Source organism: Hippopotamus amphibius, chromosome 14 (genome assembly GCF_030028045.1).
Source record: "Hippopotamus amphibius kiboko isolate mHipAmp2 chromosome 14, mHipAmp2.hap2, whole genome shotgun sequence".
NCBI classification, from domain to species: Eukaryota; Metazoa; Chordata; class Mammalia; order Artiodactyla; family Hippopotamidae; genus Hippopotamus; species Hippopotamus amphibius.
Window position 1 is genome coordinate 12,955,741 of NC_080199.1, and position 288,358 is coordinate 13,244,098.

At 41.6% G+C, this 288,358-nt stretch overlaps 1 protein-coding gene across 9 annotated transcripts; it reads right to left on the minus strand.

Annotated features, from left to right (window-relative positions):
- Nucleotides 1-44,684: 44,684 nt before the first annotated feature.
- Nucleotides 44,685-202,340, minus strand: MBNL2 (muscleblind like splicing regulator 2). Of its 9 annotated transcripts, XM_057707618.1 has the most exons (11): nucleotides 202,125-202,340; nucleotides 187,746-187,920; nucleotides 153,216-153,995; nucleotides 97,405-97,569; nucleotides 88,927-89,127; nucleotides 85,550-85,813; nucleotides 78,873-78,926; nucleotides 78,092-78,245; nucleotides 70,792-70,827; nucleotides 69,416-69,510; nucleotides 44,685-47,481 (listed from the first exon to the last, which is right to left on the minus strand). In XM_057707618.1, exons 3-11 carry the CDS (start codon nucleotides 153,387-153,389, stop codon nucleotides 47,467-47,469), a joined length of 1,158 nt encoding a protein of 385 aa, XP_057563601.1. In that variant the 5' UTR covers nucleotides 153,390-153,995; nucleotides 187,746-187,920; nucleotides 202,125-202,340; the 3' UTR covers nucleotides 44,685-47,466. The 9 variants fall into 9 exon arrangements, with proteins under 9 accessions (XP_057563601.1, XP_057563600.1, XP_057563602.1 ...); XM_057707617.1 differs by lacking the exon at nucleotides 187,746-187,920; XM_057707619.1 differs by lacking the exons at nucleotides 187,746-187,920; nucleotides 202,125-202,340 and adding an exon at nucleotides 169,916-169,999.
- Between the last annotated feature and the right edge of the window lie 86,018 nt (nucleotides 202,341-288,358).

Sequence of the window (288,358 nt, forward strand, 5' to 3'; positions counted from 1 at the left end):
TGCTGGCAATTATGAAGAGAGCAGAAGACATTTTCTTGGCCTCTCAGACTCCTAATACAGTTGAGAAACAGAAGTGCATATGAAGGGTGGAAAGGAAGGGGCAAAATAAATGTGTGTCTCTTTTGAAAATGTGATATGTCTCAGTGCTTTAGAAAAGAAAAAGAATTAGAATGCAGAAACTGAGTATGTAAACAAATCAATGAAAGAAACCTTTTCATTGAGAAAAGAAATTTTTCGGTAGGCAATTTTAAGCAGAAAAAAAAAATCCATGAAGGAAAGGCTTAATTATTAAAATATAGGGGGAAAAAAAGAAAAAAGGAAAGAAAGGAAAACCCTGAAGAATCTTAAGGGCTTGAAGGTCCTAAGGAAAATAGCTCCAGTGTCACTTATTGAACTTAGAAGACCAGGCACAATGTTGCCTGCATACCCTGCAGCTTCCCTTTACTTTTGTGGAAAAAAAAAAAGGGCGGGGGGGTGGGGTGTGGTTGAAGAATTGGGATAGATCATTGATGGTAGCAATCATTGATGGTTGCGCTTTCCCCTCTGTATGTAGTTAGTTCAGAAGTAAGCACATGACTCAGTTCTTGCCATTGATCTGGGAAGAAGGCTGCTGCGCTGGGGGATTTTTGGGAATCTGACAAGAGTGAGTTGATATCCCCATTTTTGACCTGCTTTGCACATTGAAATATGAGTATGTGGCCACCGTCTTTGGGCTGTGATGCCTTGTGGCTGAGGTTGAAGGCCAACAAGCCTTGGATGGTTAAGGAGAAGGATGGGAAGAACCTAGTCCTGGATGACAACATTGGAATGTCAAACCTGTATTGGAAATGCCCAGCTTTGGACCATGGCTAAGTAAACAGCTAATGTCCTTGGTTTATGTTTGTTAGTTTAAGTCCACTAGGTTTTCTGCATCTTGCAGTCAAATCCATCTCAACTGTTAAACAGAGAGTGTTAGGGATTTGAGAGAAAAATGGTGTTTAAAAACATGAGCAAGCATTTATGAGCGCTTTCATTCTACCATGCCGTGGGTGGTATTTCAAAGATATTATAATATTTATTGAGCACTTTCTATGTATATTATTCTAGGCCCTGAGGATACAATAGACAATTAGCCAAAAGAGCTTGCATTCTAGGAGGAGGTATAGACCTTATAAACAAAAGAGGCAGGCATTAAGCAACTGGTTACACATTTACATTATGTAATAACAGCTACAATTAATGCTAATAAGGAGGAAAAAATCTGGAATTACAAGGGTGTATAGAATAGACTGTAAAAGATGAAAGGAGCTGAAAGAGCCAAAGAAGAAAGCAGGAATGAGGTAGAGTGAAACAAGGGAAAACTGAATCACTTGATTTCCTTAATTCCCTATAGTAACGCCATTCTAGGGACAACTACCAGGGAAAAAAAATCAGAAGCCAGAAGTCTCAAAGCAAGATTATAACAGGTATGAGAATAATATAGGAAAAAATAATACAGAAGAAATAGTAGAAGAGCACAAAAGTGCATTTGAAATTAAGGCAGTATTCAAAATAATGAATGATTTATAATGTGGGTGTCATGAAAAAATTGTCATAAGGGGTAATTATGGACTTGAGGACATCATGAAGGAGGTTTTCACACTTTTCACAAATAGAAGCAGGAAGAAAAATAAGTAGCAAAAAATGAAGATAGGCAGGAAAACAATTTTTACTTATAGTTATTTTTTCATGGTAGCTGTTCTTGACATGCATTATGTAAAAATGAAAGGCATTTTATTGAAAAGAAAAATTTCAACAGACCAGTAATATATAAAGATAGTCTTTTTGGTAAATAATGTAATTTAAAATGCTTTCTGTAGAATGCCTTTTTGTACCTTGCCATAGAAAAAAATCTTTTCAATAAAGAAGCTACAAGGAATAATAAATTATACCTTAGTGATGCATTTTGGAAATAAACGCATAGATGTACCAAATGTAATAGTATAGCAACAGCAATAAATACCTGTGGTAAAAATCAGATGTTTGTCAGACATTATGTGGTTTTTTTGTCAAGTATAGTTGTAGTAATTTTTCTAATGCTATTTTCTATACAAATATAATTTTTTTTAATTAAGCTGCCTTGGGCATATGAATATCTTGATATTATTCATAATATTGTAACTAATTTTTATTGTGTGTTGCCATTTCCAAGTCACTGTCCCACATGTCCAAGAAGATTTTTGTTTTTAATAAAAAAATTTAGGGACTTCCCCAGTGGCGCAGTGGATAAGACTCTGCGCTCCCAATGTGGGGGGCCTGGGTTCAATCCCTGGTCAGGGAACTAGATTCCACATGCGTGCTGCAGCTAAGAGTTTGCATGCCACAACAAAGGAGCCCACCTGCCACAACTGGGGAGTTCACATTCTGCAACTAAGGAGCCCTGGAGCCACAACTAAGGAGCCTGCCTGCCACAACTAAGACCCTGTGCAACCAAATTAATAAATAATTTTTTTAATTTAAAAGTAATTAGGAGCAACTGTACTAATATGTGATATGAAGATGCTGAACTAGCATTACTGCTCCTTCCTCCTAAATCACTGGAGTAATATGGAGGGTGAAACACCCTTCAATGAAGAAGACTATGGGAAAACCCAGTAATAAGGATTTTTTTGTCCTTTTTAAATTGTCTGGGACTACAAGAGGGTAGTGGGGGTGTAGGCCTGGGGCAATAAGCAGCCAGCCACGCTCTGGGAGAATGAAATAGGAAAAGAACTGTTACAAATCTGCTCATGCTTCTCCCACACCATTGCCCTGGGAAAATCAGTGCCTGCCCCCTGCATGCATGTGGCTCTGAGCTCTGGTCCACGTAGGCTCGAGAAGAAAATCAGGGCTACACAGAAGTCCTGTGCTTGTGAGAAACCAAGAAACTCCTTAGGTCCTAACCAACTGAGGGCAGTTGCCTACTAACATGTCCTTCTCTAACTTCCCTGGGCTGGTGAATTACAACCTAATTACTGTCCTCCCAAAGTTGCTTCTCTCCGGGGAAGCAGAAGGTGAATCCTTGACCTGACAAGTGATTGGCTATGATTTTCTTGGGTTTGGGGTTCTTCACTGTAGAGCTCATTTACTCTTACACCCTGAGCAACTTGACATGACTCAGACTGGGGTCTAGTGAAGTGATGAACCATCCTTGTTTACCTGGGACTGTCCGGTTGTAGTCCAGCATCCTGGAAAACCCCTCAGTGCCAGTGGGTCGTCCTAGGCCTATCCTCATACACATTTCCAGAGGTAAATGAATGCATGTGCAAATAAGGTATTTTGAGAAGTACAGTTATTTTAAAAGACAAAGAAAGTAGTAGATTATAGTTTCCATCAGAAGCATAAACATTAGAATGGACTAAAATTTGTTAAGTAGCCTAATAAACATACTAAATAAAAGATAAGGGATAATGTTAGCTGTATGAAAACAAAGAAACAAACGAAAAGGAACCGAATGGACATATTACAAATGAGACATGTAGTAATGTAGCTAAAGAACAGGATCAATAGGATAAGTTAGCAGAAGAGATACAGTTAAGGAGCATGTGAGTGCATTGGAAGACCAGATTGATGTCACCTTCCAAAAGGAAGAAGGGAAGTGGAAAGAAATAGAAAAGGGAAAAGCCAAGAGATAATGGAGAGCAGACATAGAAGTGGCAGCATACAGATAATCCCCAAAAGAAGGAGAAGGAAAAATAAATGGATGGCTTCTTAGAGAAAGTAAAGTGTTAAATTTCCAGTAAATGAATGGATGGATGAATGAACAAATAAAAGACTTCAGATGGGAGGGCCCATGGAGTACCAAAGGAGAATGATATAGAAAACCCATACCTACATGGGTTATATGGAAATTTGGGATATCCAAGACAGTGAGAAAATTCTAAAAGTTTACAGTATGAAAAATTAATATCAATTAACTTCAAATGTTTCAATAACAGCATAAGAAGCAAGAAGAACAATAGAATAAGATTTTCAAAATATTGAAGGGAAAGGACTTAGAAACAGAGGATTGTTTTTGAACATTTTTTTAAAGTAATTTTTGACAGTGTTGGGTCTTCATTGCTGCGCGTGGGCTTTCTCTAGTTACGGTGAGCGTGGGCTACTCTAGAAACTAAAGTTTTATATTCAGCCAGAGTGCCATTCAGGTATGAGAATAGGTTATGAATAATCTCAGGTGTAGAAGACCTCAGAACAGTTGCAGCACCGAGATCCACAAAGAAAACAGTGCATGAGTACTTGAGGAAAAAGTGGAAAAAATCTAGATGATATTGCACAAGATGTTGCAGAAAAGATGATCAAATATTTTAGTAAAAATCGATTGTCTTTAAAAATATCTAAGATGAAAGAAATATCTAAGAGAATACATCCATAAATTTTTTGAATTAAAAGCTAGATAGTATATCAACATGATGGGGGTACACCAAGAAGTTTGCAGAAGTGCCAAAGGTGTTCTTGTGTTATTAAGGGGGGTGTTTTATATATATATATGAATGCAATTATACATACATAATATGTAATATGCATGTGTGTATTCACAAGACGAAAAAAGGAAGAATATTATTAAAAATAATAGAATTTTAAAATATTGAAAAAAATAAGATATTCAAAGTAGATCCTAAGGTATCAATAATTATTAAAAAACTAAACTCACCAATTAAAAGGAAAGAAAAAAGTCCATTTATATGCAGTTTACAAAAGGTGCACCTAAAGGATAAGGACATATAAAAATTGAAGGAAAAGTATGTTAGAAGTCCTATCAGGTAAATTATTAAAGCAGGCAAAGGAAAGCCAGTATAGTGATATTAGTATCAGATTTAAACTCATTTTAAGTCAAAAGTATTCTTAGGCATCGGAAGATATAATAACAGATTCACTACGCCAAGAATTTTTACCATCATTTTACTAATAAAATAGCATCAAATTATATAAAGCAATAACTAATATAATCATAGGGAAAAATGGAAAAATCCACTCTTATGTTCCCTATAACCTAGCAATTCTAACCTGAGTTATATATCCAAATTAACTCTTGCATGCATTTAACCATAGCCATGTACAAGAATTTTTAGCAGCTTTGTTCATAATAAAAAAAACAAAAAAACAAAATAAAATCCTGGAAACAACCCGGATGCCAATGAATTGGAGAGTGAGTTGATAAATCGTCGTATGTTCACAGTAGAGAATTTTACATGATGGTCAAAACAAATGAATGATAGTAATGTGCAACGATATAGATGACATTGTACTATTTACTAAAAATAAAGTAAGCCCCAAAGGTTGCACATAGTATGATGCCCTTTAATTTTTTCATTTTAATCTTAATTTTTTTATTATCTTTAAAAAATTTATTTATCAGCTGTGTTGGGTGTTCGTTGCTGCGCGTGGGCTTTCTCTAGCTGTGGCGAGTGGTGGCTACTCTTTGTTATGGTGCGTGGGCTTCTCATTGCCGTGGCTTCTATTGTCATGGAGCACCAGCTGTAGGCGCACGGGCTTCAGTAGTTGCGGCACATGGGCTCAATAGTTGTGGCTCACAGGCTCTAGAGAGCAGGCTCAGTAGTTGTAGCGCACGGGCTTAGTTGCTCTGTGGCATGTGGGATCTTCCTGGAACGGGGCTTAAACCTGTGTCCCCTGCATTGGCGGGTGGATTCTTAACCACTGAGCCACCAGGGAAGTCCCAGCATGATGCCCTTTTAACAACATTAAACAACTAAAGTTTTTAAAAGTATGCTTTTTAGAAACACAAAATGGAAAAAAGAAAATGGGAAATGATGAACACATACAAAATGATGAATGTATTGAGTGGAGAGAGGCAGGGGGGTTAAGATAATGGGGAAAATGTGGTAGCTTTTAGAACATTTAGAGCTTTTATTTTTGGGGGGAGGTAAGTTCCCAGGTACTTAATTCATTATTTAAAATGACTAAATAAATAATAAAAGTGGGTCATGCATGAGTCAGCCATAAGAATGTGTCATGAATCGAAGATTATGAATCCATTCTGCATGCCAGACTTACAGACAAGCTGTATATAGTGACTCAGGTTCTAGAGATTCTAATACTTGGAGCATTGGGAGGAGAACCATGAAAGACTTGGAGGAATATCCTTGCCTTTAAAGAACTTACATGCAAATTGTGGAAATCAAACATGTAGTCCTGAAAATGACTTATAGCATGAAATATAAAGGAGGATCGTGCCCTGCACTCACCCACACCATGGTTAAGGAGAAAGAGAGGTTCGTGAGGTACACTTTTTTCTCTCTCGCTGTGGTTATTAAACCCGTCACTTGCCAAACTTGGCGTTCTCAAAGCACCTGTTCCAATGTGAATGAAGGTGGAGGGAGTGGGTAAAGGAAGAGGGGCGGGGAGGAGGAGGTGATATATAATTTATCCAAATATCTCTATTAATCTTTCTAAAAACAAAGTATTATATGTCCCGTTCTCTCCTGTGAATTCCTTTCTTATCTTCTCGGAGTTTCTGACTCTGACTCTTGACCTATCTCATGCCATCTTGCCTTCTAGCACATACACATTCATTTCATTTCATACTCTTATACTTTGGAATGCAACTTAGAGGAATGCAAAAGCAAACCAAAAAAACAAAAACCAAAAAACGAAAAGCCTGGCCTCTGACGTCATACAGACCTTGTTTCACATACTAAGCTCTTCTACTTGCAGGGTGAGTTGCTACTCAACATATGTGAGACTCAGCTTATCTGTAAACTATAAGAATTGTGTTTATTAGTTTGTGTGGCATGTGAGGCAGTAATCCCTAGGCATAGCAAAAGTGAAGTTTTTGTCAAATCTCTACATGCCTAAATGAGGAACCATATGATTTCCATTCTAAAGTGTCATAATTAGTGGTTTCTAAGGAATAGTGTCAGGAGGCTTTCCATAACATCACATGTAAAGAGGAAAAATAAACAAGGCCCCCAAAACGAGCTTTACAACTGACATCTTCAGCCCCACACTCAAGTGCCAGGGTGAAGCCATTCCATAAGGCTGTATTCATTCAACAGATCTCTATCAAGTGCAAACTATAAGATAGGCACTGTTTTAAATGCTGGAGACACAGCAGTGAATAAATTTGATTCAGTGTCTTTCTCCCATGGAGTGCAACAGTCTGATGGGGGAAGACAGTAAAGAAGTAGATAGGCAGAATAACCAGGTAAACAAACAAACAGTCAAAACCAATATAACTAAGTAAAATTAATATCTACAGTGTATTTTACTTAACCTAACCTATTAAAGTATTATAATTTAAATATATAATAAAAATAAAAATTATTAGTAAGGTATTTTACTTTTTCTTTATACAAAGCCTTTGAAATCTGGTGTGTATTTTATACTTACAGCATTCGGGCTAGACACAGTTCACATGATCAATAGCTGTAGGTGGCCAGTGGACAGAACAGTTCCAGGTGGTAGGCGATGGTGGATGGTTCCGGGGAGTCACGGAGAGATTTAAGACGTTGTTTTGGGGTGATACTGACAAGCCTAAATGATGGTGCAGATGATGGGGTGAAAGTAAGAAAAGAAGAATCAAAGAAAACTTGCAGATTCTTGGCCTGAACGTACTGGTCTGTGTGTGCTCTCTGTGGCTGTGTTAGATTTTCAGAACGACTGTGCTTTGGATTCTTCAGATTTTTACTTGACTGCTTCCTTCTCATTTCCCAGGTTTCTTTTCATATGTCACTTCTTTTTTCTTTTTTTTTTTAAGCTCTTTATTGGAATATAATTGCTATACACTGTTGTGCCAGTTTCTGCTGTACAGAAAGTGAATCAGCTGTATTTATACATATATCCCCATATCCCCTCCTTCCCGCCACTCCCTCCCACCCTCCCTATCCCACCCCTCTAAGTCATCACCCATCATCAAGTTGATCTCCCTGTGCTCTGCAGCAGCTTCCCACTAGCTATCTGTTTTACATTTGGTAGTGTATGTGTCAATGCTACTCTCTCATTTCATCCCAGCTTCCCCTTCACCCCTCCCCACCCCGCATACGTCACTTCTTTATTTTTGTTTATTTATTTCTGAATCAGATTATTATTTTTTAAATTTCTATTGGAGTATAGTTGCTTTTTTACTGGAGTATAGTTTTATTGGAGTACTGTGTTAGTTTGTGCTGTACAGGAGTCAGCTCTATGGATACATGTATCCCCTCTTGTTCAGATTTCCTTTCCATTTAGGTCACCACAGAGCATTGAGTAGAGTTCCCTGTGCTACACAGTAGGTTCTCATTAGTTATCTATTTTATACATAGTATCAGTAGTGTATATGTGTCAATCCCAATCTCCCAGTTCATCCCAGCCACCCACCCCTTTCCCCCTTGGTATCCATAAATTTGTTCTCTAGGTCTGTGTCTCTATTTCTGCTTTGTAAATAAGATCATCTATATCAGTTTTTTCAGATTCCACATATATGTGTTAATATATGATGTTTGTCTTTCTCTTTCTGACTTACCTCACTCTGTATGACAGTCATATGTCACTTCTTTAGAAAGACCTTCCTTAGCCACACAGTCTAGTTATTTCCACCCCTACAACACGCTTTTAGATTGCTGTTTTTATTTTTTATACACCCATCATCACTACCTGAAATTGTTATTTTGATTATTTGTTTATTGTCTTTTTACTCCACTAGACTGTAAGCTCTTGTTCGCTCTTGTTCATTGTAATCCTTGGTACCTAGATCAGTGCGTAGTACATGTCTCTTGAATGACTAAAAGGAATTTAGGCAAACAAATTATAACTTTTACCACAAACTTATAAAGATCAAAATAGGATTTAAAAAATTCCAAAAGTCGAAAGAGAGCAAAGAAGATATCTGAGTTACAGAAGAAGCAAATTCTTATGACCTGCATTATGCTATTTGGTATCTAAGGTTAGCATTCAAGACCACCTACTGTGTGCAAGTGCTAAGCTGAGAATTAAAGGTGACTTCTTCCTCATCATATGTGTATATAAACTAGCCATAATGTTAAAGTTAGGCTTTGCTTTGAAAAAGTGACCTACAAAAGTGTAGGTATAGGATCACTTAGGATACATTTCCATGTATGGTCTGTTCTCTGACTTTTTTTTTTTTTTCTGGTTTATGTTTAGTTTGTGAATTTCACAATTCTTTTTACACTTGTGACAAATGTGTAGTTAACCTGATGACTTTTGAGCTAGAACATAGTTTTCCAAAATAACTTTTTCCATTTGAAGTAAGAGCAGCTGCTAGTTTCTTGCTGGGGGTTACAATAGTCTATCTTGTTACACAGTAGGTGACATATTCTTTTGTCAGAGATTAGTCAGTTCATATAGACATGGATACTGAAGATAGAATTTACCACTCACCGCTAGTGACCCCCAGTGTAACCCTGAGCAGACTTCTGTCTTAACATCAGTAGCACATCATTGCAGTGTCTTCTCTGCTGACTGAGACAGGGACAATGTTTTTTTTTTTTTATTTTTCAAAGACGCTTTTAAAATTTATTAGTTTTTGGCTGCTTTGGGTCTTTGCTGATGTGCGCGGCCTTTCTCTAGTTGCGGTGAGCGGGGGCTATTCTTTACTGTGGTGCTCAGGCTTTTCATTGCGGTGGCTTCTCTTGTTGCAAAGCACAGGCTCTAGGCATGTGGGCTTCCGTAGTTGTAGCACTCGGACTCAGTAGTTGTGGCTCTCGGGCTCTAGAGCACAGGCTCAGTACTTGTAGCGCACAGGCTTAGGTGCTCCGCAGCACGTGGGATCTTTCCCTACCAGGGCTCGAACTTGTGTTCCCTGCATTGGCAGGTGGATTCTTAACCGCTGCACCACCAGTGAAGTCCTAGGGACAGTGTTTTGTTCATTTGAATGTTAGCAGCATTCAGCACATTGCATAAAACATCTTGGGAACTCATAAAACATTTGCAAATACCCGTAAATGAACAATTGGACTCTAACTTTGCTTCTGAAAATCCTGTATTTAGCATACAGAGAAGATGAAACTGGGGAGAAGAATGGAGATTTTCTCAATATCAAGGAGAGGGAGATATAAATATTTCTCTAAAGCTGGCTTTGTTCTCCAAAGAAACTTCCAGCTCAAAAAGAGAAAGTCTACAACAGTCAAGGTAGGTGTCGATCTATGGGTTTGAATGTAGAAGTGCCAGGAAGGATTTGAACAATCACCTTTTACGTCAGCTGACTGCTGCCTGAAATTCTACACTTACGGCTTTGGTCTTTTGATGTAAAGGCTTTTCCCCCCCAATTATAAGTGGCAGATATGCAGTTAAATTGCACCATTGTCCTATAAACTTTGGGACATTCAGCTCTGCTTACCTGGCAGGAAAAGAAAACAAGGAGAATACAATAGAGGAAAATAAGTTAAGTCAGCACGTAAGTCATGGCATGAGTGTGTGCCCAGAGTGAGCATGAGCAGGCCACGGGAATCCATTGTATTTTGCATCCTACGCTATTTTTTTTTAATGAGAAGATTAATCTCTTCACATGGTGTGACATGAACAATGCCAGCCTTAACAATTACTAGATTCTTAAATTTGATTCAAATAATGTCTTTTTTTTTCAAATGGATGTGAGAATTCTCCAAACTTTGGAGCTGTACCTTTCATCTGATTCCATCAATTCCTCTTCTGTGTCTCACTCTATTGTGCTCAACAGTGGTTTGGGGCACCTTGGGAAAAACAGATCGGAGTCACAGTGGAAGGTCCATCCAGTTGTTCTCAGCAGCCAGACGGTTATCTCGGGTATCTCATCGAGGAGAGCCATTCATCCTACTTTCCAGGGTTATCGCCTCAAACTCAGCTTCCTGTTTTTGCAGAACAGTATATCCTCTTCTTCTTATTATCCTAATTAATGCTTCTCACACAGCTTCACAAAATATTAGCACTCAGTGAATAATTAACCACATTCAAATGGCTGCGCTAGTTGAAAAAGAAATCTCGCTACCTCTGTGCAGTGGCGCTGATGGCAAAATTGACTGCAGTCTGCTTCTGAGTGGGAGAAGCTCAGGAAGACAATTCAGGGGTAGTAAGCCTTTTCATTTTCCTTGGCATAATGGGTAGTTGAATGAAGTTAAACTATCCTATAATGCAAATTGCCTTGATTGCATTCTGCTGGGGACCGGTGTCTACCGTTTATAGGTTTTGTTGTTGTTGTTTTTAAATGAAGATTTCAGCTGTTTCTCATACAAACTAATGTTGTTTCCAATGAAAAGATTTATATTTGTAAATTATCTAAGAAATATAAATCTGTTGACATACTTAGTTTATACAAACAACAATTAGCTGCAGGAGTGAAATTGAACAAGCCAGTTCTGCACAGTGACAAAGTGAAAGGAGCTAAAATGGGCAATTCTGGTGTCGTCGGGTTATGATTATGGTGCTCAAAAGAAAGAAATCCACGTAAAGTAACTGAGAAAGGAGACCCATCAATAGCATATGTTACTAAGATTTTTATACTAAAATTGCAAAGTTTCAAAGGGCTCAATGCTATCTGGTTATTAGGACTGTAGACTGTTTTAAGCCTGGGGATCTCCTCTCTGGATCTGTGACTGATGGGGTAGGGGTGGGGCTGAAGCTCAGTAGGACATTTAGCCATGGCTTGGTGAATCACGTGTGTATGGGAGCTGGGCTTTATATAGTAGTACTCCTCGAACCCTGGCTCTCCAAAAGTAGATGTCAACTTAAAAAAGATGCACAATGTGAGAGTTGTGAGTTAAGTTTTATTTGGGGCAAAACGAGGACTGCAACCCGGGAGGTAGCATCCCAGATATCTCTGAGAAACTGTTCCAAAGAGGTAGAGGGGAAGTCAGTATATATGTAATCTTGGTGAAGGAGGAGTACATGCAATCAAACACATGTGTTTTAGAGGGTTTCTTCTAGTCACAAGGAGCAGACATCACCAAGAAGGGATTTAGTGCTTTTCTAGATATGAGGAGATGCAAGGATTGGCTCACAAAATCAGCTCCTGAAAATATCTAACTATCTGAAGACCTGTTGCTCCCATTTTTCCAAAGCGCAGAGTGCCTCTTTCCTGATCATCACCCTAAATTCCCTTCGGCAGATGTTGGAGGTCAGCAGCTGCAGCAGCATGTGTAATTTAATCCTTGTAGAGGTAGATGGCAAGTGCCCATGGCAAGTGCCAGTTTATACTTGACATGGAAATAGAGAACACTAAGTCACTTAGTGTTTTGTGTTTCCACTTCACTCAGTTTCAGAAAGGACTGAAGTACATTTCATAAATACATGTAAGATAACCTTACATTAAAAATTAACTATAGTGATAAATCTAATTCCAAGAGTCAAATGGAGATCTTTCCAAGAAACCTTAACATTATGTCTGAAAAGTATTTATAGAAACTGTATTTCATGTTGGAATATGTCTCTGTAAACCTTTCACCGTGGTGTTCACACTTTGTCTTGCTTCGAGTGTGTGTGTGTGTGTATGTGTGTAAGTGTGAACATGTGGTGTGGGGAGGTAGGCCCAGTTCCCATCCACATCTCACCAATTAAGAATCTGGAGGAGGGACTTCTCTGGTGGCTCAGTGGTTAAGAATCCACCTGCCAATGCAGGGAACATGGGTTTGAGCCCTGGTCCAGGAAGATCCCACATGCCTCTGAGTAACTAGGCCCATGTGCCACAACTACTGAGCCTAGAGTCTGCAGGCCATGACTACTGAGCCCGCATGCTGCAACTTCTGAAGCCCGCACGCCTAGAGCCCATGCTCTGCAACAAGAGAAGCCACCTCAATGAGAAGTCCGCATACCACAACAAAGAGTAGCCCCCGCTCTCTGCAACTAGAGAAAGCCCACTCATGGCAATGAAGACCCAAAGCAGACAATAAATAAATTAATTAATTAATTAATTAAAAAAAAAGAATCCGGGGACAGAGGCGTGGGCATGTGTTTATTGGGAATACTATATATGTTGAACAAAATTCTCTAGATGATTCTGTCATGCCCTCATGGTGAAAATCAGTGTAACAATATTAATTCTGCATTTTCTAAAGTAACAATCATACTTTAAGAGGTGATCCTGAAGATTGCTACTGAGGATATTGAATAAATAGATTATCTAACCCAAATCCAGAACCTAGTTCAAACTCTTACCTCCTCATGCGTCCCTCAAGCTAGACTTAATCTCTCTTTCTATATTCCCCAAACACTCCATACTTTTCTTTTGATATGTACTGTGATTTCTCTTGTATTGTATTTATTTTATCTCCATTTGTCCTCTCAGCTACTGTGCAGACTCATGCATATTTGGGGCAGGGACAGAAAGGCACAGAAGCTATAATTTTTTTCCCCATCTTTCTAATCCTTATATTGCTTTGGCTGGTCAATAGTATATATTCAATAAATGTTGATTAGATTGGATTAAATAAGAAATATTAAATGGTATTAAAATTATGATCAAGTTCCAAATTATTGAATTATTATATTACTCTCTCTATTAAAAGATGTCATAGCACTTAAAATCAATGGTGTTTTAAAAATTTTGAACTTAAACTCTAAACCAACTAAAATCATAACGGTAGGAATTTTTAAACAATATAATTCTTCAAAAAGAAGTAACATAGGTTCAATTCACAAGACTCACAACTGAGTCACATCCTTTAGGTAATCATTTGCTAATTTTCTAACCAAATCCTAGTACTAAAACACAAACTCTGTATCTGACAAAATAGTGGAAAATACAAAAAAGCTCCCATTTTGTATCTCATTGCATGTAAATTCATTCTTAAAAGGAATGACATCAAATTCTGTTTCAATAAAAAATAACCAGTAAGACAATTCTAATTTGGTAAAAAAGTAAACAAGCATTTATAAAACAAATCACCAAGGCAAATGTGTTTTAAAAGGTGTGTCATCAAGGTTAAAAAAAATATTAGGACAATTTATAAAAACTTAGTTTCTTCTGTTTCACTTAAAATTTCAAGATCTTTTGTTGCTTAGAAATCGAGGACGTCTGGGGACTTCCCTGGTGGCGCAGTGGTTAAGAATCCTCCTGCCAATGCAGTAGTCACGGGTTTGATCCCTGCTCCAGGAAGATCCTACATGCCCCGGAGCAACTAAGCACGTGTGCCACAACTACTAATACTGCGCTCTAGAGCCCGTGAGCTGCAACTATTGAGCCCATGTGCCACAACTACTGAAGCCCTTGAGCCTAGAGCCCATGCTCTGCAACAAGAGAAAGCCACTGCATTGAGAAGCCTGTACACCACAACGAAGAGTAGTCCCCACTTGCCGCAACTAGAGAAAGCCCACATGCATCAATGAAGACCCAACTCAGCTAATAAATAAATAAATAAATTTATAACAATAAATAAAATAAATTTGTTGAAAAAAGATATCAAGGACATCTGAATAGTAGGACTTGGCCAAGGTGCCTAAGAAAATATTTATTATGATTTTAATCCCTATATTAATGACTCCCTCTTTTTTTCCAGCCTGAGGTCTGGCATAGAAAGGATAGGAAAGCTTAGAGGTGGTGGTGGGTACAGAAATTCCATAGGAGCTCAGACTAGAATAGCCAGATGGGGAATTCCCTGGTGGTCCAGTGGTTAGGACTCTACGCTTTCACTGCTGAGGGCGAGGGTTCAATCCCTGGTCAGGAAACTAAGATCCCCCCAAAATAGAATAGCCAGATGACAGCAGACAGGGTAGAGAATAACGAATGCCAGTCTCCTCATTGTGAGTCCATAGTGGGTGCCTGGGTGGGGGTCCTTGGCATAACTCTCATGAATTACACAATCTGATTTTCTGTACAGGAGTTTTCAGAGGCACAGTTGAGTCTGCTAAAATGGCATTACTACCTACTCAGAACATGATGTTTCTGTGTGCCCAGGACTAGAGAGACACAGTAAAAATGCAAATGACCATTTTGTATCCATTTATATACTCCTTTGGGAATATTCACTCAAGTCAGGCTCCTGAGGACCCATGTTTACAGCAAATGAGTTCTCTGCTCATAGCCCGTTGGCACACCACGTCTAGCTCAGAGGCAGTCAGATTTGTTTCCTGCTGGGACTTTAGAATTGGAATCCACAGCTGAGCCTTTGAACTAAGAAGTGACAGAAAGCTACACTGAGGAGGGCTTTTTTGGGCTCTATATAAAAATACATCAGCAGACAGTGCCAATCTACAGAGAAACACCAAAGAATGAAGCAGATTCGTAGAAAGAGAGAGAGAAAAAGCAGTGATGGCCCACTTAGTTCTGGAGGTGACAGCTCACCCGGTTTCTGAGAGCTTTCCTGCTTATGAGGAGATCTAGTCGCATTTCCTGCCATTGCCATGTGAGATGCCTCTCCCATTCCAAGCTTATACTGAATTTTCCTTTTCGTTAATATCAGTGGGCTTCTATCACTATAACTCGAAGACTCCTGACAAAGACAAGATTATTCCACTAGGATGTGTTCCCTTAAGCCTCAATTAGGTTTACATTGGAAATGAACAGCATTCTGCTGTCAGTTTGTCAGCATTAATTACCTGTTATGGCCCAAGCACTGTTCAGAGCCTAATTGCATATAGCTTGTGACAACTCTTGGAGCTGCTTGGAGTTGGTTAGTTAGAAGGTCCAGCTATATTCCCTGGAGAATATAGCATGTCCTTTCTGTAATGGAAATATTGTCTCTCATGCATGTTATTTTTTGCATTAATAACAGGATGCAACACAAAAGCTCCAGGCAATAGCCAGGTCATGCAACTTGAGGCCTGGGATGCAGCTTCTCTCACAGACCCAGGCCTAGAGCCCGGTGTCAGCACTCCACACCTGAATAGGCCAGGCAAAAGTGAGTATTTCCTGCAGCTGCTCGTATAGAGGAGGTGTTGTACTTCAACAGATCACTTGTTTATGTAGGTAATGTACTTGTCTTCTGGAGAAACTAAAAAGTAATATGAAATTATCTAGTTCCACTGTAAGACAGCGCCTGGCTCACCCAAAAAACAGTTGTACTTTCTTTTGTGAATACTGTACAGGGAATTCCTTACTGTCCAACCTGCAGTGAAGGGCATGTAGGGCTTCTGGATTATAACCTAGGTCACATCTGTAAACTTGCCATCCTCTCTAAAATAGCTTCCTCTTTAACTTTGAAATCAATTTGGAAGTGAAACTCTTAGACCATACCATTTGTCATCTAAATCTGAGCATTTTTGAGAGTAAGATGGGGTGCTGTTAATAATACAGTTAGGACACCAAGCATAAACTGGGGCTGCCACAGGCAAACTGTATGGTATAGTTGCCCTACACTTGGCCTTTGTATTCACAGTTTCTGAGTGACTTAATTTAACATAGTCTTGTTTGTGTCAATGATAAAAATCATCTAGCTAACATTATTGCATGTTAGACATAGTGCTACTTGTTTTATTTATTTTATTTATTTTTCTTTCACAATTGGTATGCTTGGTTTTGTTCTGTTTTTGGCATGGTTTTCGAACACATCAAATTTTAGCTGCCATTTTGGAGACCTGCCAGCACTCCCACCACTAGTCACTATCTGTACCAATGGAGGCATCTCTGGGGCATCAGTTGCCCCACTTTCCAGATTAAGTGGATTATATTCCATAAATCTAAACTAAAGTTCCTTTCGGCTCTTAACAGTCGATAATACACTTTTTTTTTTTTTAAATTTCTGGCCACACCACGTGGCTTGTGGAATCTTAGTTCCCCGACAAGGGATCGAACCTGGGCCCTCGGCAGTGAAAGCGTGGAGTCCTAACCGCTGGACTGCCAGGGAATTCCCTCTTAACAGTCTATAATCAGTGACATATACATCTAAGAATTTTACTTTTTTTGGAGACGTTTTGATTATTTTGATTCAGGTCAGTCCTTATTACAAAATTGAAACTCTGTATGTCCATGAATATACTATAAATATAAACATACAGTTAGTATGAAAGAAATGTTGATGATGCATTTATGAAGTTGCACTGATAGCATGGTGTGTAGCATCAAGCCCCTGGACTAGGATCTAGCCACTTATTTCCTCTGTGAATTTGCAAAAGTTACTTAGCCATCCTGATCCTGAATACCTTCAACTATAAAATGGGAATAAGAATAGCTACTTTTTAGTGATATTGTGAGGATTAAATGATGTGTAGTAAGTTAAAGTATCCTCCATATAACAGATAAATAGATGTATACAATCCGTAAATGCAGTCCTTGTTCCTATCAGACTGTTAGTGTCGTTATTGAATATCTGTATCACTAATGTGGATGGCTAATGGACCTTTCTATTCTCCACATTGACTTTTACTGTTAGATGCAGTATTTACGTTAGATAAAAGCACATCCATAATTAGATGCATTTTCAGAGTCAAACATTCCTGGGCCAAAATACCTTTTCTCACCTTCTCAATATGTGACCTTCGAAAGTTTACTTAGGCTCACAGGGTCTCTATATTCTATCTGCAAACAATGAATGAGTAATGTATATAAATCACATGGCATGAGGCCTGGTTTGTAGGCAATAATATGAACTATCATTACTATTATTATACTTAAGATAATTTTGGAGACTAGAAGTTAAGGTCTCCATTTAAACTGGGGAACAGAGATGCTTCCATAAGAGAAACTTTACATAGTGCGTGTAGACTAGGAGGTATTTACAAGCGAAGAATGGCAGTTGAGACAATAAACCCACAGACACTTTGTCAGCACTGTTGTTCCCACTCAGCAGATCTCAGTCATGGTCATCATTGAGCCATCGATCATGGACTGGCCACAAGGCTATGATTTACAGATTTACAGTAGGGTTGCAGATATATTTTCCCATACAGAGGCTTGTGCCAGTGAAATCAAAGGCTTGGATTGATGAACTCTGCAAACAGTGTTGTTAAGTTGCTCTTCTTTTCTTTTTCTTGGCTGTGTTGGGTCGTTGTTGCTGCACACAGGCTTTCTTTAGTTGTGGTGAGCCAGGACTGCTCTTCGATGCAGCACGCTGGCATCTCATTGCGGTGGCTTCCCTTGTTGCCGAGCACAGGCTTTAGGCGGGCGGGCTTCAGTAGTTGTGGCCTGTGGGCTCAGTAGTTGTGGCTTGTGGGCTCTAGAGCGCAGGCTTAGTAGTTGTGGTGCACGGACTTAGTTGCTCCGCGGCACATGAGATCTTCCCGGACCAGGGATCGAACCTGTGTCCCCTGCATTGGCAGGTGGATTCTTAACCACTGCACCACCAGGGAAGTCCCTGTTAAGTTGCTCTTAATCATTTTATTGATGGGGCAGAACAGTTTGATAAGTAATAAGCCAGTTTTGCCCAAGCCCTACCGCTCCTCTTATAAACATGATTTTGGAGGAACCCACTCCTGTAATTTGATGATGAGAAATCTAGTATGAAGTGCTGATGATCGCATTCTGAGAATTATAACTGTGATATTAATATGGACAGGCAACATGGATGATGAGGCTGATTCACCTAACGTGCATCAGAAACAGACTTAACAATTTGATTTGACCTGCATTGTCTCAATTAATTCTAATTAAATAAATGCATGACTTAGACAAGGGTCAAAAGTACCACTGCTTAGTAAATATTCCACATTTTCTGGTGCCAAGAAACATTTTCCTCAGGTCTTTTTCAACTGAGTCTAAAGTTTGCTATGTAATTATTTTTGAGGAGAAAGATCTAGATTTGATTTTGACCAACTTCTAGTCCTCGATTTATGGATTTGGCAGTTCCTTAAGGTCCTTGGCTCTATCCCAGCTCTCTTCCTGCTCGTGGTGGAAACTGTGGGAACCACGTGGATGTTAAAACCCCAAGCTGCCTCCGATGCCCAGGATCTGGGACCTCCATCAGGATCTGATGGCCCTGTGGACAGTCTAAAACTCAATTCCTACTCTCCACTCTGCAGTTCAGTTTCTTCTCTGTTTCTCTATCCAGTGATTTCCAATTCCATTTCCCAATTCTGGCTTTAGTGTAATTATATTTGATATATTTTATCCAACATTTGTAAGTGTTTGGAATAAGACCAAGGACCATCAGCTTAGTTTCCAGACTTCGGTAGAAAGAGAATTTGACTTCTCCTGATTTTCAGATCTCCCAGAATGCCATGTCTAATGTTTGTCATGAACAGAACTGGCATGAGGAAACTAGAGCCAGGATCTAAAATCTCAGAGTCCATCACAATATGGCAGGTTACTTGGAAAAACAAAAGAAAACGAAACAGTCACCTATCCTAAAATATCTAATATCTGGAATAAAAGGCACAAACCTTAAACTCTGATGGCAATGAGACTGAAAATTTTAAACTATAGGGAATACCTGAGATTATTTGTTTTACCAGGAATAAGCGCAATAGGTCAGGTAGTGCTCGTGGAAATTTCAAGGTAGTACTTGTGATGTGTTGACTTTTGAGTAGGACTGTGATGGTCACCCCAAGAAGTCACACCAATGTCAGAGCAACCCTCCCAGTCCTGGAGCGTGGGCGGGATGGAGAGGTCGCTCCCCTTCGCCGTGTCAGGGTTTCTACCAGAAAGTCACACTATTCTCAATTTCTTAGGTTCTACAGGCTTTAAGTAAGCTTTTTATTTGGTTACCTTCATTATAGTACTTGGTACCTTAACTGTGTCTTCCAACAAAGGGTGAATTGGTGTAAAAACATTTTGTTTCCTTAAACACAAATGCTCACACTCAGGCAGGGTTTTCCCATTCCCTCATTCAGTTTTCCTGCAGGTTCAATTGGCTGGTTCTCTGAGGCTCGGAGACAGTGCCGGGCAGTCTGAGTGGGCCTGTGCTCTGACAGGGACTGATGAGGCCTGCAGTGGCAGGATGTACACAGACTAACAATATTCTTTTCTTTTCTTTTCTTTTTGGCGTTCAAAAAGCGTCAGATTCCATTGTGAATAAATACATTTTGAAAGGCTATTAACATAGGTGAGCAGCCCCATAAGTTCACAGGTTTCCTAGAGGAAAGCTGGCTGAAGCCTGTTTTGGGATGCTGGCACTTGTGTCTTAAGAGTCAGGGCTTTCTCTGTCCTGCTACCTCTAATAGAACTGAGAGAAGGGACTAGGGTAAACCAAGGTGAGATTTTCCCACACTTCCACCATCCCCTTCCCCTGCAGTGCTCGGCACTACCTTGTCACAGAGGCAAGTTAGGAGACAGCTCGAGTGCTCATTGACAGATGAGCGGATAAACAGAATATGGTAAATCCATACAATGGAATATTACTCGGCCATGAAAAAGAATATAATTGTGACACATGCTAAAAAGTGGATGAACCTTAAAACATGCTAAGTGAAATAAGCCAGACACAAAAGGACAAATATTGTATGGTTCCACTTACACGAAATACCTAGAATAGGCAAATGCATAGACATGGAAAGTAGACTAGAGGTTACTAGGGTTTAGGCAAAGGAGAGAATAAGGAGTTGTTCAGTGGGTACAGAGATTCTGTTTGGAGTATGAAAAAGTTTTGGAGGTGAATGGTGGTGATGGTTGCACAATATTGTGAAAATAATTAGTGCCCCTGATCTGTACACATAAAAATGGTTAACACAGCAAATGTCATGTTATATATATTTGAACACATATACACACAAAGGCAAGTAAAGGGGACCATCGCTTCTGGAAAGATGTAATACGCATGTTTTTCTCTATTTCTCAAAGTACAACTGTATGTAGTTATACAAGCTATCAGGATGTGATATATACAGCATAAGCCTCTGAAAGGTAGAGAGAAAAAGGCAACCCACAAGGGGACTTGAGATCCAAGGATGACACAGTCGTGAGTTCCCTGGGTTTTCTTTTTGCCTCAAGTATCTCAGACTGGGTGCAGGAGAAGCTGGCAGCCTGGGAACACCAACAGTTGCCAGCAAAAAGGAAAGAAAGAAAGAAAGAAAGAAAGAAAGAAAGAAAGAAAGAAAGAAAGAAAGAAAGAAAGAAAGAAAGAAAGGAAGGAAGGAAGGAAGGAAGGAAGGAAGGAAGGAAGGAAGGAAGGAAGGAAGGAAGGAAGGAAGGAAGGAAAAGAAAGGAAAGAAAGAAAGAAAGAAGGAAAGAGAAAGGAAGGAAGGAAGGAAGGAAGAGAGAGAGAGAGAAAGAGAGAGAGGGAGGGAGGGAGGAAGGAAGAAAGAAAGAAAGAAAGAAAGAAAGAAAGAAAGAAAGAAAGAAAGAAAGAAAGAAAGAAAGAAAGAAAGAAAGAAAGAAAGAAAGAAAAAATCCCTAAGAAAAGTCAGCTTGCCGTTGAAGATGCTAGTGCCAGATTTCATGTGGAGGAGGTGGGGCCAGAGCTGACAATAGGGTAACTCTGTCCCTGATCCTAGAGAATAGCCTCTGGAATTGTTATAGCTACAGAACCTGATGGAAGTTTGTCAAAGACACCATCAACTCCCCTAAACTCCTCCCTCACTGAGACAATACAAAGCCTCTGCTTTAATCTGAATGTATGCAAAATGTTACCTCTTCACCCATTTCTAATTTTCCCAGAAATGTTCAAAGATTGGTTTGTTACCATATACAGTGAGGGACTCCTTGGTTATCGTAGTTCAATAGAATGCCTGTAGAGACCTAGCAGCCCATGTAATTAAATCCAAGGTAAAAATAGTTACTGGAGAGAATTTATACCCAGAACGATCAGTATGCCAGTATTTTTAAACAAAATGTCAGGAATTACTAAAATTCAAACCATCGTCCTTGATGAAGTCTTGCCAACTTTGGATCCTGTGAGAACAAAGTTCAACACAAAAGAGACTCCAGATGCTGCCTCTCTGCTTCCCTATAAACAATAGGCTACAGAGTGAGCTCAGGTTAACCCTCACTTGTGTCCCTGTCTGTCTTTGCTGCACTGGACAGGTTGCTGGACTCCGTGCTTTTGTTTTCTCACCTGTAAAATGGGAATGATAATAATAATAAAGATTCTTCTAAAGAGTAAAAGTCAAGGTAGTTGCTTATACATCCCGTTATTAAAAAACAAAAAACAAAAAACCTTGTAAACTCTTGGACAGCAGGAACTGTCTTCATCTTTAGAATATTCCAGAAAAACCTGTTCTGCTGCCTTGAGTACTTCATTGATCACAGCAGTGTTCAGTATGAGCACTTAGCACCAGCACTAAGTACTCTCTGAGCTACTGGGTACCTGGAATTACTCACCTTCTCATCCCTGGGGGCTGGACACTGCCTAGTCACAGATCCTACTGTTGACAGTTCAGCAATCTAGCCACTCTCTCATCCCAGCTGGCATAGCCCAGTGGCAGGGCCAATGGGCACAGTTCTTCATTAAAGGCTTTGAGAAGCAATCACATCATCCCTTATTTATATGTCTCCCTGGGAGGATGTGAGGATTATCTTGGCTTCCTCAAATCTAATTAAACCATGAAACCACCTTATAGAATGGACTGTTTATCCTTATCTTGCAAGTTATGAAACCTTAGGGGTTAAGTGATTATGTTAAGCTTACTAATTTAAGCATGGGGAAGTATAAACAGAGTTCAACACTTACTCCACATTTTATCCACTGGGTTCTACTCTCCTGGTGCCAAAGAAGAAGGATTTAGCCCTCATACCCTTTATGCTTGTTTTTTTTTTTTCCCTCCCGCTAGCTACCTGAGGGACTTTAATTCCCTAAATCACAAGGTGGTAGGTAGAATTTAGAGTAGTGCAAGAAACCTGTAAGCTAAGAGATCACTTTTGAGGGGGTCTAGATATTTAATTAAGAAAGCCTCTACATAAGATCAGATAACAGAATTTCCTTAATCTATACACCAGTTTCAATTAGGCAGTGGTTAGTTAAAATGCATTTATAGGCCAACCTAAGTCAAGAGTTAATGAAATTTGTCATTTATAGCGCCTGCTGTAAAAGGAGAACCATACAACTTCATTGTTGGGTATCTTCTTTTGGCTATTTACATGAATTATTTATCTTATGTCTGGAAATTTAATACACGTCCTAGAGCTGCAACTTACACAATCCATCTTAGGTTTTGTAGTTTGCTGTCTAAATGGGTAATCAATCTCAGCTATTAGTTTTATTTATTAAACCCAGCTCAGGAAGTGGAAGTTTGACCCCATTTTACAAGGTGCTGAAAACATAGATACGGTTAGTCCAAGACGCTGGATGCGGTGAAGGTAAAAATAAAACCAGCTGAAGTGCAAGGTGAACTAATAAATGCTGTGCCAATCCTGCATGTCAGGGTTGTGGGAGGAGATTAATGTATTGCCCCTGCCCATGCAGAAATCAGAACACGCTGGCCAGTAGGTGAAAACATTGAATTAAAATATAGCTTCAACAGTCATTCTGAATCAGTGATACAAACTTTGGAAATTTTAAGAAACAAACTCTCAGATGTACAAAACTGACTAGCTTCCTCTTATCTGATAAGAAAAAAAATAATAATGTTGGTTTCTATCCCAGGATCCTTAAACAAAGTGCGTCGGAATGTTGTATTAGCTTAGTTAGTAAGTCCAGTGACAGACTGTCCAGAAATACTGATAACAAAATCCTTTCTGAGTTGGTTTTTGTATGACTGCCTTTCATTTGAAGGGAAAAATGCAGAATAAAGGAAGAGAAGATTTAGCTCCTAGGACTATGCATCTGAGCTCAGGGAGGAGGAGGGAGGAGGATGGGTCACAAAGAAGGAAACCATTCAAAAATTTCAGGACATACTCAGGTATTCACATCCCCACCCCCTCCCTCCCGCCAAGCCTCATATGATGACATGCTTTTCACTCAACTTTTGAGAACAGTTTTCAATTTTAAGCTTTCCAAACTGCTAAATAATTAACTTTTATTAAATAGAACATTATGTAGAATCCCATGAACTTGACCACTAGGTAGGATTGCAGACAGAGAGAGGATGGTGTGCTGTAGTCATCACGTTAGTGCGAAGGCTGTTTTTATCTCAGTGTTCATAAATGCCTTTTCTGAGGCAGCAAGGCCTTTGTGTGCACTGCTTCACTCTGCCTAGAACATTCTTTCCTCCCTCACCCTCCCTGCACTCTTCCTATTTAACCCCGACTCAACCTTCAGATCTCAGTGTGCAGTCCTTTCCTAGGGAGATGCTGTCATTCTCCAGACTATCTCAGATTCCTTTGTCTCATACACTTTTCACAAGACCTTCTTGCACAGCAGTAAAATTTATATTTATCGTGAAATTATTTTATCAGTATCTGTCTCCTCCGAGGGAAGGTAAAGCTCCATGAGGTCAGGGGCCATGCTTGCTAGTTCTCATCACCTTGCCTCTAGTTTTTAGCACCGTGCTTAGAGCATAACACGAACTTGATTAATGTTTTGAATAAATGACCAAAAAGCAAGAGCAATTTTTTTGCCCTTGGATTAGGTGAAAAAAGGAACGCAAAACATGACTTCTGTGCCTTTCAAAACCGTGATGGGTTTTACAGTTCTTGTGACCAATATGAAGGGGCAAGTTCTCCATAGCACTCTAGCTCAGGGATGACCATGAACTTCACAATAGAACTGTCTGGATAATTTGGATATAACTATGAAAGATGTTTGAATGGTGGATTCATTATTGTGTGACAAATGCATAACTGGCTTTAAAATTAACTGATTTTTTTATCATTTGGTTGGAAGAAGGAAAGAAGAGAAAATTGAGATGGACCTACTGAGCATCTTGGCTGCTTATAATCACATCATTCCTGCTTTTTCCACCATTGTGACATCTGCTGACCTTCTGTGACATATTTTATTGCTCTAGTGCAACAGGAGAAATCAGCAAGTCCACCATCTTATGGAGATTAGAAAATAGGACTTCCTTTTGTTCCATGACTGCAACCCACCTTGTGGCCTTTAGTTCCTCTTTCCTTTGTCAGGGAAGAGATTACCTTCTGGTTTCCTCTTCAAAACTGCAAAGGAAATTCAAGATTTAGTTCCTTTTCAGCTTGCTGCTTGGCTTAGTGACAAAACTCAGCTATTGTTTTAAAGATCAATATAAAACTGGGTAGTAAAAATTGAGATCTTTCATCTCATCTTCAGTTAACTGAATACATGTCTGTTGCAAAGCTATGATACAGAAGGCACTATGATATGTGTTAGCTGATTAAAAAGAAGGTTCACGGTCTAATGGGAGAAGCAAAGTTGTAGTTAGCAATATAAGGCAGACAGCGAGGAGTACTAAAACAAGAATACAAAGAAAGTTCCATGGGAACATAGGGGAGGGCAGATTAATTTCAATTTAGGGGTTTTTGCAAGATTTTGTGAAGAATTTGGACCTTAAAGATGGATCTTTAATAATGGGGAAGAGTTCAGTGAGCTTAAAGAGAAAAAAGAGGGTCCTTTAGGCAGAAGGAACAAGGGGAACCTGGACATGAAGGTAGAAGAGCACAGGGAATGCTTTAGAAATATATGATAATACAGTGGAGCTGGAGTTCCCAGTGTTTGGAGATACAGTGAGAAGCAAGATTATAAGTGTAGATTGAATCTATTGAGTAGGCTCTGAATGTTATGCAAGACAGTTGGAATTTATTCTATAGATAGCATCTGTTCTGGAAAGGTTGCCTTTATCAGAGTTTTAGTAAGTTTTAGTTTAGAATGGTTTAAGGGAGCTGGAATTCTATTCTGATGAGGTAGTGAGAAATAAGCAGGGGGGTCAGCCCCATTTCTTCTGTCCTGTGTTAGTCTCTAGGGGTTTTTGGCTTTAATTTATTTGAGATGGGTACATGGGCTTTGTTGATTGGAAGGGGGCGTGGTTAAATGATACTCAAGTTGCATCAAAATGTATTATATGCAAAAGAGGCCAGCTGCCCCCTGTCCTGGTTGGTAATGACTCTGGTTCCTCCAGCCCCAAGGAGGGCAATGGAGGAGGAACAATGCCTCTTTCTGCTGCCTTGCAGGCCTGCATGACCTCTTTTTCCAGACACAAAGCATGACTCAGCATCGCCCATGGATTTTGAAGTTCATTTCAGCTTTGTAGATTTTGTTATTGGCATTTCCTCCCATAGTCTGGCAATAGGATGTATGACAGTCTTTGTTTTCATTTCTCCCTCCCCCACCCCCAGTGTTCTATGTATATTATCGTAAAGTTGAGAAAAGCTGACTCAGGCTGGTATCCAGAAGTCATCTCAGCCCGGAAATGAGTACATGATACTTTGAAGTTCCTTTTGGTGATTTCATGGTTCAACAGTAAGAGAAATAATAAGGAAATCTTGATGTATTTCTTGTCTGTGATTATTTTAAAAAATCCGACAAGACTAAAGTGGAGTTGGAAGATCATCTGGGCCGCTATTATAGCCCCCAGAGGGGAGGGATCAGGGAGTGAACACAGGTCATCGTAGTAGAAATGGAGAAGAGAGAGTGGACGTGATATTTGTCAAAGGATAGAATATGTAGAGATTATTGTTGATTGGATGTAAGAGCTAAGGAAAAGGACAAATTTGCAATATTACCCAGGTTTCTGGCTTCACGGACTGAGCAGCTACATGAAAGTGCCACTCAGAAGAATGGGGAATGTGAGAGCAAATAAAGACTTTTGAGACCAATCATGAGCTTGTTTTGGATATGCTGAGGCTGAAGTGCCTGTAAAGTTTTTTGCTGCGTATACAAGCAATGGGAGGAAAACACACGGGATTAGCGCTCAGAAGATGTATGTGGCTTGGATTTGATGGTCATTAGTCTATTACAGTTTATACCTGTATTGAATTGAATGAATTTCCCCAGGGTCAGCACATAGAATATGAAAATAAGAAATCCAAGGGCAGAAGCTTTAAGACCACAGAAGGAAAGACCAGGACAGTTCCCATTTAGGAAGGCTTAAAATGTTCAAAGGGATGAAAGAAGGAACAGGGTTCCTACCTCAGGAACTGGACATTCCTGGGAGAAAGAGTATCCATATTTGAAAAAAAAAGAAGCATACAGACATTTTAAGGAATGAAAAACATTGTCATTAAAATAAAAATCAACAGATTAAACAATAAAGTAGATGCAGATGAAGAGAAAATTAGTGAATTGTCAAATGTACCTGATGAAACCACACAGAATGCAGAACAGAGAAATAAAGAGATGGGAAATATGGAAAAAGAAATGAAGAGACATGGAGGATGAAAATTATAAGAAAGAGGCTTAACTCTACTAGAAGCTTCAATTTAGAACTAATAGAAGTTCCAGAAGGAGGAATTTAAGAGCATGGTAGAGAAGTCAATAGTAAAAAGAATTATTAAAGATATTTTAGAGTCAAACAAAAAAGAACTTTGAAAAGGCACACAAAATCTCAATTAAATTAAATGCAACAAATCTGCATCTAGAAACATTATATTAAAATTACAGGATATCGAAGGTAAAGAGGAAAAAATATAAAGCTGCAAGAGGCAAGACAGATTATGTGTAAAGGAACAAATCAAACTGACAGTTGTAGGGTCTCTATGATCACAGATAACAGAATACAATGAGATATGTTCAAAATCCTTTGGACAATTACATTGTGTATCCACTTAAATGTCATTCAAGAAAAGGCAAATATTTTTGTTCATTTCTAAGAAAGATTACCACCTACCAACTCTGCTGGCAGGAACTTCTAAGGGATTCACTTTAACTGAAAAGAACTGAACCCAGAAGGAAGGAGTAGGAAACTCACACACATGTAGAAAATTGACCTATGTCTGTGTTGGCACTGCAGACCAATGGGTAAAAGATATTTGACTCAATAAATGGGGCTGGGCATTCCATTCTCCTCAAGGGAAAAACAAAATGAAATTGGGTCCCTGCTTCACTCTGTATACAGAAATCAATTCTCAGTGGAGTAATCTGACAGGCAAAATTGTTATAGAAGGAAATATAGAAAAATATCTTTATGGCCTCAGAGTAAGGAAAAATTACACAAAGAAAAGGCCTTAATAAATTTGACTATGCTAAAAATTTAAAAAACCCACCCCCTCCCAATAAGATTGGTATGTAAAACAATTTTCAGAAAATTCAAGTGGCTAGAAAATTATAAGAAAGAGGCTTAACTGTACTAGTAATTGGAAAAATGCAAATTAAATCACAGTGGGATAGCAGACTGGCAAGAAAATGTAAATTGACAATATCAAAAGTTGTAGATGATTTGTCATGCAGAAATAGAGAAAACTAATGCCCATTTGTGGTGGTAAATGAACAGTGACAGTATTCACTAAATCAGGACATAAATTGTGGTGTATTTATACAGTGGAACATCATATAGCAGTGAAAATGAACAAACATAAACTATGCATGTGCATAGATAATTCTCACACAATGCTGAAGGAATAAAGCAAGTTGCAGAAGAATACATACTCTGACACCATTTACACAAAGTTAAAAAACTCAAAACAATACTGCATGTGGTTTAAGGATACATACATGATAAAATTATGGAGATGCATGGAAATGGTATAGTTCAAATTCAGGAAGGAGAGTTTTATGATCTAGAAGGGTTCACAAGGGTTTTACCTGTGCTGTAAATACATTGTTTATCAGGTTGTCAGGTAGGTACATGGTCGTTTGTTGTTTTGTTCTGTATGCCTTTTTATGCCTTAAATGTTGTGTAATGCTTTTCTAAAATGAAAAGAGTAAATCAGAGGTGAGGAAATGAAGATGGCAAGTGAAGACCATTCTTTCCACTTTTTTTACTGGGGAGGAAAGAAGAAAAGAGATTGTGTTCTGTTTCTTGACACCAGGTGACTTGGGGGAATTTACAAGTTTATGCAATTTTGTAGATAAACTGACATGTGAAACTGCAGCATTCTGAGCTCAAACTCAATATATTCAACATTGTGAGGTAATTTTTATTATTTGGACCGCACCAGGTACATCGTCTAAATCATGCAGAACTTGGAATTATGGTGAATTAAATCATTAGGAAGCAAAAAGTTCAAAATGATTTTTTTCTTTGTATTCTTTCTTATTCTCTAATATAACTTTTTGAGAAGAACGGATAGTATACATGTAGAAAAATGATCAAAATTGAAAATATTGAATCATCAAAAACGTATAAATATCATTCTTCCAAGGAAGCTGAAATTTGATGATATGAAGTTCTCTTAAAAACCCTGTGCTCCAAGTGTAGATTTTTGTGGTCAAATTTCTTTGTTTATTGTTTCAATTCCAGACACTAAACTAGGTATCTTTACATATATTGTTTCATTTATTCATCACAAAACTTTCAAAAATGTACTGACTCACCAACAACATCCATATCTCTTTAGTGATATGGGATAGATATTTTTAAATGTGTGTTAAAAATTACATGCTTTAATTGTCTCCCCTTTAGAACTAAATCAGACTTTTCTGAGTAGGGTACAGCATGTTCTGTACTAAAGGAAAACTCCTGCTTGGAACAAAGGTGTTAGTGAATAGCTCTGCCAGAGACTTTTATTTCAAAGGCAGAATTTTATTTCACAGGAAATGTGAATGTGAAAGTATTTTACTAGTAATTAGCTTTTAAAATAGCAGCCACTTCATTTTCTTCATTTATGCTTGGAAGCTAGACATAGAATTTGTGGGGGTTTTGTGGCTTGCATGAAACTGTTAGAAACATGCCATATTCTAGCTAAGAAACATGAGGGTATACCAAACTCGGTCTTCACTTGAGACAGCACCTACAGAAGTCTTGAGGAGACAGTAAATCTGGAAGATGGGTAACTGCTGTTCTCAGCAGGTGCGGTCTCAGTCTGGGTCCCCGGTCCCACCCCCTTACACATTCATCCTCGTCTCCAGTGGAAAATTTAAAAGAATAAGTAATCATAATAGGATTCACTAACTGTTCAATCTTACTGTCCCCATTTAGAGATGGTAAAACTGAGGCTCAGAGAAGTTAAGGGTCTTCACAAAGGCCACAGTATAAGTGACCAGAGTCAAGCTTTAAACCCAGGCAATCTGATTTCAAAGCTACTCACTTAACAGCCATGCTACATCTCTTACCATATTTGAAGACATTCAGCTTGGGCATTACTGTGAGTTCCTTTATCACACTAGGCAGGTTCTATCATATTTTCTATCACCCCTGGTAGCTGTTGTCACTGGTAAGTTGGGGCTTAGATTTTTACCCTCAGGCCTTTACGGGTGCACATAGTCTACTAGGTAATACCAAATAGTTTCCTAAAATGATGAAACCAATTTAAATTCTCAGCACCATATGAGAGTACATCCGTTCTACATTTAAATCTTTTTGCTGATCTGATAGGTGTGAAATGGTATCTTGTGTTCTTAAATTGCATTTCCCCAAATTATTGATGTAGCGGAGAATTTTTCACAAGTCTTTGGGCCATTTGTATTTGCTTTTCTTTAAAATGTCTGTTCATGTCTTTTGCTCATTTTTATATTGTCTTTTTTTTCATATTGATTTATAGGAGTCCTTTACATATTCCAGTTATAATCTTTTATCTCATATATATATATATCAGATATCTTAGTTTGTGTCTTCTCACTGATCCCCTTGATATATAGAAGTTCTTAATTTTAAAGGAGTTAAATTTATTGATCTTTTTTTTCTTTATGATTTTTGAGCTTTTAAAAAACATTTAATATATCTCATCCCACCCCAAGATGGTATAGGTATTCTTATGCATTTTTTTTCCTAAAAATTTATTGATTTGCCCTTTTCATGTAAGTCTTTAAGTGGAATTGATAACTTTCATGATGGTGGGAAGTAGGGATTCAATTAAAAAAATGCCTTGTCTATTGGATAACCAAATGTCCAAGTACCACTTATTGCACAGTTTCGCTACTCACACTGATTTTCCAAGTCCCTTTGTCACTCTGTCATGAGCCAAGCTTTCTTATAAGTGTGGGCTGTTTCTGGTCTTTCTATCTTGTTCCATTGGTCTACCTTGCTTGACACGTTATTGGCTCCACATCGTCTAAGTTACTACAGTTTTATAACTAGTTCTGGTGTGAATTGGGAAAGTCCTTTACCTTATTCTCCTTTGGGAGTGTTTTGGTATTTTTAGTCCTTTGCTTTTCCATATACATTTTAGAATCAGTTTGTCAGTTACCATAAACAATTTGTTAGTATTTTGATTGGATTGCATTAAAGCTATAGATTAATATGGGAAGAAGTGACCTCTTAATGATATTGTTTCCCATTTGTGTACATGGGGCATCCCTGTTTATTAAAGGCTTTGAAAAAAGTTGAAATATTTTCTCAAAAAGTCTTTGTACATCTTTTGTTAGATTAATTCCTAGGTATTTTATATTTTTGTTGCTACTGTCACAGGTATCTTGCTTAAAAACTTATTTCTAAACTGATGTTGGGTACAGTTATGCAATTTTTATTATGTGGCAGAGACAGCTTTGCTTATCATTGAAGGTGTTCCTCTTTCTTGCTGGACACACATCTTTCTTCCTGGCTTTTTTTCTAATTAGGTGCGGCCGTGTGATTGACTTCTGACAAATGAACAGGGGCAGGTGTGGTGTACCCCACATTGAGGTCTGACCCATAAAAACTTCCTCTATGGTCCTTCCATCCCTTTCCTCTAAGCTGCTGGATGTTGGTGCCAGAAAGACTCAAGAAGCCACATGCTGAATAGGATGGCATCTCTAACAGCTGGCTCCCCAAGTGACTTGGTAGCGTGGAGACCCATCTCTCATCTGCTCCAATTAAGTTAGCTTTACATGATGAGAAACACCTTTTATTTTGTTAAGCCACTGAGATGTATCTATTACAACAAATACGATTATCTTAATTAATGCATATTAATTCTAATCCCAGCAAGTTGATAAGCACATTTATTATTCTAAATATTTATCTGTTGATTCTTTAGTGTTTTCCACATAAAAATTACATCATTTGTAAATAATTAGCCTTGCTTGTTTTCTTTCCTATTTTTGACAGATTTTATTCTATTTCTTGTATTGCAGGACTAGCTAGGACCTCCTGTACAGTGCTGAATCAAAGCAACAATGGTTTGAAAGTTACCTTACTCCTGATGTTCATGGAAGTTCTTTTAACATTTTGTCATTAATTGTATGCCTGGTATAATTTTGTATATATCCTTGATCAGGATATGGAAATTCCCTTATTACAAAAGTGATTTTTTTAAAAATCATAAATGGATGTTATTTTATTTCATGATATATTTGAATCTTTGGGAAGATCATATTATTTTTTTCATTAAACTGATAATGTGCTGATACATCTGTTTTCATGAGTGACAGTCACCATAATTTTAGCTAAGTCTCAAAATTAATAAGTCAACATCCACTTTAAGAAGTCGATTCTCTACATTATCTATTTGGTTTCTATTTTAGGAAAAATTTCTCTTACATGTATTATTCTCTTCTTTATACTTTCTTGGGAGTTATGCTGCCTTTTTTTTTTTTTTACTAACTTCTTAATGTGGATGTTGATTTATTAATTTTGAGCCTTTCTTTACTAATATAAACACTTAAGGCTATCCATTTTCCTTTATCATTTTATTTGTATCTTTAAAGTTTATATATATTTCATTATTGTTCAGTTCAATATTTTCTAATTTCCATTTTTCTTTCATTCAGAGGACTGTTTTAAAATTACTAAACAAGTGGAGTTTCTAGTTACTTTATCATTAATTTCTAACAATTGCGTTTTTTAATCAGAAAAGTGGGATTGGATATGCATTATTTGCAATTTATTGTTGAGACTTCCATTAATGGCCTGGCACAGAGCAAGTTTTTAAAGATTTTTTTTCTTATGTGCAAAAAATAATGCATATTACTTAATTTTTTGAGCTCTATGTTTATTAGGTCAAGCATGTTGATATGATCTTTACGTGTTTCACATATTTCCCCATGTACTTGATCTTGCTTGGTCAGTCAGTTACTAAGCAGATGTATACGTTTTCTATGATGAAGATCTCTCACAGTTCTATCAATTTTTGCTTGTATGTTTTGCATTTATGTTATTACCTGCAGACCAGTATAGAGTTGATTTTCCTGATGAACTGATCATTTGACCAGGCCTTTTAAAATCTCTAGTATTGCTCTTGGCTTTAAAATTTATTTTGTCTGGTATTAATGTGGTTATACCAGCTTTCTTTTGGCTAGTTTTTCCCAGTTTCTCCTCTTCCATCCTCTGACTTTTCAACTTTCTGTGTATTTATATTTTAGAAATGCTTATTGTAAACATCATATCCCTAGGTTTTTAAAAAAAATCCAGCCTGGCAATAATATAGCAGGGAGTTCAGTCTGTTTATATTTATTGTCATTAATGACATTTGCATTTCTTTCTACTTTCTCATTTTGTGATTGCTGTATATTTTCGTTTCTGTGTATTTTCTTTCTATTTCCCTTTTCCCACCTTCTTGTGGATTGGTTGATTTTTTTTGTTAATTTCTTTGTCATTTGGTAGTTGTACTTGCCGTGGTTAACCCTCAGTAGTTAGCCTAGAACAGTGTCTTTAAAACGGTGAGTTGTGAAAATAATTCTGTGGTTATTGGGCAGGACTTTAAAAAAAGCATATAAATATAAAAGAGAGTGGTAAATGAAATAGTAAATGTCTAATTAGGGAAAATGTTTTCATGACAACGTTGTTTCAGATATATGTGTGTTTCAGATGTCAGGTATACACAGCTTAGAACAGGGCTTGTTATTACTGCCTCCATTAGCCCCACTGGTCCACTGGTTTTCTTTTCAATCCCTCTAACATAGCTGGGTAGCAGCGCCCTGTAGAGCCATATTGGAATCTGAGGCGAAAGGAAAAATGTGTGCACTTTTCAGAATTTGTTCTCATACTCAAAATATATACACTTTTCAAAATATCCTCTCCTATTGTGGACCAAATGGAAAAAGTTAGTGAAAGGTCAGCAATGTAAAAACAAGACTGTATAGAAAGCCCCACTCAGACCAATCTGATGTCAGGCCAGTGTCTTCCTTTTAAGCCCACCCCGCGGGGACGTGCAGGCCGATGGGAAAGGCCAGTTCCTGCTGCACAGTGATGCCAGGTGGTACATCAAACGAACAGTGACAGGCAGCCTTGTTCGCAGTTTTGATATTTTGTTCATTGTGGACTTTTCCCCATTAGTTTTGATTTATAACACATTACACTAACAATATTCTTTCTTTGGATTCCTGGGTCTTTTACTGGCTGCCTGAGGCGGGCGAGTAAACACCAATCCAGCTGTGCTGACCGTGTAGGCCTTGGGGCTCAGGCTGCAGGCCCACTCTTCCTGGGGCAGGTCCAGTCTAGCTTTGGTCTCCTGTGCCACGTGGAGACTCCAATTTTCTGGAGTTGGGCACATGCTACCAGGCAAAGGGTAGATCTGGTGCTAGCTCACATTAAAATATTCCCATTAAAAAAAAAAATCTCTGAGCATTTCTTACTTTCTTGGTAGTTCCACAGTGTTTTTAATATTTTATCCAGCTGTCTTTGTTATTTTCCTCCAGAAGCTCATTCATTGTATACATTCTATTGTACCCCTCCAGAAACGGAAGTCTGGAAGATTCATCACTGAAGATATAAAATGATGAGTTGTCTGCTGAGCTCAACAGTGTCTGATGACTAGCTGCTGGTTTACCTAACTCCACTGTGAGGCACCCAGACTATCCCAGTTAACCCTGCCAGGAGCAGGGCTGAGCGGCTGTTCTCCTGGAAAAATGGTACGAATCGAGGAATGCCTTTTAAACAGCCAGCTTTTCAAAGTTTGATTTGTTTTTTGAAGACAGTTAATGCTTTGTTCCAGGCACAGTTCTAAGAGTTCAGTGTATGTTAACTCAGTTCTCATAACTACCTTATGTGGTAGATACTATTATTAATCAGCTCCTTTTTACGGAGACAGAAAACAGGACTAGAGGTTCACCCACTTGTCTGTGGTCACATAGGCAGTCAGTGGAGTCAGGGTTTGAACACAGCCAGCTTGGTTCCCAGTGCCACGCTCTTAACCGCTATGCTGAAGGGCCTTCACATGTCACAGGACGTGTGCCGTTAGCCCAGACCGCTCATCAGCAAAGGGCTCCCTGACTGACCCAGCTTCCTGTCTCCTGCTGTGGCTCCTGTGGGTAGAATATATGAAAGTGAGAGTCCCTGTGTCCTCAGCTAGTCATCAACTCATGCACTGAGTATGTTAATTGATTTCTATCAAGATATTTACCAGAGCAAACCGACCTCATATGTGGCTTTTATTCAAAACATATTGATGACTCTTGGAGGAGTTGAGATAATCTCAGCATCGATGATATGTACGTGTTTCTTTTTTTTTAAATATTTATTTATTGGTTGTGTTGGGTCTTCATTGCTGCACATGGGCTTTCTCTAGTTGAGGTGCACAGGCGCCTCATTGTGGTAGCCTCTCTTATTGTGGAGCAGGGGCTCAGGTGCATAGGCTTCAGTAGTTGCAGCACATAGGCTCAATAGTTGTGGCGCACAGGCTCCTCGCGGCATGTGGGATCTTCCTGGGGCAGGGATCGAACTGTGTCCCCTGCATTGGCAGGCAGATTCTTAACCACTGCGCCACCAGGGAAGTCCCATGTATGTGTTTCTTAGCTACTCCTTGATGTCTTAAAGGGTGCTTTGGCCAATAGTGCATACCAACTGCCTTAATTCCCAAGTGTGACCAGCTTCAACTTGTAAATGCCGTGGTGATAGAGAGGAATCACTTCAATTATTCTGAGATGGCTCTGATGGTGGAGCAGGCTACTTTCTGGAATTGTATACTCCTGCTCTTTATTTATAGCCAAATCTGGCTCTGGGACTGTGTTTATCAAATGCACACTGAATACTCTTTGTTTTAACCTTGTATTAAAATACTTGGCTCCCATATGAACAAATTTGATCATTTTTCTGATTTCTTTTTAAAGAAATGCTGACGAAGAGCTCAGGAATGTAGAAGACTAAGAGTGAAAATTTGGACCAAGTGAAACACGGCTTTCACTAGTGCTTTTAAAAAATAAAAGCTATATTTCCTCCAAAGTATGTGAAAATTTGCCATTTTTGGAATCCACAATAAAAAATACTTCAGTTTTTATTTCTTTCTTCCTTTTCTTTTTCTTCTGTGATTAATTGAGTACTCTGTCAGGTGAGACACTTTTACAGGCAAGTAATTTTCTTTATCAAAAAGAATCAAATTATGACGAATATATTTCTTGCATCAGCTTAAAAGGAACTCAAACGCCTGAATGATGGAATTAATAAAAGGCAGAGTTGTCTTTCTGTCGCAGTTTGGATTTTCTGCGAAGCAGAGTCTGAAGCGGAGATTCTAACCCATGTGGAACGGAAGGAGGCACGATTGGGCTGACGGAGAGATTGGGCTGTGCGAAGTCTCAACAAAAGCCTCAACCCACACCCTGGAGCTGGAGGCCCTAGTGTGGTATTTGTCCTGAGTTGAGCCAAGCTGGGGGCCTCTATACTCCTGTGCCCATCAATGGGTCAAGGGTCGTGCTGGGGGAGGAAGCGAGACTTTGGACAAGGCAGTTCTCTTTAGTCAGTGCAATTCCAGAAGAAGGCTGACAGCGACTGCTGTCACTCGGGACGCTGGGGAGGGAGTGCCTCACCCTGAACGAGGAGCGGACGGCAGGCTGCCGCAGCCACTGGTTATCATTTTCTGAGTTGTGGCTGTCCTGTAAAAAGCCAATGACCCCTTCTATTTTGTGTGCCTCTCTCTCCTCCCAGTGCAGAATCCCTTCAGGTGTAGAAGCTGCATTCATTCTAATCACAGGCCACTGTATTTCCATTCCTGTTGCTTCTCATGCTTCTTGCTTTGCCAAGTAGTGTATTTACAACACCTCAGCTTCCATCTCCAGAAACTCCTCCTTTGGGGAGCCTTCTGTGACATCTTCAGCTCTCACCGATCTCCCATGGCAGTCCCTGGCTATTTAATCATTTGGAATTTATCATGAAATACCTCAATATGTGTATTTTGCTTTCAACTATACGCATCTCTAGCTAGCTAGATGGTAACTAGATTATGATTTCAGATTATTTATAATCTAATCAGAATATATGCTCTGTTTTTTGTGTTTTCTACATTTTGTAATACAAAAATATTTGTTAAATGAGTGGAGCTCCAGTTTGTTTAGCTCAAGCATGTGGACCGGGTATAGGCCAAGTTTATGAGAAGCTATTTGAATTTCATAATTTTATACTTTCACTTACGTCTGTCTCTTCTGACACCATGGTGTTTCTAGTCATTCATTCAACAAATACTTATTGAGCTATGTTCTTGGACACCATTCTAAGCAGAGGGGATGTGTTCATGAGTAACACAGGGGCCAGACATCACAGAGCTTAAATTCCAATGAGAGAACCAGTAATGCAGCTGAGACAGGAGCAAAATCATCCCGCAGTGTGACGGGGTTAGGACGACAGAAAGCATAGCCGTGACGTGGAATCGGCCACTTGAGATCTGGGCTGAGCTGACGTTGTTCATGAGAAGATGATTCTGCCATGGCCAGAGAGAGAAGACAAGCAGCTAAGGCACAAGGAACAAGAGCTCAGGAGGCAGAAAGGACTCCGTGTATTTAAGAAACAAAAAAGAGTTCTGAGGAATTGGACAGTAGTTAGCACAGCAGCGTATGGTATCGGATGAAGTTGGAGATGTTGTTGGCCAGGGTGAAGGGTTTGGATTTTGTCATGAGAGCAGCGGAAAGCTAGTGAATACTGGCGTTTGTTTTGGGGGGGGGGTGTGTGTGTGTGTGTGTGTGTTTTAATAGGAGATAGAGGCAGGTTTACCATGAAACATTTGCAGCTCAAGCTGAAGGGCCTCTCACTTGCACAAGTCCTTTTGAGGACCTGGGAGGAGCCCTCACAGTGTGTTTACATGGTCATGGTTCTACAAAATTGGCAATGTTTTTTTTTAAAGTGTACAATTTGGTGTTTTTTTCTTATTTGTCATCTGTGTTATACATGTTAATCTCTATATGGCAATCCCAATCTCCCAACTCATCCCCCCACCTCCCCCCTCTTTTCCCCTTGGTGTCCATATTTTTGTTCTCTACATCTGTGTCTCTATTTCTGAAAATTGGCAATTGTTGAAGACCACTGTCTCTCTTCACTCTGACTTCCCTTCCATCACATTCTCTTTTGTGATGTGGCTCTGGAGTAGCTGTGGTCGTTTTGGGATCTGACTCAGGAATTTCGGCAGGGATACTTTCAGCTTCGGTTTTGTGAAATATAATTAAATAGCTCATCACCATTTGTATGTGTGTTGCCGCTAGCCATCTCGGTAGAGGTGCCAGCTCACCTGGTGTCAGGGCGTGAAAGTGCAGGGCCAGAGGTTTGCTTTGCAATGTGAGAGTATCCTAAACCCCAGCCCTGGAAGTGAGGAGGTAGTAGAAGAGAAAAAAGGATTTAAAGTGTATGTGGTAGAAGCTAGTCAGTGAAAAATTCTTTGAGACATCAGATGCATGAAATTCTAAGCAGAAGATTTGGTCTTTTATTTACTTATTTATTTTAGTTAAAAATTTTTTTTTCAGTCTTTCAGTCCAAGTTTTTTATTTATTTATTTATTTATTAGCTGCATTGGGTCTTTGTTGCTGCGAGTGGGCTTTTCTCTAGTTGTGGCGAGCTGGGGCTACTCTTCATTGCGGTGCACAGGCTTCTCATTGCAGTGGCTTCTCTTGTTGCGAACCACGGGCTCTAGGTGAGCGGGCTTCATTTGTTGCAGCATGTGCGCTCAGTAGTTGTGGCAAACCGGCTTAGTTGCTCCTCAGCATGTAGGATCTTCCTGGACCAAGGATCAAACCCATGTCCCCTGCATTGGCAGGTGGATTCTTAACCACTGTGCTACCAGGGAAGTCCCAAGACTTGGTCTTTATTGATACTTATTTGTCAGAATAATGAAGCATGAGCAATTATAATTGCCTAATAAGTTTTCTTCTTTTTAGATGAGAATTATAAAAAATAGAACTTACTAAAATTCTTGTGTTTGTAGGGCACAAATCTGTAAGAGTACAATAAGCACTATATGTATGTATGTGTGTGTGTGTGCGCGTGTGTGAAGTCCCATGTGAATTATCAATACAAAAACAGATACTAAAAAAAATTTTGGCCAACCATGTTAGAGGTGAGATTGAATTACTTTTTTGTTCTCTATATAGAAAATGACATCACAAAACTGTTATTATATGATGTTGTGATCAAAAGGGATACAGTCAAAAATGTAAGCAAAACATAAGATGTGTCAAATGGTTAATTCATAAAAATGGCGTGTTGTTTATATTGTTTTTCTGTGTATTTATTCTCATATTTAATTTTATATTCAGTTTTTGGATTCTTTTTCTTTAAGACCCCCTCTCCTAAATTTTATAACCTTCAGATCCCACAAAACCTGGAGTGGATCTACCTTCGATTGGGACGATGCTGTGATACGATTTTTATTTTATGGAGGTACTGGCTGCCAGATGGAGAATGGATCAAGAAAGGACGAGAACAAAATCAGAGAGACTCCAATTTGTATCCAGTCAATCACAATTCTTTCGAGTTTGGATACTGAAGAGGACCATCAAGATGCTCAAGTGTTGGCATTGGTTTTCCTTCATTGTTTTCTAGAGTCAGCAGAGCATTTAAGGGGGTGGCCCTGGTTAGCATAGTGCCACTTCGCACACTCTAATGTGTGTATGAATCACCTGAGCATCCGGTTAGAATGCAGAGCCTGCTTCAGTTGGTCTGGGGTGGGGCCTGGGATTCTGCATTTCCAGCAAGTCCCCAGGTGCTCCTACAGCAGGTTCAAGGACCACATTTAGGGTTGTGAGATAGTAAAGCACTGTGGATCCAGAGGCAGGCTGCCTGGGTTTCAATGCTCATTTTTTTCTACAAACTTTGTGACTTTGGTTAAGTGAGCTAATCTTTTCAATCCTCAGTTTTCTCATCTACTAATGGGTTTGCTAATAATAGAATCAACCAGAGAGGGCTATTGTAAAGATTAAATGAGATGATTCAGACCAAGAGGCTATCACAGTATAAGGGCACAAAAATATTTGTATGATTATTCTTGTTGCAGTTAGAACACTTGGTCTTCTTAGCCAACCTTGGCTAAGACTTCCTATGAGTGATTACCAAACTTTCTCACGCATATAGAAAGAAAGAAAAAGCCTTTCTCTGCAGCATGGACTAAGTAAAATTAATCCAATCAATGAAAACTTATAAACAGTGAAACATATTTGCAAATCAAAATTACCAAGTAAAATAAATATTGAGACCAGTGAAGAACGTGCTAGGTTGCTGACTAAATCACAGAATGTTGCATCTAAAATAGAATTTAGAGATCTTGTAGTCCAACTGCTTCCTTCTACAAAAACCAAAACAAAACAAATGGAAGAGGCTTGAGGGGTCATGACTCTGGTCATCATATATTGTGTAGATGGGATCTTCTTACTGAAATGACTACAGAAACCCTTTCATTAATAGTTTGATATCCATAGAAACCAATCTTTATTTAGGCTGACATTGTTGTGACAGGTTGAACTGTGTCCCTCAAAAGGACATGTTGACATCCCAAGCCCTGCTCCCTGTGAATGTGACCTTATTTGGAAATAGGGTCTTTTCAGATGTCATCAAGTTACGATGAGGTCATCAGGGTGGTCCTAATCCAAGATGACTGGTGGCCTTATAAGAAGATAATGTGAAGACAGACACACAGGGAGAGGCTCTGTGATGATGGAGGCAAAGATTGGAGGGATACAGCTGTGAGCTAAGGAGTGATGGCCACCACCGGAAGCTAGGAAGAGGCAGGGAAGGATTCTGTCCAGAGCCGCAAAGGGATCTTGGCTCTGCCAAGTCTGTGATTTCAGACTTTAGTCTACAGAACTGGAGTGAATTCATTTCTGTTGCTGTGAGCCGCCCTCTGTGTGGGGCTTGGTTCCAGCAGCCTTAGAAAACTATAGTACTCTATCCTTTCTCCATTTGTTTACACATTTATTTTTCTTCTTCTGCTCCACAGAAAGCTTCTTGAAGGTAGGAGTTGAACTTTGCCCACGTTCACGTTCCTTGAACAGCTTAGCAGTGCTTAGTCAGGGCTCAGTGAGCGTTTGCTGAATTGAAGTAATTGTAGGCTTCCCCAGAGATAATGCAGCTCATTATTTGTTATTATAAACCCCCTATAATTTGCCTGTCAGCTTTTGACTTTAATTGTCATCGAGGACATAGAAGAGGTGCCTCTTAGTTGCCAAGAGATATTCGGATAGAATGAGGAAATAAATATTGATAGAGAAACCCAGGAGCTTACTTGAATATTATTTTAAGAACAGTTACTAATATTCACTGAGAGTTTGCTGTGTGTCAGACTCTGTTCTCCATGGTCAGTGCACATTCTTTCATTGAATCGTCATGTCTAGGTGAGGGAGATCCTATTAGACCCAGCTCACTGATGAAAAACACTGAAGCTTGGAAACTGTAGAAAGCAGAGCTGAAAGTCAAACTTGGGCAGTAAGACTGTAAAATTTGCTCTTAACCACTAGACTATTGGGAAATGCAGACACTGATCATTCCTTTCTGCAGAGCTGGAAAATCCTCGACTTTGTGTTTATGGGCAATACTGTGTTCAGATTGTTTTCCATATGAACGTGTGTGTGAGAGTGTTGCATATATATTTATTCTGTTGTTTGTTTGTTACCTCCATATATATAGCCCATCGATTTGCTCAGATGTATTTAGAGCGTATGAGCCAGGTTTCCTAATCTGCATGCTACTTTTTTTTTTAAAGATTTTTTTGATATGGACCATTTTTAGAGTCTTTATTGAATTTGTTATAATATTGCTTCTGTTTTATGTTTTGGTTTTTTGGCTGAGAGGCATGTGGGACTTAGCATGGCACCCTGCACCCCCTGCATTGGAAAGCGGGGTGTTAATCACTGGACCACCAGGGAAGTCCCTGCCATGCTACTTTGCATGTACTTTTCTCCCTCTGTGAAGCCACAGATTGTATATTTAAGTGAGTGGGTTTCCACCTTTGTCTGGTCTGCAGCGCTTGTTGCAGAGATGGAAACCACAGCAAGCAGGGCACTTTGCCACTGTTTTGCTTTTGTGCTTCTGTAGGGTGACCCTTCCGTTTGAAAGTTTCTCTAGTGAAAGAAAAGCTAGATTCCCCTAATTTAGATCGTTTTAGTTTACACAGGAGGATTAATAAATAAACTTCTCCCTTTGTTTATATAAGCCGAAGTCCTGAAAAGACCCAGAGCAAAGTTATCAGAGGAAGGAACAATCTCCGGACACAGTTGGATTTTAGGGGTATGTGATCCATGTGTGACCTTTATCCAGAAAATCATTCTCTCTGGCTCTATGTGACATGTTCCATCTTTTTAGGGGCTGCTTCATCATGACTTAATGACATACACTTATTGGGAAAAAGTCAATGGCTTTCAATATTTTTTATTTCAAGAGAATCATACTGAAGCTTGATTTTGAAAACTGGATAACACTGGAGAGATGATGCAATGTCACGTTCCTTCCGGTTGCCTCTGGTCCTAGCAGAGAGCTAGGCTCTGTCCTAAACCTAGACTAGTACTTTGTAGCCCAGAGCTACAAAATATTCCATAAATCGTATTTTTGTGATAGGGAAGAAAACCTGCTCATATATCCTATTAAAGGAGTCTTATTATGGCTTCCTCTTAAACCTGGATGAATGCTTTACTCTGAATTCTTCTCTGAAATCTGGGCCTGAAGTTTGCCACAAATAAAGCTCACGTCAACATGACTGCAGTGTTAGGACAAGCCAGGGCTTGAGAGTTCTGCTGCTCTACGTGATCTTGAACAAGTTACTGAATTTTTACATGTCTTGATTTCTCATATACATTACAGGTATAATAGCTCCTTCATAATGCTAAGGATTATGTCACGTTTATTTGAACAAAACAAAGTTACTTTCTGATTATACCCTATTTCATGAAAATAGCTATATGGTTTTCACCAAATTTGGACCGGATGTCTGAAGTGGTTTTATTAAAACATAGGCCAGGTAGCACATATGACATTTATACTGGGGGCCTAAAAGGACACCTCAAATGGGTGGGCCATCATTTTCCAAAGTCGCTGAAACAGAGGGAGAAAGCGAGGTCAAATGACCGTTGGTCATGCAATTGAGATCACCCGGACAGGGCTTTTCAACTAAGCTGTGGATCTAGTCACCCCGAGGGCAGACACGGAAAGGCAGGGTTGATCTAGAATCAAGCTACTTGTCACAGCAGAACCTCTAGGTGTCTTGATTAAGAATCTCTGCAGCTATTAGAACTTATTAGTTATTAGTAATTTTCCTCAACGACCGAGGTGGGTTTCTATATTAAAACCTACATGGACTATTTTGCATAGCGCTCGGCACACAAGCAGGTCCCTGGGGAATATTCTCAATTCCCCCCTTCCCCCGTTCCCCATCCCTGCCATTCCCCCCGCCACCAAAAGCCTGGAGGGAAGTCACTACTGTGCTCATTGTGTATGACTCATTCTGATTCATAGTGACTCAGTCATTTCTATGGAGACAGCCCAGTCCAACAGCAATGGTAGCCTAACATTTCAGAGACCCTAGGCTATTTGGGGGGGAAGAAGAACTCATTCCTTAGCAAGCCAGTATTTCCTTCTCACAGATATCAGAAAGTGGAACTATATTTTGGTTTGTCTGGTTGCCCCTAAAAGCTTTAAAGTATTGCCAAAGAACTGTGGTGAATAATAAACAGTATATTTCTGAGCACGAAACATTATTTGTAGTTTGGGCCACCCCAAATTAAAATCACATCTTCCCATTGGCAGATAATTATAGAATAATTGGTATTTTATATGTACATATTTTCTGTGCTGAGGAGATAAATTCGTTTTATCCTCTCAGGTTTAAATTTCTCTTTCGATTTTGATGGAGTAAGTAGCGTAAAAAGTCAGTCTCCTGATGACAATTACACTTCGTAAACCAGGTGTGAACAATTTTGAGTACAGTTTGTCTCGGATTTTTCACTTAAAATAACAACTTGTTCTTGAAACTTGGCACCTTGAACTTACTAGTAACAGACAGTGTTTTCTTGTCAGGAGGGACTGATGGGGTAGCAGCTTTTCTTCCGCTTTACAGCAAAAGAAATTGCTCCCCCAAACATACAGCCAGTTTTTCAAACATCCACAAAGGTGTGAGCGTATTTTTCCCCTTGGAATTCCCGATGGCACGGTTTAAAAACACACGTGCCTATATTTGCATGTGCCTGGTCTGTGGAATGTTTGTGTGGTCTGCCCTCATAAGGGGTCTCGTAACCACTCAGAAGGCCTGAAGCTTTTTACACCTGCCATGGAGAAAATCTTCTTCTCTCCCCATTCCTGCCTTGGCCTACAGAGGAGGTGACTGCCCCCAACCTCTGCACGACGAGGACTGTTCCCACCTGCCTTGAGAAATATCATGGGCCCCAAAGGACAGAGAAAGAAGACTGAGAAGGTGGCCAGCGCCTCTCAGGAGGCTTCGCTTCGTGAGTACCTGCCCTCAGGTGCGATACTCAGCTCTCGCGCCCTCCTCGGTCCGCCCAGCTAGGAGGTCCGCACAGGACAGGATTCATCATTCTGCCTCTTTCTGCAGTCTAAGGGCTAAGGCACGTGGTTCAGGGAGGCTCTTACCTGAAGCCTGTCTTACGGATGAATGGGCGCCGCCTTGTCTGTTACTTAACTGATGACGTTTTGTTCCCCATTTGGTTACGGATGTTCACATCTCTTCATATGCAGGCAGAATCCGGGGGCTGAGTGGTAGGACTTATTTTTATTTCCAATTTCAAAAAATAATAGAAATACTTCCAAGATGATCCTTGTAAATTGTTTTTCTTCCCGTTAAAAAGCCAAAAAATCCAAAGCCTGCTCTTCCTTTGAAGTTACCAAATGTTATCTGTGTAAAAACCATTTGGTTTGGCCAATTATCAATGTCTCAATAACAAAAAAGGGAGGAAGACTAGAAATCCTTTTAAATGCTTCTTTTATTTCATTGGTTGTACATTGGGTGAGTGAACTGAATATTACAACCAAAACATAGAATTGATACAAATTAGACTCCTGTTTACACTGTAAGGTAATGAATGAGGGAATTCTTTAAGTGTTACAGAAAGATTTAGTAGAAATGTTACCAGCGATATGGCTCAAAGAATATTTAGGTGAAGTGCTGTTATATCCTGAAAACCAAGAGTGAAATGTGGTTCCCATACAAGCGGCGAGTTCATCTCTGTTGAATTGCTACCATCATGTCTTGGATATTGGTGATTTGTTTTGTAATCAAACAAAGCATTTAAGATTTACTCATCACAGTTAGACTTCTGAATATAAACAAACTTTTGGCAAATAATATTTATACAGAAAAATAGTTTTAGATCCTCTCAAATCCCAGAATTATTCTATAAAATTACATTATAAATAAATAAAAAGCAAAATCTGTTGTACATATATTTGTACATCTATGCATTTGCCTTGCCTCCTCCTTATTGTAAATGACATATTTATGACTCTTTGCATATTATAATCACAATTCTGGAAAATGGATTTCATAGTAAAAATACAGTCTTCTATGTCTGCTTGGGGATTATAGGTGATGTTTTTCATGCTCCATTGTTAAAGGGCTGAAAATAGGTGTGTGCTAATAATTTTAAAAATCAAAATCATGAAACAAAAGAAAAAAAAGACAATGTTACAATAATTAGTCTACAAAAATATTTCAGTGATTCCCATAATTTACCTTTTAGTAATGTATACTATGTTTTCAATGAGTTTAAGTGAATTAACAAAGAAAAGAAGAAAAAAGAAGATAAGTTTGAATGTTTTAGGCAAGTTGTAGCATAACTACATTGTTATAGTTGAGAAAATTACGTGTCAATAATACATAAAGATGAAACTACCAAAGAAATACACGTTAGATACACTATTTTCCACAAATTAAAACAAATGCAACAATACAAGCACTATGTAAGATTACACTTAGAATGTGTTTTTTTTTTGATAGGGTTATCAAATCTACGATATAAGATAAATAGTCATTAGACTTTGATCAACATTAATTAAAATGGCAGATTTCTTTTTTCTCAAACAAAAATGATATGGTTGGTGCATCTAGTGTTCAGAACAGGCGGTGATGCCAAAATTTAAAATATTTTACATTCAATCTCAAAAGTCAAAATACTTCAATCACTAATATGCTCACAAAGAAAATGGATGTTTTAAACAATGACACATAATAGTAATTTATAACAACTGTTTCGTTTTTTAAACAATAATTTAAAAACTATGTAGGTACTGTATAGGCTATGTGCAACATATAAAATGTGAAATATGAAATATTTGGTACGATAGTGCTTAAAATAAACTTTAAAACAAACTTTCTGAACAAAATTTAATTGTATCGCTATTACCTTGAAGATCAACCAAGTATTTAAAAAAGTAAACAACATTAAAATATGTTTCATCCATATATAGTATATATATGTATGTGTATATATAATATGTATGTACTTGTATTAAAGTTTTTTATACTTTTGAGACATAAAATATGCTTTATGGTGAAAGAATTAAAAGAACTAATTTTTTCCATGCTGTAGTCAGTTACAACCCTTTAATCCAACTTTTGAAATGCAAAACAGTAATGGATTTTTTAAAAAGTGAAACTATCTACTTTTTGTTTACATAGTAATTTAGATTAAAGTCACAGTCAAATTTTCAGTGACTAAACTCAAACTTACTTAAATTAGAATATTATACAGATCTCCTCACCTACAGCTTCCTTGTTTGTCTAGGTTTTAGTTTAGAAGAGTTATTCTGTAACAGGCAACTGGATGGTGAGTTCGAAAGACTAATCCTTTCGATTAGACTGTTGGCATGGGCCTCTCATTCTTGTCAAGCTGGATGAAGTCTGGCAAAATCTAGGCACTTCTACAAAGTCTCTCTTATAAAACAACTTTAAAAATATACTTGTAAAATAATACCTTCAAGACTTTGTTTGGTGGGGTATGAAGCTCATACCGTGCAAAGTTTCTTTTTCAATCTAGTTAATGTTATTCTAGAATCACGTGATTCAATGCGGCATCTCCAGGCAAACCAAATATCACACTTTGATGTGTCCCCAGTACTTGTGCTTGAATTTCCACTCAAATTTTAGACCTGCAGGACAGGTAACAGTTTTACTTCACTTCTCATCTTTGCTGCAGCATTCGTGTTGTCAAGAAGTGAAACATAGCTTTGATCCAGTGGGTAAATGAAATGATAGTAATTGAAGTTAGAATCGAACCTGCCCTTGGAATAGGGTGTTTGTTTGTTTTTTTGTTTTTTTGTTTTTTGTTTTTTAACTAATGCTAATTGTTTATTGCTAACTTTGAAATATTCTGAGTCGAAATGAGTACATTGGTTGGACTTTCTGCATCAGCTATAGTTATGGAGATAAGACAATATTCCTAAGGACAGAAACTATGTTTAGAAATCCTTTAAAAGTCAACTTTATCCTTTATGTCTTTAAACATCACAGCTGGTCTCAGGTAGTTAACTATCTTAGGTTGGAATATACTAAGCATACCATATTTAATACTCATATATGATATAGCAGCACTAGCTTCTTAGAGTTGTGGTCTGTCCAGAAGAACTAAATCTTTATTTAGCATGCAGTTTGTGGCAATTCTATTGAGGAGGAAACAGGATAGTATGTACAGTAACAATGTTTAGTTATTCTCAATGCAGATTCTTGGCATTCCATTCCGTTTCTGCTGATTATTTCAGAATTATCTGTTAAAGAAAAAGACAAGCATGATTTAGACATCCTTCTTAAGGGAAAATAGCTAGTTTAAGTTTTACTCTTTGCAAACAGATATTTAAAAATAGGAATTTTCTGCAATTTCTCATAATTTTGATGCAATTATAATTTTGCACAATCCCCACCCTTCATGCTGAAAATTTTTACACGTGAGCACTTTTGCTGTGGGGCCACTGTAAAGAATGCTGAGTCAAATGCACAGTGTTTTCTGTGAAAACTGGGACTGCATGTGTGTGGGCATGCAGTGTGTTTGGACCTTAATCTCCCTTTTTTAGTTTTGGCTTCATGTCTCTTTATTATATGTTCAGTTTTCATTCAATTAATATTTGCTGATGTGATCAGGAAGTCCAATCAAAGAATTTGTATGTGAAAGGTTATTTGTAAAGATTAGATATAAATATTTTAAAATGTGTAATAAATTAAGTAATATTTATCTATCAACTTGCATTCATAATCCAAAGATATGTTCCCATCAAAAGCAATTTTGTTCCCAAAATACAATAACGACCAGTTTCAAATTCAGGAACCGTTTAAATGTCCCATGTTAAAGAAAAAAGAAAACATTCTAATAAAGCAGTTAAAACAGTTTTAATAATTCCAAAAGCACAGATACAACTAAACTATCAAATGCAAACCGTGGTCCCTGGAGTATGATCTAGTCCATTTCCAACTCCCTAACTTTGCAGAGGAAAGGGAGTTTGCCCTGTGTGACCCAGTCAACTAAATGTCAAGCTTAAAAGCCAAGCTTTTGATACATTCTAACAAAAATCTTTATTCTTTGTATAATGCTTTGACCAAACTTTGTGCAAGTAATAAACAAAATGTTTATTTATTAATAGCCAAGAGTGTTTGTTTATGAAATAACCAGTAAAAATTCTTTATGGTCAAGGTCACCCAATATTCCTACCTACACACTTGGGATCCAATTCCCAATAAAAGCCTCATTTCTACAAGTATAATTTCTTATCTCATTAGGTTAGAATTTATACACGTGGAAATATTTTTCACCTTAGGTGGGTATTTCTGCAGTTAATATAAAATAGTTTTAGGACATACACTTAAATAATTTCTCCTGTGAAGTAACTACGAGTATTCTTTATTTTATTGGAACATACAGATATGTATGGAATTGATAAAAATAGAGGAAGAATTCATGTATGTTAAATATTTATATTAAATGGAAACTCAAAACTTTGGATAAGATCATTTTTTGTTTTCAAAAAGTTCTAGGAATTTAAAATTAATTGGGAAAAAATATCTCACGTACTGATATACAAATAAAAATAATGAGATATAATCATTTATATGTAAATATTATCATAGTATGTTTGAATAGTCATTGCAAATAGCAACATTCAAATTCTTCAGATGGTTTTAACTTCATTTTTAGATTTAGATATTTAATTATTAAATAGGACTTATTCTATGTCATCCCTTAGCTTTAATTCTGTTTGTAAGGTTTCCAAACAAGAATGTGCCCCAGGACATCAGAGCATGTCCTGTTTTTCTTTTTTTTCTTTCTTTTTACTTTAGCAAAAGTGTCTCTAAAATATTTATGGAAAACAAACTTGCCATTTCTTAAGTTGATATATACTAATGTATGTTTTAGAAAATAATCACATTCTTGCTTATTAACTGAAATAAAAATGCCGTATAGAATGAAAAGTCCTAACCACCTGGAAAGAAAAAGTATCCTACAGAGAGCCCAGCAATGGCCAATCTGTATTATAGAAATTAGTTACAACGCTTTGGACTTGAATCTGACAAACAGACGTGTCTGACCACCCAGGTTTAACTGAACTGTAAATCAGCCTTGCAGTTAACTAAAAGCATTAACTGGGCTCACCTGGACTGCTTTTCGCCTCTGCCTCAGCCTGCACACAATCCATTCTATGGATAAAGACATAAATAAAAATGACTTCTGGTACTACTGAACTCTCAGCCTTAACTGCTTCCAGGCATCTAGGCCAGAAAACTCTGGCCACACCCTGGTCTGTGTCTTGGGCTATCTTGAGGACTGTATGTGTGATATTAAAAAAGGAATTACGCCCCCAGTAGCTGTGAGCTTCAAGAGGTTTAAGAGAGTTGATCTTAGAAGGTAGGAAAGCTTTGGGTGTTTCATTTTTTTGGTGGTAGCATTTTTTCTCAAAAATACTATTTGATTATTATTTTTTTCTGGGAAACGTAGCTTGTTGGTACAGCCTGAATTACATGTACTCTTCAGTGAAATACATTTTGGAAATATAGACAGATCAGGAATCCAGATGAGGACCAGTTACCCAGTGAGAGCCTCGTATTGAACTCCTGCCGGTTTGATCACTGTTTCTGATGTTAAAAGCCTCATGACATTATAGGTCTCAGGGCCCATGGGGACAGAAGGACAGTTTCCAGTAGGAAGGAACCTCTAGTGGGAAGAGGAGGGCCGTGTGTGTGCCGAAACTTAAGGGTGTGGAGAAGCTGTTTGGAGGGAAAGAGGGCTCTTCTGTCTAGTTTTCAGTATAGCTTTTCTTTAGTCAGACTATATTTTTAATTCACACCAAAAAAACCATAATTTAAAATAAGATGAATAGATAACTTTGTGTGTTTCTCTGTTGCCTCTCCTTGGAGATTCTCTTCCACACCAATTCTATATGAACATGTAAAATATGTTCTATTCATGAAAACTTCTTCAGCCTCCATTGTAATTTCAATGGCCAGGAGGACCAAAAGCTTCAAGAGGTGCCTTAATACTTCAGTATAGGTACAAAACATATATTCCTAAAAGAAGAGGCTTATACGTGGTCCTGGAACATGGGCTCTGAATCTGATATTGACAAGTCCTAATCCTGAGCTGGTCCATTAAAAAAAAAAAAAAGGATATTTAAACCAGAGTTCACCAAAATGATCTCTATAGACCGGCTGTCAGTGGCGTCCTTCCTGCCTTGCACTCGTCAAAACTGAGGCTGACATCCAAGATTCCTTCCTCAACCTCCAGGCACTGCAGCCCACATTTTTTTGGAAAGGGCAATTGAAAACTCCCCTGGGGTCTGCCAGCATCTGTATAAGTCAGAGGAATAGCTACCACACCAGATCCCATAAAAGTCCCCTCCCTGAAGCATCATTATTGTCTTTGTTTTAATTTTAATAGATACTCCCCTGATTTTCCAGGGGGCGCTGAGAAATTTTTATCAGAGCCTTAAGAGCTAGGTCAGGATTGCCAGTCATATTTCACAGACATGGAAAGGCAGCATGAACAGTGTTAGCTGGCTTGCATGGTGTACCAAGTACTTGTGCAAACCAGCATGAGCTTAGAGGTGTTAGCTCACTCTGTTCGCTGGCATGGGAGCCCCTCCAGGGTATAGGCACAGTCTGCAATGGGACCAGGAGAAAATGATTCCAAAGAGTGGGTCTGTACCTCTTACAGTGCCAGTGGAGGTCAGTGCTCAGAATCCCCCGGCAGCCTGGGAATCTGGGAAAGGTGAGGCCACGGGGTGGGGCCTAGAGCCGACAGAGCCTAGAGCACTGAACCAGGGGCAGCAGTGACTTGTGGGCTGCTAGTCCCTGCCCCTCCCCCCGCCCCCGCCAAGGTCATCCTTGCCTGGGTGGTCAACCACATCCTACCCTAGGCCTCCTCCAGACAGATGCTGCAGCCATATCTGCTTACAGCAACAAAGCCCCTACCCAATCAGAATTCCACCGCTGAGCTTCTAAGGAGCCCTGGCGAGCTATAGCACAGGAAAGAAATTGAATACATTGAACAAATTGTATTTCTGTTCCTCTCTCTGATGGACTAGTCCCTCAAATAAGTATTATTTTATATAACAGAATGATGATGAAGGGGGTTAAATTATTAAAATAGGATTCTAGCTAATCTGTTATGGTAAATCAAAATCTTGAACTGAAAGCATTATTTCCAATTTCTTTTTCCACTCACAGGAGAACACACAAAAATGAGAATAGCTGATGCCCACAAAAATCAGTGATTCTATTTTTAAAACAAAGACACACTTGATCTCCAGTCACGACTGCATTCATAAATCTTCAGTAGACCCTCTAGTTGTAACAAGAGTGCCTGCAAGGCTAAAATATCGGTTGGCTGCAACAGAGTCTACTTAGCGATGAGCATCTCCTTCAGGTGGTTGGATTTAAGAAAATAAAGATTCTGCTTAATCCACACCCGTAAATTCTCCCATATGAGCCCAGTACACAATGTGTCTCATTTTTATTAATTGAAGACAAAATGTGAGTGGCCCCAAAGAACATTCAATGGGTTGTTTCCCCACCAAATGTGTTATGAGCAGTCATAACACTAACCCCTGCATCCCCCGTGAAGTGCCTACCACTGACTCATAGTGCAATGGCAGTCAAGCTCATTGCAAAGAGGACTAGGTTGGGCACTGCCGGAATACTAAGCCTACTGGGGCCAGGCGGGAACCATGCATAAGTGGGTGGATCAGTTGAGAAGTCTGGCAGATGGAAGGGCCCACGCCTAGAAGGAAGGGGACAGCAGCTGCTCAGCTCCAGCCAAACTGTCACCTGCAGAAACCTGGGCTCTATATTGCCTGACCTTTCCATTTGCCAAAAGAAGCTGGAAACTCAGCCATGGATTCACATCAGGGAAAACAGCGCTGTATGGGTCAGATATATCTTTGGGCTGAATTCAGCTGTGAGCTGCCAGTTTGTGTTCTCCTTGAGCTTTACTTTCTTGGAGAAGATATCCACCAAGCCTGGATTGCTAGTTGCCTGAGCCCGGCCGTAGCCAAGGCCAAAGGCATCATCCATGGAGGCAGCGGTGGTGATGGTGGGCGGGATCAAGAGAGCAGGTCTCATGGGGAGTTCTTCCTGCAACCTGCAGCCATTTGGCTTTCACCTGAAGGGATGGGGTACCTGACCCACCCATACCCTCCACCTAAGATGAAATTACTGCCCCTCCCTTAGCTGATTCAACAGATATAAAATACACATTGCCTTGTCTTTTCCCAGACGATGACGGATTCAGACCGAGCCATCCATGTGCCCTTACCTTTGGTGCACACGAGAAAGAACTCACCAGAGTGAGAAACGCACTTGGTTGAAAGCAAAATAGTCTGTGCAGAGGCTGACACACTGAACTTGAAAGCATGAATGCCACGACCTCAACAGCTGAACTAACTAGCACTCATTCAAGAGGGTTCAAAGAAGACAAATCAATGATAATTTCCTCAGTGCTTCACAGGTATCAAGTATTAAATTAATACTTTCTGAGCTGTCCACCTTGCGGTTGACCTCCAGGAAATGTACATATAAATAATTTTGGAAATTGTGAGTGTCTAGATGACTCCTAGATACGTTCACACTTCTTATGTAAATGTGTTCACTGCAGACATTCAGAGATGTCAGATGAGTTATCCTTTAAACTGTTAGCTTAGTATTAAATTCAGTAAGAACTCTTACTGCTTGGCTTAAAAGATAGGAAAAAAAACAACACTTTTCAGTAAAAAGACCAACTGCTTCTAGAGATCCACACCACAAGAAACAATGAGAAAGGAGAACTAGTGAATGTTTTAGTTAAACATTCAATACGAACTGTCTCTGTAATGTTGTGTTTGGAGAGGTAGATAAGATATGCCTTATTGCTATGCCTTATCAAATATCTGCATGGCCTTGCTGAAATCTGCAGGAAGCTCAATGGATTTGCATACCACTAACATAAGAGCTCAAGCAGACATTTCTAAGCAGGGTTGTTGCATTCACAGGTCCACAGCACAGCCAGATTTTGTAAGGACAGGAGCACGGTCTCATTCCTCTTTAGATCCCTAGTAACAAGGATGGGGCTGGCCATGTAGGAGGCACTTCTTAACTACTGGTTGCATGGATGGCTGAATAAATAAGAATTTATCGAGGACACGATACCACAATGTTGGCATCTACAGAAGACCAACAGACCCCTCACAAGCGAGAGGTTGCAGGGGAGGCAGGAAAAGAACCCCTTGGATGGCCTATATCTCCTCCCCTTTCAGAGAAGCTAAGGATTCAGGAATAGCCAAGAAAAGGAAACATTCCTCCCCATCCCCCCACCCTGTGTTCTATATTAAATAAAAGGAAAAATACTCCAGGCTGGGGGCAGAATCACTCAGAGGCTGGAGACACGGCAGATAAACAAAAATGGCACCTGGAGAAAACTTCTAGACGTGGTCGATTCCTCAGAAATCTCTTCCCATGGTTACAAGGCCCTGTCTCCTCAGAAAGTAATTAGAGAAAGGGATGCTTCACCGTCTCCTTAAACAAAACTTATTATTCATCTAAAAATAGACAACTGAATGGAATTCCCTAAAAATACGGCCAAGCTAAGGAGGCCTGCCTGTTGCTCACCACGCCAGCCCCTTTGTCTCTACTCACGGCTTCCCTCTTGCTCCCTCACTCACGTGCCGTCTCACGACTTTCCACTGGCATTCCTCCCTCCTCCAGGCCCTGCGCCGTTCAGTATCCTCTCCATCTCCCCCGCTAGCACTCCACACGCTTTCTCCATGGCAGCCTTGACTGTCTGAAATTCCCTGGTTTTGTCTGAGAGGTGAAACTTGGATTTTGGTTGAAGCAAACTTTACCAAAGCAGACAGACATTTGTATAGCTTTGGCTGCCAAGGAATTCTGTACTTAATCCTAGGGTGGATTACTATAGATGACCATACTACGAATTACTAACGTCAAAAGCAATTACTTTGGTCTCTTGGTGGACATATGTTATCAGAGTAATTCTCTTCATATATGTTCATCAATGAACACTTTCAAGAACTTGGTTCTATTTCATGACTATTTGTAAATATTTTTGTAAAGACTTTTTTTTTTTTTTTGGATGCGGACCTTTTTTAAAGTCTTCATTGAATTTGTGACAGTATTGCTTCTGTTTTTGGTTTTTTGGCCGTGAGGCATTGTGGGATCTTAGCTCTCTGATCAGGAATTGAACCTGCACTCCCTGCATTGGAAGGCAAAGTCTTAACCACTGGACCACCAGGGAAGTCCCACTGTTTGTAAATTTTAATTGCATAAAAAGTTCAAAGCTAATTAGTGGTATATGAAAAGATACTTTGAAAACCAGTCACATTCATTAGTTGAGGGGCGTATTGTTCTAAGGGAGAGCAGGGTCTTCTGCCATATTTGACTTGTTTTCCAAGTGGATTTTTATTTATACAGAAAAGGCATATACGGGGGTTGCGGGAGAAAATTCTCAAATACGATAACCAGTTTCACTCTGGAGAAGAGCAACCGGAGGTTGGTTGAACGGCCCACAGTATTTAGCAGAACTTAGTAGTTTAATCAGGATTATTGTTTTGCTCTCTGTCATTAACATAAAGTTTACATTTAAAGCTCTAATTCCTCTATTTTCAATGACATATCATTTTGTCGATGACTCATGACTGTCTAATATTTTCCACTCTATGATATCTGAACAAAAAGATTTTTCAGATATACTTTCTAAAAATTACCATTTAAAAAAATATTACTATTTGAGTTTCCGCATTAAAGGCAATAACACTGGCCTCACAGCAGATTACTGACCAGGGTCCACATTGCCAATTTGTATTATCTGGATAAAATACATATATGGAAATTCTCAATTTGAGTAAGATTCCACCCCTTGCCTGAGTCCATGTCGCCTGGAAAAATTCAGCCTCTTGTGAGTATTGCAGTGATGCTTTGATCATGAGCCCTTTCTCCATCCCACACCCAGCTGCAACCAACCCCAACTCCCCTGAGGGAATTCTGAGGACCACTTCTGTTGCTTTCATGGTGAGATGGGAACGCTACACCTCAGATCATCTAAAAAGCCATACATCATCCAAGGGTGACTTTTTCTCCAAAATGATATACTGTATATGAAGGAAAAGAGAAAGGCATTTGAGAGGAGATTTGTTATTCCTCTGGCTTCCCCCTGACGCTACAGAAGCGTCGAAAGGAAAGTCAATTCAGGAGCGTTGTGTGCTCATTCAGCAAGAGGGGAGACCACGCTTGCTCTGCAGGTGCCACGGGAGGTCAAAATAAACCAAAATGCTAGACTGGAAGGGCCACATGACAGCCAGGAGAAAAGAAGTTGGCAAGTCAAGTATAGCACCCAAGACAAAAGAGAAAGAGGGCGGCGGGAATGCGTCTGGTGGCCACCCAGGACCAGGTTCCAGCTTTCGTCTTCCTACTCATCCCCTGGCATCCTTGGCTCCACACTGTACATCCCATTCCTACTCCACACACCTTCCCCAACAAACATTCCAGTCACACAACGAACCGCAGATTATGGTCCACTCTACCCTCAGCTGGTGGAGAAGAAGGACATTCTCTCACATGCTGTCTGGGGGTTTGGGTTAATCATGTGCTTTTGGCATCTTTCTTGAATCCTAAAGATGTAGAAACATCCATGAACATGGTATTTGGCCTCTTTCATGCTGTTAGCACAATATTATCCTTGAGCAATGTCACAAGTTTAAACAAACTATTATAAGCCAGCCTGGAGACCTAACCATCAAACCCATCACTGTCTCCATAGGAAAATTACTCGAGTTCCAGACCAAGTGGCAAAGGGCATTTTGAACAAACATTTTTAAAATTAGGGAGAGTATGTATATTAAGGAAGGCTAAATTCCTCTACTATATCAAGAAATAATATATAATCACTGGGCCACACTATTTAAAAATATTCTAAAATATAGAAAAGGTAATAAAATATTTTTCTAAAATTATCATGTTGAGAATATGTGCAGTGAGATGTGGAGCAAGTGTGGCTGTCTGGGATTAAACAGGCTGCCCACATCTGAGGCTATTTCACTGAAGGGGACCTCTGGACCTGCAGGTAGAATCTAAGGAAACTTTTTTCACATCTTTAAAAACCAGTTTATGCAGGAACTGAAAAGAAATTTCAATAGCATTCATTTAAACCTGTTCTTTTCAATATGGGGTTTTGCTCCCAGTAATAAATGGAAGAATCAGGCCAAGAAAAATCACAGAAGCAAGATCCTGTTGGATTCAACCTGAAGTCCCCAATCCTGCTCAATGCCCTGCTTTTGTAACCACTACCATTATCTTAGAATCCTGGGCACATTTGGGCCATGGTATTCATTTTAACTGTGGAGCAGAATGTATAATTCAGCCTGCTAAGAATTGGCTTTTAAGACACCAAAGGCAGAAAAGTAACTACATGCTGGGATTAGGTAAAAAGAAGGGTAAGAGGAATGTTCCGTGCAGGACATGAAGTGTGTCTTTGTGTGTTGTAATCATCTCACGTGTTTCTTGGACTGGTAGGATACACTGCCGTCTAACAAAATTTCCAGCAAAATTAGTTGTGTTTTCTTCCTTTGTAGTTCGTTGCCTGTGTGCGTGTGTATGTGTGTCAGAGACAGAGAGAGGGAGATGAACAAAACCGTAAAATAATGGTGCAAAGAAAAAATCAAAGACAGTCCTGGAGTGGGATTTCAGGACACTTGTTTCTGCTACCAAGCAGCTACGTGACCCTCCTGGGCCTTAGTTTCTCACTCTGCTTGTACTACATTGGCACCTCTGCAGTGTGGTGGGTAGTTAACCAGGTTGCCATCTGTCCTCCCTAATAACTCCTCAGAAAGTGCCCAAAATATCCTGGTATAATAGATGACAAAATGGAAACCAAAGGAAGAAAATGTAGAAAGCAAGCGAGCTCCTACATTCTCTTATTTCTCTATTACAAACTGTCCTCCCTCAGAGCTCAGTGCTTAGGCCCATTCTTTCAGCATCTCTACTTTTTGCGATGATCCTTATTATATGATAATTACTTTGACTGTAATTATTTACATGTTGGTTTACTGCCTCTCCTCCTGACAGTGTAAGAGCCACAAGAACAGGGACTGTTTTCTTCACTGCTGTATTCCCAGAGTCCTGAATTTCATATGACACATAATGGGCTCTTTATAAACTTTTGTTGAGAAAAAGTATGAAGATGCATTGCACTGAGTTAACAGTAGGCTTTCGTTACGGCTTCAGACTAGACCTAGCTTTTAACATGCATGGTTCACTGAGGAAGAATCTGCATTTGTACTCAGTTACCTGTTTCATGAAAACAGAACTCTTAAAGGAAAACACAGAAAGAATAAAGAATTTTTAATGTGAAAGAATATGGATTTAATAAAACAAAAACCTCAGTATAATTCGGGAGTCCTGCATGAAAGGACTCCTCCTGGTAGACTCTTTTTTTTACAGAAGTTTCTTGCCGGTTTACCATCCTGGGAATGGTGAATTGGTGCCTTTGTTCATCTGCTTTCTAGCTCTTATTTACTGGATTGAAATGTGAACTTCCTTGTTGGTCTCATCAACTAACAATGTTTTCAGACCATTTCTGATATTTAACTTGAATTTTTAAAAGGTTTGCTTCTACTGAAATTTTCTTCTTAAATGGTAAAAACTTTGTAAACTAATAAACTCAGTAGTTAGTAGTTTTTAAGCGAACCATATAAAGAGCTTTACCCCAGTCCTACATTGACTATAAGCTCCAATCTAATTCAAATATGGTGGAGACACAAGAGAACAGAGTTTGGAGGCCGGCGAACCTGAGTTCTAACACTGTCCAGCCACTTCCAACCTGCCTGAATCTTAAACACATTATTCTTTAAAATTTGCTCTCCTTTGGAAAATGGATAAAACACTCCACAGAGTTCTATTGAATATTAAATTGAATAATGGATATAAAGTGCCTGCTATGTAATAATGGGTTTTGATAAATGTTGGTTCTCTTCCCTTGGTCTATTTATTTTAAGATTCATAATCCTAAGTAAAATTTGGTTTCAGCTTCTATTTAAAGAGGCATTCAAATAATAAAAATATTGTGCATTTAAATATTAGATGATCTGTGTGACACTCCATATATGTTGATAATAAACTTGATTTTGATGAGATTAGGATTTTCTAAAATGTCAAATACGCTTCTCTTTCTGTATATGTATATCTTGACCTGTCACTGACAGCTAAAGAAATATAGGCTGAATTTCTTTACTATTCATGAAAGTCTTGACTGTCATTCATATTAAGCATTTTCCAAACTAAAATCTTTTTTATAAAAGCATCGACATCCAGTAGCATACAATGACCAGTGTCTACTGAAATAGAAAGTTACATCCTATGAGAGGCAAAATCTCTTACTCTTTAAATTTAGATTCAGTCCAAACCCAGCTTCTAGTCTTAATATGTGTTACCATGGGTGAGTCAACATCTCTTATTCTTAATATTCCTCATCTCTGGATTGGGACTCAAATGTTGTCCCTAACTCATAAGTTATTGTGAGCCTTAGATAATGTAATTAACAAGTGCTTACTGCACATAATTCTACTGTTATCATATGCTAGTATTTCTCCTGTTTTAATTGCCTAGGCTAAGCCACAAAACACGGATATGCATATTTCGACAAGATACAGCATTCACTAATAATTCTTAGATCACTGTGTTTAGAGCAAACCACTATTCATGGACGCTTCTGCACACACAGTCGTGTCTAATAAACATCCGTACTTAATTTTCAAACCTTCACCTCTTCTCACATAGGTCCATGTGCACAGCAGGAAAAATGAGGGGACTTATCAACTTATGTTAAAGAAAGAAAAAAGAAAGCAATTCTTAAACACTGTTTTCCAAGGCAAAGGAATTCAATGAGGTTTTCTGCTCATTCTTCACACACTCCTTAAATTTCCCTACTGTAACTTCTTTCCTTGTTCAAGGCCATCCTTAATGTTACAGGGGTCAGAGAAGAGCAAAGAAAAGGAGATAAACGATAGGAATAGATTCAACCAATTCCTTTTCTCCTGAATCTTCGTAACTAAAGTGGCTCTCTGGCCCTTTCAAGTATTTCGGGGTAACAATGAACAAATATTGAAAGAATGACTAATGGAAGAGTTATGAAATTATTACTGGAAACAATGTTTGCAGAAAAAGAAGGAATCAAGTTTAACTTCCCTGAAAGGTTTTTATTCCTCCAAAACCTTTCTAAATTTTAAGGAGGAAGCAGATCTACTGACTGTTCAAAAAGATGCATAGCTAGCATATTCATGCTGGATTGTGGTTTGAGAGAGGGAAAGAGGACTAAACATGGCATTAGGAGATCAGTCTCTAGTCCCTTATGTAACCTTGAATGAGTCACTTAATCACTTAGTCTAGGTCCTTTTCCTTATTTTAAAATGGAAGGTTAGGAGCTTGGAGGTTGTATATCTGGTTTTGCCACTTAATAGACCATCTTGAACAAGTTTTTCAGATTCTCAAAACTGCAATTTCCTTATCTGTAAATGAGGGATAAGAATATTCCCTTACAGGGCTATTTTGGGTTTTAATGAGCCAATTCATGTAAAAGCTTAGCGTGATGTCTGGCACTTGGTGAGCGCTTACCAACGGAGAGATGCTTGTGTTATCTTTGTGCTGTCGGTATGCTCTATAGTACTCTGGGGTCCCTTCAGTGGTCATTTAGAGCATTTTCTCAGGAAGGCAGTGTGGTGAAAGGGGAAAAGCACTACCCCAGGCAGGACACAGACAATCGGGTTCTTATCATTTATGTGACTTGGGTAAGCCACCTTGCCGATCTGGGGTCTTGTTCCAGTTTATGATGTCACGTGCACACTTTCCCTTTTCTGTTACTGTAGAAGTACGGCATGTTTGTGGTCAGTCTGCTCTTATGACTTATCGCCTTTCATAACTTTAATGTAGTCAATGCAGGTCTTGGGTCAGACCCGCAATGCCTGAGGTAACAGGGACTGTGGGAAAATGGGTGACATTTTACAATGTTCAGCTTAGTGATGCTGCTTCCAGAAATGCATTGTGGTAAATAGGAAGCTCACTGACATAAACTCTGAGATCTTTGGAAACTCCAGGGCAAGGAGAGTGATAATACTGTAATTTGATCACGGAGAGTTAAAGCAGATAGACCAAAAGTTCCAGCATATTATACATGATGCCGAGGCATGACAGAGCCTAAATGCTAAACTAGCTGTAGTTTTTCAGAAAATACCAGTCAACAAATTTGTCCTTTATAGTGCAAATAAAGTGGAGAAGTGTCAACAGGACCCATCCTTTCTATGTAAGTCACTGGGAGAGGTGTCTTGTGGAAGGTTGATGCAGCGGGGAGCAGAAAGTTGGTGAATCCACAGATACTACAGAAACTGGAAAGAGCCACTGGGAGAGTAAAGGATCAAAAGGCCTCCCTGAACTTTCCTGATTTTCTTAGTTACAGTCTGTCCTCCTTCCTATCTGCAGGTTCTGCATTCATGGATTCAACTAACAATGGATAGAAAATATTTGAAAAAGAAAATTCCAGAAAGTTCCAAAAAATAAACCTTGAATCTGTCGTGTGCTGGCAACTATTTACACAGCATTTACATTGTCTTAGGTAATGCAGAGATGATTTAAAGTATAAGAGAGGATGTGCGTAGGTTATATGCAAATGCGCCATTTTACATAAGAGACTTGAGCATCCGTGGATTTTGGTATCACGCAGGGTCCTGGGACCAGTGCCCCACAGATACCAAGGGACGACTGTATTCATCCCCCCCACACATACACATTTTCCCTGTTCTCTCTGTCCCGATTTCATCACTTCATCAGTGAAGTAGCTTCCTCACCCGTTAACCTGCACTCAGCCTACCCCAGCTCACACCTACCCCCTTGCTTCTGGCGGATGAGTGTTTCCAGGTCTCTCACTCAGCTTTTTGCTGTCCTGCTCTCATCCTGCCATTGAGTGCCCTCAGTAACCTAACCCCGCCTCACCTGCTCAACCGCATTTTCTAGTCCTGCCCACGTGTCTTCCCTTCACTCCCTCACTGCAGTGTGGCCTTCAGCCCGCGTGAGCCACCCTGTCCCCTGCTTCAGATCCGACCTGGTAATAGCTGCTCCGTCTGCACCTATTGTGGGAAAAAGTCCGAGGCTGATTTTGAAACTCCTGCCTGAGCCGCGCAGGCTATTGGGGAAGAAGGTGGGATAAGGGGGAAGTGTTGAGCTCCGCGTCAGAGTCTTGAGGTCAAATGCAGACCCTTCTACCCATGAAAGCCTTGATGCTTTCACATGTTAAAGAAGGAGAACAGGGCCCATGTGATAGGGTTAAATGGGAGGACACAGTAGCACCTGACGCTGGTCCCTTGATGACGCCAGATTCCTTGCCCCTCAACCCAGCCCAGCTCCACCCGTCCCATTTCCCTCTGCTCAGGAAGCACCTCACCTGTTCCTTACCTAATTCCTACACTTCCTTCAGGACCTACCTCCCCATTCTTCTACACAGTAGTGCGTATATGTTAATCCCAAACCTCTCATTTACCAGCCCCCACCCCCCAGCCCCAGGAGTAAGGTGCTGCCACCGAGCTCACTTCCCACGCAGCGACGTCTGAGGCCTCGACTGTGTCATTTTGTGACACTGACTGCTTCGTAGCTCTTTGACTAGGCAGTAAACTCCTAGGTCCCGTGAGCACCTCCCCACACTGGTGGCCTCTAGAACGTTCAGCAGACTCAGACAGGTCTGACCTTAGAAGCCACTGCCTCCAGCGATGTGGCCCGGGGGGAATGCTGGAAGAGGCTGAGAGGCCAGACCTCGTCCCAGTTTGTCTCTGACTCATGGTGGTGTCACATGCAGTAAGCGGAGGGACAGTCAGGCTAGCTTTGTATCAGGAGACGGCAAGGATCTCTCTCCTCTCCATCCACCCACACAGCAAGGCCGGCAATCTCCCCAAACACACAGGTAGGAGTGTGCGAAGGCGGGCAGTGGCAGAACGTAGGGAGATAAATGCCTATAAATCAGAAATTTACTCTGTTCATAGCAGCTTTCATTACGAACGAGACCCCATTCATCTTCCAGCCCTGCCAATGGATCTGAAGCCCCCTGCCTCGCACCTCGTCTCTCTTTCCTTACAAATCTAGAGCTGGAAATAAACACACATATAGGATGAACTGTGTATTTATTCCTCTTGAAAGAGAAAACCTACAATTAGAAAAATGAGCATGATTTTATTATGGCCAACGAAAGCCAAAGTACTACTGGGAAAATGACTTTTCAATCTAAAAAGAGTCCCCCAAATTCCATCAAAATGCAAAAGAGGATGGGATCTGAGGTATAAGTAGGACGATCCACCAGGCAGTCAGGTTCCACATAAGGACCCTTGACATTTTCTCTTCAGCCGCACAAAATTGGAACTGATATTATATCTTTAGGTGCTATATACAAAATAATTCTACCCAAGTGTCTCAGCATGAGGTGTAAATTATTCATGAAAAATGAAAATGTACTAGATTACCACACTTGCATAACTTGGCCTTTCCTTGGAGAATCTGCAAATACATATATTAATTAAACCTCATGGTAGTTCTGCAAAGCAGCTGCTTCTGAAGCAGGAAAATAAAAAGGTCTTTTTTTCTTCTCACTTTCTGATTTCTTGAAGAGAGAAAATAATCTGCCCCTATGTGGTTCTCACAGCTCCAGCTCCACCTAAGATATCCAGAGCAGCCCTCCCACCTCTCCTTCCCTCCACCTTAAACATTTTTTTTTCACCAGGCTTCAAGACTGGATTCCAGTGCCCCAGCCACATTGCACCATGGAATTTAGACTCGACTCGCCAAGCAGCTTTAACTATTGGTGTTAACTGAATGCAAATACTGCCGTTTTTATTGTTTTGTTTTTTTTACTCGAAGAGATACAGCAGGCTCCAGTCAGTGTCCCTCTCTGTCCTCCTCTCTTCCTACCCCTTTCTCTACACACACACACAAACACACACACACACACAGAGTCCCTCCCTCCCTCCACAGAATATTTGATATGGCGAGTCTGCCTCATTTCAGGCAACCAGCTACTGAAACTGAACCCTCCTCTATAGTTAGAACATCAGCACAAAGTGAGAGAGGGCTGACCAACGTTCCCAGTATTATAACGCCGACATGCATGTCTCAGCCCCAGCGCTATTTACAGGGGATGGATTCGGACAGTTTGCTGTCCAGGCCTTTGTGGAGCACAACATACTTGGCACCCAGCTGCCTTTTGTCATCTGTTCTCAGGACCCAGCAAACTGCAAGAAAGGGGCGGTGCACAGTTTGATCATCCGTACAGGGAGGCCGGCAGCTCCTCTGCGTATTTCAGCGGAGGGAGCTGACAGGGGTTTACTCCTCCCATGCTGGGGCTTTGCAGAACCCAGATTTTTCTTGTGAAAAAAACACAGGCTCCAAATGGGTCAAGTGGTGAATAGTGGGGAATATTTAATGCCTCCTACATTTGTCTGAACATAGTCCTAACAGATGGCTTTGAATAATAGATGTTTTAGAAAACTTTCTGAGACGAGAGGTTAAGTAAAACATGGCCTCACCTTTCTAGACTTTTTGGTTAGGATAGGGTGATTTACTATAAGTTTGTATATAGAAATCCAAGAATGTATATACAAATAGCTTTGAAGTTGTATTCACATTTATACATGAGGATAAGTAAAATCCCATGCTCTTAAACTTTTCTCTTCTCCCTTTAGTAATTTGTAGCAGGGCTGAGAAACCGTAATATACGTATCTGGTTGCATGTAATTATTTTGTCTGGTAAGATACTGTTGAAATTGATTATTATATATACTAAACATATCAGGCATGTCTGGAAAATGGGAATTTTCTGACTTACCAAATATCCCAATAAATGGAAGGCTAGGAATGTATAATATGTTATTAACTAATTTTCAATGAATTCCTCCTAAGGCCAGCTTTCTGTTGAATGGGTTTGCTCTTTGGGAGAGGATTCAGAAGATGTGATGAAACCTTGAGGTCATAATGAAACACCAATCGGCACTTTTTTGCAGATGTAATTAGTGTTGTTAACGTATTGCCAGAAATATAATTTGATTTCACCAGCTTTAAAGGCACTGTGTGGAGTGCTCCAGCGAAATATTCCTAATATCCAACGTGTAAGAATCTGTCTTCCCAGCACGGACTCATGACCCTGAACGAATTCGATGAGTAACTGCCCTCCACGTCCACGCAGCTCTAACTGTGGACACATGGACAATACGTATTCACTCCAAATCTGAAGGGGCTCTTTCTTTCGGGCGAGGGCCTGGAAGGTGCTTGAGCTTTTGTGGCTCGGACCTCTCATTCGGGTAGGGCGTGAGGAGCCGCGTGTTAGGGGCAAGCACCCTGGAGGCATTTGGCCACCCACCTGCTGTCCTAGAATTCAGGTGCTATAGAGGCAACTTTCTGTGGTTAACCTTTCACGTCAGCCCGGATCTCTTTTCTTGCCACGTGACATTTATTTGGACAGGTTTTGCTATAGTATGAAATCGTTTTTAGGTTTCTCTTTGGCTAAAAGTGACTCTCCCTATGTAACAGGCAAAGGCAAGAGAAAGTCGGCCACCCGCCAGCTGCCACTGTCCCACTTTAGGCTCTTGTGAAAGCCTCTCCGTGGTCTCCGCAGACTCTCCCGCCTCGAGGCCATCTGCTCGCTCTTCCTGGAGTTGGGTTCCATCACTTTCCTGCTTGAAAACCTTTGGTGGCCAAATAAAGGCCAGCGAATCCTCTACCTTGGCATCTAAGGTCCTGCACACTCGAAATTAAACCTATGTTGCAGCCACTTGCGAAAACTGGTGCTCTGGCCACCTGGACTGTTAGTTTCTCTCTGCCATGCTTTACACGTCCCCATCTTTGTTGTACGTTTGCACTGTCACTGCATCTATCTAATGATGATGCTTTAAGGAACACGCAGGTAGAGTCCTTGTGGAATTCAGAGGGTAGAAAAAGAAATTCTCGCTGCGGGGATTCAGGGGAAGACTCAGAATATAAATTGTATTTTAATTGGGCCTTCAAGGATGTTATTAGGTAAGCTGAATACTCTCTGTATATAAATGAAGAAACTAAGATTTAAATTGTATTTACTAGGAAATTACTTTCTCCCTTTTTGAAACAGAAGCTATTTTTGACGTAGAAAATAATAAAGCAATGACAGGACAGAGCACCATAATAATTCAAGTTAGAGGGATTTCAATCTGCACTTCTGGTGATATGAAAAAACCTAGATAACCCACATGCTAAGCTGTTGACCTCTCCTCTTTTACTGCTCACTCTAAGATTAAATTGGCTTCCATATAGGCATCTATAGATTTATACATTCTGCTCTTCTGTTAGTGGGCTGACATTGACTGGCATATAGTACCTGTGTTTTCATTTCTGATTTCCCTTGTCACCAGGCTACTTGTGAGATGGTTGGCAGAAGCTAGGAGTAAAGTCCAGGGCCGTGATTCACACACAGGAAGCCCATGAACCTGCTTCACCAGGACTCATGACTAATTCCTTTCCACTTCCCCCCTTACTTGGATAGAAATTACTCATAAGTTTCAGTCTACTCACTAGGTATAATATTACATAGACTATTAATCAATAGTTCTATATTATAATGAATATATATCAACGATGTATGTGGCTTCTACATGTGACCGGGCTGTTACACAACTAGCCTGACGATCTGCTCAGATGCAGGTATCTCTCTAGCTTAGAAATCGCTTCAGTTTGAGCTGCATTAGCAGAACTCCTTCATTTTTCCCTAAAGCAACAGAGTTTGCTGATAATGAGTTTCACTTTAAAGATAGTTTTATCTGTGGAAGAAGTGACTCTTGTTCATTTATAATTATCGGGAGAGGCAGTGTAGCATAGTGGTTAAGCGCAAGGCCTCTGGGAGCAAACTGCCTGGGTTTAAATTCCAGCAAGACCATTTATTAGATGTTTAACTTTGGCTAAGGTAGTCAGCCTTGATTTCAGTTTTACCATCTATAAAATGGGGACGACAATATTTATAACACTGTAGTAAGGACTGAGTGTATCCTATACATGTGTATTCTTTCTCATATGAGATAAAATATGTGATATGATATATAAAAATATGTAATGTATTATATAAGAGAGAAACCATTTAGAATAGTGTCGTGTACATATAAGTAATTTGTTAACAATAATATTATTATTATTAGGTATAATTTGTATATTAAGGCCCAAAGACCTTAATTGAAACAGGTGATAGCTGTTGCTAAATTTGTCTATTGTATTTTTGTTTATACATATACTCCCAGAGCTAAACAACCAAAAAAGAGTTTTCTGTTTCCCAAAAGTGTTTCAATTTTGCCATCATTTAATTTCAAACTGCAAGTCTAAGTTCAGTTAAAACTTTCACTGCTGGCACCTTGATTAAGCCCTGAGGGTAGAATTTATAGATTTATGGTTGGTTCCTCTTGACTCACCATGGGGTAACATGTAAAGGAACCCTGGGCCAGAGGAGCTGTCATGGGATGTTTTGGTCTATCCTCTTTCTTCTGTGAATGACTTGTATCTAATTACAAATACCTATGAGATTTGAACTATTTGAACTGACAGTCTAAATTGATCAAATGAACTAAAAAACTGTCAAAGCCCTATCTCATTTCGTGTTAAAGACAGATGGCTCAATGAAGGGAGAGAAAGGAGGATGCTTATCATGTACTGAACTCTGAAATCATTACCACCACATTCTACTCTGTGTTCACCTTTTTAATCTCACGCTTTGGGCCTTGCACAGCAGCTCAGGAACCATAGGTTTGTTGAATCTTAGATCTGGAAGGGACCTCGGAGGCCATCTAGTTCTAATCTTCCCTTCACAAGTGAAGAAACAGATTCATTTTGTTTAAACGACATATAATTCACATGGATATGATTTGATGTGAGTTTAAAGGATGAAATCTTAAGATGAAAACTTGTCATTTCACAGTCATCAGAAATCTCTCTGAATTCTGAATTCTCAGGCACTAAAAGAATTTTCAAGTTCTTTTGTAGCTGCTTTGCTCTTTGAAACTTGCTAAAAATACATTAAGAATATCCTATCTGAAAATTTATGTTTACTATTATTTCTTTTTCTGTTGTGTTCATGTGCAAGCAGACCTTCATCAAGGGTCATCACTGAAGTGCAGACCAGCAACGATTACATCTGATAAACTGAAAAACGCAGAATCTAGGATTCTTGAAGCTACTGTCAGGTACTCCTGTAGTTATACTTCTTTGGATTTAATTGAAGTTAACCTGTTCATTCCTTTACCAATCACAATGCTGAAAAATGATATAATTTAGCTTCTGAATAGTTCTGCTTCCTACCCCTGCCTCCCTACACATGTACATGAACTTCCGCATATGTGTGCAATCTCAGTGTTTTCTACCACACGAAGCCAAAAAAATCATGAGGCTGGGAAAATATTTATGATATGAGATCAAGAATGTATCATAATAAAGGGACTTATCCTAAAACTCCAAAGTAGTTCTTTATCTTGACTTCCTTTCCATTCCCAGGAAAGAGCTCTCTGTACTAGACGTGCTTAACTTGCCATAAAGTACAACGTTAGATTCCACTGTAACGAATACTATATTACGCTTCAAACCTGTTTTCTTATAAAAGGACTTTATAATAAAACTTCTGTCAAAACCCACCAAAACATGGTTCAAGAAGGCAGAACTTAGACATAAAAGAAACATTTCCAGTTTCCTTACTAAAAATGACCAAGTGAAAAGAGGTGCTTTGAACCTAATCATGGAAGGATGCACACTGTCTCTCTCTCCTGCCATCCCATCATTTAAAAAATCTTCGCAACTGAGAAACTGATTTGCTGTTGTTTGTTATATCTGTTTGGAAGCTGGGTTGGCTTCCTTAGAGGGAGGCTGGCGTGGCGAGGTGGCGAGGGAAGAGGCGCAGCATTGTCAGTAGCTGGCATTGCCTCTGAGTGCCCGCGTGGCCTCTCCTCCCCTCCTCCTCGTTCTTTTCTGCTTTATCACAATTCAGAGGGCACAAGAGGAGCTCAGGGGATTCTACTTTTATGCCTTCATTCAAGTACACTCACCCCTATCTTTTCAGCGATGAAACCTATAGCTCTGGCCTCCCTGATTCACTACAACAGGGAAAGAAGTGTGAACCGGCCCTTTCCGCCTGCAGAACGTAGTTTGGAATCTGCCATTTACGCCCAGGCGTGGTTTTTCCCAATTTCTCCCGTTAGCTGGGACCTTCTCTCCACCTCCTCCTATATGTCTTGTCGTCTTTTATCAGTACAGTTGATTTCATTAAAAAACAAAATGAAAACAAAACAAAACCAAAAAATCCCACTACACTAGCAACAAAACCAAAACGGCGCTTCTGGAAGGGAGAGCATGCGCAGTCAAGTGCTCTTCCAGGCCAGTGAGCGTTCAAGCTCATCCTCCTCTCCTGGGACCAGCAGCACAGGTTTGCGAGTTGTTGGCTGGGGTTAGGGTTACAGTCAGCCTGTGATGACAGGAAACAGCCAACTGGCCCTCACTGAGAAACAGTCCATCCGTGGTCACGTGGGCACATGCATTAAACCAAAAGAACTAAACGCCCCTAATCAGTTATATCCAGCCTTTGTGAACTCGGTGGCCCGGTCCTCTTCTCCCAGTATCGTTTGTCTCTCACTTGGGAACCAAGCAAGTTGGGGAGCACAGAGGACCAAGGTGAAATGTTACCGAAAATCATTCAGACCTCAAATTTGACACTAAGGATAAAGGGGAGACGTTTCTAAGAGGAGACTTTTCCTCCACGACAGATCATAGGGTCTGAATGAACTGAATCCAAATACAGCCAGTTTTGAAGCACTCCCAGGTGTGTGCTTTTCTGATTTTTCTGTGACAATTCACAAACCACTGGATACGTAATGCTGTACTAAAAGGAACGTAAGCCTGTCAGGTTAATTACACAATATTAGGTACGAAAACAAACAGTGCAACACAAAACATAGCTACATCATTATTTGCAGTAAATGTTAACTCTAAATAAGTGCAACCTGTCCATAAATGCTGGCTATAAACTAATCAAAAAAATAAAATTTGATGGATAAACATGAAAAAAAAATTCTCACCGAGAATTTTTTTTTTAAATATCAGCACTCATTTAGAGTTTGGGATTTGTGAAAGAAAGCTTTAAAAGGAGCAAACCTGATTGGCTGTGGCTGTTGCTGCGAAGGGGACACTTGTTGCAGGAGTTGTTGCTGCAGAGACAGTGGCTGACGTAGCGCTGTGCATCATGGGTACTTTCAGGAGGGGAACCATGGGAGCAATGAACAGGAGGGTGTAGCATTATGGTAATAGAAGTGGTATTTTGGCATGGTGAATATCAGAGCAGCAAGCCATCATGGGTTAAACCAGCAGATGGCATGCAATCACAATGCAAAGCAAGGAAGCATGGGAGAGAAATAAAAAAGGGAAAATAGCTTATTACAAGTACAATTAAAGGAAGTTTTAAAACATAATCAGTGATTCCCAGAAAGGCCAAAGCAGATTACTTTGGTTGATGTATTTATAAACATTTTTACTTCTAGCAATAGATCATTCCCAATTCAGTCTACAGTGCCTGTCATAAAGGGTGCTTCTAAAAACGTGAAATGCAATGTCCAAATGAAGTAAGAATATGGGATATTCATTTTTAATCATCATTCTAAAACATCAAAGCCTCAATATGTAGGCCTAATTTGGATTAGAATTTTCTTGGAATTAATTGCAGTTCAATGGAATTTTTTGGGTCAATTTCGGCCTGCTTGTTTGAACTGGAATTACTGGGGATTGTGGTTTATTTGGGTCAATAAATAGTAGAGCAAAAATCACGGCCTTGATGTAAATTCTAACACAGTCACTGTGAAATAGACACGTTTTGCCAGTGTTGATTTTTCTTTACATAAAATGGAACTAATCCATATGTCCTTAAGACAGACGTTTGTACCAAGGCATTGGAATGTGTGGGGATAACTTATGTATGTAGTATTAAAAGTTAACGTCTAAGGGAATGGTAAGGTACAAATACTCATCACAAATAAATCAACACAAAATTAAAAAGGATCCTAAAGCAAGGAAGTTGAGCCATTTGTTTTCAAAATACATCCATTTATAATCTTTTAAAATAAATACTTCTGGGAAACTCTGATAACTCTAACACACAGCAAAGAGGAGATAAAGGCACACCACATGAAACTTTAAAACACTGATGAAATTAGCCTGCCTCTCTGATAAAGTAAGCTTTTTTTTCCTTTTTCTTATGCTAAACCGTATAAACTATAAAGAGAAACAAAATACAGATCATTAAAAGCAGACTCGTACTTGTGGTTTTATGTCTTGCAGTGGTTGTTCTAGTCACATTAAAACGCTCATTTTCTGCAGTATACAAGTACATTTTAAAACCTATACGTTAACTCTAAAGCCAAATAAGCCTTCAGATCTACCAGTTCCTACAGCATTTCTACCATCTCTGAAATAAATCTCAATCAAGTGAAGGTATTGTACATAATATAAAAGACAAATAAAAAAAGGTTGGAACCTACCAATACTGGTAGCGGGTGTCATGCACAAAACTGACCCTGCATGTCATGCAATGGTAGGTGGAAAAAAGTGAATAAAGGGAAAGAAACAGGTTAGCGGTTTAGAGTTAACATTCAAAGTGAGATTGAAGCACAACCAGAAATAAGTAGGGTTAGTTAACACAGTCTTTTAGAGTCATTCACATTTTCAGTGCGAACACAAATATATCTGACTTATTTTAAGCCAATATTATTCACTACTTTTCACACGTTTGATTCACCTCCATTGACATGATTCTAGTAAGAATGACATGTGATAATGTGGCAGTCTTGTTCCTCTAAGACCTCACAGTATCTTACAGACATTCTCAAGTTCATCCTCCAAGGTAGGAAGTGGGTATTTTACAGATGAAAAATCTGAGGCATAGTAACTACTCCAAGGTCATGCATCGCGGGAGTCAGGGGTAAGGCTAGAAATAAAATTCTATTCTTAAATCCAGGTCAGGTTTTGTATTCACTAGATCACACCGACCTTATTGCATTAAAAGTTTGCTTGTTTGATTGTAAAATGTTTTGTGTCAGTAACAATATGAAAATAAAAACAGTCATTAAGATTCCCTATCCTCCACATCAAAGGATTGCAGGTCAGGTGAATTTTAGATTACTGCTTGAAAGCCCTCCACGTAGGAAGACTGAGGTTCCCGTGACGGGATGACCTGGATGTACGTGTGACCTATTTTCTGTTATGAGATTCATTACGATAGAGGTGCAGTGGCTAGCCACAAAATCTAAACACTGCAGAGGCAAAACGGTGCCAGACTGGGGCTGGGACAGGACCAGGGCTAGGGCTTTCTGATGTCTAGGTGGGTAGGTGGGGGGGTGGGAGAGAGGGAGGGGAAGGGGGGGTTTAAGTCCTTCCTAGGGACTAGCTGCCTTACCTGTGGGTGGTCTTATTAATGTACTTGAATCAGAAAACTGATGATGAATATAATATATGCTGTGGAATACTGAAAAAAGAATTGTATTGAAAGGAATTATCTACTTCTGGTTCAGCTCCTTAGAGTGAAAATCAAGGTAATATAAGGATTTAGATAACTGGAGATTGGGTGTCATGTGGGTGCCAGAGAAGTAGTCTTTAATGAAGGTAGGTGTACCCACTTAGGGTTTTAGAACCGCCTTCTGAGATGCTAGATGAAGCATCTGAGATGCGTAGGTCTTTATTCTCTCTGCCGAACCGTTCATACCTGAGGGAGACTTTCTGCCTGATCTGCATTTTGATTAGGCGAACATCAGTCGGGAAAAGAGGCTCTCTAACGGGGCTGCTCCTGGATTCTTCCACAAACATGTGCTAATACATCCAACTGAAAACACACACACAGCACCTCCAAATCCTGCTTGTGACGCCCTGTCTTTCTCCAGCCCTATCTTTCCAATCTTCTCCACAATCAAACTTCTGGAAAGTTAACTACACATACATTTTCACTTCCTTGACCCCATTTATTCTTCAATCCTCTCCAATTTGGCTTTCATTTTCACCTCTCCACTCAAACTGCTAATGTCATCAAAGAACTTCGTATTTCTGCAATGAGTAGGAACCCTTCTGTCTTCATCTAATTTCCTGAGTCATGGTAACATTTAGCACTGGGCTACTCTCTCCGTAATAAACCACTCTTTTCCCTTGGATTTTTCCGGTAACACAGACACACACACACAAACACAGACACACACACAAACAGACATGCACACACCCACATAATCTCTATACACTAGAGTTTTTCAGGGCTCAGTCTGGTTCCTTTTCATGTACCCTGTACTTTTCTTGGGTATATCATTCACTCCACAGTATCATTCAATCTATGATTTAAATACAATCTACAAGCTCAAGGCTTCCAAATTTATGCATCCCGCCCAGATAACTCCTCTGAGCTCCAGGTTGTTCCATCTAACTGCTTATCTGGCCTTTCTACCTGGATATCTCACGAGCATCTCAAATTTAACATGTCCAAGTGTTGACCTTTCCCACAGCATCTGTTTCTCCACCTCTGGGAAAGCTAGATGGACATCACCATCGATGCTGTAGCTCTAGCCTGAACTGAAAGTTCTCCCTGACACCATTTTCCCACTTGAAATTCCTTGATCCAACTCACCAATAAGACAAAGCAATTCTGCTTCTAAAATGCATCTTGTGTTTATCTGTTGGGTCATCTCCACTGCCACTTCTCACGGCCTGACCACCTTTACGTGATCTGGGCTCAGCTATGCAGTAACACCCTAACTGGTCTTCCTGCCTCCATTCTCATCCCCTCTTCAGTCCATTCTCCGTTCTGCTGGTAGAGTAAACCTTCCCCAACACAGGTCTGTTCACTTCTCTAAAGGAAATGATTCATTGCCTTCTCATTGCTTTTGGGATAAAGATTCCCATGGTCTAGTCTCTGACTATCTCCCCAGTTCATCCTATAGCCCTCCCTGCTGGCACCAAGCTCCGGACAGATTAGCCCTACATCTCTTTGAAATGAACTCATCACACTTTTGGCCTGCTTTGGGGCTTCTCACAAGCTCTCCCTCCTGCCTTAAGCCATCTTCACCCCCCTCTTCATTTTCAGGTCTCAAGGTATATGTTGCTTCTTTAAAAAACTGTTCAGGGACTTCCCAGGGACCACCCAGGTCCAGTGGTTAAGACTTTGTGCTTCCACTGCAGGGGGTGCTGGTTCTATCTCTGATTGGGGAACTAAGATCTTGCATGCCTCATAGCCAAAAAAAGAAAAAAAAAAAAAACCCCAAAACTGTTCAGTTGTTCATTTACCTACCTTCCCATGCCACGTGAATCAGTTTCCTATTTTAAACCTTGTTGAACTCTTTCCTTTTTCTTTCATTGTACTCATAGAAAATTTTAATTATATATTTATAGGGCTATTTATTGAAATCCACCCCTCCTCTTCCACTGTAAACTCTGGAGGGCGGGGTTCATGCCTGTCTACGTCTATGGGGCACATGGTAAGCAGTCAGTCAACTGAGTGAATGTTCTCAGCCACAGTGAGAGTGTGTTGTGAGCAATCTGTTCCTAGAATTTATTTAAGTACCCAGTTTGTGAATGATTTCAAAGTCAACCATGGCTGGATTCAAAATTATCCCTAAAAAAATTCCACGTTATTCTCTTGCATTCCAATGTGGATGGGCTTTCTTGGAGCACTTTCCTTTCTCAACACACTTGAATGTCAATGGGTTGCAAACCATCAACAGCAGCTCCTGCAGCCACACTAGGCTAGGGCTGGACCCGTCCTTTGGCTTCAGGTCAGGATGTGGCTGAAATGCTCAACCAAAGTAATTTGATGAACATCTCTCTCTACTTGGCCTAAAAGTGATATGAATATGGGAAACACATAATTTTTGCAGTGTGCGGCTCTCTTACTCATTGCCAAATTCTGGTCCTGATCTTTTTAAGCCCCATCTCGGCCTTTTCACTCCACTCTCAACCCCCCCCCCACCCCCCCCCGCCCGCCCAACAGCTCCCTCAATAGTTGACTCTAGAGCTACAATGGACAACTTGTTATTCCTCAAGTACACTCTTCCCAATCCATGCTATTTCCCCTGCCTGAGATGCTCTTCCCCCACTGGTAAAATTCTCCTTTCAAAATCCTAAGCAAATTTCTCCTCGTTTGTAAAGTCTTTCTTTCTCCATATCCTTTGTTTTCACCATCAGCTGCACATCCGATGGCCAAATACACTGTCTCTTTCTCTTCGCCCTTGAACAGCTTTGCCCATCCCCTAAGGTAGCCCTTCACGCTTTGCATTATATTTGGTTTTTCCCTTGTTCTGAACTCCGCTGTATGCCCCTAATGGCTTTGGAAACCAGAACAGACTATGTGTTCAAGAACGGCTTGCCATATTGAATGGGATAAACACGTTTTGCTGTGGTTATACGGATAGAGTTTCCACTAAACACTGACAAATCTTTCACCAAGGTGTGTGATAAATGTATGTACTAGTATGGTTTCTGATCGTTAGGCAATATTTGTGCTAGCACTTCCCTGTTCTATGTATTCTGTGTTTACAATATAATGAAATAAATCAAGGAGGGAGTCAGTGGGTCGCCTTTGTTCTGACTGGCAGAAGCATTTCACTAAGGCACTGTTTCTATCCATAGACTTCTCAAATGTTTTCTGCTTTGGTTGAATGAATATTTCAACACTGGAATCTGTGAATGTAGAATTATCAGGACAATTCCATGAATCATATATTCTACTTTGCAGCATAGGCACAGCCTCAGTTTTCCCATCTGCAAAATGCAAATAATTATGCCTGCCACTGGAGGAACTATCTTGAAGAGTAATGAGATAAGAACACTTACAGTAACTCAGAATAAACCTGTCAGAGAAATGCCAAGAATTGTTATGCTGCTATTTTTGTAAGTGTGTGTGGTTTTTGTCACTTTCCTAACATAGCAAAGAAAAAGTATAACCACTAGGTTAAAATAATTCCTATCAAAAAAAGAAAAATCCCACCCACTGCAAATGTGCTAGGGCATCAACCAGGGTGATAATTATATTAGCATGGGTTTGGAGAAGAATCCCACATTTTGCATGATATTTTATATTAATATCTCCACAGCCTGGAGACAGAATTCCTGAAATTCAAAGTCGCATTGCATCAATGGAAGAATTTTAGCAGCATATCAAAAACTTCACTACGAATGACTTTTCAATAAAGGGTAACTTCCGAGAGAACACAAAATGTTTTTTGTTCCATATCTATGATAATGGTTAAATGTAAAATATTTACAGAAAAATCAAAACCTGTCAGTTTAAAAGTAATGAGCCCCTCATTTACCAAGTTAAAAAATTATTTTTAAACATCGTCACTTAATTTTCAGGGCTTCAAACAACGATGATTAGTAAGGAATGATTATTCTCATTACCACTTTAAATTAGGTTGGAAATGTGGCTTATGAGAAAGAAAGCCTGAAATAAAAACTAGAGCCAAAATAAACACTGAACTTTCTGCTCTGGATTTAACTGGGAGAAGGAATATGCTGATTTCCTTTTAATAAAATTATTTTCATCACTGAAGAGAAACATGTGAAAACTTCATAGAAGTTGAAATACCACTTCGGAGCACGAGATCCACATGTTTGTTCACTATGACATTTATAACGTTACAGATGGAAACACTTCTAATGCACAGAACTAAGTGGGCTAGGACCCACTTTTTGGCTCCCAAAGCCCACTCAACTGAGGGTTGCTGGACACATCTGAACAGTTCTTAAAGAGTCCAGCAGAGGGCGGAAGTGCACAACCACAGCACCCAGTACAGCCTTTGGGTCCTCAATAAAATCAGGTCATTGCAAAAGGGATGTTATTCGTTCTTGCTTTGGAAGTCTTTAAATGGTTTCCAGGTGAAATATTTTTAAATGAGAATTCTTCCAGTGATTTAACAAATCAGTCATTATTGAATTGAAGTATTAAATGTGAGTTAGAGGCTTCATCCTTTTGCACGGCTTAGCTCCGACGTTTCAGAGGCATTCCCAGGAAATGGTAGTGGCATTACTACCCAGTCTTCAGAAACAGACTTGTCCTTTCCCATTTTTCCCCTCGGTATATTTTTCCACAATTTTTTTTCTCTTAAAATATCTAGTGACAAGGTCTATGAAATAAGACACTTGTAGAAATCACACAGGACCTCGAGGTAAGTTTACCTTCTAGAAAGTATTTTACAAACATGTTATATCAAGTGGATTACAAGTACAACCACTGCTGTGCTGTAACTGCACTAAAATGTCACTAATTAAGGTTGCAATAGGACAAGAGTGAAGCCCCAATAATTACTGATTTAGAGACTCACTCTACAGGTCTATGAGTCTGTTTATTTTAAGAGAAGAGCAGAACTAAAATAAGAAAAATATATCCTAAGAATTGCTTTACTAATGTAATGTATATTTTTACTAAAATATAAATATTGTGAACAGGTTAATAATTCATTTCAAAGTATAGATTTTATATAAAGAATAGGATAGAAATATTTACTCAACTCCCTCTTATGTTAACTCCTGATATGCTATAGGATTTAAGAAGATGGATAATAAATCTGAAAAGCCCACCCATGTGGATTGGGATCAAAATGATTTTTTAATTATTTTGATAAAACTGTCATTCACCTATACTGACCTTCAAGTCACTGTCATGGATGAAAATTTTGACTTCAAACTAAGAACTCAATGGACGGTCTTCTCACTAAACCCTAAGTCACTCCCTGGTTCCTTTTTTATTTTTATTTTTGACACTATAGCAAATTTTATTTTGCAGATACTATCCCTGCTTTTAGCTCAGACTAAAAGGTCGAAACCCCAGTCATTTATGGTGACTCTTTGTATAAGGTGTATGTAGGTCTGTGGTCAGGACGGTGGGTAAAAAAGACAGAGGAGGGTTGGCGTGCATTGTACTTTTGTTTCTTCATTTTTATCTGATGTTTTATGCCAAGCTCTAAAGGAGGACTCTGGCCTCCACATACGGAGGCTGGCTGGTGTTATGTCATGTAAATCGAACTGATCACAGGGAAACTGGGTTCTAGGTCTTTTTCTCTTTAGCAGTGCCACCTTGGGAAGTCACTTCACATTTAAGGGGCCTCAGCTTTCTCATCTGTAAAACAATCAATTGGATGAGGAGATCACTAAGAATCCTTTAAACTTCAAGATTCTATGATTAATAGAATTCATTTCTTAGTAGAATGACAGAGTTAAAGCACCTTAGCACCTAATATTATCAGACATTGGCTTAGAAACTGAAGATAAGAGTTCTCTATATTTGTGATTTGGTGGAAGTTGAGAAGGATGGCAAAAGAGATAGGATGGATGTAAAAATATGAGTAGAGGATTGCTTTAATCTGAATAGCCTCTTTGTTTTATTTTTAGTGCTCTGAATAGGAATAGAAAAAAAAAAGGTTAGTATTTACTGGAATTGCTATTTGTAGGTCATTCAGGGTTAATGACAAATTTCAATTGTCACACATAAGAGGTCTTACTTACATAAGCAATTTTACACAGCTTGTGTGATACAAGAAACCAAAAGCCCTAACTGATGTTTGCCTCTCACGGGTTCCATCTGTCACTTAACTCTACGAAATATTTGGCTTTAGCATCCTATCAGTCTTTAGCTATCGTCCCAAGCAAGGTAAATTATCTAGATAGCTAGGACAGTGATGAATTTCAGGCTGTTATTTATCGTACCTTTCAAAGCAAACTAGATGCCACCGAACAGCTTAAAGGAATGAGAAGAAAGCACATGACCGGAGGGCACACGGACACAGGACTCGGAACTGTCAGGGCACGTACCTGTCGGAATAAACGCCGTGTGCTGCTGCAGCTGGGCACTGGTGAGAGCCTGCTGGTAGTGCAAGACGCCGGGATTAAAGACGGTGCTGGCACCGTTGCTTTTTTCAAGTGCTTGTCTCTTTGGTAAAGGATGAAGAGCACCAGGAGGAAAGGCCTGTGAGGGAAGAATTGGATAAGACATGTATAACTCAAAGTAAACACACCTTCAGTGTCAACAGAGATCATCAATTGCAACATACTTTTAAAAAATGACAGCTAAGGAGATGCCCCTGCCATGCACCTTAATTTAAACAGCGGCAATGTCGGATGAGTGAGAATTTGTTATTGAGAGCGAAAGCATGATTTCTGTAACCCCAAACGGTAGCATCTTAACTAAGGAAAAGAAAAACTATCAAGCAACAACAACGAAAAATGACTTCAGCTTTTAAAATGAGTTAAACTATTCTAAGGAGGGGGCGGGGAAGAAGCATTTGTGTTATTATTAATACCTATTCTTTTCTTTAAATGGCAATTTCTTGAATTTAAAGGTTAATTAGAATTATAATGAGCATTTTTCCGAGCCAAGTAATTTAAATTTTCTTCACTCTTTTTGAAAAGGTATTAAAATTTGTTAGGATTAATTTATTCCACATATTACATATGAAAATGAAATGGCTAAACACCTTATTGAATTTTTCTCATTAATTAATAATGATTGCAACCAATATTTTACAAGTAATACAAATCTCAGATGGTTCTCTGAAAAGCTACATGCAAAGCGAAAGGTGAAAGGTCAAAGTACCAGGTCTACAGATGCTTCGAGAGGTCGCTTCATTGCTTTGGCAGTCGACTGAGTCTTTTAATAACAGGCAGCGAGCACATGATGGCAGTGGGCCAATGGGATTCAAGCGAATTAACATACAGGTAAACAGCAAGCAGAGGTGCATCATGGGAACGGCATTGCATTGTGGATAGGTGAGAAGGAAAAAAATATTCTGAATGCAATATACAACGTACAAAACACTAGGCATGCACAACAACAAAAATGTTCTCTAAAGAAATGAATATTACACCTTAAATTAGTATTGAAGCAAAAATGCATCTACTATACCTTAGTTAAAAGCATATAAGAGAGTAAAATATAGATGTTTGAAATTCAGGAAAGTTAATTAAAACAGCAGCTTGCATACACACCATAAGCATTTTTTATATTGCTTCAGAAAAAAATGCAAAACTTTTAAGGGCCACAGGATTGAAGAACTTCTGATAAGTTAGTTTGCAAAGATAAAATAACGAATGCACAATGTATGAGATCCAAGTCATAAGATCAAAGTTGCAAAAAAAAGATAATGCCTTTAACTTTTATAAAAAGAATTTTTAATGAAGATCTAGCCTAACAAAATGAAGTGGCAAACTGAGACAAAAAATTCAGGCAAAAATATATTCAAACACAAGATTATTTAGGCAAAACTTGTTTGGGTTTGGATCTTAAATTTTTGTCTGAATTATGTGGACAATTGTCTCAATTTTTCTCTTCACTCTGCTAGTGTGGATCTGGGAACATGGAATGAGGTTCCAAATTTAAGAAGTTTTGAATTTGAATAATAGGTTTCTCAAATTCCTGCTTTTATTCCATCGTATGGTTTCTAATGACTAACTTATCATCCATTCTGTTTTCCACCACATTTGAAATTTTAATTTAATTTATCGCAAACAACTTACCGGATTACAATAAGAAAATACCCTTTAAAGGGTATTTAGTGTTCTCGGGTATCAAAATAATTTATATTTAATAATTCTATTTGTACTTTTAACTATAATCAGTGACCAACCCAAGTTAATGAGATGTGAAACTCTTGATTAGAACAAGTACAACAGCTAAAAATAGCAAACAGCTAAAAAATAGCAAAGAACTGCTTGGAATATTAGAAGTAAAATAATATCTTTAACTTATAACCATACTTGTGGGCAGATAGTTTCATTTAAACAGCTGAAATAATAATAAATAGTGACTGATTTAGACCATGATGAAAAAATTTTCCTGTTCCTTGATAATTGTTGTAAAAAAAAAATCTGAAAATTTTATGATGGAATTCTATGAAAATAAAGAAATTCAAAGGAATCGCTCCAATGCAAATAAAAGAAATGAAATACCCATTTTCTATGTTTAGCACAATAGGTAAATCCCTAAGGTTCGTATAATAAACACACAATGTTTTATTCTAAAGTTCTGAGTTACAACTATGGCATGTGAAAGAAAATGAGATAGTATTTAACCCTCAAAATGGGAACCAATGATATTTTCCTTGGCCAATAAAGAGCTGTTTATCATCATTTGATGATTCAGGGTTAAAAGTATGGAGGTGATAGGAGATGCAGTAAAGAGCTAAGGGGCCGGTGGGGGTGGGGGAGTGGAGGTCAGAAATAAGGTGGAAAGGACTACAGGTAGAGAAGAAGTTTACAATGGCCAATGGAGAAGATGTTTTGGAAGGCAGTCTGGATAGAAGCCATCACATAATATGAAATTATTGATCTGCAGGCAGAACTGTGAACGTTTTCAAAAACCAGCAAGCTTCACAGTAAGAAAGGTTCTTTGAATATTCTTTCCTCAAATGTCAGTTTGCCATGATGTAAACTTCCTGACACCATTTTTGTTTAAAATCTTTCATTCCTGTATAATTTCACCTTGCTAGATAATGCAATTTTTAAAATGTTTTCATTTTTATTTTTTTGCTTATAGTAGTCTGTACTAACTACATAAGGCTGCACAGTCTGTTCTCGAGCGCATACTGACAACACTAACAACGTGAACTGGATGGTTAAACTCAAAATCATCTTGTCCTCAACTTTCTGGATTCAATTCTTCCCTTCACTTTTCCAGTCCTTGGGAGTTACAGAACAAATCTAGTATCCGGTGGATCTCCTCTGACATGCTAACTAGAAGAGTGATTACATCTCCACAGGCTGGTATTTATGAACAAAATTTTGATTTAACAAAGCATCATTTAATGAAGGCTCCAAGCAGAAAAAGCAATATTAAATATTTCTTCCTAGGATAATCGCCTGAAAGGTTAATGTCCTCTTTTTCCCGATCTTAGTTTGCTGAAAGGTAATTTCAACAAAAATGATGATAAACTAGGAATTTAAAGAAGCTGAGAGCTCTAAACTGAGCTGGACAGTGTGGCAGCATCTCCCTTTCTACCACTCCTTATTTGGGGTTATCTTTACTAAATGCACATATCTTGTCTTTTCAAGGAAACACGAAGGACTCGGAGGGTCGAGTGTACGTATTAATACCCTGCACACCTCACACTTTGAGGCACAAGTGTAGAAAGTATTTAAAAACCTGTACGGCTGAATCATGTTATAATGTGACTTTGTAGTACATAGATGTTCTGTTTTAGAGGATATTATTTGGCTGTAGGCATACATTTACCGATATGGAAAGATCTTCAGGCTTAGAACAGACCTTAGAGATCCCCAAGTCCAGTGCACCTTGGGAGCTTCCTTAGGCACCTGTGCAGAGGACGAGGTTCTCTTTCACTGAGCCCCTACTATGTGCCAGGCACTGGGCATCCATTCCTGCTGGCTTCACCAACATTTCTGACCCTTTGCCCCCTCTGGGCCTTCTCCAGCCTGTGTACCTACAGCCAAAATTTTCATTTCCTGGATCAAGGAGCACGCGAACTTCAAGTCAAGGCAGGCCAACCAAGGGCCCGGCATTAGAGGCAAGGACCAAATCTGAGGAGTCACGAGCCACTGACGACGGTAATCAGAGCTGCCACTTTAATGTGGAAGAAAAGGATGTGGACAAATAGGATGGGATTCAAAGTTCCTGTACACGTTTTCTTGAACAACTGAAACTTATCTAGCTGATGGCAGCTGGCCCTGTCCTTTTAAAGAAGAAGTATCTCCTGGTGTAGGCCCAGTTTGGTGTGTGTGCGAAGAAAGACTGCTGGCTTGAAGGTCAGATACGCTTTGTGTTAAAATTACCAAAGAGAAGCTCTGTCTGGCTTATTTTTACATTTGGAAAATTCTGGTGAGGATGGTATTGTAAAAGAACAAGGCCCTAAAGGAAAGAGAGACCTCTTTCTCTGGAATCAAAGCTTGACATTCATTTTCAGAGTCCAATTAATCAAAAGAAGGCGAAGTCCCCGGACAATAAATAAAAATTGCACCACAGAACTTCTTGGTATTCAAATATGGAACCCAGGAGAATGGAATATTAATATCTTCTGACTGCAATCATCGCTCCCATTTGTTCTTTTAAATAAGGATGTAAAATAATAGTTTTTCTTCAGTGTACTGAGTATCTTGCTTTTTGAGTAAGACTACTTTGACTTTATCCAACTGCAACTTGACTGGTTTCAAACGAGCCTCTCTCGCTTCAACTAAAAAGACATGACAGATTCAGTAATTTTCATGTCATTGTCAGAAAGAAGCTGATGCTTCTGTTCTGAAACTACATTCCTCTGGGTTGTCTTTGACGATGCTGCAAGATCACCTGAAATATCAGAACTCCAAATGTGGGCACAGTGTAACAAGCTAGGAAACTATGGTAACTAAACATACTGACATCCACTGCAACCACCTCTGTGCACCTTGATGAGAATGATGTGCAAATGCACAGAAGGGCACATAGAGCAGTCAAGTCTTGATTTAAAGATAACTGGGCTGTTTGTATAAATGGCCTTTTTTTCCTCTTATCTCCATCAATGCATGCCATCTACCACTGACATAGTCTAGGTGCATTGCTCTTTCAATGACTGAAGAACATATTGACTGTGGATGTTAGAACTGGTACTTCTAGGTAACAGGCAGATAAATCAAGGCTCAGATAAATTCAGGGCTCAGCTCTAAAGATCACTATTTGTACCAGTGGTTTGTTGTATTTAACAAGTATTTGAGTTACAGGGACTAATTTTTTTTCATAGTCTCAGAACCTCGGCTTATATCGCAGTGGCCAGAGATGGCCATCGCGATCCAGGCTGAGCTAATCATGGCACGCTATTACTCCAACCGCAGGACGGCCACCAAAATGACCCTGGTGGCTTTTTTTTTTTTTTCTAATTAGAGATGGTGTAGAAGATACTGTTTTCTCTCTTGTCAGAAGATATAAGAATGTGTCCCTAGGGGTGTCCAAAGCCATGGTCAGTGTTGTCTGGAGAAGCTGATCTTAGAGAATGGAGCTGATATACCAAGAGAAACAGAAAAAAAGATAAGAGACCTACTGGTTTTCAAGTTTCTGGATCCAGGCACCCTTGGGCCCTATTTTCTCTCTTGGAGGGCAGGTACTAAATGATCTAATAAAGTCCAACTTTTTCATTTAAGCTACTTCGTTTGGGCTTTTGTCTCTTGCAACCAGAGTCCTGACTAGCCTTGGGGGTATCCTTGATACCTAGTTATGATTTGTAACACTCGCTCAAGGTAAAAATGTGTTCTTTGTGCCCATCGATCAACAAACCAGTTCGAATAAATTTGGGTTGGCCTAAAAGAATGATTACAATGAAAAACATTTTACTTCTCGGAGGATGTCTTCACTAAGCGCGTGGTGAGATGGATTCTACACTGCGCAAACGTATAGGAGACCTCATTTGCTCTCTAAAAGGATTCCTTTATCCTCAGCATTGTGACCAATTTATTTTCATCTTTCCTACAGGCCCCCCACCCCCTTGTGCCTACTTATAATCAGTTTTGAAAACCACTCTTTTACGAGAACAAAAGGGGGAGACTTTATAATGCCCGACTTCTCCTATGCGGATGCATACATTCCCACGTACACAGGAACTCACACATCCAGAAGAAAATCACTGTTATGTCCAGTGACATACGAATGAGAAGGACAGGAAGAAAAAACACTAAAGGGACAAGGGCTCTGAGAAGAAACTGTGAGAGAGAGGAAGGACTCGGTGCTCAAGATACTTGGAAATAAGCGAGATTGGAAAGGTCTGAATAAGCACACAGGCCACCTTAAGGGGCGATGGCGTAAGGGCAGGCTCTGGGCCTTCCTCTCTGCATGCTTGTTGCTTATCAGGGTCAGGCTTCATAGACATTTGTGGAAAGAATGTTGAATAATGTGAACTTGTTTGTATAACAGCTATGCTTGCATTTTAATCAGCTATCAATGTATGAAGTGGTGGTCGCTAGTTAGAACAATGTGTTTTAAACTCTACCTTTCATCTCTGAAGCCCATCTCTATCTTTCCCAAGGGATGACCGGCTACTGAGTCTTTCCTGCCCCCCGAACCCCATTATGCATTTCCATCACGTCCCGGAACATTATCGCTGTCACTTACTAAACTCCAAGCTCCCTGAGGGCAAGGAAAGCTGCCTAATTTATTTATTCCACCCAGCAAGTGCCCAGTGCAAGGCAGATCTCATGATATGTTTTGCGTGAATGGATGTCCAGTGCCTATCATATATTAAAATAGATTTCTGTCAAGCCAGAGATCTCACATGAAAATAAATTAATTCTGCAACCCAGTGAGGCGGTTCTCAAACTCTGCTGCACACTGGAATCAACTGGGAGCTTAAAAAAAACAAAAACAAAAACAAACCAATAAAAAACAAACAAAAGAAAACAACCCCTGCCCAGGGTACACCCAAACCAATTAAATAAGAAACGTGGGGAAAGGGACTGATGTTAGAACCTTTCAAGAGTCCCCAGGAAATCCCAGAATACAGCTAAATTTAAGTATTCTAGGCAGGTGCGTCTCAAAGGTTAATGTGTATACAAAACACCTGGGGATATTTTAAAATTCGCGTTCTGATCCCAAGGCGCTGGGGTGGGGCCTGAGAGTCGAGCTGTAACAGGCTCCCAGGGGCGCTGGGGCGGCTGCTGCTGTCTCTAAGGGACAGGACCGTGACTCAGGGACTTAAGGCTGGGTTCCAGGCTTTAAAAAAAAAAAAAAAAAGCACCAGCCATACAGCTCCATGTTCCTCTGTTTCACGACTTGATGTTCTGCATAAAATTTCATCTAGGGAGGGAGAGCCTGCGGCATGGCCCTTGCGAGAAGTAACGGGAAGAGGGGCCAAAACGGGGGTAGGGAAGTGCCAGCCGGGCAGCGGGGGCCGCCAGCCGCGGGCCTCCCGCCCCGTCTCCCTCGCGCGGGCTCGGGGCCGCCTCCGCGGTCCTTCCCGCCCTGCGGGGTCTCCGGGCAGAGCCGGCTCCGGGGAAGGGCGCTCGCCCCCGGCCCCGCGTCCCCTGCGCCTGCCTGAGGGATTTACTTATTGTGCTGCAGAAGGGCAGGAGGGAGGAACGGAACAGAACGGAACAGAACGGGGGAGACCACGACAGCACGGAGGCAGCGGAGCAGCGGGAGCAGCAGCCTTCCCTTCCCCCCCCCCCGCCCCGCTCCCTCCCCCCAGCTCCCGGCGGCCGGGGAGCGTGCGCGTCCCCGCGCGGAAGGCGCGGCTCCGGGCTCGCGGGCTCGCGGACTCGCGGGCGGGGGAGGGTGCGCGGCGCGCGCGCCCCACTTACCATGACTGTGGCCGCGGCCGCGGCTGCCTGGGCGGCCACGGCGGCCTGGTTGGCTTGGTGCTGCGCGGCTTTGATTTTGGCCTGCAAGTGTGCAGGAGGGTGAAAATATTTGCATTTCTCCCTCATGCAACGCCCCTTTATGTAATCCATACAAACGGTTACGGTGTTGTCGTTGGTGTCGATCATGGTGCTGTCGGCGGGGTGCGCGAAGCGGCAGTCGGTCTCTCCCCGGGCGCAGTTTCCTCGCTGGAACTCCCTGCAGACCTAGGACACGGGGGACAAGAGCACATGATGCAGGAGGGGGCCCGAGGGCCGCGGGGACGACCTCTGCGAGCGCAGCACGATGTTAAAAAAAAAAAACAAAAGGAAAAAAGAGAATAAATGCTTTTCCGTTCTTTTAACCGTGGCTTTGGTGTCGTTTACAATAAACATTCGATTATCCAGAACTCAAGTACCTGGAAGCCCCGGCAAAATAATTTGCTTTTTACTTTGCCCTCTTTTCTGGGGTGAGAATCTATAGTAAGAAAGTCAGTCAAAATCTGCAGCTACATCAACAAGCTCCGCCCCGCCCCCATTGTTCTTTGGGATTTATTTATTTATTTACTTATTTATTTAGAGAAAGGAAGGAAGGACGGAGGGGAGGAAGGGAAGAAAGAATAGTTTATTTTATATATATATTAATTTGGAGGTTTTATATCTCTCTATATACATGTATATGTATAAAATTTGGACATCTATATATAACCACATCTTCTACCATGACAGCTCTGGGATGTTACAGGTTTTTTGCATGGAGGGATTATTTCACCAAAAATCAAGACACGAGGTCATAGCTGCACAACTCCAAAAGAATTAAGGGGACATGACAAACTCGTTTCTCCTCTCTGAGGATGGGAAGTGGGGGTGGGGTGAATCTGAACACTCCTGTTTTCCCCTAGGTTTCTCCTGCTCTACAAAGATAAAGTACGCTTCTAATCATAGATTAGAAGAACTATGATATCTAAGACACCAAAACTTTCATTTAAGTCACAATATTATTATTATTGACAGCACGGAAAGAAGATAAAGAAAAGATACAAAGGAGAGAAATATGGGAAGAGATAAAGGGAAAGAAATGAAAGGAAGTAGAATAGATTTTGAAGTGTGGATGTATTGTTTCTATTTTTTATTCCTCAATCCTTAATTATCCTGAAATCTCAAGTAACCAAAATGCTCCATCCTCTGAGAATTTTCGTGGACCAAGAGTTTACTGTATAAAGAAAATTTTCTTTGGAATTTAAAGAGTATTCTTAACCTTGCCCTAAATATCAGTAACATCAAATAACACAACATATATACATAATACTTATATTTATAAATACCATTATCAGGGAAGAATTACTAGTAAAATTGTAAGTTATTTTCTTCGCAGGTTCCATGTCCAAAGTTGATGTGCTTAAATGGTGGTTCACATCTTTATCATTAGTGACCTTATAGGAGGGGTCACTGACATGGCATTCAAGCCTTGTGAGAGTCAGATGTACTTGGGAAATACAGTTTCACTGACCAGCAACCAAGCAAGTTTAAAGGGTAAACAGATAAATCACAAAATTATCAATTGTTTCCTTCTACTTTGGATATTATCCAACATTCTATCTTTAGCTCATAAAATCTACGAAATAAAAATTACTAAGCTGTTCCCACAGATTCTGAGTAAGCCTCCCTCTGTAAGTGGAATGACTCCAGGCTGAGACTGCATGGGGTACAGAGCAGCCATCAGGCATTTACTTAGGGGCTCTGTGTGCACCCGACTTCATTCCTGGCTTGAAATGAATTGCAAGCTGCTTTGCTAGAGTCTTCGTGAATCATTTTTACATATGTCTCTGTCTACCAGTCCTGTTGGGAAGGACAACTTGTTCCCAACTTGGCTGATTTAATTTGTTTTCTAACCCACACAGTCACGTACTGAACACGGAAGCTTCCTGGGTCCACCAGGTGGAGCCCCAAACACTTGTCCAGTCCCATGAAAGGTCTATTCAGTATTCACAGGCATAGGCTTGATCAAAACAGTAGCGATGGGAGTTTATATTACAGCCTTTCCGTTTTGGGATCTACATACTCCAGGTTGAAACTGGTATTAGGCAACATTTTATCATTTTCAATATTTATTGGGTAGATATTTAAACAAATGCACATTGAAAGAACACTCTCAAATGATCCATGATAAAGCACAGTGGACATCCTAACCATACATATATATCACCTAACAACTGTAATTGGTAACTGAATTAAAGGAACTCTTTGAAAAATCTATCAGACTCTACACACCCATATAAAATGCCCTATTAATTATCATAGGATACAGTAGTTAAGATAAATGGATGAATGCCCTGACTGATTAAAGAGAGATTTTACCAAGTAAAGTACAGGTGAGTTGGTTGGACTTACGACCTGAGAATTACATTTTATAAATATATGAATTTTTTAAAACTTTTTATTTTATATTGGAGTATAGTTGATTAACAATGTTGTGATAGTTTCAGGTGTATAGCAAAGTGATTCGGTTATGCATATACATGTATCTATTGTTTTTCAAATTCTTTTCCCATTTAGGTTGTTATATAATATTGAGCAGAGTTCCCTGTGCTCTACAGAAGGTCCTTGTTGGTCGTTGATTTTAAATATAGCAGTGCGTACGTGTCAGTCCCAAACTCCCTAACTATCCCTTCCCCCCTACCCTTCCCCCTGGTAACCATGAGTTCGTTCTCTAAGTCTGTGTTTTCTTGACTTTTGTAGAACACTTGAATTTAAGTTAAAGAAAATATCTCGAATCAATAATGAGATGTTCCCAGTTCCCCTTGTTTACCTACACATAACTGGGGCTGACATCCTAGAACAGGCTAGAGCAGCCGTACTAGTTCTTAAAATACTGAAATATGATCATACCACTGGGTCCGTAGTCATAGTCTCACTTTCTCCCACCCGGGCCCTTGAGCGTCCCCCTTGTCCTGGCTGCTGGCCTCCTAACCGACCCGTTCGCAGACCATCCCGGGATCCAGCAAAGGTTCATGCCGGGCACAGCTGGAGCCCGTGGGAGCCACCTGCATGGCCTGCACAGTGATGGACTCAGTGCTCCACTGGTTGTTACATACTTTGCCCCCAAAACACATTCCACACAACAGATGTTTGTTTGTATTAAACTTATTCTTTTCCCACAGACTAATTTCCTTTATACTTGACCTTAAATGCAAACAACAGAATTATGAATGCATGGCTTTTGGGTGAATGTGTGTGCATGGCTGTTTTGTAAGAAGAATTAATAGCTTACAAGCATTCACTTACATAGAAGCACACTTCCATCACAAATGCATCTCACACCACAAATATAATTGAAGTACCTCCAGTTTGTCAGTCCTGAGAAGTTTCTGAGTTGCCGTTGAGCCCGGGACAGTGACAGGTGGACTTCCGGGAACAATCACAGGTGTGGTGGGTAGAATTTCCGTTGGGACTAACCCAACTCCAGGGGTTACAGGTGCTAAGTAAGGAGCAAAGCTAATCGCCGTATTTGTCCCTATTGTGGGACCTACAGGAAAAGTGGGCTGTTAAAGGAAAATAACACAAGACAAAGGTTCCTTTAGAATAAAACTTTAAAAAATCACCAGCAAGTGTCATTTGAGCAAAATTCATTCATTGCATAAAAGACTCTTTGTGTTAGTTGCATAAATCCATGCTGAACTGTGAAAAGTCATTAAGCTTCTCCATTTTTTGCTTAGTAAAAATGAAATCCATACAGATCCTCTCTTCCCCAAAACATACAAACACAAGGGAGAACATCATTGAAACCTAGCTACAGGGACCACGTTAAACTTTTATTCCCATGAAAATGTTCTCAAGAAAAGAATAATTTCACTCTAATTGCCCATCATTCCAAATGACTTAAAGTTACAACAGGAAGGCAGTAAAACTTATGGAATGCTGGCTCATGATCTTTGATTTCTCCATGTGTCTCTCAAAGGGAGAGGAAGAAAGAAAAACCATTGACTATAGACTGATTTTCAGGCTGACCAGGTTTATAGACTCTCAAAAAGTGGGGATTATTTGGTATTTTATTTTGCTCAGATTTCCCAGTATGTTTCCATATTCTATCATTAGAATGTATAATCCCAAAATTCACAGGCAGTTTTCACATAGACCTGCTATTTCTTGCTCTAGCTCAACTATGTCTAGATCCAATCTTCCTTTCCTACAATGTTGGATGGAAGAGCCTGAACTTTTCCATTGGCTATTAAAAGTTCCTTTGCTTTCTTAGGTCACAAAATCACTGCAGCAGTGACAAAGGCATAGAGTTTCTTACTAAACTTGTGTATCACTCTACTGTTTGTCTAGGGATAAGAAGAAATATATTAGAGGTTTGATGGGATGATTGTTTTCAAAACCTTCACCTGAAAATATGCCTTTCAGAAATGAAATAATGTACATTTAAGAGAACAACAGACTTGGCTTTACTTTTAAAGAGCCAATGTTAAAAACTTAAGATGCTAAAGATTTTTCCTGGAATAAATTTTGCACTGAATTGGACCTGAATAGTTTTTGTTGGTTTGTTTGTTTTTAGTTATTGGATGACTTTTAACCTATTTAGTTTTAGGATATTTTAGATATTTGCAGTCACATGTTAATGCAATTTTCTGATATTGCACTATGCGGTTGGCCATGTCATGAACATTGTGGGTAACATCCTTGTTGTGTATTTATAGCTCTGAGTTGTTGAACATATGGGAAAAATAATAATCTGTGTATATTAAACAAGTTTTTTTGTTGACAGCAATAATGGAAAAATGTCTCTTACAAATGCTCATGTTAGAAAACAGTGAATTATTGATCGTTTGTGCAGGGAGTTCTTGGAGAGGCTGAAAGTCTTTACTGAAGTGGCTGGTGGGGGTGGGGAGGGAAGAGGTGCTTCTAATGGTCTTAGAGGGAGGCTGCTGCTGCTGCTGCTGCTGCACTCCCATGAGGGGCTCTTAGATCTTTATGGCTCCCACGTAAAATTCACTTTGGGAGAAAGTTGCAACAGGAGGTCTCAACATGGGAAACTGATGGAAGGTTGGATTTTTTTCTTCCTTGACTTTCTACAGAATTTTATATGTGTATGTTTTCCATTTTCAACCCATTCGAGTCATAATTATAGAACATTGTGGTTTTCAGTAACTGTAGCTTTTATAATTTAGTACTGTTGAAAAGAAGCCAAGTGATTTAAATGGTATAAGGACTCTATAATGTTAGGATTTAAGAAAATCAATTTTGAAAGGTCATAAATCACAACAGATCAGTGATTCAAAGAACCAGCTATATCAGAAATGCCTGGAGGGCATTTCATAAACAGAGATATCACAGATTCTGACTCAGTAGGTCTGGGCAAGGGCCTTGAAATTTGCATTTAAAAAAAAATTACTACATGATCTGATGTGCGGCCCAGTTTGGAGACTACTGTCACAGGTGAGGAGTGAAAATAAATATTAGGAAAAACTAGTACTAGTTGTGTAATTTAACCCAGAGACTAATGATCAAAATAAACATTTAGAGAAAAGAGCCCACCCCCACATATCCATTTTTTGACTTTCTATTGAAGCAAATCCCCAACCTCCCTCCCTTTTAGATCATTTGAAACCCGGGTTAATATGGTGACACACATTCAGGCTGTACCTTGCCTGTCAATGGGCTGTCAGAACCTCAAAACTCATTTCCCAAAACCTTTTTGGATATCAACAAATCTCTAGCAATTAGCTAAGTTTTGCTTTCCAAAATATGTTACTTGTTCATCTAATTTCATGATTGAAAATGAATGCTGCAGTTTGTTTTATTGATGATAGCTGTAACATACTTCACAGGGAGTATTATTTAAAGTAAAAACACAAATATTAGACAAAGGGAGACATGAATTCAAAATCTCGAGCTTGGCCAGTTATTAATTTTTACCCTGGGCAGGAGATCAACCTCTCTGAACTTTAGTTTTCTCATCTGCAGAAGGGAAGTAAAACTACTTAGCTTAAAGAGTTGGGCTGAGCAAGGTGCTCTCTTGCTTCTCATGACTGGAACTCAAGAAATAGCAGCTATCATTAGTAGTTGTAAAAATTAGTACTCATAAAGTTTTCCCTCCCCAAATTATCCATTGATTCTATAACAGGACTGTAATCAGCATAGCAATATAATAATAGAGGTATAAAATCTTATTAAGTGATAGCAAATATCTTCTCTAATTTGAAATGTAGGCTGGGAAAGTATATATTTTCTTTCACGTGAAATTAAAAGTTCATAGGCTTTATGAAGATGGGTTCAATTAGTATTTTCTCTTTTTTTAATCTAGAGAGTTTTTCATAGAAGTTGAATGGTAAAACAATACAGTTATGGTAATTTTCAGAGATGGGCACTATATTATTATTATTATTATTATTATTGACAGTATATACCTTACATCTGTGAAAGATCTGGCTGTTTTCAGAGCATTCTCACACATGGTGTCTTCTTTAATCTCCTCAATACCCACGAGAAGTGAGCATGGCAGCGAGAACTGCACAGTCTTACAGGTGAAAGCATTTTAGAGTAGAGACTACATGTATTACCCAAGGTCAGTGCAGGAGCCCTGGCTCCCAGTCTGGGGCTCTTTTTACTCCTCTGCCCTTACTAGATTTTGCTGGTAACTTCTTATTAAAACAGAAAAGGAAACAAAAACATAAGTTGCCCTTACAGACATTAAGCGTACAAAGTGAGCATTGGCAGGGAGCCATGTCCCAGCCAGGGACTCCCTCACATCGGAGGTTGGGGCTGCTCTGAACAGCTGCCTGGAAAAGTGGGTCTCAGATCCTGGATTCGAATTAAAGTCTCGAGGTGGCGTTGAGGCTGATGTCTGAATTCGGGTCTGAGTTGGCAGCTAAAGAGAAAGGCAGCACCTCCAGGTGACTCTGCTCCTGGAAGGCCACCAGCGAGACCTGGGAAAGCTGGCCCCGTGGTTCTTGCAGGAGGGATGTTGCCAGGCAGTCTGAGATGAGATCCATTTGGTCCTCATCTCTCAGCACTAACTGCAGCGAGAGAGGCCAGAGGATGAAAGCTGCAGAAAGTCTTCTAGAAGAAAATCACGTCTGAAATGCTGGTCTTGCCATCTTCCCTCTGGACTTTACCCTACGTGCCTGTGTTTCTCTCCCTTGTTTCTCACTCCCCACTCTTCTTTCTCAGTACCTTACAGCAGCATATCTGGGTTCAAAGATCACACACTCACATGTGCACACGTGCTCATTGATATTTTGTAGTGGCGAGGAAGGATCAGGGCTGGGGAGGAGTGACTAAGTGGCCTGAGGTACTTTACGGCTCTAAAATGTAGTCAACTGACTTTTAAAAACAAGAGTGTGAGAGCTCATACGTTTAGAAAGCTTTGACTTCAAAGGGGAGGTATTTGGCACTCAAACTGAAAGGCCTAAAACATGGCATCTCTTAAGTCTTCTCCCTTTACTCCCAGAAGCATCTCTGGAGGGCAGAATACTCAATGCAAGACCTTGTCCCCAAGGACTGGATTGCATAGGCTTTTATTTTTTATTTATTTATTTATTTTAAATAATTTTTTAAATTAATTAATTTATTTTATTTATTTATTTATTTATTGGCTGTGTCGGGGCTTCATTGCTGCACACGGGCTTTCTCTAGTTGCTGAGAGCGGGGGCTACTCTTCACTGTGGTGCGCGGGCTCCTCACTGTAGTGGCTTCTGTTGTTGTGGAGCACGGGCTCCAGGCACGTGAGCTTCAACAGTTGTGGCACACGGGCTCAATAGTTGTGGCTCACGGGCTCCAGAGCACAGGCTCAATAGCTGTGGCGCACGGGCTTAGTTGCTCCGCGGCATGTGGAATCCTCCCAGGGCCGGGCTCAAACCCGCGTCCCCTGCATTGGCAGGCGGACTCCCAACCACTGTGCCATCTAAGAAGTCCTGCATAGGCTTTTAAATCTCTATGCTACTAACTGCTGCCCACCTGCCACTTTATCTTGAGTATACATGTGAAGCTTGTGTGGGATGTGGGGGGTGGGGACAGTGTGGTAGGAAGGAAAAGAGGAAGAATTGCTGTCACACTCTATTAGGAACTGGAGAAAGAAAAACTGCTAGGAGGAATAAGGTGAATGAGACTTTTCAAATATAATGAATTTAAGACAGAAGAGTAACAAGAGGAGAGAATAGTTTGCACTTTCATTCTTTCAATAAATATTCACTGGTGGTGCAGACATGGTGCCAGAACACTGTGTCTACATTTATTGAACTTAAACCCTAATGGAGAAGAACAAAGAAATAAAATTACAACTCATTTTTATGGATAAGCAGAAATGAGGAGGCCTCACTGGTAATGATAGAGATTGGTTGGTGGGTTGCAGGGGATAGAGTTGGAGTCCTTATGAATAAGATAAATTTAAAACGGGAAGAGTAGTAGGAAACTTCTAGCAAAAGCAAAGCCTTTGAGGCAAACAAGAGCTCTGTGTGTTCATAGAACTTAAAGTTTGGTTTGGTCTCCGTGAATATAGGAAGAGTGGCCCACGATGAGCTGGTGAGCTGGGTAGGGACTAGATCACAGGTGACACTATAGAGAAAGTCAAGCTTCCATGTTTAGGCTTTGTCGCCAGTGAAATGGGAAAGCATCGAAGGATTTTAAGTAAGAGAGTGATAGATGCCATTCATGTGTTTGAGTCCTCTGGTTGCTGTGCGCAGGCTACGTTGCAATAAAACGAGAGTGGAAACTGAGAGATTAGGAGGGAAAAGCTTATAAAGCATTTTGAAAGAAAGGCTGACGGCAGCTCAGACGAGGCTGCTGGGAGATAGAGAAGTACATGGACGCAAAGGCACAAGTGACAGGACTTGCCGATGAACTGGATGTGAGAGCTTGGTTTTCATTTGAAACTACTGGTTGCACCTACTGAGAGGGAAATGTAGTAGAATAGAAAACTGGTCTCGGACATGTCAGGTTCCTGTGAGAAATCTGAAGGTGAGTCCAGTAGGAAGTTGGATATCTGAGCCTGGGGCTCAGAGGAGAGGTTTGGACTGGGAACGTGCATTTGGGAATTCTCAGCCCGTACATGCTTCACAGCCACAGGGATGGATGAGACCATGAAGGAGAGGGTGAGTGAGGGAGGGGTTCGGCACTGGGAATGTCAATGTATAGCAGCCTCAACATATGACAGAGGAGAAGAATGGGCAGAGGAGACAAGAGGAGGAAGGAGCCATCAGAGAGCAAGGGGTGCTCCGCAAAGGAGAGACTGATTACATGTTACTAAGAGGTCGAAAGAACACAATGAAAGCAAAAGTGACCATTGGTTTAGCAATATGGAGGTCACTGGTGAGAGATTTCGCTGGATGGGTTCAGGGGAGATGGGAGATAAAGGGGAAAATATGCATAGCTCTTTAGAGAAGTTTACCTTAGAAGGAAACCTAAAAATGGAGTGGTACTTGCTACTCTAGGTTTATTAATTTCTTTGTCAAGCAATTTCTGCATGTATTAGTTTCCTGTGGCTGGTCTAACAAAATCCCACACATCTGATGGCTTAAACAACACGCATTTATTCATTCATAGTCCAGATGCCATAAGTCTGAAATCAGTTTCATTGAGCCAAAATCAAGGTTTTGGCAAGACCAGGCTCTCTCTGGATGCTCTACAGAAGAATCCATTCCTTGTCTCTCCCATCTTCTGGTGGCTGCTGGCATTCCTTGGTTAGTGGCCACATCACTCCAGTCTCTGCCTCTATGGGCACACTGCCTTTCTCCTCTTCTGTACGTGTGTCACCTCTCCCTCTGCCTCTCTCATAAGGATGCTTGTGACTGCATTTAACCCAGGAGAATTTCCCTGTCTCAAGATGCCTAACTTGATCACAACTGCAAAGACCCTATTTCCTTGTAAGGTGACATTTACAGTTCCAGGTACTGTTGAGGGCCATTATTTGGCCTGCTGCACTGTATTAGGTCACTAATTCATTCCTGAGACTCTGAAGTTATTTGTTTCTAGAGTTAATGATTTTTAAGTTTATTACATTTTTTGTTCTAATTTTTCTTGTGATTTAAAAACCTCTATTAAAATATTTAAATGTACTATTCCTTTTTTCATAGAGTAATCATGATTGTCTTCTAATTAATATATGAGACAATACATAAATATAACTTTCAAAGAACATTCAACTAATAGTTTCTAACAGGACTGGAATTTTCTTATTAACGTTGCCATCATTGAGTACCAGGATCAATCCTTACAAATTCTAAATAAATAAGAAGTGAATGATTAAAACAAGTGAGATGTAATGCACTGTTACTATGTTGACCTAGGTGGTTCTAAATTTATTCCCATAAACATTAATATGTATAACTAAATTATTTTAGCATTTAGGTAGTTTAATAAAATAATTTATATGCATGTATCAATAAAGAGAACCATAAATTATACGTGAGTGGTTTTAAATAGATCCACTTAAACGCCTATATTTGGTGTTAAATGTGTTCAGAACTCTACCTGTGTTGTCCTTACATCTAGGCTAACTCCTACTCATCCTTTAGGATGTACTTATTTGGAACTTCCTCCAAGCAGCCTTTCCTGCCTCATCTGAAATTATAATTCCCTGGGTCTGAATCTTACATTGCCTTTTCCATGAGTCTGTCTATATCCACAAGACTGTAGCTTATTTATCTTGGAGTCCCCTGCACCTGCACCTTTTTTTTTACTCTGGGCAGAGCTGGTTCCTGGCTACTTTGTGCCACTATTCTTGGGCAGAAACCCGGAGACAAGCAGAATTGCCAATAATCTGCCCAGATTCTCTCCCCTCTTCCTGGACCACCCCCACGTTCCCCATCTCATCTCATGGACTCACAATAAGAAAATGTAACTCCCTGGCAGCTATCTCTTTTCATTTTAGCAGCTTTCAATAACATAGGATTTTCATACAATAAAGACTGATTTTTAAACAACTGTCTTTTGTGTATATAACTTTTTTTTTTTACAGCAAATTTCACTCACTTCACTGGCTTTGTTTTTTAAAAAAATTAGCTTGCTTTTGACAAATAATTTATAAGTGTAAATGAAATTCACTAAAGCCAAAAAATACACTCCTTTCCCTCAGGGCCTCATTCCTAAAGCAATTTCCAGACCTTTAAGAAAGTACTTTCAAACGATGTGAAGTCAGGGAGAAAGTTTTACACAGTATATATTCAGACTGAACTCCCTTGGCATTTAATCTCGTGGGCCTTGCCACAGCTGCCACACCCTTTGCAGGCCTCTGAGACAAGAGGTGTGGGTGGTGAAGGCAGCTCTCCTTCTGGCTTCTGTCAGACTCCCGGGGGAGCAGATTGCAGAAAGAGCCCTGGTCAAGATGTCTGAGGTCCAGGCCCAGCTTCACAGCTTATTAGCTGCAGGACACTGGGTAAATCCATTCATTTCTCTGGTTTCATTTTCCCCTTCCTTAAAATGATACCATTGAACTAAATAATCTATCCATTGCATCGCTAAAAATGTTTTAGGCATCAAAATCTCTTCTTTGCATAGATCATCAGTTCATACCTCACATGAAAATGTAGAACTATCTCCCTTCTAAGATGGTTCAGATATGGAGGTTACTCGTGAGAAAGAGTTGGAGTGGTACAGATTTCCCGGATATTGATTAGAAATTGTCTTTGCCTACTGTTTCCATACGCATTTTTCCCTTTAAATAATCTGAAAAACCCTATTTTCAGCATCTATTTAGCTTCAAAGCTATTTGCTTTAATTGTAGCCAAAGAGACAAAGTAGAGGGAGGCCATTTTAGGTCAATGTGGCATTGCCTACACCAGCTCTTTAATCATCAAGCCCGTCATTAGATGCAATGTACTCACCACTGGATGAAGTGGGGTTCCTGGAAACATGAATTGCATCTGCTGGGCAAGCATTGCTGCTGCAGTTTTTTGCTGGATCAAATTGTTCCTCCCGTTAATTTCTAGTTGAGTTTTTAAATGTGTTGGAGGATGAAGATACTTGCAGTTCTCTCTTGAACAACGGCCCTGGGGGAAAAAAAAAAGAGTTTGCGTTTTAGGACTGTTATAAGTAGCTTTCAACTCTACTGTCAACCATTTCACAATCACCTCATATGTGCGGAGGTGCGTGCCTGTGGGTGCACGCGTGCACCAGCGTGTGTGCTGGAACATCGAGGCGTGAATCAGGCATTAGATGATTATCAACCTTGCTCAAACCTGCTGAACAGAGAAGCTTCTGAAACGTCATTGTTTTGAATGGATTCTGACTCTGAAAAAAGACCCTAAGGAAACATGACTGCTGAGAGTAAAGTCGGACCCTTCTAGGCAGTGTGGAAGGTGATCAGAGGAGATATTTATTGTGACTTTTCAAAAGGAAGCTTTGAACTTGCTAAACATTGGTTCGTGCAAGTTGGAGTGATGACAAAACGTGAATAATCACGTCCCACATTTGTGCAGCGGGGATAGTAATCAGAACATCTTGAAATGCGTGCTCCAGGTTGGCTGATGACATCCCTAAATCAAATAATTGAAGAAGAGGCAGTGGTAGTATAGGAGCCGACATTTCTTTCTTTTTTTTTTTTTTTTGAAAAAATTCTTTTAAGCTCTTTATTGGAATATAATTGCTTTACACTCTTGTACCAGTTTATGTGGTACACCAAAGTGAATCAGCTGTATTTATACATATATCCCCATATCCCCTCCCTCCTGCAACTCCCCCCCACCCTCCCTGTCCTGGCCCTCTAAGGCATCACCCATCATCGAGTTGATCTCCCTTTGTTATACAGCAATTTCCCCCTGGCTCTCTATTTTACAGTTGGTAGTATATATATGCCTATGCTACTCTCTCACTTCGTCCCAGCTTCCACTTCGCCCCCCGCCCCTGCAACCCCGTGTCCTCCAGTCCATTCTCTGCATCTGCATCCTTATTCTTGTCCTGCGACTGGGTTCATCAGTACCATTTTTTTTTTTTTTTAGATTCCGTATGTATGAGTTAGCATACAATATTTGTTTTTCTCTTTCTGGCTTACTTCACTCTGTATGATAGACTCTAGGTCTATCCACCTCATTACATATAGCTCCATTTCATTTCTTTTTATAGCTGAGTAATATTCCATTGTATATATGTGCCACATCTTCTTTATCCATTCATCTGTGGATGGGTATTTAGGTTGCTTCCATGTCCTGGCTATTGTACATAGTGCTTCAATAAACATTATAGTACATGTTTCTTTTTGGATTATGGTTTTCTCTGGGTATATGCCCAGGAGTAGGATTACTGGATCATATGGTCGTTCTATTTTTAGTTTTTTAAGGAATCTCCAAATGTTTTCCATAGTGGCTGTATCAATTTACATTCCCACCAACAGTGCAGGAGAGTTCCCTTTTCTCCACACCCTCTCCAACATTTATTGTTTCTAGATGTTTTGATGATGGCCATTCTGACCGGTCTGAGGTGAAATCTCATTGTGGCTTTGACTTGCATTTCTCTGATGATTAGTGATGTTGAGCATCTTTTCATGTGTTTGTTGGCCATCTGTATGTCTTCTTTGGAGAAATGTCTATTTAGGTCTTCCGCCCATTTGTGGATTGGGTTATTTGCTTTTTTGGTATTAAGCTGCATGAGCTGCTTGTATATTTTGGAGATTAATCCTTTGTCCGTTGCTTCGTTGGCAAGTATTTTCTAGGAGCGGACATTTCTTCGTAACTGACACACAGGTGACATTTCCAGGAATAAACTCAGGTAATCACCTGCAACGGGTCAGTTTGCTACATGAAAGCTGCTGCTCATGTCCCTGCCCCACTCCCATGACAGCTGTATAAAATTTAATGTCACGGTATGACGTAGTGAAGCGTGTTTACAGCTAAAGTAACATCGGGCTGTTAAAGATTGCGAAGTGAAAAAAAAAAGTTAATTAGGCGACAGGTGTGCCTAAAACCAGTCTTGCAGAGTAGTTGCAAAGGGTGGTGTTTATACTGAATTCCCGAATTTTCAAAACCACCAGTTGAAAGAATCCTGTTGACGTGTGAATTATGCAGTTTCTGGAGAAAGAATAACCAGCTGTGTTAACCAGTATGAGGACCGTCATTCCCTGAAGAGTTAGTCTATTTGCAACCAAGAGAAGAGGATATGGGTTTGCTTACCAGATATAAAAGTCATTTTAAAAAGCAAGCTGGGTGGATCTGGGGAAACAAATTTGTTTATAGTCATCCTAATTCTAAACATCTGGCGTTCTCACTCTGCCTCCCTCTCATTTCAGCTGCACTTCTGGCAGTGTGGGCTCCCTCCCGAGCGCGAACCGCCCACACCGCTGTGGAGAAGGGCAGACGGGGTCCTGGGCTCAGTCCTGGTGCTCTGCACTCATCAACCAGCATGAGAGGCTGTGTCACCCTCTACAGGGAGGACACGGAGGCCGGTACCAGGGACACCAGAAGGAATCAGTCACGTTTCTGCTGAAGGTATTCTATAACAATGCACAAGGTCAGCATGTCTCCTTAGGCTCAAGTTCATATTGTGGATGTTCCATCTAGCTTCCTGTTGTACGAAATAGGCATCCTGGGTCAAGTATTGGGAGGTTTATTGAAAAACACAAGCAAACTGGATCCCTAATGTAAAAGAATCCAACTCAAAGCAGTCTAGGAAACTCTCTCTCCAGCTACTTCCCTCTGCAGATTTTTAACATAAAGTTTGAATCCTAACTTTACTTTGCTCATTGTTTTGTGATGTCCTGGGATCCCTCCACCCCTATCAACTTGCTTCAGGCATCTCTTACTTTACTTCTTCTGCTCTCCCTTGACAACTGCCTTAGTCTCTGGGTTTGCTAAAATCAAACATGCAGAAAGCGTTCAGATTGGGCCAGCTCCTACAACACAGGACTGTGACCGGTCTTGGCTACCTACGTCAGGTGTCCAAATACATTCTTATCATCTGTCGTGGGAGGTGGTCACAGGATACGGGACATAGCTACTGCCCATCAGCAGAGGTGGGGGAGAACTGAACAGAGTGACATTTCTTGTGTAGAGGATAACTCACCCCAGGCTTCACTCTGACAACTTCAATTCAAACTCTCTTTAAACACAATCAAGTTCCCTTGGAAGATGACACCCAGAAAGACTCATGTGTACAAGGTACACGTACGGGCCTATGTGCACAAACGTACAAAGGGCCTCATGGGGGGATTTGGGAAAGCAGAGTTCCATAGAAAGGAGTTGGAATTTGTGAAAAATCCACACTTCTACCAGTTTGGCTATTATACTTTGGTCATTCATATAATTGTCGATTTGATCACTAGTCTTCTAATGTAATGCTTCGTAGCTGCAGGTAAAAATTTCGATTAGCCTGGAAAAAATATGGTTTTCTTGTAAATGCTGTTATCTCTTGATGCAGCTGGGACTCTTAAGGAACTGTATAAACTATTTTCAGCCAATGGAACATGATTTACAACATCCAATTAGTAACTTACTGATGGAACCTTCTTTTCCATGAGAATTAATACAATTTCCTACTGTTCTTACACACTTGGAGTGAGGTATATTACTGATTATCCACGTGCCAGACAATTTATACCTGGTTATCACATTTTCTCCTTATAACAGCTGTAATGATCCCTATTTCCAAATAGCAAATGGACTCAGAAAGATCAAGAAACTTTCCAAATATAATTGGTAAGTGGTAGGGCTGGACTAAATCTAGGTTTACCTGACTCAATTACATCACTGTATCAACCTATTTATTAGCAACAGTTAAAATCCAAGGAGGGTAAAAGTCTAGCATTATCCTTCACAAAAATAACGGGTACTTAACACAATTTAGAATATAGTAGAATATGTATGAGGATTTGGGAGTGGAAAAGGATCATTTGCCTGGTCTGTCTATCAGAACGGGCCGAGAGGAGTGACTACACTCGCAGGCTCTGCAGGCATGTAAGTTGGCTCTGCTTTTTCCTACCTTTGAAACTGTGAGCAAATTACTTGAATTTCTTGCGTTGGTGCTTTCCTCTGTGCAATGAAAATAACTGTTGTGCTTTCCTTTAAGGGCTGTTGCAGGATTAGATGAGCTAATATAGGCACAGGGTGTAGAGAATGCCTGGAACACAGTAAGCACTGAGGAAGTGTTGTCAGTATTACCAAAGAAAGAAAAGATGTTTGTATGTCATTTTCTTTACCATAAGGGCAGGATTACACATTTAGATTTTCTGTTTTGTTTTTTTTTTTATTTTATTTACTTTTTGGCTGTGTTGGGTCTTACTTGTGGCATGCAAAATCTTCATTAAGGCATGCAGAATCTTTTCGTTTCGCCATGGGCTCTTCGTTGTGGCGCACGGGCTTCTCTCTAGTTGTGGTTCACGGGCTCCAGGGCGCGTGGGCTCTGTAGTTGGTGGCATGCAGGCTATCTCACTGAGGTGCGCGAGCTCAGTAGTTGTGGCACTTGAACCCACACCCCCTGCATCAGAAGGCGGATTCTTTACCACTGGACCACCAGGAAAGTCCCTGGATTTAGTTGTATTTTGATTGGCTTTTTGGTTCTTCTATAGAGTAACTTATTTCAAAACATGATAAAAGTTATTTAATTATACTTATTCAAATATCTTATATTTAAATTATTTTCAATTCTACAGGATATTTCTGTAGGACACCCACATTTGAAGAGAGAGCCCTGAATCATAGTTTGATCGAGTATTAATATTTTGAGGGGTGTTGTAGCATGGATGTCTGAGGCATATGAATTCAAGGCCTGGGAAACTCTAGGCAGCAGAATTTTAGCAAGGGATCCTATAGGACTCTCAAATCCTAAAGCAAAAGCTACTGTCAAAATATAACGAGCTGTTTGACACAGTAAACAATTTGTAAGGAAGCTTTTGTTAAGGCATAAGATTTGTCAGGATACGCATCGTCACACAGAAACTGTTGATTATCAAAGCAAGTTGTCATAACCCAACGGGAGAGGGCAGCGAGCAGAAATGTAAAGCATCTTTGTACATCATTGGGAAACAAAACAGAAGTGTCAAAAATAGTGTCTCCCAATTTTAGTCCAAGAAATAAAGATGAAAATGTCTTGGAAAGGTCTTCCTGTGGTTGCTAGAACTGCTTTTTGTTTTCTTTTAACCCTTCCTCCCTTGGTTAAACACTGTTTCCAGAGAGAGAAGAGAGGTAGGGTCCAGCCCCTGAAGAAGGGGACTCGCACAGCGGGATGGAGAGGGAGGGCACCATTCCAGAGTCTTTGTGAAGAATCTTCTAGAACTGGAAAATGGGAGCCCTGGAGGAGTCCAGGCAGATGGGCCCATGCCAGGGACTAATACAGAGGTTGCAGCCCTCAGGGGCTCCGCTCACCCCAGGTGGGATGCACCAGGTATAGAAACCACAGGTGGTCTAGATCACACTCACCATTGTTCTTGGTATATTTCCAGGCTAGGGTCTCATTGCTTCCTTCATTCAACACATAGTTATTGGGATCTTGCTGTGTGCCACGCATTGTGCTAAGTGCTAGTTACCTAACGGTGAGTAAACACAAGATCCGCTGCCTCCCTGCCTGAAGCCTGCAATCCGAAGATAGATGTTAGCCAAATAGTGACACAGATAAAGGTATAATTTCAAATTGTGGTCCACATTCTGGACGTGAAGTTTGAGAGAGAATGGTGGGAGAGGGTCATAATTGAGACCAGTGGGTCAGGAGAGGGCTCTAAAGAAGAGACATATTTAAACTGAGGCCTGACGGATGAGAAGCAACTTGGCAAGGGAGTGAGTGGGGGCTGAAGAGTGTGTGTGTGTGTGTGTGTGTGTATTTGTGTGTTGAGGGGGAGAACATAAAATGAGGACAAGAGGAAGAGGATGTGCTAGGAGAATGTACCATCTGGGGACCTTTGTGAAGTTTCTCAAGCCTGGAGTACAGAAGGGGGTGTGGATTGCAGTGGGGAGGGATGGTAAGAGATAAAACAGGAAGAAGTGGCTAGAACCAGATAACAGTGAACTTCGGGAGTCAAGTTAAGGGCTATGAACTTCATCGCCACTGAAAGTTTTGAAGCAGGACAAGAGCAAGATCAGATTTATGCTTTATGCTATATATAAAATCTAACCCTGATTTTTAGATTCTATATCTCTACGGTTGTTATGGTTTGCATTGTTTGGAATCCACTTACTGAACAACAATAACAGAATTCTGACGTAGTTTACATAGGATTTGTGCACTTCATTCTACCTCCAAAAGTAATCTCTACTCCAGGAAAATTTATTTTAGGGAGGATGCTTAGAAGCAAGTAAGAATTTCCAGCTGAATTAAGTTTATTAAAATAAGCGACCATGAAAGATTCTAACACAGAATACCCGTGTTGATTCTCAACAGGCTGAGGAAAGATGCTGAATAGCTGTAATATGTACTTGGCAGAACCACAGATCGGAGCTATCAGAATTACATGGTCATTACATTACACAACGTGGGAGACAATAAATGCCGCTTTGGCTAAGAAAAGATTTCAGAATCAGGTTGGTGTGAGAAAGGAAAAGCATAATTGGAAAATGAGCTTTTCTAATTGCTTATTTTAAAACAAGGAATTTTTAGAATCTTTTCCTAGTAGGCTCCTAATTGAAAAAGTCAATTAAAATATGGATGCAAAAAAGAAAACAGATTAATTAGGAGATTGTTAAAAGGATTAACAATAGGAGTTTGGCCCATAGGAATAGCTAACAGACAACTATATCCCATTAGTTTTCCATGGGAAAAGCAATGGATTTTATATGATCTATAATTCAAACTGACAACAGGCCCCTGTTGTACTACTCAGGGATAATTTGAATTGTTTCTTAGTGTGGGCCACGCCATTGATCAGCAGACTCTACAAAGGCCCTTCTGGGAGATAATTCCAGTTGAGGGCCAGGGGCATAGCCTGATACACTGCATTCTGCCTCTTCCAGTTGGGTCTTGGCTGCTCACTGCTTTCAGCATGGGATGGTGTTTCCAGGGAGCAGGCCAGGCTGTGGCACCGGAGAATCTGACTCTAAGATTGTGGGCAGACAGTACGCGCTCTCAAAGAGGCCTGCAGGGACGCTCTGAGTCCAGCAGCCTGCTTGGTGGGATCCCATGGAAGCTGCAGAAGAAGCTCTCAGATTCCCTGGCATTCCACACATGTAAAACCAACTTAGCGAAATACTGATATCGCGGCAGATGCTCTTGACCTGGAGTCACACTCCTGAAGCCTGTTCTGTCTTGGAACCTTTCCTGAAGAAGCAGTTTAAACCAGTGATAAAGGGAACAGACTCTGGAACTGGACTACTTGGGCTCAAACTCCAGCTCCGTTGTTCTTGCCATGGGACCTTGTGGCCTCCACTTGCCACATCTGTAAAATGGGGATAACAGTTGTTCCCACCTCATAGGCTTTGGTGAGGATTTAGATTTCATGCATAAACAGTGTTTGGACAGTTCCTGGCACACAGTAAGCCCTCTACAAGTTTTTATTATTATTTTCCTCCTCTTGTCCTCCTTATCACTATTAGTAATACCTTCTCTGCAGAGCAGATTAAAATACGTGGTATTTAAAACAATCTTCCTGATACTAGTTCAGTTTCTCTCTCACGGTGCCTCTCTCTGGCCTATCTACTGAGCTCTTTAACACTATTATTCTTGTTCTCACAATCAGTGCCGGCATTGACCATTTCTCTCTTCAGAAGAACCTCGGATCTGTTTTTCTTTGCTATCTTTCCTGTCAAAACTTGTTAGGGCTGATTAACATGGCATGACCAATCTAGAGTTTAAAGCAGCTATGTGTTATAGTGGGGAAATCCTGGAATTCTGGTTGTGGCTTCATCCCCACATGGTTAGATGAACATTTACAAATAATGTATAATAGTCTGTGCCTCAGTTTTCTCATCTGTCAAATGGGGATGATCACGTTCCCATATCGCAACTCCTTCCGATGACTGTGAGAGCTCGAGAGACAGCCTCAGTTGCTCTGAAAAAATCATAGTTTGCTTTACATTGTCAATTCTACACCTAGTTCCCCCTCGAATGTTCCTAATCTAGTAAAAGGAGAAAGCCACATAAACCAATGGTTATAGTAAAGAGTGACACCAGGGACATACGTTGGCAACAGTCCCAATATGATCGGAGAATTGTAAGCAGTCTATGTGACAGGCAAGGCATGAAGTGCATCAGCAGAAGTGGCAAATTAAGTCACAATCAATTAAGTCTAGGAGGATTTATTAAGTACCTACAGTGTACACAGCTTGAAAGTGGAAAATTCAATCAAACAGGCCACAGCTTTGGTCCCTGTGACGTGTAAGGTGTTTAGCAGACCTTTTCTAAAGGACTAAACTGGCTGGGTGAGTCAGATGTTCACAGCCTCAGTTTCCCTAGTTTCAGAATCTCTCAAAGATTTTGAAAGTGGGGAAAGAAAACAAAGGCCTTGATGTGAGCAGGTGAGCAGATTTCTATCGGTTCATCATTTTTCTGGGTCTAAGTTAGGCACGAAGGCTGAATTTAACATTTGGCCTGAACCTTCTCTTTCTTCTCCAGGGCATTTCCAGAAGGGTATGGACAAGTAAAAAATGTAGGGGAATAAAATGGTTATTTACATCGGGGCTTAATTCATAACATCAACTATGGGGCTGAAACAGCTCTCCTCTACGGCAAGTGACAGATTAGGCTTTCAGGCTTCTTTTGAATTTAAATAAACTAATTGAACTACATGAGCTCCCTGTATTATTAGCTCCAACTACATAATACAGCAAATAAAACACAAGCCACATAAAGGCATCAGAATTAGAGGAAGCTGTAGATTCGGGGAATCACTACAGGCAAACGATAACCAGAAGTCCCATCAAAGTGAACAATTGCCCATCTCATCAATATTATGTGTGAATTTACAGTAAGCACTTTCTGTTTATTAGTCATTCAGTTCAATTTATATTACAATTCATCTTTTATAGTCTATGTATGCGATATACTTTTGGTAAATAGCCTAAAATACGAGGGAGAGTCAAAAATTATCCGCACTCCAGTTGTATTAAAACTTCTATAAAGTCTACAGCCAGAGTGCGGATAATTTTTGACTCACCCTGTATTACACTGATTAAAGACAGATATAAAGGGAATATTTACCAACTTTTCTAAGGTGTGTTCCGTTTTCTCTTTTGCTTCCATGGTATGGAGGAAACATGTAAGAAGATATAAAGAAGACTGCAGAAGTAGCCGGATGCATAAATTAGGGAAAATCAGAGATGCTTGATAGGCAGTTACCAACACCTCTGATTTTACCTGCCACCAATCACTGCACAACCGTGAGTTTACGGGACGGTACGGGAAAGCGTGAATCAAGTTGTGCAGATGGGTGGCGCAGGTCACAATGGGGACCATGGTTTAGTGTGCATTTCTCCCCAGAAAACCACAGGAACAGGCAAAGTGTATCATTCCACTGCCTCCCCTGGACTGCGGAGCTGAGGCCCAGCGCTCTTCCCCAAGGGTGGTGCTTCTCCCTTCCTTACAGGGAGCTGCAAATGCTTCTGAGTCTGCCCTCTCTCGATTTGCATTTAGGGCAGCCCATTACCCCTGGAGAGGCTGGAAGAGCTTGGGGCCATCACCAGTGCTCTGGGAGATCTGTGACTCCTTATAGTCATGCCAATGTGACTGGCCTATTCCTTCAAGCACTGTTGTGCGGTGAAGACCTAATTTTAAACAGACAAAACGTAAAAATTAATAAGTGGGGAGGAGAGGCAAAAAGGATGAATTGTTTGTAGTTTGCCATTTCAAAGCATGTTTCAATCTGTTTTTAAAATGGATGTGGCTGCCTGAGAAGTTTAATTCATTAATCAATTTATTAACATTAAGACTCAAGTTTATTTTTTTATATATGCTTTAAGATGTACCAAGCATGTCTCCTTCCCTTGATTCTCCAATTATGTGAAGAAGCCTTTTTCACTATTTTTGTCCTCGTCTTCCATCCTCTTCTCTGTTCTTGAGCCTGGGCAGTTTAGATTTCTCAGACTACCGTGTCTTATGATTGGAAAGAGCTGTTGGTCAGTTTGACTGAGGGGCCAAGCCCTGTCTTTACTGGTGAGGATCATCCATCCTGCTCACTTTATATGTTAACTGAAAGTGCGCCAGTTAAGAGGAATCAGTGAGACCCAAAACAGTCCCTTCGTTTTCTAGAGATTTAAGGAAACTCATTTCCAAGCATCAGATGCTTCATCTGACAATTATTTTATTTCGCTAAAAGATCAATGTCTTCTGAGTCACAGGGGAACACTGGTTAGTGTGGAGGGTGATGATGTATCAACATAACACAAAACCCGTCCAGTCGCCGTTCAACTTCATAGTGTCTAGTTTCCTGACATCACATTTACCCATGTACACAAGGCCACGGCCATGGGTGGAACAGAAGCTCTATGAAATATTCATATCACAGCATGAGGATGTTTCCTGTGGGGGAGGGCAGGCCTTTCTGGTCTACATCTTACACTTCTCAGTTCAGGGACCCTCACATGGTGGGCAGTCAGTGCACGTCATCAAATGACTGTGCTCCTTTCTTTCCTCCAGCAAATCACGTGCCGAGCCCTGTGATATTAAATGGACAATCAAAACACAGAGTGAGCAATGCCATGATGCAGGGGAAATTCAAGGTGCTATGTGGACACATCGTAGGGAACTCTGCCCAGTTTAGGGGCCAGGGATGACTCTAGAGGAAGGAACATATCACATTTAGACTAAGATCTTTTTTTTTAAATTTAATTAATTAATTTATTTTTATTTATTTATTGGCTGCATTGGGTCTTCATTGCTGCATGCAGACTTTCTGTAGTTGGGGAGAGCAGGGCCTACTCTTTGTTGCGGTGCGTGGGCTTCTTATTGTGGTGGCTTCTCTTGTTGCAGAGCACGGACTCGAGGTGCATGGCTTCAGCAGTTGTGGCACGTGGGCTCAGTAGTTGTGGCTCACGGGCTCTAGAGCACAGGCTCAGTAGTTATGGCTCACAGGCTTAGTTGCTCTGTGGCATGTGGGATCTTCCCCGACCAGGGATTGAACCCATGTCGCCTGCATTGGCAGGCGGATTCTTAACCACTGTGTCACCAGGGAAGCCCTAGACTAAGATCTTTATCAGATTATCTAGCTGGGTATATGCAGAGGGAGGTGGATGGGGAGTAAAGGTTGACAATTTGGAAAATTAGGGGTCAAATTCCCAAAGCCTTATAAAGGCCTTCACACAGCACCTGCAACAAAGTAAATGCTTAGGAAATATTGGCTACTGTTTTTATTATCATCAGTTGACCAGCATGATCAGAAGCTGGTCATTTTCCAAATAAGTGGAATCTATCCAAAGCCACAAAGTTTATTATACACCTTCGGTTATTGTATAGTCTCTTTCAGTCTGATTTGAAAACCACGTGATGAATCACCTACCCCCACAGGGAATTTCCTGGAATTCAGACACAGGCAGACAATCACCCTAAAAGGTTGACATTTAGTGGGTATAAATATCTCTGTCCCACTTAGAAAACAGCCACAGTCCCAAGCCTGTCAAGTGTCAGGTGTTTTCCCCACTTCTCTGGTCACTCTAGCCTCTTCCCCCAGATCCTACCACCTCTCCCTCCTGGATCCCAGGAATCAAAGAGTTAAATCTGGCACAGTGGGAGGGAGTGGGGAGGTAGGGGGTGGGGGGGTGTCCCTAACCCAGCTCTGGTGCATTCTGATTGGTCGCTGCCCACCTGAGAGGTATTTATATTAAATAATTTTACATATCACACTTGGTTATAAATATACTTGCCAAAAGCCAGAGTGCCCTGGTTGTTGGTGTCAAGCTGGGAAGGCTTCCAGGAGGAGATGGGAGAAGAGGTGGGTGAGGTAGGGGTGGGCAGAAGGGGAGGAAGATGGGGAAAAAGACCAGGAAAACAGGGCCGATCAAGTGAAGAAGCACTGGAAGGAGGTGGAAGGGTAGAGTGTCCTTTTCAGGGTGCGTTCATTTTTAGTAACAAAGAAAAGCACATTCCTCTCAGGCTGGTGTGGATTACTTGCTGCCTTGGGACCGACCTGCAAACTGAGCGGCTGCAGGAGGAAGCTGCACTTGGTTCAGGAAACACACCTCGGGGAGGTACAGAGGAGGGGGTGGCGCGTGGCCCCTGCACCACTGCAGGGGCTGTTCTGCGCCACTTGGGCTGCATTACAGAGCGGAGGTGAGGGCTTATCGCGTCTGTCTCCTGAGGGCCTCCATTCCTTTATTCATTCAGCAAACATTGTGGAGCATCTGCCTGGGGCCAGAAACTGGGGTGGCGCTGCACACAGGGTACTGAGATGTGATCCTACCCTCAATAAAAATAGCAAAGACTTATATAATAGTGTGCGTATCATGTGCCAGGAGTTTCTAAGTGCCTTTGGTAAATCACACTCTAATCTTCAATACAAGTGCTTAACAGAGGAACTGTTAATATTGTCCCTTTATGGGATAAAAGGGAGGCTCAGGGAGGGGAAATGACTTCCCAGAGTCATACGAGGAAGTAGTCAGTGGCAGAGCTGGGCATCCGACCCAGGCCGACTGCAGTCTGTGCTGTTGCCCCTCCGAAGAGCCATTTTCAAGAAACTTGAAATCCAACGCAACATTCCTATTACACCTTAAAAAGCATTCTTCACACATACTATCTTATTACAGCTTCACCACATTCTTGTAATATGTTACTCCAATTTAAAGGGAGGGAAAATGAAGCTCCTGGAGATTTGAAGGTACTTTCCAAGGCCACGTTGTTAAGGCAACCAGGCTGAATTGTGGGCCGCCATTGCTAACAGATATGCCCTCTCTTGCTCCTTGCTGGCCGTGGGGGACGCTATGGGGTAACATACAAAAGTTTTGTTCAGAACAGAATGGGCACCTTGTATAATTTGAACATTAGGAGATGACACTGGATGGTCGTGTTATAGGTTGAACTGTGTCTTCCTGGAGAGACATGCTGATGTCTTAAGCCCCAGTTCCTTGGAATGTGACCTTATTTGGAGATAGGGTCTTTATAGAGTTAATGAGGTTAAGATGAGGTCGTGTAAGTGGACTTAAATCCAACATGACTGGTGTCCTCAGAAAAAGGGGAAATTTAGACACAGGGACAGACAGTGTGAAGAAACACAGGAAAAAGATGGCTATCTCCAACCCAAGGAATGTCTGAGGCTGCCAGAAGCTGGGAGAGAGGCCTGGACAGTTCCCTCCCTAGACCTTTGGAGGAAGCACAGCCCTGCTGACACCTCGGTTTCGGACTTCCAGCTTCCAAAACTGTGAGAGAATAAATTCCTGTTGTTCTAAGCCACCTGGTTTGTGGTACTTGTTACAGCAGCTCTTGGAAACAAATACAGTCACCTATGAGAAATGCTAGATGATGTATTTTTTCCATGAGACTGGAGGCTACAACCAGCAAAATACTATGCTATCTTCTGACACAAAGATTTGGTTTAGTGAATGGGTATTCTAATTTTTTTTTCACAAGCTCAGGTAACAAGATCCCCTTGCCTTATCAAAAACAAACTACAACAACTCCCAAATCCTTAACAAATACAACGATTTTCTGCAAATGAAACTAGTCAGCTTAAACGCTATGAGATTTTTCACATGGAAGATTTAACAGGAGAGATTTATTTTAATAAAAGACAAAATGTTTCAAGAAAGAACTTATTAGTAATGCATAAAGGCCTACTGAGTCTCTGAAGATCCATTTTCAAAGAGAAACGTTGGGGTAATTTTTATGTCCTGATTACGGAGAGAGACTTGATAAACATTGTCCTTGATATCAAAATGGTGTGGAGGAGGCAGATGGGGGAGGAGGGGAGGGATCACTCAGTGAAGCAGGAGGGAAGTTAAAGAGATCCTGTAAATTTGGCCAGCATTTTGAAGTTGCTTTTAAAAAGGTTGACATGTGTTTCTGCGACGTGAGGCCACCTTCACAGGCACTTTGACACACCAAGCCACGATGGTAGAGGACAGGGTGCAAGGGCGAAGCCTGCCGAGTACAGCCCAGGTCTCCCACCCTTCTGACAGCCTCACCCATTCATTCTCTCCCAGGCTCAGAGGACAAATCCTGAACGGAGACTGGGCGTTTGCCCCCGGCTGATACCAACTCAGGCCCCTGTTTAGATAGCTGGACGACGACTGCTCTGTCCTACGCCCCAACTTTCTGCTTTCCTCGTCACCTCGTCTGCCCACGGGGTGTCCCAGTGGGTACCTCAGGGTTTGTCTCTTCACCTCCAAGTTCAAGGTCTGAGAATCTGCCTCACTCCAGGCTCTGTCCTTGGGCCAGAGCTCTGCTTGGCCTCTGCATCCAGAAAACCCTGCCCAGAGGCTGGGCCCTGAGACCCGCTGGGGACGACTACGACCCACCTAGAGACCCAGCAAGGATCATCTATCTGGATTTGTCTTCACTGTCACTCACCCTCAACTGACACTCTGCTTATTCTTCTCAGACTTCCTGCTGGTGAACCACACCCTGGGCTCAGAATCAGCATGGCTTTGGTCCAGGGGGCAGCACCTGCCCAGACTCTGGAGCCCCTCTGGTCGGATCTGGCCAAACGCTGAGCTATGACTTTGCTCCCTCTCCCTCTTAGGACTGTTTGTGGAAGAAGCGCTGTCCGTCAGCAAACACCAAATGTTCCCCATTTGTTGCCGCTGGTTGGATACTTAAGCGCCTCATAGTCCAGCAACTGCTGGTCAGATTTATTTGTAAACTGAATCAATCTGTTATTAGAGAGTCCAGTGATTATTTAAGAGAATCACATATATGGTAATAATACTTGGTAACATTTGTTGAGTACAAATAAATACTGATATTATTATTATTATTATTATTGTTATTGACTACTTATTATTAAATACATGCTAGGCACTGTGCTAAGTGTTTCACCTGCATTGTCTTAGGCAAACCTATCAGAAAGGGAGGTACTATTAATATCTCCATCTGGTACATGAGAGAACCGAGACCTGGTAAGATTCACAATCTTGTCCCAGGTCACACAAGGAGCAAGAAGCAGAGCCAGGATTTCAACAATGTGACTCCTGAGCCCCTGTTCTTAGTCACTGTGCTCCTTCGACATGGTCACATACTTATACAAGTGATGTTTACTGAATGCTCACCATGTGCCGAGTATGGTGCTAAGTGCTTCACAGGAATGATCTGGTGAGTGTTCATTATAAGCCTCTAGGGTAGAGCTTATTTTTAATACCCATTTTGCAAATGTGGAAACCAAAGCTCAGAGAGGTTAAGTAACCTTCCCAAAGCCACCCAGCTAGTAAGGGGAAGATCCAAGATTTGAACCTATCCAACCTGGCTCAGCCAAAACTGCCACGCTCCAAGAAGGTAAATGATTAATTCCTCTGATATGCCTGGTACTGTACATATTAAGTAGATACAAAGATGAAAAATAAATTGTTCCTAACTTTAAGAAACTCTAGATACACAGATCTGCAATGCAAACACACATGAATAGAAGAAAGAGAAGAAACCATAGTAGTAAGTAATATCTGAGTCTAATATTAGCTGAAAGGATCATGTAGTATTTCATAAATCATGCATTCTTACAAATCCAATTAAAGTGATTGAGTACATTTAATACATATGGTTGAATTTTAATACATGGAACTAATAATCGAGGAGAACAACCAAAGTAGGCCACTCCCAGCACATCTGCAGGTCTTACGGCAGAAGGAGGCAGCCCTAACAGCTCCAGAGACTACCCTGCTTGGGGAAAGCACAAACTTTCAAAATCCGCAAGTGAGGCACCAGGGAGGCAAGTGGTTTACGCATATATTAAACTATAGCTTAAGACTAGTGCGTGTACGCTTTAGGCATACGTCTATGCCTTGCTTATTCAAAAGGCCTAAAGCCCCGGATGAGGGCAGTTCCCCAGGAAGAGTGGGTGGAGGTGGGGGCGCTCTGCTCCTCCCTAGAAGGCCCCAGTGTGAAGGGTCTGCCTGGCCTGGCACGGCAGAGTTGACACTTTGTGGGATCCACTGGGAGGGCGTGCAGTTTTGAGCTGTTTTTAGAGGGCTGGTACTTTGTTTGTTTTTATCTACCCATTTTCACCTGTTGCTTCTGTGATGCTAAGGCCGGTGGAGCAGGGGGAGGCACACAGCCCAGGGCTCTCACGGGACCACCCGGGGTTGAACTGGTGGCTAGTGCCTCATCTCATACAAAGTCCTACGTCTCCCACGTGGAGTCACCTGGCCCTAGATACACACCCACTCCATCTCCTGCACCATCCCTGCCTTTCCATCCCACTGCCTCCGTCAGGCCAGTGAAGCCATCAGATGTGGCCCTATGCTGACGCCAGACCCCTCACCTGCCTCCCTTCCTGCAGTGCCCTGCCCTTCGCTCACTCGGTAAACACTTGTCTGCTGTGTGCCCAGAGAGGCTCTAGGAGCAGAGGCTGTATCAGTAACATGACTCACAGATACCCTGTCCTCATGGAACTCAGCTTCTACTTGGGGCAGACAGGCAATTAACAGTACATAGTATGTAAATGAGGAAGTCACAGAGTCGAATGTGCCAAGCTCTCCGGGGGAAGAAAGGGTGAGATAAGTAGGATGAAGAGGACTGGAGGGGATGGATTGCCCTCTTCAATTCAGTAGGCAGGGTCAGCCTTCCTGAGAAGGTAATTGTGGAGCGGAAGACTTGAAAGAGGTGGAGAGTTGGGCCTGGCCTGTATCTGCAAGAAGCTCATGTCAGGTGCAGGGAACAACCAGTGCAAATGCCCCCAAGGAGGAAGTGTGCCTGGTGTGTTGGAAGCCCGTGCACCTGGAGGGGTACCAGGAGGCCGGAGCCCCTGGGCACCCGCAGGCAGGGCAGAGTTGAAAAGGAGGTCAGAGATGCAACAGAAGCTTGGTCACATTGGGCCCCGTAGGCCACTGTAAGGCCTTTGTTTACTTTGAGGGAAACAGGAGTTTTGAGCAGGGACTGACATGATCTGAGCACTATTTTAGAAGGGTCTCCCTGGCCGCTGTGTTGAGAATAGACTCTGGGGACCAGCGCAGGCACAGTGAGACCAGGTATGCTGCAGCAGTCATCCAGGCGACGGACTGTGATGGCTGAGACTAGGCTGGTGGCAAAGGAGGTGGTAAGAAGTGGTGGCTTCTGGTGATATTTTGAAGGTAGAGCCAACAGGATTTCCTGACACACTGGATACAGTGTGGGAAAGAGATGAGAGTAGGATTCTGGGGATGAGCCACCGGAAAGGTGGAACTGGCATCAACTGAGATGCAAAAGGCACGGATCAAGCGGGTATTGGGGAAACAGCAGGAGCTGTGTTTTGGACATACTGAGTTTGAGATGTTTATAACATACTGAAGTAGGGGTGTCAAGGAGGCAATTGGATATAGGAATCTCAAGTTCAACAGAGAGAGGTGTGGAGTGGAGACATACATTTGGAAGACCTGGGGATCTGAAAGGTATCGACGACCATGAGCAAACCTCTTGGCCCTGGGGGTATCAGTCTCCTCTGAGAACCTCATCGAACACCATTCCTTCCTGACTCGCACATCCAGATGCCCTTATCTGTGAGCAAGTCCTCCGCGTCACCAGAGAGTGAGCTTCCTTTGCAGTCTCACCCCCGCTGCTCTCCTTTCATGCAGGTTAGAGCCACGTCCAGCTGGAAGTGGGACACCTGGGCTCACGGCCTCCCTGGCTCCTCTACGACTTTGCTCAAGTCGTGTCCACTCCTCTATTTTCTTCCCCTTTTCAGATTGTTCAAATTACACTTCCCCTCCGAGGCCCAGTTTCACGGACCTTCCTCCAAGTGAATCACTCTCCAGCCTCCCTTTACTCCTGAGCAAGCAGTCCTGCCTGCCTGGGCTGTTGCAGCAGTCTGCACCGCTGGGCCGTGCGCCACACCTCATACCTGCTGTCATCACCAGGATTGTGGGGGCTCGATCTCAGGCTTCCTGTAAGTTGCTCCTGAGCAGAAGTGCTCTCATTTGCCTCAGAATAGCCAAAATCTAGAGCACAGGGCCCAGCAGAAGCAGAGCGTGTACACCATCCACGTGTGCTTAACAAATGAACCTTGGGGAGACATGGATTTTGTAAGACAGGACCCTTGTAAACCTTGCGGGATGAGATTTAGGGAACAAACAAATATAACTTGAAGATGATTTTCACTGCTTTAGAGGCTATTTTGTCCCAGTTAAGGATTCTTAAATAGTACAAATACATACTGGAATCTAATAAAAGTGTATAGAGAAGACTTTTCTCCCCCCACAAGGACAAAAATACTATTGCAAGGAGTTTTAAAATGACTGAATGTGTTCCCTAAAATGAAAATACAAAAGTATGTGAATTCTTACTTTTACCAATAATGCAAACAACTAAACGTTAATAGAAATGATTTACATCTATAAACATTTCACAAAGGTTTGCTGTATGCCAGACGTTTTACATACATTGACCCTGATTCTCACCACAACCCTGGAAGTTTGTATCCTTATCTTCCTTTTACATATTGTGTGAATTGAGAGATGTAACTCACCTACGTTACACAGCTTGTCGGTGGTCACAGAGCTAGTAGGTGGCATAGAGTCAGCATTCTAACTTAACTGTCTTGAAAGCCAAGGGCAAAATTCCCTGTACTCTGTCACCTGACCTCCTCCCCTCCACCTCGAAGTCCTCAAACCTACAGTTTCTGACCTCGGTGTCCAAACTGCTGATTGTCTCAGGAGAGGAGAAACATCATGGCACGATGCTTCCAATAATCACACCCTTAGACAGAATTCACCACCACCTCCAGACATTCATTCACTCAGTGCATGTTTCAGGAGCACCTCCTCTGAGGCAGGCACTGTTCTCAGCACGGGAAAGAGGAAAATGAGAAAAGAGGCAGAAGTTCCTACCCTCACGGAGCTTACAATTGATGGGGGAAGACAGACACTAAACAAGATCAAGAAGCAAAATACATGGAGTGTGATGGGGATAAGTGCTGGGGAGAAAGAGACACCTGAGGGAGACAGGAAGTGTGCGGTGGGGGACTGGGCAGATTTTGTTAGAGTGACTGAAGGAGGTCTCAGTAAGAAGATGCCAGCTGAGACCTGACAGAGGCCGGGAACAAGCCTGGTAGATTCTGATGAGAGGAGACAGGCAGTGCGATGGTCCAGAGGCAGGAGTGTGCGTAGAGTATTCCAGAATAGCAACCAGTGTGGCTGCAGCAGAGTGAGCCAGGGTAAGAGCAGTAAGTGGGATGGTGAGAGGGGGCGAGCGGACCAGAGCCTGGCGACCAGGCTCAGCAGAAGGACTTCGGCTTTTACTCTGTTGGAGGTGCGAGATCAATGGCGGGTTAATGCACTGGGTGATATTACCCAGAGGTTTCCATGTTCTTCACATATTTTTAAAATGTATTAGCAACTTTAATAAATTATGAGAAAGTGCATTATGTCAGACTTCCCATCGCTAAATATCGCTGATCTCATACAGAGCTCAATTTAGCACTGCCCTTGTGACCGGGGAGCAGGCCAGAGGCGGGGAGGGCACAGGAGGCTTAAATACAAGAGGCCCAGCTACCAGGGCGGGGCGGGGCTTGGGGGGGTGGAGCTATCTCCTGAACGCCAGCCCCCAGACCTTTCCCACTCTCTCCCTGGAAAGGAGATAGGTAGTGACCCTCACAGCCTCCATCTCGGTCTTAAAATCCAAATAAAAATAAAATCAGGATCTCAAAGAGATCTCTTTTATCTTCTGTTCACTGCAGCATTTTAACAATATCCAAGGAATGAAAACAACCTAAATGTCTCTCAGTGGAGGAATGGATCAAGAAAATGTGGTCTAGATACACAACAAAATATTATTCAAACCGTTAAAAGGGAAAGCCTGTCATTTGCAACAACATGAATGACACTGCAGGGCACTTTACTAAGTGAAAAAATTCAGAGAGAGAAAGACAAATATTACATGGTATCATTCATATGTAAAAATCAAAAAAAAAAAAAAGGCAGGTTCACAGAAACTGAGTAGAATGGTGGTTGCCAGGGGCTGATTGTGGAGGGAAATAAAGAGAGATTGATAAAAGGGTACAAACTTCCAGTTATAAGATGAATAAAGTCCAAGGATCTAATGTAGAACATGGTAACTATAGTTGATAACACTGTATTGTGTGATTGAAATTTGCTAAGAGAGTAGGACTTCAATGTTCTCTCACTCACAAACAAAAAAAAAGGCAAATGTGTGAGGTGATCGATGTGTTAACTCAATGGGGGGAATCCTTCCACACCTTATATATATATCAAATCATTACATTGTATACTTTAAAGGTATTACAATTTTATTTGTCATTATATCTCAATAAAACTGAGAAAGAAAAAAAATAAAACTGCTGGGAATGGATCAGGCCGTCTTCACTCCCAGATCTTGGAGCTGCACTATGGGGATAAAGCCATCCCTCCACGGGCAGCCTGAAGATGCACCTCTAAGAAGAACAGCACGGGGAGGAAGGTCTTTATGAAACAGCCTCAACAAACCCTGGTCAAACTCCTGCCAACCCATTTTACACCTGATGATATAAAGTAATCCTCAAATCTTCTTTCCCTAGTTTCACCCTGCTGTTCAACATGATTTTTCTATTTTTACTTTGAGGGGTATTTCCCAAAGACAACACTGGGTGATAAGAACATGAGTTTCTCCTGCTCTGCTCTCTGTGAAGGCGCTGAACCTAATAACACTTGGTGAGAGGGCAGGAGTGCAGCTAGATGAGTGGAAAAGAAGGAAAGCAGAGAAAGCCACTGAAAATTTGCCTCAGAATAATTAAACTGACAGCTCAGTTTCTATTTTCAGGATTTAAAGTGAACACATTGGACCTTCCTTTAGCCTGGCAAATGTTAGGACGCCAAGAGCCTTTGGACTTTGAGAGCTTAGAGTGCACCCCTGGGAAACTCCATTTTCAAGTTCATGGTCCTGAGGTACTGGGGAATTTACTTCTTCTTGGCATATATAGATGCAATTCCTTCTAAGAATTTTCCGGAACAAACTTTACTCTGAAATTATCAGTGCTTCCCTCTGTAGAGCACTGCTGCTCCACTGCAGGGGAGTTTTTGCCAGGGGGACATGGCTGCATGGGCCACCAAACACTGCTTGTAGGCCGTGTAAACGATGTCTTGCAAATTACAGTCTCCAAGGTTATAAAATGCTGTTGTCAGGAATAAAATACAGATTGAAACACACAATAGTTAACTGAATTCACAGTAACTTTTGTAGGGTGTGTTCTCAGTCAACAGATAATATAAATATAATTCGTAGTCTAGGGGCTCAGAGAAAAATTTTCAGTGTTAAAAAAGGAATTTTAACTCCTCAAAACCTATAAGTAGTAAATGATAAACAATAAATGTATGTAAGCTGTGGGCTAGTGATGATTCAATTCTTAACTCAGTGGCTGCTATTAAACTGTGAGTCAGCAAGACCAGTGCAAAGAGGTATTCCTGGGTCTTCCAGGTCTCTAAGCCTCATTACTGTAGACTCATTTCTTGGAGACGTTTCCTACTCTTTCTGATCCAGGACTTTTACAATGAGAATAACCCTAAAATCATTTAAACATCAGTGAAATGATTTGTTCATCACTTTGCTCAAGTAAAAGAAATCAGTAGAAAGAAAATAGTAGAAAGAAAGTAGAAGATAGGAAAAAAACAAGAAATTAGGAAAAGAATCTAGAAAAGAAAGTTAAAGTGAGAGAAGTGTTGCAAATAGAAGAGAAATTTACTTCTTTCTTATCATGAGAAGGTGTTGGACTTTATCAAATGCTTTTTTCTTTTTAATCAATTGAAGTGATGCATTTCCCCCCCCTTCATTCTATTCATGTAGTTTATTACATTGATGGTTTTTTCTGTGTTTGAAAGTGCTTTGCCAAAGGCTGGACCATTTTGGGACACGTGCACCTATGCTTCTCTTCTGTGAATCAACTGTTCAAGTTATTGCTGAGGATAGCTTATTTCGAGATTGTTCTCACGTGCCATAGGGATTTGAAAATTAAAAACTTTTCAATGTTTCAACTCAACCCTGAGAGCTAGTCCTTGGTCACAATTCGTTGGTTTTCTTCGAATTAGTACCAGGTAGAAGCTCCTTTCCTTACTTCAGAGAAGTAACAAGATCAAGATTGGCATGGAGAAGGATGATCTGTAATGAACAATGGGGCAGGTTACGTGAAAGGAGAAATGTTGGTGCCTGGGAGCTCACGGGAAGGGGCTTCACCAAGGTGTGGGGGCCTAGGAAGGTGCTATGGGTGGAGGACTGTTGGATCCCAACCCATCACTAGCCCCCCGAGAGCATTTCATCACCCGCTTAACTCCACCAGCTTTCCAGTAACCTCAGAAGCAAACAAGGAGAGCTTCTGCATGACCACCGACATCCACAGGTGTTAAAAAAAAGAACCATTTCTACAAAACAAGAGCTATTTCAAGGAGTTGATTAACAGCTTTTTCCAAGTAATACAATTTCAGTTTGCTATTTTTGCATTTCTGAAAACTTTTCCGTTCCTCTGAACTAAAAAATAAAATCCCGTAAAGAATAGTGAGAAAGCAAAGCTTCAGTATGTGAGTTGGCTTGTTCTCTTAAATTTAATTGTAAACATTATTAAAAATTTGGGAAATATGGGGGGAAATCACTCTTAAGAGCAACACGCTATCGTAATTATTACTGTTTGAGGACTGCCTTTTGATGTTTTCTATATTTTTATATAGTCATAATCTTGATGAACAAATCATTTCATCTCCTGATTATGTTCACCAAGCCTATCATCAGCGTGTTTGTTCCTCTCTACCGCTGCTGGGGAGTCTTGTTTACGATGCCTGCTTATATTACCCTGCAAGGAGATAGCACGATTAAATTAACTATTTCTCTCATTTTGATCCCTTACAGCTTTGCACTCTCGTAAATAATTTTGTGACAAGCATTTCTACACACGTAGTCATCCTCCCTGCCCTGTTCTTCTTTCTTCAGGTTAAGTGGAATTATTGGATTAAAGAGTATGGATTTTTGTATGGCTTAATGTATCTTCAATCAGCGTATTTTAAAGTGTAATCTTATCTGAGCACTCAGCATATCTAGATGTTTTTCTTGAGAACTAATCATATTACACTGATTTTTTATCCATGAGCATATGTTTTTCTTTTTGCCTCAACTGCCAGGAAACTCAGAGCTAAAGTTCAAATCCAATAATGAGTTCATCTCAGGTGACCCATAATAGTTTCCTTGGGATCGATATTCTACTTTGTTGTCCCTTTTGAAAACAATGATGCTGAATTCTGAAGGTTCCCTCAGGTTGCTTTTCGAAACGGGTTGGTTATAAAGCTCACTCACACACACACGCAAACACACACAAATGTGTCCTTATTGTATCTTAACACAAAGCTTCTTTATGTAATCAGCATTACAAAATCCAAATTCTTGGATCTGGAATCTGTGAGACGCTCTAGTGCAATCCCCTCCTTTAACAGCAGAGACACTGGGATAAAGAGAGAACATGACAGATCTGTGATCACAGAAGCCTCTGGAGCTAGAGCCAGGACTAACAAGAACCCAGGCCTTTTCATGCCCAAATCTGAGCCCTGAACAAAGCGCGGGGCTCAGTCACGAGCGGCTCTCCGTGACACTTGCATCTCTCTTCTCTTTCCCTTCGCCACCATCCTCTGTGAGGCGCCTGACTTCATCCCTAGAGCCCCCGCTCTGCCCACTCTAGCCTCTCTCACACACCGTCGCCGTATTCGTTTGCTAGGGCTGCCTTAACAAAGTGCAGGTGCGGAGGCTCACACCACAGGGATTCACTGTCTCGCAGCTCCGGCGGCTGGGCGTCCAAGCCACGTGTGGGCAGGCCACGCCCCCTTGGAAGGCTCCAGGGGCGGACCTGCTCCAGGCCTCTCTCCTCCCTTTGTAGATGGCCGTCTTCTTTGCATTGTCTTCTCCATAAGTCTATCTCTGTGCCCGAATTTCCCCTTTTAATAAGAACACTAGTCACACTGGATTAGGGCCCGCCCACCCTAATGACCCTGCTTTCACGTGATCGCCACTGTAAGGACCCTCTCTCCAAACAAGCCCACGTTCTGAGACACAGAGGGTTTGTGAAACCCAGCAGGACCCTATGGTCCTTGCCCCTACTGCCCCCCACCCAATGTCTGCAACCTGCCTTTTTTTGGTCAGTGGAAAAACTTCAGCCAAAGAATGTTTAATCAGACAAGTGAGAAAATGCAGAATTGAAGGAAAACAGGCAAAGGAGACCAAATAATAACAGTGTAGTCATTAAGCACAGTCAAGGTCCTTTAGCTCCTCCTCAAGGGCTGTAGATAATATTCTGAGCCATAACCTGTGAGCTGTTCCGTATAGAGACCGAAACCCTCGCCAGGTGGAAGAAGTTAACTACATGATAACCAGGCTGTAGCCAGGACATGAGCTGCCACAATTCCGAGAATTGGCCAAAGAAATGGGAACAAGCCGACCCTGGAACTGAAGATTAGCTGTACTTAAAACAATCAAGATGACGCTGGTCAGACCACCGATGACCCATTTCAAGACGACTGTCAGAGCTGCCTGTGCTGTTTCTGCGTGTAGCCGCCTCCCTCTGTCTATAAAAGCTCTTGGCCCCTGATTGTCAGTGGGGGGAGTTTGCCTTTGGACAGGCGTCTGCCCTCCCCCACCTCCCCCACCCCCCGCCCTCCAGCTGCCAGCATCTAAAATAAAGCAAATTTCCCTTTCTACCAGCCTGGCCTCTTTATTGGCTTCTTAGCGGTGAGCGGCCGGACCCCACTTTTGGTTACATTTGGATTTCAAGATAGGAACTGGGCAGGGCTGGAGGGTGGGGTGGGGGTGAGGGGGTGGAGGCAGGATGTAATTCAGCCTGGAACAGTTGCAAAGGTCATTTTTCTAAGTTTTCATCTCCCTGCTCAAAATCCTTCATGGTCCTGGCTCGCCAAGTTAATTCTAAATGCCTCACTTTGGCGGTCCAGCTCTCCCGTGACCCTGTTTTGACATATCATTGTTATTTCATCTCCGACACGCTCCATATTCCTCTACCCTGCAGTCCAACTGCATCACTCTCAGATTCCAAACACCCCACTCTCTCCTGCCTCCAAGCTCACGCTCACGCAGCTCCTTCTGCCTCAAATGCCCTCTTCTTCCACCTCCCAGGCCCATCTCAGGCGCCCTTCTCTCCGCTGAGCCTTCCTCGTCCCTCTCAGACATGTCTCCTGCTCCCCCAGGGCTTTGCTTCCTGTATCTTGTTGGCAGACAAGGATTATGACTCTTGTATTACAGTCACTGTGGGTTCCCTCTTGTAACCTGTACCCCTCTCAAGCACAGGAACTTACCCATGTTTGCATTTCTCCCAGTGTCTTTTATTTTCTAACCTCCCCCAAAGTGTTGATGGCACCTTTGAGGAACACATAGCTAGCAAAAGCTACATGTACTCTGCTACACAGAGCAACAGTGACAGGTCAGGGTCATCTAAGACAGCTCCTCTGTAACGGTGTGCAGGCTCAGCACGATGTATGTCGATAGACAGTGGGGTAAATAAAATAAGGACTGGATGTAAAGTCTAAGGTTGTTTGCATGTGGGCATGGCCAGTGTTGAACGGGAGATGATTTTTACTAGGAAATTCCCTTTGTCCTCATCATTTTCCCCTCCCAACAGAAAATTCCATGAAGTTCATGTCTGAAGAAAAGTAAATATCCAGATGGCCAGAGCAATGACCTTTCTCTAACGGAGGGGATGGATTTGTTATCCCGCCAAATGTTTGAAATTCCTCCACCAGCATGCATAATTGAGAGAGACGTGTTAATTACCCTTACGTGACAGCTGGTGGGACTTCCTAGACAACTCTGAGAGGAGTATTGATCTGGAGTCACTGTCAGTGACTGCGCTGTGGTGAGATAAAGGTAAGGCCCTAACAACAGTTTCTGAGTGGGCGGGTCCACGTGCAGGTTCTCTGTGCACAAAGTGGGGCGTGCAGGCGTTAGGGCAGCTGGCCAGTGCTCCTCAGGCAACAAAAGCACCAGTGTAGCATCTGAATGAGTGGCACAGGCAAAATCCCAAAGATGTAATCCCTGTTATTACAATAGCTCTATAATAATAGCCGTTATCAAAGTGAAAGACAAATCCAGAAAGTGAAGATGAGTTTTCTTTCTATCCCTACAGCTGTGAGTCAGCAGCGTTCACACCGTTGACTGTTACTTAAGGGAACTGAGTGCGCAGCTCTGGACCCGGCACTGTGAACATTTTGAAGAGGAAGCAGAACATGTGATCCTTGCCCTAGAGGAGTCACTGTCTTGACCTTGTGTGGAAAATAATTTAATTCTCCAAAGTCTTTTACAGATCCAAGATTTTGTGAGTTTGTGATCAAGAAAGAGAGCTATTTTATCTTTAAACAGCGAAAATGTCATGAATATGCTTTTGTCTAAAAGGCAATTCGTACTCCCTAATATAATTTGCCATATTGCTTTACATCAAATTGTTCACTTTTTGTACCACAAATCTGCACAAGAGCGCTTTTAGATTTGTTTTCCCTTTCCTATTGCCAACTAAATGTTTTTTCTTTTACCTGGAGTCATGTAAAATATGGGATTACTTGACTTCTCTGAAATCTGATATAACAGCATGGCTGCTTCCAAATTAACCACGTTGTTGTTCATTCATAAGTCCTGGAAAAACTATCTGATTTTGGTTTAATCTAGGGAAAATACACTCAAGTGTCTTTTTTTTTTCCCCTTAAAATGTGTAGAAGAAAAATATACATCTCTTTTGAGCAACTGGAATCAATTTAAGGTTTTGGCACACATGATGGAAAAGTCAATGGAAGTTAAAAGTTGAAAAGCAAAGTTTGCCTCTGCAAGTGTCACTAAACTTGTGATCACTAAGAAAAACGAAAGAAGGATCTTTGACAACCAACTAGGATGGTAGGTCGAATAATCAACCAATATAGTTTTATAGAAGATAATTATACACTGAATGCTGGGAGGTGAGACCCATAAGATCTAGGCTTTCTTTCTATCCTTCAAAGGAGTTTTCAATTTAAGTAGGGAGCTAACAGGACCATGCACAGAACAATAAATGAATAAGATGTTATGTTGACAAGAAGAATCAAGCATCTAAAGGACTAGGCATGCCAGAGGACCTCATGAACATTGAGGATCTGACCAAGGTTGAGCCTCCCTACAAATTCCAGACATCCTGTTGAGTTCCCATCTAGGCAAGAACTCATAATCCTTGAGCCTTGTTCCTGCTGCTTGGCAACCGACATCAGGCTCTACTGAGCCCCAGGAGACCAATGTCCAAGGCTCTCTACTTCCCATGCATGTTTTTTTTTTATGTGGAAAATGAGCTAATAAATAGGACACCTATTTTTTCCCCCTTCCTTTCTGGTGCCGGGAATCCCTTCAGGTTTTTCTAGAAGCATTTGCGGTTTTGTTCCTTTCTCAGAGGGAGCAAGTTAAATCCTCACCAAAGGCTGAGCTTCCCATTTATGTCCCAGGCATTCACACTGGTGGCCCAGGGCCAGCCTCTCAATAGTGTCAACAAATCATCGCAATGTAACGTAATATGTGTCAATTTAAGTTATGGTGGTGGCAAGAGAAGGCCATCATCAGTTTGGTCTTGGATGATAGTTAAAGGCTCCACACATATGGGTCTTGGGGAAAAGAAAGGAAGGAGTGCTATTGGGTGAGAAAGGGAGAGTGCCCGGCAGTGTCAAGTACTGCAGAGAGGTCAGGTAAAAGCAAGAGTTGCAAAGGTGATCTTTGAATATGGCAATTCCATAGTTATTGGTGATCTCAATAAGGGCAGTTTTGGTGGAGTTTGGGAACAAAACTCAGATTGCAGTGCAGTGAACCAGGGTTGGAAAGTGGTGAGAAGTAAGGTTGGACAATTCTTTCATCTGAAATATCCTAGTAGATTAGGTCTTTCTGGTCAGAGATGGCGGGGGAAGAGGAGAGAAATGATATTTAATGTTATGGAAAATGTCTCTTCTCCTGTGTAAGTAGACGAAAGGGACCATGTGCAGACTAGCAGTGGAAGGTGCCCAGCCAGGGCACTGACAATGCCCTCCACGCTCGGGGCAGAGAAAACCCCACTGGAATCCTGTTTTGGTTTGTTTTATTCTCCCTTAGCGTGTGTGTGTGTGTGTGTGTGTGTGTGTGTGTGTGTGAATGCATTTTTTCTATTCCTTTTCTGTCCCTTCTTCTCCTCCCCTCTTGCTCAGTAATGTTAATTACTTTCGGGTAACTTTCTGTCAAATGTCTTGGACTTTTCATGAGAAATCCACCGTAAGAATCTGACAAAAGTATATAGAAAGCCTGCAAATATTTGAAATTTGTGAAGTAATGATTTAGGCTTTTAAGCTGTTAACCCCAAATTATATCGACCTAATGTCACCTGAGTACCGGAAACTCATCCGTTTTCTGATCTGCTCACTTTGCCTGGTACATGGGTACGTCTCAGAGTTCACTCTTATTTCCAAGTAGTAGATTGTAATTAGCTAAGAAGGAGTTCTCCTACTATAGTGATTTCCTAATTATGCATAGAAACAGTAGCAATAAAATTTGGGAATAATAGTGATTCATCCAAAAACCCATTTTAACCATTAGTTTTAAACTTACCTGAAGAATTTAACCAAAACTCCTGATAAGAAGTCAAGGAAGGAAAACTAACTGGAATTTTACCTTTTAAAAATGTCTGTGAAGGTGATAATTATCCGTTACTTGCTTAAGGGTGGGCCTGCGATTAAAGAGGGAAGAACATGGGCAGAAAGCCCAATAGACCACAGAACAGTGATTTTTCAACCCCCGCCCCCTTTTTAAGCAGCAGACTTCCAATGAAGCCTTACGTAGAAAACTGAGGTATAAATCAGATATAAGGCAGAGAAATCAAACAGTGCTTCTCTAAATTAGCAGAGCTGGAATCCCTCCCACTATTGCTCCCTTGGGGATTGTCCTGGAGATAACAACATAGGGCTCATTATTTTAATTCTGTACAGTAATGCATCACATTTGTAAGCACTTAATAGTTTGCAAAGCCCTGCCACTTTCATCGCATCACTTCATTTTTATGAAAATTCCATGAGCGAGGCAGACTAGACACTGGCATTATTATTGCCATTTTGCCAATAACTTGCTTAAGGTCATCTAGCTTCTCAATGCTAGATCTTCGATCCAAAACCAGGTCTTCAGAGCACTTCTACTGCGGTACACTGAGAAATCCTTCACTAGTCAGATCATGACGCCTGCTCCAGGTCAGGGTATATTAGAGAATCTGGATAACACGCTAAAGGACAACAGCAAATATCATTAAATTAAAAATTTTCAAAGTAAATATATCTGTTTTCATATGTTTGATCTATGTAAAACGGTATATACAGTTTTTAATATAAATTTAAAAATCATGGTATCGGCAATGAGCAAGTAAACACCTCCCTACTTAGCCCCACTAGGTCAATCCCCACAAAGGCTGGGCGGATAAAATATGTCACAAAGCTTTCCTCCCTGAGTAACAGAACAGAGTTTTCTAAATACGACTTTCCAACAAAACTAATCAGAGAACTTTTTAAAAATGCAAATTCCTGGCCCCTCAATTGAAAATATAAATCACTAGGTCTGGGTTGGAGCCACTCTTCAGATGTGGGGTTAGGTTTGCAAAACACAGATGAAATCACGCCACGGATTCAGCTTCCCCAGTTACTTCCAGAGAGTGGGCTCCAAGTTTTGGGAGAGGGCTTTTCAGGTCACAGCAGTATCATTTATTCAATTATAGCATTAAATTCTATCCCAGTGACCTGAAAGAATCGGTGCATATCCAATTATGTCTAATTTATACCCTGGGACGTGCTGGTTCTGGCTCAATGTAAAATCCTGGTAGAATCGCAATTTAACAAGCTTGACAGGACATCAAAATTGCTATGTCATTTCCAAATCTCATTAAGTGGGAGCCTACACGTTCCTATAATGTTCTGAGGGAGTATACACTATTATTATTTTTCTGTCTGTTTATGTAAGGCAAATGCTCAGCAAACACTTTATTGGAAAACAAGAACCAGTTAGTGGGAGCTGCTGTGCAAAACAGGGCATTTTGCCACCCAAAGCAGTGGTGCCTGAGACAGTAAATACCTCATCGTCCTTTGCGGTTCCGGCATTTAATGGAATTTAATACATTCTTAATAAATTTGACACGATTCAAAATATCATGGCAGCAGCCTGGGCAGGTTAGAGTGGACTGACGGCCGTCTGGCTGCAGCGCTCTTGGACTGGAACTTTCTCTGCACGTTCTGCATGCTGAGTCTCTGACCACGGCACCCTCTTATTTTCCCCTCTGGTGCCAACTGTCCCTTTGCCACCTCTCTGGATGGCACCTAGGGTCTCCTGGCCCCTGTTAGTGGGCAGCCTCCTTTTCTCAGTCTATTTGCCTCCCTTGCGGGGCTGCATCGGCCCCATAACTTCTGCTACCAAATCGGCATCGCCAGGTCCAGTCTCCGGACACTCAAGACATTCCTCCCCGAAGAGACTCCTGCCGCCCCACCTCCAGCAAAACTTGGGGTCCCCCTGCCTGCTCACATGTTCTCTTCCTCAACAGTTCCCTGTTTCTGGGAGTGGTAATGCGATTTCTCCCCAGGCCTGGGGCTCCAGCTTGAAGGCACGTTTGAAGCGGTGCAGTGAGCTGCAGGACTGGGAGTCCTGCAGGGTCCGGTTCAAACCCCTGCTCTGCCACTCAGGGGCCATTGTTTCAAAGCCCTGAACCTGTCTCTTCAACCGCAAAATGGACAAAATAAGGTCTCCTTCACAAAGTGATGGTGAGCCGGCCGACGTGACTACCCGCGTGGGCTGGGCACGCAGGGCGCTCCCTCGGGGTCCTCCCACTCTGGCCCTCGTTTCTCCTTTTACTCTCAGCATTTGCTGCGATGCCCTCTCTCTTCCTTTCCAGTCGATTCCTGAAGCCGAAAGAGTCCGGGCCCTGAGAAATTCAGGGCTCACGCCAGCCTCCTGGGGGCGCCCCGTCTTCACCCGGGGTGGAGGGGGGGCAGATCTGCCCCTGTTGCCTCTGGACTGAAGTTCCCAGCATCAGACTCGCTCTGCCGCGTCCCAGCCATGGGAAAAACAAAACTCTCAAGCTTCAGCTGCCACATCCACAAATGGGCACAAACTCACTGGGTCGGCTGGGAGGATTCAGTGAAATAATGCTTTTAAAGAGCTTGGCACCGGGCATACATACTCTGTACTCGTAGTGAGACACAGTATCTTTTTCCCTTGAACTTAGTCTTACACGCTATCACCAGATCACAGGTTGTAAACTTCAACTTCATCCTGTCCACTCATCTCCTGCTCAAGGAACTCCGAGGCTTTCCTCACCCAATCCCAGCCCACAACCAAAACAGCTTTAGGAACAAGTACACACCACTCCATGTGACACTCAGTCCCTCCACAGTACAGGACAGCCTGCCACACCCAATGGATTGAGGTTCTATTCCTCTCATCTGACTGATCCGAATAATGAGGTGCTTCTGGAGGAAAGCTGTTGAAACAGCACTTAGGAATTGTCTACGGCTTGGGTCAGAGAATGAAAGAAGGGGGAACGGCCTAGAAGGAGAGCTTTTGCTTAGGCTTTCCAGCTGAGAGGGGCTTCGTGAGGAAGGAGCTGGTGGAGATGGCCAAGGTGCCAGGGAAAGATGGGCTGGGGAACTGCCGCAGGAACCTGGTGGCACCTCTAAGGCAGCGTCTCTGAGAGTATGCTGCATTTCAGTCACCTCATGAAGAGCTGGGAAACGTCCAACAGAAGAAATGCGAGAGGAGCAGGTGCAGCTTTGCGCTCTCCAGCCTCTCTAGAGACAGGAAGACCCCGCCTGCCCTCGTTTCTAGGGACCACAAGTAACCTGGAGCGGCGCAGGGCTCATCACCATTTGCTGGTAATGAACTCTGATGGGCTGGGGGTGTTTTCTGTGAACAAAGCCCCTTTTCTAAACTGGTTAAGTTGTTAAATTGGCCAGTGGAGCTGGGCTGATTTGTAGAGCTTCCTTCACCCCAGGGCTGGGGGGAGAAGGCAATGCCTAGTGAAACGTGACACAGTGCTTCCTACAAGTAACTCAATCCTCCCACACTGGAGGCAGCGCTCAGACACCAGGGTGACCTCAACCCCAAGGCATCTGAACTGACATCCTGCCACTCAGCCTGAGCCTCTCTCATACCTCAACAGACCACGCTCAGCCTCATTCCATTCCATCACTTTTGCTTTTCCCCCTGAAATGTCTGAAATGCTAACACGATGAGGTAACGGGAAACCAGAGAGACCTAGATCTATCCAGAAAATAGAGGGATCCAGACCCAAATCCCATCTCCTCCACTTACTAGCTCCGGGATCCTGCATCGCTAATATAAGCTCTCTTTGCCTCCGCTTCCATACCTGTAAAATTAGGGTGTCTACCTTTTCAATCCATTGAAAGGATATACGCAGCAATGAATGCAAAACGCCTGGCACCACACGCAGCACGTTGCAGATGTCAACAAGGTTTCGCTCTATCCGCCCAATACGTGTGACTGTTTTTATGTCTGGGCAAATACCACACCTGCCTGGGGGCCCGATTCCAGCCTCATCTCATTGAGGAATCTTCACTTAAACTCCCTTTCCCAGTCATCATCCTGAAGTCCTTCTTACTTTAAGGGCTTCACCGCTAACTTGGGCACATCAACTGCCACTGTTGCTCACCTGCTCAGACATTGATGTCTTGTTTGGCCCGTTAGACAGACTTCCCTGAAGGGGAAGTCTCGTGTCAATGAAAATTCTGTCTCACCACTCCAACTTTCTACTGCATCTAGCGCTGTTATAAATGCTCAGTGTATTCGTGTGAGTTACAGAGTGAAGGTGAAAATCCTAGTGCAAGGATGAAGGTCAGTGGCAACTTGTCTTTTTAATAAATTACAATCCAGTAGGTGTCAAGCACCCACATTTTGGACGCATTTCAATGGTGGTTAGCATGGAGGGATAGCAGGGTAAAGATGTTGGAGGTGAAACGTAAGATGGAGAGAAAGGCAATTTTGCCAGAGTTATGAAAGGTCAGTTGGGAAGTCAAGTGAGCTGCATGGAGCCACCACCCACTCCGGATTACACGGGAGGTTAGCCAACTGACCTCGTTACTGGCTCCCAGGCAGTCACAATCTCTCCTACTCACGTTAAACAACTCAAAGAACGTTGACAAAGCAAAGATTTCCTTTGAGATGCTGCCCCATCCTCTCTTTAGACCCAAAGCTTCTTATTCCCCTTTGTTTTCTATTTGTGTTCATGTTCTCTGTATGGTGGAGGAGACAGCTAGCTAGCTGTCCACCAAAATCTATTCCCTTCTTCTTCTGCTGTAATAATCTGTGGTTGGGAGCGTGGTCATCTAACCAGGGCTGCACATCCAACTTCCTTTGCTATAAGGGGTGGATGTTTGGCCAAGTTTTCACCAATACATTGTGAGTGGAAGCGATGTGTGTTACCTCCAAGTTGGGACCCTTCAGACAGTAAGTGGGCTTCCTCCATATTTTCTGCTTTTCCTTAAGGCTGATTGGAACTTGGATGTAGCAGTGATCCAGCCTTGCTCATACAGATGCTAAGACTCTAGGGCTTAAAAATTGCAGAGCCATGAAATGGAAGGAACCGCAGCCCTGAATGACCGTGGAACACCGATCACATCCTGCATGAGAGAGAAATGTTTCTTGTTCACTGGTCTATGCCATGTGGTTAAAAGCTATATAATTGTCAGGTCTCTTATTACAGCTTAGCTGCAGCAACCCAATTGCAGCATATATATATTATACATTATAATATATATTGTATGTAAATATAATATGTAGATACATAACATATATAAGAACATATTATATATTAAAACATGTAATCTAATATATAATAAATTATATATACTTACAGAAATATATCTCTTGCAATGTATTTTAAATACAAATAGATAGTAGTGTATAAAATATTGGAACTAGCCTTTTTTCTTACTAAATAATATGTTTTGGAGGTGTTCCCAATTCAGATATGTATGTTTGCTATATATGATAGACAGATAAAGTAATTTCACCATAGTTTTGAAATGTCAGATGTATTTCATAGTATCAGTGATGCACAGTTTATTTAACCCATTTCTTTCCTGGATTACCCTATCAACTAGTGTTGTGGTTGCTTTTACTATTCACTATTAGTAGTACCACTGACACGAACACTCTTAAACATGCTTCTCTGTTCACAAACAGAAATATTTCTCTAGTATAAATATCTAGAAATGGGATTATTGAGTTAATACTATGAACATTTAAGAATATAAATTATATTTCCAAATTGTCCTCTAAAAGCCCGAGCTAATTTATACTTCCATGGCACACAAGAGTGCGTGATACCCCGTTCACTGTCAATGTTAGCAATCTTTAATTTTGTCGAGCAAATGGGGAGAAATAGGGAGAAAAGATTATTATAGAAAGAATAAAAAGATACACAGAACCAGCAAGATGAAAGTAGCTGGGATCTAGTATGATAAGCCACCAAAATATCCCATCAATGATCACGCTTCGTGAAATTCTGAGCCACTCGTACTGTTTCGACAGTCATAATTGTCGGTCCTAATCCTGTAACCCCTAACGTCCCATTGCTTTCCTGCTGCCTTTCTCCCAAGCCACCAGGTTCACGACAACTTAAACACTTCACTCTGCTCTTACCTTACATGCCAGGTTATCATAATGACCGTAGGTAAGGATGAGCTGTAGCGCATCAGTGCATTTGTCTTTGCATTGTAATAATATAAATAAATGCTGATGAGGACATTAAGCCGCATCATTGCAGTAGCTGAAGCCCCACGGCAGCTGTCGGGGACAGGCAGGCTGTTCCGCCTGTGTATTCCTCTAGTGCTTTTTCAGCACAAGCAGAAGGAATAAAACTTTCCCATTTCTCTTCTCATCCAAATTCCTTTTTAGGAAAGTTGATTATTGCCACTATAATAGGCATATGCTAAATATTTACCAATGTATGCTATTGTGCTAAGTCCTTTAAACAAGACCTTATTGATGAATTATAGACAGAAAACTATGTCTGGAATATAAGGAGGCCGGAGAGAATTACAGAATAACTGTGCAGAAGGAAAGGCCAGATTGGTGTGATGTGGAGGGAAGAAAAGCATGGGCTGACCTGTGAGCAAGTCCCAAAACGTCCCAGTTTATGTGATGCTTTTGTCTTATGTGATTTTGCCTGATACTGAATCGTGCTAAATCTGAGTTTCCTCATGTTTTAGAATAGGCATATTTATTGAGTGCCTACCATTTGCCAGCCTCCATTCTAGCTGCTTGGGATAAAGAAGGCAAAATGAGGTTCCTGCCCTCAAAGAACTTACATTCTGGGGATGGGGGAGGGGAGAGAGACAGATAACAGGCAAAGAGAAATATCGATCTATTCATTTATTTAAGAAATAGTTACTAAGTTCATACTCTGGCAAAAGACTGTTCCAGGACTTGGTTTAAGAGTCTGCCTTCCAAGCCCGAATGGGAGGGGGGTCTGGGGGAGAATGGATACATGTATATGCATGGCTGGGTCGCTTTGCTGTGCACTTGAAGCTATCACAACACTGTTAATCAGATATACTTCAATATAAAATAAAGTGTAATCAAAAAAAGAATCTGCCTTCCAGATTTACAGACAATAAATTTAGGAATTACATGTAGTATTGAAAATGGCTGATACAGTCGACGATGTGCAGTATATGCTCAGTAGATGGCAGCTATGGCTACTATTTTCTTTCATTTGTCTGCTTTTCTCTTTTCAAGAAATATTTGGGTTTTTTTTTCAATCCATTTATTTTTTTACTTTTGAGTGCATGTATGTATTTACTGCTTCCCTCTCTACAGTTTAGTATTTTGTCCCTGCATCTTGTTTCTGGCAGTTCTCTCTTCTTTGGAATGGCAAGCAGAGCCAGTTGTAACTTCATCTGCACCAGACCTTTTGGAATTGGGAGGCAAGGCACTGTGGGAGAATTCTCAACCTGCAGCCTTCTCCAACCTGCAGCAGGGCCTTTAGATAGCGTCTTATTCTTTACTGTTGCATAATGGTTTGATGGACAGTTCTCATAGGTCTACTCTTTAAGCAGATAATGATCCAATAGGCAGACATGGAAGATGGAGACATATGAAACCAGGCAAAGGACAGGGATGGGGGTGAGTGAGAAAACAGGTGGCTTCATGGGGTTAGAGAAGGAAATTCAGAGATGGTGTGTTCTGCCTTCTCATCCACCCTCACCACCTCCTTTCTCTTAGTCAAGTCTGATGAGAAGTTTTCCTGATCTCCCCAAGCCCTAGTCTGAGTTGGCTACCCCACAGTGTGCTTCCAGAACACATACCGTAGAACTAACCATGTTCTAGAGCACACAGGTACCCTTCCTGGTACTTATCACCCTATGTATGGAAGTTGCCTGATAACTCATCTTGGACTCCTCCACACCCACACTAGACTCAGCAACTAGAAGGCAGGATAGCATCTCCACTGCTGGATCCTCTATGCCAAAGACAGAACCTGGGACATATCAGGCTTTAATAAATACATTTATGAATGAATTAAGGCAGAGACAGAGAGAGAAAGTAGAAAAGTTACAGGGCAGAGGTCTAGAGGGAAGGCAAGGTACAAAATGAATCTCCAGGAGTGAAAAGCAACTTTGACCTTCAAATAGTAACACTCATTCAATAGTGCTAGATAGACAGAAAGGCCAAACAGAAGCCTGAAGAAAGCAGGTCTACAGAGAAGATCCCCAGAGTGAGATGACCTTTCCTAACAGAAAAAATGAAACTGGACTCTTGCCCTCTGAGATCTACTTATTTGTCTCTTCATCTAGTTTATGTTTAACTACTTCAATGGACCTACTGTTTAAATGGCAATGAATCAGGTTCACACCATGCCTTATCTAAGAGCTTATTTTGGCTCAAGTCAGACTTGATGTTTGGGGCAAAAGACCTGGAAATCTTCTGTAGGTCTATCCTTCCTCATTTTCTAGTATTTATAATGAAATATTCAAATAGACCAACTCAACTAATAATAGTCTTTTTTTCCTCTTTTAAGCACCTTTTGCAACTACCTCCAAATTTAAATGATAAAGGAAAACTGATGGCATCATCGTTACTATCTTATTAAATCAGGCTTCTATTAATGATGATTCACTGAAGTGTCAAGAATAGATACACTGAAAACCTCTCTAGCATACTAATGTGTTAAGCATCATACCACACTTAGCTCCTGATATAATTTTGAGACTCTTCTGGGGGAAAAAACAGTTCTTTTGGATTCTTTTTATAAAAAGCACTTTGAAAAAAGCTTTCAGATACTCAAAGACATGAATCTTGCTCCGTTCCCTTGTGTGTATCTGATTTAAAGGTTAATAAGTAATTAGGAAGCACAGTCATCCAAAAATTACCAATTAATATGCCATCATTTTCATTAAAAATGCTATTAATTATATTGTTGTACAAATGTCCTGGACTGGCTAATAAAAAGTTACCTAAAGCAATTCTGAATCTTTCAGGGAGAAAGAGAAATTAATCCATATCAATCTCTTTTTAAAATTATGATTTGGGCTTGAGAGAGCAAAGAAAGGAGTGTCTCAGTTCTTTAGTGTGGATAGAATCTGACAGGGTTCCATGGTTTATTTTGTACCGAGTCATTATTGCTCAGCAAACCTAATAAGATATCTTGGCAGATGTTTAATGTGGAAGTTTGACAAATAATGGTTCTTGGGTTCTTATAATGTAAAGCAGCCCTTTATAAATGAGATCAAACTTTTAAACTATCCAGATATATTTTGTCGGTTTCCTAGGAGACTATGAATGGAAAGTTATGATTAAATGATTAAAGCATGTTATACATTTAAAATTTGTTCTATACCTTAAATGAAGGTATTAGTCACTTATGAAAAATCCACAGAATTCCAAAGTTGAAGAGTTCATGATTAAACTTCTACCATCACTCTAAGGACGCTACTAGATTTAACTTCATGTAACAGTTTTACAGATTCCCAAATTCTTCTGTTCTCACCATCTTATCCTGTCACCTCCTGCCTGAATGCAGCATCTATTTCCATTGTGTGCATTGTGGCTCAGCTGGGCAGCCGGCTAGTGTTTGATAAAAAGTAGAACTGGGCAGGTTGCAGCTCTACACCATTTTGATATCTAACAAATTGTAATGGGAATACTCATCATCAATGAAATGAACCAGGTGTGGTGTTAGGAACTGTACAATCAACTCAGACACAAACCATTGATTTTCCATTGCATCACAGATATTTACTGGTTGTTAGGTAACCAAATATTCCAACACTGACGCTGGGAAAATTTCTCTTGCTGGACTTGGCCATTTTAATAACTAGTTCGGCACGAGACAGTCTCCTAGTATCTCTGGCATAGAAAGAACATTTTAAAGGACATTTAATACAAATCCCAGGCTTGCATTATATGAGCTGTTCCTGAGATTGGAACTTTTATCCTACCAGGCATGTTTGTTTATTTTTTCCTCATATTGAACAAATACCTGTCTTTCTACAGACCTCATACATTCGCTCCACTCTTTACATAGAGCAAGTTTACGTCCTCTTCAACAAGCCAGCTCTAACATTTGGAGAAGGCTATTGCGTCTTTTCTGAATCTTTCTTTCTGCAGAGTAAATATATCCAATTCACTCTCTTATTCAGAATTCTCCATCATTTCACATCCTGGCTGTTCTCACCTCTCAGTGGCATGATAATATTTTAAACTGAGACTAACTAGGATTGGTTTTTGTTGTTTTACAGTTTATGGTTATGACTAATGCTTTATAGGCTGTTGTGTTGTTGAACATTGCAATTAAAATTGGTACAGGAATAAGACATCAAGGATATAGAACAGGTGCCTGTTTTTTGTTTTTTGTAACTCCTGACTTGGAAAATGCTACCAGTGAGAAATCACAGCATTTGTGCCTTATTGGAACCTTGGAAGACAAAAGGAAACTTTAAGTCAGACCTTCAGGGATGCTTAATAGATTTATGCAGCATAAGAACAAACAGTTTCAGTGTGGGATGAGATCGTTTAAAGTAATATTTCCAAAATTTGGCCAAGCATATGAATCACTGGAGAGCTTCTAAAAATATGGATTCTTGGCATCCGTACCCAGACCTACTGAACAGGTGCCTCCAAAAGTTCCCAAGGGAAAAGCATTTGGGAGCCATGGATGTAGGGTGCACAACGTGAAGATCAGTTCTTCCTTTGAGCTAATTCTACTTGGCCCATAAAGCTCTCTTTTGTGACACGCTTTCACTGCCTATTACAGCCAACTACTCTCTCTCTCTTTTCTAAAAAAAGCCTCTTCCTCTAATAATTAGTACCAAATAGTTTGGTATTTAATTGCTAATTTTATATGGCTTTTTGTCTCAGTTACTTTATAAAATTTTTCAGGGCAAGAACTCCCAAGGAATATGGTACAGTACTGAACAGAGTTATCAATTAACTGGTCAGGGGTTTTGGAGGCAGCGGAAGAAGTGAGAGACAAAAGGGAGACAGATATGCAGGGAGTCTAGCTGGAAAAGTTTAAGATTAGGGAGATTAAAGTCTTTTTCTTTTGAAGGAAGTTTCTTTTGCACTGTGCTGTGGGCTGCTACCAGGTGTAAGTGACAGAGTTCACACACGATGCTTGATGTCTCCACGACCATCAAACCTTCAGATATGTCAGACAGTAACCCACAAGACTATGTTACATAAATACGGTCAGAAGGCCTATTATTTCCGGTCCTTCTAGCCCATCTGGAACACCAGACATAAATGAGTTCTATCTCTTTTGGTGCACGTCTATCATCTGACAAAGTCTATAGTGAGGGTACTATAGGTCCTGATAAAAGTTTCAAAATAATGATGAAGGGGTTCCTTAAATAGTTACATAGGCTTTTTTTTTTTAATATCAAAGACATATAAGACGTCAAAATTCATTCAAATTAAAAATCAAATTCGAAGAAATGATGCTTACATGAGATAAAAGATATAATACAATTAAATAAAAGAATGACAAGCTATATTTGGAAAGCATGAAGAAAAAAGCCAGGGCGGTACATTTATATTAAAGAATAAACTTGACAAAAGGACAACAGTATATTGATACAAGTAAGATCACAAAAAAGCCATGAGTCATGAAACACTGGGCATAGAACAACATAGTGTCAGGCCATGAAGAGCAAAAGTTGCTAGAACTATAAGGAATCACATGAGTTGTATTAAAATTTCAAAATTACATAACTCTGGTAGGTCGAGACAAAAATAAGCAATTAAGGACCTAAAGCACATGAATTATTTAATGTTTGTATAAGTACCTACGTACTGCTATAACTTTGCACCTAAGAACAGGAAATGCATCTTATGAACACGGATCATAATCTGGACTGTGAGATATTTCAATGCATTTTTAAAGTAAAAATTGCACAACTCCATTATCTTAATAATAAAATATTATTAGAAATTAATATCGGAACTTTAAAGAAAAAAAAACCAAATTACTTGGACATTTTAGAAATAGTCACAGAAATAACTGAATTAATAAGCAAACTAGAAAATATATAAGAGCACTATTGAACAAAAACCTATGAGCCAAAGCTATTTTGCGTAGGAGATTCACAGCCCTAAATGCTTTTGTAAGAAAAGAATTATGAGAAGACACCTAAACAGTCTACACGGGAACTCAGGAAAAAAAAAAAAAAAAGATAAAAGAAATTAAGGAAAGCTAGTGAGAAAGAAAATAATAAAGTAGAAATTAAGAAAATGAAACATAATAACGAGGAAAAAATAAGCCTATCTTTTGTAGAACTGACAGCTAAAACCAAGAACATATTCTTCAAATAAAATAGACAAATCTCTGGCAAACTGGGCAAATTTAATCAAAGAAAAAACTAGAAAGAAAAAATATAATGACATTTATAAATAAATTTATTAAAATTATTTAATAATAGAAAATTAAGGCTTATAACAGTAAAATAAATTAATGATTAAACTGAAAACTTGAGTAAAATAAATAATTATCTGAGAAAAATGTAAATTAAGATGAACTTAATGAGAAGAAAACCGGTAAACAAAGAAGAAACTGATCCACTTATCAAAAAGTTACTTTTAATTAGAGATTTTAGAAATTCGGGGGACATAGAGCTCTCTGAGAAAGGAACACTTTCTGCAACGTAATTAAAGAACTGGGTTTAAACCCCATGTAAAAATAATCTAGGTTTTTAAATTTAGGATTGAAATTGGAAATAAAACATAATTCTGAAAAACAAATGATCCATATGTATATACACTACCAAATGTAAAATAGCTAGTGGGAGGCTGCTGTGTAACATAGGAGATCAACTCGATGATGGGTGATGGCTTAGAGGGGTGGGATAGGGAGGGTGGGAAGGAGTCGCAGGAGGGAGGGGATATGGGGATATATGTATAAACACAGTTGATTCACTTTGTTGTACAGCAGAAACTGGCACAACAGTGTAAAGCAACTATACTCCAATAAAGAGCTTAAAAAAAAATAAAGTAAGAAAAGTCATAAATACTACCCATTAATCAGAAGTGAATAGTATCATGTCCTTAGTGACTTAAAGTAACTTTTTATGCTTTTTGTAGTGTGATTATTTTGAATACTCTCTTATACAATTAAACATTATTTGAAAACAAAACAACCCAAATGATCCAATAGAACTTTCTGTGCAAAACTTCTAAGAAAAAGTTCATGAGATTCAAGACAATCTCAACACTTGACCAAGAGAAAACCAAAAGTAGTAGGAGAGTCAACTACACAAGATACATTTAGACAGGTTTTCTATATAAGCAGTCTGATTTTGCATAGCGGTACGTCTGCTCAGATAACAAACCAAGCTCTCTCCGGAGCTCTTGTTCCCACCCAGCTTCTGAGCTACCACAGAGAGACTATTCTTAGAGAACATTAACAACAAAGTGGTCGGCCGGGCAAACAGGACCAGGAGAAATGCAGTCTCCAGAGGGAAGGGTAAGTTCCCTCTCCAAACCATCAGTTCCAGATACCATAAAGGCAGGAACAAATGAGGCTACGATGCATATTAATGGGCCCTTTTAATAACCCATCATGATGCATCTTTCCTAATAATATCTACCTGCAAAATATATTTTAAATCTACACACTCTTCTCTGTCTCTGCTGCCCCCACCCGCCTGGGCAGCACTGGCAGTGATCTGGACAATGCAAAGCTTCCCCAACTGACCTCCTGCAACTCCTTCTCCAGACAGAGGACCTTCCCACAAGGCAAAACTTCCTCTTGCTCAAGTCTTAGTACTGAGCATAAAATCCACACTTCTACACAGCTGCTCTCTTCTTCCTTGTCTCAGGTGCGTCTTCCTCTGATTGACTGGTCATGCTCTAGTCACCCTGGCCTCTTCTTTCCAGAAGTTGGCTAAGTGCTTCTCTCTCCAGGCTTTAGGGCTCTCTTTTCCCTGCCGGGAGAAACTCTTCTCTCCTCACATGGCTGTCTCCTTCTCACCCTTTCGGTCTCTGCTCACAAAGCACCTCCTTGGGGAAAGCATCCCAGGCGATCCCTTCTGCTTAAATTCTTCCTCAATCACATTGTTTTCTATGCACATACCTTGTATTTCCCTTTTAGCACTTTTCACAACTTGAAAATAACTAATTTGGGAGGCAGGGGTTCTACTCATTTGTTTTCTGTCACTCATATTAGACTGAAAACTCCATGGGGTCAACAACACGTTCTGCTTCTATATGATGCTCTGTTGCCAGTGCCTGGCCCAACGTCTATACTCCGTGGGCACTCAGCATTTTGTGAAGGAATAACAGTCTTGATAAATTGTGATGATTTGATTAGTTTGTTTACTTTTCTCTTACTGTTTCCTGCACTTGGCTTTGAGTTCCACGGGAACAAGATTCCTGTGTCTTTTTTAGGCAGCAAACATCGTGCTTAGTGGTGGCTCAGTGACTATGTGTAGAATAAATAAGTGAATAAAGATATTGAAGTTCTCTAGGATACGAAATTTCTTTCGCCTCAGCTTTCTATACCGCTCAGAACGTCTGGATCTACTAGAATCCTTCACTAAGAATTCTGCTATCCCGATATTTTCCAGTATCCCTGTTTCCGTTAAAAACCCGGCACCCAATGGGAATGGAAGAGAAGCGATGTGAATTAAATTCCTCAAATGAGGCTGCTGCTGATTAATTTCAGATCCTGAGCATCTGGGTCAGTGCTTAGTTTCATAGCAGGTGTGGAAATGATATCTTCAGTATCATTATTAATGATTTTACTAAGGGCTGGGAGCACTTGAAATATTCTTCCGAATGAGATTTGGGATTGTACACTAGATGGGCGTTAAGAAGCCTATATTAACTGCATTCTACTTTTCGGCAGATAAGTTTTCATATTAAGACTGATTACTAAAGTGCTTTAGTGTCCGTATCATATTCAATCAAAAATTATAAGCGATGATTTTTAAGAGAATATGAAATACTCCACAAAGATGATAGTAATCTAAATGAAATATAAAAACATGCCTGAAGTTGACTCGAGTCGTTTTGTTTCGCTTTACCCAGGTTAAAGCCTCTGAGTCATTTTCCTTTGCTCTTTCTCTTGCCAGTATCTGATCTTCTACAGCGCTTAATATTCATTATGGATATATGACCTCAGTTTCACGAAAATGGTCTCATCGGTCATACCCCCAAAATGCTGGTTGGTCAGGCAGAACGCCTAGGTAACGCTGATCACAAATAAACATGTCAGCATCCACTGCTCCCTGAATCCCAGGGGTGGGCGCTAAGGGGAGGATTTGTCCTCTATCAGTTTTATCCTTCTTGGTCATAGCAGTGCTGAGAAAGAATAATAACGTATGAGATTATAATCTTTGAGCCAGAGGAAATTGAACCAAACCAAGTGGAAAGAACATGCTATTTAGTATTAGCAGGTCAGTTCATGGGGAAATTGTAGACCAGGTGAAGTTCATTACTGGGGAAGCTCCCCTAGAACAACCCTGGTCTCCCCAGCCCCAGGGGTGAGCCTCTGCCACAGTTTAGACCTTGACAATGAATGCCAGCCGTCTTTGGCTTCCTAAAGAGTTTTTCTTATACAATGAAACAAATATGTTCTAGGTCTCAAAGTCTCTGGTCAGGCTCTAACCCCATCCCCCCAAATAAAAATCAGCCTATCTGATGGATCAAGCTGTCCTCATCTGCTAACAGAAAAAAGTTCGAGGAACTTCTGGGGTCCTCTCAGGTAACATGTGGACTCAACACTGAGTTTCTAACGACAAAGCCTTTCCTGTGTATGTGACTCAAAGGAGTGAGTTTGATGGTGGGAATTTCAGACCAAATAATATGGATTTTTATGAATTTCATGGAGCAGTAATATTTTGTAAAAAGAGAAACTGACATAGAGTTGCCCACTGTTTTTTTTATTTGTTTGTCTGTTTTTTTGCTGAGTGAGGACATTAAGGAAAAAAGAACAACAAACCACACCTGACAATCATTTTAGAAAAGAAAGGGATACTATGATAATCAGAAAAAAACAAGAAGCAACAATCTCAGAATAAAAAAGCAACCTTTAAGTTTAATAATTTACCTTCATGAAAAAAACCGTATTTCATACAGTTTCAGTTATGCTAGATGCTGAAAACGTCCTGCCTGTAGACGGCAATACTGTACTGTGTATTTAAAAGTGTTAAGAGCGTAGATCTCCTGTTGTATTCTCATCACAATAAAAATAAATCAAAACCAAAAAACCCACAAATGTATTTCAATGTCCTAATTTTATAGCAGGCTAGTGAAAACGTTGTCCAATACCAGCATCTGTCTATGGCCAGACTTTGGGGAACTGCTGAGTTAGTTGCCCACAGTGGCTCCAGGAATATTAATAGCTCTTAGCTGACACTTGTGGGCAGGTCTCCATGTGACCTGCCTATCAGGGCAGCTGAAACCATGAACATGATCCAGAAACACCTTCTGGGTTGTAAATCGTAGAACTTGTTTGTACAAAGCCTTTAACTTTGAGGGGCTTTCTGTCTGTAGATTAACAGAAAAAATGAACAATAGGTAGCCAAAAAAGTGATTTGAATTTTGTTGGAACAGTGATGCTTTAAAGTGTAGGATTTAAATATCATTGAGCACCCAGCTCAAGGATAGAGCAATGAGATCCCAGCTTTACAGCCAGACCTTCTAGCGGCAGAAACGGGCAAGGAAGAGATCCTTACGCAGATAACATCCCTTAAGGACAAATTCTGAGGTTGCTTTTGTGGATGGATGTGTGATATTTAAGCAAAGTCCAGACTAAAGTGAAGAACTTAGGCTTATAGTTACCTGGCGGAAGAGCACTGCAGGTAGAGGAAACAGCCAGTGCAAAGGCCCTGAGGAGCAAAGAGGCCAATGACGGGAGCACGGCGGGGCCAGGAGCGCAGCTGGTGGCCAGACCACATGGGGCCTCAGGGACTTTGGGTTTCATAAATGAAATGCACAGAGAGTGACGTGACTTACGGGTTGCTAGAATAGGGAGTGGCAAGAGTGAAAGTTACAGAAGACTATTATAACAAATCCACTTGAGACACAGTGGTAGTTTGGGCCAATGCAGTCATCACAGAAGTGCTGAAAAGCGTTCAGATTTTGGATATCTCTTGAAGGCAGAGAGAATAGGGCTTACCAACAGAGGAGAGCAGACAGAGATTAGATATGGTGCAATGGTAGGAGAAGATTCAAGCTGGGTTTCAAGATGTTTTATTTGATCAACTGAATAAATGGTACCATCTACTGAGAACAGGTACCATGGGAACAGGACTTTGAAGGGGAAATCAAGAATTTAGTGGACACACTAAATTTGAGATGTCACTTGACCATCCGGGTGGAGATGTTAGGTTGGCAACTGGATACATGAGCCTAGAGTTCAGGGATAGAGACAGAAATTAAAAGTTAAAAAATGTTCAGCACATAGAACACGTTTACAGCCTTTGGGTTGGATGAAGTCATCCAGGGAAGTCCAATTTTCTGGTAGACGGGCAGAAAGTACAAAGCCCCTGAGGCAAGAACGTGCGTGGTGAGTTATCAGAAGAGTAAGGTGTCCACTGTGGATGTGAGCAAACAAAGAAGCTCAGGGATGCAGCCTGGAGAGACACCAGCATTGAGAGGTCGGGAGGAGGAGGACAACTCAGGAAGGGAGGCAGAGAAGGAGTGGTCAGTGAGGTAAGGGGAAAACCAGAGAGTGAATCACCAAAGCAGTGTGAATCGAGTCTTTCAAGGATGATTAGGAGCACTTTATAAATTCACTCTGCCCTCAATTAGCTCTATTGATGGAAGAGGCTGTATATGCTGTTCTATTCCCAGTGTTTAGTGGAGCCTGTCACAGAATCAATATTTGTTTATTTCTGAGGTCAAATGTGACAGTCTTCAGGCTGAATCCATCCTGTAGATGTGTTTTATTTGAACTTTGGGGTTTAAAGATATTTGAATCGGTTGCCAAGATTTAGAAATTGGGAAACTTCACATCAAAACTTGCATCTCTGGTTCTTTTTTAAAAAAATCCCCAGGATTCTCACAAAGGCAGGCAACAGCTGTTTGCGGCTGGGTGGCAGGTGCCACCTTTAGAGGGGTTATGCGCTCTTCAGCTAATTTCCTGCCGTCTCCAGTGAGCCCTGGGTCTCCCCAGCAGTGAGTGCTGAGGCACTCATTCCTATTACTTGCTGGTTCCTGCAGGTTTTGAGTTTGTACCTCTTGTTTAGTTAAAGAGGGAATGAATGAATGAATGAATGTTTCCTGATGAGTCATCTGGAGCCGGGAGAGGTGAAATGATGTAAACTTGCATGCAGAAATGCCAGGGCTCAGATACAGATTCTCAGGCCAAGGCTTTAACCTAAAATCTTTGCTTCCAGTGTCACTGTATTAAAAACATCCTAAAATAAAAACAGGAGTCTGAATGAAAGAAGGAAACTGACAAAATGCTATTTTCATGTTTAGAAAAAATAGGAAATTAAACAAATCATTTATTATGATACATGTAAAGAAATGGTTCCCTAAGAGTTGCTACACAGACTAGCAGAATTTAACATTACTGCCCAAGGCGAAGTGAATAATAAACAAATGTACTTATTAAATAATATAATTAAAGTTAAAATTGATATTTTACTGCATTAGTTTTCTTTTTTTGTTTTGGAGAAGTAAGTTTTGCCATTTTTCTCTGCGAATTATTTTTATCATTCTTACATGTTTTAAACACAGAATATTATAATCATAGAATGACAGTTTATCATCATTCCTTCTTTTACTCAATATCAAAAACTGGAGTTTTGTAAGCCTCCTCTCTTTTGCCAGCTCCGATGACGGCTAGTGGCTATTCAGGGCAGTGTGTGGAGATGGACGCTGAAACCCAATTTGGGCTCACTGAATGAGGCCACAGCGCTTGATTTCTGATGTTCAGACATTGTTGTTATGGAGACAATTGTGTTGTCTCACTCCACCCCTCCTCCGTCCCCCCACAAGATATACTGAAATCTTAAACCCCTGTCCCTCAGAATGTGACTTGATTTGAAAATAGGGTCATTGTAGATGTAATTAGTTAAGATGAGGTCATACTGGAGAAGGGGGGGATGCTAATCTAAAATAACTGGTGTCCTTGTAAGAAGGGGACGTTTGGACACAGTCACAGAGGGAAGATGAGGCAAAGAGAGACACACAGGAAGACAGACATCTGCAGCTGGAAGCAGAGATCAGATAAGCCAAGGAACGCATGTGCGACAAGAAACCGGAAGAGGCAAGGGAGGACCCTCCTGTAGGAGCTTCAGAGGGAGATTGGTCCTGCAGACACTTTGATCAAACTTCTCACTCCAGAACTGGGAGGTGATAAATTCCTGCTGTTTTAAGCCACCTGTCTGTGGTAATTTGTTGCAACAGCCCTAGGAAACTAACACAGAGATTATCTTGTCTGACTTCATTTGAAACTGTGTTAGAATGTAGGTATCTCACTGGTGGAAGCTATGTCCCAAGAAAGTGGTATCACCCATAAATGCCACAGATGTGCTGTCCCTAAGTAAGACACTTAGGCAGATGTTGCACTGCTTGAGAATCCTCATTCCTTTGCTCACTGAAGGCACTGAAGCTGATTCCACCTGCTCTTAGGTGGGGAGTAATGGCCCTCCACTTGTCCTGGAAGCTAAAAGTATATCCTTCCTCAGCATAGAATATCTTGAGCATTGGGCTTCCTAGGTGGCGCAGTGGTTGAGAATCCACCTGCCAATGCAGGGGACACGGGTTCAATCCCTACTCCAAGAAGATCCCACATGCCGTGGAGCAACTAAGCCCGTAAGCCACAACTATTGAGCCTGCACTTTGGAGCCCGTGGGCCACAACTATTGAGCCCATGTGCTGCAACTACTGAAGCCCACATGCCTAGAGCTTGTGCTCTGCAACAAGAGAAGCCACGGCAATGAGGAGCCCGCGCACCACAACAAAGAGTAGCCCCCACTCACCGCAACTAAAAAGAAAGTCCGCGCACAGCAAAAAAGACCCAACACAGCCAATAAAATAAATAAATTAATAATAATAAAAAAAGAATATCTGGAGCATTAGGAAGAATTTGGCACTAATCTTGGCTCTAGGAATATTTGGGAAATAATCAAAATGCATCTTTAATGACCCTCTGGTCTTCTTGTGCCCGCTATAATGTGTCAGAGTTCTCCATGAATGAGAGAGTTCCTTAACTTACAGTTCACAGTTTTTAGAGGCCAACATGAAACTGCTGAGATCCTGAGATTGCTTGCAATAGTCCGAGGGTATGACCACTTTTCTGGGTAAAGATTCCACAGTTCTGATTAATTCTTAAAGATGTATATTTCTCTACAACCAGAACAAGAAAAAAACCAAAACCCCAAAACCAAAAAACTAAGAGTGCTTGGCATGATGGTCAGGATCAAATAAAGATTTTGTTCGTGGGGAACAAAGCATAGGGATGGGGTGGGGAGACGGCTCAGGGTGGGGACAGAATGAAGAATGTGGATTTAGATGTGCTGAACTGCAGGGGACAATGGACCATTCACATGGGGTGTTCAGCAGGCATCCAGAGCCACAAAGTTGGCAAGGAAAGGGCATACATGCAGAATTGGGATTGAGCAGCACAGAAGTGGGAACTGAATATCTGGGTGCAGGTCCCCTTTCAGAATTGATCACTGAACCTGACCGAGGAAGAACCAACACTGAGTCTTGGAGAATATCTACATCAGGGAGCAAGGGGAGGAAGAGGTGGCGCTAGAGGTAAAATAGGCCCGCAGTTTATAGCAGTAGAAGAACTAGGAGCATACCGCGGGGGAAAAGAGCAGGAGAGAATTCAAAGGAGAGGCTGACCAGGCTTGTAAAAAGAAATATTCAAAAAAAAAAAAAATGGTGAACGCTCATGCAGAGGCGTCCTGGGTCTGAAGTTCACCGATGATCATCAATGGATCCCTTTTGAAGAGCTGCGGGGATTCTTTGTTAGTTCACGCATTCTTTGAATGGGTACTATTGCATTTCTGCTACGTGCCAGATGCCACACGAGGTGTGGGGGCACAAAGATGAATAAGACACAATCCTGCCTCTGGGAAGCTTATCCACTTATACTGGGACACATATTCAGAGGAGTAAATGGAGATCTGAATAGTGTCAAGGGAGGTCACAAAGGGGAAGTGGTTTGATTTACAAGGGAGAGTAGAAGTCATGACAGGGAAATGGATCTCTTATGCAGGAAGTATAAGTGGTGGGTCCAAGAATTCTTAAAGTGTGAAGCTGTCCTGTACATTATCGCAACATAATATCTGAAATTATGTATTTCAGAATCACGTAGGCACACACACACTCCAACGCCTTGAACCAAAGCCATTTTTGTTAGTAAGACCTAGTAAGTGATGGTATAATATCAATATTTGTGTGCAGATACAAAAATAAATACAACATGTGCCTTGCATCCTCTTGCAGTTTCTCTCTTTTTAAAAAATATTTAATAAGTTCATTCCTGGGGGCTTCTATTTTGGAATGTTTTTTACACTTCAATATGCTAAACTTGTTAAACATAAATAATACTAAGCTATTAGGAGTTTTAGAATTAATTACATCAATGATTATTCTGGAAGGGAAGTTAAGAGGAGGGAAGGGATGGTGCCAGCTTTGGAGTCATACTCACCTGGGGTCAGGGCCTTTCTCCGCCATTTATAAGTTACATGAGAGTGACTTGTATTTTTGAATCTGTGTCCACATCTATAACGGTTGATTGAATAATATTTACCTTACAGAGCTGCTGGAAAGAGTAGATAATTGCACGAAAAATGCCTGGCAGACAGTAGGCTCTATATGACCACAGTGATTTCTATTGATAATGACATAATTGCCTGAGATTTTATTTCCAAATCAGGCCAAAATTAGGCATATAACTTAGAAGACAATCAATTTCTACAAAGAATTAACCTCTATTTAAGATCCCAGTAGCAATGCAAAAAGTGAAGTTAAGGTCAAGACCAGTGACATGTTCTGATATCCTTTTTGGTATGTGTTTAAAAACTATCCAAAATGGTCACATACCTACCACTTCTAATTTTTAATTTTTAATTCGTAAATCCAGAGACTAGAATTTTGTCATCAGCCAACTTACAACCAACGCCCCATTGGTAAATGAGCAGGATCTACTTTTTCACATTTTTGAAATTTAGAAAGAATGGGAGAGTAATAATAAAAATTAGTTTCTGCATCACATGCAGCTTCAGAGAAAGTGAAAGTGAAATAATTTACTTGTCAATTTTCCAATGTTGTATTATACTTCCAGAGTCAAGCTTTGTCTCCAATTCTTGAGCAGAGCTCCCTGATTTTGAAATCTACTGGGGTATTGAGAACAGGGCCATAGCACATGGTTGCACAGGTTGTGCACTGCACAACTCCAGAGGGTGCCCATCATATAGACTATGATGAGAAATGTACCCATATTGTGCAGTGCAGCCCTGTGCAAACATATACAGCAGCCCTAACTGAGAGGCTTGAGTGCTTTCCTGATGAACGTGCTCTACCATTCAGCAAATTCTTAGCGAGCAACTACTGAGCGTGAAACACTGTTCTAGACTCTGGGGATACAACAGTGATCAAAAAAGACATGATCTCCAACTACATGGAGCTTGCATTCTAGTAGAGTGGAGGAAGGAGACAAGAACAAACAAAACCAAGTGAGTATAACATTTATCAGATGGCAATTAGAACAGTAAGGCAAGATGACGGAGAAACGGGATCCCAGCAATGAGGGAATTACTCTTTGAAATGAGATTGGCAAAAAGGCTTAAGCCTGACGGGAATGAGGGAACAATCTATTCATACAACTGAGGCAAGAATATTGCAGGCAGAGCAAAAAGCGAGTGCCACACCCTGAGGTGGAAGGCTGCTTGGCACACTCAGGGGACCACAAGGAGGCAGCGTGGCTAGAATGGAACCTGAGAAGAAAAACCTCAAACATCTCAACTGTGAGGGAAACTGTTTCATGGATTATAAAAGTGTAGAGATGGGGTTAACTTGGTCAAGACCTTTTCTGCAGGGAAGTTCATCGCTCACGAAGCAATTTGCATTTTGTCAAGTTAACCTAACTTGTGCAGAGAAAACCATAATTCGAAAAGATACATGCACCCCAATGTTCACTGCACCACTATTTACAATAGCCAAGACACGGAAGCCACCTAAATGTCCATCGACAGAGGAATGGACAAAGAAGATGTATACACACACACACACACACACACACACACACACACAATGGAATATCACTCAGCCTTCAAAAAGAATGAAATTATGCTATTTGCAGCAACATGGATGGACCTAGAGATTATCATACTAAGTGAAGAAAGTCAGACAAAGACAAATATCATGTGACATCACTTATATGTGGAATCTAAAAAAATAATGATACAAATGAACTTATTTACAAAACAGAAACAGACTCACAAGGTCGAAAACAAACTTATGGTTGCCAAAGGGGAAACATGATGGGGAAGGATAAATTAGGAGTCTGGAATCAACATATACACACCAGTATACATAAAATACCAATAGATAATAACAAGGTTCTCCTGTACAGTACAGGGAACTCTACTCAATACTCTGTAATAACCTATATGGGAAAAGAATCTGAAAAAGAATAGATACGTGTATATGTATAACTGCATCACTTTGCTGTACACCTTAAACTAACACAACATTGTAAATCAACTATACTCCAATATAAAATAAAAATTAAATTAAAAAAATGAAAAACAAAACAAAATCTAACTTGTGGAACACAGTGTTCTAGAACGCTCTGGACTTCTGGAGAAGATTTAAGCAATTCCATTGTTCATAATAATACTGTAACTTTAAAAAAATCATAAATCCTTGCATGTCAAGTGGTTTTTTTCACATAAAATGCAGTGAGGTAACAGTTGTGAATAAACTACAAATGTCATTGTGAGGACTCTGCTATATTTTCTAAAATATCTGTTATAAGAGCACTTATATATGTACAACTCTCTTTACAAAGACCTCAGCAAATCTCTTTTCCAAACACCCACAGATTTGTTTAATATATATTTATGGAAGTTTGGTCACATATACAAATAACTCATAATAAAAACAAAAAAAGGAATATCTCAGGCTCACAATTCAACTTGTCCCTATATAGGCCAACACAGATTCCTTTTACCTATTTTTATGAACAAAAGTACCCTACAGTGTTTGCAGAAAATACGAGTATTCTTTTCCCATATAATAAATAACAACAACAAAAATGACGACTGCCCCAAACTTGATTTCTTTTAACGTCATGACTAATTTGCATCACTGAGGTATTACTGCAGTAGATTCTTAAGAATTTGGAGACATTAAGAACTGGACTCTTAAGAGTTGACCACATCTTGCTTGTAAAGCTAGTCATCAAAATCAGTGTCCATACTACATGATACAGTGTCCCTAGTACATGATCTATTATGTCCAAAATCAGTGTCCATACTACTTGACACTTTACTATGAAGGGAAAGGAACCTACATCAGCAGTCCCTACTATGTCTGCCCTGTGCTGGGCTTCTGGCATATTTTAGGCCAGTTAAGTCTTTGCAGTAACCTTATGAAGCAGGAATTATTATATCAATTTTAAGTAGGATGAAACTGAAGTCAAGCAGGTAAAATAACTTGTCTCAAATGATATAGCTAGCCCGTGTCCCCACCAGAGTTTCTTCAAGCCCTGGGCCTGTCCTGACCTCAAAACTCTTGCCTTTTTTCCTATCCCAGGCTGGTTTCACTGAGCAGCGCTACCTTTTTTAATACATGAAATAACATTGAACTTCGTTACTGTCACCATCATAATTTGTCATTTTAGCTGCTATTTTTGAGCGTCTCTGTTGTAAGGACTCGTACTTCTTACAACCACCACGCAAGGTGAACAGGCTGGTGTGCTGCTGGACACCGTGCATTCTTTAGCCAACGTCCCTGGTGAATATTCTCGGTTTACTGATAAGACAACAAAGCTAAGAAATGATAAATGACCCACCCAAGGCTGGGAAGTGGTTGAGCAGGTATTTAGACTCGGGTCTATCTTACTTCTGTGCCTGTGGGCTCTTTCCACATGCTTTACAGTTTGACAACGTCACAAATATATAACATCACACTCAAATTAAATAACCTGAAAATTTACAATTCTAAAAGGAAACTAATAACCGGAGGCAATATACAACTCTGCTTCCACACTTGAACGTGGTTTTACTAGACACTTCTGAAAGTGATCTTTAAAATTCCTTTTGGAAGAGTGTTCAACATTCTCACGCCTTGGTTTATGCTTTATACTAAATATAACTGCTCGAGATTCTTTCTCCGTGGGTTGGAATCCTCAAACAATCTTGGTGAATCCACAGTGAGGTAATGAATTACAAGGATCTGGGAGTTGTTGTGCTGTTGACAGTCAATAAATACCGAGCCTTAATAGGTCGGGCATATTTCCCTAACGAGCTAAATGAATTAAAAGTTTTAAGAAACTTGCTAAAATCTCGGTTTAATGGTAAATATACAACCAGAGAAGGGTTGGATTAATAAAACGAAGGGATCGGGGGTGACCTGGAAAATGAATTTCTCATCGCTGACCTGATTCCATATCTTAAAGGTCTTATGTTCTAGTTTTCAATCTACACTGCTTTTGCTAGTGAATGCTTCCCCTGGTGATAATCACAGGAGCAAATACACACTTTGTTTACTTTTTTGACTACAAGCAAAATAAATACTAATATAAAAATGTGCTCATGCTATTATAGTTCATATGAATCGTGATTTAGCCATCTATTCATTTCTGTGTAGACAAAATGACATAATTTTAAAGTCTAATAAACTTTGTGTGATAAAAAAGGAATAAAATAGGGGTAGTTATTGAGGTAAAATGCATATCTAATTTTTCAAATTTTAATCCTTAAAATAATTCTATTGAGCTATAAATTAGTTCTTCTGCTTTTGGTGTAGTGACACATTTTCCGTTTAATATATGGTTTGAAGTCTTGTATTTCAATTTTCACTTATGTCTTACAAGACATAATTTTTTACTTTAAGATGAAATTTTTCCAAAAAACATACCCAGTCCCTTCAATACCCAAGAATAGACTAAGGTCACTATTTTGTAAACTATGATTTCCAAAATCGTATATCAAGATCGTGGGTCAACTGTTTTCTGTTTTTTTTTTTTTTTACTGTTTGGTAAGCTTATTTATATGGTGTTTTTCAGAGATGTAAAATTTACGCTCTTTTTTTTAGCTATGTATCTTACCTATATCCATTGAAAACAACATTGTGATGGTGTTGGAACTATCCTACACAGGGATTGATAGAATCCATAATTTTAGGGAAAAATCCACCTCAAAGAATTATGGGCTAAGTCATCCCCATTTCCTTCAATTAGATCTTTCATTACAATTCTCCCATTTCTCCAAATGCAGACTCCACCCAACTCAGTATACAACTTATGTGCCACAGCCTCCAAAAACATTTCTTGAAACAATCAGCTGGAAGCCAGCTCTCCCTTCTCTGGATCCCCACAGAAGTCTGCTCTCCATCCTTCTCTTAGGGCATGCGTCCCTTTCTGTCCTGCACTGTAGCCATTTGCTGTATCTTCCCTACCAGTGAGCACATCAAGGATACCATCTTGAATCACATTCATTTCTTCTCTAATGTGCCATGTGTTAACTTACACATAGTAGGTTCTCAAGGAATACTGAGTGTGTACTCAATAATTTCTGTTAGCCATGAGAAATTGTCAAAGAGAGTGAAAAACCTATTAAGAAGTATTTGAGAAAGCCCTTGGCCAAGAAAGAAAGCCACAGGAGTAGAAAATTCTTCAAGAGGTGAATCAGAGTAACATAAAAGTGACACATTCAATTTCTTCACCTTTATATAACCTCCAGAAGATCAAACGTTAATAAAATATTTATCTTCAGTTGTCACAAGCCAGACTTTGATTTAAAACTCTTGGGTACACGAATGTCATGCCAGACCAAAGGTACACCATCATGTATTTTTAATTTAAACATGGATCTGTAAAAAATTTATATCTGCCTATATGAAAAAATGTGAGTGCAAATCTCCCAATAGTCACCACAAATAAGAAAACAGGATCTAAAATCAATTGTTAAACTTCTGTAAAATTACAGTGAAAAACGTTCCATTTGAAAGTCTAGTGTGGCATTGATGTGACACGTAAAATGCATTCTCTTACCTTCAGGGAATCAAAGCAGGCGATTACCCTTCCATTTTCAACCTGGCAACTTTTGGGGGGGTGAGCAAATTTGCATTCCTCATCAGAGCGGGAGCACGTTCCCCTCTGGAACTGTCTGCAGACTTCTAAGGTCAGCCACTTTGTATCTCTGACTGGGGCAACATTCAAAGCCATGATGAGGAAATAATTTGGGATCCTGCTGGTTTCTGTTAAATGATGAAATCAATCCAAGTTCCAACGATTCCGAAACTATTGTTGTGAAAAATCCCGCATGTAAGTCTGAAGGTAAGTGACAAATTGCTTAATGAAGTCCAATCCAGGAAACAGAGTGAGGAGAGAATTTACCGGCAGGCAGTCACTCATCAATCAATATGCCCCCCTCGAAGACCACGGGCCACAATAAAAGCACGCTCAGTGTCATCTCTGGCTGCAAACGTCCCAGTCTCCTGATCGTTTTGCAGACACAACCGTTTTTAATAAAGTGACTTCAATATCATGGCACTCCTTGGGAGAATATTCAGTTCTGACACTCGCAGCTATTGACGATGCTGGAAAATAAGCCACTTAGATGTTCAGATCTTAGCAAGATTTCTTTTTCCTTCCACCTTTTAAAATTCTGAAATCAAGCAATTGGCAAAGCCAGACAACTGAGGTATCTTCATCCACTCCTAAGGTCAGGATAATGTGTATTCGACAGCAAAACAAGATTTGAACACAAAAGCTCCCGGGCTGTGGTTTCCAGCAAAAGCGACTTCACACAGGCACTTTTAAATCTTGAACCTGCAAAACACAAATAAAATATCAACATACAGCCAAACTCAAAGGAATCAACACTTTAACAAACTATTTAGCTCTTACCTAGAATTTGTAGAAGTGCAGTTTAGAGCTTCGAGCTTTGCATATAGTGAGGAAACTTATGCATTAAGAGAGAGAGAGAGAGAAGGATGCGAAACTGCAACCGTGTTGCAGAAATGATCTAGGCAGCAGTCCAAAAGTTAGGAATGACTCAAACAGATGAGTGTGGCAGACACAATAATTAGGCATTCTGAAACAATTCAATCTAATGTGCTTAATCGCCAAAACAGTGTATTAGAACTGTGGCTTCCAATTAATTTCACATTTAGGCCATTGATTTTATTGTTGGAAATGCTATAAACAATTATTTGGGATGTGTCTATCCTATATAATAAGGATACTGTCATTCTGGATGAAGTGTGGGCTCCTTACCCTTTCTGTCCTTGCTAGTTTACGGAGGTTTGACCTTAGAGAGGGAAAGGTAGAGCCTCCAGATATTTATTTCAGATCTCTTATGCATCCTCTCTACCTTGAATGCTTGCTCGATTTGAGTGTTCTTTTCCATGCTGTAAGCACTCAGAGGGTAAAGACTGTTTGTATTTTCCATGTCTGTTTCCCTAGGGCCTTAGTTCACAGCTATTAGGTCCTCACAAAATACTTATCAAATGATTTACCTGATGATTGACTCACAGACTAAGTGAATGAATGCAAGTTCGTTTTCGTTTAGTCCAGTTTAGTTTTTAACAGAGTTACAATCTAAAAGTGTTCTGTTCTTTGGAATGCTAGAGTTGAATCACGTATCTACAACAAAAATATAATCAATTCAGATTTCTAAAATCAGTCCATTCAGTTTCTTTTAATATCTCCAAGGATTATGAGATTATTAAAGCATTAAAAATTTAACATTATTGAGTCAAGCCTGAATGAAGGACTAAATACCAGAAGTTGGTCATTTTCATGTGTTGGATATGCCACGGGCTACCTTAGAACTTGCTAAGCCTTGATGTCCTTCTAAAAAGTTTATAACTAAAAACTTAATGGGGGCTGGAAGTAGGTTATTTAAAATCATCATGTACCAAGTAAGTGCAGAGAGCAATCATTCTTGAGCGGTTCACAACTGTTTCTCGAAAAAGTAGGTCTCACGATCAATTAAGTTTAGTTAACTCCAGGTAAACCGAGCTGAACAGGCTTCCTTGCAGCAGGGCTTTTTTCGGCCTTGAATGCGTCTCTGATGGGGGAAGAGAAGCAAGGGCGTCTCTCAAGCTTATCTGATTGTGGACCATTCATTTAGCGGGACATCTCCTGGGACTAGTGGGAAATGCTTCCTTCATCCCAATATTTCTTACTTGTTAGTAGAAGTGTTTGCATGAATTATAATTGTATGTGCATTTAAGGAAATTAGCAACCTGGAAAGTGATGACACATTCCTAACTTCCAATTGTGAAATATTTGAGGGGCCAGACAGGCTCCTGCTTGTCTGTTCGGCAGCACTGCATTCCCAGCAGCCAACGTCAACTATCTTAACTTCAAGAGTTTAAGAAGATGAGTTTAAGAACCAAACTGACTCTGGGTCAGGTTTCAGCAACCAGCCTGGACCTGCACCTTCATTACCTCCCCCCTGCTCCCCGCCCCCACACCCCAACCCCCGTGAGAAGAACAAAGTGAGGGAAGCAAAGGACAGGGAAACATTTCTGCCTGTGTGTTCCGTGGCGCTGAGGCACCAACAATGTGGAGACAACATGAGGGGCTGGACACAAGCGGTTCATATTTGCCAAATATTTTACAGTGTCCCTGAGTCTCAAGGACTCAGAACAACAAAGATGCAGGAGATGCTCTTCTTCAAAGCAGCACAGTCTTGGCCAACGCTTCGCATGTAGGAAAAGAAACAGGCAAACACGTATTCATGTACAGCCAGTGAATGAATAATTACTCAAGTATTCCTAAAACCACACAGGAGCGATGCGCTTAACCCAGTCCAGTAAATGGGGTACACTTTTGCTTATACTTTTAGATAAGAAGATAGCTTTTCCCCCTAGGAGAAACTGAGCGCCATTTCCATTACTATGAAAATCCAACCAAAATATAGACGGTCAGACTTGCTTTTAAAAACAGAGGAGCCAAGTTTCTGACGGCCAGTGTCCTGTATAAGTCAAAGATGTTCCAGAAGGCTCATCAGATTGTGCCCAAATATACCACTATCCTACCCATTCATGAATCCACTCTTTCTCCCAGCTTGTTCTCTGTTTCTATCCTGAGAGTTACAGAGCTACTGTTATCAAAGATACCGCCTCCCTTGAGCCATGACAACCTCCATCTTCTGGAGTGGGTACAGCAAGCAGCTATGGGAATGAGGAGGCGAGAGCAGATTTAAATTAGGTCAGGGGAGGCCACCAAAGAAGATGGGCAATGATGGGCATGGGTGGAGAAGACCAACTTTTAACATGGTTATCGAGGGACAAGACTACATACTAACACATGGAGCAAATTACACATTGGGTCCACCAGACTGGAGGTCCCGGGAGGCTTCGCTCTCCAATACAAAAGCCACTAGCCACACATGGCTACTGAGCACTTGAAATGCGGCTAGTGTCACTGAGGAATTAAATTTAAAATTTTTATTTATTCTTAATTCACGTAAATTTAACTTAAAAACTGATCCTTGGTTTACTTATTGGAAAACTTTTATGTATGCTTGGACCAACTTGAGTATATGAATCTACCTTCCAGTTGTAAATTTTATGAAATCTAAATACAGATCAAGTATTTCTAATAAAAACCCAGGATCCTAATTGAGATGTGCTCTAAGTATAAAATATACACCAATTTCAAAGACAGTATGAAAAAAAAAGAACATGAAAGCATCTCATTAATATTGCTTCATATTTACTGCATGGTGAATAATATTTGATATTGTTTTTGATATTGATAATATTTGATATTGATAATATTTTTAATAAATTGATTAAATATTATCAAAATTAAACTCACTTGGCTTCTATTTAGCTCCCCTCCAAACAATATTCAGAATTATATACGTAGTTCACCCTATATTTCTATTGATGGTGCTGTCACGGGGTTTTGCATTTCTTCTAATAGCCTCAGAACTTTCTGGAATGGTGGAAAGCGCTGTGTCCTAAGAGCCAGCTTCCAGCCCTTGTCTTGTCAAGGCTCCTTCATACGGCCTTGCAGAAGTCAATGTTTCGGAGATCCAGTTTCTTCATCTGTAAAATGCTGATGATATTTCCTACCTACCCTACGTGGTCGCTGCCACCACGGACTGATAATAGAAGAAACATAAAAACACTTTGTGAACAGTAAAGAGCTGTCCCAATGCAAGGTGATGAAAGGAGGAGCCGCTCTATAAATATTTATTGAAGAAATCTACTTCCAGGCTTCTCCTCTATCAATGACCAGGGTTGTGCGGGCGTGGATCTGCTCCAGCCATCGACTCTGAGATCAGGATGGTACCTTGCACATCAAACAGTTGACTACACGGCATGCTTGCTCGGGCCCACTTCTCCGGAGCACCCCTCATGTCTCAGACCACCTTGTTCTGCAGCCTAAGGGGACCCACAGAGAACTCTCCCCAAGTACAGACCCCACAGCGTCACTACAAAGCCTGAGCCTGCTGTCTTCCTCTAACTGCTACCCACCCAGAAGTGGATGAAACACCTTCAGGGCCTGGTGGTCACCCCGGGTGTGACGTGGGGTCCCACCGGTCACAGTGACAGGAAGCCTAGTTGGCTTGAGGGCTTGGGGGGAGCACAGCTGCTGAGTGAGCTCCCAGCACCTGGGTGGGGGCGGCGAGGGGGCACCTCCTAGTTCACCGGCCCAGAGGGGCCCCTGTTAAAATGAGTCTGTGTGGAGAGGGCACGTCTTTCTCATTCTCCAAAAGCTCCCATGTGTGTCAGCGTTGGCCCGATGAGACGCTGGGCACCATTTACCTTCTCTGGAAGTTTCTGCGCTGGTCTGGGAAGCAAGGTCTCCTGCTCACTTTATTTTCCAGTGTTTTCTGTTTACGTTTCTCTCAGCGATTTGCTTTTGCTTCTATTTTCTTCACTCCTTTTCACTTGTGCTTCAGTTTCACTTCCAACCTCGCAATCAATCCCATCCCCTCAGCTCCTTCCTTCCCGGGGAAGAAGTCTGAAGCACTTGTTCCCAGTTACTTCTCTGGCCTTTGTTGGGATTCCCGTCCGCTGTGCTCTTCAGGCATTCAGCCACCCCACGTTCTCCCCTGCCTGCCTTTCTAAGCCCCTCACAGAGCACATAATCTTGCCCTCGAGGCTCTGCTGAGTCATCGGGCTGGCAGCCCTCACAGGCTCTGCACCCTAGCATGGGGCTCCGGCCTGACCTTCTGCATTCCTCTTTTTAAAAATTAATTTTATTTATTTAAAAAAAAAATTGGGGGCCATGCCGTGCGGCATGTAGGATCCTAGTTCCGTGACCAGGGGTCGAACCCACACCCCCTACATTAGAAGCATGGAGTCTTAACCACTGGATCCCCAGCAAAGTCCCCTTTATTCCTACTTTTGATGGCCTCTCTGTAGCCCATCTTTTTTTTTTTTTAATCTTTATTGGAGTATAATTGCTTTACAGTATTGTTATTTTTCTGCTGTACAACAAAGTGAATCACCTATACGTGTATATATATCCCCATATCCCCTCCCTCTTGAGCCTCCCTCCCAATCTCCCTATGCCACCCCTTTAGGTCTTCACAAAGTATCAAGCTGATCTCCCTGTGCTCTGTAGTAGCTTCCCACCAGCCAGCTATTTTAGGTTTGGTAGTGTGTATGTGTCAATGCTACTCTCTCGCTATGTCCCAGCTTCCCCTCCCCCTGGTGTCCTCAATTCATTCTCTACATCTGCATCTCTATTCCTGCCCTGCCACTAGGTTCATCAGTACCATTTTTCTAGATTCCATATACATGTGTTAGCATACGCTATTTGCTTTTCTCATCTTTCAGCACTGCCTGGTAATTATTTTTAAGTAGACGTCATTATTCCTTAATTCACAAGAACTGCAAATATTGATTTATCCAACTGTCTCCCCCCAGTATAAACTCCTGTGTATCTAACAGACTGTTATTATTTTCAAATCCTCAGAGTTCAGTGCAGTGCCTGTATATAGAATATGCTCAACGAATGTGTGTCAAATAAAATCCCGATCCTCTTCAAAGTGCATTTGCATTTTAATATGGACCAAAGTCTAACCTAAAGGAATAAGGCTCTGAATAGAGAATTTTAGTATTATCCTGTAAGAAAATTCCAGCAAGTGCCACTGGCTTTCCCTGTTGTTGCCAAGTAAGTTGGGGTGAGGGTGAGGAGCTGCCCCAGGGATAAATTATTTGAGCTTCAAAACCCTGAATCCTTAACCCAGAGGTGTTCAAAGTGTAGTACATGGGCCAGCAGCCCCTGGGAGCTTGTTAGAAATGCAGGTTCTCGGGCCCCAGCCCCGAGACCCTGAATCAGAAACCCTGGGGGTGGGGCCCAGCAATCTGTGTTTTAACAGGTGACTCTGAAGCACTCTCAAGTTGGAGAATCACCCCGGTAAGCATTTCTTGCCGCCCTCCTGCGTGATAGGCATCCTTTGGGTTCTGAGCGAACCAAGATGTCCACCCTGAGTTGATCACAGGGTCTTGGGGTCACTGATTCCTACACAAACAACTGCTGGAGGGCTGGCTGAGGGCTTCTCTCAGTGGCTGTGGTTTTGATCAGTCTAAACAAAATAAAACTAGATTACACAGAAAACACCTGAGAGATGTGTCCCAGCTAAGACTTGATTCTATGAGAATTTGAAAAATAGACGATCTCATAGCTTGCCGATTTTGCTCAGGATGAAGCAGACCTTTGATGGAGGTAAATATGGCTTTGTTTCTAGGGCCCCTGTCTGAGAGAGGGCTGTCTTAGCGGGCTGGAGGTCCTTGGTGGCCAGCAGCTTGGTCCTCAGCCCCAAAACACCAGAACTCTCCACAGAGGGGCTGCTGCGTAAAGCCCCAGCGCCAGATATGACGGACGTGGAGGTTCACATCTTCAAGGGAAAGGCAAGACTAAAGTTCAAGGATAACGAAAGGAAGTGCTGCAGTATTTCCTGAAATGCCAAAGAATCTGCTGTTCAAGGGTACAAAATAATCCCAAGCTTTTTTTTAGGGTCTTCATTTACATGACACTTCATTTTTCAAAACATATTGAAAACTCTTCTAGGTGTTAGATTTTCAGAAAGCTGTGACTTTTGACTGTAGGAAAGAATTCGCGGCTCACAGCGGCTCTGTGACATTGCAAGCCGAGTTTGGAAAGCACGGTCCTTCCCTCTACCGCCTCGGGCAATCTGCCCCAGGCCACGCCCCTCAGACAAGCCCGGGCTGTGGACCCCAGGTGTCCTCGCCTCGCCAACGCTTTGTAGCCTGTTTGTACATTTCTGAAGGGAAACACATCAGTCATGCCTGATCTTGAGACCGAGATTGATCAAAACGTAAGACCGCCTTAAGGAAAATAGTTCTGCGGCACACAGCTCCTCCAGCAGACTCTTGGTCATCGGAGGTATTTTCGCTGTCTGCCAGACAACGGCCTCCTAGGGAGCTGATTAAAGGATCCTTGCAAAACAAACCGATTTCTGAGTCAGACAGTCAAGGACTCATTATCCATTAAGTAATTTATGGGATGCCTTTAATTTTATTTTGCATAAATCTAATTACGATAAAGAAACTATGTCTCCTTGAGTTTCCTAACTTCTAATTTGGGGCATCTTGGATTTCCTATTTTTAATCTTTAAATTCTTAAAATATATCGTTGAAAAATTATTTTTCCTTCCTGTGAGTGCTTGATATCTGAGCCTCCCCACCTCTATTTCTGGAACTTAATTTAAAATAACTCTCCACGTGTGCTCTCCCTTGGTCCTTGACTCTCCACATCCTGCGTGTCAGATGCAGACGCCCAGGCTGGAGAGGGACCCAGAGCAGTGCCGTCTGGAGCACTGGGCTGAGAGCCACTTGACCCTCCAGGAGTGGGTGTAATCCTGTCCTGTAATTGCAGCCACTGAGAAGAGGTCCCCAAATGGGGCCTTCCCATGGGAACCCCAGAGGACCAATAAAAATACAGAAACGAGAGCCGTCCTGACTGCCAAAGCAATATAGAACCTCATTGACTTTTCCAAGAAAAAGAGTGAAGGGAGCAGCAAAAGTGATCGTCCTTAAAAGGATTTTTCTTTCTAGACCCCTTTAAATTTTTTTTTAATTTATTGGAAATATAAATGAAATAGTGCTTTGAAACTTTGGCATGACTAGGGGTAAGAAGGAAGTTTTCTACCTTGTGATTCCAGTCAGTCGCTCCTCTACCCTGAATAGCTGTGAAATGTCATCTAAGTTTTCTAAGCCTTAGTTTCCTTGTTTGAATCATGGGTATCGAAAATACCTAAACCATAAATGGATGTACTGCAACCAAAATACAATTAGTAGTATATCGTAAGGACTCTCTGGTGTCTAACCCTTATCAGCATTAGATAAGGCGTCAACTTTCCTTACATCTGTGTTCATGTACACACACACACACACACATTCACACACACACAAACACATTTACACACACACAGGCGGAAATGACTCCTACTCACTAAGAGTTATACATTTCTGTAAAGCAAATGAAGTAACTTAAAGAAAATAGAAAGTCTCTTTCTTTGAAGGTGGTACAAAGTATGAAGTTCCTCAGAGAATGTTAGACAAAACTTTGATAGATGCGCTTCAGAAACTAATTCCAAACACTCGATCATTCTAAGCAGGAAAAGAACCATGGCTACCAATGACGTCTTCATTTCACTTGGTACTTGTTCTTCTGAACCTACTTTCAAATACATTTCTATAGGGGAAATTCAACACCGGGGCACCGAAGGTCACACAGTAAGTGAGATAAGCCAATGTTTCATGATAACAGAAAGAAAAGGAGAAGTTCCCCCATAAAATTTCTCCTTTTGGACGTTGTATCTTAAAGAACAAGTGAAAACATTTATAAAATCCAGATTTTAATGCACAAAAATTTCCAGCCCATTTTCACTGTAGTTTCCAGGAATGGGCAGAGAAAGAAATCTCCTCTTCAACTAGAGGAGGAGAGATTTCTAAATATACTCCTGAAACTACAGCCAGATAGAATATATTCAACACATATTTGTATTCAAATTATGTTTTTCACTGAGCCTGTGTTTTCTAGCTAAACATTTATAATTCAGTTAGGAGCTGCTCTTATTAGAATAAAAGCAATTGTATTAGATACCATTTAAGACTGACAGCACTTACCGGCTTCCTGGATGTCCAGGACCGAGTGGCTGCAGTCAGAATAATTATCAAGCTGCAGGCTGCAAGCTAGGCCTGAATGCCAGAGAATACTTCATCAGAGCTTCCACTTCCTTCCCGGCCACAGCCTCTGGTGGCCAGGACAGCTGACCTTTTTCCTTTTCTCTCTCTCCCCATAAGCACCAGCCAAATGCCTAGTTCATCTGCCTACACACGTACCAATGCCGACGCCCTCTTTTTTTGACAAAACTTTTGTGACATCATTTTTATTACTGCCAGATGAAAATCATAAATAATCTAGCCAACATGCACACATTTAAGAAACAGCAATATATTGTCATAACTGAAATATAACTGAGATATCCAAGGAAGTATTTATTTATAAAATAAATAATGTGTGTTTTAAAATGTCCATGCTTAGGCACAAGTATATCAGAAGACAGAATGACGTGGTCAGATGTTCACACCTTATTTTGTGTGGCGGGCACACATGCAGACTGCCATGGGTGTGACAGGGGACGTGGCTTTTCAAAATGCCAAGCAATTCCTGTTAAAGTTCCTAACAAGGTAAAAAACAACTTTGCCTTAATGTACACAGCTGTTGCATTCTCGAAAAATTCGGCTATATTAAGACTGTTCAAAAAATAAAAAATACATTTAAAAAACACTGTGCAAATACGTGAAACAGAGTCAAGATCTTGACTCAGATCACCCAGAACAGGATTTCTATCTATGTGAATGTCCGGCAGGACACTCAGAACTCACAAGAAAACAGACTAGCTCTTCCCTCCTAGGGAGTCATATTCACTGCAAGATGTCAAAATCCTTTCCTTCTGCCCATTGCATTCCAGAGATGTTGCCTGGTCATTAGGACAATGGGGGGAAAATGCTCCTTTACATTTCCAACATTCTCTATAGGGGGTGGTGTTGTCCCCATCGAGAATGGTGCTGCAGGGTCTTAGGCTGCGTAAATTTGAGTAAGTAGACTCAGGGATAAAATATCAGGATCCTTACTAGGTAGACATTGGGGAGCACCGGAGAGCTAGACAAGACCCCAACGGGAAGATTACCTAGGATGCATTAGAATTAGAAGAGCTCACAGGTGGTGAGATTGTTTGGAGATTCCAGCAATGGTCCAGGAGAAAAGGAATAATCCAGGCATACAGTTACACTGTAGGGGTGGGAAGGGAAAGGAGGAGGGCAGTTCCAGATCATGGCTGGGGAAAAAATCATCAGAAAAAAATAATTTGGGGGCATTGAGAGTGGGGAGTGCAGGAAAGAGATTCGTCAAAGAGGACTTCAACATGTGGATCCTGTGTGCGCCAAAGGACATGGATGCTCTGCGAAAGAGGAAGGACGTCAGGGAGCAGAGCCAAGCTGGAAGCGGGACATAGACGCTGTGGTCATGGATACATACTTTGACTTAATGTTCATAGAAATGACAGCTAAGACTGCAGAATGCCTAAAGTAAGAGAGAGAGGAGAGAGAGAGAGAGAAACACATATCAATATTTACATCTCTGTGTATACCTAGGAGAGAAAAAAGAAAGACTTGGATAGGGTCAAGGTCATTTGTTCAGTTATTTAGAGGTGACAGAAAAGAAGAGGAGCAGGTGAAACCACAGGAAAAGAATAATAAGAGACAAAGGGTCCTCTGAACAGTGCTACATCCAGGGTGCTGGGAGAGACAGAGTTTCAAGGTGGACGGAGCAGCCAAAAACATTCAGTGCCACAAGATCAAGGGCGTGTGGACAACTGGTGGTGGCTAGATGTCATAACGAGGAGGTCACTGCTGACCTTCCAGGTGGCAGTTTCTGTGGCACCTGCACAGGGGGAGGAGGGCGCTCGACGCCCAGAGCTCCCCAGAGTATCCGGGGCTACAAGATCACCATGGGGCAGCCAGGAGAGCTCTGAACCCCCTGTGTCCGGCGGGCAGGTGGCCCCTGATCACCTGTGCACTCCTGGGGAAGTGACCATCGTGATCACGAGGTCTGCTCACAGAACCGTAAGGCTGCCCTCTGTGGAGACCCAGGCAAGCAGCGAGAACTGCTTCTCCATCACGCTCCCTCCTGTCCTCTCTCTTCTGAGTGGAAGGAGAGAAACATGACAGAAGCATGGGAAAATGGCAGGACTGGGGAGTGGCCCAGAGGAGACACCCAGAGGAGGGGGAGGCACAAGGACACTAGCGCCAGGGGAGCCTCAGAGACCTGGGCCAACAGAAGAGGGGGAGCGAGGGCAGCAGCCTGGTTTCCAGTTGGAGGACAGGCAGGTGGAATGGGGCAGCTCTTGCTGCAGCCCCTACACCTCAGCCAGGGAGGAGATGCTCTACCTGCTGAGACAGGCTGAGGTGGGGCTCAGGATGCCCCCTCCAGGCAGAGAGATAAAGCCACGGAGTGTCAAGTAGCCCAGGAGGTGCCTCCTCAGTGGGAAAGCATCAACTTGTTCTGAAATGAACAATTTCTCCATCCACCCTTGGCAAGCTGAGAGCAGGGGCAGAGAAAGGATGCTACCAAATTCAAAGGTCCAGGCCTCGGAGATGGGACGATTTAAAGCAACACAAAGGCTGGAGTTATAACAAGAGGACACGTGGAGGTGGCTGAAGCCGAGGAGGGGGTCATACTTCTCTCCTTGTGGAAACTGTATCTGTGACAGTGTCTGAGTGCATCGTGAAGTATGGGTGTGCACGTGCGTGCATGCGGGCATGAGTGATGTCAGGAGTGTGCACGGCTGGAAGCCCCAACCAAGAGGTTCTGGATCAGTCGTGGGCTCAGCACATAATAACCACACGTGATCTGCGAGTAAGTGGAGAGCCAGTGGCTTCCCTTGGGTGAGACTGAGCAGCTGCAGAAAGTGCCATAGGAAGTGCACACGTGTTAAGAAGAAAGAGGCAGGTGCTGGAGGAGGCCAGTGAGCAGAGTCAGCTGATAGATTCCCCGGATGACAGCAGTAACCTGGGGGTGAGCAATGAGATAAGACCCAGAGACGAACTCAACACAAACATCCAGGGAGAAGCATTTGAGATAATGTTTTTCAGGTGAAAGGTAATAAAGAGAGCCATCGCAGAGTTGATGGCTGGCGGTCAGTGTTAAGTGGAGGAGGAGGAGGCTGGCATATCTGTGGACGGTGAGTGATGGGAGGTGGGGGTGGGGAAAGGGCTAGAACACAGGCACTTTGGCTGCAAAATCCACCAGGCCTCTGCTTCACCATTCTCTCCTCTAGCTTAGGGCTTTAAGCCCACTAGCTAGTGATGACTCCCAAATGTGCATCCCTTCTCTCTCTCTCACCTCGTCCTTCTCTCCCTCCCTCCCTCTCTCTGATGGCCCACGTCTGATCCATTAGGAAGTTCCATGGCTCTACCTTTCCAACAGATCCAGGATCTGGGCCCTTCTTACCACCTTCCCTGCGGGTATCTTCATCTAAACCATTATCTCTCATCTGGGTTGATGCTGTAGCCTCCTAACCCTCCCCTCCCCTGCAGGCCCATCTCACATTATTCTGAGGAATCCCTTGAAAATGTAATCACCTCAAGTCACTTCTCTGCTCAGATGCCTCCAGTGGCTCCCCACCTCCTGAATGTGAAAGCCAAGAGCCTTCTGATAGCCTGTACTGACCTCCCGGTTCAGCCCACACCTTCGCTGACCTCCCCCATATTTGTCCACTCCCCGTTAGCCACCCTCACCTTTGGCTGGGCCTTAAGTGGCCAAACGTAGGCCTGCCTGGGGCTCTGACCTGCTCTCCCCCAGCTGAGAATGTGCCTCTCACAGATGTTTAGATATTATTAGCCTGGAATAGGCCTTTCCTGATGTGATACTGTTTCAGTCCTACCTCCTCACTCCCGCTCCCCTGGCTTTATTTCCCTCCAAAGTCCTGATCATTATTTGACACTCACGTATTTACTTCCTAACGTGTTCACGTTCTCCCCCAATCACAATGTGAGTCTGTGAGGGCAGGGTCTATCTGTGTCCCTGATTGAATAGTGTAACACCAAAACTTTAGGACATGGTAAGCACGCAGTAAATATTTGCTGAATGAGTGAGTGGCTGAATGGACAAGGAAGTGAAAGAATATACTACACAGCTCATAGTTTGTACTGCCTTTATGGTTTGCTTTGTTCCATCTTCATGATGTGATTTGAAATATTCCTCAACCATTGTTGTTCTTGCTGTTAGCTCTCTAGGACTCTGATTTCTTAACTTTAAAGATGGAGAGGGTGCAGCAATTTCTAAGGCCACTTCTGTCCTTAAAGTTCTGTGATTGTGTAGTGATGGGCAAGGCTGATTTAAGGAGAAATGTATTTTTAGGAACTCTTCTGGAAATCTTATCAGCTCAGCTGGGTTTGGCCTAGATTTGTTAGCCAGCCGTTTGAACCGGAGGATCTAACAAGCGCATCAGTGGGGGTGGGGGGAGGGGGCCTTTGGGGAGCTCGTTGTGTTCCTGCCCCAGAGTTCAGATCCAAGAGGGCACCCAGGCAGGGGGGAGAGGTGGCGGGCTCTGTACTCAGCACCTGGAAAGGAGAAGGTGTTGAATACTTCAGCCCCAGGCTGCTAAAAGGACACAGATCTAGGTCTTGGGACCCCAGAGGTTTAATTTTTCTTCTTTACATTTTCTCTTCTACTAGAACAGCACACAGAATACCACTGTACACCAAGAGCTCAGCAACACCCCCAGCCCTGTCTTCATGGTGTGGTAGGGGAGCTGCACTGTTCTTAGACCTTGAGGCGGGTCTCGAACTTTCTGAATGGGAGCAATACTGGCTCCTGAAGGCTGTCAACAAAAAAGCATTGCTAAAAGTGGATATGAATTTGTTTCTTGATAAGACTGGATCCAAGAGCCCTCCTCCCCCGGCCCTGGCATTTCCAGCAAGTGAAGGTCCAGTGTTTGAGCTGAAAGGACCCTCAACACAGGGTACCTGGGGGGTTAACGTATGTCTGAAGGCAAACCAGAGACAGTGGGTTTCCCTCCACCCTCGTCCCCTGAGCCAATGCCCACTGCTAGGTCCCATTCTTCTTGACATTTGTAAGCTGGTGTTCAATACATCCCAGAGAGGTTCTGCTTGGAAGAAACTTCCAGCTCTCCAACTTCTTGTCACATCCAACCCCACCCCACTAACTTTGCAGGATACAATCACTCTGTCACAGAACCAGACATAGGATGTGTGGATTGGATATCCCCAGAGTTCAGAAGGCCCCAGAAGGATGCAGAGTGCTAGTTGTTTGTTTGAACAGTGTGGGAAAGATGCCAGTAGGGTCAGGTATGCAGGTAACAGTATTTCATCAATATTTAACCAACTAAAAATTTTCCTACAGAGCACCATTTGACTTCAGCAGAAAAACAGAACCCAGGAATTCAGGATCAGGGAGAAATCAACCTACTTATTAAAATAGGATGTTAATTTTGTGGTCATTTCACTCACCCTAGAAGTTTAAAAAAAAAATCAATTTCCTGCCACACTTTTTAAAATCGCCATTGACAAGGCATGACTCAAGTCCCAAGTATACAAAAGCAGGCTACAAAGATGGTGTGAGTCAACGGTTCCTCTTATCTTTCAGGAAATGAAGCTCAACTGCTAGAATCGCAATCAACAACAAATATTTACTGCACTTAAAACCGGGAGCTCTGAGTACGAAAAAAGGACAAACCTGGTAACAAATGGGTATTCTATAAACATGCACAGCACTCTGATACCAGGCCTTATCAGGTACCGTGACTGCTATTTCCCAGCAGGTAGCATGTGTGCACCACTCGGGAAAGCAAGCTTGCCCTCCCAGTCCTTCCTTCTTTTGTTGCCTCTCCACCCAGACAGGGCACTCCTCGGAGGCTAATCACCACTCTGGCTCTGCTTCCCCGCTGCCGCCAGTTGTCATTATTTCTAAGCAACGTCACCCTGTGCTGTGTCACCATGGCAACAGCGGGCCACCACTTTGAGAAGTGCAACAGGGAAACGGGGCCGGGAGGGGAAGGAAAAATAGTCACGGGCTGAATTGCTCCTGGTCACAAGCAACCTCTGAGGTGGCAAACGTGCTTCTTCCCATTTTCTGGAAGGGGAGACTGAGGAACGGGCTCAGCTCTCCCACATTCCTGTGAATGAAGGAGCAAAATGTAGAACCTGATGACCGCACCCTGCACATGGGCTGTGCCCCCTGGTTGCTGTGGAGGTCACTCAGTCATTTCAACAAACGAACAAACAAACAGAGAGGGTGGGTGCTTTGGTATTTTGTAGATGAAACAAGAGATCCTTACATATCTATTTTAATGTACTAACCACTGCTCTCTTAACTACATCTTTTGCACATTTTTTTTTTCAAACACACAATTTTTATTTACATGTAAGTAGTTTTGCTTTCCCAGGTCTGCTGACCTGTGGACTTCACTCAGCTCCTTAGTTCTCCTTTGCCAACTGCACTTCTTTCAAAAACATATCCATTTTCCTTTAAGTGTTTTTTGAGAGGCGTACTGTTGAGTTGGAAAATTAATAACTTGGTATAACCTGTGATACCACCCTCATGACAAGCTCTCAAGTTACCTGTTCATTATTTTTCAAAATGATTTTATCACCTGTGTTCCCATGCGCATACTTCAATTGCTCTTCTAACACTGCTTATTCCTGAAACTGGTCTGACCTCCTTCCCTAAGAGAACCAATAGCCTTGAATCAAACCAAATCTGACAAGATAAAATGAGCAAGAGGAGAAAAGGTAGAGTCTGAATAACACCTTTGCTGGTGTGCAGATCACCCCATGGCTACCCACTTATGCTCTTTGCCTATCCCAGTATCTGAAATCTTTTTTTTTTTTTTGGTCATTAACACTATGTATAAAAAAGCAACCTGACCATGTAGTAATGCTTTTACATTTAAAGTAAGATTTTCCTAATGCAGTCTCTTTTTAACAGGGATGAAATTGGAAATAATTTTTATGATAACAATGAAACTCTACGTGTAGATGTAAATGATGTTTTGCTTATTGGAACGGGTCGTCTTGGCAGCAATCAGAATGACTTTCTCATGAATTAACGGTTTGTGCATCTAAATGAGACATGGATGGTTTACTTAAATCCATGCTTCTGAGAGTCAAGAGATGCAGCTTACACAACCATGTGCCCTTGAGCCAGCCTTTAAACTGGAGACTTCCTTTGCTCCATCAATACCAGGTGCGTGCCAAGACTCTACTGATCAACTGCCGATGAAAGCATTTGGAAGACTTAAAGCAGAACACTAGTGTGAGGATTTCATTCCTGGGGTCCTTCCTGAGCCATGGCAGGAAGATGGTAACTGACGGTGGCAACTTTGGTGAAGGCCAGCGGTAATCCCACAGCACTTGGCAGAGGTGGTCCTGTCTGCATTGCTTTTCCCAGGAAGAATGACTCAGCAGAAGTAAACAGTTATTAAGCCTGGCTCTGCGCTCTTCCCTGGGCGTGGCACTATAACCAACTCCCTGTCACCTCTACTAACAGGTATTCCCAGCTCTCAGCCAGCTTTGCAAACGGTAGTTCTGATATGTTCAAAGAAAACTGGTAATAAAGATCCCTGTCCCCAAGCCAGCAGTTTTAACGGCTCACTCTCATTTGTCTTAAGCTGATGCTTTAGTCTATGCAAAGGTGGCTTTCAGAAAGAGAGGCACTCTGCTTACCAAGAGTCAGAAAGAAGATGGAGTGTTTTGAATGCACAAGGCTGTGGGTAGATTATGGAGAAATTGTGGATAATTAGCCCAGCTCTCCTCATTCCCCGCCAAAAACACAGTCAGCTTATCAGGTTCCAGGCAGTTTCTAGAAGGAAAAGGCAACCAGTATTTCTTTCTTCCAAAGTGGAAAAGTATAAAAAGTAAAGGCCCTCTGAAACATACCTGCCTGCCCTTTGGGGGTAACCAGATTGCCTAACTGTCAGAAACTGGGCGGGGCTGGGAGTCAGAAGTGCTGAGTGTTAGTTTTTGCACAGTGACATGAGAGCCAGGAGATCTGGGGTGAGTCACAACTGTTCTGCAGGCCTCAGTGTCCTCAACCATAAAAAAAGGGCCAAGCAGTGGTTTTCCATCCTGGGTATGAGCGGCTACAGGGCCAAAGGTAAACATACAGTATAGTTTACGGGAGCATCAGTTTTACTTACAAAGCTTTAGGGTGAAAGGGGTGTGTAATTTTAAATTTTTTATACCAGAGCAGACATATCTCTTGGAATAGAAGGCAAGACTTAGAAGATTTTAGATAAGGGGACCTGTTCTGTCAGCCCTTCTAGGCCTGAGGAGACCAACTCCTCTCTCCTCAGGAAGCCTCCGGGGGAAAAACCTGAGGAATACTGAACGACAGGGTCTCCAGGGCCGCTTCTCCCTTTGACCTCTAGGGACTGTGTGTCTTGCGTCGTGGTGAGAGGGATCTCTAGGGACCCGTGCTCTAGGAGGGTTTGGTTTGTTACCCGCAGCAGAAACACAAAGTTCATTAAAGTTAAACGTTTCATCTGAATCACTACGCCTCCTCAAAGAAAAGCATGCTTCTCCAGGCCACCTGCTTGCCTCCGGTGAGCACGGGGGTGTACTCTGCACTTAGCGTTACCTTTGGGGCTGGGAAGTCTGATAGATCTATTAATCTACTACAACCTCAGGGCCAGACAAAAGCCCCTGGGCTGCTCATGTCGCTGGAAGGTGGCGTCCATCCATTGCATTTCAGTTGTTATTTGCTCACATTGGACAAGAGTCCATCTTGCTTTAAGAAATCCATCAAAGTAATGTTTTTTCTTGAGAATTTACACTATGACCAGGGATAATATAGTAATTAAAAAGCAGGTTTGGAATTGCAAACCATTTTATATCCTTACATGTATATGCATCAAATATTAGAGGAAGGAGGACTAGGTTTAAAGTCCAAAGAAGTCAAAATGCAAGTTCATGTCAAATGTTTAGGCTGAAAAATAATATTTTAAAGATAGAGGCAAATGCTTTTCAGAGGGTATTGTAGACATAAGTCAGAGTGTTAGAGTAAGTTAATAATAGTTTTTATTTTAATTTAAACTTTTACAACCAAAATTTTCATGAGCTACCTACTCCTTGATAATTGCTAAATGCCTCCCTTTTCAATCATAATGTAACAAAATCCTCCATCGTGCTTCAAAACTTGGAATTAATTTTTTTTTAGATTTTTAAGTGTGAATCGTGGCTTACTTTTCAAAGGGAGATTATAAACATTAACAAATTTGGAAATTATTGTGTTGTGATATTTTAATCTAAATATCTAAATGCTTCTTACTCAGCAACATTTATCAGCCAAAATTCTACATATTTGTAAAAACTGTATTGGAAAACTCCTAAGAAAAAATCTAGCACATTTTCTAGAATGTAAACTTCCAAAGAACACTATATGATAATTTCTGTAATAAGTATAAAAAGAAGTACGGTGTAACTGTAAAAGGAAAATTTTAGTGTATCATTATTTCTGTTTCTTTAATCTTTTTTTTAATTTTAATTTTTTGGCCACACCGCTCGGCATGTGGGATCTTTGTTCCCCAACCAGGGACTGAACCCACATCCTCTGTATTGGAAGCCTGAAGTCTTAACCAGTGGACTGCCAGGGAAGCCCTTGTATCATTATTTCTTTTTTTTTATACATCTTTATTGAAGTATAATTGCTTTACAATGTCGCGGTAGTTTCTGCTCTACGACGAAGTGACTCAGCTATATGTATATATATATCCCCGTATCCCCTCCCTCTTGAGACTCTCTTCCACCCTCCCTATCCCACCCCTCTAGGTCATCACAAAGCACCGAGCTGATCTCCCTGTGCTCTGCAGCAGCTTCTCACTAGTCATCCATTTTACATTTGGTACTGTATATATGTCTATGCTACTCTCTCACTATGTCCCAGGCACATATATACAATAGAATATTACTCAGCCGTAAAAAAGAACGAAATTGAGTATTTGTAATGAGGTGGATGGACCTAGAGTCTGTCATACAGAGTGAAGTAAGTCAGAAAGAGAAAAACAAATACCATATGCTAATGCATTTTTATGGAATCTAGAAAAGTGGTACTGATGAACCTAGTGGCAGGGCAGGAATAAAGACACAGACACAGAGAACAGACTTGAGGACACAGGGAGGGAAGGAGAGGCTGCGTCGTTATTTCTTAAAGGGAGGATTAGCAAAAGGACTTTTTTAATGAGTGTGAAAACTACTCCTAGTAAACCTGGAACACGTTTAATTTCCTTGCATTTACTCATATAGCACCAAGATTTTCTTGAGTGACAGACTTTGATAAGGATGCAAGAAACTGGAGAGGCGGAACGAGGCCTCTGGGAATGAATGAACAGGATTCACAAGTGATGTTTGCTTTTACTCACGTGTCACAGGTGTTTCTATCTCAAAGGATGAGTTTTAACTCATAAGCATATCATTAGAATGTAATAAGAACTTAATAACTATATACGTTTCCACTTGATATCATTTAATCAAGTCATGAACTTCTGGAGGTACACTTATGTGAAGAGAGCTATACATCCCTAATAAGTCTAGGCTGAGATTCCCTAAGGTTGGGAAGAGACTCATTTCTTTGCTTTAAGCACAGGGCTCAATGAACATTTGTTGAGTAGACAAATGGATAGATGGGTGAATGGGTGGATGAATGGGACAAAACAAAACAAAAAGTTTAGTTCTCTTTATTTTAAATGGATGTACCAGTTATATTTTCTATAAAGCAGGAAACTTTTGTGCAGTCTAAACGTACTAGCCTGAATTTTGTTTTTAATATCATAAAACTAATATTTATGAGATGTGTAAGGGTCTTAGATTTCAGTTAGTAAGATGAACTATCTACTGCTCCTTGTATTATTAGTTGCAAATTCTCTGGGGCCCCTGCATTCATAGCAGGATATAAAATAAAGAGAAACCTCTGTCAGTAACTATTTGTTTTAGAGAATTTTCAGAAGGTCAGCTGTTCAAAATTTTCAAAAAGTCAAGAAATGGTGCAACTGATACATTAATATGTAACCGGAATATATGGCATAACTATTGGAAAAGAGGAGAAAACGTTATCATTATCTTCCGATGATACGATTATACACCCAGAAAATTCAAGAGAATTAAATTTAATTCTCACCAGGAAAAAGTGAGTTCTGTTAAGCTGCCAGAAATGAGATAACTAAATAGAGTTAAATGGAACCAATAGTTTTCTTGTTCTCTAGCACAGCGATAATCAGGTAGAATATATAATAGAAAAGCATATCATTTATAGTAGCTACATAAAACATAAAACAGTTTGGAATAATGCTAACTGAAAATGTTTTAGATGAACATAAAAATTCACAAAATTTACCTGGAGATATAAGGTAATATTTGAATAAAATTGAGAGATATTTCTAGATTAGTATTCTTATCATTTAAAAATATTAGTTCTTACAAAATTATAGCTTCAACACAATTTTAATAAAATAGTAAAAGGATTTTTTGTTTCTGGAGGAGGTTGTTATGAATATGAGAAAGAACTTAAAAGTGATTTTGAAATTTACTTGAAGAAGAAACAGATGAGGGCAGAAAAGAAATTTCTGAATAAGAATCACAATATATGGAATTGGCTTCAGTAGATAGAGACATACACTATTAATCTAAAGCAATCAAAACAGTTTGTTACTGATGAAGGAATAGATGGATAAATCAGTGAAATGGACTAAAAGTATGTTGAAAGCAATGCCAGTATACCTAAGAACTTAGGATCCAAGGTAACAGGTCATGCACACGAGAAATGATGCCTTATTTGTATTGAATAAGAATTGTTCAGAAAAATTAAAAAAAAAGAAAGAATTAGTAAACTCAACTTGTACTGTTCATCAAAATAAATTCCATGTTGATTTAATTAAAAAGGTAATCCACAAAAAGGCAAAAGAAAATATAGGTGAATCTTTAATCAATAACAGGCATGCATATCTTTCTAAGAATAAAAAAAAAAAAAACCATATACAAAGAAAACAAAGAACAGCAACAAAAAGGTCGATCTTTTATGGCTTCATACGTTTCTTGGTTCAATGTCAAGTTGAGCACAAGTAACTATCTAATTTCCTCCACAAAATCCCCAGTGAAATAACTGAAGGTTGATTTAAAAAATATGGGGGGAAAAAAAACTTTAAGCAGTGTTGGAAAGAAGGAAAGCGTATCAGCCACATGTTTTGAAGTCTGTACTACTACTAGTTATACTGAAAAAACCCCAAATTTTGCCCAGGAGCTATTTTAAACCAGTTCACTGATTTGTCTCCTTTGTGCAGTAGAAACAGCAACAGCAGTGGGGCGTGGCTGTGTTGGTTCTTGGCATACAGGCCAAGCAACAGAAAAGGTGGGTAGGGAGAAGCAACCCCTGTGCCAAAAGACTGAGCAGAGGTGACATATCCCTGCCAGGCCCCCCATGGCCACAACTGCCTCCACCCTATACTGAAGCTGTGTCACCACTGAACTCTATCAAATTGAGAACTCTACCGAGGGATGTTCTACTTAATATTTGAGGAGAGAGTCTATCTACAGTTAGGTGGCAAGTGAAGAACTATAAAAAGACTTCTCTGCCTTGTTTGAATGAAAAGAACCAAGCCTGGACAGACTTATTTTCATTCAAGATGAATAAATGAATTAAAAAAAAAAAAGAAGCAAAAAACCAGATATGCAACAGAGATCCAATATGAGACCAAAAGAAAAATTCTGTAAACTAAAAAGAGGATCAAGATGGAGTGCTCAAGGTTTATCATAAAAAGTGGGAAATATTAAGACAGCATCTTGCTTTGTGTTTTCAGTAAGGTTCAGTAAAGCTCATCCTCTCTTCATGGACTTATGAAATAGGAAAGGCAAGATGAGAAGAAAAGACAACAGACTGAATTGAAAAGGGACTGAGAGATAGCCAGAAATCAAAATGGTAATTGGCTGACGTAAGAGAGGAATCTGAGTAAACCAACATTTCAACAGCAGATTACAAATCTTAATTTTATGCATTAAAGAGCTCTGTCAGTGTACAAAATGGAATCAATGAGGTGGAGAATACACGAGATGCATCTACACAACACAGAGGAAAAGGGAAAATATTAAAATGATCAGAGAGCTAGTGACAGATTTGGAGGTCAGAAAACAAAGATCCAGTTTAAAAATTATTAATGCCCCAAGGGGGATGGGGGAGAGACAGACAGACAGACAGAGACAGAGAGACAGAGACAGAGATGAGAGAAACAAAGTAGAAGCAATAATTAAAAGATAAGAAAGTCTTGGGAGGTTCAAAAACCTGAGAAAGACGATCCAAAGAGAATTCAGTGTCCTAGGAGAAGCAACGAAAAAGTCTGTGAACATCCTAGCAATTGTGAAGATAAAGGAAGATTTCTAAAATTATTGGCTTTTCTGCTCAGAAAAGGGTTAACTACAAACAAACTGATTGGCTTCTGACTTCTCTTTTGCAGTCAATAGAAACATCTCTATTGAATTTTGAGGCAGAAATTTATTACTCCAAACAATATGCTTAATCATTTTATATTTCCTGCATGAAAGTGAAAAATATTCTCATATATGCAAGGGATCAAAAAAGACAGCAGTTCCCAGGAATACCACTTTAAGGGATATATCCTAAAGGAAAAAAATCAGGCATTGGGATTAAATATTTATGTTTTAGGATGTTAATCACAGCATGATTTATGAAAACAAACAATTAGAACCAATGTAAATATTAAGTGACAGGAAATGCTAAATAAATTATGGTACCTTTATATCACTGGACATTAAGTAGCTGTTAAAAACCATGTTTTCTAACAAAGTAGAATGTCAGGTCAAAACATTTATCGTGTGATATAAATATTTTATATGTTTTTTTTTAGGAGGCAAATATTCTACTATCAGAAAACAAAATAAAACAAAAAACATTCCGAGACAGAAATTCAAAAATGCCCCCTGGGTTTTTACGCTTGGAAACATGTCACTTCCTCATTTAAAATTGAACAATAGGTCAAATGTTATGAAGATCTAGAGGCAATCATTTACAAAGTGTGGATACACTTTACAGACAATCACAAGAAAGGAGCAATATCGGGAAATCACATTATTTTGCTAAGTCTGGACATATTTTCATGATTGTGAACTTTGCCCAGTTAAATGAGATAATAAACATATCATATACCATAGTCTGTTGTCCAAGTTGCACAGCAGAAATTACAATAATAAGTGTTACTAAAAAATAAGTCACAAGGTAAAATACGGTTTAATATTTAAACAACTTGATGTTAATTTGAATAATTCAAATTCACAGTGAGTGGGTTGTGGTAGGGGGCTGGCCAACTTTTAAGAAAAGAGATTAAATGAAAGAATGAACAGAGTGACAATGGCTTGCAAATTGTAGCTTTCTAATAATAGTAAAATTTGCATAACACTTTTCATAGAACTTGGGAATAAAAATGTTAAATTATAACTGCTTGTTATTACTTCTAATAATAAGACATAACTAGTGTAAAATTAACCACGAAGGCACCAAATAGGACAGTTTCAACATTACATTTTCAACATTACAACAAAAATTAACCACGAAGGCACCAAATGGGACAGTTACAACATTACATTCAACATTACATTCAACATTACATTACAAGCTATGGCTCCACATTCTCATCACCTCCTTTGATTTTATAAGATTTTAGAAAAAAAGAGAGGGGATTCTAAGAAAAATAAAGTACCTGAATTTTATTATTCTTAACAGCAATAATGAACACAGGGTTTCCTTTTGTGTTTTAAATGGTTAAAGATATTAGGCTATGGTTGGCCTCTTTGGGGACTCATCAGCACATATTTTTAGAAGGGTTGGGCTAAGGTTTGGAATGAAGTATGAGTCTGTGGTATCAGGGACCCATAATCACTGTCTCGTTCTTTAATCAACTAAGCTATTCAACCATGTACAAGAGCCTCAAACATGACTAAGAAATATTATGAAGAGTAAATTGTTACGCAAAGAATAAATAATTACACGTTAAATCCAGGAGTAACAAATATGGGAAGGAATATTTGCCAAGAAACATCATTTCTAGTGCAACATTAAAAACATTAAACTAGAGTGAGATTGTCAACTGATGATAAAATATTTTAAGTTGAAAAAATATGTGAAGGACTTGCCATATATGCTTTGCTTCAAACTACATGTGTTCTAGATGTGGGTACCCCTAGATTTGAGGATTACAAGTAACAAGCAGAGTTACAAGTAGAGCAATTGGTCAGCAGATCCAAACATTAACTGCTTATAAACTATTTAAAACAAAAATAATGCCACTGAATCAAAATATGATTAAAATATAGGGTAAGTGACATTGTTAATTGATTTTTTAAGCTATCTGACTAATGAATAAGCTGAAGAAACACCTAGAGTTCTAAACAGTTTTCATATAAGCAACACCACTGCCTCAAAAACCATGACACTTCACATTTGAATCCACAGATGAGTATCCCAGATTGTATCATTAACTTCAACCGATCCACAAGAGAAATAGATACATGAGAAATGATGCCTTCTCTAACAGCTCTGAGAAGAACCAGTCTTCTTCTAGAATGAAAACCTAGTGGTTTTCTGTCCTCGACCTTAGAATGCATCTCATCTCCTGTCCCTCTTTCAAAAGGCAACTCAATCAAAAGACAATTTAGAATTTTAAAAATCAAGGCAACATACCATTTTAAAGAAAAAAAAAATCTCCGCCTGTCCTCTGAGGGCTTCTGTATTATTAACATATAGCCAGGATTCAGCTGCCTGTTCCTCCTAATACTGCTGAACAGAAAGAAATGAGTAAAACAGACTGCAGTCTTTAATGATTCATCTTTTTAAAGAAACATGGTGGGCAATCGTAGGGCTCTCTTCATGTCTTAGTTAAAAGCTTCAATATAATTATTCTCATTAATATCATCGGCTGTCATTTACATAGAATTTTACACAGTGAATAAGGTGCTTCCAGCATGCACTATCTCATTAAATTTCAGACATGGACAATAGGTACTCAAAGGGTTGGTTTGGAGACTGTCAGCCTGCACAATAAGGAAGATTTCCAATTACTAGTTTCATTATTTAGGCCACTCAACACTTTCTTCCCCAGATTACCGGTATCAGTCTCATTGTGACCCCATAAGTGATTGAGATTCGTGATTGCCCCTGTGCTATTTACAGAACAGAAATAAGTATATTAAGAAAATCTACTGGCTTTGCGATAAAGCTGACTGTAACCAGCTAGTAAAGCTGATATCTGTGTCCTTCAGCAGGAAGGAAAAATCCCGTCTGGGGGAGCCTGTCCTGTGGTGTGGTTTGGTACAATAGCTCTCTGACAGGGTCAAAAATTCAGCAAAAGAAATTAATAAAAAGCCTTCTCAGAGAGAGAAAAAAAAAAAAAAAAAGCCTCTCTCTCTACGGCCAACCCCACTGCCCCCTCCCACCAAAAGACAGAGACAGAGAATTTTAGAAACAGGAGTTTATTCACAGTGCTTAACTAAAAGCAGACTTCCTCTGGATTAGAACTTCAAGTTACATACTGTATAAAACGTCAGGACGATATTCTAGTTCCTTACACACACTGCTGATTTTATTGTATACTTTACAGTCTTTATCCTGCTATAAAAATTTCCCCTTTCTAGGTTTAGATAATTTTCTAACATAAAAAGCAGGCATTCACGTTTTCTTTTTAAAATAAAAAGGCAAAGTGGTTTGCAATAAAAATTTGAAGTTCAATAGGCATTAGCCCACAAATATATATGTCCATGTATGAATTTGTGTATGTATATGTCGGGAGAGAGAGAAAGAGAGAGAAATAATAGTAACCACCATTTACTGAGGGCTCTCAAAATGCTAAAGTTCTAAAATTCTTATTAGTCAATACATAAAACATCACTGCTAAAGTCCTGTTTAAAAGTTAGGATGAGCAGTTATATTTAAATTCTGAACTCCAAACAGAAATTCCAGCCAGCGTTAGAGGCTGGTTCCAATTTAAGTTCCACATCAAACTAACAATCTAAATGTTCTAAACCTCACTTTTCTTATCTGTAAAATGAGGCAATATTACATAGCTCTCAGGGCAGTGGGGAATATTAAATTAGAAAAAACTTAACATTTTGAAAGTACTTGTCAAAGTGCCTCGAACACAGCAGGAGTTTTAAAAGAGTTAATCCCCTTCCTCTGGTCTATTCATTATCTGTTATTTAACCTAGAAATGCAAGAAAGTTGTGCTGCTCTGTGGACCTGGCCCTGAATTTCCAATTTGTTTTAGTGGAGGGAAACAAGCACTTGTTCGCTTTCTTTCCAAAACTGCAAGGGTAAGGACCGCAAATTAAACTATAACAACATATCAGAATATCGCTTCCAAGGGCCCGTTCCTGTGTGAACAGCACCCCCACGCCCATATCACATTCGAGAGAAAGGAGAGAAAGAAGAGTGGCAGAATAATTTTGTGTCCTCAAACTCAATAAAAATAAAAAAGGATTTTCAAGAGCTACATGTAGTAAATGGAACCTAATTTCCTTACTTAGGGTTTAAGTGAGTGAGTGTCGTTCAATGGCTACCACTCTCGCAGGAAGAACCAACAGCTGCTGGATTTTGGAGACGCCCAGAAACTGTGTTACCTGCAGCATGGACGTTGACTACCATTTTGTCGTCTATTCTGGAGGTGACTGTTGTGAGAATTCCAGCTTTCTAGCACTTCGGAAGGGCCTACGCCAGGCGAGCAAGTGGCTGTCACTCAGGTCCCCTCTTGCCACCTTTGCCATCCAGGGCAGGCATGACCAATTGATCCCAGTGCTTTTCCCCTGTGAATCTGCACTTGGCACTGGAACATGTCTCAAAACAAGTTTCCAGGCAGGCAGCCACCACCAAGCCATCAGAGTTCCCTTGTGAGTTGAAACCACCCCCAGACTAGGCTAAAGGTTACCTTTGAACTACTTATGAAAAACGGGGGCAGAGGGTGAGTGCTTGCTGAATAAATTAACCATCTTCACATAATTCTAACGGGAATATTTACCCTACTTAAGAGACCAAACTTCTCAGGCATTTCATTACCATTCATTTAGATATAAATACCTGTAATACTACTTATAAATCATTCTTATCTCTTCATTAATAAGAGCTTCTTAAGAGCCATTATGAGATAAAATAGTCTTGGCCAGTTCACGTTGCTGTGTGTCGTTATGATTAATAAAAGTGTACATCTTTATGAACAGTCTATAATTCAGACTCTTCCGTAATTAGATTGAAATGAAGTTTTATTATATTTCAACTTCATTTTCTATAGAAGTGGATAAACGTAAGCCTACCCCAGCGCAGACCTGGGGTGTCTTTCACGCAGATAAGCCTCTGTTTTTACGGGCAGTGTAAAGATGTACCGAGAGCTGATTTCTTCAAAACAAGCACTGTGAAACAAATGTCTCATTCTTTGGCCAGTGTGCATTAGTGGCAAAACAAACAGGCCATTATATCTGTGGCAAAGAATGAGACTGCAAAGTCAATGAGGAACAAGGCACATTATCAGCTGGTCTACATGGTAAAACAAAGGCACAAAGCGCTGTTAATACATGAAAAAGCCAGAGTTTCACGGTTCTCAGTGAACTTCCACGGTTGGTGGGATCATCCTGAATTTAAGTTGACTTGTGTCTATGTCGTTTCCATATTTTCCCTACCAGACCACGCGTCTCCCTTTCTGATTGTGATCTACTCAGCAGTATTATTGGGTACCGGCCTCTTTTTCTCTCTGTAGCTCTCAATTTGTTGCTCTTAAAATTATAGCCCGTGTTTATTCAGGACAGCTAAAAAAGTCAACATGTTTGAAACGCAAGCAAACAAACTCACTGCAAATATTTTCATGAGTGGGGTTTTTCTTTAGGCGTGTGGTAATGTTTGAAATACATTAAACACAACTAAAGAATCACATTGGAATTTTCCAAGCATTTCTATGACCTAACCCTGTAATGCTAATGCCTTTAAACTATGAGGAATTTTGAAACCACCATTATCCAATGTCATGTGAGACGAATTGGTGGTTTGTTTGTTTTTTTATTTCGTCATTTTTAGCCGGCGGGGAGGGTGGGAGACATACGGTCCATGCTGTGGCTGAGTAAAAGGGTGCAGTTCCTTTTCTTGCCTTTTTGATGGTGGGAGAGACACAGGTGTGGGAAGAACAAGCAGGAATCTGCAGAGAAGTTTTACTTCGACCCTTTTCCCCTGCTGCTTGTGATGAATGATAACAAAACGAGATCTAGGCTGGAGGACAAAAATCTCCCTAAATATCTACCCTATCCGTGCTGAATAAAACAGTCTTGTTTCTGTGTATTCACATTACGCTATTTGCTGCCAAATTAACTCTTAATTCATGTGTTTTCCCTTTGAAGGGTAGGAGGAAAGAGGCATAAAAAAAAAAAAAATCTAACTGCCTATTAGTTTTAGTTTATAGATGAGACCTGATAAGCCTCAGAAGCTACTAATTAGAAGGAGGATGCTAATTAGGAGATTGTGACAGCTTCTCCCCTTTCTTTGCTGGCTGTCATTTGGTGCATCCTACAAGGCCCCCATTCAAATGTCCCTTCTTGAAAAGTCATTCCCTATCCTCTCCCCCATCCCCACTGCCCCCAGAGAGCCACTCTCACTCTCCCTGACCACTGGGACTCCCTCTACTTTAGTCCTCATGTCCTTGAAGTTGACCTTGTTGTTACTGAGTCTGGCTTGAACATGAACCAACTGAGCCAGGCTAACACATCTTTCAGGCTCAGCACCCAGAACAGTGTCTGGATGCTCACCTAGGGTCTGTGGACTGACCGATTGACCAAATAAATACATGATCCAAGAGCAGTTCCCAGGAAACCTTAAGGGCCTTAATTTTCCGTCCTCCAGAGTGAACTGAAAATCCATCTACCTAAGCTGCAGTGAAAGTTGACGTGTTCAAGGAGCACTGTCTTGTGATCAACTTTCTCTCCTATATCCGCTGTCCATGCTTGCCACTGGCCACTGCCGCAGACAGTCACGTGGGGGAGGATGGAGGAGGAGATGACTGGGGCAGTGGCACTCTGAGCTTGGTCAGAGCTCTGGGGGTCAAGGCGGAGGTGGATGGTGACTCCTCCACAGGAGCACATCCACTCAGCCAGGGGGAGGGGACGGTCCATGCCTTGGGCGTGGAGCCCTACTTAGTCTCCTCTCATTTCTCCTTCCACCAGCACCACTTTCAGAGGATGACATCAGTGGAAAATGACTCCATAATACATGCCACTTATAGTAGCATCCCCACAGACCCAAGCTTAACTGTTCTCAAACTGTCAATCAAATAACACAAAGGTTAAAAAAAAAAAAAAAAAGAACAAGTCCTGCTCATTCCATGCTTTTTTTTTTTAAGCGACTCTTAGGTGCCTCACCCCACCCCCACCCCAGGGGCTCCAGGGGCCAGGGAAATTCCTATTTCTTATTACGTTTACTGGAATGAATGATCTTCTTCTAGACCCTAAAGTCCCTGAGAACTGGGAACTGGGAATGTGTTTTCCATGGGGCCTGGGACAAGCACCAGGCAGGCACCAGGCTGTATCATGCAACATCAAAAGCTCATGGTCAGGACTGTATTTTGGATAGAAGATGGCAGGAAGCAAGACTGCTGATGCTACTATTGTCTAACTGAGGGCCTGCATGCAAGACCCCTCTGAGCTGATCAAGGGGCCTCATCCTGGTTGGCCTGACCCACCCCAGGGAGCCAGAAGGGCCCTGTAGAGAGATGGCCCTGCAGGGCACGGGCTATGTCTCATTTGGCTGATGGACCCTGAAGAATGAATGAACTTTACCCATGGGCCTGCTCCTGCTTTTTCCTATCTCTAAACACCCCAAAGCACAAGGAGGAGCAGAAGGAAATGCCTTTTAGGTTTCCAAGCATACTTTTTGTAATCGAAGTCTCTGGAAGTCTAGGAATGTGGGTGGTTTTGCTAAAGTCCTACTCATTTCACTGCAGCCAACCCTGGGTTGAGAAAGACACCTTCTCCAGGTTGTGGGAACACAGGCCTTTCCTGGCAGCTTCTGGAGGCATCGGAAGTGTCCTGAATCAGGCAATTTCCTTTCTGTGGAGCCCCATGTGTGTGCAGAATAAAAGCTCATTTCCTCCTATTGGCTTTTGTTTGAATGGTTTCCTTTGATACGGGATGTCTTCCGCTCTCCTTCCAAGTTATCTAAATCCAGGCATCCTTCTCAACTCAGCGGCCACTCCAGTTGGAGTCAGGCCCAATTGGTCTAACTCTGACGGCCTTTCCCTCCCCACTGCCTTAGATTAAGCAGTAAATGTCTGGGACCCTTAATCCAAACAGAGTTACAGTCGGGTTCTCCATTGTGTGTGCCTGTGTGTGTGTGTGTGTGTTTTCAAGATGTGTATGCACGTGTGTCTCAACACCTCAGTGCGATTGCTGGCTACCAATCATCTTTGTTTTGCTTGCTTTCTGTTGCATCTGTGGACAGGCACACAGTTGGATCTTAATCAATACTCTGAATGGAGGGAATGAGCCTTTTGAAAATGATTCACAATGAATTTGAAGATTTGCAGATATACAGAGCTGAAACTGAGACTTTTCTATCACGGAGTATCATAAATAGCTCTTTGCACTCCATCCCCCGTTTTTGAATTTCCTTTTCACTTTTCTGTTGTTTCTCCCTGTGTGTTGATCAAATGGACTCTGTACCTTACTTCTTTCCTCCTGTTTGTGTGTGACCCAGATCTCATGACCCAGAGCACCAGCAAGCACCTAACTTGTGAAGATACTTTTGCTGGTGATGGCTTCCCAGTGGGCAAAAAAGGACATGTGACACGGAGCCTTCCAACACAGGCAACTGGGTCACTGCATCCAGGAAGGAAGGAGTGCGTGGTTGCAGGAAACACCTTGGAGCAATCCTTGCTTATTTATTCTCGAAGCAACAAAGGGCCAACCTTTCCTCAGGGACCAGAGGGCCAGAATGGACTGGCAGATGTCAGGAGTGTATCTGGGCCTCAGAGGAAATTCATTCATTCATTCATTTCCAAAAGTTTAAGTTCAGGAGTTTAGTCTCCGTGTGAGCTAGTTACCAACTGCTTGAACGACTTAAAGCAGCCTGAGTGGAGAAAGAATCAACTTTATCTTTGCCAAAACAGCTCAAGGTGCGGGCGATCATGGAGCTGGGCTAAGGGCTCCACTTTCACACATGCACCGTATGGAGCTTCTCAAAAGTGGCCCCGTCTTCCTGTTGTCAAAAGCAACAGCAGTCCTTTAGTCCAGGGTAATACGCTCCAGTGTCTTACCATCCCTACCAAATATAAGCCTTCCCCAAAGTCTGATATAGCGTTATTTTGTAGAATATAAAGGCTTCTTGCATTGTGCTGAGAAAACAGTGACGTCTTTGTGAGTGAAAACAAGCCTTTAAGGAACTGCAAAAACAGTCATGGTGAAGTTCCTACTCTTTTTGGAATTGTTTAGAGGGTCTGTAGCGTTAATTGGAGATTAGTCCTCAGTAGCTTCACGATCACCCAGAGAAAGATACTCAAATATTCTGTACTGAGTGTTTATTCTGTGCCACAGAGAAAGTTCTTTACGTGGGTAATCTCATGTAATCCTAACTGTCACCCCGAGAAGTGGGCATTACTACCCTTATTTTAAAGATGAGAAAACTGAGACTCAAACACATTTTTTTAACTTGCTTGAAGCTGTGCATCTAGTTGTGGCCAGCCAGAATCTGCATGCAGGGTTTAGACTGTCTCTTAACTTCTGTGCCAGGAGGTCTGTTAATCATCTGTTGTTCAAATCACTCTAGTTTTGCAATAAGTGTAGACTCCTGGGCCCCACCTCACGCGTCCCAAGTCACAATCTCAGAGGCTGAGGCCTACGAATCTACCATCTGCTTTTTTTTTTTTTTAAACAAGCTTCCCAAGAGTTTGGGCAGCCAATGAAACCAGTATTTGAAGTAACTGGTAAGGGCTTTTGAAATGGGTTTGGAAAGAAAACACAACTTCTTTCTTCTCCTAAGGTTAGAGCTAGATGGGGTAGCAAATGTAGTAAGAAATATGACCTTGCCCCAATGGCTACACGAGCTCTTTCTGGCCTTGACTGTGGGCATGTTTATCTTTAACTTAGTTTTCCAGTGGCCCTCAAGGGCGAATAAATAGGCCAATCCGTTTTGTGAGATGTGCTGTACATTTTGTGCAGCTGGACGTAATCAGAAGTATCTGTCCTACAGCAATTAAGCAACTAAAACTTATTTTCAAAGTCAGGGCACTCCAGATAACTCCCTAGTTGATACATTTCATCCTTGTCTCTCTCTTCCTGTTGCCTTCATCAGCAAAACCTCTTTTCTGAAGTTTAAATGAAAAAAGAGCCCTGGCAGGGGTCAAGGTTTAGCTGGCCCCTCTTCAGTACTAAAGGACAACTTCATACAAATATGGGGCAATGCATTCTCACCGCAACTGTGATAGAAACTTCTAGGTGTATTTGGGTAGATGATGGACTATGTATTTCTGTAAGCATGACTCATGGGTAATAAGCATCTCTAGAAAGGCCTGCCTCAATTATAAAATACTTTAATCATTCAATCATGTCCCACAAACATTTATTGAACACCTACTTCTAACCAGACATTGGTTCAAGTTTAAACAGGGCTGCTAAAATAAGGAGCTTTAAAAATATTCCACATATGATGTCTCTATTGACAGATTGTTATTTCAGAAAACAGTGCTAGGCCCCTGGATTATCTTTTTGCTGAACACAGTGAGATGAAGGAAAAAACTAAGGAGAATAAGCAAATAACAAAGGAATGGCAAGTAACACTGGTACAGCACTTTAGAAAGACATGGCAGTCATATTTTAGCTAAGCCTGCAATGATGCAAAGCTCATCTTTAATTAATAACTGGGGATCGATGCAGTATGTTGGCTTCACCCCACAACAGTTATTTTGAATAGAGCAGGATTCGTTCCAAGGCAAAGGCCTCTCGGAATCTCCCTAGAGAAGCATTTAGACCTCAACTTACACCTTCCTTCAAATATGACTGATGCTTTACCCCTTTCCTGTTGCAGCAGAATCAGACCTGTTCCTACAAATTTTCAAAAACGATTTCTCCCTGGTGGTCTCAGCCCATCTATCTGCTGCAGCCTCCTTGGGCTTAACGCCAGATCAGGTGCCAACAGCCAGCCCAGCCCACCTTCCCAAAAACCTACAGAGTCTTATCTTAACCCGGCTTCCCCTCTGCTTACTTCACCTCTCCTCTGATTGCTCTAAATAGTCCACACCCCCTCCCTGAAGGTTTTGACTTTCCACTCTCTTGGTACCTTGCTCTTCAGCGGCCCAGTCACCATTCTCCAAAAACGCTTCTCACCGCACCTGCTCAGTCCTTATCTTTACTGAACTTCATTTAGGATCTGGCATTATTTTCCATCGTCATCTGGTTTTAGGAAACCGTAATACACACATTACACACAATTCATACTGTATCACTGATCGGCATCATTTCCGGGGCACAGCGAAGAGCCCAATCTCTTCTCACAGGCCCAAAGGCAAAGGGAGCCGTCCTGAGGCCCATATACCTGTCCCAAGCAGCACCTGCCCTCTGAAACGCTCTCCATGTTGGAGTTCTTTGCCAGCGGGAGCGTGCCTAGGAAATCCCCTTAAACTGTAAATGTTCCCTAGGCCTGTGTCGTTGACCATTTCCTAGATCACACTTGCTGCCTTAGGGATCTCAACTCCTCCTATGAGTCCGGATACCGCTCCGCCGTGGATGCATCCCAAATGCACATTTAGCTCTGCGCTCCACGGAAGCCACGACCTACGCTTCCACGAGGACATCCCAACTGCACTTCAAGCTGCTAATGACCAGAACCAATCTCATTCCCTCCCCCACGCCTCCTGCAGGGTTCTGTCATTGGCACCAGGAATGTTCCTAGGACCTCGGCTCACGGACGCCCTCCTCCCTCGGCTTCCACAAGCCCTGCCCACGACCTCAGGACCGGCCTGGCATCTGCGCATCGGGATTGTGGGCTCTTCCGGCTCACGCCTCCGTGACTCCTGCGGGCCCGCGGTTCTCGGCTCTGAACTGTGCTCTCCGCGTTCTCTCCCCCGAGCAGCGTCTGACGCCGTCACTCATCTGCTCACAAATGCTGGGCGGCTCTCCGCTGCACTCCAATAAAGTTCAAAATCTGCAGCCTGGCGTTCAGGATCCTCCAAGCATGTTAGCTCTGCCCCCACGAGTGCTCCCTAGACTCTGCCCCCTGCTCCACGGACACCCACACGGGTGCTCCCCAGGTGCACGCACCGCGGGCCAGCCCTTCCTTCACATGCCGCCTCAGAGGCTGTCTCCTCCAGGAAGCCTTCCTTGCCTCACCTGGACAGCAACTAATCTATGGAAAAGACCCCTTACACTTCCCTTGTGGCATGGACGACCTTCACCGTGGCGATTTATTTGTACATCTTATCTGTTATTCTAGAGCATAAATTTCATAAGAAAAAAGGAAATGAGGAAAACGGAAGACCTTGACCTTTCACACAGCATTCTTTTTCTCTGCGAATTGTTCTGTCGCCAAGAAAACTTCACTAAGTAGAACACATTTGCCCTGGCCGAGCAGGGGAAGATTAACAATGATCCTCTCTCTTCTACTGACATGAGGCCTTCCGCAGGGTGCAGGGCCCTTCCGGTACCTTGTTTCACCAAATCTGCAAAAAAAAAATCCTGAGATGTGTCCTGATGATCTTGATTTACGCCAACCAGGAGATCAAACTCCAAGTGACTTAAAGACTTTTATTCATCCTAAGTAGGGAAGCCCAGGATGCAAATCCACGTCAGCAATCCACACGCTTTGGATTCTGGCCATCGTCAGCCACCCTTATTTATCTTTTGAGACTTGTGGCCCCCCGAAAGGTCCCTGTCCTCTGTGGTCTCCGGGGTGTCCCTTCCTCCCACTAGTCTTGACTGCCAAGCAGCATTTAAAAACAAAAACCAAAACCCTGTAAGCAAAACTTTCATGTGTTTGTAAACCATAAAAACAGGGAGAGCAAAGTAGCTGTTTCGTGCCTCATGACAACGTGGCCTCCTTACTATCGTGACTGCCATCTCACTGTCATCATTATTACTCAGCACTGATGAATTCTTTCAAGTCTGCATCTGAAGCATTGACTTCCACGGGCCCAGGCGTAGCATGTTATAGGGCTTCGTGGTTCCTGTTATTAGCGGGAATGGAGCCCCACCTCAGAAGCCCAGAAGTTTAGGAGAGAAATAGATAAGGTGGGGAGATGTGAGGGGAAATAAAAGAAGGAAATAGGGTACCTTCCAACTAGTTCTCCCTTTAGCTGATAACAGGCAGTGCCACAGGCCACCAGCTACCTTTAAAATGTCTTTCTTAGAGGCAGGAAAGACTAAAAGACCTAGCCCCTTATCCTAAGTGTCCAGCTCGCTGGATTTCTACCAAGTGAACATACCGGGTAACCCACACCCCAGACTGAGAAGTAACCTCTTAGCAGGACCCTGGATGCCCCTTTCGGTCATACGCCCCTTTCCGCAAAGGGTGAGCCCCCTCCCTAGCTAGCCACTGCGTCTCACTAACTGGCTGCAGTTGAAGTTAACCCTTTGACTGTTCTGGCCAGGATAGCATGTGTTTTTTGAGAAGCTTTTCTGGCAGCAATTGCCCTTTCAAAGTGGAAAAAAAAAAAAAAAAGTGTGTGTGAGGGAGTAATTTTGTGTGTAGGAGAAAAGTGTTTCTAATTTTCAATCCTGAAAATGTGAGGGGAAGAAGGAAGATATGAAGGAGGGAAGTAAGTCAGTAGATGCAGCCTGCTCTGCTTTCCCCATTAGAAGCTGGAAGCATTCCAGCGACATGCCATTTGGAGAAAGGAAGCAAAGAGAATCGCCTTCCCTACCTGCCTCAGCGTGGCCGGAGCAGGTCGGCTCCTCTTTCCCAAGCCTTCGAATGTGTAGCTACATCTCTGATTATTATTTCATAGCACAATGTTCAATAGAAGCTTGATATCGCATTGAACATATGGTTTTGATTTTTTTTTCTTTCGGTTTTGAACCAGAGAGCAAGATGGAGAGTGTCACAAACCTAACTCCAGGATTTGCTGGTTCTGCCAAAATATAAGGGGACGCTAACTCCAGGCGTCCTGCTCTAGCAACTTCGGGGGGGGGGGGGGGGCAGGGAGGACCCACTGGGAGGACCACGGGCTAAAACACAGTGCCATTGACCCCGGACTGCGGACCTGACAAAACACGTAGGCCATGTCGGAGCTTCTCCGTGACTTTCCGCACTCATTCTCGAGCTGGAAGGAAGGGCTCAGAACATCAAATAAAAATCCACAGCCTCAGGACAATTAACTCGAGACCCAGCATGTAGCTGGCAAAGGGGACGAATACTGTGTTAACTCGCGGATCCACAGGGTTTGACCTGAAACCTTCTCCAACTTCACCCCTCGCGTTACCGGCCCGTCCGTGTTTCCAAAAATCATCACTCCTCTCAATTACTTTTTTTGATCAATTATTTAGTGTGGCCTGGGTTATACGGCATCAGTTTTACCCTGAGGGGGGAAAAATTTCGTGCTCCCTAGTGGTCAGCTGGAAAATTTGTAGGTTTAATTAAAAAGGCAATTTTTCAACAAGTCGAAGAGTGCTGGCTGGGTTTAGAGGACATTATTGAAACGAGTAGTAAAGGGGAAAAAAAGCAGTGTTGTGATGGAGTAGGGGCTTGGGGACCTTCAGGTTAAATATCAACCTGGGAATTTTCCTAAGAAAAACTGGAGGCCTTATCTCAACTCAAGTTTTAAAGCCTGAGAACAGGCTTTCTCCGGGCTTTCCCTAGATGAAAGCCGGCCAGCTAGTCGGGAAATGGTTTACCAGCCCTCCCTCCCTCCCTCCCTCCCTTTGTTTGCTCAGGGCGGCCCTGAGTAGGCCTGGGCAGAACCCAGGGAGAAAATCCTTCCTGATTTCTCCTGTTCCGAGAAAGGAGGGCAGGTTAGCAAAGCCTGCTGTTGACTGGAGCTGGGATTAATTAGTTTCTTCGGTGACCTTGGCATCTACTGATGGCAGAGTGTGTCTCTAAGCTGCTAAGGACTGTGCTGAGAGCCATAGAGCAACTCTGGAGGACTCAGAGCTACTGCTAAAACGGTCACCCTCTTGTTGCACCAGAAGACAAACACAACACAACACAACACAAGAAAACCCAAAACATGTGCTTTACCTCCGAACACTGCCCTAGTGTGGTATCCAAATTGTCTGAATATTATCTATCTATTGTCTATCATCTATCATCTGTCTACATCTGTATATATATACTAATCTATAGCTATCTGTGTATACATTTATCTATGTCTCTATCTACCTAACTCTATCTGTATATATAAATATTAATCTATACCTACAAATATCTGTATATAAATCTAAATCTATATCTATCTATATCTGTATCTTTATTAAGCTATATGTGAGTGTATTATATATTAATCTAGATTTATCTATCTCTCACCTACCTCTTATCTATGATCTATCTATCTATCTATCTATCATCTATCATCATTCTGTGGGTAGTTTTGCAAGTCAATGTCCAGGAACTTTCCAGGTATTTCCAGAGGTGCCTAGAGCCTATTGCTGGAATGGAAGACAATTTTCAACCATTCCATGCAGTTGGGGAAGCTGTCTGTCCCTCCCCCACCTCACCTCCATCCATCAGCTTTTCCCCACTGTGCCCAGGCCTGAAGTGAACTGAGGGAAAATGGAGAGCGCCACCCTCTTCTCTACCGCAGCTGGTTGAAGGTTCAAGTATAATAGCAAAATGGGTCAGCAATGGGACAAAGCTACCAGAGAAACTGAGTGTCTTAGGTCGCATATATAAAAGTATTATTTCTCGAAAATAATAGGCAGTGCCAACTGTTCCTATCAGAGGAAGCCTGACTGCACTCTTTAAACATGTGAAGAGGCTCGTCTGCTGAAGGGGCATTTGACTCACTTAGGGTCACTCCAAAGACCTGAACAAGGGCTGAGCAGCGGAGGTCACAGGGAGTCGCATCTCACTGCAGCACAGGGAAGAATTTTATAACAAGTGCTACGGTTTGTACACATCATGGGGTCGTGATGGTCCAGTGTGTAGAGGTGGATGAGCAGCAGTGAGAAGCTGCCAGGCAGGACTGTGGTGGAGGGTAGACACGAATTGTGCTAGGTGATCCCGCCAGTTCCTTCTAACTTGGGATTCCCTTCTGCTTTTCATCTCATGTTTGTGGGTTTTGTCGGCTGGGTGGCTCTCAGGGAGGAGGGCTGACCAGAACCTGGAGGAGAGCACCACACTCCTCGGCCCACTCTGACGTGTCTCCCAGAGCTCACCCTCCTGATACCTGAGCACCCACAGGAACAAAGATGAGGTGGGAGAAGCAGGTCACAGGAAGCAAAGAGTTAAAAAGGCCAAAGCTCTGCGTGGGTCCCTGCAGCCCCAGAGGCAGTTAGTCTCTTTGATCCTGCCTCTTAATTGCAGCTTAGTTGCAACAGGGAACTCTGAAGAAGAGAAACAGGGAAACTCTAGAGAGAGGGCTTGTTTTGTTTCCTGAGGGGATGGTCTTTGTGGTGGCTGCCAGGAAGCTGATACTTTAGGGTTCAAATGATGGGCTTCCTAAGGGGGCAAATAAATAGTCTTTTCTACCAGCTGAGAGTCAGGTGTGACTAGAACCCCAGGGACATGGGCATCTGTGTGCCATTTAGTAGGGATGCCAGGTACAGCCTTGGCAGAGAGAAGGGAACCCGGAGAAAGAGGCCATGGGTCAGCTCAGGAGCCGGCAGAGCAAGGGAGAAGCAGAGCCCGCAGCGCGAGGATGGTCAGGAGATACAGGAGAGGAGGACCACGTGCCCTTGCCAGAGCATGGGTGACACTCATGGGCGGAAAAGGTCCTGCATGTGAACAGGGAAGTCAATGGAAAGGAAAAGGGATTTCTGAGTCCTCACAGAGGGTAGCAAACCACAGCAACACAAAGCAGCTCACGTCTGTACAGCTCTCACAGCTGATAATAAGCATGACATTGGCTGAAAGTAGCTAGAAGACATCTCAGATGAGGTCTTTCTTTAAGCATCTTCCTGTGCACCCAGACACACACACACAGACACAAAGGAGATTCAGGAGTAAGGAAAAGGCTCGCTAATCACAGCAAATAATGAAGATGATGCTCTAGCCGTCCCTGGCGATTTCCCAGGTCCCTTTGTGAGGAGGAACTCATGGCTAAAACTGAACTCATGCCTGTACAGCCTGCCAGGAATTGCTTGTTTGTGTTCTATTTAACCGTTTAGTGAACTCTGCTAACAGTACGTGCAAATGTGAGAGAAGTTTCCTAAAGCAAACCCTTTTTATTGCTACCCCTAAGTAAGCACCATTGGAAAAGGTCTGGGTGTTCGGAGACCCTCAGACTGGAGTTTCACTCCTTGCTCTGTCACATGTTCATGTGTGACCTTGGCAAGGAACTCAGTCTCCTGGGACTTCATTTTCTCCGTCAAAAGCTTTAACTGAGTTAATGTACATAAAGCTCTCAGCAGAGGGCTTGGCATATAGTAGGCACTCAATAAACTCAATAAATACTTGTTTACTTTTGGTCCTCAAAGGTTATTGGTAAATTAAAAATGCATAAAAATACCGGCCATCTGTGTGTGGACTAAATGAGCATCTGGGCAGGGAAGACTTCCTCTAAATCAGGTTAGTGGGATTCCTGGCTCTAGGAAAGAGGGGGCCACATGCCCGACATACAGAAAAATGAAGCCCTTGAGGGCAGGGAAGGCAGACGGACACAAAACAATATCTAAGGCTGTCCACAGTTTCATGTAAGCCAGCACCTGAGACAGCTGTCGTTTCTCTTAACGTCTTCACTCATAGCACCAGACTTAGGAACTAGCAAGTTTAAAACACATGTGATTTTAATTGCACATAGCACTTCCTCTGTACTCTTCCTGTTCTGGGCGGGAAGGAAGGGAGATGGCAGTAGCCTAATGGAAACGCTGGGTTTGTCGGAGTTCCCCGAACTCATCCACGGAGGCCGCCAGACTCGCAGGCTCCAGCTCTGACCACCGTCTAGAGGACAAAGTCTATGGCTGATGTTCAACACATATATTTGGTAGGAAAAAAAATATCTCTGGAGCAGACGTGTAAACAGACACACTAGCTTTCCCTGGAGGTGGTGAGCAAATCTTTTGGGGGAATTGGTGAGAGTCTATCTACAGAGACGACGGACATCACGGGCACAGGAAGCCATCCACAGACCGGCTGCTGTGGCCACAGGGCTGCTGGAAACTGCTGGAAGGCCCAGCTTCACAGCCTAGACCACAGCAGCTTCGGTGCCCGGCTCGCGGGATAAGTCAGCTCCACCTCTGCTCCACGCTGAGCCCAGGCAGCCTGGAAAGGCCTCCTGCATGGAGGAGGCAGGTCTCGGCCCTCAGCCCCACGCAGGCGCCTTTAAAACCATCGCAGACCTGAAACCCGCCGCCGTCGTCTACGTTTATGCCTGCAAAGCTGCCATTGCGTTCTAGAGCCTCCAGGATGAGCAACAAGCATCGTCTTCATCTGGGAGTTTGCTAGGAATGCAGAAGCTCGGACCCCACTCCAGATCTACCGAATCAGACTCTACCGTTTTCATTAGATCCCCAGCGATTTGCTGTGCATATGAAAGTCTGAGGAGTGCTGCTCTGGTTTGCTCAGCACGGGCATGAGGGTACGTTCTCATTTTCTTCAAAGTGGTCCTTACAGCTGGGTTCAGCTGAGACCTGCTCGAGCCAGCAATGAATGAACCTGGGACTTTGACAAGAGGAGGACTAGAGTCCAGCAAGACCTGCAGTCCCTCTGCAATTACTATCCTAACTAATTATACCCTCAAAATGTATATTTTAAGATACAGATGCGTATATCTTGATAATTGTTGGTTTTAAATGCTTTCTTTTGGTTATTAGTGAAGATTTACTTTTTAAATAGTCAAATATATCTATATCTATATCCATATCTATATCTATATCTATATGAAAGAAACAGGCAGGAAGTTCTCCTTATCCATCCGCTATTCTGTGGCTCTCACCACGGCACTGAACTGGTATTTGCCTCCAGGAGGACCACGGCCTGAGCACGCATGTCAGAGAGCGTAAACCATGGCCAGACAATGTGGCACAGGGGCCGTGGAGGCTGTGGTACCGTGCTTAACCATCTTGGTCACTCACTTTTTGATCGACAGTTCTGCTCCTTTGGGGGTGTTTGTTTTCCTGATTCTTTGCTAGCTCTTATTCTCTTCTGGGCTTCCCCAAGGCGCATCCTTGGTTGCCTGCCTGTCTCCATTTCTGAGCCCTTCTTTTTGGAGGCGGTGAGCACTCCTGACCTCAACAATGGCTTCATCCCAGGTGTGTCTCAGTTTCCACACTTGCAGCCTGGTGCCTGAGCTGTTCTCCGTTTCACGTCGTCAGATGTCTATGGATGACCCATTTGGATGACCCCTCATTAGCTAAGACACCATTACCAGAGCTCGAAACTCAAAGCTCATCACCCCTCCTCCCTCCCTCCCCTGACCCCATTCCCAGTGATGGGTCCCTTTTTCCATCTCCCATTTTCTGTTGGGGCCCCACAGTTATTTCTCCTGCTAGAAACTCCAATGTTGTTTCGGCTCTTGTAAACTCTCACTAGCCTCTATTATTTTTCCTTCAAGACACTGTTTAGATTTGCCCTTAAGCCTACGCCTTCCCACCCACACAATGCCTGAAATATTGCAAAAGTTTTCTGGCCAGTGGCATCATTTGTTACAAATTTTCTAACCTCTAATCTGGTTTTACAAGTTCAATTCAATCCTTATTAAGCATTAGAGGTGATGTTGTAGGTAACACAATTAAACTCCTCCACATGACTCAATAGTTCTTTCACATTCTGACTTCCCCACTCCCCCACTCACCACTCCCCAACATTTAATCCCTATTCTTCAAAGTTAAATTCCACACTGGCCCCCACCTCACATCAAGCTGTTCCTCCTTCTTGAGATAATCTTCTCTAATCTTGACCGTGGTCCTCTCCAAACTTTTTAGGTCATATACCCCTATCGGAAAAATACGTTTGTGCAGGAACAACCATTATAAGGCTAGTTACTTATTTATAAATGTTATGCTTGCATAACAATACTAATATGTTACATACATTATCAAATATATATGAAAATTGACATTTTAAAAGGATGGGTTAAACAATATGTAAGATGTAAGTTCAACTATTTCCTTTCCTCACCAAGAGGATGATCTTGCCCTAGGCTGGGGGTGTAAACATCCCATTTTAGAAACACTGATTTAGACAAAGTATATCCATTCAGAGCTAGAGGAAGTATCTCTTCCTCCTCCAAGCCTTATCTACTACTCCAGCCCAAACTGACTTCTACTTTCCCGAACTCCCAGAGCATTTAAAATTACAAGTAGTAAATCACTGATAAAACATATACTTCACCAATACTGTTTGGTTGATTAATTGAAGCTTGCATCTGGGATTCCAGAAATGTATAAATTTTTTAAAAAATAATTCAATATCTTAATTAAAAACATGCTGTCTTCCCCAAACTGCTTAGGTTGGGCTCTAGTCCACTATGAAACATCCGTTGCAAGAAAACTCCAAGTCAGACTGCAGTGTAATTTCATTTAAAGACTATTTTATCTCATAAAATATCATATGCACAGATTCCCATAGTTTTAAGGACCAGCTTTTCCACTTTTTGGCTAATGAGATTTTTAACACATTGCTTAACCTCACTCAAATTTGGTTTTTACTTAATGAGATGGGGACAAAAAGGGGACTTTGTGGCCATTAAAAGAGATGATAAGCACAAAAACAGAAATGATACACGATGTAAGACACTAGTGTCATTACACACAGTATTTATATACCACAATGTAAACTATGTAAAGTACATCTGATATTTCTAAGATCCGCCTCCGACCCTCACCTTGAGCTTTCATTTCTTTACGCAAATAAATTATTTTTTATTTTCTCAATTGTATTTGCTCAGCAGAAAACATGGTGCTGCCTCTCTATAGGACGTGGAGGTGTGATCGGGCCTGAGTTTAAATCCTGGCTCTGCCAGGTACTAGCTGCGGGGTCACAGGTGTGTTACGGAACCTTTCAGAACTTCTATCCGCCAGCATTACCTTTGCAGGGATAACATTAATTAATGGAGTTCTTTTAAGGTTCAAAATAATGCGATGTGTGTGTAAAGCACCTAGTGCATAACGCATGCCATAAAATATTAATTTCTGCCCCCACCCCTTCAGCAGGCTTGAGAGGACTCAGTGAGATGTTCTAATGGGTAAATGGAATACTTTGAATTTGGGGTTCATTGTTGACTTTGGTTTTTTCCTGCCCTGTAAGCCATTTACAACCATGTATGAATTTTATGTTCTAGAAGCACCTCCCTGCCAGTCACAGCCAGACTCACGGTGCCACTGTATGGCTGGGTTGGGTCGTGAAGCCAGTGCAGGTTTTGTCCCCTAAAGCTTTCTGAGCAGTCAGAGCTGGGAAAGTGACGCCAACCAACCTGTCCTCCTGCTCTGCCGCCGCCTCTGGGCTGACAACTGTACTAGTTATAAACGTCCGTGTCCACGAAAGCATTTGGGGACAGGAGAAGGTGACAGGTACCAGGGGCACCTGTAAGTTTTTCCTATTCTTCAAAATTCAAATCAAGTAAGCACTGGAAAAAATATCAGTGAGAAAAGTTTTAGAAATCCAGTTGATAACTCATCTCCACCAGAAGCTTTACCTAGCACATCCTCACAGGAGTGCTCTCATTTTAGGATCCCAGTTTTTAACCCTCTATTTGAACTGTTAATTGAGATAAAGTCTGTGAAAGCCCTTCTGGAGAGTACAGAACTATACATGTGTTAATTCTCCTTCTGAAGGCATTTGTGTGCTGACCTAGTCTTATCTTGTGTGTAAGTGTCTTGCCCCCCTGGCAGGTGTGGACTGCAAACTGCTCAGGCCCAGGGACCTGCAGGTCTTCAGTGTCTCTTGCCCCCCACTCCCACCCCCCACCCCAGCTGTCCCCTGAGGTGGCTCACGCCCCCAAAGCTCTTCTATGGCAATCAGCTTGCCTCCATGCTCCCAGACCTTAGAACTCATGCATCTGCCTGCCAGGACCCATCGCTGAAAAGAATTCTTGAGGCTCCTTTACACCCTCAGTCTCCTCTCCCAGCTCTTCCCAAACTGGGCTCCTTCCCTTGCGGCTTGTCTGCACCCAGAGAATACACATTAATTTTGATGTTAGGGTGAGAAACAAAACAAAACAAACACTTTGTGTTTAAAAAGGGAAATAGATTTTTTGTTTGTTTGTTTTAAAGAAGGGTTGCTTTAAAAAGGGGGGGGTGCTGGTGGAGTTTAACCCTCCAGGGTCAGGAATCAGGTTTCCTGGCTGGGATGGGGATGGTGAGATCTCAGCCACCCCGAGGCTAGGAAGTGTGGGAGAGGGTCTAGGATTTCCTTTTGTTGATTGATGGTTAAGGCTTTTTAGGCGATGCGCCCATACCCCCAGTCATTTCGGGGCTGACTCTCAGCTTGCTGAGACTGGGTGATTGCTCTCAGCAGCCTAATATTTTGGATTTTGAGGGGGCAGCATTCTCATATGTCTGTTGCTCATCTTACATCATTATGTGTTATTTAAACAATGTTTATGCTGAGAATATAACGAGAAATATAACAGAGGTGAAGAAATCACATATAGATATTTAAAGCTCAAAATCCCTTCTCTTATTCTTCCCCCAAACACCAAAACTGTCTCAAACCTACAATTAATGTCTTATGGTTAACAATGTTAAATTAACGCTAGCTAACAAAGTTATTATTAAAGTTTTTGAAACTTACAATTCTGCATCACACTCAAAGTTGACTTGTTCTAACCAAATGGCAAAAGCCAGGGGAGCCAAGAGGTGTTTAATAAACACTTGTTGACTGACTGATGGAATACACCAACCCAGGATCTTGGGGACAATGCATCCCTTGTCAGAGCACTAAGGTAAATCAGGGGATCCACTTTAATTACCAAGCGTTGCTGCCATGTTGAGGGGAGCAGGCCAGCCGAAAACGTATCCATCAGCACTGCGGCTCCAGCTCACAGAAGAAACCCTACGGCCTTGCCTTTCCCACCTGTGTTCACTCGCAGCAACAGAGCAGGGACCAGCTTCAGCTCAACAATGCTGAGCGACTGGAGGCCTGGCCTGACGCAGACCAGCCACGATGCCCCTCTGGGCTCCTTACTGTCAATACTATCACAGCTGCAACAAACAGCTTGTGCACATTAAAAAAAACAAAAACAACAAAAAACAAAACCCAAAAACAACTGAGCTAAGTAAAAAAAAAAAAAACTGGAGAAAAAAACAGTATTGCAACTCATTTACAAAGCCCAGCGAAGTCTTTCTGCCTCATTCTTAAAGAAAGCAAAGCATGAAGTACCAAGTTCCTTGCTCCACCCGGCCGTGGCCATCTGCGCCCATCTGGTTCATTCCAGAAAGGATGCCCAGGCACGTGACCTCTTTACATCTCTTCACAGCCCGTTCCTCTCTTTCTCTGCTGGGGCTTCAGGTTGGGCCTCAGGCAGGTTTCCGGAGAAGAGCTAAGTGTCCTGCCCCCTGTGCTGCTCTGCCGCTGGGCTTCCGTGCTCTCCCGGCCCGCCTTTGGACCTACAGCTTCCTCTCTGCGACGGGCTGACACGGATGCCTCACACCTCCCAACCTTTCCGTAACGTCCCTTGGTGCCCAGCCCACCTGCTCCCCAGAGGTGCCAGCTCGCTCTGCCTGAAACAGCAGTCGCAGCTGTTTCTGACCCACCAGCTCTCCTGCGCAGCTGTACCTGGAGATACTCAACACCCCAAACTACGTTTTCACAACCAATATGCCCTGCAGGTGTCCCACCTCTTCATTAATTAGAATCCTTTGCCACTTGCCACGTGACCAGTCTCCGTCTCTGTGGATCATATGTTTTGTCATTTTGGAAAAGGTAAACAAATCAGTATACCTTCCCATTTTCTTTTCTTCCTGAAGTCCAGTTGACATACAATACCCATCTTGTTCTCGGTAGAAAAGTGCAAGAAGAAAGGAAGAGAAAACGCATGCACGCCTCAGCCTTACCGTCTCTGGTAAGGAATTCTCTCAGACTCAATATCTAAATCCTCTTCCCCCCCGATTCTTGCTTGGATCGTGAGTACCTGATCTCGAATCTCCATGGCACTCCCCCGAGCGGGACTGGCTGGTAGCCATGTGATATTGATTTGTTTTTACCATAGCAACAGCAAATTAAAACAACTAGCAGGGAGAAGGCAGGCTGTTAACCAGTAACGCTACACAACCCGTAGATTTCACAAGCGTATTTTTCTCCTTTCCTCTCATTTTCTCTCTTATTCACCCCACTTTCACACATTTAATACCAAAGTCAAAGCAAAAATAGCATTAAATGCTTCGGGCACTGCAAAGCCTGTGTCTGAAAGGGTCTGGTTTGCCCAGCTTCTAGTATATTGCACAAGATCAACAGAGAAAATGCACACAGCAATGCTCTGATTTCTTTCGAAATTGTATGCGTTGGCCTAAGGATAAATATCCCTAGAAAATTTACATGAACATGAAGTAAAGTGAAGGGTTCTATATATATGACTATATATCTTAACACTCGAAGGCATTTGCCACAGTTTCATTAATAGGGAGGTTTTATTCCTTTGTACTTTTTAGCTCACTGTGTCAAGAGACAAACAACTTTTTTTTTTCCTCTCCTGGATGCAAGGTCAAGGTCTCTCAAAATGCCAGAAGTATGAAGGAAAGTGTAGCAAGTATTCTTCAATTCTATTAAGAGAGTGAAAAATTGAGATGGGTGCTTGCTCAAGGCTACACAACACAAGCAGTCCTAAAGAGGAAGCAAACTAGAACTGGGAACTCCCCAGAACTCCAAGCTGTTCTAATGGAAATTCTTTCCAAAAAGGCTCCTTACTAAGAACCAACCATCCCCTGATTGCGACGGCCAAGGTTGCCACTTGTGACACTGTACGAACAGCCTGCAGTACTGGACTGCCCTTCTTCGGGTCCATCTGCACTAGGACATGGTGCTCTTTCTATCAAAGCAGCTGTTTCCATCATCACAACCAGCTGTGAACTTGGTGGCATAACCTGGGTCCTAAAAAGTGGCTCCGGGGGAGCTGGCAACGGGGCCAAGGGGACGGTCCACCTAGGTGGCAGGGCTGGGCTGCACCGAGGGGAAGTGGGGCCAGAGGCAGAGCCGAGCTCAACTGCCGGCCGCTTTTTGTCAGCGCTGCCAGAGCCCTGCAGAAAAACTGCCCTGACCTGCCCGACGTGAGGAGGCAGGTAGGAGAAGATGCCCTATTTCTGCTGGAGATCGGTTTAGGGTTTAGAAAGGATGGGAATATGAAGACACAACTCAAGACCTGCCAAGTGAGAGTTCAAACATTCCTAGCCAGGACATAAAGAAACATGCCCTCCACGAGCTTGAATCAAAGAACACACAGCAGAAATAGTTGGGAGATGACGTCAGAAGTTCTGGGCTAGTGTCCTGCACTTCTCCTTGAAAGTAAAAACAGTGGGTCTAGAAGAATCTACGTGGCATTGCCCTTATTTAAATGAGTACTTCTACTGCTCCTTACAAAACAGGCAAGCTAGCAGAAGAAATTTCATCTTATTGCGAGGTTATAGGAACCCCTCTATCTTTTTACTTTATTATCCTCAAAATGCACATATTACTCAGTTAACGAATATCTTTCCACTTAACCTTTGTCTTTTCAAAGGCCAGTGATGTTTCTTGAAGAACATCCATGGTGGTGGTGGTGGTTAGGCAAGTCAGATTTTTTTTTTTTCCTTCGCTTCAGTGCTTGCTAACTATTCTAAAAATGTTACACATTTATTGTAAACATATGCTTCCGAGGCCTAACAAAAAAGCACAGTTTCCTCATGCCTGGCAGAAATTTAAAACGGAAAAGGGCAGAAAGAATTCTTTAACAAATATATCCTTTCCTTCTCTTGGGCCAAGTGTGTTAAAAATAAATCTCCATCATTTCTCACTGCTGCTTCTCGGCAAGAAAGTTGATATGGTGCGGCACAGTGAAAACACAGCTTTAAAAGCTAGCCTGCCCTCATTAAATTATTCTGCTGGCTGTGTGTTCTCATTAAAAATGCATAAAGATCAGATAATTGCAGTAAGCATTATTAACCCAGCTTTACTTTTGAATATAATGGTTCCACTTTTAAGCTGGAAACAAAGGCTCAGACATGCCAGAAAAAGAAATGTAAACATTGAACTACAGTATCGAAAACTTGTCAGAAAGCTACCTCTTGCTGCCTTGTTAAAAATGTGCTTTTGAAACTCAATTAAAGCCTTGGCATTGTAGAGCTAGGTAGGTCCCTAATTTCCAATAAGTAGGCATATTTTTTTTGGCTAAACATTCAATCGATAATTATTCCCCATGAAGTTGTTTTTTTTAATTACGAGTCCGTTTTCAAATAACAGGATCAACGTAAACTTTATTTATTTGGGAGCTAACTAGGGCAGGATGAAAATTTTCTAGAACAAGAAAATAAGAATGCTCCCAAGAATTCAAATGGTTTCTGTTGAGTAATCAATGGATCTATTCTTTGGATAAAAAACTCGTTTTATGCCTCACCCCAAACAGGCGGCAGAGATTCAGGCTTTGCCATTTCTCTTTCTCAAATCAAAATGTTACGTAAAACTCCAGGGTCCCCCCTGCAAGCATCACATTTGAATTAGTGGAATCCGGTTTCCCTGGCTTCCCTGAGCAACACACACGGAATGCAGCACACTGCAGCAAACTCTTTAAACATTCAGGGGAAGAAAAAAAGGAGAAGAAGAAGAAGAAGAAGGCGGTGGGGGGGGGGGGGATGATTCCCCTACCTTGTTTAGCTCTGCTTCTTCTTTCCTTTTACAGTAACCCCAGGAACATCTGGCAGAATCAAGTGGCCGAGGCTTCTCCGCTGCATCATGGGGAAGAAATTTCCATGTAAATAGTTCTCATTCCCTGTTTATTGTACTCTGAGAGCCCGTCTGCCGTATCTGGAAAATTTTGCCTTCAGATGATGAAGCAAAGACAGTCTAAACTCTGTTGCTGTAAGCTGCAGCCCTTCCTTCCAACAAATCCCTCCCAGCCGTGGGCAGCCAATCCCCAGCCAGTTCGTCAGCCCTACTCGTCTGAAACTGGCCCTAATAGGATGACTGACACAGCAACACAGCACTTGCAGTGTGTGAAAACAGTGCATCCATACTGATGAAAGAGGAATTTCCCTCTCAGAAGAAAGCAACCAGAGCACCAAGACAAAGTGGCACATAATTGGCAGAGCAGAGAGAGGGGTAGCTCCAGAAAACACCCTTTACGACAGCCAGCCCAGAGCTTGCGGCTGCATTGTCAATACTTCGGAAAATACCAAACTCTGCAGATTCAGGAGAAATCCAGGTTGTACCTGAAACTGAAGTCACTGTCCCATTGGACAACACATATACTTTTTTTTTTTTAAAGGAAAGCAATTCAATGTCTGCTATGAAATGAATATACCTTACAAAATGTTTGCATATGATTTCCATTAGTGAGGAAGGACGTGTTAGCCCAAGTTCATAGTCAAAGTCAAAACATGCTTATATCCCTCACACAGTTTTCCTCTATAACATCTGTTATTGCAGTGGTTAATTTACTGTAGCCCATATATCTTTCCTCTAAGTTTTCAGACCCCTGGGGACTTCAATTAAGGAATTCTGAACAATAAAACTGATATCTTTACCCTTTTGTGCTCTTGGCAGGCTCTGAGAGGATTAGGTGTGCCTTAACCTAACCCTTAGGTTCCTTGGGTACCACTTGAGAAATACTGTGCATTGGTCCATATTGTCATTAATGAAGCAACCATCACAGGAGGATGTTTATTGCTGAACGCACATGGCATGTGACCCAAGGGGTGCCATCAGGTGTGACTCCACAAAGGATGTTCTGAAGGTGCTGAACTTCCCTGAGATAAAGCAGAAGAGGAATGGCAAGCTCAGTAAGGGTTATTATTTTTTTTTTCCCAAATCAACAGTACTCCATTTTGAAAAAATATATATGGCATTTAGAAAACACAAAAAGCATACATTTTCCTTCCACTAAACACAACATTCTGAATTTTAAAAAACTGTGTCATGATTACATTGCTAGACCAAGGTGGGAACAAAGCCCCACTCAACTGAATGGCTGAACCCAACACACTATTGTATATAAGCGACTGCTGATGCATCTATAATGAAGTAACAGTTGGGGTGGAATGTAATGGTTTCTTTTGATTTTGCCAATTGCATCTAAAAATCACAATGCTTCATATGATTCATAGGCTATTTCTTTAATAGAATACCACATTTTATTCCCCTCGAATCTTATAATTATCTTTTTCACCCATGTAAATCCATCATGTACATAACTTGCAGTCTTTCATCTACTATAATTTTTCTGGAAATTTACATGATCTCTGTGGTCAAACAGGTAAACAATTATTTTTAAATATTATTAATATTATACTGCATGTAAATGAGATATCACAGGTTTATGAATATCCTCTTCCTGATTCCCCTCTGACTATGACTTTGAAACTAACTTTCCCTTGATTTCAATCCTAAAATTTTAGTCTTCTTTGACTCATTCTTCTATTTTCATTTAGTGAAACTAAATCTGGTTGATTTTTTCCTTCTAGCTAGTTCACAACTCTGACTTATTACCCAGTTAATTGCAAATGCTAATAAGCTGGCTTCTTGGATTCAAGCCTCCCCATGTTCAAGCTTCCCTGTTGTCAGACAGGTTTTCCGAAGTCATGTAGTGTCATGTCCCTTTCACATTCAACTCTTCTCTCTTAAAATCCAAACTACCAACTTTCGAGGCCCTTCATAATCTGGGCCCTCCCCTTCTACTCAACTTTTTCTACTCTGCTTTCCTAAGTGAACTTTCTGATGGAGTCATGCCTGAGTGTCCAAGACCTACAGCCCATCTTCAGACCTGACTCCCAAGAGCTTCACTGAACAAAATCTTACCCAACCTTTAGAACTCAGCTTGCATGCTCTTTCCTCTGCGATGGCTTCCCTGTTGACATTGTCTTTTCTGATGTCCTCCTTTAAAAGCATTCTGAACTGTTCATTTCATCAGCCCATTCAACCCTTAGCCATGAGTTGATCTTCCCATCTCAGAAGGCTAGGCTTGCATAGTATATTAATTAAGGTAATATATGTAAAGTGTCTACACAGTGGCTGGCACATGATAAATGCTCACTAAATGATGGCTGTTCTTATCTTAATTTTTGCACTGTTTGTTGCATTTAGCAAGATGCCATGTACGAACTTGCTGATCTCATGACTCCTATCTCAAGAACTGATATCATGTCCATCCAGTTGTACCAGCCAAGAATCTGGCAGTCTTGACCCTCCTCTCCCCAGCCACCACATGAAATCTATCATCAAAGCCTGTCAAGTTTAGCACCTAAATACTTTGAAGTGAGTCACTCTGCTCCATCTCCACCTATGCAACTTTATCCAAGCTCTCAGTGTCCTTCACCATGTCTATTGAAACAGCCTCTTGGTTGGTGTCCTGCATGTATCCTTCAATCCCTTTCTGAACATCAGCAAGAATAATAATTCAAAAACAGAATTCTGAATACTCCACATTCCATTGCTCAAAGCCTTTGCTATGGACTGAGTTGTGTCCTACCAAACTCCTATGTGGAAGCCCTAAGCCCCAGTGTGATGGCATTTGCTGATGAGGCCTTGGGGAGGTCATTAGGTCATGAGGGTGGGGCCCACAAGGTGGGATTAGTGTCCTTATAAGAAAAAACATCAGGGAGAGAGATCTTTTTGCTCTCAGCCAACTGAGGACACAGCAAGAAGACAGCCAGGAAAAGAGTGCTCACCAGAACCCAACCATGCTGGCATGCTGATTTCAGACTTCCAGCCTCTAGTACTGAGAGAAAATAAATTTCTGTTGTTTAAGCCACCCAGTCTAAGTGGTATTTTGTTATGGCGGCTTGAGCTGATGAATCTAACCTTTAAACATCTTTGAGTTGCTATTAGGAAGAGATGACAGTTCTCAAAATGGCCTACAAGGTCTTGTGCTATCCAGCCCCTGCCTACCTCTCTGGCCTAACCAGAGGCCATTTCTTCAGAGAACCCTTCCCTAAGCCCCGAGAGGAGTTCAGGTCCACCTGTTGTTTTCTTTCACAGCCCTGTACACTCCAGAGCAGGGCTTGTCAAATTTAATATGCATGTAAATCCTCCCCAGGGATCTTGTTAAAATGCACATTCTATCTCCGTGGTTCTTAGGTAGATACTGAGCTTTGCTAACAAGCTCCCAGGTGATGCTGATGCTCCTGGTCCGTGGACTAGTCTTTGAGTAGCAAGATTTTATATTGTTCATTTTATAGCACTTTTTATAGGATACGGTGATGCATTTCTTTGGTTAGTTACTTAAGATCTAACTTCTCAACCAGCTAGTCAGTGTCAGTCATCACTGCCTCTCCAGCATCTAATCTCGGATGTGCCTGGCACAGAAGAGGAGATTCTCAATAATAAATGTGTGTTGAATTAATGAACTGACCAATACAACACACTGCACATCCAAGCTGAACTTTTTTTTCTTTTCTTCCCCCTCTGCCTTGTCCCTAATTCAAACCTCCATCACCTTTTCTCTGTTCGTCACCTCTTTGCCTCCAATCTTGCCCCTCACTTCTCACTCTATTCACAAAACCACAGCCGAACTCATCTTTTAAAAACACAAACCTTATAATGCGATTACCTGCACACAGTCACTCAGTGACTCCCTATTACCTTCAGAATACACCTCTTGCCTAAGACTTGGGGATATTCTCTCACCACTCTTCTTGAACTCCCTTGCCTCCTACTTCACACCTAGTATTACTAAACTACTTTTAACTTTATTCCCTAGGATGTGTTACGCCCTTTCTCATTCACAGCCTGGATTCCTTCTGCGTGAAACATCTTTTATTCCTTTTACAACCATCTAACATATTTCCATCCACCAACATTTAATGTACACATCACCTGTCCCAAGAAGGCTTCCCTGACCACCAAAGCTTCCCTGGCAATTTGACATTCTATTCTTCATAGCAATGATCACATATCGAGTAGCAATTAAATATGTCTTTCTTGTTTATGTACCTCACTAGTCTGTATGGGAGACATGACCACGTCTTTCTTGCCCATCAGTTTATTCCAGTACTTAGAACATGCAGTGATATAACAGACATTTATTAAATAGTTGTTGAATGGTTAACAGATAAACTTGAAAATAGCACTAGTAATAAAGTGGCAAAGAAAAATTCAGGGTTCAAGCAAAAAACTGATAATGAAGCCACAGAGACAATGGATTTGGTCTACATGTTAAAAAATGTTTCTCTAAAGAAGGGAAAGGAGAAACATTATAAAAGCCAAAAGGCACATGCAGTTATGATCATCTCCTTTGTTGGATATACCAAAGTTAGCAAGCTTACAGGCAAGAGGAAAGTTAATCTTTGATGATGTTTAAAATGGAGGTGACTTCCATAGAAATGAAGCCTTCATTTGAGTGCAAATGGATGGGTGTCCTAGAACAGACGGAAGTGTTGACTTTGCAGAAGAGATGGCTAGAAAGGAGAAGTCTGTTTATAGCAAGAGAGAAATGAGACAGGAAGGCCCACTGCAGATGGGCCAGATCTGTGACAATTCAATTTCAGGGCGCATTCCTCTCTCAATATAATATTTCTACCCTATACTTCCCCACTTCGTCCTCTAGTAGATACTGTTCTTTATTTTCCTCTAATTGTTTTATGTATAAATCCTACTGGAAGTCATTTGAGGACACAGACCATGCATTTAAGTCCTATTGTATCCTCTACACTCCTTCACATGAAGCAATGCTGGATTAATTTTGGATGGATTTAATCCATTAATTTTGATGGATTTTTATTTATGATTCTGGAGAAAATTTGCATACTTAGAAGAGACGGGTAAAGTTTTTTTTTAACATGCAGGTTGTTGAAAATGCAACAGGAAATTAAAAAGAATTCTGTTTTATTATTGTCAGAAAAAAAGTTATAGTGTTTTCAATTAAATTTGTCACAAAAGTTTAACTGGTTCCTAAATTTTCTCTTTAGGTCCAGGGGCAGTAGACTCTGGGAAAAAATTAAGGCTAACATTTCTGCGTTAAAAAAAAAATAAACTGCCTAAAGCATGTAAATGAAATATGGTCTGAGAAATCCTTTGTATAGAATACGGCACATAATAAATGTTCAACATAGCTTAACTGCAACTATTATTACTGTTGCTATTATCAACATCATCATCATCATCGTCTTTAGTGTCTAGAATTCTAGCATGATTGCACTGAGGAGTCCACATGGTAATGAACTAAAGTAGAGATTTCCAGACTTTCTTGGTTTGAGGCAGTATTTATTTCACTGTTTTGCTCTAGGCCAAAAAAAACCCTAATTATTTTATTTATTAATTAGGTCCTAACAACTTAGTATGTATTTATGCTTTCACAACTTTGTAGCTGATTGAAAAGTTAATATGAAAACTTCGACAGAAAAAACAATATTTTTATTTCATTCTTAGGTAACCCTAATTAGTTACTAATGAATTGTGAGTGCCTAATGGGCTCTGCCTACAATTCTCAAAGCTTGAAATAAGACTGACAGCACTGTTCTCGTTTCCTGTTGCATGTTGATTTTTGTGCGGCACTTGCTTTTCTTCTTAGCAACTGCTGAAAGTCCAACTTTGCAAAGATATGTGGTATCATTGAAAGGAACGTAGTGTGTTTCCAATACTGGAATTGAGCTACCTTGAATTAGCAGTCTGCACTGTGTCTGACAAATGTTAAATATTTCTGTGTCTTCCTTGGAAGTATAAAATATCCCATGGAACCCTCGTTCAATTTGCGAACCACGGCACTAAGGCAAGGGTCGCGACAGGTTGGCCAGCATCACCGGTCCCAGTGTTTTTTTCTGGTGTGATAGCTGCATCAGGCCTCCTCTCCTGAGGCCCAAGGGCATGTGGAGTTTCAGAGACAAGGTCAGGACATGTCCAGCCCTGAAACCGAGGGCATTGAAAACAAGCTTCTAAGAAGTGGGTGAACCTTATGGTCCTCCAGAATCTCAGAAGCTTGTGGGTCACAGAGAGAAGAACGTGATGGGACAAAGAGGACGCCGATGCTGTCAGCTGTTCACAGGCAGCCTGCCAGTGACCACTTGCCTTTCAAAACGGTGAATTCTGAAAATAAGTGCAAAGAGGAGGAGACAATGAGTGTTTTTCCTGTAATTCCTCTTGGTTAAGACCCACACGTTTTTTTGCAGCTCATCGCCACTGCTCTCCTAGGCTGGCTGGCAGATCACCATGCTTCCGTCATACTTCCTGTTGTCCACCATAACTTGGCCCTTCACCTCTAAGAAAGGGGGAGTGTTCTTAGACCCGGTCTCCACCTCCTTATAGTAAAGTGGCGTGTCTGAGACAGAAGAGAATCCTCCAAACCTGAAATGCTCCAGGGGGCTGGCATGCTCCCCCTGGTGGATTATCTGAGAGACTGTCCCATCCACTACCTCCTGCCCATCTGCTGACTGAGGGGTCAGGCTGGACTGGGCTCTAATAGTAACTGGATGGAAGGAGATCTACTCACTTTGTTCTACTTTCCTGTCTTTTCCACAGCACCTGCCACTTTCCATCATACTGTACCATCTACTTGATATTTACTGTTTGTTGTCCATTTCCTCCACTAGGACGCAGGCACCCATGGGCAGGGGGCTTTCCCTATTCTGTTCATCAGTGTAGTCCAAGGGTCTACCACAGTACTTGACATTTGGGGCTGATGATAAATATTCATTCAATAAATGAATAAAATATGAGAGGAATGAAACGTGGTACAAGGTGAGTGGGAAACTGTGCTTGAGACACAGCGCAACCATCAAAGCTGGACTGGCACTTCCTAAGGGCCTCCCAAGGGTCATTGGAACCCCATGTGTGAAAACCAGATATGAGTCAAGACCGGCTACTGAGGGTGCAACTTTGTGCCACCTGACAGTGTGAGCTCTGGCAGAGTTGGGATGTCATGTTTCCTGATGTTCAGGGAGCAGCCCAGATCCCTAGAAAGCATCTTGATTGGAATGAGAATAACCTCTTTTCCAGAAGGCTCAGAAGTGGGTGGTGAGTTTGAGAAAAAGATCTTGGTGAGATCCTGGGTGAGCCTCTGTGACAGCGGGAGAATGTGAGCTTGTTGCTGCCTAGAGAAGCGACTATCTTCCTGGAACATGAGGATGGACTAGATGTGGAAACAAAGGGCTGCATGTGTGTAAGTGTGGCTTTGAGTGCAAACTTGATCTTTAAAATAAACACAGCTGGTTCTGATGTAGAACAATATGATCCCTGACGGAACTCTTTTCAGTGCTCTCATCCCACTTCCATTCTGTTTCTCCCAGGATGCCACTCTACCTGGATTTACTTTTTCACTCATCTGATTAGCATTTATCAAATACTTGCTGTACGTTGGTTCCAACTGAGATATGAAAGATACATAAAGATGAGTGGGACCTGACCCCAAGGAGCCTGAAGAATTACACTGAGATTCCCAAAGCAAGACCTATGGGTACTAGCCTCAAAATGTCCCTGAAGAAAAGGGCCATAGTGAAGTAAGTTCAGGAAATGTTGGAATAACCAGTTAAGCGTGTGCTTTCACCAAAGGACTTCTCAGAGATTTTATTCTAGAAATATGCTTTGTGACTCTCCAAGGAAGGATATATAGTTTGCCATGTTTGAGAATTTATTTTATCACAGACCCTTTTATTTAAAAAACATCTAAGTGGTATGGTGTAACATCTAACTAGTATGGGTGATGCATTTTGAGAAACGCTGGCCCAGATAAATCTTTTTGCTTTTTTTTTTCCTGTCCTGTTCTTTGGGCCATGCCTGTATCTGCTTACCTCATTCACCTCAATGTCTTCTAACTGATGCCAGATCTTCCTACTCTGGCGAGGTCCTCAACTTTGCCAACAACTTGTGAGGTGTCTACCACATCTCCAGGGCTACTTTCTGCTCATTTCTTGGGACCACAGTTACCTGGAAGTCCCTTTGGCTCCAGGACATCTTGGCTGGACCAGACCTTCACAGCTGTCCTTCTAGGTCAAATCTCGGAGACATTTGCCCAGGTTTTCCTGGCCAGCAGAGGGCCCCTGGTGGCTGTCTAGTGACCTATGGGTGAAACTACCCTTCCAAATCGTAACCCCACCTAAATTCCATGTTCCAACGAAAACACCAATTTCTGGAAAATGTGTTATTCATCACTTTCCTCCATCAAATGCCACTCATGACAAGTGCTTCTCGGGAGTTCCCAGTCTTGGGGGCTTGGAGGGGGTAGAGACAATTTATTTATTAAATATTTACATAATAATCACTATGTGTTGACTGCAACACTATGAAATACATGCTAGTATTATCCCAGCCTTACCTTATAGATGAGAAATGCCACCTACACAATTAAGGAACCTTTCCAGGGCCACACAACTAGTCAGTGGTGGAGCCCATTTGCCCCAAGCAGGTTGGCTTCAGAGTCCATTTTCTTTGCCACTATAGCATGCTGCTCTAAATGTAACAGAAAAAAAATCAGTAAATTAGAAGGTGTCAAGTGTTGTTAAAAAAAAAAAAAAAACAGAAAAAGGAAAAGTAGGACACAGTACAGGGGACAAGGCAATCTTACAATGAGTAGGCAGGACAGGCCTCCTCGAGAAAGCGCCCTTTGAGCCGAGATTTGCAGAGGTGGGGGAGTGTGTCACGCATCCCTGGAGACACCTGCGCTAAAGCAGAAGATGCAAACTTCGGGGGGGATCTCTGGGAGACCTTCGTGTGGAAGGGACTTCTGTGCTCAATTGCTCTGGCCTCCAGCTTGTTGCTGAATCCCGCCCCTTGTTTCTTTGTAGTTTTTCTGGGCTCTGCCCTGTTCTCTCCGTACTAATGCCATAATCCATTATGCAGGTCGGCTCAGTCCAGGGCCATAAAACGGTGCCTTCTGTCTCTGTCTTCCAACCCAGGACTCCCCTCACTGCCTTGCCTCTGGCAGCAATCAGAAGGTGACAGATCTTTCTTTTCGCTTCTAGATGTTTCCCTATTTCCCTTTTCACTACATTTAGGCTGATTCATCAAAGCGTCATCTCATTCAGATCATCCACTTAGATCTCAGTATATATTCTTCATCATTAAAATCTCAAACTTATATAAAGTGTTCTGAATGTTCTTCGAAGAACAGGTGGTATGTTTTATAATAAAAATTTTATCATTGTTTAAGACATAATTTGTGCAAAGAGAAAGCATCTGGCTTTGTTTCATCTGCTACAGAAAAGGGATCGTGCCATGGACAGATTCTTTACCAGAAATGGGCAATTATTTAGCCTTCCATCTGGATCAGAGAGAAAAACAGGTTCACCTTAGCAACAGCATTCTGATGCTGATGTCATCACCTTACATCATTCTGGTCTCATGTCACCGTGTTCTTTCTCTAAAATCTCAAACCTTTAAATCTCAACGCTTTGTAGATCTCTGCATTTAAAAGGGCTTAATGAGAAAGGAAGAAATAACCATATTTAAATATTCACTGAGTCATTATAATCCTGAACTCTGTTAGCAGGTCTCTCTTCTACAGCCAAACAAAATGAGAATTGTTCCTTTTCGACTCCAATTTTTGCTACAGCTTTGCCTGAGATACCCTTGCATCTCCCCAGCTCAGCTGATGCCCACAAGCTCCCTCTCTGTGCCCCCAGCCAGTGAGACTGCCAGCCTCCCCAACAAGCCTGATCACTTACAATGTAATTATTTTATTTTGCAAAGCAGCCCAGTCCTGAGGCGATTATGGTGAGATTACAATCATGGCTCCTAGGGCTGGAAGATATCTTACTATTCATCTCGATTCTAGCCCCTTATTTGAAGGCGAAGAAACAGAAACATAATGCTTGGCTTTTATTAAAGCAGAAAAGATTTTAACCCTCTGGAAGTTTGTACTTCCTCAAAATTTCAGTGAGGATGCTTACAGGGTGTCATATGATGCACTGGGTGTTACCTGGTCCCCCAATCCCTGCATCCCTCTCTCAGGTCCCTTCCCATAGTCTCCTCCATACACAAAAATTCCATACACCCAATTGGCTGAATCACAGCAATTTCTGGTACAGAAATCCTTCCTGTACCAGAAACTGGGTCTGAGACTCCTCCACTTAGAGGTTTAAATACTGACCGTGGTCTCAAAATAAATAACATTTAAAAATTCACAGTTGTGTAGGATCATTTAAGTTATGTTTATTTATAGTAATAAACCTTTGTATATATCAACAGGGAAACATTGCTATCGATGAACAAAAAACTATCCACGTACATATGACACGGGCAAAACCAGGCACTCAGCTTTCAAAACCACAAGCTCTGCTACAAGCACAAAGACTTCCTTCATGAGCTCTCATCACACGTTAACCGTCGTGTTCCAAAAGTCATTTCAAAAGTTCTCAATTTGCTGCTCTCCTGACTAAGAAGCACAGATGATATTTTTAATCTATTTTAATCTTAAAGTTATTTTTAACATAATTAAGCATTTATAACCTTGCTTTATATATACTTCGAGTTACATAACATTGCTGAGCTAATAATTTGGACCATACTTTAAAAAACTGTCTATTCTCAAGATTTCACATTTACATATAATGAGGAAACTGCCTTTTGGTTAGAAATCAACATTTTCCTTTCAAAGAACTTTTTAATATTGAAAATAGCGAAACAAAAGATTCCCAAACTTGTAGAAAAATGTAAATTTCACCAAGTGGGCAACCAGAACATATTTTTCATACTGAATCAACTAATAAGTACTTACTGCCCTAATTATTCTGACACCCAAATACAGATTCTATCATCGTTCTCAGAGGAGAAAAAAGGGCTTCCTAATTTATCTTTATGTCGTAAATATTGGAAAGATTACTATTAAGCACTCACTGTACACTCTCTTTCGTAAAGCACTTTACAATAATTTATCACTTCATACTCGTACTCAGTCTGGGAGGCCACTTTCTTTACCTTCATTTTACAACTAGAGAAACAGAGGCACAGAAGGCTGAAGGCTTCATCCTGGGTCTCTAAAGAACCTAGTGGCCGAGGTGGGTAGTGAACCCAGATTCCGTGGACAATTTAGGCCCTTCAGGGTCACAAATACTCAGACACAGTCTAATTCTGAAACGTGAGCAAAGGTTCATGTTTTAGCAGGGAGCTGGTAAGCAAAATTTTGGTGGCTTCTCTTACTCATGAAGAGGAAAATAATAAGGAAAGGGATGGTCTTGGAAACATATAGAGAACTTACACGATACAGAGAACTTCCTGAAGTGTTCTAAAGGAAATACATAAGTTTAATTTTAAAATTCTTAATTAAATTACCCAAATCATATCTTTATGGTCTTTTGAATTCAATTCTTATGTGTTTTTCGCTGCTTGCATGGCCTGTTTGATCTTACTACCCCCAACTTTAAGAACTCTGCTTAATGGACAAACCAGCTACAGCTGACAAACCAAATAAATATTTTGTAAGAACACATTTTCAGTTAGTTTACTTAGTCTCCGAGGTTAACGTCCAGGGCCACTGTGTATGACCAGGGAGGTTATGTGTGGCAAATCTCCAGGGCATTATTCAGGTTGTAGTCAACATTCTGCAATCACCATTCATAAAATATGTGCTCCCCTGGAGTTATGCAGTGCACAACCTGCTCAACCATACATGTCTGCCCAGTTAACGTCTTCAGATTAAGATTGGGGAGGCAGACACTAAAAGGGGCTGGTCACAGATTTATCACTTTTAGATAATCTTTGTGTTTCCCCTCTGACTCTTTTCTAGCCTTCTGTAAATCTTGTCATTATTTTTTCAAATCCTTCTCAAGCCCCTCATCCATATACAGCTACAACTGAAACTTCACTACACTGCTCCTAATAGCCTAAGGACTAGTAACTAGGGTTTCTATATCCCAGGAGATTGATAAAATAAATCCATGAATCAGCTTTTACTTCTAGAGTTCTAGGAACAATCTAGTTCTGTTGTACAATCTGGGCCAGGCTGCAACTTCCTTATAAGGCTCGAGTTCCAACTCTACAAAAGAATCAGTGGTATGAGACTAGTCTCATTGCTCCACTCCCTAAGTCACAGAAACAACCCCAAGCACTGAGTTCTACATTTATTCACTGGTGCCATCAGAGCCTAAAACTTTCCCCAGTTTTTTCCTGCTAAGTGCTGGTCTTGCAAGAAGATCTGGGGAAATAAAAACGGATTCCTTTTTAGATTTGCTTGGGAAACATTACATGCTACCTTGTCCACTTGGAGATTCACATAGTGTGTTAACATATTAAAGGCTCTGAGAAGTCCTGCAAGAAATAAATCTGCTTAATTTTGTTTACCCCCAAGCTTATTTATTTATTTTTGGTAACTCCTATTAATATCAATAATGTGCTTTGGGAAATATTAGCCTACAGAAAAACAAGTTCTACAAACAGTGCTTCTCAGCATGATTTAAGACTCTTCCCTGACCGCACCCTCACTGCTTAGCTAGCTTTTAGCATCCCTAACAGTGTGCACAGCACAACCTTGACCATTTACAGGTTCTCCAAAGCACCTCACAGGTTTCCACTGTATAATGAGTTGAGCTTCCCAACAGTCTGCAACCAAGAAAGAGAAGGAGGGATCCGGGGGCCTAGGGAGACAGAACTGAGTGGAGCAAAAGGAACCAGAGACAGGTGACCAAGGGAGCTCAAGAAAAGCAGGCCTGTTGCCCGGCCCTGTTTTATTAAATCCATCTTACATACGGGGAAACTGAGGCTTAAATAAGTTAAACAGCTTGCTTTAGCTCCCACTATGTGTTTGGTGAATGGCTTTAACCTGAACCCACATGGCTGACTCCAAATCCCTTGCTCTTCCACTGCATTACAATTGGCATCATCTTACACTACTGCTAATGTCCCGACTAAGGAAAAGGCATCATTGTATAGTGGTGAGTGCAGGCTCCAACTAGTCCTCAAGTCCAAGTCCCATCCCTCCCACTGGTTAGCATGTGACTTTACCTGCGGTCCCCTGTGTCTACAATTCCTTGTCTCTGCAATAGGGAATAGTCATCTGCATAGGACTGTTGAGAGGATTAAAGGATTCATGTTCAGAAAATACTCTGAGTCCTTCCTGTCACTATTCAAGTAAATAATAGATGTTGCCAGTTGTTTTTCTTATTACTATTCATTAGCTGAATTCTCACATTTTACAAGTTTCATGGTGAAGGTTACGTCAGGTACTGTCAGAACTAGAGGGACCAAATGTAAAGGAGAGTCCCTCTCTCCTTCCTCTCCCCTAAAGCTGAAGGGGGACTAAGAGACCTTAAAATGTGAAAAATCGCCTACCTGTCAAGTAGACGATATGATACCCTCAGTCACTGTGTGGTGAAGAGTGAGGACACTGAGCAGGCAACGAGAAAATAGAAAATATCCAAGTGGCTTGCATTCCAAGGCTCAAAATTATTATGAGTCACGATTCAGAAACAGGGGTGAGTTTTGCTGGGTCAAATGCTTTCTTGCTGACTCATGACTGTGGATACAGCTGAGCAAGACAAGGGGAGGTTTACTGAGAGCTAAAGCTCTTCTCTAACTACTCACTGGCTTTTATATTGATTGATCTAATAGCTTTGGTCTATAATCTCGAAAACAACTCCGGTTTTTTTTCATTCCAATGGAAATGCTGTTAATAATTTCCTGATGAGGTAGACTGAGCTCTTTATATGGGTTAAAACCAAAGGAAAATACATGTGAACTATTTCCAAGATTTCTCCCTTTGTGTTGTCTCTCATCACAACAAGGTTGATTACATTTAGAATTAAAATTTAACATTGGCAGTGCATTTAATACATTAATATATTTTGATGACACTTTACTGCAGCAGAGAGATGAATTTCATATTCTATTCGGGTCAGCTATGTAAATCAGCCACATTAATGAGCTTTATTAAATCATCTTAGTAAAAGCTCCACTGTCTCAACTGTTTACTTAAATCCACATCCAACAAAAAACAGCTGTTACCTTCTGACAAATCTTATTCTGAGTGAGAGTTTTCTTCTTACAAGAGGGAAATTGATATAAGTTGTAATCCAACCTAAATGTCACATGTGGAGTCTTTTAAGAGGATACTCTGTCGCAAAATGCAAGACTCACAGGTCCCAAGTTGCTATTAAGGAAGAACACTGATGAAGGGAAGAGTTCAAGGGGAACGCTGTGCTTCTGTCATTTTCTTTATATTCAGAACATTACTCTACAGAAACCACTGAATTGCTGTACAGACAACTGGGTGGACTTGAGGTGTCAACATCTAGCAAGTGTGGGAGAGAGGCTGACATTGGTTGAGCTGTAACCCCTTTCTACTCCTTCAGAAGAAAAGATTTCCTAAATAAGTTGATACATCATTCAACTGCTACATAATTTTTAAAAAAATTTCAACATTCTTAAGAAAGTATAGGTTTTTTTCTTTAACAGTACATTTAAACAGTGTATGCAAATAAATGCTTCCATAATAAATGAACTTTATGTGTTCAAAGAAACAAAGCTAAGAGTTCCTCATACTGGTAACACTTTGTTAACAGTTTGAGTTGCTTCTATGTTCTTAGACTAACAACATTGTCTCCTTTTGAAATTTTTTTAAGCTCTTTATTGGAATATAATTGCTTTACACTCTTGTACCAGTTTTTGAGGTACACCAAAGTCAATCAACTGTATTTAAACACATATCCCTATATTCCCTCCCTCCCGCAACTCCCCCCACCCTCCCGGCCCGGCCCTCTAAGGCATCATCCATCATCAAGTTGTTTTTTTTTTTGGCTGCACCTTGCGGCTTCTGGAATCTTAGTTCCCCAACCAGGGACTGAACCTGGGCCCCGGGCAGTGAAAGTGCAGCGTCCTAACTACTGGACCACCAGGGAATCCCCCAAATTATCTTCTTTTGAATGTATTTTGAAAAATATTTTATTTTATTTTTTTAATTAATTTATTTTTGGCTGTGTTGTGTCTTTGTTGCTGAGTGCAGGCTTTCTCTAGTTGTGGCGAGCGGGGGCTACTCTTCGTTGTGGCACACGGGCTTCTCAGCACGGTGGCTTCTCTTGTTGCAGAGCACAGGCTCTAGGTGTGCAAGCTTCAGTAGTTGTGGCACAGGGGCTCAGCAGTTGTGGCTTGTGAGCTCTAGAGAGCAGGTTCAGTAGCTGCAGTGCACAGGCTTAGTTCCTCCACAACAGGTGGGATCTTCCCAGGCTAGGGACTGAACCCATGTCCCCTGCATTGGCAGGTGGATTCTTAACCACTGTGCCACCAGGGAAGTCCTTTGGAAAATATTTTAAGTGGATGTTCTATTATTTCAGATAAGCCTTCTCCTAAGACATTTCATAACTGGTCAAGGCATTAAATCCAAGCATAGATCTTAAAACTCTCTCTGCTTAAGCTCTGGGGTCTTGCAACACACTACAGCCCCCACCCCACATGTGGAAAAGTAGGGCTTACTGAATTGAGACGATGATCTCATGTTGTGAGCTACAGGAGGTGGTGACATGGCAGTTCTCTTAGAACAGGGACATCCGTCACTGCTGTGACTGTCTGGAGTAAATCAGATCCTTAGGTAGGTAGCTGAGACTCAGAAGACAGACCCTAGGTAGGCAGAAGAGGGAACTGGCCTTTGCCAGTTAAAAATGAATGAGCAACACCTTGTCATGACAAGTTTTACAGTTCTTTCAGCACTTCTTTTCCTTGTTCATTCATTCAGTTAAACAATGTTTATTTAACACTACATGGCAGGCAGTGTTCTAGGTATGGACAATTCATAAAAGAAGAAAACAGACACAAATACATGCCTTCTTGAGGTGGGGGGAGATTCATCATTTTCTAAATAGTAAGTAAATCACAAAATGTGTTAAAAGATGATAAACGCTATGTAGAACAGCAAAGCAGAGAAAAGGGGTAATGAATGTAGATTCAGGTGGTGGTATACTGTATTAATCAGTTGTTAGGGGAGGCCACTCCAAGAAGGCTGTATTTGATCAGAGACTAAGGAAGCAAGCCACAGCAACACTTAAGAGGTCAGTTTTCAAGGTGGAGGAAAAATAAGCAGCAAGAGCTTGAAGTATGGGTGTGCTTACCTGGAGCACATTGGGGTGGTGCTGGAAGTGGTGGAGAAGAGGTTAGGCTGGTTACAGTGTGGAGGTGGGGGTGATGGCCAGTGGTGCTCCAGACAGTGTAGAGATTCATATGATATTCTAAAGACTTTGGCTTCTATCATAGAATTATTGAACTGTTTTGCATTTAACAACGTATATGTGAATTAACAAGGACCTCTACCCTTAACAATGAAAAATACCAGGTTTTTGTTTCCACACCCATACACTTAGCAGTGTTTAAAATGGGCACTGGCTAAATACTGATGACCTCCCCTTTCCCCCCAAACTCTTCTGCAAAGCAATGGGTCTTGACCTTTGTATTAAAAGTGGTCAATATTATGAATAAAGTGCTGGTTTCCTGATTCTGGTTAAAGGCATCCTTTCCTAGAGCTTTCCCATCTCCAGAACAGCGCTTGCAGACAGATCCTTCTGGTCTACCCATCGCTCTAAGCATGTCACTTCTCCATTAAAAAGAAAAGAAAAGAAAAGAAAATCTGTGGTGGAGGAAGCCAGGAAGAAAGACAAGCACAGAAGGAGAAGAGGAGCCAGAGAGAGTCCACACTGAACAATTCCTTTGGCAACGAACGACATCTGCTGGCTGTGACAGACCACACATCCAGCCCCAGGCCAAAGCCACCTCTGTGCCCACTTCTCAGCTGAGTGTAAGACATAAGACTGCTCTGATTTTGGTAAAGATTCATCTTCATAATCGAGAGCATTTCTCTTCTTTTCCTTTCTGCAGTCAGCAATTGAGCCTTTCGACTTCTTTGCCAAGTCATCTAAAAACTTCAGTGAGTACTCTATCTCAAAACCTAGGATAACAGTATTCACACCTTTTATTCATTTAGATTTCTTTTTTAACCGCTGCAGTAGGTGTGGAGGAGCAGAAAGCAGTGGAGATAAGGCAGTTTTTCAAATAATGACAATGACAGCAATAATATATTAGGTAAAATTTGAGTGATTACAAATGTGCTGGGGTTGTTTTTAGGGTTTTATATGTATTATCTCATTTAATTTTTATAACCCTGTGAGGGTTGACACACATTCTGTAAATGAAGAGGTAGTAAGTGGCAGATGTGGAATTGAAATCTCCTGCATTTTGACTCCAGAGCCTATGCACATCACATCACGTCAATGCGTCAATGCTTCAGTGACAGTACTTTTTTTTTTTCTAAGTTAACTTTTTCTTATGAAAAAATTGAAACATGAACAGAAGTAGAAGGAACAGTATAATGAGCTCCTATGTATGCATCACCCAGGTTCGATAATTACCAAATAAGGTTAGTCTTGTTTCATCTGTTTTTCCCCCAACACTATTTTATTTTGAAGCAAATCCAAGACATCCAGATCATTTTGTCTACAAACCTCTCAGTATGTATTTCTAAAAGAGAACTTTTAAAAACTATAACCATAATAGCATTATCACACCTAAAAGTATTAACAATAATTCATTAGAAACAACCAATATCCAGTCTTAAGCTGTAATTTAACTACAAGGCCATAATCTTATAGGTAGGACACCGTTTGGTACCGATGAAGACATAAATCTACCAAGCCCCTAATCTCATCATCTGTATTCCAGCACTGACACTTAAATTGTGTTTGATCAAATGAGACTATTTTACATGCAAGTTGCTGAGGCCATGGATTTCTCCAAGTGGTATAGTAGAAAGGAATAGGATTTAGAAAATCTAGTTTACAAGTTTTGGTTCCTATGTTTAAGTTTACTACTTTTACTCTTTACGCCTCAGTTTCCTATATATGAAATGAGGAATTTGAACTATCGGTGACTTATAATTTAGAATTCTCAAGTTCTAGAACTTTCTGAAGGTTATTTTACGGTGCGTGTGTGTGTGTATCCCAAAAGGATTTTATTTCATAAATATGATTTCTTTAGTGGACTGTCTTTCTAAACTTGAAAAGTGGAGTCATTGGTGTTAAAAAGGGATAATAGGTAAATGACTTCAAATAGCCTCTTCCTCTCTGACACTCAGTATATTTATCTACCTATCCACCCATTCACCAATCCATTTATCCATCCATCAATCTATGTGCCTACCTATATATCTAGCAAGACATGTCTAAAAGTAGTCTTTTAATAATATGTGAAATGAAACTACTATTTTTCACAGAATCCAAAACATAGTCAAGAAAGTGAATTATAACATTATAAGTATGATTGCTTTGTTATGTAATACGGGGAAAAAAAAGAAATAATTGTAGACTCAGATGAGACTCAGCCAGGAGCGCTTATGTGTTTCTAAAGATAAGATGGTCTTTGAAGTTTCACTTTTCTTCTAATGGGCAGATGACTCTGACCGCCTTGTTTTACCAAGAAGAAAGTGATAGATCATTAAAAGTTCATCACTCAAGGGCTTCAAGGAAGAAGTGGCTTTCAAAGAACTTTCTTTTTTTCCCCTCTTTCTACTCTATTAGCTTAATGAGCAAGAGAGAGGAAATAACCTTAGACGGAGAAGAGAATTTGAGGTCAAAAGTAGGGAGAAAGAGTTAAGGTGGATGAAGAATAATGAACTTCCATAAACAAAGGTACAGTTTAAAGGAAATAAGTAAGGACAGGACCTTGGACGGAGGACTGGACAATCTAGGTTCTGGAAGGAACCATTTAGCCCACCTCCCTAACGCATCTGGAACTTGTCTCCAGGTACAGAGGGCAGAGAAAAGTGTTTCTTTAGCATGCAATGATTCAATATGTCTACTTAGTTTAAAACCCTCCACAACTGCTTCCTTCATCTTTAAGTGCTATCTGTAGGTGCGAGAATATTAAATAAGATACTCAAATATAAGTCCTGTTTGAGGGATTAAGTGACTTGCAAATTTTAGAGATGTGGCCAAAATTTATTTAAAATTGTTTACATTGAAAACCATAAAAATGCAATCCAAGAGGACTTTTTTTGTTGTCCAATCTCTATTACTATTCTATACAGAGAAATAACATATCAAATGCAAATGTTATGAGTAGAAATTCTTACAACTGTGTATCGACTTGGCTCACCTGGATCTGTTTCCCCACATTCCTTGCCTTGTATGGTTCTGGGTTAGCGCTGGTCACAAGAGACATTTGACGTGAGAAGGGGAAGTGCAGCCACAGCCATATTTCCTACGCTCTGAAGGTCAAGGCCAGGCTCCAGGTCCGCGGCAGAAAGTGCACGTCACAGTGGGCGGGGCTGGTGTCGCGTAGCATCCGGGCTCACCGCACCTTCAGCTCCCGGGAGACTTGCTTCTTCGGCGTTTCCGAAGCACCGAGCAGGTGCAAGTGCGTCTCAGCGCTGAGACTGCAGCTTCTCCCCGCCACAGCATCGGGGGTCTGAGGTGGTGAGAGGCAGGTGCAGGCCCCAGTCGGTCTCAAAGGCTGCAGTTGACTTCGTGGGGCGCCAGTTCATCAACGTCGGCTCCTGCTCTCAACCACACCCAGGTTTCTTCCCCACTTGCCAGTCTGGCTGATGTAAAGGCTCCATGTTTTTGGCTTAACATGGGGTGCAGAGCCAACAGCAGTTGAGAGACTGCACCACCAGCTCCACGCTTGCAGGCAGGTCTAACCCCTGTAACAAATCCCTTATGTCTTATCCTGCATAGCAGTTCTGCTTCTTGATCAAACCTCGAATGATATACTAACCCTGTGAGGTAGAAAAACCATTCAGAAACTGAAATTCATTCAGTGCTTGAAGGAAAAAATATCCTCCAGAATTCATGTAAAGTCCCCCAAACTGGCAAACGATATGAATACTGCACATGAAATTGTAACTGATATTTCTCGATTCACCAAGATATTTATTAATCAATATTCTGTTCATTAAGACTAAAAGATCAAAACCTAAACAATTCTAAATAATGAATAATTCTAATAATTATTATGTAATAATAATTAGTTAATTTAATAAAATAATAAAATAGTTAATCACTAAATGAATTCTAAATAGCAATTCTAGATTAAATTATATACCTAATTATATACTCAAACATTAAATACTTCTAATAAAAATTGAACTATTCATTAAATAATTGTTGAACTAAAAAATTACTTGACTGTTTCAGAAATTACAGGAAGAGAAATTTGTCACTTAATGAAATTCAACAGTATAGATTTTTGAGCTTCATTGTTTATTTTCACATTATAAACTATAAATAAATTCTCAAAATTAAAGAAACAAGATCAAGGAGAAATGTCCAAAAACCACCCATTAAGAGTTTAGTAAATAATTTCATGAACTCGCATTGCTTCAGCTATCTCTACTTTTGGATGACATTTCCTATAATGCTATTCTGAACTCCAAGTCCACATCCAATGTCTGCTAGCTCTATTCCATTGAATACTCCATTGAAATCTTACCCATAAACTCAATTTTTCAACATCTCCTTACCCGAAGCAAATATACCCTTTCTCCTGACTTCCTAATTTCTATTAACAGCAGAAATTGACATTTCTCATGATTTGTGGCCTCCAAGTATCTTTTAAAAGCATGTCCTATGTTTGGGGAATTTCCCACATGGTTAGTCCCATCCCAGGAAACTCTCTTTCCCCAACCTCCTTGCAGCTGCAGTGAAGATGTCTGGACATAATCCATCTCTATCAGTTGTAGCCAGGCAAGACTTCCACTTAAAGGAGACTAATGGGACAGAGTAGGTACCATTTGGAATTCCTTTCCAGCAAAAATGGCGGTTGGATGCTTTTGGCTTTCCAGGACAGCAAGGGTGGAAGTTCTGGTTTCCGTTGCCCAGTTCTGAGGTGGGAATTGTGGTGTCCGCTCCCCATGGCAACAGTAGGGACTTTGTGTTATGCTCTGTGCACTGTTCCTGTTAAATAGTCTCCAGGCCTGATTCTTTGTGTATTCTGAAGATTTTACGAGCCAGGTAGGCAGGATTAAACACTTAATCCAATCAGAGCAGATTCTCTTACTTGCAGTTAAGAACCCTAGCTGATGCACACACATAAGAGCAAAACATCAGAATCCTCTTCATTTCTAAGCAGTTGCAAGATCCGAGTCCTTTTGCATCTATCTGCAAAATGTCTTTAGAATTTGTCCTCTCCTTTCTCTCCCAATGTCACTACCCAGTGAGGCTCTGAAAATAGCTAACAGGGTGTTTCTCATATATCAGGACAGTCCAAGCTTTTTATATGTAATAACTCACTGAAGTTTCATATCGACTGTGTGATGTATGCACCATTACTGCCTCCATGGAGCAGACAAAGAGACTGAGGTCTCAGAGAGATGAACTAGAATGTTGCAGAGTGGGGGCTGGGAGCCAGGTTTATCTCGTTCTAAATTCCCAGCTGCAGAGGCAGTCTGCACATGGGTGTCTCACTCCTTCCTTCACACTGACTAGAACGGACTTATTTGGGTCATGGCATTCCAGCTGCATCCATATGCGATGGCTTCGATGATTCCTTGGTGCCTTTGGATAAAGTTCACACGTTCGGCTGCCATGTAAGATCCTCAACAGTCTGGCTACAACCATCTCCTCTTCATCTTTTCCTCACGTTCCCCGTGCATGGCCCTTATGTTCAGAAAGATCAGACCATTCTGCTTTTCACCAGCCACATCCTGCGCTTCCTCACCTCTTAGGACTCCTTTCCAGGTCTCTATACTTAGAATGCCTCCTCCAGCTTTTGCGTCTCTAAGAGTGACCATGTGTTGAGTTGTGCCTGCTAAACATGACCTGTATTAACCCCTTCAAGTCTTCACATTCACTCTAGGAAGCAGGTCTTATTACTAATTTCCAGTTAAGAAAATGGAAGGTGAGAAAGGTCAAGAGATTTGCCAAAGGTCACCAAAGTTGTAAGTGGCAAGGTCAGAGTTTGAATCCAGGTGTGTCTGATAGGAAGCCCGAGCTTTTAACCAAGGTGCCATCAGCCTTCCATCCTATCCCCCTGAGAGGTTCCTCAGGCATGAGCCTTCCTTGGTCCTTCACATCAGAAGTCCTCTCTCATCTCCGCATACACGGCACTTGTCTCGTGAGTCTTGGATGGCAATTACACATTCTACGTTCAACAGTGGTCATCCACGCCCATGAGTATTCACTCGGCCAACACGTTTTTTAAGCACCTATTTGGGGCCAGGCACTGATCTTCATGCTAGGATATAGCATAACAGGCGAACTCCTTGCCCCCACAGAACCTATATTCTAGTGGGGAGACATCAAATTAAAGAGTGTATATATTACATGCGAAGAGGTGATTGTTGCTGTGGAGAAAAGCAAGATTGAGAGGAATTGTCAAGCAGAGAGGGTTGCTCTTTTCAGTAAGAGGGGAAAGGAAGGGTTTTCTGACAAGGTGCTACTTGAGTAGAGACGTGAAAGAAGTAAGGGAGCCAGCTGTTGGAGCTCTGGAGGATAAGCATTCTAGGAAGGGAGACCAGCGCATACAAAGGCCTGAATCGGAAGGAGCCCTGGCGCATCGTTCTGGGAACAGCAGGGACACCAGTAGGACTGGCATGCATGAGCAAAGGGGAAGGGGGAAGTCGACAGGCCCAAAAGGTAGCAAGGGCAAATCACGTTGGACTTTCTGCCTGAAATTTTAAGGTCTTTTGCTTTTACTCTGAGTCCAAAGGGAAGCAACTGGATGGTCTTTGAGCAGAGGGTGATGCAATCTGACTTCCGCATTGAGGGCAGGTGATGGGGGGCAGTGATGGGAGCAGTGAGGTTGATGAGGAAGCTATTGATGACTGCAGTAGGCGAGAGACGGGGGTGGCTTGGATCAGGGTGGAGGGTCTGCGTATGTGTGGAAGATAGAACCAATGGGTCTTTCTGAAGGATTGTTGTGGAATGTGGAAAGAAATAGAAAAAGAAAAGCCCGGGATGGCTCCAGGGATTTGGGCCCGAAGACCTGGAAGCATGGAGTTGCCATCTACTGAGGAAGGGAAGACTCTGGGAGAAGCAGGTGAGTGAAAGCGAAGGGAAGGGGAGGGTTTGGTTGGAGACGTGCTCAACGTGAGGTACCTGTTAGACGGAGAAGGCGGCTGAACATGAGTCTGAAGTTCAGTGGACAGGGCTGGGCAGCGGAGCCAACCTTGGGAGGCTTGTTTGTGCTCAAATCTTCCTGACAGCAGCACCTGTGTTTGTTTAACATTTGTATCCAGAACAGAAATAGAGGCTCAATACATAACCACAGTGAGAAAAAGAAAAAAAAAAGATAAGAAATAAGGATTAAAGATCAAGCAAACGTTTAAGGAGTTAAAAAACATAACTAGTTTAATTGGATCCCAACATAATCCAAAGACCCATTAATATTACTCTCTAGAGAAATATTGCATTACTGAAGTCAAAATTAAGGGAAGTATAAATACTTCAAATAAGTAGTAGTGCATTTGTAGATCAAAGAACGCAAACATCGTTCATGTGATTTTTATCAAGAGAGTTGAGTGTGAGAAAGCAGAATGAGCACGACGGGCTGGAAAAAAACTGGCTAAACAACAACAGCAAAAATGTCTGAACAAATGAAAAACGATCTCTAGGGCAAATGAAAAGAAAACCAATTGTTGCAGCAAACTTTCAAGAGATTATCAATACTATTTTGGGAAAAGTGAATCAACTTTATAAAGCTGAGCTTGACACACTAATGAAATAAACATAGAAATTCAATAACTAGGAATAACAGAAATAATTGTTTTAACCAGGGATGGGTAATGGATAATTTCACTTATAAAAACATGACTCTATTGCAGAGATTATGAATGCATTCTTCAGTTTGTCCTGGTTTAGTAAAAGTGTATGGTATGAGGCAGAATGATTGTGCATGCAAAGAACAGTCATTTTTTAAATAAAAGTAGAAGCATGATATCAAGACAATTTATCTACATGAGAAGTAAAGTATATTTGTTACTCAAACTGGAGAAAAACCTCTTGCCAAGCTTACAGATAGGAGAGTTAATACGGGAGGTATCTGACCTCCCCAGTCAAGTAGCAGGCTGGATAATCAATGTCTTTTGAGGTTCTGTGACTCTGCTTTTTAATTTGCAGTATCACTGAAAGCAATTTCCTGGCATTCCACAATCTAGCTCTAGGGGCAAAGTAATTGGTGACCCTTGGTCTGTGTAAACAATCTGAATAACAAAGATCACAAAAGGGACATTAGAGAGACATTCAATTTAAATTGCATGTTTCTAGGCTGCTGGTTCTCAAAGAAGGAGTTTCAGAACCATATGGTGGGAAAGACTATCTTGGAAATGGGGAAGGTTCAGAAGAAAGTATGTGTGTGGGGAGGGGGAGGTCATGGTAATTAGAACTGTGGATTCTGGCTGGTTATTCTGCTTTTGCCTCCCCCTCATCCTCCCTTTTCTGTGCCCTGGAATTGATCCTCTATGGACTGAATCACTTGGACACCCAGGAGGAGGTATTTTTCTGCCCTGTTTTGCGTTGCATTTCTGGAAGTGACTGTGACCCTCCAAGGCCCCAGCTGCTGTCATGGGCCTCCCCTCCATGGCCCCAGCACCACTGTCCCTCGCCCCTCCCCTTCAGACCTGAAGGGGATACTGTCTTCCCACTGTTGATAATCCCTGGGTGTCTCAGCATCTCTTATAGATTGCTTTTACCCTGCCATTTTTTACCTTTGTGGACAATCCCTTCTTTAAAGTTTTCTGAACCATTTAACTTGGATTCTGCTCCCCTGAATGACCAAAGAGTGCTAGGTAATTTTTAAGCGGCAACAAAAAATTGAAGGGTAGGGGCTGTGTGGTCTTATAATTCCCCAAACACCTCCTATGGCACTTCAAATGCAGTGTGATCTTAATATTTCTGTTCAGAAGTTGTTGATGAATTATAGGCTCTGTGCAGAGCTGTTCGCGTCCTATGTCAATTGGATCCACCTCCCGCTTAAGACAGTCATTTCTCAGTCTTTGAGGTTTCCCTTCATGCCCACAGAGGATGCTGGAGGAACAGAGCTTCAACCTTGCAAGGCACAAAAAGGTGGTTTATATTTCTTATTGTTTTGTGGGACTGATGTAGGACATCGCGAAAGAAAGATTAAGGTCAAAATTATTTGAAAACCAATGTTCTTTAGGCTGAAACAAATGAAGCCACTTGTACATGTTTGTCTTGCTGGGACTATGCAAGTCCTTGGAGATTATCCTCCACTTACCTTTGACTGATGCTGCCAGTGTAATGAATGTATAAAGTACCATTTGCTGTACCGTTAGTGAGAAAACAACATGCTGCAGAGATGAGGCTCTCACAACTGAGATGGATCATCAGGTACATGTCAGCTGGCAATGTCGAAAATGCCCAAGATTACCAAGAATCAACCATTAGTGAAAATGTACCTAAAACCTTTTAAAGTCACTTATCACATCTAATTATCTGATATAATTATGCTATTATATATAATTTTAGTACCGTGGCCTACATCATGCTAATTCACCCTGTATGCCATATTGGCTTTCTAGTCCAAAATTATCAACTTCAGTATGACTGATAAACGGGTCGTCTAATACAGTTGTTCTAAGGACTTTCTGAGAGAGAGATTTGCTTATTCATTTATTTATTTGGCAGTTTTTTTCTGAGCACCAATTACGTGCTACGTAAGATGCTAGATTCTGGCAATACAGTGACAAAGGACACACACAGTCCGAAGGAGAGCAGGGTTGGGAAGAGACAAATAATTCTAAATCGGAAGCCATGCCTCGTGGAGGGTGTGAGCTGGCAACTTTGGGGGTGGGCTGGGGGGTAGCTGAAATCATAGAGGAGATAATGCCTGAGTTCTCTAGGAGGAGAAGAACACAGGCAAAATCTTCCAGGTGGAAGTGCCGTCCTGAGAGAGGATGTTCCATATAGACTAGGCTGTTGGAGACTGCTGTGCTGCTGCTCTGATAACGGAGGGAGATGTCAGGAGAAGGGGGCGGATGTGTGGGCTCATGTGCCAAGGGCTTTAATCTGTGCTGTGTGATCTCTCGAGACCACTGAAGTCAGTAATCAGTTTAATTCATCTGGTCACTTCACAAGTATTTAAGGAACCTACCTATATATGGGATATGATACCAGGCATTTAGGACATAGGCTCAAGCCAAAGGGAATGGGTCCCTAATTCTCATGGAACTTACATTCTAACGGAGGTGTGGTGGGGTGGACATTGAAAGGAAAACAATTTTAATGGATAAAATAAGTACAAATTATTATTAATGCTGCAGAGGAAATAAGGTGCGTGTTGAGAAGTGTGGGCCAGGGGAATGGACTTTGGGCAGGGTGTTCAGAGAAGACTCTCTAAGGAGTTGTTATGGAAGGAAAGGCCTGAAAGCTGAGAAAGAGGCAGTCATACACAGAGATCGGTGAATGTTCCAGGCAGAAGAATATTCCAGAAGGATATTCAGGTAATGTTATGCCCTGAAGCAGGCGAGGAACCAGCCCTACTCTAGAAATTAAAAGACCAGTGAGGGCACTTCCCTGGTGGCGCAGTGGTTAAGAATCCGCCTGCCAATGCAGGGGACACAGTTTCGATCCTTGGTCTGGGAAGATCCCACACGCCACGGAGCAACTAAGCCCATGCACCACAACTGCTGAGCCTGCGCTCCAGAGCCTGAGAGCCACGACTACAGAACCTGAGTGCCCCGACTACCGAAGCCCACGCGCTCTAGAGCCCATGTTCTGCAACAAGAGAAACCACTGCACTGAGAAGCCTGTGCATCGCAACAAAGAGTACCCCCTGCTCACCACAACTAGAGAGAGCCCAAGCGCAGCAATGAAGACCCAACACAGCCAAGAAAAGAAAAGAAAAGGTTGAGTGAGGCTGGAGCATAGAGAGAGAGGAGAGTGATCCAAGGTTGATGTTGGAGGGGTTGCCAGTAGTCAGATCATGGGAGGCTGTGAAGTCCAGGGCTAAAGGATTGAAGGTCCATGGAAGATGCTCTAGGAAGGCATTTAAAGGCTGTGAGCAGTAAGGTGACATGACATAGCCCTGGCTACTAGATAGAGAGTGGATTGCAGGTAGACAAGAATAGAAGCAAGATAATCAGGCACGTGGCAGTTGTCTAGGAAGGAAGTCATGGTGGTTGGGACTTAGGATGGCGGCAGGAGAGATGACAAGAAACGAGTATACTTTGGAGGTAGCACTGCTCTGTCTCTGACAACATTGCCATGGAATATGGTGGCCAGCATTGAATCACAGATGTCTCCTAGCTTTATGGCCTGGACAGCCATGTCAGGGATGAAGCCATTTACTGAAATGTGGAAACTGGGTGGAGTGGAACAGAAACATAAGACATTTACACTTTAAAAATAAAATCTCACTTGTGATCTGGTGGATGTACTAAGCTTTGTGGGGTGTGTGAGATGTGGGGAAAGATACAGAGACTTCTAGTCACTAGAAGATCTTACATTCTATGGTTAAGAAGTTCGAAGTAACACACTGGGGAAATGACTGCAATAGGGACAAAGGCTACCGAGAAGTGAGGAGAGCCAGGCAAAGCAGTGGGAGGGTGGTACAGAGGAGGGAGAGATGCAGGACCCTGAGGAGGTACGATGGTAGCTCATGAAATGGAGAAACAAGTGAGCCTGGTAGAATGGCCAGCAAGGAGGGAGAGAGGCCCAAGAAGGAGGGAGTGGGTGAGTGCCACGGCTGGCAAGGAGCCCTGAGCAACCTTCTGAGAGGTACCTGCAGATTTGGCAATCGTCTCATCAGGGACCCTGGCAAGAGCAGCTGAAGGGGGATGGGTGGAGGCGAAAGCGAACAGTTGGTGAGGAAATGACAGAGTATAGCTGAATCCTTCAAGCAGCCTCATTTTAAAGCCAGGCTGGGTTGGAGTGTTAAAACGTGGAGCAAATTGCAGCATGTGTGTGTTTGCTAAGAGGAATGAATCAGTGGTCAGGGAGCACATGAAAAGAAGGAGGGCTGATTGACAGAGAAAGGCCGAGAAGACAAAGGACTTCTTAATATAGCAACATCCCTCATGGGTAGCATCTACCCAGTAATTTCTAGTCACTTTACCTTGATTATCACATTTAATCCCCGCAAGAACACAAGAGGTAGAAACTATAATTATCTACGTTTTACTGATAAAATAGTTGAAATTCAAATGTTTTGCCCACGGTTTCTGAAGCCAAAAAGCACTAACACCAAGATGCAAACTCTGTTCAGCTGCAGGAGCTGCCTCTTAAAACCTTGTGCTGTGCTTCCTTCCCGCTCTGTCAGCTTTAATCCCAGCAGAAACCAGCAAGTCCATGTGTTCCCACCAGTTTGATGTTTATTAAACATACCTTTCAGGGTCCTGCCTTTCCACTGTTCCACACCTTGCCCTCAACCACCCTAGGGGCCCTCAGGGTGTGAACCAAATCTGGTAGAACCAAATCCAGCTGATCAGGTAGATCTTTCTCGAAGTCTTGCTTGTCTAAGGAAGAAAGGACCCAGGAGAACTCACCCATCATTTAGACAATGGTGCTGCCGTCACTTTTTCACGCGCTGGTCTTCGCTTCCCTTTAGATACTTCCTGACAATCTGCATTCTGTCCAGCCCTCCACACCAGGTCCCTCCCTGCAGCCTTCTCTCAAAGCAGGTCCTGTCCTCTATGTAACCATCCAGCTGAAAACGTGTCAGGGCTCTTCAGACTTGGATGGGAAATGGGCAACAGAGTTATCACATCAAAGTATCTACCAAGTCCCTCTTGATTAAGCTGTCTCAGCACCAAAGCGCAAAATGGTTCTAGTGTTTAGTCTTCATCTGCTGGTGTCATCCTTGGCTTGTTTCAAGCTTCATGTAAACCTGCTGATTGATACTGGGCATCTGTACACCCTTTGACTTCCCTTCCTCTTTATCTTAATTTACTCCCTTATTGGTGTCACAGATAACCTCCTTGTTTTGGGGTGAAAGCTAATACTATTCCCTAGTACAGTGTTTTCCAAAGTGTGACCCACAGGTTCCTGCATCTGCCATAAGCCAACTGAATCAGAATCTCTACAGGTGGAATAATTCTAACCTCTAGGTAATTCCAACCTCTGGTGGATAGTGACTTTCTGGCCCCTTCTCAGGATCCCGGGTTTCCTTCTCACCAAGCCATGGACAGTAAATAGGGCAGCTCACCTGCCCAGGTATCTGTGCGCCTGTTCAGATTCAACTATTCTTGGGCACTCTTGCCTACACTGATGGACTCAATTCCATCTCTTTTCCAACTGGCCTAACCTTTGGGTAGCAATTATTTTCTTAAGCTGTGATATAAGCCCAGCCTTCAATTCCAAGTTATTTAGTCTCACTTCTGCCTCTGATTGTTTGCACTTAACATCTGCCAAGTGGGCCGGGTCTGATCTTATTTTCTCTAGTGACAGTTCAGGTCCAGCCCAGGGTCATATCCATACCAGTAGCAAAAATTATGCTGGAAAAATAGGGATGGGGTCTGATCAAAGCTAAGTTAAACAGCTGGTACATTGTGAAAGCATGAACAATGAAGATTTTTTTTCCTGAATACATACCCTTTAATATCAGGTCTGCTTCAATTACGGAAGGTGTTAATTTCTCATATTGTTTTCTTTCACTTGAGGGTGTGAATGTTAAGCTTGAAAAGGCCAACCAAGCTGCCATAGTAACGAAGCTAACCACGGGCAGGTGCTTTCTGGTTTTCAGATCTTGTAGTTACAGACTGCCCGGCTTCCATGTCTATAGCAGGGAATAAAAATTAGGAAATAAATCATCGTCGCTCCCTGGCCTATAAACACCTAAATTATGAGTGTTCTATATATAGGAACGTTCTGTGCTGAGTCCCAAAGCGTGGGTGGAACATTTTCTTCTTCTCCTTTGAGATGCCATGGCAGATGCAGCGAGGCAGTTCCCTTCTCATGCTGTGCAGGTGCCCAGCACAGCGGCAGAGGGAGTCCCCTTCCCCAGGGGACGCTTCTCATTGGTATGGCGATGTCTTTCCCAACTGTTCTGAAAATGGGAATGTGTACTCACAGCATCCTGAGTTCCCATTCATGGGAACAAATTTCTGCATAAGAATGGTGAATAGATGAAAATCACGCTAGTCCACAAAATTCCTTTTAATCTAAAACACAGCAGAATTATTACTCTTACATTTTGCCCACACTGTGATTCAATAGGCATTGGTGGGCTGACCTGACACGGATAACATGTTTTTTTGTGGGACTTGAATTCTAAGTTTCAATAAGTATCAACTTATACATGAGCTTGTAGAACACAATCTTCACATAAATAGAAAAAATGCTCCTACAGAGGGTTCAGGTGGTAACTCTGCTGGTCATTCCATTGTTTTCTATACAATAGCATGACTTCATTTTAGGCACTGATTCCCACGTAAACAAAGAAATTTTCAATTTCATTTGACTTATTGTCAAAGAAAGTGCCCAGCTCTCATTAAACTTTGTGTTAATATCCATAATCAAAGCAACAGAAGATATTTTAACCAACAGATGATACAATAAAAGATGAAACCACTCTGTGACTTGTGAACATGTAACCTGTTTGTAAAGGGTTGTTAGGAGCAGATGTGTTCTAGTGATACCATAAATTCAGACTCTGCCTTCAAACTCTGTCAGATGTGCCTCTGAAGACCAGAAACCAGTGCAGGTGCTGAGCACTGACCAGGGTGGTGGTCATCCCATGGACGTTAGCCCTTCGCAACTCACAGCGTTCTTTCATACGCATCCTCTCCTTGGATGTGCGAGAGGCAGATGTGTCCTTTCTAGTGATGAGAATATTAGTCCCAGAGAAAGCAAATGACTTGCCCAAGTCCTATAGATGTAAAGTGTGCGGCCAGACTCAAAGCTCTTCTACCGCTAAGCCCATTGTTCTGCTGTTTTGCACTTTTGTTTTAGGATAAACATCTGATACAAAAGAAACGTGACTTTTCAAGGCTTATCGTGAGTAATCACGGAAAAGAACTTTACTTCTCCACTTTCATTAGCTTCTGTTTTAAAAAAATCACATGCTGCCTTCCTTCCTCTATTATCCTAGAGAACAAACAAGATGATAGAGGTGAAACAATGAACAAACTGTGAAGTGCCCTCCAAAGGAAAGGGAGGATAATCACGCTGGTCTTCCTAAAGTGTTTTTATTTCACTGCTGATGCTTGTTTCTGTGTTAACACGTGTTTATGCAGGACGAGGAAACTGGAAAATGTATTCAGAATGTTGTCAGTGTCAGCGAGGCCTCGGGTCGATTTCAGGAAGGGCTGAGCTTCAGCTCCTGTCACCTACTGTGGCCAGTTGGATTTGCTTTCTGTCATGCTAACCGACCACATGGAAACCAAGCAAGGGATCAGCTGCGGCAGGTGGCCAGAGCCCCAGGCCGCCATATATACTGCTGACATGCGTGGTTTGAACTCCTCTGCCCAAAGACAGACTAAATGATAAAATACAAATCAGCCTGGGCTATCTGGTATTTTTCTCCGTCATCTTTGTAATCAAGCATGATTGAAGAAGCACGAGGTAGCAGGTGGCCCACACAGCGTCACCAGCTGCACATGCTGTGCGTGTGGTTTCAAAGGCAAACATCAATAACCATTTGCTGAAAATTGGCTAAAAGTCCTTATCTGTCCCTTTAAGTTGTGACCATCTTAATTTCATTTGCGGGTGCTGTGGGTTGCGTAGATATACTGCTAGCTGATCCAGGGAGACTAGAAGTATGTATGTATGCTTGCATGCGTCCATGCGTGTGTATGTGCATATACACTCACACACATGCATACAGACACGCAGTTACATATACACACTCATGCCCCTACACACGTGTATATACACACAAATCTACAAGGGGGAGTCAAAAATTATCCGCACTCCGGTTACATTCAAACTTCTGCAAATTCTACAGCCAGAGTGCGGATAATTTTTGACTCCCCCTCGTACATATACTCACATGTATACACATTTATGCTAATACACGCATACATATATGCATATGTGTATACACACCCATATATATGTGTGTGTGTCCTTCCCCACGGAAACGGAACTATTTCAGTTCTGCCATTATATTTAGCTTCATATTAAGAAAGCCAAAATGCGCCGATTCCACCTTGAACTATCTTCCTCCCGCCCTCCCCTCCCTCCCTTCCTCCCTCCTTCCCTTTTTTCTTCCTTCCTTCCTTCTTTCCTTCCTTTTTCTCTGCAATAGGCATTTACCAAGTTCTACTATGTACCAAGCACCTGTCAAAAACAAAGCTGGAAAGCACAATCCTTTCCTCCAACAATGAGGGACCCAGGCAACTAAACTGACCCCTGGAACTCAGCGGATGGGGTTTGGATGGGGTGAGTACAAGGGGCGTGGAGCACCTTGCCTACTTTGGAGTGATAAGATATGGCTTCCTAGGTCAAGGGAGGCAACCGTTGTTTAAAGGACAAGGTTTATTAGCAGAGGGACATAGGAGAGTCCCAGAGGGAGAGATGAACCTGTGCGGGCGTTGGTGTGGACGCCTGAGATGCCACGGCTCTTTCGAGGAGTTCAGGTAATGTTGGCTGAGAGTGAAGAAGTCAGGCCTGGGTTGGGGGAAGTGGGATGGGGGTGGGACAGTGAGAGAGGAGCCAGAGGAGGTTGACAGGAATCCAGCAATAGAGAACAATGGGTGGCACGGTGAGGAGGACTCAGATTGCGTGCTCAGGGAAGCCCTGGCCCACGGCCCAAAGGAAATCAGGCTGGGTTTAGTGAAAAATACGTCTTCAAAGATATGTATTATTTTGGCCTCCCTTTTCTTTTTCTTTCGGCTTGCTTCTCACATATATTCGTGTTCTGGGGAAATCACATGTGCCTCAGCTGCATACGGATGCTTGGTTCCTTCAGCCAACTGATTCAGAAAGCAGTAAGAAACAGTGGATCCCATTAAGGAGAAAACATTGTCCATTTCAATGTGTGTGCAGCAGATGTGGATTCTGGATTTAAACAGAAATACAGGAGGAGAGGCCAGTATGTGTGTCCCCCCGTGAATTTCATCATGATGGGTATGATTATGGCCCCAGGGGTGAGGACAATTCCTGATATTTGTGCATAACGGTAGTCATCCTGCAGTACCCTTATGTCACTGTTAGGATGTTATTTGGAGAAGCACCCTGTGAGGAGTCTTCAGCATGGATCTCTAGCCCCTCTGTGCAGGGAGGAGAGCCAGGATGTGGTGGGGTGATGGAATTACCATGTCTCTCTGATGAAGGCTGCAGTGGAGCCATTTGTCAGCCCAAGTGCCTCCTAAGGATCCTCTCACCTTTCGTACTTTCATTTTAAGGACAATTACTCTGTGGGTGAATTTAGGGAAAATATTCCCTCTGCAACCTAAAGCAGCCTTGCTCTAAGCATGAATCTGTCAGAGGGGGCGATGAGAAACAAAATTGTTCCCCAGTAGATTTTTCTAGTAAATCAAGGGCTACGTCAATTCTCCATGGGCTAGGGACTAAGATCTTAGACCTGTGTGCATTTAAGGAAAGATGTTGTGTCAGTTTCCTTTTTTTTTTTTTTTTAAAGCTTCATACTGCATGGTGTGAGGGTTCCTGAAGCCAGAAGGAAACAGATAGGCTTGGCTTTCTAATTACATTAGGCAGTCTGATGCGTGGCTCTGGGCTCCATTCCTTATGTTTGCTGCCACAGCACGAAAAGGAGACTGCTTCTCCTATTTTTGAACCTTTTAGCTTCTCTGCTTCATTTTTTCCCCTCTGGCACAGACAAAAGCCTTTGAGTTACTTGCTACTTAGACACAATCCTGAAAGAATATGAACCAAATGTAAACAGTAACTAAATCTCAGTGGTAGATTTAAGATGCCATTTATTTTATATATCTTAGTTTATATTTACCTTCACTTCTTGGCAATGAGAACGTATATTTTTATAAACAGAAAACCAGTAAAGCTGGATCCCATTTGGAAACATAAAAATTACAAACCCCCTAGTCTGCACTCCAAAAAGCACATACATGGCTTGTACATTTCCATACCACTTACACTTTCTAAGCAGTCATCTGTGAGTAAAAATTAGATAGGCTTTTCAAGAATCTCATCCCCAGTGGGACAAAATGCACAGGACAGGGAATCCTTTGGAGACAGACTTCTTATTCTTCTAATTAAGGGTGAAAATAAGGCAGTAGACATCAATAGGTTCGTATAAGATGAAGTCACTGAGTCATCACTTGGGGACCCCCTAGGATCCAATATCAATACATCTATATCCTAACCCGGAAACACTTTCTGAGCACTGGCGATGACAAGTGTGGGATGCTACCCCTTCCCGCATATGATCAAAATATCAATGCCGATATCACGACGTACAGTGATAATTTTAAATGCTGTCATCAGAGTAAACTGAAAACAGGCGTAACCTCTTTCTATAATACAAGCCTAATTTGCTGTGACCTCGAGAAGAATTTGGAAGTACCCATAGTTGGAGAGGAAAGAGCCTGCTGTTAGACTGGTGTAGGCCCTGTACAGTTTTCTAGTTAGTAAGGGGAACATGCATTGTATGTGGGGAGATATTCATTCTGGCCTGTTTCATTAATTGACAAACCAATTTTAATACTATATTTATTTATGTATTAATATTATATGCATTTTTTTATTAATGGCTAATGATAGCTAAATTATACTAAAATAATACAGTCTACTATAATTATGGTCTTTGATGAATAGTAATCTATAAGTGTTCCAAAGTAAACAGCTGAGCAGTTCTCCACATTGGAGCAGAGGGTGGCACACACTTCATAGGCAGATGGAAGGATCCAAAATAACTTTGAGGTCTGAGGATGAGATGATTGGGTGTTGTCAAAAACCGGGACTGGGAATGCAAGAGAAAGGATAGGACTTGGGGAAATTGTGAGCTCACTTTTTAACATGTTGAGTTTAAGTACCTATGGGTATATCCTGGTAGACATGTCCAATAAGCTATTGAACATATGATGAGTCAAGAGCTCAGGAAAGTTCTGGGATAATGATAAATTGTCCATGTCTTATGGGTCTGAAAACCCTTGTCTAATCTCCCCTTTTGGACAAGTGTTGACCTCAGAGTGCTATTCCACGCCTAGGATTCTAGGTACTGAGGCCAGACATTGAAGAGACGAAAGGTGAGTTATCAAGAGAGAACATCCAGGTAAAAGTCAACCGAGTTCACGAATCCAAATCCAAAGGGGCTGGTAGAGAGAAAACAAACACGGCCTGGGGCAAAAGTAGCAAAATGAGGAGAAGCAGTGAACTTGCAGGTGGGAGGTAGAGTTCAGAAGGAGGCCCCGAGTCGCTAGAACAAAGCCATAAGTCTTTTGTATGGAGCTCCTGGAGTTCTGGTCTTGAGTATGGAAGAGGATTGTATTAGCTTCCTACAGCTGCTATAACAAATTACGACAAATTGAGTGGCTTAAAACAACACAAATTTATTCTCTTACAATTCTGGAAGCTGGAAGTCCAAAATGGGTTTTGACACTAAAATCAAGGTGTTGGCAGTTCCTTCTGGAAGCTCCAGGGGAAAAATCTCTCCCCTTGCCTTTTCCAGCTTCTAGAAGCTGTCTACATTCTTGGCTCATGGCCTTTTCCATCTTCAAAGTGTGTTACCCCAACCTCTGCTTTTTGATTAAAAGCATGAAAAATATGCGGGAACACAAAAAATAATTGTGTTGTGTGAAATGTGAAAATAGACCAAAAGGGTAATTGCTTCATTAGAAACATGGGAATACAAATCATACTTTGGTCCTTTTCTCTAATTCTTAAGAATTCTATAATTTAAAAATAATTCAAAACTGCTTTGAAAAAGTGACATACCAAAGAATTCTTAGGGGTCTGACTCAGGGAAGAGAGGAAGAGATAAGTCATTAATGCCAAACGCAGAAAGGAGGTGAAATGCTGGCAGTGGAAGAGCTGCGGAATCAGGGAGTCAGATGGTCACTTGGTGATGGGTGGGGGAGGAGCAGTTTCGGGGTGAGGTGGGGATGCACGCACAACAGTGAGGGATTATACTGGAGACCGTCAAGACAGCAGCTGGAGGTCACTGGTTAGGGAGGGAAAGATGAGAGCAAAACTTCGTGGAAGCCAGGGACCAGGAACGCAAGTGAGGTGGTGGTGGCGGTGGTCACCATTTTTAAGAGAACAGAGGAGATTCTCAATTCTGACCAAAGCATCAGGCAGAACCATGTAACAAGAGCTAGGCTGTATTGAATGCCCACTTTAAATTTTCCTAGATGATGCTCTCTGTATCTTGCAGGAAAGAGAAGCAGTGCCTGGTGGTGTTTTGAATATGAGAATAGTCTTTTCTCTCCCTAACTAACTGTGGGAGAGGTATTTCCATTCGATGAGCCTCAGTTTCCTTATTTTTAACATGCATGGTTTGGATCAGATGGTCTCTAATGATCATTTAAGCTGTAATATTTTATACCCATCTCTGAAATCTCTAGCTCCATTTGTTTTCTTTCATTTTAAAAAAATTTTAAAATTATTTTAAAGAATTTTTTGAGATATAATTGACATACGATAAACTGCATATATTTAAAGTGTACAATTTTTTTTCTTATTAGTAATGTTTATATGGCAGTCGCAATCTCCTAATTCATCCCACCCCAACCCCCCCTGCTTTTCCCCCTGTAGCTCCATTTAAAAAGCCTAGTTTCACACTGTCATGAGAATGATTAGACCAAAGCACAACGGTGAAGAAAAGAGACTGAGAGTTTGGTTTCATATCCAATTGTCTGATTCCTGTGCAGGCCACACAATTGCCCCGGTCACCTAGAAGCACTTTTATGCAAACAATTCAACAAATGAAAAAAAAAATATGGTGATACTAGGAGAGGTAGGACAATAAATTCTCCCTCTTACCAACAGCAGCAGGCAGATAAACTCCATCCACCTAGGCAAGGATTAGAAATTACCATTAAAATTCCAATATTTTTTCTTTCACATCCTTAAAAAAATCCCGTAAATAGGAACATGAAACAGGGAAAGGAAGGCATGTGCTGGAGGATGCACAATTACCTTGCAGTCAGATCAGGCCAAGGTGCCTTCTGAGAGGCACCCATCTGCGGGCGTGAAATTGTCAAACACCAGGTGTTTGCCGCTATGTGTTTAGGAGAAACACAAATGGGTATCTGGGCAGAGAGGAAATCCCATTGAGTATTTGGCAGGGTATGGTGGCAGATTGAGGAGGGCTCAGAAAAGGTAGGAAAGATCAGCGGGGTGATGAGAAGGCATTTGCCAAAATGCATCGTCCCAAACAGAAAAATGCTAGTCTCAGGCAATAAATAACAGGAAGGAATTTTACTGGTGCACTGGAAACAGAAGGAATCTTCTCAAGTTCTGTGTAACTGAGAATAGAGGTAACTAGTGTTCGAGAACATAGTTACTGAATTCTGAGTAATTACTCTGAGAGATTGAATTTCTTGCAATTTCTATTAAATATAATAATAGAAGGAAGGAATACTTGGGACAAACAGACACGCAGAGAGATCATTGGTATTGAACAATCAAAGCAGAAGAGAAAACCAAATTGGAGAAACATCCTGTAGCCACATCTAGACTAAACATTCTTCAACTCCTTGTTGAAAAGAGATTAGAGCTGATAAGAGGGCCCTACTCTGTAACATTTGATTTTGATAGATCTGCATTCACGCCTGGCTCCACTGTGTGGTAATTATACAATAAATTGTATACTTCCATTTTATAGTGGTTAAAAAAAAAATCAGACATTTGTATGGACATTATAAAAATCTTGAGTTTAATTATTCTCCAAAGATGGCAACAGAGATACTATACTTGGTGGAACTTGCTTTGGACATTTGTCCTTTTTGTTGTTTTGTTTTTGGCTGTCAGCATGCATTCCCCTTCCCAAGGTCAGCTCGGTTTCCTTGCCAAGATGAACTATGCAGTGGAGGGGAGTAACTACCCAGAATGAATTCAACATACTCTTGGAAAGGTAATGGTGCTGTGCACCTAAAAAAAGAGCTGATTATATATGCCTAATATATAGTCCATGTATAGTATAATATAATATAACATAATATCCATTAAATAATATATAATATAATCCACTTGGTTGCCTAAAATCCACCACAACTTCATTCTCATCTTGACAGTTCAAAAAATGCCCCAAATTGGGAGATTAGGATTGCCATGTATACATTACTAATAAGAAAAAAATATTAAATTGTACACTTTAAATATATGCGGTTTATTGTATGTCAATTGTATCTCAATAAAAGTTCTAAAAGACAAAAAAAAAAAATGCCCAAAACTGACTAACATAAGTTAGTCATAACTAACTCTCTCGACACTCTCTTCTCTCAAAAGGAAGATAACCCAAAGTTCTGCCAGTTTCTCCCTCCATCTCCAAACCTAGGTTATCTGAGTGTTGCTCTCTCCTCCTCTGGTTCCGTTGTGTTCCATCGTTCTCATCAATAGTCTTCCACCGATGAGCTAAATGGCATATACATCACTAGTAAGACTGTATAAGTTAGTGGGGGCAGGGAGAGGAAAGAGAAGGGAACTCAGGTAAAACATTTAATATATGCATAACATCCCAGAGAAGGACAACACAGTAATGGTTGCAATTATTGTTTCCATAGCTTGCCTTTGGGTGGCAGCTGAGGATTCATGACTTCCTTCTTTGGCCTTCTGCTTGCATTTCTCTTTGACTGGAGTCCCTTGCTATGCATATACTTCTGAGCCCTAGGTAGATCTCTCTGTTTAGGTTACATGAGGCATCCAATGGCCACGGTGTTATAAAGCTGCACAAGTCCCAGTCGTATCTCTTCTTTGCCTCTTTGTGTGGCAGCACCTTTTTGCTCTATAAGGGTCAGGGTCATGCCAGCCTGAATGCTAATCTTTCTTTTGCTTGCCTGTCAGTGGCATGATGAAATAGCTAGGGTACAAGGGAGTTGCTACTCCTTTGAAGCCATGTTGTGTCCCCTGATGGAAATATAACTCCCTTGGGTACAAAAACCTCTCAAACTAGCACATGTCAGAGTTACAGGAGCAGGAAACAAAACTTTTGGGAGAATCTCACTGGATGTAACCATGAGAGATGTCACCTTCATAGTGGCTGTGTACTCTGTTTACTGAGAACATGGCAAAGAAAGTCAAGATACTGGTACCCTGAGTGAGAAGATCAGGAAAAGAAGTCTCCTTATGAAATGGTGTATTAATAGAATTGCTATGCCATCTATTATAACTCGCCAAACTCATGGTTAGAACATCCATTAAAAAAAAAAAAAGCTGAACAAATTCTCAAGATGCAAGTCTTCAGGAATAATTTCTCTTTTCTATACATGTTCAAAAGCAACAATTTCTTTAGTAGCAAAAATACCTAAAACTCTTGGGGTGAAAAGAACTTGGATTTCAGAAGTACTGTAAATTCTATGATTTCTCTTATTTCATCCATTATATGAGGGTGAGTCAAAAATTATCTGTACTCTGGCTGTAGAATGCATTTTAATTAACTTTCAGAAAAGACAAATACATCGTTTTTCGACATAATCTTCTTGCTTTTCAATACACTTTGTCCATCTGTCAACAAGCTTTCATATTCCCTCATTAAAACATGTTTTAGGCTGAGCTGCAAGCCACAAGTGCACCGCTGTCTTCACTTCATTAGAAGTGAATCTTTGTCCTTGTAGGGCTGCTTTCAGGCGATCAAACAGGTGAAAGTCCGATGGAACAAGATCAGGACTATAGGGAGGTTGCTTTAACACCTCAAAACCAAGTAATCCACAACAGCCTTAGGTTTTGAAAAGTTTGTGTGAGATGGGTACTGAAACAACTCACGGAAGAGCATAAACAGAAGTGTTTGGATATCTGCAAACAAAATTTGGATCCATACTCTAAGGAAGGTGAAAGTTTCTTAAAGAGAATCATTACTGGTGACAGTGCACGCTACAGTGAGACGCTCATTGAAGAGCTGAAGCCTAAACTTCGGATTAAACGCAGAGGACTGCTATCCAAGGGCGTTGTGATCGTCCATGACAGTGTTCACACTTTTACCCACACTGCCCACACTGTCGACATTCTGCAAAAACTTCGTTTTGTGGTGTTAAAGCATCCTTCCTATAGTCCTGATCTTCCTGTACCAGACTTTCACCCGTTTGGTTCCCTGATGAGGGAAGCCTACGAGGACGAAAATTCACTTCTGATGAAGAAGTGAAGACAGCGGGGCATTCATGGCTCGCGGCTCAGCCTAAAACATTTTTTAATAAGGGAATATGACAGCTTGTTGACAGATGCATAAAGTGTATTGAAAGGCAAGGAGATTATGTAGAAAAATGATGTATTTGTCTTTTCTAAAAGTTAATTAAAATAAATTCTACAGCCAGCGTGCGGATAATTTTTGACCCACCCTCATACTTCTCTATCTTTGAGTTTGATTCTATCAGATTAGGGGAAAACAACATCTCATTTATTTATTTATTTGTTTATTTTTTTAAGAACTTTTATTGAGATATAATTGACATACAATAAACTGCATATATTTAAAGTGTACAATTTGATAATTTTTTTCTTATTAGTAACGTATATACGGCAATCCCAATCTCCCAATTCCACCCCAACCGCCCCCTTCCGCTTTCCCCACTTGGTGTCCACAAAACAACATCTCATTTAAAATACCTCATTCACTTTTAAAAAATAAATTATTTATGTATGTATGTGTGTATGTATGTATATTTTATTTAAGCTGCTCCGAGTCTTAGTTGCGGCACGTTGTGGCATGCATGTGGGATCTAGTTCCCCTACCAGGGATCAAACCCGGGCCCCTTGCATTGGGAATGTGGATTCTTACCCACTAGACCACCAGGGAAGTCCCCCTCATTCATTTTTTAAATAACCTATTTAATAAACATTTATAGAGTTGTGTCTCCCCACAAAGTAGACAGAAAAGAACTTCTGTCTACTTTGTGTGGAGAATAATGGTCCCCCAGAGATGTCCACATCCTAATCCAGGAAGCTGTGAATATATTACCTTGCATCACAAAGAGGATTTTTGCAAATATGATTAAATTAAAAATCTTGAGATGGGGAGAATATCTTGGATTATCTGGATGGGCTCAAGGTAACCACAAGGGTCCTTATGAGTGGGAGGCCAAAGGGTGAGAGTCGTAGGAGAAATGACAATAGGAACAGAGGTCAGAGAGGGAAAGAGAGGGGGATGGGGGGAGAAAGGAACAGAAACAGAGAGAGACAGAGATTTGAAGATGCCACATTGCTGGCTTTCAAGATTGAGGAAGGAGCCAAAAGCCAAGGAATGCAAATGCAAGTAGCTTCTCGAAGCTGAGAAGGCAAAGGAACAGTTGTCCCTAAGAGCCAATACCTTGGTTTTAGCCAACACCTTGATTTATCCAAGCAAAACCGATGTTGGACCTCTGACCTTCATTTTGGATTTCTGACCTCTAGAACTATAAAATAATAGATCTGTGTTGTTTTAAGCCACTAACAGATTGGACAACTTGTTATAGCAATGAGAGGAAACTGGTACCCCTGTGACTACATCATTTGTACCTACCAACTTAGATAATTCTACATGCTCCAGAACTGCATATCTAGCTAACTTCTTAAAAGTCTTCACGTAGCTGTCTCAAACACAGCTCAAGCTCAAAAACTCATGATCTTCTCCCCAAAACTTGATCCTCCTCCAGTTTCCTCTTTATCTTTTCTTGCTGCCACCAACTACTTAACTGTTCAAGCCAGAATTTTTGATGTCTTTCCTTCATCACCCCAACCAAGTCAAGATGGAGTCTTGTTTATTCTACCTCCTAAATCTCTCTCTGTTTCAATTCCATCTCTCCATCTCCAACCATCACATCCTAACCATTATCTTTCATTTGCACCATTCTTAACTGGGGTTCTCTCATCCACATCTTAAACATTCTCTGCACTTCATCCAACTCATCTTTTATGGAAATATGATCACAATTATTCTGTGCTCCAAACAGTTCAATGGTTTTCCACTGGTCTTCAAAAAAGACAAAAGTTCTCACGCTGAATAAAAGGCCCTTGAGTCACATAGCCCCAGAACTTTTCTCCAGCTACATCTTCAGTTATGGTTTCCCTGGCTCTGCCCTCTCAAGCCACTCTAGGTTTCTTTTTCTGTCCTTCTGACATACCACATTCCTTTCTTCCTGAAGGTTGTCATGCGTACTGTTTGCCTGGACAAGCAAGAACTGGATTCTTTGGCCCAGCCAGCATTCTTAGAAGATGGGGCCGGGCAGAAGAGTGAGCAAAAGGCCCAGAGATTTAGGGCAGAGTTCAAGGGAACCTGGTGACCTCATATCTGATGAGAGCAGGGGAGGAAGGAAGCAAATCTGAAAACAAGGAGAAGACACTCCTCTCGTGTCAGTCCAGAGAGGAACCTAGGAAATAACCTGGGAACTGAGTTACATGGACTGAGAGAGGTTTTCTGAGCACATTTGTGTGCCAAATACACAGGAAATACAGAAGCTTTGGAGGGATGAGGAGATAAGGAATGACCAGAGGGGCACAGGGAGTAGGAGAAATCGTGGTAGGTAAGCCAAAAGAGAGGTCAGCTAACATTGTCAAACAAAGAAATTGAATTCATGGGGTTGAACAACAAAGAGGTTAGTAAGAAAGGCGGGGGGATAATTAAGTGGCCAGTGAGAAATGGAGACAGTAAGGACAATCACTGCTAAAGAAGCTGGTCTGTGAAGAGAAGGAAATGGAGCGGAAAGGAAGAAGCCAAAATGTCAAGGGAGGCTTATGGTATTCTTTGTTTTAAGGTGGGAGAGACTGGCATGTGCTTAAATGTTTGTGAACCACTCATTGCTCCTTATTGTGTAAGCGATTAGGTCTTAAATTATATATATGTATAAAATGTATGTATTCAAAGCAATACATGTACAAAATTTTAAAAAGTCAAATGGCTTAAAGGCTAATAAAATAACTATAATTCCCCTGTCTCAACCTTCCATCTCCAAGACTTACTTCCTAGAAATATGCTCAATGTTTTTAGCTGTTTATGTTGATATTGGCCATTGTATTTCTAAGTAATGCTCTTTTTGGACATTTCTATTGACTCCCTACTATGAAAGATGAGGCGGAAGCACTCTTAGAGAAAACCTAGGTACCCACATACATATTTCTTTTCTCCTATTTTCCCCAAATGGTTATATAACAATTTTTTATTTAAATAAATATTCAGTGTTTACTATATAATTATTATTCATGTTGAGCCACAAAGTACACAATTATTACTTTTTCTTCCTTGTACAGTTTTTTTTTATTAAGTTGCTCTGTACTTATCATTAATTCTTCCCCAACATCTCCAAGAGAATAGTATATTCCTCTTAGTGTAGTCAAACATGTAAATAAATCAGGTCCATTTTCATAGTTGTTGTTTTTGAAGCCTCTCTTACTGTCAACCTCTATTCTTCTGCTTCAATCCACCCTAGCTTCTCTCTCTTTATGCCAAAGGACTGTCATCCTGGCATTTTCTTTGCCAGAATCCTGTGGATTAATTTCCACAGCCTCTTTCTCTGTCGGAACCCTTGTTTCCTAGATTCTATGTCCTTGGCTTTCTTGGTTTACTCTGTCATTTTGGTAGTGCAAATTCTCCAGTATTTTCCTAAGAACAAATGCATGGGAGGTAAATTTTTGAGATTTCAAATGTCTGGAAGCGGGAGTAATCTATGCTCACACTTAATTAATAGTTTATCTTGGAGAATTATAGGTGGAAAATCATTTTCCACCAGAATTTGAAGACATTTTTCCATTTTCTTCTGGCTCTCACTATTGTAACTGGGAATTCTGATGCCATTCCAATTCTTGATCCTTTCTATGTGACATATTTCATCTTTATGGAAGTTTCTGAGATTATCTTTTTATCCTTAGTATTCTGATGCTTAATGATAATGTGTCTTGTTTATATTTTCAGTCGTGTTCTTTCAGGAATTTTCTACAAACACATTTTTTTTTTAATTTTGGAAAAGTATTTGTTATTTCTTTGATAATTTTCTTCTTTCTTTCTGTCTCCTATTTCTGAAACATTGGACCTAATGAATTGATCCTTTATTTTCTTATTTTTCTCTTCAATTTTCCTTTCCTTTTTCACCTTTTTGTTCTATCTTATCCTGAACTTCATCCTCCAAAACTTCTATAGAGTTGTTGATTTGTATTTTAGAATATGGTATTTTAGAAATAATGATTTCTAAATTTCAAAAGCTTCTAATTATTCTCAGATGTTCCATTTTGATGACATCCTGCTGAATTTTCACGGCTGCAATAGCGTCTCTATTTCTCTGATAAGGATACTACATATTTTTATTCTTTTGCCCCCTGCTTCATATCCATCTCTCAAAGTTTGTTTTTCCTTTATTGTTTGTTTTGTATCTGCCTCTCAAGCTAGTCACTTTTCTAATTGTCTCTGGAGATCTGACTTTTGGTTCATATTCATTATTTATGGACTTATATTCATATTTAGGTATAAAAACCTAAATACCTAAGAAAGCTGGAGGGATGTCTACTTCTGTATCGGCAAAGTAGTTCATTGCAGAATAATCCTCTATACAATATAACTAAAAACAGATAACAATATACATAAAACATCTGATGAGAGGTATCACCAGGCCACTAAGTCATCCAGGACTTGAGGGACAAAGATCTGTGAGAGAAGAGGAACATTTTGAGGTGGGCCTTGCATTCTTTGGGACTTTTCCCTTCAAAGCACCTGCAAATTCTTAGGCAGCACAAGCTGAACCTCTTAATGATGCTGTTTACTCTCTTGCCAATGCATTCCTGATGGCCTAGGTGACTGTTGCATCCTCTGAGCCCTCCTGACCTCAAGAGGGACTGTGGACCTCCTGTAGTAGATCTCCTCCAGCAGGCCTGCATTTCCCCACCTTTTCTGCCTTCCTCTACCATCTGCCAGAGAAATCCAGGCATTTCAATCTTTCTCAGTGTGGGACAAGCACCTACAAACTTGTCAAACAGTGAGTTCCCTCCAAGCCCTGGGATCCTAGCCAGAGTATTTAATCCCATGTTCCAAGTAAGTGCCCCCAAATCAATGTATTCTTGTTTATCCGGCTTTATATTCTGCCGTGCTTGATCAATCATTCTCAAAATCTTATCCGAAGGGTCCATCACCAGTTCCTCCTGGTACATCCTACCTAATTCTTTCAGCTTCTGTAGTGAGTAATCTCTCACCTCCCTTATCAGACACAGTACTTTCCCAGCAACGTCATGCTGGGATTTAACTCTAGTTATTCACCTGTACTTCTCTGGCTGCCACAGGTAGTTGTTTTCTCAACAGAAAAATTTTATAGTCTCCTTTCTAAAGACCCAAGTCTGGTTGCCAGTAATCTGTGAGTTGAGGGGAGAAGGGACTGAGAATACCAGTGTACACTTTCACTGAATCCTTTTACTTTCAAGGTGAGTGACTCATTACCTCTTTGACTGGTTGCAGTGTTTCTGAGACTGGAGAATCTCTGCTTCAAAAGAAAGTGTTCCAAAAAACAAACCCTCTAATGCTGAGCAAGGGGAGGGTGATTAATTGGTTGCAAAGTGGGTGGTGAGATTTAGGAGTCTGCTCCTCCTATAGCCTATCCTGTCTTCAACCACAGCTTATAAACCTGCCTTTTGAGGCACCGTACCTCACGCCTCCAATCCCTCCACGTGTGCTGGGGTTTACAGCACAAGCCAATCTGCTCCTCGTTAGCATTTCTCTACATAGACACGTAGCTTTCAGCTCTTTTTCCTTTGCTAGGTCAGTGGCCATTTATACATCCTCTTTCCAGCTTCAAAACTCGCTTGACATTTCTCACCCACTGTAGATTTCCATCCTGTTTTTCTTTGTCCTGGTGGGTCTACACCATTTACGTTCTTTATTCTTATCGATTAAGGGACGGGAGTGGAGGTAAGGAAATATGAAACCTACCTTCTTTACCTAGAAGCTCCAGGACCTGAGCGTGTGTAAATTCTGATGGGAGGCCTCAATCAGTTGAGAATTCAGGAGGTAAGAGGGATAACCAATGACCTAAAGGCCTTCAAGAGGAAGGAGAGAATGGGATCTAGAGACAAAGTGATAAATTTTAGTCCAGAGAAGGGCCAACTCGTCTATGTGACCAGAAGAAAATCAGACAGAACTGGGTATAGTGAGCGATAGCTCTGTGGCTGTAGAGTTGGGATTTGAGGCCATTTCCCCCTGCCCCCCACCCCGAATGCCCTCTTGTTTCTTTCCTCTTATACATCTATCTTCTCTCATGTCCCCTGCCCATCCACCGGCATCATTCCAGGAGCAGTTTAGATTAACCACATTTCCACTCTAAGAGAAATCTCCCTTTTCTATGTGTTTTATACATAATAGAGAAAAGCAAATTTTAAAAATTTACTTTCTTAAAGGCACTGCATCTAAAGCCCCATGTGTACAAAAACACATAGCAGTTGGTCCTTGCCTTTAAAGAAAATAAAACTCATGAGATAGATGATGTAGAAAGGCTATTTTAACATAATGTGGTAAATTTTTACAGCACAGGAATACAGAGAACACTATGGAAACATAGAGGAGGGCCCCTAAATGAACTTGGGAATCGGCCTAGATCCATGGAGGAATTGAGGTCTCAGCTAAGTGTCGGATGATACTAAGCCAGCTAGGCACAGATACAAGGGGCAGACGTTCCAGAAATAGGCGATGCAGCAGCTAGCGTGTGGTGGTGAGGAAGAGCCGGCTGCATTTAGGGAAACTAGAAGGTAGAGGGGCAAGTGGGAGGCTGAGGGATGACCTGAGAGGATGCTAGAAAGTGCAAGGGACAGATCGTGGGGTCCTTTGGTGCCACTTCAAGGAATTAAAGAAGGGCGACATGGTTTGACTTGGACGTTGATACAGTTTGATTAGGCCATAGGACTAAGGAGAGAGCAGGGCAGACTGGCAATTGGCAATGAGGGCCTGAACCAGGTGGGTGGGAGCAGGAATTGAGAAGAATAAAGGGCAGTAACTGCAGCCAAAAGACCAGGCTGGAATCCTTACTCTGCCAATCACTTGCACATGATGTCATTCAGCCTTGTTCCTGCAGAGCGGAACCACACTCTCTGCCCTGTGGTTAATTCTGCGCTCTAGAGAGAATGATTCCGGGACGAGCCTAACATGCTGCTTGGCACAGAAGCCGTGGTTTCATCCCCTTTCCTCACTCTGTGTTTTCAAGTAACCTCCAGTTTTCCCTACTGTCTTGCCTTTGGCAGCTATTTGAGGCCAATGGTGTGATAAGTAAACATACTGAGTGGACCCTCTTGCCTTAAACTCGTGTGCACCACGGCCCATCCATCCAGTGTGACATTGCTTTCATAGACGAGCACACGCACGCGCACACACTCACACACACACTCCACATCCCTCTTCTCCCTCGCTTTTCTACCATATTCTCCATCTCCCATGGCTCCTCTCCTCCATTGGCTGGACCAAGAATCCCAAAGAGTTTTGAGGATGTCCAGAAATTGAAGATGTAGCAAAGATTTCATGAGATGGATTTGAGAGCCTAGTCTATGACCTCCAACAAGAAAACTCCTTGCCTCTCTGAAGTTTTGGAAGAGCTGAGAGAGTTGCAAGGCTTCTAGTCACATGGTGACCTTCTCAATCATTTGGAGGCAATGTGTTCCAAGGGCCCTTAACTGATGGCAGTGAGGTAACTAACAGGTGTGAGATGTGTTGCTTTATTTTGCCGATGGAATAGCATGGCGATTTCATTTTTCATTCTCATAGTGTGACTCTAGGAACAATTGACAACAAATTCTCCTTTAACCACGTTGTCTTCATGTATGTCAGCTTCCCTGACACCTGAGGAGCACAAGCTCCTAAGCCACAGCCAGCGGAAAATTTGCCATCTCTTCTAGATTAGATGCAGATCCAAGAATCCATCTTCCCGCAGTGGGACAGGACTTGTCACAAATAGCTTGGATTTATGGGTGCTCTTCTGCAGCAGAAATCGTTTCACCTTTGGAGGTAACCTTTACAGAATCATAAAATCAATCAGTTTTATTTGACATCAAATCAGAGCTCTGCCCTAAATAAATTCCTAGCACTTTATGTGGAGAACAAAACAGAGACTAGGACTGCACCTAGGCAGAAGAAGGCGCTGGAACAAGGGCAGGACTATTTAGAGCTCACAGTTGACTGTCAGGCAGTGTCCTGAAAGCCTTGAGCTTCGGGTCTCTGTCTGTCATGCTGGATGCCACCTAAATAAGCTCTCCTCCCTCATTCTCGAATGGACCCATGAAAATGAATTGCACACAGGTTGATACTTTTTCCTATCCTATTTGGTTTGGTGTCCAAGAGATCTCTATAGATTGGTATGGTGGGAAAAGGGAGGACAATTCTAGCTGTATTTTCTGTAGGCAGAAGGGATCTATTTGACATGGTAAATTTTGAAACTGTTAATGAGTCATGTGGTGAAGAAAGGGTTTTAAGTATACAAATTGTGTGTGGGTGTAGTGTACTGTATGTACACATGGATACATTTACATAGCTTCAAAGAAAATTTTTACCCTTCTAAGGATTTTGCAGAATTATCTTCAAAGGTGTTTGTTAAGCTGAGAAGCTAATACGAGGTAGTGGTTTTCAGCAAGGTCTCTGGTGCTAGGTTGTCATATTTCAAATTCTGACTCCTTATGTTGCAAGCTGTTGGACAAGATGCTGAATCACTGTGGGCTTTAGTTTCTCCGACTATAATAATGGCACCTACTTTATTCATGAGTATTAAATGAGATAATATATAAGCAATAATAGTGCCAGGCTCGTGATGAGTGCTAAGTATTTACTATTACTATAATTAAGTAGGCATGGTTGAACCCTTTAAAAAATCCTAGAATTGGAGTGAAGAGGCTGTCCTGTGTAATTGTTGGATCAGGCAAACCTATGCTTGGGTTTCAGCATTTCCACTGTGCAACCTTGGGCAAGTTCCTTACTCACTCCAGTGATAATTATGTCCTACAATTATTACGGGAGTTTTAAATGAGATAGCAAATGTAAGGCACCTAGCATAATGACTGGTTAATACTTGGTACTCAATAATTGGGAGTGATAATTATAATTCTCACACACACACACACACACACACTTTAAATGTCATCACAAAGCCACACGTAACTCTTAACAGTCTCCTAGCACGTAGAATTTAGGTTGATTTCAGGCAAGTAAGGAAACTGACATCCTAGTCACAGAAAAGTATCCAAAATGAAAGGTGTCAGGATAACCCTATGGTGTGTAGTGTCAGAATGACCAGAACAGCCACTGTTAAAACGATGAGAACTTCAGCCTTGGAGTTCTAATGATTTAGGGAGTTGTTGTTAGGATGTGGTTGCAATGTAAGTAAAGGACAACCAGACACTTCTTTATATTAGCAATTCGGTTTCTTTTCCAAAACGTGCTAAACTGAAGTCATCTCAATGGGATTAAATTCATGAAACTGAATGTACCATGCGAGCTCCATGCTGAAGTGTCATATCAACTTGGCAGCATTGCAGGGAAACAACCTTCCAGAACATCACCAAGTCAGCGCCCAGTGCAATAGGGAGCATCTTTTAAGCCTAGGCACTGGATGGGGTTTGGGAAGGTGGCCCCAGTAGTAAATGGGAGGGCAGGCTAAAGACGTAGTGCGAAAGGAAGCCTGTTAGTCCTGTTATTAGACTTTCTCACTTGACCTTTTCACATACACAGCTATAAACCCCAGGAAAGATGGAGAACTTTAAGTGCAAAAGACAATTACATGGTCGTTGTGCATTCGTGATATCATTTAGGAACACAAAAAGCTTTCAAAATGCAGTAAAATATTTGGCTTCGACCAGCTTGAGTTTTCTTAGAAAATTATGAAAGCAGGGAAATCTTGTTTTTGCAAAATTTCCAACCTAATTTATCTCTTGTTGAGGACATTTGAGGAAGTGCCCAAACATTGATAGGTAGACACGAAACCATCAAGCTCTGTGTGTGTGTGTATTAATATTTTACCTTTTTTTTACAGCAGTTTTAGGTTCACAGTAAAATTAAAGGGAAAGTACAGAGATTCCCCATATACTCCCTACCCATAAACATGTATAGCCTCCCCCATCATCAATATCCTCCAGAAGAGTGGTGCATTTGTTGTAATTGATGAACTTACATTGACACTTCATTATCCCCCAAAGTCCATAGTTTACATTAGGGTGCCCTCTTGGTGTTGTGTATTCGATGGCTTTGGACAAATGTATATTGACTTTACCCACCATTAGAGTATCATACACAGTAGTTTACTGCCCTAAAAATCTTCTGTGCTTCACCTGTTTATTTACCCCTGTCACCAACCCCTGTCAACTACTGAACTTTTTGCTGTCTTCATAATTTTGCTTTTTCTAGAGTGTCACATAGTTGGAATCATACGGTATGTAGCCTTTTCAGATTGGCTTCTTTCACTTAGTTGTATGCACTTAACTTTCAAGTCTTTTCATAGTTTGGTAGCTCATTTCTTTTTAGCACTGAATAATATTCCATTGTTCAGATATACCACAGATTATTTATCCACTAACCTATTGAAGGATATCTTGGCTGTTTCCAAGTTTTTGCAGTTATGAATAAAGCTGCTGGGCTTCCCTGGTGGTACAGTGGTTAAGAATCTGCCTGCCAGTGCAAGGGACACAGGTTTGATCCCTGAGCTGGGAAGATCTCACATGCCACAAAGCAACAAAGCCCGAGAGCCACAACTACTGAGCCCACACACTGCAAATACTGAAGCCCATGCACCTAGAGCCCGTGCTCCACAGCAAAAGAAGCCACTTCAATGAGAAACCCACATACCGCAACAAAGAGTATCCCCCGCTCATCACAACTAGAGAAAGCCCATGCATAGTAACAAATACACAGTGCAGCCAAAAATAAATAAATAAATAAACAAATAAATAAATAAATATAAATCTTTTTTTAAAAAGCTGCTATACACATTCACATACAGGTTTTTGTGTGGATATAAGTATTCAACTCCTTCAGGTAAATACCAAGGAGTACAATTGTGGATTTTATGGTAAGAGTGTGTTTAGTTTTGTAAGAAGTCACCAAATTGTCTTCCACAGTGTCTGTAGCATTTTGTATTCTCCACTAGCAATGGATGAAAGTTCCTGTTGTTCCACATCCTTGCCATTTGGTCTTGTCAGTGTTTTGGATTTTGATCATTCTAATAGGAAAAAAAGTGCTCTTTGTATGTTTTGGATGATAGTCCTTTATCTGACGTGCTTTTGCAGATATCTTCTCCCATTCAGTGGTTTGTCTTCTCATTCTCTTGACATTGCCTTTTGCAGAACAGGAATTTTTAATTTTATTGAAGTCCAACTTATCAATTATTTCTTTCATGGATGTGTATTTGGTGCTGTAGCTGAAATAGTATCACCATACTCATGGTCATCAAGATTTTCTCCTATGTTACCCTCTGGGAGTTTTATAGTTTTTCAGTTTACATTTAGATTTATGAACCACTTTGTTAACTTTGTAAGGGGTGTAAAGTCTGTGTCAAGATTCATATTTGTGCATATACATGTCCAGCATCATTTATTGCCCCATTTTATTGTCTTTTGGTCCTTTGTCCAAGATTAGTCGGCTATATTTATCAGGGTCTATTTCTGAGCTCTCTATTCTGCTCCATTAATCTATTTGTCTATTCTTTCACCAATACTACCCTGTCCTGATACTGTAACTTTACAGTAAGTCTTGAAGTTGGGTAGTGTCAGTCTTCTAACTTTGTGGTTCTCCTTCAATATTGTGTTGGCTACTTTGAGTCTTTTGCCTTTCCATATAAACTATAGAATCAGTTGCCAATACCTACAAAATAAATTGCTGGGATTTTGATTGGGATTGCATAGAACATACAGACAAAGTTGAAAAAAATGGACATTTTGACAATACTGAGTCTTCCTATCCGTAAACATGGTATATCTCTCCATTTATTCAGTTCTTTAATTTTGTTCTTCAGAGTTTCATAGTTTTCCGCATGTAGATTTTATACATATTTTGTTAGGTTTACATCGAAGTATTTTGTTTGGGGGGATGCTAATGTAAATAGTATTGTGTTTTTAATTTTGAATTTCACTTGTTCATTACTGTTATATAGGAAAGTGATTGGCTTTAACCTTGTATCTTGCAACCGTGCTATAATCGCTTATTAGTTCCAGTTTTTTTATCTATTCTTTTGGATAGTCCACATAGACAACCATGTCATCCATGAATAGAGTCAGTTTAAAACTTTTCTTTCCTATTGGTATATCTTTTCTTTTCTTTTCTTCTCTTATTGCAGTAGCTAGAACTTCTAGTATGATGTTGAAAAGGAGTGGTGAAGGGACATTCTTGCCTTGTACCTTTTCTTAGTGGGAAATCTTCCAGTCTTTCACCATAAAGTATGATAATAGCTGTAGGATTTTTGTAGATATTCTTTAACAAGTTGAGGAAATTCCTCTCTCTTCTTAGTTTACTGAGAGCTTTTATCATGCTAATCATCATTTTCTCAAGGCATTTTTGTTCACCACTGAATCTCCAGTGTCAGCAGAGTGTCTGACACCTAACTGCATCATAGTTGACCCTTGAACAATGCAGGGGTTGGGGCACTGATCCCCTCCCAGTGTAGATGAAAATCTGCATATTACTTTACAGTTGGCCTTCTGTATAGCCGCTTCCATATCCATTGATTCAACCAACTGTGGATCATGTAGTGCTATAGTACTATTTATGGAAAAAAATCTGTGTGCAAGTGGACCCACAGAGTTCAAATCTGTGTTATTCAAGGGTCAATTGCATTTTGTTTACGATCAACTGTTGGGAGATAGGAATGAAAGGAAACAAAACCACCTTAGATAATACTCTTCCTATTTCATTTGACAAAATAGGGTCTGATAATAACTGTAAGAACATGGTTGTCAAGTAAGAGTTATCTGAAATTTGGGAGCATTCATCAATCTGACCTGGATATATTTACAAGTCATTGGTTGCTGAAGCGGCCATTTACAGGGATGCTGCATGGAGGGCAGCTTGAGAAGAATCCAGAAATAAGAAATCATGTAGCTTAAGGGAGAGTAGATAAATTTTGCCTTCTTAGGATGCAGCTTGACATCCAGGCTCCAGCACTTTCTGTGTTTGGTGATTTAGGACAAATCCTTTCACCTGTCTGAGCTTCAGTAACCTCCTTTCTGACATGGTGAGAATAGAAAAAGAGGTTGCTGGGAAATCAAATGAGACAATGCAAGAGAAAGCACTCTGCAGATTGCTTAAGTGCCATAGAAATGTTATTTAGTTTATTGTTTCTATAAAGCATGACCTGGTAGTCCTTGAGAAAACACTCTACCACATACTGTTCTAAATAAATGCTGATAGAAAATTGGGGCTCTGAGCTGTATGTGTTGGCATGATATTTGTAGTCCTGCATTAGGTTTATTCAATTCATAAAACACTTACAATGTGCCTACTATGTGTCAGTCACTGTTTAAGTGCTGGGGATGCATCAGAAAATAAAACATACGAAATTCCAGGCTCTCGTGGAGCTTATTTTCTAGCAGGGCGAGAGGAAAATAAATAAAGTTAAAAATCATATAGAACATTAGAAAATGGCAAGTTCAATGGGGAAAAAATAAAGTAGGAAAGGGAGATATAGAGATGGGGAACACAATATTTATATAAAACATCTAGTCTCTTTTGTTTACATAATATCTGTTCTTTCTTTGTTGTTCGCCATTTGTTGACAATTCTGGGAAGCCACAAGGGAAATAAAAGTTAATTTAAGGAATATTTGTGTTTGATGAGTTTTGAAGCTGCTCTTTTTAAACCTCTGGACCACTTCTTTTTTTTTAAGTATGCACAACAAAAAATTTTGACCTTCTTTTTTCCTCTGCCACAATGTATGCTAATGTGGCAAGAAATTAGTCAATTTAAAATTTGACAAATATATAGGTTAAGAAACAAATAAAACAGACACTTCTGGGGACATGGTGCAAAGTACTCATTCCTCAGACCTCATTTTCTATTTTCAAAATGATCTCTTCGTGTAGGAACACAAGGAACTCTAGAAGGATAGGAAGAACGTTGCTCCTAAGGGCATGTCTATGATCCATTTGCAATGAGCCCCTTAGTTGAATACCTAGTTTTATGATTAGGTATAAAATCTGGCTATAACTTGTCTAAATATGTTAAATAAGCTGATTTATAAAAATATAAAATATAAGTGAGTCTAATTTGAAAACAATGAAATACAGACTCATAAATAAATAAAAAGTTTATTCTCTAGAGGTTTTTTGTTTGGGTTTGATTTTTGGTTTGTTTTTGTTTTTTTTGTTTTGTTTTTTTGGTGTTTTGTTTTTGTTTTAATGTTTTATTCCCCATACTTTGTAGGTTTTCCTATAAGAATTTCTACGTTTTGGTTCCAATTTCTAAGATCTACCTTTAAAAAAATAAATCATTAATTGATCTTCCCATGTTTGAACAATGACGATGGCAACATTGTGGAGCATGTAGGTGAATGTACAATTCAGAGGCAATTCTGATAGCAATTCAATTGATTTATCTTTTTAAACACACTCCTACACCCATATGTACTCTCCTACACATGTTCTGTTTGATTTATTTTGTTATTTTTGGTTATTGACCTCAATTCCTGAGATTTCAAATTGAATAATTCTTTGCTATTTTATTCCATTAGTTATTATTCTTAATATTGGGAGATAGTCACCTAATATTTTAATACTCATTGATTCATTGGTTAAACAAATATTATTGGGCATTTCTCTTACCTAAACTTTGTAATGGGGTTTCCCTGGTGGTGCAGTGGTTAAGAATCCACCTGCCAATTCAGGGGACATGGGTTCCATCTCTGGTCCAGGAAGATCCCACATGCCGCAGAGCAACTAAGCCTGAGCGCCACAACTACTGAGCCTGTGCTCCAGAGCCCGAGAGCCACAACTACTGAAGCCCACGTGCCTAGAGCCCATGCTCCACAGCAAGAGAAGCCACTGCAATGAGAACCCCATGCACCATGACGAAGAGTAGCCCCCAGCTTACCACAACTAGAGAAAGCCCACCCCCAGCAATGATGACCCAATGCAGCCAAAACAAACAAACAAACAAATAAGTAAATAAACTTTGCAATGGGAACACAGCCCAACAGGTAGATCTGAGTAGAAGAACTTCAGGCTGTTGGGGTTCCCCTACCCCTGTATGCTGCAGAATCAGAATTATCCAGAAGAGGAAAGAATTGAGGCACATGGATGTCCTGAGCCTTATCTACCTGTCTCGTTCACACTTGAAGCTAAGATGGAGATGAAAGACATCCACTACTGTAAGAATATGAACAGGTCAATAGACTAAAAGGATTTTTTGAGTTCATATGATTCATGTGCTGCCTGATAGTGTATTCAATTTGGGAGGAAACATCCTAAGCAAGTTAAAAAAAATTGGGAACTTCTCTGGTGGTGCAGCGGATACGAGTCTAAGCTCCCAAAGCAGAGGGGCTGGATTCGATCCCTGGTCAGGGAACTAGATCCCACATGCACACCGCAACTAAGAGTTCACATGACGCAACTAAGGAGCCCTGGAGCCTGCCTTCTGCTACTAAGGAGCCTGCCTGCCACAACCAAGACCCGGTGCAACCAAATAAATAAACATTAAAAATTTTTTTTTTAAATCACCATGTGTGCCCCTGTCTTTAACCCACATGGAATATCATTTTCACATTCTAAAGACATTCATGCAGTGTCTTCTCCACTCCCCTTAGATCTCTAATAAAATGTTACTTTGTGTTTACATGGCAACTATCCACTATGATTAGAAAGGGTTTCTAGCTACTTGTCTTAAAACATTGGTAAACAGTAGCCATAGAGGGGACAAGCACGTTTTTAATGATGGAAGAATTCTACCCCAAATAGTAAGTTACAGCTCCCAGGTTTGGGAACAGATTCAAGGCTCTTGATACCCAAAGGTGGACTCCAAATGTCATGGACAGTGTGAATTATACGAAGAGAAAATAAAAAATTAGACAGGATGATATATTTTTAAAAGCATAAATGTATTACTAGGTGTTCAAGTTCAAGATTCTGATAGAAGCATCCCTCCTGGGGGAGTGTCCTGGAGCAGGTGAGCTGTTGGTACTCAGATGTTTGTCATTTATGTGTCCTTACTGGTGAGGACTTGTCACCCTTTACTTCCTATGGTTTGTATCCTCAAAACATTTTTTTAAACTCTCTAGAAATAACATCTACATTGCAATGTTGAATATGCTTTTCAAACTACTCATGGCCCAAACCTTCCAACTGAAGTCTGGATTCACTCTCCTTCCGTCTGAATAATTATTTCAGAACCAAAGTACTCACAAAAGACACTGGAAAAATGATGTCAGGAAGATTTTTTTTTTTTTTTTTTGAGAAAAAGTAGCTCATCTTGGGTCAGTGCTTTAGTTAATAGAGTTTAACTGTGTCACAGATAGAGAAGAAATGTAACAGCAAAGCCCCAATTAAATTAAGGTGACATTTCCCCTTTTAAGGGATTATTATAAAAATGTTCATTTCTCCTCATTTCCCTCAGGCTATATTTTTGCACAGCCCCTTAGTGTTTGTTTTGGAAATAGAGTTATTTTCTTTTTCTAAGTTTGGGAACATAATGAGAATGACCTCCTCCCCCCCCCCACCCCCGCCCCGGGGGGGCCTACACTAGACCTTTGTATGTGGCCCAGGAGACATAGTCCTTGGTGGCATCACATCAGGTGAAAAACCAGAACTGGAGTTGCCTGGAACGAAGAGGCATTCTTCCCCCTTGGCATTACTTAGAAGCAGGGATAATTAATCACCTGCTTTCTTTTTTTCTTTTTCACCTGCTTTCTAAGTGTAAAAATTTGTCTAAATTTGGCTCTCTCTAAAAGAGGAAGAACATAAAAACTGATGCAATCCTTTAAAAGTCCCTGGTGGGCTGCAGACGATAGGAATATTTGCCCAGTGCCATTCTCACCCCTCCCTTTGTGCTCTAACTGCTGTCTCCCCTAAACTTGTCATTAAGAGTTTAAAGTTTTTCCTTCTGCGTGAACCTTCTCAACTGCTCACTCATCTGCTCATTCTGTATTTATGAAGCACGTCTGTGTGTCGGGCGCGGTGCTCGGAGATACTAGGTAATAGGGCGGGTTAGTAGCACTTAAAGGAATCACAGTCAGGCACGTAAATCCTAATTGTACCGGTGTGATTGGTGCCTTAGTGAAGTATTCCCCATTGAGGTAGCACCGACAAGCTGTGCTTGGAAGTTTTGAGGATGGTCACTGTGCAAGTTTCCTAAGGTTGTCATAACACGTACCACAAACTGGGTGGCTTAAAACGGTAGAAATTTATTCTCTTACAGTTCTGGGGTTAGAAGTTTGAGATCAGATACTACAGGGCCACGCTCCCTCTGAAGGCTCGGAGGGAGACTCTGTTGCACGCCTTTCTCTTGGCCTCTGGTGTTGCCAGCAGTCCTTGGCATTCCTCGGTTGTGGCTGCATCACTCCAATCTGTCTCCATGGTCACGAGGGCCATCTTCCCTCTGTGTGTCTGTATCTTCACAAGGATTCTCCTCTCTCTGTGTCTGTTTGTGTCTCTCTTTTCTTCTTACGTGGACGCCCGTCATAATGGATGAGGGGCTCACCCTGCTCTAGTGGGAACTCATCTTTAATTATGTCTGCAATGACCCTGTTTTCAAATAAGGTCACATTCTGAGGTGCTGAGAGTCATGGCTTCAATAGTTACTTCCTCTATGGAGAGAATAAAAACAGATCCGGGGCCTGATGGGTGAGTAGGAGTTGCCAAGATGGAAGAAATGGAGTGTGTGTGTGTGTGTGTGAGAGAAGGTGTGTCTATGAGAAGGGATGAGTGCGGAGGTGTGCGTGTGGTCGTGGTGACAGGCATTCAGGCAAAGGTAGCACCATTAGCAAAAAGTCATTTGTTGTTGGCAATGGCCCCTGAGGGGACCACAGTGCCACCTTAAACCTGGGCAAGGCCAGCCCAGCACTGGGTCCCACTCTTCAGCATCCCCGCGTATCTGAAACACCACAACATTGCCCTCTCAGTCCAAAAGAAATTTTTTGCAAGTCATTGGTCCGTGGAGCACATAGGGATGACCTGAGGAGGCTAGGGCAGGAAGACACCTGGGCCCTGCAGGCCGGAGGGTAGGGGGTGGTTGTGGAGAGTGTGAAGTGGTGTGACCCCAGGAGCCAGAGGGAGAGCAGGTACTGTTGCCAGAGTAGGCCACACAACTCACCCAGGTGGGTATTTAGGCAACTTGGGTTCCTCTTGTAAGTGCAACCCTCTTCTCCCACCTGCTCAGGTGGTAAAGTTCTGCGAGGCACACAGAACTGCCTGATTTGGGATCCTGAGGTGTAGAGAAGGGGCACCTGCCTGGCCTGGCACCCAGAGTCGTGCAGATCAACCCCTTCTGGGATCTGATGAGTCCGCCACCACTGGGCAGTCGTGGCCTGGACCGGCCTCCAGCCTGTCCCACCCAGCAGCTGTGTTCTGTGTTCCTCTCAGGCTCCTGAATGGCTGGGCTGCTCTTCAGCCAGGGACCACACTTTATAATTTACAAATGTAAATACCTGGTCTCTGGACTGGACCTCCATTTGCCCTCTCGTCCCTGCCCACTGAGGTTACAGAGGTTTCACCTTCCCTGGAGGCAAAAAGGGAGGGCAGGGCCAGCTCACGAAGGCTGTACGCTGGCACTTGCCCTGTTGTGCAGTGATGCTCTTTCCGCTTGGTGCCTTGTTTCTCCTCGAACCTGTAAGGACAAAGCACTTTCTTTGCAGTGGTTTGTTGTCATTGGGTGGTTGCTGGTGGCGATGGTCACAAATCTGATTCTTCTGCAGTTCAAGATGGGCTCAGGCTGGCAAAGGAAATGATCTTCTGTGGTAACACTTCCTCTTCCCCCGGACATCTAAATCCCCCACCTAGGAAACCCGAGCTTCTCAAGACCTGTGGTCCTCGCCATCTTTCCCCAAATGCCCTGACTTTCCCATTTCCCCGTCCAGCCTAAAGTCTTCTCTGGTCACCCAGATCTTGGCTAGGTATGAAGAATAAACATGTTTTATATTAGACCTTAAAAATAATAAAAATATAATTTTGCACGGGTTTACACCTTGTGAGCAGCATGCAAAGATGAGTCAATGCACTCCATCCACTCTGAGCTGATGGAGAGAGGCTGTGCTGCAGCACGATGTCCTTTTCTGCCCTTAATGACTGTCCTGTCTTCCTCCTGAGGACGGTGAAAGAACAGTGAGGAGCACCAGATAGCCGTCTGCGGTAGGGTTTTAGGACGTGCCCTTCACGGTTTCACGATTTCCCTAAGCCACACACAGCAGGAACCGCTGCTATAACACAAAGAAACCCGGGTATATGAAGGCACACATGTATTAAAAGTTTAAATAGAAAATACACTCATCTCTCCACGCAGGAGTGTTCTCTATGCAACAATTCATGTATAAGAGCCGCTGCTTATGCACCGAGCGTTTCCACTTATCCAAGGTTGGAGCCCAGTAAGCGTTCTGTTTTTTGTTCTCCCACCATACTTTCCATTCTTAGAGTTGGCTTGATGTAGATATCAACTGGATGCACTCCTCCTTGGATCTCAATTGGATGTGTCCTTGGGTTAAAATATAGAGCTTTTATCTTTTAAAAAGTCACTTTTAATATATTTTAAACACTGGATCCTAAACAATGCCAGTATGTCTACCAATTCCAAGTAATTTTCACAGCTTGGGGCAACCAAAGACGTGGTGAGCACTTGTTTGTCAACTGTTGTTAAGTTTCCAGTTCTGTCTGGCATGTTTGTATACTGTCAGTGTAATGACAGAGTTCACGGTCGTCTCAAACACGCTATTCTAGTATAAATGCATATTTTAGATACTTTCAAGGTGATTCTTAAGCTTACTTGCTCACTCATAAAAAATTACAGCTACAAGGTTAATTATAATGAAAACTCATAATTATTTATACAAGTTTTGCCTGAAACTTTTAGACTCCAGGATGCTACTAAGGTAAAAGTAAGTCACTAGAGTAGCTGAAATTTCCAGCATCCTCTGGGAATTTCCGGCCCTTAAGTCCAACACTGGCATGGAACCCACCCAGAGACTACCTTCATCCTGTGTGGTGAGGTCCAGCTCGGCTGCAAAAGGAGTCAAGATGATAATTATACTGGACAAGTCATGAGAACAGAGCCAAATACGAAACGTCTCTAGAGGTGGGTGCGCAAAAGAAGATGCTGGGTTCTTAAAAACCAAAGCGTATGAAGTCCAACTGGATTTATTTTCCTTTTGATGCCAAATGCCATTGGAATTAATCTGCATTGGCTTTAGTGAAAGGCAACGTCCTAACCAGTGATTCTCAAAATTTACATTGTATGTGAATCACCTGGGGATTTCGTTAAAAAGAAGATGGAGGGCTTGAGGTTCCTTATTTCTAAGATCTTGCAGGTGATGTTGTCTATAGACCACAATTTGAACAACAAGGACTAACCAGCCTCTTCCCACAAACCACAGAAAACCCCACCTTCAGTCTCAGACAAAACTTTGCATGGCATTCTCCTTCTCCACCGAAAAATTAAGTGCAAATGGCTTCCTTTCACTTTTGCCTAAACAATGGTGTCAGAAAAAATAGGTTTTAAAGAAGTAAGCAATCGCTGAGTGAGATGAAATACATCCCTCTTCAGCAAGCGTAAAGCCGATCTCTGGCTGCATCCATGCTAATAAGAGCAAGTTTGGAAAGCCGAGGTTCCTAATTCTCATTCCAAGGCGTTTATCCTTGAGAATGAAAAGCCAACACCAATCACTATGGTTAGCGCAGCTCTAGTGAAGCAGAGGGGCAGCCGCCCAGGCGGTGGAGAGGGTGTCAGTGCTGCAGGCAGAGGATGTTGGCCAACCAGGGCTGCACAGCTTAGCAGCACTCATCTGATTGCGTGCCCTGAGAGCAAGTGGGAGAGCACTTCCACGCTCCGAGAATAAATGGGGGCTGAGAACTGGCTTAAATGGTTTATTATTGCCTCATAAATTACATTCCATAAATAAAATGGTCCAAACGCTGCCTTGAGTTACTCACCTACAAAGCCAAGAGCGCTTCGTGCAGGGATCCAAAAGAGAATTGATGGAGCCAATATTTTTAATTTTCAAAAGATGCCTTTATAGTTGGCCATAGACCTTTAAGCATATTTATGGGCTCACCTGCCTAATTTTGTCTGTCTCTCTGTGAGTGTTTAGGTGCCTTACAATCAAGCTACTGAAGTTAGTGCTGCCTCATTTTCCACGCTGTTTTCAAAGAGCTATTAAGTGCAAGCTAAATGCAGTTAGACAGAAACAAAGAAATGACTGCTCTTTACTTCTAGTAAGCAGAAGTCACCCTGTTGTTGTGGACCTACATTTATTCTTACCTTGAAGCAATGATTCTTTTCAACGAAAACAATCTGAGATTTATTAGGGGGGTTTCTTTTTGCCTTTGGCAGCAAGTATGGAAGCAGCTAGCTCAGCAAGGTGAGCTAAATGCAATTTGGAATTTCCTTACAGCTCAGCTTAAATCACACAGTCAGCTTGAGAGACAACTGTTTAATTCCAGAAGGCTCTTTCACCCCAGAGTTAATGTTATAGAGATTTGTCCCCTAACAGCTATACTGTCTTTTAAACATAAGAAAATAACTTCCTTTCCAGCAAATTTCATGTCTTTGGATGTAGACAAGGGTGAGAATGAGAGGAACAGAACTTGATTTTAGACAGAAAAGTTATTTAAAACCTGGATCTAAAAATACATATATTAACCATTGCTATAGAGAACAACTTGGAATGAGAGCATGGAAAACGTGTTTCCAACTCAAATAAAAATAGCTAAAAAATATCCTGAAGTCCATGGGTGTAATTAGTCCCATGTTTCCCTGAAATCTAAATCAAGGAAATAAGGAACTCTAAAAATGAGCCCTTTTAAAAAGTATGGCCCCTGGGAGTTTAGGCTCATCTCAAATATGTGCTTATGGAAGCTGAAAGGGCTGGGATATTCATGTCCTGACTGTAAGAGAGGCCATAGAATCAGATCTACCCAAAGGGTTTCTTTTTTTGGAATCAAGACAACCTATTTACACAGTCTCAAATGTATGGTGCCTCTGCTCTTAGCATCACCTTCGTAATAACCCAAGGTGTGAATCAGCTTATCCATCCATCCATCCATCCATCCATCCATCCATCCAACCTTCTACCATTTATTCATTCAAGAAATATTTATGGAGTACCGATCACATGGCGAGTTCTGTGCTAAGCATTAGGGATAAAAGCAGAACAAGACATCTCTTCTATGCTGCCTTCCCTGCTACTTCCAGACAGATTTAATCACTCCCTCTTTGGCACTGCTGATGCTAATCCACATGCTTAAAACTCAACTGGGTGAAAAGTAGGGTTAAAATCCTCTTGTGAAAACTTATCTGAGATTCTTATGAGAATGAGAAGATTGGTTCATCTGCAGTCTGTTTTTTTTACATATCTAGTTTTCTTTTATGACTGTGGCATCCAGGAGGAAGAAATTTCTGCCTGTTTCACTAATCAAGTTTCTCTGGGTTCGAGATGCATTAGACACAAATATTAAATGAATGAAAGAAGGAAGGAATGCCTTTGATTCCTGACCACACTGTATAGTCTGGTACAGAGTATTTGTCCTCCAGAAATATTTACTATGGGAAACTGAATTCACAGAGTCAACGTCTAATGAAGGAGGCAGACATAGAAATTAATCATTAGTGTTTGGTTAAGTCTCTTCTACATAGAAGTATGTCAAAGGGTAGTTGTAGCGTATGGGAGAAATTTATAGGCACAATTTATCTGAAAGCCAGCATATTGGCAAGTTTTCCAGGCATTAGGAAACCTCATGGTAAGGTGGACATGGTCAAGTCACTGTATACACTATCTTTTGTTCTGATCATTTAGAGAATACTCAGGTAGTCATAGATAGTTCTAGTCTTATTAAAGGTTTTATTTTCTCTAAATATAATCATTTTTTTCTTGCTTTGTATTTACGGTTTAATCAAAATTATCTGTGTTCATGGGATTAATATAAATTTTTTTTATACAAGGCAGTTTTCACCTGCCTCCGACTACTTTAACTTTTAACTACTTCTTTTTGATTATTTCTTTTGATTATACTTGTATTTATCTAAATAATGTGCTCATATTTTTTCTGTTACTTTTATTGTAGTTCTCTGTGGGAGACTAGAGTTTAAGATTTTCAGCCCCCACCCTCAGCGTGCACACGCGCGCACACACACACGCACACACACATTCCCTTCCCAATGTTCTTCTTATACAATTATATTGCACTGTTGATTTGGATCTGTATATGGTCTTTTTGTTGCTGTAAGTTTGGAGAACACTATTCGCATCTAAGGCATGTAGTGAACTGTTACATTTCCTTTCTTTGACTCACTTTTATGTCTGCGGTGTTAGTAATTGTTTTGATTGATTGAGTGATTGATTGATTGTTGGATACCTATTACTAATTAATCTCCAAACTCTTTAGCACAAATGTAAACCTCCTCTTAGCCACACACATTTGGTAAGTCATTGGTTCTTCTTTTTTGAGACATCCCTCCAGAGCCTTTAGCCTTCCTCCTCCAATCTAGGGTTAACATTCTTTTTTTACTCTTGAGATGTCTTCCTGGAATCTCTCTTCACCATCATCTTGTCTATTTCCTTGGCTACTTTTTGCATTTGATTATTTGTTTTCTGGATCCAATGCCTTTTTTATTGATATGCTCCTTTGTTTTAGAAGATTTTCTCTTCCAGTAGGTTCCTGAGAAAAGGTACAAGGGAGGAAACTTTTTGGACCTTGAATGTCTGACAATGTCTTTATTTTATCCTCTCACTTTATTGATGGTGGGCTGGGTATAGAATACTAGATTGGAAATCATGTCTCTTAGAATTTTAAAGCCTTGAATTGATCTTTTATTTCTACTTTCCAGTATGGTATTGAGAAGTTCAATGCTATTCTGAATCTTGACAATTTGTTATTACTTTCCAAAAGCTTTTTGAAAATGTTTCTTTGCATCTAATGTTCTGAAATTCAGTGATGATGTGCATGGGCTTGGGCCTTTTCTATTCATTTTGCTCACACTTTGTAATCCCTTTAATGTGGAATCTCACGTTCTGGAAATTTTATTTGTATCATTTCTTAGATTATTTTCTCCTCTCTGTTTTCACTTTCTTTCTTTATGAAACTCCCGTCCTTTGGTTTTGGGCCTCTTGGATTAATAATCTATTTTAAAATATTTTTCTCTCATTGTTCACTTATTTGTCTTTTCTCCTTTCTAGAAGATTTCCTGAACTTTATCTTTCAACTCACCTGTTAAGATTTTCCTGCTTTCTTAGCATACTTGAAAAAAATTTTGATTCCTTTCTTAAATGTTCCTGAATGTTCCTTTATAAAGGCTTCCTTTTCTTGTTTCATGAATGTAATAATCCATCTCCATTGTTTTGAAGTGTTCTTTCTACATTGTCTTTTTTTATTCCAAGTTTCCTTTTTTCTCTTTCTTTATTTTTTTTCACTTCTGACTTTCAAGTTGGCATATTTCCTAATGCAACTAGTCATCTTTCACTATCTGCTTACATATAAGTGGGTCTGTAAAGTGTCATTGAAAGCTCTTTGCAGGGAGGGCTTGCTGTCAGATGAAACTCATTATAGAGCAATCTCTTTGGTCATTTCATGAGGGCACTGATGGCTGTAAGAATTTCCAGATCCCTCTTATCTCTTACCAACCAGTCAGATTCTCCAAGGGAAAAAAAAACCTTTCAATATACTGTCTATAAGTATTAGCCTGACTGCCTGAGTACAGGCATCAAACAGTGAAGGGGATGACGGTGGAAGTTATTTCACAGTTCGGTGTGTAAAATTCCACTTAATTTCTCTATTTTGAGAAAGGGAGACCAATAGTTGGCCAAGCCCTGAATAGCATCAAGCAAGTACTTAACAAGTGCATAGCAACTCCATCCTCACTTAATGTGGTCGTGCCTGCCGCCAGACGATTCTGACCTGCATAGTATTAACTGGAGGTCATTCTTGGTGGTCCTGTAGCCAACTTGCCCCAGTTTATAAAAAGCTGATTACTCCATTCCACAATCAGAAACATTAGGTTGTTGGCTTGAAATTAGCTTTGGTGGGAGTATTTCTACGTCTGAATTTGGCGAAGACTACAGTCGTCTCCCCCCACCCCACCCCGCAACCCTGAGTGGATGGTTAACGTCACCAGTGCTCCGTGGAGCCCAGGAAGCCTGCCCCCAGCTGTGTCTGGTCTCGCCTCCATGCCAGAACTCCTCCCATTTACCCCCCTAAATATACACTTTCGGTCTCCTACCAGGCTTGGGGGAAGGAAGCACGCTCACGAGGTTGTGCAGAGTGGGAGAGAGAGCGGGAACTGCCTCTCGGATTTTCAAACCACTCTCGTGCTTTCCACCCTCTCTTCACTCGCTCTTTGAAAATCACCTGGTACCCCCACGCCTGGGTTTCTGAAGCACAATCAGGTTGCTTCTTGTCTTTACCTGCTGCTGGCTGAGGTTTCAGCTTTCTGGGACCTGCCAGGTCAGTGGCCATCCACCCATCTGGTTTCCAATGTGCAAAATTAGGTTTCTGTTGTCTGCTCCTTGTTAAGACTTTATACCTGATATTTTTTAAAACCTTTTACAGTCCGTTTAGTGGTTTGAGGGAGGTGCAAAGTAAATGCAAGGTCAATCTGCTTTTTTTTTTTTTTTAATCTCAAAGACACACCGAAGAGTTAATGGTGTGCTAGGGGCAGGCCAAGAGTCAGAGTGGTCCAGAAACACTCCTCCTACCCCGGGCCCACCCAGAAGTACCTCTCAGGACCCTGGGCAGCCCCATAGCCAAGGTGACCATGCTTGGGCTCCAGTTAATACTATGCAGGTCAGAATCGTTTGGGGCGGGGCAGAACATCATTGAGTGAGGATGGGGTTACCACGTATTTGTTCAGTAGCTGCTTAACGAAGCTGATGTTCCTCAGGGCTTGGCCAACCGCTACAAACTTGGTAACTCTGACTTTCTGAAAATTCCCTTATTGATCTTTGTAAAACACATACATACTTTCTCTTGGAAAAGTTTCCAAGTACCAGGGCAACCTGAAGAGAGCCTGCAGATTTGAGCCATCACCTGTCGGTCTATAAATTGGTTAGGATTTATCTGACAATTGAGAAATAACTAATATTGCTCCTGTTTCATGCAGCCCGAAGGTTCACACCATTCATCTTGTCAAATTCAGGTTTTCAGCTCCAAGAGGTAAGGAGGGATCTCAGCCTGAATAACTCTGAGGAACAAATGGCATTTCTGGGCAGATTACTTAACAAAAACGTGTCCTGGACAAGGATAAAGCCTTGCTGATTCCTTTCATTCTGTGCCTGGTGGACCTAGCGATGAGTATGGGATGGCTGATTATGGTGAATTGGAAAACTTTTCCACTTTTGGTTACAAGATTGGCAACCATTTCCAAGACAAAAATCACTCCTGTGACAGCAGGCAACTATGCAGCACCAAAGTACAATTGGAAGCGTTGGCCCAGACTCCTGGGAGATCTTGTGTCTGGCTGACTGGTGTGTGAGCTGATGGGGGCACCTCAGACCAGTCATTTCTGTGCACTTCCTGATTTCACGTCTGAGAGAACAACTTCCCTGCTGAGAAAAGAGGGAAAGGGATCATCCCCTCAAGATTTATCTTTCAGGGACTTCCCTGGTGGTCCAGCGGTTAAGACTCCATGCTCCCAATGCAGGGGGCCTGGGCTCGATCCCTGGCTGGGGAAGTAGATCTCACATGCATGCTACAACTAAGAGCCCACACGCCGCATCGAAGAGCCCACACGCCGCAACGAAGAGCCTGTGTGCCACAACTAGCACCCGGCACAGCCAAGTAAGTAAATAAATATTTTTTTAAAAAGTATTTATCTTTCAAGTGTGGGAACAGAGTTGATACACGATTTCATCAGCAAAAAGTGGTGCGGTGGAGGAATAGAAGAGTAATGTGTCTATTACATAAGCACACGTGGGTGGAGTTAGAAAGATGTGGACCCTAACCGTTGCTCCACCAGTCTCTGGCCATTTGTCTTTGGGCAACTGTCATCCTCTAAACTTCATCTTCTGGAAAATCAAGTAATAATACGAAGTACCTGGGGAAGTGACTGGGAGGAGCAGGTGAAAAGCAGTAGCCCCAGGCTGGCTCATAAACTGCCTACGTGTTTGCTATTGTGGGGTTGTTCTGTGCGTAGCAGGTCTGCCCCCAGTCAGCTTGGAGTCCTTCCCAGGTGGCTGCTTTTGAAAGGCTCAAGGAGTAGTGTCTGGTCTCTGGGGAAGTGCCAGACTGCTCCCTGAGAAAGCAGAGAAGGACTGAGTGAACCTGAGGAAGATGCAGCGTTGACATGAAATATTTACTGAGCCTCCAGTGCGCCACCCAAAGCAGACAGCTCTGTCTCCAGGAGCATTTCACTCAACTTAAGACAAGGCATTAACACCCATCTGCGGCATGAGCAGGTCCTCATTTAATCACTAATGAGAAGGTACCGTAGGAAGCATAATGTTACATTCCCTCCCGCCTGCCAGGGCTGCATCTTGCCCCATTACTTTCTCTCCCTGCTGTATTACACTCACACAGTTCAAAGGCCAGGGCCTGCATCTCCCAGACAAACAGCCTCAGCGACGGTGTGCCTTGGCTTCAGCACAGACGTGTTTCGTCAAATCCATACACACAGCAAACACATCGCATGGAAGGTTCCCAAGCTTGAAGCTGGGTTTGAGTCTTTGCTCCTCTCTAGGCATTTTTAATTTGTTTCGAATCATGAAACTTCGTGTGTGCGTGTGTACAAGTGTGGGTACAAGTGTGGGTACAAGTGGGTGTGTGTGTTAGTGCATACAAGTGCATATGTATTTCTACTAAGAATGGACTTAATTAGTCCACTTTTACTTCTAATAATAGTGATTATCACTACAGGAAATCACTCTGGATTTCATCACATCCTATGTAAGATATTCACTGCCTCTGAACGTATCAGGTATAAGGAATACACCTTAGCGTAAGAATCTTGACATTTTCCACAGAAGATAGTAGGTAATAAAGTAACATTGGTCCATATCTTATAATGCTGCTGCCTCTTTGTAGGATCATAGATTTTTCTTTTCCTTTTTAAAACAGACTTCATTTTAGAGCTGTTTTAGGTTCACAGCAATATTGAAGTGAAGATACAGATTTTCCATAGGCCCCCTGCCCCCAAACACACATAGCCTGCCCAGTTATTAACACCCCCCACCAGGGTGGACATTTGTTACAATTGGTGAACCTACCCTGACACATCATAATCGCCCAAAGTCCATAATTCACCTTAGGGTTCACGCTTGCTGTTTGTTGTATATTCTATAGGTTTTGACAAATGTATAATGACTTGTGTCCATGGTTTACTTTAATAGTTCTTTGGGATTTACCAAATTGAAAGAATAGGACATGAGTACAGAGATTTTCCTTCCCAGGTTCCATGGGCAGAATTGTCTCTGCTAAGAAACATCAGAGCATTTTCTAATGATACAGCAAGGCTCCAACTTAAAAAAAAATTTGTTTTCTTTACAGAAATCTCAAATGAATGTTGTCAATAAGTGAATATGTTTTCAGGGACAGAGCCTGCCTTGTTATTCTCTTCCCTGGAACTAAAGCAGTGGAGCATCTCTGCTTCTCAACCGTTTATCCTCAACCATGCCGACTCCTATTCTTCCCAAGGTCAAGCTCACATAGCGGCAGTTTAGGCTGACTGGAGCCTTGACCCACAGCTGACTTGCAGTCATTTCTTGCTCTTTCTGGTTCCCTCTTGTCACTGTCCAGAGCTAGGGTGTCTTCATTGTTCCTTCTCCCCTCCCCTCCTGCTCTCCGCACTGTGCATCTTTGTGTCACTGCCTCTTAACTCTGCAGTCTGCTCAGTCACCTCCTCCCTCACTCTCAAGAGTCTACAAACATGTCTTCGAACCATGATTTCTTCTAGTTTCTCATCAAAAGCACGCCCTGGACATCAGGTGAAACAGTTTCTGCCATTCTTCTTTGGGTACCCAAATGGATGCTGATTTTAATGCTATTTCTTTACTCTCTAGAGAAAGCTCTAGTTTCCGTTGGCTCTATTATATTTTTACAGCACCAAGCAGCTCCTAAACTATACCCAATGTGAGAAATGGTCTATTTCATTTGCAAGCTAAAAAATCAGGTACATATGAGCATATGTTTATTTAGTTAGTGGGGAAAAAAATCATTCTAGATTGTCCACGTGGGACCATTCCTAGCCGCTGGTGAGCTATTGCTTTACGCTCAGCCAAAGGTACAGTACCGGGTGGGGAGGCGTGGTTATGGAAACAGAGCTAGGGACAACCGCCAGCATGAACCCGTATTATACAAGCACAGCTCAAATTACCTCCATCTACGCTCAATTTAGAAGGCTCACCAATCCACAGATGAAAAACATTCCTGCCAGTATCAAAGTCTGGAATCATAGAAAGTGAATGCCAGCACCATCAGCACTAGGACTACCATTAGGTATCTCTCATGCTGCATGCAACTTGCTTACTTTGCAAGCAACCAAAGGAGCAGGAGGGCCAACCTGTAGTAATTCATTTAACTTTTCACATTTCCAGATGCTGTCCTTGTCTCTGCTCCTGTTTGGACAACTGCCATTATGCTGCATTTCCAATTTAATCCAGGGTCCAACACTCTCCTCCAGATGCTGCTGCTTTCTACCTCCTTTTTACCAAAGTATCCCAAACAAATAGGGGTCTACTGTGGTGCACAGAACAGCAGGAATCCTGTGCCCCACCCCCACCCCCGCCCCCAGTCCTGCTGCAGACCCAAGAGCGGCCTTTCCGCTGAGAGCTGGCCAGCATGGCTCTCCTTGGCTAGCCTATCCAAACCAGAAGTGGCCTCTAAGGCTTCATTTTGGTCTCATGTATTTCATCCCCAGAAGTCAATAACCCCTCTGATTGTTGGGGGCCTGGCCATGGTCCCCTGGGAATAAAATATATCCCAGGCATCCCTGGCAACTCTTCCTGGCCTGGGATAGGAGGGGAGATGGGCCATGCATGCTAATGAAAACGCTAGAATGTGGCTTGGGATTCTAAACAGGGAAAAGGCTTTCTGCAAAGTCAGAGCTTCAGGCAATTTCCTGCTGTAGTCATCCTCACCACATAAAGGGTTCTCCCTCCACAGGACCCTCCCTGTAGGTCTTTCATTATCCACTGGCCGTTCTTAAGGCCCCCTGATTAAGCAACATCTTTAGCCAACAGCACTCTTGCATTAAAAAGTCATATTTTTAAACTGTGAACCTCATTTCATTCTGAATGAAGAGTTAATTTTATACACGATGTTGGGTGTGATACTAGCGAAGTGTGTGATATTTTGTTCATGATGGACTGGATCTGTTAGAAAATTTTTTTCTTTTATAATGAGAACAGTTTCTTCAAATGAAATCTTAGGTGGAAGTCTGCTGTACACATCTGATAAAAGTTGACCTGCTCTGGTGGAAACCAAGCTATGTTGATTGCTTGGTCCGCTTTGCCTTGTTTCAGGGAGCAGCCCCTGAGATAGCCATTTGGAGGCCCTGGAGCACCTGAGGGTATGGCCTGAAGAGCTCAGAACTAGATGATTTGTCAGGCTCTTTTTTGCAACAAACCATTATTTCATAATGAAGCTGGACTGTCCAGTTTCAAACACCATCCAATGCTCATATGTTTTAGTTTTTTTCTGTGTAAAAATAATGCTGGCCTCAAATATACAGTTTGAAGCATAACCAAGAGGGTATTAGCTAACAACAATTTATGAAATAAAGCAAAATACATAGTTAATATCAAGGTACATACACTTACTTCATATGGCAAGTATCACTCCAGATATATTGGGCAACCACACCCTTGGTTACCCTGGTTCTTCTTCCTTTATCACTTTTCTCCTTCTCTTTATCCTTGAAATCCTCAGCTCTTTCTTTTCTCTCTTAGATTCCCTTTTGCTCCCTGATGTTCTCTATATCTTTCTTGATCTCTTTTTTTCCCTCTTTTTTCTTCATCTTTAAGGCTTTCACTTTTTTTTTCTTATTACGTTTGTGTTTGGCATTTTCTCAGTTGCTATCTGCTCCTTCAGGATCAGTCAGGCTAGACTAAGTTACAATGCAATAACGAACATCCCTCAAACCTCAGATGCTTAAAGCAACAGAGTTCATTTCTTATCATTCCACATGTCCACCACATTTTGGTAGGGGGCTCTGCTCACTGTAGTCACCCAGGGGTTCAGGGTGATGGAGCAGCGGTTTTCTCAAATGTTGCTGGAGCAAAGAAAGAGGGTGGGGAAACACGTTGTCTCCAGAAGCTTCTACCTAGACATGAAATATGTATCGCCTCCCTCGTATTTCATTGTTAAAGTAAGTTACATGGACACACTTCAAGTTGATGGGAAAAGTGGACTTAGGTCACGTGCCCATGAGATTGCATCCAAACATAAAGAAATGTCCCGGGACTTTCCAGGTGGCGCAGTGGTTAAGAATCTGCCTGCCAGTGCAGGGGACACGGATTCGCGACCTGGTCCAGGAAGATTCCACATGCTGCAGAGCAACTAAGCCTGTGCGCCACAAATACTGAGCCTATGCTCTAGAGCCCAAGAGCCACAACAATTGAGCCCACATGCCACAACTACTGAAGTCCACATGCCTAGAGCCCATGCTCCACAACAAGAGAAGCCTGTGCACCACAACTAAGAGTAGCCCTCGCTCTCCACAACTAGAGAAAGCCCACGCACAGCGACAAAGACCCAACACAGCCAATAAATTAACAAATTAACTTAAAAAAAGAAGAAATGCCCCGACAAGTACCACAGTCATTATGTCAGTTCTGCAGTTCTATTTCAGAATCCTCCCAAACCTCTGCTTCCAATTTCCCTTCCTTCCAGTCCTGTCCTTTGCCCTCCTCATTTGTCCCTCTTTGATATCCTTCTTGATTTCCTCCTCATCCTCAGCCCATCACGTGGTGGCAGCACCAATGACTGTCACAGGAAATATCCCTTAGAGGTGGAGAGGGGAGTGTTGTGGTTTTAAATGCAGAATCTCTGGTGTAACATGATGATAGTCCTGTAAGCAGAAGAGAAGGCTGTGTCAGGACCCTACAGCTGTGGGGTCCTAGCTCAGCTTCCTCCCTCACTAAAAGAGGCACTCCTGGTGGACACTGGTCTTCCTCACCTGTTAGTGCTCAAGTCATGTTGCTTAGAGCTCACTTGGAGCACGCTCTTCCTTCCCCGTTCTGCATGACTCCATATTAATATCACTTAAACAAACTCTCTTCCTCCATAACCATCATTTAGCAGCCCCCAAGTAAGTCAGGGTAAAACCACTACACTTTACAAATATATGGTAAAGAAACAAAGCAAAAATATAGGGGGAGGGTTTACTTAGTATTAATCGTAGTAAGCATGAATCTTAGGAAATAGCTACATTGTAAAATCACAAGGAAATCTCTAGGGTAAAGTCAAGTCTTAGCTATCAATAAAACTTTACCTGGGAGGGACTTCCCTGGTGGCGCAGTAGTTAAGAATCTGCCTGCCAATGCAGGGGACACAGGGTCTGGGAAGATCCCACATGCCGTGGAGCAACTAAGCCCGTGTGCCACAACTACTGAGCCCGTGTGCTGCAACTACTGAAGCCCATGTGCCTAGAGCCTGTGCTCCTCAACAAGAGAAGCCACCACACTGAGAAGCCATGAGCACTGCAACGAAGTGTAGCCCCTGCTCACTACAACTAGAGAAAGCTCATGTGTAGCAATAAAGACCCAACACATCCAAAAAAAACCCAACCAAACAACAACAAAAAAACACATTACCTGGAAGTTGAAGAAAGGCAAGTATGCTTTATTTGGGTATAAATGCTATTCATTCTATTGCTTCGTCAGATAGCACTGGGGACCAGCAAACCAGAAGCCAATATGCCTGCTATACCTGCCTCCTACCCCCAAGCTGCTGAAGAGTCTTGTTCAGTTTTGCATGTTAGACTTCCTTCTTGGGTAACATTTGATGGCGCAGGGCCATTGAGGAACTTGTGAGATGCTGACAGCAGGAACATCCTTCAACAAATTCTATTGTGTTACCTGGAGTGCAGTGACTCAGATCGGCTAAAGGCTGTGTGGTATGAGCAGAACCAAATTGGTCTAACATTGGGAGTGTTTATGTGTAAATGGATGCTTCTACAAGGTGATAAAGGACACATATTAGGAAAGCTTCTCAAGTGTCTCCCTCAGTGTTTACTATGTTGACACAATTTTACAGCTAGAGGATTATTCCTTTGAGAACAAAGTTTGTTTGTTTTGGTTTTCAGAAGAACCAATTAAAAAAAACAATATACCTGGGAGGTGCAATGCTAATTTTCAAGCCATCATTGACTAACACTGTATTGCAAAGTTAATCAACAGCATGAATCTGGACCAGGTAGCTACCTGGGAATTGGGATGCAGAAAGTCCTTGATCTTGAGAGGAGATGACTGGTGCTTCTTGGGAGACTAGGAGGACCAAAGACAAGATTGACCACCTTCTCATTTTTCCTGAGGAACAGTTCTGATTTTTCTCAAAGCAAACTAGAAAATTTTCTATGATACAGAAGCAAAGCTATGTTTTCGAAAGCTATATGTTAGTCCTATTCCTTGGGCCACGAGATAGATCTCAGATTTCCCTTTAGGGTAAGTCAGTTCTCCTGGGAGTGTGCTTTCAAGCTGTTGGTTTTAAGATGGAGGACAGGAAGCCGATGTGGCGGACAGGCTGGGAGGAGAAGCTCAGAGGGAAGCCGAGGGCACAGACAATGCAGGTAGGGGGCAGGCATGACCCATGCTGAGCCAGCCATTGACTATTTCAAGTCCATGGGGTGTGCAGGGAGGTATGTCTGGCTTGGTCAACCCTAGGTGCTGAGGAACTGAGACCTGAGAACAGCTGAGTGTTCACAGCAGTTCCAAACACTTTCAAAGACATAACTACGGTGGGAATTGTTTTTAAGGGGATAGAGACAAAGCCGTTGCATTCAGCATTTGATGATTCTCCATAAAGTTAAGAAATCGGAGGTGAGTATATTATTTCAATAAGACAAGCCAAGTTCCCTTCTCTGTAGGAAATCAAGTACTACTAATTAATGAATGAAAAATGCACAATGATTAATACCTTATCTTCACTAAAATTTTCTATCAAATCAACCACTTTCTACTGTTTTGTATACAATTAATAACAAATAGTGCAGTAATAATATGCATTAGGTCTCATTAAATGAGAAAGATAACATCCCTTGGTCTTTTACCTCTCCTGTTCTGCTTCCTTTTTCCACCTCGATCAATGTTCCATCTAGAGTTGTTCATTTTTTTCTTTTCTTTTCTTTTTTTGTAAATTAACTTCATTGGCTCAGTTCCTTAGGTGAAAAATATTGGCAGCGCTGTATTTTCGGGAACTGGATATTCTGAGATATAAAAGCCCCAGAGAACAGGTGACCAAGCACTGGCTGCCTCTGTTGGTGGGAAGGCCCCGAGGCTCCTCTGTGACAGCTCCCCAGCCCCGCACAGGGCTGCTTTCCATCTGCCTCCAGAACAAACACACAGCCCCGGGTGATGTAGTAGCTCAGGACTCCAGTTCTGCACGGGAGTGACTCATGCCACGGAGAACGTGAGTCATTCTGTACTGCTAGGGAGTTTACACTCACGGATCAGCCTAATCATCGCTTTCCCGGGGCCCCATCCCCACTCCCACCAAAGCTTTGAGGACTTTGAACTACATTAAATGACCTATAGAAGGTAAGGGATGATTGACACTGTGTGTGAAAATTGCAGTGGGCACAGAAGCTTCAAACGAATCGGAGGCATAATATATTTACATTTTAGGACAGGAGAAAAAATACAGAAATACATGTGCTACTTTTATTTTACTTTTTTATTTTTTAAATTAATTTGTATTGGCTTATAGTTGCTTTACAATGTTGTGTTAGCTTCTGCTGTACAGCAAGGTGAATCAGTTATACGTATACACGTGTGCTACTTTTAAATGAAGGATATTCAGCATAGAAGGCAATTGAAAGAATTCTAATATGTATTATTGCCTCTAAATAAACACTACGTCCTCAAAGGAACTGACACATTTGGATTTGGGGGCATTTTCCTACACACGTGAAGAAGGTTTAAGATTGATTTGCATTTCAGATTTTTAAAAATCACTGAACATACATCACGTCGTCAGACCTATTCTATTAAATGTCATCTTAGGAGCAAGCTCTTGAGAATAAGCAGTCAGAAGACTGCAGCTGCAACTGGAATCTAAATGTCAGATGTAGGACAGGTATAAAGGGCAATTTTGATCATAACTTGGGGTCAAAATGATTACCTTTGGGTTCTTTTGCTATAATAGTCATTTTCAGACAGCTTATGGTTTATCTGTTTGCTCTAAATAAAGCATATTATTTTTCATAAGAGAAAAAAAAAACCTGAGTTTTTATGATCTAAAGATGGTAAAGTATAGCCAATATATCAGAAGTAAATATATCCTCTTCCTAAAAGACAATGAAAAAGGCTTTCCAGACATTATTTTTATAAGAATCTGCCAAAGAGAGAAAAAGAATGAGATGGGCATAGGGAGCGTTTCTCAGAAGCCAAACTAAAAAGAAAAATCTTAAGAGAGATAAACATTATGTCATGTTTCTGAAACTTCCTGATCATCCTTAAAGTAGACCATCTGTCCCTGGTGACAGAATTCATTGGATGAGACCTTGAGGAATGTAACTCTTTATAAAATTTCTGAAACAATGAATTTGTTCTCCTGTATTCCAACTTTGTAGCAAATCTGTTACCCAGATGTAAATTTAGAAGCATCAGAGCTCTTGGCTCCCTGAAGGAAGAATTTCAATCTAGGAAAGGCATTACAGACTCTAACAAGAGAAGAATGCTCAAAACCTAAATTACCCCAAACAAACCAGGACTGGACATAAAGGAAGTGGATGAAGAATTTGTCATTAGGGGAAGGTGAGCTGCTCTCACCACTGGGAGGAAAATACTGTGACAGCAAACAGAAATGAAACTCACCAATTGATCCCAACACTAAGCAGACGGTGTGGTTTTGACAAGCAATTCACCTTTTGCAAGCGTTTTCATAAGTGTCACTTAGTACATGAACAATTTCAAATTTGACATTCATCAAAGGTGTATGTGTATGTGTTTGTGTGTGACTCTGGTATATCACCAACTCTCTACAAAGAGGCAGATGGTACCAGTAAAAAAAAAGTTGTCAAACAGAGAACCGCAGTATAAATCATGATAAAATCCTTCAGCAGAGTGAAAACAGGATGAGCTGTAAAAATTCAACAAGAAAAGCTTCAAAAGGGACAGGTGAAATTGTGGAAGGCATCAGGAAGTGGCGCTGACTTGGAAAAATTAAGCTGGAAAAGTACTAAACAAAAGATTCCTCTTCCATCATAAGAAGAGCAGGAGAATGGGTACAGCCTCTATGTAAGAGAAGTTGATGAATGTAAGTTTTCACTCCATGGGAAAACAGGAGAGGTAAGAGGGGCAGAGGAGGAGATGACAGAGCACAGAATGCAAACAGCCTCCTCCTCCAAGCTATAGAGGCTGCTACTCCTTGCTCTGAAGGGGCTGACCATTGGTGTTGTCCTACATCTGCCCAGTGGAGGGCCATGCAGCCTTCTAGCTGTGGGTGTCCTCAGAGCCTCAGACAATGTTCTCTCTATGTGCTTCGTAAACTGGACCACACCACACATGAAGGCTCTTTCCGCTCTACTCCAATAGCCGTCTGAGGGCACTTGAGCACAGTGGTGTGGGACTCAAAAAGACTCACCAAAATGAATCTGACATATTCACAAATATGCCTAATAGCCATTGTACATGTGGCAATTATCCCATAAATAGGTCTTATAAATCACTATGTTGCTTTTACATTGCCAAACCAAGGTGGTAATTTTCCTTTTCATTAGATTTATCATAGCTACAATAGTATAGTAAAGCCATACACCAATCACCAAGACTGAATAATTATTAATATTCTGCCACACGTACTTTATTATTTTTTGATGTCCTATGTAAAGTAAATTTCAGACATCATAACATTATATTCCTGAAGACTTCAGCAGCATCTCAAAAACTAAAGACATTTTCCTATATAATCACCATCCCTTTGCTACACCCACCAAAATTAACAATAATACCTGCATATTATGCAGTGCTTGTTCCTCACTCAAATTTCTCCCATTGTCTCCCAAATGTGTTTTATGACTCATTTATTCAAAGCAGCACCCAATCAAGGTCCACAAATTGTGTTTGGTTGTTCCATTGCTTTGTTCTCTTAGAATCTTGCAGAGCCCCGCCACACCTCCTACCCGTACTTTTTATTTCCATATTATTGACCAGCAGAGGTGACTGGCAGGGGTCCCATGGAAGGCCCTGCCTTTAGGACTTGTCTCATTACTTGCTTCTTTTTTTTTTTTTTTTAAGCTCTTTGTTGGAATATAATTGCTTTACACTCTTGTACCAGTTTTTGAGGTACACCAAAGTGAATCAGCTGTATTTATACATATATCCCCATATCCCCTCCCTCCCATGACTTCCTCCCACCCTCCCTGTCCTGGCCCTCTAAAGCATCACCCATCATCGAGTTGATCTCCCTTTGTTATACAGCAACTTCCCACTAGCTATCTATTTTACAGTTGGTAGCGTATATATGTCTATGCAACTCTCTCACTTCATCCCAGCTTCCCCTTCGCCCCCCACCCCAGACCCGTGTCCTCAAGTCCATTCTCTACATCTGCATCTCTACTCTTGCCTTGCCACTGGGTTCATCAGTACCATTTCTTCAGATTCCATATATATGAGTTAGCATACAATATTTGTTGTACTCTTTCTGGCTTACTTCCCTCTGTATGACAGTCTCTAGGTCTATCCACCTCATTACATATAGTTCAATTTCATTCCTTTTTATGGCTGAGTAATATTCCATTGTATATACGTGCCACATCTTCTTTATCCATTCATTTGTTGATGGGCATTTAGGTTGTTTCCATGTTCTGGCTACTGTAAATAGTGCTGCAGTGAATATTATGGTACCTGTTTCTTTTGGGATTATGGTTTTCTCTGGGTATATGCCCAGGAGTGGAATTACTGGGTCATATGGTAGTTCTATTTTTAGTTTTTTAAGGAACCTCCAAACTGTTTTCCATAGCGACTGTACCAGCTTACATTCCCACTAACAGTGCGGCAGAGTTCCCTTTTCTCCACACCCTCTCCAACATTTATTGTTTCTAGATGTTTTGATGATGGCCATTCTGACCGGTCTGAGGTGATACCTCATTGTGGCTTTGACTTGCATTTCTCTGATGATGAGTGATGTTGAGCACCTTTTCATGTGTGTGTTGGCCACCTGCATGTCTTCTTTGGAGAAAAGTCTATTTAGGTCTTCCGCCCATTTGTGGATTGGGTTATTTGCTTTTTTGGTATTAAGCTGCATGAGCTGCTTATATATTTTGGAGATTAATCCTTTGTCAGTTGCTTCATTGGCAAGTATTTTCTCCCATTCTGAGGGTTGTCTTCTTGTCTTGTTTATGGTTTCTTTCACTGTGCAAAAGCTTTTAAGTTTCATTAGGTCCCATTAGTTTATTCTTGATTTTATTTCCATGATTCTAGGAGGTGGATCAAAAAGGATCTTGCTTTGATGTATGTCATAGAGTGTTCTACCCATCTTTTCCTCTAGGAGTTTTATAGTGCCTGGCCTTACATGTAGGTCTTTAATCCATTTGGAGTTTATTTTTGTGTATGGTGTTAGGAAGTGTTCTAATTTCATTCTTTTACATATTGCTGTGCAATTTTCCCAGCACCACTTTCATGACTTGCTTCTTGAGCAAGTTTCTAACTCCTATTTTTTCTGTAAGCTGGAAGTTACAGAAAACCCAGTTCGAACATTTTTGGCAAAATGACTTCATGGATGATGCTGCCTGCTTCACAGCACATTGCAGTGGGATCCACACGTTGTCCCACTTTTTGTGATGTGAAGATGGATCAGTAGGTTAAGGTACAGTAATCTGAGCTCTGGCAAAAGCCCACTCCTTCACATCCAAACCTGCCAGGTGAACTGCCACCAGCGGCTTTTCTGCGCTTGCACCCGACCTAAGCCTGCTGAAGTCTCCCACAGCAAGTTCTCTCCAGGCCTCACTGTCCTTCCCTTTCTTGGAGCTGACCCACGCGTCTAGACCCTGAGACTATTATTCTCTGTTTCCTGTGCTTGCCATGTGATTGGCAGGAATAAGTGACAGATATAAGCATTCATAGATTTCCAGCTCCGCATCTCCCAAGACAGTTACATTTAAGAATAAACTAACTAATATCAGCTAATCTTTGGTTGGATGGGAGGAGGGAGGACAGGAAGCAGGAAAGAGAACACAAAGGAGTGGAAATTTTATGCAAAATGAAGAGATGAAGAGACAAAATAAAAATAGCAATATTCGGGAGACTTCTTTAAACTCATAGAGCGATACAGCTTGGTACCTGAGCATTTATGCCTAAATCCAGAGACTGGGATTCACCTTCCAGCTCTCTTACTGTTCTTGGATGCCTAATTTAACATCACCGGACCCTGCTTCCTCATCGATAACTACCAGTAACAATGCACTTCCCTGGTAGGGTTTCTGGGCAAATCAACACGTAAACAGTGCTTAGCACAGAACCAGGCACAAAGTAAGAGGAGATCAGTATTTAAAGGTAGCCACTGTTACTAAATCGTGCAATGAGTTAAGGAACCATTTTCTCGTCCTTTATCTTCCCATTAAATTCGCACAGGAGAAGGGGGAGGGAAAGCCATCAGAAGCTGTAGTTGTATGGGGGTCAGGAACACTGGTTGAAAATTCCCGAAGTTCAGGACTTCCCTGGTGGCACAGTGATTAAGAATCCACCTGCCAATGCAGGGGACACGGGTTCGATCCCTGGTCCAGGAAGATCCCACATGCCACAGAGCAACTAATCCTGTGCGTGACAACTATTGAAGTCTGCGCTCTAGAGCCTGCAAGCCACAACTACTGAGCCCACATGCCACAACTACTGAAGCCTGCACACCTAGAGCCCGTGCTCCGCAACAAGAGAATCTGCCACAATGAGAAGCCTGCGTGCCATAACGGAGAGTAGCCCCCGCTTACCACAATTAGAGAAAGCCCGTGCACAGCAATGAAAAACCCGATGCTGCCAATAAATAAATAAATAAATGGAAAAGAAAATTCCCCAAGCCCAAGCTGACCAAAGGCTGGGTCAGCGATGGGGGTAGAGAGCAGCTAAAATGGAAACTGTCCTTCCCCTCAATGCCACAGGGCTGGGGTCTTCTCAGATGCAGAATTTACTCCTACTCATCTCCACCATGTGGCCATAGAGTTGAAGGGATTCGAGGGCCCAGAAGCTTTTTCTCTACCTGCAAGCTCCTTAGGGGACACCACCTGAGTTCAGCAGGTCTAAGGGCGATATGGCTTAATGGGTAGTTTACAGCACGAAATGACATCAGTGGACCTAGAAATCAGCCAAGACAGGGGCAGGAAAACAGAGCATCAGCAAACGCCAAGGAGACACGTCAGTGCATGCAGCATGGGGCTCTCGATGGATTACGCACAAGGAGGAAGGCTTTCCAGTCCTCTTAAGTGTGTGCTTTCTCGTCTGCAACCACTGGCTCAGTGGGTGACTCTCAGAGAAGAAATCTCCTGATCCTTTGGGACTTTCATAATGTGGTGTTTCACTTCAATAATCAAGGCACTCTGCATTCCGTAAAAGGGAAAAGCAATGAATTCTACCATTTGCAAACGTACCCGGACAGGAATTAATGTGGACGTCTTCCCATTTCACTGAGCCACCCATAAAAGGGAGCGGAGAAAGCCTGAATTCCTCTAAAAGCTCACATGCAAGCAAAACAACCCAGATAAACATTTACACTTCAGCTTGAAGATCACTTTCCCAAGTTCCATTTTTAACTTTTAGTACAGGACATCTTGTCAGGATGCCCTGTACCAAATCTGCCCCTGGTTGGGGCAGATTCTATAGAGCTTAGGCATCAGCTCCCAGAGGAAGGAGTCACTCACTCAGCCCACACTTACTGGGCGCTGACTCCACTGAGACCTTACTGACCATCCTACCCGAGGGGCTCCAGGAGCTCAGCAAGGCAGTGACATCATGAGACATTTCCCCGGTTTCCCCAACAAGCGTGGAGAACATATGTGGGGAGGAGGAGCTTGGAGGAGAGAGGAAGTTGCTGCAGCTGATGAACCTATCCCCACCTGCCTTCCCCTCCGCATCTACACCAGAAGGGGAGGGACCCACCTGCTATCTCGCTGACAACTCATCAGGCCAGCGCCATCAGCAGTCACGTGGAGCAATGGCCAGCATCCCACAGCTGGGAGCCCTGCGCTGCTCCCCTCGTGAATGCAAGTAGGTGTGCACCGTGCACTGAAAGGGCTGTTCCCACTGAGATCATTGTCAAGGAACTCTTGTCAATTTTTAAAATCAATCACTCTCTATTTTTGTCTCTTTTAGGGCTTTGGGTCGTCCTGGAAGCCGCACGAGCCCCTACAGGGCACAAGAGTGTGCTCATTTGGCTTTCTGTCATTTCTCCATCACCTAAGCATAGTGCTGGGCTCATGGAAGGTGCCCAAATATTTCTTGCTGGATTAAACAGAAATGGTCATTAATATGCCGTTAAAGATTCTTTAACGCCTTTTGTTCACTGAATACTTACTGTGTGCCAGCATGTATATGTACATTAATTTCTTCACACATGTTATGTCACTGACTTCTCTCAATAATCACATGAGGTCTTTATCATCCTCATTTAAACATGAGAAAAAAATGAGTATCACAGAGGTTTCACACAGGTAGAAAGTGGTGGAGCTGAGATTTAAATACAGGCCCATCTAGCCCCATACCTCAAATTTTAAACAGGATGAAAAGAAAAGCAAAGGAGGAGGAAGAAAGAAAGAAGGAAAGAAAGGTGGGAAAATGTCAATCTTGCCTTCAAGAGATTTATAATCTCACTGGAGGGATGAGATACATTTCCATGGAATAATGAAATAAGAATGCAACACAGAACACAACAAACTGCCTAAAATAGGCCCTTAGGTTCAGTTAGCAAATGCCAGGCAGCGTCAGAGTTGGTGCAGATTAATGCTTGAGGGCTGGCTGGGGAGGCAGTGGGATTCGAGGTGGGATTTGGAAGACAGCCATGCTTTTGCTGGTTGGTGGGATAAGGAGGAGACTTTGAGAAAGAGGCAGTAGAACCACATTAGTAGATAGATGGCAGCTGGCCTTGTTCAGATGTGAAGTGCCCTGGGTGTTGGAGGAAATTACAGTAGGCAAGGGGAAAGGTGGTGAGTGGAGGGGTTGCGAAGCTTGGTAGATCTTAAAGGGTGAGATGAGGCATTCCTTAGGCAGGCAGAGCAAGCAAGCAGCATGGTGAGACCAGTGTGTCAAGACTTGTCCAGAGGTGGTGGGCAGATTTCATTCCAGCCAGGGGTCTGGAGGTGAAGAGAGCACCTTCCAGTGTTTTGGTCCCCAGAAGGATTGGGGGAAAATACAATGTCTTCCTTCTTTTAGCCATTCCCGGTGGTCGTGGACAGCTCCACAGAGAAGGCACAGGCTTTTGCCGTGGCTGGGACCAGAGTTGGAGATGGGTAAATATTTGCTTTGTCTCAGCTGGAGAAGATGGATTTTTAATAAAGAGGCAGCGTGACTCATGTCACAGAGTGTACCAACAATTCAGGAAAAAGCCACTTCAGACAATGCCCGAATGGCAGGCGATGTCTTTGCGTGTGCTCTCAGGAAGGACCCGCTCTGCCTCTCTCACACACACACACACACACACATACACACACACACACACACACAGATACACATACATACCTGTGTACACACACATATTTTCTCCTCCCAACAGCACCACCCTGTCCTTTGGGGCCACTATAGGCCTGACAGAGTCTCTTGAGGACACCGGGGGTCTGGCTCCTGCAGCCCCCCCAGAGCTCTTGCAGGTCCAGCTGCCCTGAAATCAGTGCCATGTGTTGGGCTCCCAACTTTAATTTAGAGGAGGCTGATGGCCATTGAGACTCTGCTCTGCGACCCTCTCACCCTAAGCCCCGCCATGGTATCTGTGGAGAGCAGAATTCTGAGATGGCCCCATGATCTCTGGGCCCTGGTACCACACCCTGTGTAATCCCTTCCCCTCAGGTGTGAGTGGGACCTGGACTTGCTTGTAACCAAAGGAATAGGGCAAAGTAATGGGACATCACTCCTGTAATTATGTCCCATAACTGTATATACGTGACTTGCTCGCAGAACAGCAGAGACTGTCTCTGTTGGCTTTGTAGAGTGAGATGCTGTGCTGTGAATGACCTGTGAGGGGGCCAGAGGGTATCAACCCTGATGGCCCCCAGCTGACCGCCAGTGAGAAAGCGGGCACATCAGTCCCATAACGGTGAGGAGCTACATTCTGCCAGCAACTTGAGTGCGCCTGCAAGCAAATTCTTCCCTATCTGAGCCTCCATGTGAAATGCAGCCTGGCCGACACCTTGACTGGAGCATTCTGAGACCTGAGCAGAGGACTCGGCCCTGTGCGCCAGGACTTCTGACTTACAGGATTCGTGAGCTGATAGACATGCATTGTTTTAGGCCATCGAGTTTGTGGTGATTTGATGGACAGCTAATCCAGTCTTCGTTCTCCTACCTCCCGAGAGAGCCATGGAGATACATGCGGAGCCAGAGACTCTTCTAAAACAGCTGGAAGGAAGGAGCCCCGTTCAGAGTTAAACATCTATGTAATCTTGTCATTTTCATTCTCTAGGACCCAGTTCTCTCCTCTTTCATTTGATAGGATCAGGTGAGAGAGCCTCAAAATTTTCTCCCAACTTTAATAGATTCACATTTACAAAATTGATGAATGAACACGTTTTGTGTTTGTTGAGCATCTGTTGATGCAGTGTGCTAGATATTGTTACGATTCATCTCCTTTAAATTTCACAAAAGAATCATGCTTGGGTTATTATTACAATTCCTTGCAAAGGTAAGTAAACCGAGGCTCAGAGAAGTTGAATAATTTGCATAAGACCACATGGATTGAATGTGATGGAGCAAGGAATCAGACTTATGATCTTTTCACTGCATTATGCTGGACCAGAGCCCAAGAGAAAGTCTATTCAACTATTTAACTAGAAGCAATCAGGGAAACAGGAGAGCAGAAACCTTAGGAAGGGACTTGGAGTTGTAATAATCAAGTAGAGAGCCATGTGAGTGGTAATTCAATCTGACAGCTAAGACTGAATAGATTCCAAGTGATGGCCTTGAAAAAGTTAAATCATCAGGAAAGTTCATCAGAAGTCACTTTAGAATGGAGAGAAGGGAGAAATTAGGAATTTAGGGGGATATCTTGCAACATTCTCTAAACACTGATAGCTCTAAATTGCTTTTTGTGGCCCAGACACCTCTCTTTGACTCCAGACTTATGTCTGCGACCCTTCTGGTGGTCTCAGTTTCCAACTCAACTCAACATGCCTCAAAATCACAGTCATCCTTGTGCCCAATGTCACCTTCATTCTGGTTCCCCGACTGTGGTTCAATGATTTACGGTTCACCCACGTGGCTTTCTTCCCCAGCAACTCCCTTTGCCCACCCCTTAGCTCTTGATGGTCACCTAGACCTACGGATTTCAAGTCACCCTAACCCAAATTTCCATCACTTCTCTGCTGGGCTATTTCAGTAGCCTCCTAACTTAGCTCCCTGTTCTGAAGGCCACCCCTCTACCCTTTTCCTACAAAAGTCCATTTTCCCCATTACTTTCAAGGTGAACTTTAAAAAATGCAAGTCACTTCAATATTTAAAGTCTTTTAAAGTCTCTCCAGCACTAACTGGATGCATTTCAACTCCTTGATATGGCACCCGAGACACTTCTTTCTGGCTTCTGCCTCCACCACACCTCCTCTGTGCACTTAACTCTAGTCTTACCATATCTACAGTTTACCCCCCATGCCTAGGTCAGTCTCTGCAGTGTCCTGTGTTTTGTCTACCTACTCATCATTTCAAGGCTCAACTCAAGTGTCTCATCCTCTGTGAAGCCTTTTTGTGGCTTCTCCCAGAGCAGCCATGTGACATATGTCCAGGTATCACCCATATTGTACCCAAGGGCTGCCACTCACAGAGAAAACCATGTACATGATCCTCCTGGAAGTGTGCAGGAGAGCAGCACCACATGCTGTCCTAGGTGAACTTGATCAGCCTCCCAGTGTGAGTACGTCTGGTAGCACATTTGTCTCCTTCTCCGGACATTAAGATAAGCTCTTAAAATGAAAATGTAAGGGCCATGTCTTCCTCATCTTTGAATTCCTGGTGCCCAGTACAATGTCCCACATTTGCAAGCTTTCAATAAATCTTTGCTGAATGACTGGACAGTTGGATAACGTCTTCCAATGCCAGCGTGTAAAAGGACAAGAACTTAAACTATACATTCAAATTTAAAATTCAAAAGGAGGGACAGGTGTCTTGGAGCAGCTTAAGTTGGGCCCTTCTGGCTATGTCCACTAAAAAGAACAATACTGGGACTTCCCTGGTGGTGCAGTGGTTAAGAATCCACCCGCCAATGCAGGGGACACATGTTCCATCCCTGCTCCAGAAAGATCCCACATGCCTCAGAGCAACTAAGCCCATGAGCCACAACTATTGAGCCTGTGTGCTGCAACTACTGAAGACTGCATGCGCAGAGTCCATGCTCTGCAACAAGAGAAGCCACTGAAAGGAGGAGCCCACGGACCATAATGAAGAGTAGCCCCCACTCGCTGCAACTACAGAAAGCCCGTGTGCAACAACGAAGACCCAATGCAGCCAATAAATAAATAAATAAACGAATGAATGAATAAATTTATTTTTAAAAAATTAAAAAAAGAACAATGCCAGCCAATTGACTGGCATGCCATTAGTCTGACGAGATTAGTGCAGAAAAATACAGCCAGTTCTTTCCAACTGTTTCTGA

Bases quoted from the DNA above. Each gene is read 5' to 3' on its own strand.
- MBNL2 (XM_057707617.1), bottom strand. From the start codon at position 153,389: ATGGCTTTGAATGTTGCCCCAGTCAGAGATACAAAGTGGCTGACCTTA. The intron at 85,814-88,926 runs GTACTTCAATTA...CCCGTGTCCTAG, and splicing joins TCAGGACTGACAAACTGGAG to GTCTGCAGGGAGTTCCAGCG. The intron at 78,927-85,549 runs GTAAGTGGGGCG...TGTTATTAAAAG, and splicing joins CGGCCGCGGCCACAGTCATG to ACTCAGTCGACTGCCAAAGC.